The sequence below is a fragment of the Dendropsophus ebraccatus genome, chromosome 6, assembly GCF_027789765.1.
Source record: "Dendropsophus ebraccatus isolate aDenEbr1 chromosome 6, aDenEbr1.pat, whole genome shotgun sequence".
Classification (NCBI taxonomy): domain Eukaryota; kingdom Metazoa; phylum Chordata; class Amphibia; order Anura; family Hylidae; genus Dendropsophus; species Dendropsophus ebraccatus.
This window is the reverse complement of record NC_091459.1, coordinates 6,827,081-7,037,019: the sequence shown is the minus strand read 5'-3', so window position 1 is coordinate 7,037,019 and position 209,939 is coordinate 6,827,081. Positions and strand designations below refer to the sequence as shown.

The window sequence follows — 209,939 nt, the reverse complement described above, 5'->3', positions numbered from 1 at the left end:
CATAGTTGACTAGAAAAATAGGTATTAACCCCTTCACTACCCTAAACCACTATGGAAGCAGTCTTTAAACACTTAGCTACCCTAGACCACCAGAAAATTTAGCAATATCCTACCCTAGACCCTGGGGAGCAATAAGTAACAGAAAAGTAAAAGAAATAACATGCTCCTACCTCCTCTGCTCCTACCACTTCGGTCCCCAGCAGCTTCCTGATCTAAGCAGGGACCCGGGTCATGACTTGGGGGTCCAGTCAGCCAGTCAGTGGCCGTAGTGGGTCCCGCCTCAGCCACTGACTGGCTGAGCGGACCTCACACATCATGACCCGGGTCCATGCTTGGGACCCAGGGGCCGGAGTGGCAGGAGTGGAACCAGTGCTGGAGTCGGAGAAGTAAAAACATGATTTTTTTTTTTATCCTCCCCATCACTTGCTAAAAAAATGGGTCTGGCTGGACTTCTCTTTTAACATCTCCCCCACTAGGGAAGCCGGCATTACCCCTCCATGTCCCATATCACAAAGGAAAGATTTATTCTATTTTCTCTTTTTTTTTGTGTTAATATGCATTGGGGGTTGTAATATTTCAGATGTCTGCCTCGCTACCCATACAACCTAAAATGGACCTGGTGCTGTCCTTCCGCTATTCCTCCTAGAAATGTAATGCAGTTAGTTGCATCTGTACAAAGTGTAAAGCTTTCATGTGAGTGGAAAATGTTGGACTCTTTAGGGACACAAAGGGGGACATTTATTAAGGCGTATTTTGCACTGGGCCTAAAAATATCCCCACAGCGCAGATGGTTTGATTTATGTAGAGACGAGCGCACGGCCCCTGGATAAATCCTGTGCACACCAGTGTGCGCTTGCAGTGAAAACTACACCCACTTGCACACAAATAACAGGCGTCGGTGCATAGATTTATACACAAGTGGGCTCTCAGCACCCGAAAATGGCTGGCACGGTAGATAGTAAATGTATCCCCAAATATGGAGTAGGGGAATGGTACCACCCAGTTGTCAATTCCTATATTTCCAAAAAAATAACAATGAAAAAATAAAATTGGGCTCCAGCATTGTTATTTATTTTTTTAAGTGAAACATTCAGAAGAGGTGACAGGTCCTCCTTAAAGTGAATCTGTCAGAAGCTTTTTGCTAACTAAAAGTGAGGGCAGTACAATTATGCTTCTTAACCTAAGGCCTTATTCACACAATCCACCCCGCCGCCCGGTAGAAGAGATGACAGGAGCGCATGATGTGCGCTCCTGTCATCGCATTTAATACTCCCCTATTCCCCTGTGCTGACTGGCTACACACGTTCACTAGAAGTGAGAAGTAGAGTTGATCGAACCTTGGGAAATCCTAGGTTCGACCGAACTTGAACATTCACGAACCATCCGTATTTGATTGCTGATGCCTTCCTGGTCCGTGGGGAAGGAGGAGAGATCCGAGTACTACCTGGAATTCCAGGATTCAGCCTAGGTAATAGTCTAGGTAATAGGCATCAGCAATTTAAATGCGGCAGGTTCGTGAATGTTCAACTTTGGTCGAACCTAGGATTTCCCGAGATTTGATCAACTCTATTGAGAAGGCGGCTGCGTAGTCTAGGCCTCTTCTGGTGAACATGAAGCCGGTCAGCATGGGGAAGTAGGTGCAGGGGTGATCCATGCCGCGATCCACACTAGGACATGTCCTATTTTTTCGTGGTGTGGGTCGCGGCAGAGGTCATGCGAATGGCTGCATTCACTTTATTGGTACCAAAAATTGTCTGTGGTTGCGGATCCGACAATTTTACGGAACGTGGGAATGCAGCCTACATCTGGAGCTATAACTATGACTTTACAACCTGCCGCTCCATCGCTGAGATATAAGCTTTGATGAGGAGATAAAGCCCATGGGGAGTTTCCAGCCAAAGTTCAGCTAAGCTCACTGAGTGGGTGTTTACGTGCAGACATAGGGGTGTTTGTTGGGACAGATGAGGGTGAATGTGGCCGGGGGAAAATGGAAAGAATGCAACATTTATTAGGTTTTGGAATCTAACATGGAAAAAAAAAAGTCTGCTAGAAAGTCAGCACAGCCTGCCCCTTAGGAGGCACCTGAATCACCACAGCAGACATTCATGTCAACCAGATTCAATGTAGTGTGAACCCAGCCTAAGGCTCCTTTAACACACACAGATTACACCATGTAACAATTTTCCCAAATTTTTTTGTTCCCAGTTGTTAAGTGTGTTTTCCTCATTGTTTGTAACCTAAATGAATAGAAAAAAGTTATTATTCCCTGTAAACTTTGCTTTTGTGGTCAGCACAATGATATTTTGAAATTGATCTATTTTTAAGGATATTCTCCATATTTCAAGATACTTAAGAAGCTTCTGGAATTGTGAGAACTATCAGGGACTGTACAAAATTGTAGGTAGCTGTATAACTACAGTTATATAGGGCCACTATAGCCCTTCTTGAGAGCCGGAGAGCCGGTCTATTCGAGGCTATAGGTATCACCTGTAACCTGAATGAGTGGCGTCTCTTCATAGACAGCTCATGCAAGAGCCTCAAAGCCGTGCTGCTTCACAATGGGAACAAGTATCCATCTCTTCCTGTAGCTCACTTGGTGCACCTGAAAGAGGAATACACCAGTGTCAAGATGTTGCTAGGTGCCTTGAAGTATGAGGAGTAAGGCTGGGAAGTTATTGGAGATTTCAAAATGGTGTCATTCCTGATGGGTCTCCAAGGTGCTTTTACTAAGTATCCTTGCTTTATTTGCCTTTGGGACAGCCGGGATACTAGAGCGCACTACCACAGACGGGACTGGCCTCAGCGGACAGAGTTCACTGTGGGGAAGAACAATGTAAAGTGGGAGCCACTGGTGGACTCACGCAAGATACTGATGCCGCCACTACACATCAAGTTGGGGCTCATAAACAATTTGTCAGGGCTCTTGATAAGGAGTCGACAGCTTTCAATTAGCTCCAAGATCTTTTTCCTAAGCTGTCTGAAGCAAAGATCAAAGCTGGTGTCTTCATCAGACCACAAAACAAGAGGATCATAGAGTGCAGTAAATTTCCCAAGAAGCTGAATAGGAAGGAGAGAGCGGCTTGGAACAGTTTTATCACAGTGGTTCGCGACTCCCTAGGCGATCATAAAAATGAAAACTATGTACAACTGGTCCAGACTCTAATAAAGAACTATGCTGCAATGGGCTGCAGGATGTCACTCAAAATCCTTATCCTTGATGCGCATCTTGATAAGTTCAAAGAGAACATGGGAGCTTTTTCAGAGGAGCAAGGCGAGCGCTTCCAGCAGGACATTATGAACTTTGAACGCCGTTACCAAGGACAATATAACGAGAACATGATGGGCGACTATATTTGGGGAATGATTTGTGAATCTGATTTGCAGTATGGTCCTAAATCTCGGAAAAACACACAATTCTGAACAGTTTTTAGTAATCTGTGTAAGGCTATGTTCACACAACGTTTTTTCAGCTCCGTTTAAAATGACGTTCTTTATTTTGAGTCTAAAATAACGGACGTCATTTAGCAACCTGGCCTCCCCTTAGTGCAATGACGGGTGTTGGTACATTATTCTAGTTTGGGATTACTAATTGGCCGTTGGATTGGGCTTAATTGAAAAGTCCATTGAATTTAATATTAAAAACGGAGAAAGGACGATGGAAAAAGAAAAACTGTGTGTGAACTACTAATAAAAAACGTCCTCTGTTTGCAAAAGACGTCTGAAAATAATAATCATGTTTATTATTTTGACATCCGCGGCAAAAATGTCCGTTAGTCAATGCACTGTGTGCATTGGACGTCCGTCTTCCCATTGACTTCAAGGCATTGCCATTGCAGTCAAATAAATCGTGGCAAAAACTGAGGTTTTTTAAAATATGAAAATCGGCCGCCTTTTCAATATATTTTTGACGTTGTGTGAACATAGCCATAATTTGCAATGCCTATAGTGTTCTTAGTCTGACTGTATCAATGAGAAGATGCAAAATCGTCTGCTTCTATAATAAAAATTCATAATTTTTGTTGCGGTGGTCACAAAACGAAGTTTATAATGAATGTAAAAGCAGTTTTTTATTTGTTTTAGACATAAGCAATTGGAATATAACATTAAAAAACTGAGAACAAAACTTGTGTTACATCTGACAGACTTTTGCAGCCAAAGCCAGGAACAGACTAAAAACAGAGAACAGGTCATAAAGAAAAGACTGAGATTTCTCTTCTTTTAAAATCCATTCCTGGTTTTGGCTGCAGAAATCTGTCAGATAATCTGTGTGTGTAAAGGGGCCCTTAGTCTCTACCGGCCAATGACTCGCATGAACATGGCTTTGAGGTCTACGTCTGTGTATCTTGTATTCAATGCCTCCCAACTTCACATAGGCAAGAGCTTGTCCAAGAATTGTGGAACTTAGTCATCCCTGGTCCCTAATGCTGTCTCCTGCCCCTATTGCTGTGTCTGATGCTCCTAGTCACCTGTCATGGATGAATAGAACACTCTACAGATCAGTCCTTTTTTCGGTAATCGAGAGATGCTTCTTAGTATGAACAGTGACATGTATGGATACTCTGCATATGAGGGTTTGGGGGGATGGCGATGCTGCATGTATGTGCATGAGGCCCAGATCAAGCCATATCGCCCCGTGTACCAACGTGCAGGTCTCCTGGTTCACACGGGTCCCTACGCTAACTCCACACCCTGTCGGTTAGTGGCCGCCACCCCCGCAAAGTGTGCACATGCAGGGAAGGGAGGCCATGGAACGGCCTTGCAACCCCCATGTCACAGGACCAGACCCACTGACCGACACGGTGTGGAGTTAGCGTAGGGACCCGTGTGAACCAGGAGACCTGCACGTTGGTACACGGGGCGATATGGCTTGATCAATTCATATTCCAACATCCTGAAGTTGGTTTTTTAAAAATAGGCTTAGCAGCATTAGTATCAGCCATAGGTGTGATGTGCAGCCGCTCCTCTCTCTCCATGTCGGATTATTACCCCGGTGCTTCCTCTATAATATCGCATGCAATACTTAATTTTGTCTCATAAATTCCATATTCAATGAAAATACAGCTCCACGCGCCTCTGTGTAAACTTGGAAGGACACATAATATGTAAAGTTATAGATCAGGGAAATGGAACCTTCGGCCCTCCAGCTGTTGCTAAACTACAATTACAATTATGCCTAGACAGCAAAAGACAAAGATTCAGCTGTCCAGGCATGATAAGAATTGTAGTTGTGCAACAGCTGGAGGGCCACAGGTTCCCCATCCTTGCTATAGATGGTTGTGATTATGTTGATTCTATTGTTCTAGCGCTTGAAATATCCCTCTATTGTAATCCCTTTTCTTTATTCTTCTTCCAGTTTTTTTCCAATTTTCTGCAATTAAAACAGCCCAAACCACTTTGCGCACAGACTCCGTTTAAACTCGAATTTCGAAGCCCTCTGAGGTGACAGGTATGCTTGGTATTTTCGGTTTTATCTTTTTATAAGCAGTTTATGTTTACAGACCAAATATTCCCCAATAGAAATGTACGGCAGAATGTTCAGGAATTCTAATATCATACAGCACAGCCCTAACCAGCCAATCACAGCGCAAATGCAAAGAGCTGAAATGTAGCAGCCAATAAAAACTCGCAGGTCCTTCAATCAATGTCAGAAAACATCCACTCAGTCACATGTCTGCTGTTGGCCAATAGAAGATGGCAGGTCTTTATCATTTTGCCTCACTCATATAAAAACAGATTTCTACAATTCGAGCAATTTTCTTTACCATTATGGCCACTGTGGATATCACTATTAAGGGGTCGGTACTAAAGTTGCTGTTAAAAGAACGGTACAAAATTTACTCTTAACGGGACGTTAACGAATACGTTCCTAAAGGGGCAGCACCAGTCGCTTTAAAGGGGCGGTACCAAAGTTGCTCATGAATTACCAGTACCAAAGTCACTCTTAATAGACAGTATCAAAGCTGCTCTTAAAGGGACGGTACTGAACTTGCTTTTAAAGGGCAAGTACCACTTTCACTCTTAAAGTACCAGTAGTAAATTCACTCTCAAAGGTCTGGTACTTAATTTGCTCTTAAAGGGTTGGTACTGAATTCACTCTTAAAAGGGCTGGCACCAAAGAACCCACCTTATAAACCCTTAACGGATCCATGAAGGAAAAAAGTAATGTTTCACTAAAGGGTTAAAGTTTCTCTTAAAGGGGCGCTGTTGAAGTCACTGTTAAAGGGGCGCTCTTTTCAAGCACTATGTATTTTCTCCTGGAAATTCACATCTAGTTTTAAAATATTTTCTATCAAAAGAAGAACAGGTTGTAACGTATGAATATAATACATCTAACAGTATCTGGGTGAATATCAAGTTTTACGTGTCTCTAACTTTTTTTTTTCACAGCAGTTTCTCTCAAGCAATCCGGCGAAACCCGACCTGTTATCGTCTCCATACCTTGTGTCACCTCACTCAGATGCATCCCGAAGTTCTGTCAGCTCCCAATCTTTCCTCCTCCTCCTCCTCCTCCATCTGCCCCTCTCCCACCATCACCTCTTTCTTCTCCTGTGTCACTACCTATCGCTCAATCGCCTCTCCCATGCGCCTGCCTTCCATCCCTCCACCAGTTATATGCTGTATATTTTATTTTCTGTAAACTTCTTATATTTATTTCTTATGCTTATCTGTCTATTTTGTTTATTAAAGGGGAAGTTAAGAAAAAAATCCAAATCAGCTGGTGCCAGAAAGTGTCAGAAAATTTATTTCTATAAAAAAAAAAAAAATCTCCAGTCTTCCAGTACTTATCAGCTGCTGTATGTCCTGCAGTAAGTGATGTATTTCCTCCAGTCTGTCACAGTGCTCTCTGCTGCCACCTCTGTCCATGTCAGGGACTGCCCAGAGCAGCAGCAAATCCCCTATAGAAAACTTCTCCTGCTCTCCAGACTGGTAAGAATACACCACTTCCTGCAGGACATACAGCAGCTAAGTACTGGAAGACTTGATAATTTTTAAATAGAAGTAAATTATAAATCTCTGGTACTTTCTGGCACCAGGTTATTTGAAAGAATTTCAAGAATTAATATTTATTGCTTGCCTGATTTTTACCTATTGTTGTGGGACCTGACATGTAAATAGTTACTTGTGGTTTTTTTTTTGTTATACCGGAGTTTAATACACAATATTTATCTTCTTTACTGAAGTGAATTTTCCATTTTGTAATTTCTTGGATATTTGTGTTAAATTGAACATTTATTTACCATGTAATAAAAAGAGCTATGACAAAAAAATAACCATACCATCGGTATGGCAGGTGCCTCCTGTTGGCTTACTTGATTCCTTTGATTCTTCTGCAGGTGTGTATCACTGATAGCTTTGCTACTATTCCCCAGACTATCTACTTCTTGCAATTGTTAAAGACAACTCCAGCAAAAAAAAAAAAAACGTTTCTTTCAAATCTAAAGGTGTCAGAAAATGGGAGACATTTGTAATTTATGTCTATTTAAAAAATCTCCAGTCTTTAATGCAGGACATACAGCAGCTGGTAAGTACTGGAAGATTTGAGATTTTTTTATTTGACATAAATTACAAATCTCTGGCACTTTCTGACATCAGTTTAGTTAAAAGTAAAGACAATTTGCTGGAGTTGCCCTTTAAGAGACCAGAACCAAGTCTCACAAGGAAATTGCACCACAACTTGTTCTAAAAAAAAAAAAAAAAAAAAAAAAGTCATACGGCGCCCTTTGCAAAGTTTTTTAAAGATCTGTTCTATAGGGATCCATACACATAGCTGTGCGCTTGAAACCCATCGCTTTGGAAAAATAAAAAGCTGAATCCACGTCCAAAGTCTGCGCATTCACTCGTGGATTTTTCACTTGGATTTCCGTGTAGATTTTAAAAAACAGAAGCTTCCTCCACCCATACTTCAACGTCTGCTATGAAAATCTTCTGATGATGCCGATGAAGATCACTCAACAAGGTAGAACGCTGCAGGTACGTAAGGCTGAACTATACACTCCAGCCACCTAACGTGATCTCATCATTTCATCACTTTATCCCTCTTGTGTTTTCACAGGAATAAGAAGAAGGCGACGTGCTGACCCCATCAATGCAGAGAGATGAGAGAGGGATCATACCGGCCACCATTGGTAGGAGGGAGACCATTTATATGTAACTCTATTATAAGATCCTGCGGAGTATGAATAAATAAGTAATGATTTTCTGTCTTTGTCTTCAGCGATCTGGAGAGGTTTATAGACTTTTGTCCTTACGCCTATGGACGCCTTTAAAAGGCTGATTGATACCCCGGGCCGTCCCATCCAAAGACAGGTAGATCATGAAGATGCCGCTTACCGCATTGGATTGAGTTGTTCGGCCTCATCCACCTCCAAACCCAGATCTCCGGACCTGTAAGGGGCGCGTCATGTTGTTTGGCAGCACATACAGCCCAATGTCCAGTCCACCCAATAACACGTCCAGTCCACCCCATAAATTTTGTTTTTACGGCAGCAAAACATGGAATTAAATGTGATCAAGAAATCCTAAAATTATACCAATAAAAATGTGTAAAAGGACCTTTAGAAGATGAGGAAGAAAAATAGAAATTGTCATTTGGCCATTAAGAAGTTAATTAAATTGTACCTTGTTTTATCAAACGTCTGTGTCTGTCTTTCTTTGCATAACTGTCTGCATGGTAGAGATCTGGAAAATTAGGACCCTTTTTGTCACAAAACGTGCCCACATTACTGACAAATGTCCCGGTCAAACCACAGACTGGGTTACATGGCCACAATGGGTGCAGAAATGCACAACCTTTGTATAGGACTACCTTGGCCTACGTTATGTGGGAGTCATTGTCATTACATTAAAGGGCAACTCTAGCAGATTTTTTTTTCTTTTAAATCAACTCGTGCCAGAGATTTGTCATTTACTTCTATTAAAAAAATCTCAAGTATTTCAGTACTTATTAGCTGCTGTGTGTCCTGCATATCTATGTCTATGGCTTAGAGCAGCTGATAAGTACTGGAAGACTTGAGATTTTTTAATAGAAGTAAATTACACATCTCTGGCACTTTATGGCATCAGTTGATCTGAAAGAAAAAAAATTGTCAATAACAAGTCCAGGAAGTACTGTGCTGTGCAGCAGGTGGCAGCAGAAGACTGGGAAAGGTGAGTACATGTATTTTATGTTTACCCCCACACAGACTACACATACCTGGAATAGGAATTCCAAGCACAAAAAAAATAAAAATGATGAATGAAAAAATTACTGTTTCTCACCCTTTAACGTAAAGCAAAAAGATACCTAAAAATTAAGCCACTTTTTACAAAAATATATTTTTAAAAATTATATAAAAAAGTAAAAATGTACCCAGCTCATTATGAACAATAACTTATTTCAGCTAGCACAGCACCAAATGTTTTACCTACATTTTAATGATATTGCATTTTCTAAGAACTGTGCAGGAGTTTGACAGGAGCCCAAGCTGTGGTTTTGGCTGTGCAGGCATGATGGGAATTGTAGTTTTGCAGCTGGAGGGTCTGACCCCCGTGATGTATAATATACGTGAATGTGGATATAATACAGACAACTGCCTTTTCACTTCTAGATATTGGGTAAGTAACTTTTCAGCAATTTGTGCCTCGCTATGTCTTCTTTGGGACCGGATATAACACATAAGTGTGCATTGGGCCGTATGACCCATAACCAACTGTTTTTGTAGGTACAGTACTAACCTCTCCATACTGGGCATGCTACATGTGCTATTTTGTAGATCCCCTGATCAGGTTGTCTTGTCATTACAGTTTGGCCCTTGCCAAGGTCACTTGGTCTTTGAGTTTGCCAATTTTTCCTGCTCTCACACATCAACAGCAACATCTATGGGTGGCTTCCCACATTGGGGTAGTGTGCCAGCTATTTTACATAGACATTTCCTGCTAAGCATGTGGGATTTGAGAAATTGGCTGTTTTGCACACTAGCTTTGTGTGAACCCATCCTAACCGTTCCCATGCCGCTTTACCTGTAAGTGATTTAACATTATGGTTGATTGGTTACTTACAAAATACAACTTTATTAATGAATTTTCGTATCTACATCAAATCCAAAACAGGTCAGACGACTGAGACTCCCAGCACAGAAGCAACACTCCCTTCCCAATCATCTATAAGTAGTGAAGCTATAACCAGCACCGGTACCGCATGGAGCACCGGCACACAACCCACTATGACATCTGTAAACGGCACCGATGCAACTACAGCAACAAGTCACACTACAACCTCACAGTCTGTAGAAACCACAACTCTAAATTCAACTACAGGATTGAACGGTCAGTCTGTATGCTTAGCCAATCAGCCAAAAGCTTAGAGGTTGTCCAACATTTTTTTTTCTTTTTGGAAATGTGAATAATTTGTAATCTGTCCCTCTCCCTTAGTGGTTTTCACTAACCTTTTTGCCCCCAGGCCAACTCCTCCTCCTCCTCTGTGTCCCTGGGCCTCCTCCTCCTCCTCTGTGTCCCCCAGGTCTCCTCCTCTGTGTCCCCCAGGGGGGTGTTTTGGTGATGGGGATGGCCAAGGTACCACTCCCCCATCATCTGCTCATACTATGAGCAGATGATGGGAGGAGTAATACAGTGTAATGTGTCCCACAGCACTGAGCAGGGGGGGAGGGGGGAGGTAGATGCACAGGCATCTCTCTCCCTCCCTGCTTGGTGTCCTCCAAATGTATTAATTGAATACATTTATGGAATACTTTGGGGAGCAAGGACACTTGCTCCCCAAAGTGTTCCATAAATGTATTCAATCAATACAATCAATAAAGCAAAGTGTACATACATTACATACACTTCTATAGGCACAATACAGTGCCATGGACTTCTATATATAGTGCCCCCCCCTGCTGGACACTCCATTGGAATTACAACTAATTCGTGACATCAGTTTTTTTAGAGAATTTGAAGCCTTCCTGATCTACTAAATTAAGGTAAATAGCAGTATATATGTGCATTTCCCATAATTAATATACATTAGGAATTTTTCTTTCCATAAGTAATAACATATTAAAAAATACGTTTTGGCCAGAGTTGTCCTTTATCCCAAACCAAAAACGGACCAGAACTGGACCAAAGATGGACGTATAGGAAAAAGTAAAAACTTTTTTTTTATTGGATCACATCATATAAAACACATATAAGTCACAGGTAGACAAAAAAAAAAATCACATAAAAACTGGTCCTCAAGCAGTGAGCCATTAAATGGAAAAGTTATCTGCCAAACTTGGCACATACGATGTCCGGAAAACTTAGCAAGTGACAATCTGCTCAACTTACACCACTCAAACCTTACCCGATGTACTGTAAGTTTTGCACAAAATGGCTTTTTACAGCTTCTTACCCTGGAAAAAGCTCTGTTCGCCAGGTAGGGTTTGGTTAATTGTTTCGTAGAACGAGGTAGAATATACCTTTATTATAATAACTGTATTATACTCAATAATTTTTTTTACAAAAATCGTTTCATAATGTAAACCTAAACCACCACCAAAACAAAGGAATCTGGTATTAGATGCCCTAAGTGGAAGTGACAATAATGAGACGGGGGGCTGCGGGCCTATACTTCTCCCTAACATGCCCCCAGCTAAGTCCCTAAGCTGAGGCAGGGTGGTCGGCTATGGTTGGGGCTGTCTATGTTGAGCAGATTGTTACTTGCTTAGTGTTGTGGACCTTGTATGTGCCAGGTTTGGCAGATAACTTTTCCATTTTATTTGGTTTGAGGACTATAATGACTATTTGTGACATATGTGTTTTATATGATGTGATTCAATAAAAATGTTTTTACTTTTTCCTATATGTCCGTTTTTGGTTTGGTTTAACGTGTTTGGATGTGGGATGTGTTTTACTGTTACCTGTTTGGTGTTTTTTAGTTTCATTACAATCTCTGCTTGCTTACTGGTATAAGATGTAGTAAATGTTAGTGCTGGAGGAGGCCATGCTCCCTTCATGCCATGCCATGGCCCCTGCCCGTCCACTTGCCAATCGTGGCCTGATTCTATCATCGTTTTTATCGTGTTTCTTACCTCCCCTGTTCACAAGATACAGGGATTTTAAGATTTGCGTAACTTTTTGATGAATAGTCTGGTGGCCATGAACTAGCCTCAGGAGGGTGGAAGTGAATTGTGTAAATGATCAGTGTATTTTGTTAATTGCCTTTGTATCATAACCAAAACAGGTAACACGGCCGGGCCCTCTAGCACAATGTCAGCGCTTTCTTCGCATTCAAATATAACTACCGAAGCTATAACCTACACAGAGTTCATATGGAGTAGCAGCACACAGATGGCTGCGCAATCAAATAGGACTTCCATAAGCAGCACTGCTACCACTACCTCAGCAGCAACTGCCGCAGCCACCACCACAGCAGCTACCGCAGCCACCAGCACAGCAACTACCACAGAAACAACCACAGTAGCTACCGCAGCCACCAGCACAGCAACTACCACAGAAACAACCACAGCAGCTACCGCATCACCTGCCGCAGCCACCACCGCAGCAACTGCCGCAGCATCTACCGCAGCCACCACCACAGCAGCTACCGCAGCCACCAGCACAGCAACTACCACAGAAACCACCACAGCAGCTACCGCATCAACTGCCGCAGCCACCACCACAGCAACTGCAGCAGCATCTACCGCAGCCACCACCACAGCAGCTACCGCAGCCACCCGCACAGCAACTACCACAGAAACCACCACAGCAGCTACCTCAGCAACTGCCACAGCCACCACCACAGCAACTACCGCAGCAACTGCTGCAGCCACCACCACAGCAGCTACCGCAGCAGCTAACACAGCCACTACCACAGCAACTACCGCAGCCACCAGCACAGCAACTACCACAGAAACAACCACAGCAGCTACCGCATCAACTGCCGCAGCCACCACCACAGCAACTACCGCAGCAACTGCCGCAGCATCTACCGCAGCCACCACCACAGCAGCTACCGCAGCCACCAGCACAGCAACTACCACAGAAACCACAGCAGCTACCGCATCAACTGCCGCAGCCACCACCACAGCAACTGCCGCAGCATCTACCGCAGCCACCACCACAGCAGCTACCGCAGCCACCAGCACAGCAACTACCACAGAAACCACCACAGCAGCTACCTCAGCAACTGCCACAGCCACCACCACAGCAACTACCGCAGCAACTGCTGCAGCCACCACCACAGCAGCTACCGCAGCAGCTAACACAGCCACTACCACAGCAACTACCGCAGCCACCAGCACAGCAACTACTGCAGCAGCTAACACAGCCACTACCACAGCCACCAGCTTTGAAACTACCACAGCCGCTACCACAGCAACTACAGCAACTACCGCAGCCACCAGCACAGCCGCTACCACAGCCACTTCCGCAGCCACCAGCGCAGCAACTACCGCAGCCACCAGCACAGCAACTACCGCAGCCACCAGCACAGCCGCTACCACAGCCTCTACCACAGCAAGTCCCTCAACAACTTTTCAGTCTATAAAAACTTTAAATGCTACTACACGATTTATAGGTAAGTCTACAGGATCCATAAAAATTTCAGTAATACATCTTAACCTCTTGGCACTAAAAAAAGTGTTGACTTTGTAATTGCATTTACATTTTTCCAAGGCTAAGGCCACGCTGTGTTTATGCATCTGTTATACTGTATCCACTTTAGAACGTTGGGTTCGCATTACATTTTTGCAATCCGTTTTGTGTGCATTCGTTTTGATCCGTTTTTCCATTGACTTCCATTATAAAAAATTATTATTTTTTATTATTATTATTTAAAAAAAACAGATCAAAATGGATTTTTTAACGTACACGAAAACATGGGCGACCACATTTTTGTGCACCTTAAAAAAAAAAAAAAAAAAAAAAAAAAAACATGTTTTTTGATCCTTTTTTTTATAATGGAAGTCAATGGGAAAATGGATCAAAATGAATGCACACAAAAGCATCCATTTTTCAATCCTCTTTTTTTTTTTTGCAAAAACACACTATTATCTCTTAAAAAAAAAAAATCATTAAGCAGTTTTTCAGAAAAAATCTCGTGCCCCACAGACCAGATCCTAAGGATGACCACTGTAAGCAAGGACTTAGATATTAATACAGACACTCTTGAGCAATCCAAGCTTTTTTTGGGGCTAAAACTTTTTGTGAGTTTCTTGTAGGCAGATAATGTGTGGGGACAGCATTTTAACAAAGCCTAGGACAAGGACTTCCCTAAACGTTGAGCCCACGGACATTCCAACTGACTATCCTAAGAGACGCCATCGCAACAGCGAAGTAAGGGAAAAGTGGTCACCGGACTGCCGGGTGGAAGGAGAGAAGGCACCGCCATCCACACACCCAAGCACACCAGACAGAAGACAAGACAATAACATTCTAGCTCAAACTAACACCCCAACGCCCTGACACAAAAAAAAGCTAACGTGACCCTAAACAGTTAACCGAAGACAGGGAACAGTACCGTCCTTACACTATAATAAAACGAAACAGAGAGGCTCCCATCCAAAATCCCAACCCAAAATAGAAATAGCAGGAGTCCCATAGCAATAAAGTTAAACTACAGCTACCTATGCTTAAGCATCTGACTGGCATAAGATAACACAAGGGTACCCTATGGCACACAAACAGCTATGCACAGTCAGTCCAATACACACAGTAACATTGTACATTGTACAGTAACATCCAGCTCACAGCAACACTGTATATTTGTCTTTTAAACCCATTTGACCTATTGTGGTTTCAGGTGTTTTACCTCCAATTATTACCGGAAATTCAACTATTCAAGCTTTCCTAGGAAGTAGTGTCACACTACAGTATACTGCCAATAGCAGAGGAGTCGTTTTCTCTACCGATTCTGCTTCAAATTCCGATATTGAGCTACTTGGTGAGTGACTGTCTCTACTGTGTCCTCAATGATCGAACAATCCTATTTGGTTTATTTCCTCTGTTGCTCCTTACTTCTCTGATGTTCAAACATTTTTGTTTTATGTGTCACTTTCTGCTACATCAAGTCTTTTAAAAGCACTTTTGTACATTTGTCAACTTTGCTAATTGCTTTCAAGAAATAGTAACACGATTTTTATGGTTACAGAGTACAGACAAAGCCGTTTTAGGCTATATTCACACAATGTATAACAACGGCCACTAATAAGCAACGGTCGCTGTTGTACTCGACCAACACTGGGCGATGTTCGCATGTTCCTGTGGCCGTCAGAACTCTAACAGCCGCAGGAACATTATTTTCCATGCGGCCCATTCCAGCTGTGCATGAAAATAATTAATATTGATTTCCATGCACAGCACGAATCCACGGACTGCCCGAAAAAGGCAGTGGCCGTTAATAATTGACATGTCAAGTGATTTCACAGCTGCACCAAACAGGAGTAAGCCAGTGAAGATGTGCGCCAGGCTGAAAAGAACAACCGCCAATAATCGATTCGTTGATCATTGGCCGTTCATGTTTTTAGGTCGGTGCTCATGTACATTATCGATAGGGATGTTATTTAATAGGACCCTAAGGATGCACACAGTTGCATCCGTTTTTTCCACCCGTTTTCTTTTCAAAAACGTAGTGTGAACCCAGCCTTATCCTGTGTTTTTTTTTCCTTATCTTTATTTCATTCCTCTAACAGGCAATGGAAGTCTGACATGGTCACCAAAAAGTATGCAAGGATTTACCTTCAATCTTTATGCAACCGACTCCCAAAACTTGTCATCGACTTTCTCCCCATCCTTTGTTGTGTGCGGTTGTAGGCTGATATCTGAGTGTGATTATACTACAACATCTAAAGTCAGCGCAAGTTCTCTATCTGTAAGTAACAGAACGTTAGCGTTTCAGCCTGTTAAAAGACAACGAACAGCCGACATCGTCCATGTTGGTTGATCATTGTCTATTACACAAAACGATTATCGGGCATAACGGTTGATATTGGCTGATAATCTCTTTGTGTAATAGGGCCCTAAGGCTATGTTCACACGCTGGAAAACAATGGCCACTGTTTTACATGTTCCTGCCATATGGGCCACAGGAACATTATTTTATTTCTATTTAGATTGCGGTGGGCCTGCAATCCAACTAACCATAGCCCAATGTACGGCTGGGGGGAGAGACGCCCAAACTGCCATGAAGCCCCGCCTAAGTGACACTATCCACGGTACAGAACCACACATAGAGTAAGGAGGGGGGGGGGGGGGGAGTATCACTTTAACCCCTTCACTACCCATGAAGCAATCTTATGCCATTGGTTTACAGAAGGTTTATGCCAGCTATTAGCTGATCACCGCCTGGCTAAATAACCATTTGGGGTACGTTAACATGGACAGATCGGACAGCTTTTTGGAGCCAAAGCCAGGAACTGACTATAAATAAAGAACAGGTCATAAAGGAAAGACTGAGATTTCTACTCTTTTAAAATCCTTTCCTGGCTTTGGCTTCAAAAATCTGTCAGATAAATCTCTGTGTAAACGCATCATTAAATACTGCTATGAGAACTGACAACAGCATTTAAAGGGGCAATCCAGTGAAAATCTTTTTCTTTCAAATCAACTGGTGTCAGAAAGTTATATAGATTTGTAATTAACTTCTATTTAAAAATCTTAAGGTTTCCCATACTTATTAGCTGCTGTATGTCCTGCAGGAAATGTTGTTTTATTTTCAGTCTGACACAGTGCTCTCTGCTGACATCTCTGGCCAAGACAGGAACTGTCCAGAGCAGGAGGGGTTTTCTATGGGAATTCATAGAAAATTCGAGACAGAGTTCCTGTCTTGGACAGAGGTAGCAGCAGAGAACACTGTGTCTGACTGAAAATAAAACAACACTTCCTGCATGACATACAGCAGCTGATAAGTTTGGGAAGACTTGAGATTTTTTAGTAGAAAGTTATATAGATTTTTTTATTTACTTCTATCAGTTAATTTGAAAGAAAAATATTTTCACTGGATAACCCCTTTAAATAGTTTTAAAGTTACAGTAAAAAATAAAAAAAATCTCAACACATAATAAAAGTTTGAATCACTCTGCCTTTTCCTATTCTATAAATAAAAATCGAATAAGGGAAAATTGCAGATTTTTGGTCATATTAAATCTGGAACAATTGCAATAAAAAGTGAACAAAAAAGTCACATATACGCAATCAAGGTACCGATAGGAAAAACAGATCATGACGCAAAAAAATTCCCCTCAAATAGCCCCATAAACCAAAGGAGTTTTAATTAAAAGCCGTCAAATAAAATGGAAGTTATACAAGTTACACATTGTTGTAATCGTACGGACTTGTGGAACATAGATAACATGTTAGTTTTACCATAGGCGAATGGCGTGAACACAAAATCCCCCAAAATGAAAAAAATATATATTGTTTTTTTTTCTTTTCAATTTCACTGCACGTATAATTATTTTCTGGTTTCTTAGCAAATTTTATGGAAACATTAAGTCTTTCATTGCAAAGTACAATGGGTGTTGCAAAAATGAGGGCATATGTGGGTGTGTAGGTAATAAAATGCACGCGCTATTGACCACGTTTGTGTACAGTAAGAAAAAAAAAGGATGGGTTTTGATGTGAAAGTTTGCCTACAATCTGCTGTACGACAGATAAAGTGTAACATCACATAAACTCTATCTTCACTTCATTATAGATCACGAGCTGCAACTGCGCCAATAACTACACTGGAGACTATTGTCAGAATCCACCTAATCTGTGCGTACAAGGCTGTTACCCCGGCGTGTCGTGTAACAGCACTACTGGTTGTGGACCCTGTCCTACTGGCTTCATAGGGGATGGAGTGCATTGTTCAGGTAGAAAACATATAGTCTTATTTGCTGTAACATTACATTGTCCCAATGTCTTACTAGTTCACTGATCTCGTATTCTCATACACAGATATAAATGAATGTGTCCCATATTCCCCGTGCTCATCCTACGCTTCATGTACAAACACACCAGGGAGCTATAACTGCACCTGCAACAAAGGATTTACAGGTGAGCATGTACTATATGCCGGATTATAGGATCCACTGATCAGAAATATCTATGTGATCAGCGCCAGGTATCCTGCATGGCAAGAGAATTGTAATATAACAACATAATTCTTACTACAGGCTACAACATATAATAACCGAGCTGCCATCTCACTGCTTTTAAAACCCCTCTAAGATAAAATAGTTTGATAACCATCCCACATCTCCTGAGTGCAAACAATGGACAAACAAACACGCGTTGCCCACCATTTCTTAACCCCTTAAGGCACCATGATGTATCAGTATGTTAAGGGGCCATTAGGTAAACAGATCACTGATCTCAGGGAGAGCAGCCAAAGAAGACAATGTCGGCTAAGGGTTAAAGTGCTCAATACAGTGACATTCTGAAAGCATTGCCCCCTGGGAAATACAAATACAGTGGTACCTTGGTTTAAGAGTAACTTGGTTTAAGTTACTCACAGTTTTTCAAAATTGTGACTTGGTTTAAGAGCATTGGTTTGGTGTAAGAGCTCCCTGTACTGGGTGGGAGGGGGAGTGGGTGAGGGGCATGGTCTGCATAGCGGGGTCTACAGCCCTGTACTCTGACCCAGGAAGTCTCCCTCACCTTACAAATCATAGCAGATCCACTTCAGGCTGGGGCTTACATCAGGGGACAGGACTGTGGCGGTAATCTCTCCATAGCTGTAACCCCTCTCTCCCCGGTCAGAGAGTGCTGCATGTATGTGCCCACATCTGCCCTGCTCATTCCTTCATGCTCCCTGCAGTCTCTGGTCGCCCTTGTGTTTCCCATCCTCTCCATTACTGTACAGTAACTTATAATATCACAGATTCTGCTGCTTCTGAATGTTTGTTTCATCTGTTTTACATCTTATTCAGAATAATAAATCATTAATTTTGGGTGTTGGAACCAATTGTCTGCATTTTTATGATTTCTTATGTGAAATTTTGCTTTGGTTTAAGAGTAGATTTGGATTACAAGCGCCGTCCCGGAACGGATTATGCTCGTAATCCATGTCATGTCCTTGGTCTTGTCACTGCATTGAGCTCTTTTTAACCAGCAGCAGGCAGTGTTATATTTGGCTGGTTTCCCTGAGATCAGTGATCTGTTTCTCTTATGGCTTCACTAGGCATTGCTCCACCTAACCAGAATCCTGCTCCACACTGAGGGGCAACACCCCGAAACAGCTGTCTGTGGATGGATACCTGTCTTTGGTTTTTCCCTGTCGTGTTCTTGGACATTGACTGAAAGGGCCACTTATGGTGGTTTTAAACACGGCTCCACAGACTGTAAGGCGCCATTGGGGGTGTATGGAGATCTTGCTGGCTCCATACCTGGAAGCTCTATGCTGCATTCAGCCACTAATAACAGCCGTACCCCGTCTGTAGCAGAAAAATAGTCAAAATCATTTGCTATGCACAATTTGGCCAACTAATTAATTTAAAAAATTTCTTTCAGTATGTTCTAAATTATTGCCTGAATATGATCTCATTTTTATCTGATCAGGTATTAGGTCCTTTACTGCTGATATAAATTAATACTAAAAACAAAGGTTATATGTTCCGATTTGCAGTCTCAAAGACCTTCCAGTGAAAGCCGGCACCCAGCTTTGGGTTTCTTTATATCTATCAGGTGGATCAGTGTTCTAGATTCGGCACTCTGTTCAGTATCAAAGTGGTGTATGGAGATGCTGTTCCTGGTAAAGGCGGTCTCCGGGTCAAGCCATCTGTTATCTATCACACCACTGACCAGTCCCACATCCTCGACATTGTGTTCTCATGCAGCGGCGGTCTCCCGGTCAAGCCGCGCGCCCTCTGTTCTGTATCACAGCAAGGCTGAAGGCCTCGTTATCGCTGTAGCTCCTAAGGCTATGTTCACACACAGTATTTTTGCTCAAAAAAACAATGAAAGGCTATGTTCACACACGGTTGAAGTTTAGTGGATGTCTGCCAATGGCCATTGTCTTGAAATAATGTCTGTTATTTGCTATAAAAAGACGGCCATCGATTAAATTTTACCAGTGCGTGAACATAGTCTTTCTGTGTTTTCAATCCACTCCCGGTTTTGAATGCATATTACAGACCAAAATACTCAGAAAAAATACTGTGTGGGAACATACTGTAGCCTTAAAGGGGTACTCCAGCCCGGGGGTATTTTTAAGCTATGGCCAGCGCCGGGTCCCGGATCGCGCCGCCCCGCACACCCGTCCCGCGGCCACTTCCTGGTGTGAGCTGTGGCATGAGACGTGACATCTCAAGGCATAGCGGAGTCCCGCTTCGGCTGCTGAATGGCTGAGCTACCCCTTAAAGGTATGTGCACTGTCCGTTCTGCAGAGTATAGATCAGAGCCCCCAGGATCATAAATAATTATGATGTTGGGATCTCTGATACTATTTAAAAATTTACGCTGGTGTGCCGTCACTGTGTCAGTACACTAGCGCGAACATTTAAACCGTATCGGAGCTCCCGACATCATAAAATCATCAGTATAGTGGAACGGACACTCTTTGGCATACGCTGGTTGCTTGGTGGCTTATGAACAAATGTACCAGTAGCTTTCCTGGTGCAACCACTGAATGTGGAACAAGAACAGACCAATCCGCCATTCTCTGCATATCACCTTGATACTAGAGGGACTGTGCCATATTTTAGGCTGCTTTTAAATGTTATTACAGGGGTTGCCCTAGGCAGTTCCTGACATGGACATAGGTGGCAGCAGAGAGCACTGTGTCGGACAAGAAATAACGAAAACTTACTGCTGGACATACAGCAGCTGATAAGTAAGGGAAGACTTGAGATTTTTAAATAGAAGTAAATTAAAAACCTATATAACATAACTTTCTGACACCAGTTGATTTGAAAGAAAAAAAATTCACTGTACAACCTCTTTAATAATTGTCTCATTTGCCATCTTCTCTGGATTTTTCTTTTAAATGATTACTTTCCTTTCTGTAGGTAACGGAACCTATTGTACTGATTTTGATGAATGCCGGACACGCACAGATAACTGCTCACCTTACGCAAGCTGCAATAACACAATAGGGTCTTTCGTCTGCACGTGTAAAAATGGATTCACAGGTAAAGTAAAGAGTTAAATTTCTGCAATACATTAACCCTTTGAGGACCAGGCCCAAAATGACCCAGTGGACCGTGCAAATTTTGATCTTAGTGTTTCCGTTTTCCCCTCCTCCCCTTCTAAGAGCTCTAGCACTTTCAGTTTTCTATCTACAAGGCCATGTAAGTGATTATTTGTTACAGGAATAGTTGTACTGTGTAATGGCGTCTTTCATTTTACCATAACATGTATGATGGAATCCCAAATATATTATTTATGAAGATATAAATAGGTGAAATCGTTAAAAAGAATGCAATATGGTAACGTTTGGGCGGTTCCTGTGTCTACGTAATGCACTATATGGTAACAGCGACATGATACAATTATTCTATAGGTCAGTCCGAACACAACCATATGCAGGTTACACAGATTCTCTAATGTTATATATATTTTTAATGAAATCCTTTTTTTTGGCAATTAATTATAAATAAAATGGGCCTATTGTGACGCTTATAACGTTTTTATTTTTTCACCTACGGCGCTGTATGGGGTGTCATTTTTTCCGCCATGATCTCTAGTTTTTATTAATACCATATTTGTGAAGATCGGACGTTTTGATCACTTCTTATAAATTTTTTTTTATATATAATGTAACATAAAATCGGTAATCAGCTCACTTTTTCCCCTCTTTTCGTGTATGCCGTTTACCGTTCGCAATGACGCTTGTTATATTTTAATAGATCGGACAATTACGCACGCTACGGTATATTATATGTTTATCTATTTATTTATTTTTATATGTTTTATTTATATAATGGGAAAGGGGGGTGATTTCAACTTTTATTGGGGGAGGGGTTTTGGGGTAGTGTAATAGTATTTTTAACTTTTTTTTTTTTACACATTTGAAGTCCCTTTGGGGGACTTTTACATACATTACTTTGATTTCTACACTGATGAATGCTATGCCATAGGCATAGCATTGATCAGTGTTATCGGCGATCTGCTCATTGAGCCTGCCTGTGCAGGCTCAGTGTAGCAGATCGCCGATCGGACCGCACGGAGGCAGGTAAGAGACCTCCGGCAGTCCGTTTCAACGATCGGGACCCCCGCAGTCACACTGCGGGGGCCCCGATCGGTAAGTGACAGGGGACTCCCCCCGTCACTTACACTTAAACGCCGCGATCGCTGCAGCGTGTCATTACCGGTGAGGTCCCGGCTGCTCACTGCAGCCGGCCCCCACCTCCTATGAAGCGCGCTCCGCTCCGGAGCACGCTTTATAGCGGGAGAAACACCCAGGGCGTACAGTTACGCCCTAGGTCGTCTGGGGACAGACTTCCATGGCGTAACTATACGCCCTGGGTCGTCTAAGGGTTAATATTGTTATTTTCTCAATGTTGACACTATGTAAAAACAACGGCCGCTGTTGGACATGTTTCTGCGGCCGATATTACCATATTTTATTTATTTTATTTGGTTTACGAACACATTTGGGTGTAGCCTGCAATCCAATTAACCATTGAAGTCCATGCAACGTCCACTTCAGAACAGCCATACATTGTGTGGACAGAGCGGAAACCATGGCCGTTGTTTCTGCATTAGCAGCTGCAAATAATTGACAAGTCTATAATTTGTGCAGCTGTAGAGGAACAACGGCCATTAGAGATCTTAGCATGTTCATGTGTTATATATAAATCACTGCAGGAGCTGTATAGAGAACTACAGGTATAAGCATGTACATGTGTTATATATATCACCGTAGGACCTGTATACAGGAGAACTAGAAGTATTAGCATGTTCATGTGTTAAATATATATCACTGCAGGACCTGTATACAGGAGAACTAGAGGTCTAAGCATGTTCATGTGTTATATATATCACTGCAGGACCTGTATACAGGAGAACTAGAGGTGTCAGCACGTTCATGTGTTATATATATCACTGCAGGAGTTGTATACAGGAGAACTAGAGGTCTCAGCATGTTCATGTGTTATATATCACTGCAGGACCTGTATACAGAAAACAGCTAGAAGCCCCAGCACATATAGAGCACTATTTGTTTCCAAAGCTTACCGTTCTTCCCTCAATCAGGTGTCCGATCACATGACCAGTGACATCTTCATAGGTCCTTCATCTCCCATAGCTGCAACAGCTACTCAGGCTGTGAAGAGAAACATGTGCCTGGGACTCCAGTATTTACCGGCGCCCCCTAGCTGTCACATGCGGCCTCTAGGGGCCCAGTCCCATCTGTTACTACACTTTTTTTTTTTGTTTGTTTACTGACAAAAAGAAAATGTAGTAACAGACGGGACTGGGACCGGTGATCACAGGATCATAGTCAAATCACTGAACTGATGGGTCTAACTGTAGTGTGCCAGGAACCTAATAGAGAATCAATACTTACCAGTCCCCGTGCCCCCACAGTGCTGCATCACTGCTCACAATTATCCATCGACCCCCTGCAGCTCCCGCTACTGCAACATCAGGACCTATCCCAGGCGAGCGAGCTCAGCCAGTCAGTGACTGGGGCGGGACACCATTGCAGTCAGTGACTGGGGCGGGACACCATTGCAGTCAGTGACTGGGGCGGGAGACCATTGCAGTCAGTGACTGGGGCGGGACACCACTGCAGTCAGTGACTGGGGCGGGACACCACTGCAGTCAGTGACTGGGGCGGGACACCACTGCAGTCAGTGACTGGGGCGGGACACCACTGCAGTCAGTGACTGGGGCGGGACACCACTGCAGTCAGTGACTGGGGCGGGACACCATTGCAGTCAGTGACTGGGGCGGGAGACCATTGCAGTCAGTGACTGGGGCGGGACACCACTGCAGTCAGTGACTGGGGCGGGACACCATTGCAGTCAGTGACTGGGGCGGGACACCATTGCAGTCAGTGACTGGGGCGGGACACCATTGCAGTCAGTGACTGGGGCGGGACACCATTGCAGTCAGGGACTGGGGCGGGACACCATTGCAGTCAGTGACTGGGGCGGGACACCATTGCAGTCAGTGACTGGGGCGGGACACCATTGCAGTCAGTGACTGGGGCGGGACACCATTGCAGTCATTGGCCCCTTCACAACATCAATACTCAGGAGAAACTGGAGAATGCTGGCACTCAGTGAGCTTGTGACGCATTGCTGCGGGAGCACGGGGAATGTATATATTGATTCTTTATAAACGTCTTTGACAGCCATCATTTTAGGACCAAATAACGTCCGTTATTTTGAAATAACGTCTGTGATTTTAAAATAACGGACATTATTTGACCTAAAAAAAAGACAGACAAAAGAAGAAACTTAGCCATAAGATGATTTTTAAAGTAAATAATTCTCATGTTTTGCTTTCTGTAGGTAATGGAACCCTTTGTAATGATGTGGATGAATGTCTGAGCAGCAATACTTGCTCATTGAATGCGTATTGCACTAACACACTGGGAGGTTACATCTGCACATGTGACAATGGATTCACAGGTAACGTAAATAATTCAGTGTCTGGAATATAGTAATATTGTTTTCTCATTTTACAGTGTTCTTATCTTAGTTTCTTATCTTATCAACTGGTATCAGAAAGTTATATAGATTTGTAATTTACTCCTATTAAAAAAATTCTAATCTTCCAGTACTTATTAGGTGCTGTATGTCCTGCAGGAAATGTTGTTTTATTTTCAGTCTGACACAGTGCTCTCTGCTGACATCTCTGGCCAAGACAGGAACTCTGTCTCAGGTTTTCTATGAATCCCCATAGAAAACCTCTCCTGCTCTGGACAGTTCCTGTCTCGGCCAGAGATGTCAGCAGAGAGCACTGTGTCAGACTGAACATAAAACAACATTTCTCGCATGACATACAGCAGCTAATAAGTATAGGAAGACTTGAGATTTTTTTTAACTTTTAAATTTTATATAACTTTCTGAGAACAGTTGGTTTGAAAGAAAAAGATTTTTGCTGGACAACCCCTTTAATCCAAAATTCAGCCAATAAAGGAAATAACACAGCCTGCCAGATATTTTGAGGCGGTTTTTTTTTGCCGACACTATTAGATAGCTGTTAGGTCAAGAACACACGGTACCTTTCTTAGGCCCCGTTCACACTGCGGAATCGGCGCCGAGATACTGTGCGGAAACCCCCGTCCCGGACTCAAAGAATTGACATGTCAATTCTTTGAGCGGAGAGGCACGGAAAGCGGAGGTGTGCAAGCCCTCCCATTGAAAGAAATGGCAGGAAGGATACGGCGTGGAGGTTGATGAATGGATTGCAGAGATAACAAAGCACTTTGTTAAGAAAATTCATATTTTTTTTTCTCAGGAGTACCCCTTTAACCCCTTAAGGACAGAGCCTGAAATGGCCTTAATGACAGAGACAAATTTTATGAATATGACCAGTGTCACTTTATTCATTAATAACTTCGGGATGCTTTTACCTATCCGGCTGATTCTGAGATTGTTTTCTCGTGACATATTGTACTTTACATTTCTGGTAAATTGGAGTCGATAATCATAACAAATCTTTATGAAAAAAACCCAAATAATGTGAAAAAATGTGAAAAACTGCATTTTTCCAACTTTGAAACTTCTTTGCGTATACAGAAAGTGGTTATACCACATAAATTATATATTAAATAGCATTAGCAACATGTCTACTTTATGTTGGCGGCATTTATTAAACGATCTTTAATTTTTTTTAGACAATAGGAAGCTTAAAACATTAGCAGCAAATTTCCAAATTTTCAGTAAAATTTCAAAATCAGATATTTTTAGGGACCTGTTCAGGTTTAAAGTGTATTTGAGGGGCCTGTATGTTAGAAAGCCCCACAAAGCACCCCATTTCAGAAACTGCACCCCCCCACACTCTGCAAAAGCATATCCATAAAGTGTTTTAACCCTTTAGGGGAGTCACAGAAATAAAAGCTAAGTGTGTAAGAAATTTGAAAATTTTAATTTTCTGTGCAGAGATTTTATTGTAATCCAATATTTTTCATAATTATAAACCTATTACCAGAGAAATGCACCCCAATAATTATTGCCCCGTTTCTGCAGTTTATAGAAATACCCCATATGTGGCCCTATTGCGCTATTTGACGCAACCACAAGCCTCAGATACAAAGGAGCGCCTAGTGAATTTCAACGCCTCCGTTATATTTGGTCATTTCTGACTGTACCACTTCAGGTTGGCAGAGGCTCTGGGGTGCCAAAACCTAAAAAACACCCCTAAAGGGACACCATTTAGAAAACTACACCCCTCAAGGAATGTAACAAGGGGTGCGGTGAGCATTTGGACCCCACAGGTGCTTCACAGATTTTCCGAACAATATGGCGTGAAAAAAGAAAAATGTATTTTTTACACTAAAACGTTGTTCTAGCCTTCAATTTTTCATTTTCTTAAAGGGATAAGAGGAAAAAAAAGACACAAAATGTGTAGCGCAGTTTCTCCCGAGTACGGAAATACCCCACATGTGGCGATAAAGTGCCAAGGGGGCGCAGGACGAGCCTCCAAAGGGAAGGAGCGCCAATTGGCTTTTGGAAGCTGAATTTCACTGGAAAGGATTTCAAGGGCCATGTCGCATTTACAGAGCCCTCGTGCTGCCAAGACACTGGAAACCCCCCACAAGTGACCCCATTCTGGAAACTACACCCCTCAAGGAATCTAACAAGGGGCACAGTGAGCATATGGACCCCACTGGTGACGGGCACAAATGTGGAACAATGTGACGTAAAAGTAAAAAATTTCATTTTTTCACTTTCATGGCACAAATGTGCCCGTCATCAAGGGGTCCATATCCTCACTGCACCCCTTGTTAGATTCCTTGAGGGGTGCAGTTTCCAGAATGGGGTCACCTGTGGGGGGTTTCCAGTGTTTTGGCAGCACGAGGGCTCTGTAAATGCGACATGGCGTTCATCATCCATTCTAGCCAAATCCAACCTCCAAAATCCAAATGGCGCTCCTTCCCTTTGGAGGCTTGCCCTGCGCCCACATGGCGCTTTATGTCCACATGTGGGGTATTTACGGACTCGGGGGAAATTGCTCTACACATATTGTGTGTTTTTTTCTCTTTTAACCCCTTGTGAAAATGATAAATTCAAGGCTAAACCAACATTATAGTGTAAAAAATGTAATATTTCATTTTCACGCCACATTGTTCCACATTTGTGCCCGTCACCAGTGGGGTCCATATGCTCACTACACCCCTTGTTACATTCCTTGAGGGGTGTAGTTTCCATAATGGGGTCACTTGTGGGGGGGTTCAACTGTCTTGGCAACACAGAGGCCTTTTGAATGCAACATGGCCCCTCGAAATCCATTCCATCCAAATCCAGCCTTCAAAAACGAAATGGCGCTCCTTCCCTTCGGAGGCTTACCCTGCACCCGAATGGCGCTTTATGTACACAAGTGGGGTATTTCCGTACTCAGGGGAAATTGCTCTACACATTTAGTGGTTTTTTTTATCTTTTAGCCCCTTGTGAAAATGAAAAAATCATGACAAGATTAATGATTTAGAGTAAAAATTTTACAAAAATTACACTAAATGTTGGTCTAGCCTTGATTTTTTCCATTTCCACAAGGGGTTAAAAAAGAAAATTAACACAAAACGTGTAGGGTAGTTTCCCCTGATTACGAAAATACCCCATATGTGGGCATAATGTGCCATATGGGCACAGGGCAAGCCACCAAAGGGATAGAGCGCCATTTAGAGGCTGGAATGGAGGATGGAGGCCATGTCGCAATTACAAAGCTCCTGTGCTGCCAGGTCAGTAGAAACCCCCGACAAGTGACCCCATTCTGGAAACTACACCCCATAAGGAATCTAACAAGGGGTGCAGTGAGCATATGGACCCCACTGGTGACAGGCACTTACGTAGAACATGTGCCGAGAAAATAAAAAATACCATTTTTTTCATTTTCACGTCCCAAATGTGGCCGTCACCAGGGGGCCATATCCCCGCTGCCCCCCTTGTTAGATTCCTTATGGGGTGTAGTTTCCAGAATGGGGTCACTTGTGGGGGGTTTCTACTGTCCTGGCCGCACAGAGGCTTTGTAATTGCATCATGGCATCCTCTAATGGGAATGGCGGCCATACCTATTTAGTTGGGGAAAAGGGCCAATTCTAATTTATTTGGGGGTATTAGGCCAATTATTAGTTTATAAGGTTGAAAATGACAGGTGTCCATCAAATTCAACCTGTGTTGATCCAGAGGAAGGCAAAAAAACCCTCGTGAGGCAGACGACAGTAGCCTCATCACAGGGGAAAAATTCCTTCCCGACTCCATAATGGCGATCAGAATAATCCCCGGACCAACGTGACCCCTGAAATAGGAATAAGGGACAGAATTTAGATAATGTAGAACCCCAATGACGTGTGGTGCGCCTTGGAGCGATCCAGTATGCAGAGGCCGGGGGGATCAGGACAGGCGTCACACTGGTAAATGGTGTCCTTCCTGATCCCCCTGTTACGCCACACTCTGCACTTCTTCTGGGGTCTCCCGTTCTCCAGTGTGGGGGACGTCACCTGGAAAATGTTGTCCTGGTGCGATACGGGGTCCTTCATATCCAGAAGCGCTGGGTCCGCTCCATGGCTGCTAAATATTAGGGCGCTATTACTACTTCTGATATGTTCGGATCGTGCCGCAAGCTACAGGGCAGCGAGGGACTGGAAGAGGGGGTGCTGGTATAAAAGTTATCCCCGTACAGGTGGTGGTGACCTTTATCCAGCAGTGGGAAGATCAGTTCCCGGACGATCTTCCCACTTGTTCCGAGGATGGGAGGGGGAGGGGGCATCTGGGGGCTGCATTCGGGTGTCCCTTCCTACATACACTCTAAGGGTACATGCACACTGCGGAATCGCGACAGATAACCCTTCGTGCATTCCGCAGTCGGCACCCGCCGGCGGACTGATGCAGGCGCACGTCTCCGTCCGTGTCATAGACTCCATTCTATGCACAGGCGGATTCCGCTCTCCGTCCAACGTGTTCATTCTTTGGATGGACGACGGAATCCGCCCGTGCATAACATGGAGTCTATGACACGGGTGGAGACGCGTGCCTTCATCAGTCCGCCGGCGGGTGCCAGCTGCGGAATGCACAAAGGGTTATCCTTTGCCATTCCGCAGTGTGCATGTACTCTAAATCTGTAAGTGTACCCTGAGGTACGCTCACAGAGTTTGTAGAATTTCACACCATACCGTCATCTCTTATTGGGACGGTACTGGCGGAAAAGACGTGTCTGGGGGGCAGCGTACGCTACGCTACCCCCCAGACATGTCACTGGATGATGAGGATGAATGGAGGAAAGAAGGACCCCCCATTCATCCTCACTGGCTGTTTCGGTGTCGGAGGCAATAATAACGTATCCCTCTGACGCCGAAAACACCCTGGGGGCCATCTTTATACGGGGACTAGTATATGGGGTATGTAGTGGTGTAGTGTCAAACTTTATTCAATGTAGTGTGGTGTAATGTAGTGTTTTTTACGTGTTTTTTTTACAGTAAGTATAAAAAAAACCTACGCCAACAAAGGAGTTGCGGATAAATGCCGCACTTATGTGCGGCACTTATAAGCAGACCGTGGCAGTAGAATATAGAAAAAAAACACCCTACGCCAAAAAGGAGGAGTTGCTGATTAGCAGCGCACTTTCGTGCGATGCTGATCAACACTCAGCGGCGATAGGGTGCGGAAAATAGAAAAAAAAAAAATTTGGGGAAAAAAAAAAAAAAATTTTTATATTCTGAATATCCCTGTAGCTGCTGATAAGTGTATTACACTTATCAGCCGCTAGGGGGCAGCAGAGCGCAAAATCCGGAAAATGACGAGGCTGGAGCCGAAAATAGCCGAAAGAAGACGACGAGGACCGCCGGAAAGACCCGAAGACCGAACGGAATGACGGAGGACGCCGCGAACCCGGAAGCCGCCGATCAGGAGCCCGGGACAGGTGAGTAATGTACAAATACCTGCTCTGGACCCCTCCGCTACCTAGCTGAGGGGTCCAGGGCAGGTATTTACTATTTTGTGGGACTCTGATCGCCGTGCCACCGGCCCGATCGCCGTGAACGGCCGGCCGTTCACGGCGATCGGGCCGGTGGCACGGCGATCAACATTACTTTTTACAGTAATGGCGGTCGGTGCCGTCCTCGGACAGCACCGACCGCCATTTTTTTCCGGGTCATCGGGTCACCGATGACCCGGAAAGGTTCCGATCGCCGCTATTGGCTGATCTGAATTGATCAGCCTATAGCAGCGATCGTAAGCACGGGGGGTGTTAACCGACCCCCGTGCCGAGAAGCTATGATGGCCTGCTATGATTTATAGCAGGCCATCTTCCCCGACCGCTGTGTGTGAACACGCAGCGATCGGGGAAACATCGGGCGTAAATTTACGCCCTGATGCGCTAAGTACCAGGGCGCCAGGGCGTAAGTTTACGCCCGATGTCGTTAAGGGGTTAATTGGACTATCATTGCACTGGCAATGTCAATAACTGCATGTTCTTCATTTAGGTGATGGAAATATATGCACTGATATTGATGAATGCACAATAAGCAATCTCTGTCCGGCTAATGCAACCTGCACTAATACAAGAGGAAGTTACTTCTGTACTAATAAGAATCAGTCTAGCGGTGAGTAAACACAACAGTTCTTGTTTTCTTCCTAGAATAATTAGTATATATTAAAGGAGAAGTCCGTTGAAAATTTTTATTAAAGTATTGTGTTGCCCCCAAAAGTTACACAAATCCCCAATATACACTTATTACGGGAAAGGCTTATGAAGGGCTTTTTCCCTGCACTTACTACTGCATCAAGGCTTCACCTCCTGGATAACATGGTGATGTCACGACCCAACTCCCAGAGCTGTGTGGGCTGTGGCTGCTGGAGAGGATGATGGCAGGGGGACACTGAGGGACACAGGGCACTGGAGGGACACTGAGCATCCCTCTGCCATCATCCTCTCCAGCAGCCACATCCCGCACAGCTCTGGGAGTCGGGTCGTGACAACACCATGTTATCCAGGAAGTGACCTTACCATGTTATCCAGGAAGTGACCTTACCATGTTATCCAGGAAGTGACCTCACCATGTTATCCAGGAAGTGACCTCACCATGTTATCCAGGAAGTGACCTCACCATGTTATCCAGGAAGTGACATCACCATGTTATCCAGGAAGTGACATCACCATGTTATCCAGGAAGTGAAGCCTTGATGCAGTAGTAAGTGCAGGGAAAAAAACACTTCATAAGCATTTCCTGTAATAAGTGTATATTGGGGATTTGTATAACTTTTGGGGGCTATACAATACTTTAATAAAAATTTTCGCAGGACTTCTCCTTTAAGTTAAGCGACGATCGTATAGCATTTATAAACAATGAACAGTTTTTTTTTTTTCAGGGCTGTAATATATCTGATTGCCTTGTATGTAGCTAACGGATAATTTAGATTTAGGTTATTAGTAGAGAACATTTTGTTTGTACACAATTGTGCTAACTGGTTATGTGTGTTCAACCTCATGGATTCAAAGTGGCATTTTGGGGAGAAAATTTTGTCGGCAATTATGCTCAGACTGCTGTCAAATATAAGAGAAAAAAAAATATATACTTACCTTTCTGGCTTCACTGCCACCGCCATTCTTGCACAGCCCTGGTCACACTGTTCAGCAATTCTGGGATGTTGCTGCAGCCACTTAATGGCTGAATGAATGATTGCCTTACTGACCCCAACCCTTGAAGGGCTAAATTGGTGAATCGTTCATGCTTGATGCTGCTCCGTTCTTTCTCTATGGAAGCTGGCTGAGGTTTTCAAGTACTGCGTTCGGCTGTCTCGGTGGCTTCCATAGAGAATAATTTGAGTGGCAGATCGCATGCATGACTTGGAAGACTCTCTCGATTATGAAATTAGAGGCTCTAACCCTCGAATTGGGTATAATTTTGTATGTTAAGGAAACCCCTTTAAGGACTCCTCCAAGGGCCTTCATTAAACAGAAGCAGAGTGTAATAAAAGATACAATGGGGAAAATATTTGATACACCTCAAGTTTTCCCACCAACAAAGAATGGAGAGATGTGTCATTTTATCATAGGTACACTTCAACTGTGAGAGGCAGGATCTATAAAAAAAAAAAAATAATAATAATTTGCCTTTTATTACATGAAATAAGGATTTCATCACCTACCAACCAGCAAGCATTACTCCTACTCTGCACTTATTACCTGTACCTTATTGCATCTGTTTGACCTACCTGTATATATAAAAAAAAAAAAAACACCTGTCCACACACTTAATCAATGACACTCCAGCTTCTCTACTATAGCGAAGAGCAAAGAATTGTCTACGGAAACAAGGGACAAAATTGTAGAGACCTGCACAAGGCTGGGATGGGCTGCAGGACAGTAGGCAGGAAGCTTGGTGAGAAAATTGGCACAATTATTAGAAAATGGAAGAAACACAAGATGACTGTCAGTCTTCTTCGGTCTGGGGCTCCATGCAAGATCTCACCTTGTGGGTGAAGGATAATTTGTCAGAAATAAGCCCAGGACTACAGAGGTCCTGGTCAATGACCTATAGAGAGAAACCACGTCATCATGGATGGAGACAGTGAAGCATGAGATTGGAAACTTCATACTTTGGGGATGCTTTTCTGCAAAGAGAACAGGACAACTGCACTGCATGGAAGGGAGGATGGATGGAGCCATGTACTGTGAAATTATGGCCATCAACATCCTTCCCTCAGTAAGAGCGTTGTAGATGGGTCATGGCTAGAGATGAGCGAACATGGGCTAGTCACCTACTGTAGGCGACTCAAAATGTAAGAAAAAAAGTCACAAATAACACACTGTGAGAACATCCACCAAAAACAGAAAAAGGATGACTCCTGGCACAGCCTCCGTGTGGGGCGACACAAGCAGCTTTTTTTCCACCCACAGAGACCTACATGATTACTGTATACTACCCAAGTACAATTGTCTGTATTACTACATTACTGGTATTCCCTATATTTCAGAGTAGGGGTACATAGGGACACCCTTCTCTGTACTGCTAGCATTGGGTGGAAGTGCGATCCTATAGCACACAGCTTGTTTCTCTGTCTGTTAGTGTTACATGGCTTGTGTGTGCTGTTTGCATTCTATTAGGATTTATTAGTGGTGCCCGCTGGTCCTTGGTTTGTTTCATATATAAACAGAAAAATGTAAACAATTGGTATTGGAACATGAGTAGTGACGAGCGACTCATAGTTTGCGGAAAATTCCACACACTTCGTTTTAAAATTATACATTTACCTGTCCACGCTCCCCGGTGTCCTCTTCTTCGGCGTCTTCAATCTTTTGTGTCTCTGTCTCCAGCCCGCTTAGCCAATTACTGATTGAGACAAGACAGTGGCAGCCAGTGATTGGCTGAGCAGGCTGTCACTCTTGCCTGGAGAGTGACAGCCCACTTGGGAAATATCCAATTAAATAAAGCGACTCTGTACCGACAATCTGACCCCCCAAACCCCTCGTACCTTCAGATAGCTGCTTTTAATCCAAGATCTGTCCTGGGGTCCGTTTGGCAGATAATGCAGTTACTGTCCTAAAAAACAACTTTTAAACTTGCAGCCCCATGCCAAATGGGAGTATCTGTGCCCTAACTTTGCACCACCCCTCCGTCCCTCCTCCCTACCCCCTTTGTCATTGGGAATGCCCCTGGAACATTTTCTCCATGCTGAACATTGCACAGCTGCTTAATGATCCAGCCCATGTACCAGGCGGCCACAGTTGGGGAATAGGAGACAATCTGTCTGGAGCATTCCTAATGATGAGGAGGGTGGGGAGGAGGGATGGAGGGGTGATGCAAAGTTAGGGCACAGATACTCCTGTTGGGCAGGGGGCTGCACATTTAAAAGTTGTGTTTTAGGACAATAACTGCATCACCTGCCGAACAGACCCCAGGACAGATCTTGGATTTAAAGCAGCTATCCGAAGGTAAAGGCGGTTTGGGGGGGTCAGATTGTGAGTCGCTTTAAATATAATTTTTTATATTATGTGTAATAAATGTTGTAAATTGGGGAAGGGAGTCAGGAATTACAATTTTTGATCACCTAAAAGAAAAAAATGTATACCTATATAAACTACAGATGACTGTGCAGAATATGCTGATGTAAATCAGTTTTTTTTTTCTAAAATTCTTTTTTTTTTTTTTTTTTTAAATGGTATCAGAGGAAAATAAAGGGGTTATCCAGTGGATTTTTTTTTTCTTTCAAATCAACTGGTTTTAGAATGTTATATAGATTTATAATTTACTTTTTTTTTGTTGTTTTTAAATATTTCAAGTTTTCCCATAATTATCAGCTGCTGTATGTCCTGCAGGAAATGTTGTTTTCTTTCCAGTCTGACACAGTGCTCTCTGCTGCCACCTCTGTCCATGTCAGGAACTGTCCAGAGCAGGAGAGGTTTTCTATGGGGATTTGCTGCTGCTCTGGACAGTTCCTGACATGGACAGAGGTGGCAGCAGAGAGCACTTTGTCAGACTGGAAAGAATACACCACTTCCTGCAGGATATAAAGCAGCTGATAAGTATGGGAATACTTGATATTTTCAAATAGTTAATTACATATCTATATAACTTTTTGAAACTAGTTAATTTGAAAGAAAAATATTTTCGCTGGAGTACCCCTTTAGTTTCACACTGTGAATGGTAAAACAAAGAAAACCACCCTCCCTCAGGAACTAATGCTAAGAAAAATAGTATTATCAGAACAGAAGTAGCTTCATTTAGTGTATGCAACCTCAGCCTATATAATACTACAGTTTATTTTCTGCTTGGTATTCTTGGTCATTCTATTGTGACATAATTTTAATGTTTTTTTTTTCTCTACAGGCCAGACAAGCGTTATGATATCTGTCCGTTATTCATCACTGCTGGATAAAACAGAACGAGAACAGCTATTGATATTGGAGGTAATATTTAGAAATCCCACCTATACACATGCCAATCATTAGAATACCTGTATGCCATCAAACATATTAGTCTATAAAAATCAGAAAAAAGTCCTTCTAGTATGAACATACACTAAGCATCGTAATCACTAACAATTGTTGAGTGTTGACACCGCACCACTCCTCGTCAGTAAGTCAGGAGGCTCGCTTATCTCTCTCCAGATGATCAGGAAAATTTACAGGCTTTAAAGGGGTTTTCCAGCGCTACAAAAACATGGCCACTTTCTTTCAGAGACGGCCCCACTCTTGTCTCCAGCTTGGGCGGGTTTTGCTGTTCAGTTCCATTGAAGTGAATGGAGTTTAACTGCAAACTGCACCTGAACTGGAGACAAGAGTGGCGTTGTCTCTGAAAGAAAGTGGCCAAGGTTTTGTAGCACTGGATAACCCCTTTAATACGGAAATAGATGACAAGAACAAAAATGGGGGGCAAACTTTTCCTTTGACCATTTTTATCATAGATAGATATTATCATAGAAGCTTAGGCCGTGCTCACACCAGGGCAGGGATTTCGGATCCTACACCCCCCGAGATGCCAGTATCGCACGTAACAGAAGCTCCTAATGACTGCTCCACCAATCTCCATGTGCAGAGTTATCGGTGGAGCAGTCATTGGAAAGCTTTCCTTACGAGTGATCTAGGCATCTCTGGAAGGGAATAGGATCCGAACTCCCCGCCCTGGTGTGAGCACGGCCTAAGCTTTGTCACTATTATCTATGATCATGCTGGTCAGAAGAAAAGTTCACTCCCCATTTTTGCTCTTGTTGTGTTTTTTTTCACACCAAACATATAAAATAACAACTACAGGCATAATTACAGTATCTACAATTGCCGTCATGCCTGGACAGCCAATGCTTTGGCTATCCAGGCATGATGGAAATTGTAATTTTTCAACAGCTGGAGGGCCAAAGGTTCCCTATCCCTGGGTTAAGGATTCCGATTTCTCATTAAACCAGTGCAACAAAATTTAAGGACATGCTATCAAAGTCTTCATTACATAACAATCTTTGTTGGATATTCACTCATAGAAAAACAAAGGGTATTCACATAACGACAGAATGCCATAGAGGTGTAGTAAAAAGCGAGTAATAGCTTATGCTGCATTGTATAAAGTGAGTGTTTCTTTAATTGCTAAACACACGAATGCCTGATATATAGTACAGTATATGGTTATATTTTATTTTGCAGATCCACAAATTCCTGCAGAAAACATTCCCAACACAAAATATAACCGCTATATGGAAAGCGTAAAGAGCGTCATTTCATTCTTCAAGAGTTCAATAGGATAAGGAATATTATAAGCGGATAAATACTCAGTATTGTTCTAATAAGACTTATTGCCTGAGACAGCTGAAAGCTAATTTATAAACAGCAAAATAAAATTATGCCCACACATTCCATCAATATCATAACGTTGCATGACATCACATTTTTGACATCACAAGTTTCATATGCAAAAAAACACTGCAGAGACACAATCACATGTCTTAATGTCAGTGAACTAGCCAGACCTTCCCCTGGGAAGGAACAACCAAGACAAGGAATGTCTCCAATCAAGGAAACCACCCGAGCAAGGTATCCATCCACACACAGCTGTTTCAGGGTATTTGCCCCTCATCAATGTGGAGTAGGTTTCTGACTAGTGGGAGCAATGCCTAGTAAGTGCATGCAAAAGGACGCTGGTTGACCTCAGGGAGATCAACCAAAACACTGCAGAGAAACCATCATATGTCTCGACGTCAGTGTATTTTAGAACATTGCCCCCTGGGAAATCAAATATGCAAAGCAGTGTTTTGGTTCTCCGTTAGGTCAATCAGCGTCCTTTTGCATTCACAAAGTTTCATGACATCACAACATTTCATGACATCACAGTGCCACGTGACACATGATGGTGTCGCTTTACATCACAACGTTCCATGACATTACAACACCCTACGACGTTTAAACGCACCATGACAAGAATGACATTACATTCTATGTAATGAAATCACAAAATTCCATGACATCAACACATCACATTCCAACACATACGCCATGACATCACAGAACTATACTATCACAAACTTACATTTATGATATGACAATGCCCCATGAAACGACAATGAGTTATAACTAGGGATGGTCCGAACCTGGTCCGTTCGGGTTCGTACAAACCCGAACTCTCGGTAATGATTCCCGCTGTCTGCCTGCTCCGTGGAGAGGGTGGATACACCGGGAGGACCGCCTGGAAAACTGGGATACAGCACGGTGCGGGCAGATAGCGGGAATCTGATGCCGAGCGTTCGGGTTCATACGAACCCGAACCTTGGCAGGTTCGGACCATCCCTAGTTATAACATTACGCTACTTCATGACATTACAACGTCCATGACATCATAATGACCTACACCAGCACAATATGGCATGAAATTACAGTATTCCTCATATAATCACAAAATGACCTCATAATTTCCATAAAAATAACAGCGTACCGTGACATCACAGCATTCCATCAGTCCGGATCACAAAGTTCTACCTTGCACTGAACACCCCCTTATGTGTTTTGTAAAGCAGTGTATAAGAATGGTTACTTAATTTCTGTATAGATAAAACTATTTGCTTTGTACTTTATGATTATGTCTGGTTCACCTAATGTTACCCTTATTTTTTACCCTTTACCCTTATATGTTTATGTATTTCAAACCTTTGTCTTTGTATAGCTGAAAGGGAATGTGACACCTAAATTTTCATTTACCGATTAGAGTCAGATACTAAAAGATGTTCTTTTACTCTTATCTGTTTCTATTTTCTGACTAATTTTTTTCTTCTTTACTTTTTGTACTTTGTTATGGAGGCGGCCATATTGCCTGGGCTGGTTTTAATAGCATTTAGTGGGTATAGACTACAATAGACAGACTCTATCCCCTTGAGATGAATGTAAAACATTACTGATCACAGTTTGTGACCTGCGAGGAAGTCATTTTACAAGGAGCTGCTATTGTCTCCTCTATCTACTGGTGTGACATGTTGCTGCAATGCTGTACAGATCACTTTACAGCAGCCTCTTCTTATCACCACAGACACAACAGGAAGTCTCAGCTTAGTTTTAGCCCCAGTGGGGAGACTGAAAACTGCAAGATATCAGGATTATTATATAATTTAGATAGAAATTAGAAAAAGTATGTTTAACATAAAACATTAGTTATACAATAAGTCATTTTCTGCTGAAACTGTCCCTTTCTTTATCATGTAATGTACATATTTAGTCTAACCCAAACAAGGTCTTATACAGCCTGTAATATGGCTGTCAATTATTTGGCTCTGTGATATTATTGCACATGGATAGTAAACATTAAACTTATGACATTGTGTTTGAATACTGGAAACTAGAGATGAGTGAACCTTTCAAAAATTTGGTTCGGCAGGGTCGCCGTACTTTAATATAATGTTTAGGTTCGTGCCAAGCTGAACTTTAATGAACCGCATCTTCCTGAACCCCTCCAAACTTTGCAGAAAACTCGGTTCTATAGCTAATCAACTTTTTGCAAAGTTCGCAACAAATCTGAGTTTTGATGGTTCAGTTCGCGCATCTGTACAGGAAACCTCTCTGATCATTAGTTTAGCTTCACTTCCCTGATGGCTGTCTGATCCAACTCGATGCAGACTCTATTCTAAACCTGTGAAGCCCATTTCCTATAATCAGTCTGATCAATTGTGAGCTCAGCCCTATATATGTGTATATGATAGAAGAATAGGAGTAATAGAGGGTTAATTTCACACTGCCAAAGATATATGACTGATATTTTGTTAATCTTATAACTGTGCCCTGCCGCCTTTTGTGTTCAGTGTAGTCTGGTCTGTCTTCCTGTAGATTGGTGTTGTATTGTTTTTAGGTCTTTTTAATTAATAAAGTAAGAGTTTTAATGGAAACTAGTCTAATTTTTGTTGTTGTATAAATTCATGGTGGAGGCGGTGATGTTGGATAAGGGTCCCTGGATGTAATTGGTTACTTTAACCTCAACATGTTCTATGTGTCCAGGTGGAATTGTGGTATAATAGCAACTTTGCTGACAGTAGACACAAATGCGAGACGTGATGCTCTCTGTCTATCCATTCTGTGCCTAATCCTGTCTCTGCTAGAACGGGCTTAGTTCAGCTGCTCATTTATCAGGGATACAGGATACCAACCATTCACTAACATTCTACTCATGTTGTCTAGTCTCTGGAGCAATCTTGAACAATCCTCAACACACAGAAAAATTGCCTGTAGGGTAGTGAGCGTACCATGGGGCATAGTAGGAGGCCATCATACATTAACAGATTGTTCCTATCAGTGGGCTTGATAAATAAGTCAGTTATCAGCTTTTTGCCAACTTTGTAGGTCCAGATGTTTAAAAATTAAATACCCGAAGGAAACAGCTCCTGCCCTGTTCAGCAGTGTTGTACGCATAATGACCCCTATGTCGAGATCTACTCTGGGCTATGCGGTATAGCTGTTCCATTGGAATAACTTGATTCACTGTAACGTGCTGTCGTTTGCTGAGTAATGTTTGTTTGCTCTAACATTTTGGACAACTGTTTGTACCCACTGTCTTTCAATAAAGCGTTTAAATAAAAAAAAAAATAATAATACCCATGTCTGAACATACCATGGTAAGTTTAATGGCGTCATCCACAGAGTACGTAAAATAATTTCTCTAGTTGTGTTTGAGAACCCGTCCATATTACAAAAATATCATCCATGTATCTCCACCACCTCCAGCACCAGGCTGAAGTGTTGGGACAGACAGATAGCTGAACTCCCCAGGGCTGTCATGTACATATGTGCATACGTGAGTGCCATTTTACTACCCGTGGCAGTCCCACATTTCTGCACATAAAAAGTGTCTTGAAAGAGAAAATAGTTTTCAATCAGCATGATATGTAACAAGCCCATCACAAATTATGAGTCGTGGCATGGGATGTCAGAGTAATCCAGGTCTTCCTTAACTACCCTCATCCCCTTATGATGGTTAATAGATGTATAGATGGGCGTCACATCACAGAAAACAAGAAGACAGTTGTTGGGTATCATTACTTCAGTTTGTTGAGAAACTTCTGGATGCCTCTAATGTATGATTCGGCAGATGTAGGGAACCCTTTGAGAAACTTGTCCAAGTACATGGCTAAAAGGTCCAAAGATGGAGCCATAACTAGACACTATGGGACGGCCAGGAGGTTTGTTCACAATCTTGTGAATTTTCAGCAGACAGTATAGCAGAGGTGTGAAAGGGTGGTTAACAGTCAGGAAATCTTTTAGACTCAATTATGTTAATAAAAAAAGCATCATTGAGAACTTCTTCAATCCTCCTTTTAATCCTAAGCTTTGGGTCGGTGGCAACACTCTCGTAAACCTCTGTAACTGCTAGCTGCTGATGTATTTTAGGATATAGGCCTTGTCCATTATAAAAAGAGTTCCGCCTTTTATCAACGCATTTTATGGTGATTGATGTGTCATTTTTTAAACCCTCAAGGTCTAGTTTCTCCATATGAGACATATTTTCCACATGACTGCTTACATAGGAAGACTTAAGTGACTCAACCAGTTGTTTAACACACACAACGTGTAAACCCACTTTTCTGAAGGAGACCAGCATCAGCCATTGTGAGCTCAATATTCTCTTTTGGAGGGCTAAGTCTGTCACCAACATGATCCACAAACTAGTCAAACTAATTCATGCAAGTCAAGTTCAACCTGAAACCAGTGCACCTCCCTTTGTGGGCAAAATGACAAACCTTTATTTGAAACATTTCAGTTCATAGATGTTAAGAAATGAGAGGACATTCTTACCACTAAATGCTTGGATTCATCCTCCACTTTGTGTAGGGATAGTCCTGTGATGACTTTCTGCAGGGTTTTCTGTGCAGCTTCCTTGCGTTGATGTGTAGAGGGATAATCCCGCTTGGGAGGTCGGCCATCCCTGTTCCTTATGCCATTGGTATTTGCGCCCGCCCATCCTGGGGCGTCTCATGCATCCAAAAGAACAGCCTATTCAGAGTTATCATCCTCCACCTGTATATCAGAAATTTGTGTCCTCCTTTTACTGTTTTGTGGACCTTATGTACAATAATTATGGACCTTATGTACAATAATTCCTTCTTTCTGACAATAGTTTATATTTGCTTAGTTTGTAATCATCCCAACTCCACTTCTGCCATTTCTCCTTCTCAAGTTTAATACGAAAATGTGTAAATGACTGAAACAGTGTCTTTATATTCTTGATCATAGCCGCTGATAGCAACCCAGTCATACTAGAGTCTAAGTCATTCAACTGCGCACCAACTGAAGCAATCTCAATTTGTAGAAAGTCATGGTTGAGAACCATGAGAACCAGACAGCCCCCAAACACCAACACCGTTTTGATGTCTTCATCAAGGCATGTCTGGATCCTTCAGGGGTGGTATTATGAGTAAAAACAACTTTTATTCTGGCTGTGTGGCGGGGTATCACTGAGGCGAGGGCCTAGAGCATCCATGCCCTTGGCCTGCAATGCCTTTCTTCCCGTCTCTGTCCTTTTGCAGCACCCCCCCTGGGCTTCATCAGGGGGTGCCATGAAGGAAGAAAGGGGAGAAAGGGGTGTTTCAGGGCTAGGGTACAGATGCTCTAGGCCCCGACTCAACGTCACCCCTTTGTGCCTCAGCGCTGGAATAAAAGTTGTGTTTACCCTGTATATTGGCCCAAAGAGACCCCGGGACCAGACATGCTTTGATGAGGACATCAAGACAGTAATGTCAATTTGCTTTAGACCTTTAACATACTGATTCCATATTTTCACGAAGCAGTTACAATAATCAATGTTATGTGTAAACAAATTCGGAGTCAGTTGAGACCTCATCCCATGTGGAATATGCCCAGTCTTGAAGTACTCACTAATGGTAAAAAAATGCAATTCAAACAATATCAAACATTTAGAATCATTCTCCCTCTTCCTTTTGACTTGTAAGATATCTCGGGTGCTTAGAAATGCAACATTACCAGAGATTCCTCCCACAATCCTGTCCACCTCAGCATTGGAGTAACAAAAAACTTTGGATGTGGAAGCCATAGGAGATAAAGTATATAAGGTTGAAATGAAGAGAACAGCCGAAAGCATCCAATAAAAGTGCACACTTATAAGTCCCACAACATCATTGGTAAAGAAGTATACAGCACTATATAGCAGAAATAAAGTAGATAAGTGCACATTAGAGATGAGCGAACCTCGAGCAAGCTCGAGTCTATCCAAACATGATCGGTCGGCATTTGATTAGCGGTGGCTGCTGAAGTTGGATAAAGCCCTAAGGCTATGTGGAAAACATGGATATAGTCATTGGCTGTATCCATGTTTTCCAGACAACCTTAGAGCTTTATCCAACTTCAGCAGCCCCAGCTAATCAAATGCCGAACAATCGGGTTCGGATGGATTCGAGCATGCTCGAGGTTCCCTCATCTTCTTATTCGAGAAGGGCATGAAGTAGATATATTACCCTTTCCCGCCCCATCACGAACCCAATATGTCTTGGTGTAGGTAGGGGGGTACAGAGAGGGGTCACGTCATGAAATCTTAAAGGGACATATCTGAGTGTTCATCAAAAGAACAATCAAGAAAAAGTGTGTGCTAAGCATGCTCCAACCCAGCTCTGGGTCACGTACCAGAGATGGATTCCAAATGTTAGACCTTCTTCCCATGTCGGTGCACGGTTAGTAAATATGGACAGTGTGCTACGTAACAGAGATCGGAGCTCTCGGCATCATTGTTTATAAGACTGTTTAAATCTGTGCCAGTACAGTAGGGCAAAGGATTACATAGTTTTAAAGCCCCTGGCATCATCATGAATAACCTTGTTGGGAACTTCCAAGCCCATTCCATAGCACATTGTCCATATACTGTATACGGACCGTGAGAATAAGTCTTTTGACTAGCGATCAGTAGGATAAGACTCTGAATGTCAAAAGTCTAGCTGTCTCTACCTGTCAAAAATCTTTTCAAATTAACCGGTAGACTTTGTAGCATAATTTTTGCAAGAATATTTTTTTTCCAGGTGTCCTGTTGCATTTGCAGACACCCTGAGGTTACCAGTATAATTGAAAACTCTGAGAATTAACACATTTTGTAAACTACAGCCCTCAAGGTGTATGGTGATCTTTTTGACCCCACAGGTGTTTTTATGTGAGCAATGCATGGTGACTGATGCAGAGCAAAACCTTTAAGTTCAATGACATTTCAACTTTCTAAGTTTTGCCCAACTTGTCCCATCGGAGAAACACACCTCACAAATTACTATGCTGGTTTTACTGGCTGTGGCGATACCCCAAATGTGGCTTGTTAGCTGCTGCCTGGGCACACAATAGGGCTCAGAAAAGAAAGAACATTTGCAACATTTGCAGATATTTACTGCATTGTTATTGCAAATGTTCAGATGGGTTAAAATACAAAAAGACGGTCCTGGCACTTGCTGGTCTTTCTTAGACCCCCTGGAGCCTTTTTGGCAACAATGGAACCTCTCCCCTTGAAGTTCTTGATGATGTGATAGATTGTTGACTGAGGTGCAATCTTTCTAGCTGCGATACTCTTTCCTGTTAGGCCATTTTTGTGCAGTGCAATGATGACTGCACATGGTTCTTTAGAGATAACCATGGTTAACAGAAGAGAAACAATGATGCCAAGCACCAGCCTCCTTTTAAAAGTGTCCAGTGGTGTCATTCTTACTTAATCATGACAGATTGATCTCAAGCCCTGTCCTCATCAAAACCCACACCTGTGTTAAAGGGGTCATCCAGTGCTACAGAAACATGGCCACTTTCCCCCTACTGTTGTCTCCAGTTTGGGTGGGGTTTTGAAACTCAATTCCATTAAAGTAAATGGAGCTTAATTGCAAACTGCACCTGAACTGGAGACAACAGTAGGGGGAAAAGTGGCCATGTTTTTGTAGCGCTGGATAACCCCTTTAATGGAGCAATCACTGAAACCATGGTAGCTGCTCCTTTTAGGCAGGGCTGCAATAATGTTGAAATGTGTTTTGGGGGATAAAGTTCATTTTCAAGGCAAATATTGACTTTGCAAGTAATTGCTTTTAAGCTGATCACTCTTTATAACATTCTGGAGTATATGCAAATTGCCATTTTAAAAACTGAAGCAGTAGACTTTGTAAAAATTAATATTTGTAATATTCTCAAAACTTTTGGCCATGACTGTATATAATAACAGCCCTAACATGCTGCCTGTCTCCTGCTCCTCTTTCTGAAGAAAAAAAAATGAATTGATTGTATTTGTATTCTATTTTCTAAATAATCTTATCATTATTTTTTCATTCCTTAAAGGGGTAGTTCACTTTATTTCCAAAAGTGCCAGAAGTTTGTAGTTTACTTTTATTTTAAAAAATATCAAGTCTTCCAGTACTTATCTGCTGCTGTATGTCCTGCATGAAGTGGTATTTTTTTCCAGTCTGGAGAGCAGACTGCTTTGGACAGTTCCTGACATGGACATCGCCAGAAAAAATATGTAAAAAAAAAAAAAGGAAAGATAAAAAAATAAGCCCCCAACCATCCCCACAGGAGGAAAAATAAAAGTGTTAAAGCTAGAAGGAACACTGCTTCAAAGTGATCTGGACTTCTGTGCATCAATAAAGGGTCAAAATGTGGTTAAAGTACATAGGTATGTCTTAGATCATAATTATTTCTGGTTGGACAAGCATTTCTACCTAGAGGCAAATGGAAAAGTGATGTGGGAAAAATTTTGCTATGCTAATGCTTTGTACATGATGTGAGAAAAGCAATATACTTAAAGTATAGCCTATAGAAACTGACAAAAATAGCACTATACAGGCTCTGCACAAAGGGAGGCTTTACTATATGGGGGTTGCACAGAGAGGTGCTATACTATACAAGGGCTAAGAGAGACCTATGCTATAGAGCAGGGGTACTCAACAACTTTTAGTGAAGCTCCACTTACCGGGGTCTATTGTCAGGTGAAGGTCCGAGCTGAACATCAGTAGGAAACGTGTTTTGTTACTTTGTCACAAACGTTCAACTATTTATATACAGAATTGCTGCTTATTAGCGGGAAAATTGGCATTTTTTTCTCTCTCACCAGGCCTTTGATATTAGGTACAAAGGGGGTGACTGCCCTGGTAGTATATAGCCCCCCTGTTGCTCCCCCAGTAGTGTATAGCCCCCCCTGTGCGCTCTCCTTCAGTAGTATATAGCCCCCTGTTGCTCCCCCAGTAGTATATAGCCCCCCTGTGCGCTCTCCCCCTGTAGTATATAGCCCCCTGTGAGCTCCCCCCAGTAGTATATAGCCTCCCCGTGCGCTCTCCCCCTGTAGAATATAGCCCCCTGTGAGCTCCCCCCAGTAGTATATAGCCCCCCTGTGCGCTCTCCCCCCTGTAGTATATAGCCCCCTGTGCGCTGTCCCCCAGTAGTATATAGCCCCCTGTGAGCTCCCCCCAGTAGTATATAGCCCCCCTGTGCTCTCCCCCTGTAGTATATAGCCCCCTGTGAGCTCCCCCCAGTAGTATATAGCCCCCATGAGCTCCCCCCAAGTAGTATATAGCCCCCCTGTGAGCTCCCCCCTGTAGTATATAGCCCCCTGTGAGCTCCCCCTGTAGTATATAGCCCCCCCATGCGCTGTCCCCCTGTAGTATATAGCCCCCTGTGAGCTCCCCCCAGTAGTATATAGCGCCCCTGTGCTCTCCCCCCAGTAGTATATAGCCCCTCTTGTGCTTTCCCCCTGTAGTATATAGCCCCTGTGAGGTCCCCCCTGTAGTATATAACCCCCTGTGCGCTCCCCCCAGTAGTATATAGCCCCCTCAGTAGTATATAGCCCCCTGTGAGGTCCCCCCTGTAGTATATAGCCCCCTGTGCGCTCCCCCCAGTAGTATATAGCCCCTTCTGTAGTATATAGCCCCCTGTGCGCTCCCCCCAGTAGTATATAGCCCCTTCTGTAGTATATAGTCCACCTGTGCGCTCTCCCCTTGTAGATGCCCCCCAGACAGAAAAAAAAAATAACAAAAACAACTCACCTAGCACCTCGTTCCCCGCTGCGGCTGTCTTCGTCTCTTCCCGTCGGTCCGGCCCCCGGCTGATACGCGCTCTGTAGGGATGTCCCGGGGATTCCCCAGCAGAGCGCGCATCAGTGATCTCAGCGTACGCCGCCGGCCTGCACTTCCGGGAAGGACAGGCCGGCAGCGTACACTGAGGTCTGTGGTGCGCGCTCTGCTGGGGAATCCCCGGGACATCCCCAGAGAGCGCGTATCAGCCGGGGGCCGGACCGACACTGCCCCCAGCCCCACAGGCGTACTGACATCTAAGGACAGTACGCCTATGGGGCGGGAGGCAGTGCGGTGGGGAGCGGGACGGACCGGATCCGGGGCGGTTAGGAGGTCTGACCAGGGGTCCGGACAGCTGGCCTCCGCGGTCCGGGTTCGGACCGCGGTCCGCCAGTTGAGGACCCCTGCTATAGAGGAAGGGGGTTGCATAGAGAGAAAGAAGAGAGAAGACCTGGAAAGGTTAGAAGAAAGCTCTCCCCCCTCCCCTGCACTGCACCAATCCCAGCAAGGAAGGGGGGGGGTCACTTAACCCCTTCCTTGCTGGTATGGGTGCAGTCTGACATCAGTCTGACCCTCAAGGGGTTAAGTGGGGACCCTTACTTAAACCCCTGGGGGCCAGACTATTCAGTATGGCACCCAAAGGGTTAAGGGGGATGCAATGCATCCTCCTTTAACCCCTTGGGTACCACATTGTAAGCAGCAATCTTGTTGCTGCATACTGTAAAGTGCACAACACTGCTCACAATGATGGGTGTTGTGCTCCTCTTTGTGTGTTTTTTTTTTTTTTTGTGTGTGTTTTTCCCTTTTTGTTTTTCAGATATTGGTATCCTGTGGATTACGGCGGATTCGGTGGACTACGTCGATGACCAGCTGTTGTTGGGATTTTTTTTTTTTTAGAAAATGGTCAACAAGGGGTGTGGGGGTGTTTTCATTTGAATAAAAAATATTTTTCACTTGTGTCTTGTCTTTATTTCTTTACTATATAGACTTAGTAGTGGAAGCCGTCTAATAGACGGAATTCATTACTAAGTCGGGGTTTAGTGTTAGCCGGTATAAAATGGCTAACACTAACCCCGTAGAACGTAGGGTTACCCCTATTTTCATAACCAGCCGGGTTAAAAACCAAGCAACAGCAGCCTAGTAATACCAAGGTGGGAAGGGCCATTAATATTCAAGAGTTATTACTTCATTAGAATTTTTTCACTGATCTCCTTGAGTTCAGTGATTACTGTGACAACAGGCTAGAGATATCTGGCTATCCCTTGTTTCGAATGGGTCCACGGACTCTTGTTTTGCATATTTAAAATTTGGGGGCATCAGTTGAGACTCTTGATTGAGTACTTCATTGGAATTTTTTCACTGATCTCCTTGAGTTCAGTGATTACTGTGTTTTGTTGGTTGATTTGTCATTGCCCCAACTAGCCAGAATCCTGCTCCACCCTGACGGGGGGCAAATACCCCAAAACAGCTGTCTGTGGATGGATGCATGCCTTGGCAAGCCCTTGTTATGATCGCAATACTCGCACATTGAGTTAGACATTGACAAAAAGGGGCCACCCTGTTCTTTCCCTGTCTATGTATCAATACTCGCAACCGAGTGGGACTTAAGGGGTTATCTTTCACGGTGGTGTGGTGCTCTCCCCATCATGGAGGCACCCCGTAGCAACAGGCTAAGAATATCTGGCTATCCCGTGTTTTGAGACTCGCAACCGAGGCTCCATGGACTCTTATTTTGTATATTGAATGAAAGTAAAGTATTTGCTTTTTAAAATAAATATTAACTATTAACCCCTTAAGGACCGGGCCTGAAATGACCTTAAGGACCGGGCCAATTGTCACTTTTGCGTTTTCGTTTTTTCCTCCTCGCGATTCCGCAAATTTTGGGGGGGCTTCCATGTTTACATAATGCACTTTACGGTAAAACTGGCATTTTTCCTTTATTCTATAGGTCGGTCTGAACACAGCGATATGCAGGTTTACTAGGTTTTCTTACGTTTTACTATTTTTATTAGCAGTAAAACTTTTTTTTTGCAAATAGGCATATTTAAAATGTTCCTATTGTGACTCATATAGCGCACTTATTTTTTCACTTACGGGGTCGTATGGGATGTCATTTTTTGCGTCATGATCTCTAGTTTTTAATAGTAACATTTTTTTCTACATCAAACGTATTGATCGCTTTTTATACAAAATTTTATACATAAAATGTCATTTAAAAAAAAAGCAATCTCTGCAATTTTTTACCGCTTTTTGTTCACGCCGTTCACCGTGCGGGAATAATATTATTTTATTTTAATAGATGGGGCGATTACGCACGCTACGGTATATAATATGTTAATTAACTTTATTCGTTTTTATGTGTTTTATGTATGAAATGGGAAGGGGGGTGATTTTTACTTTTATTGGGGGAGGGGCTTTGGGGCATTGTGTAAAACATTTATTTATTTATTTTCTTAAACTTTTATAGTCCCCTTAGGGAACTATCTTATACATACAATAGATCAGTAACACTGATCCCTGCTATGCCATAGCATTGCAGGGATCAGTGTTATCTGCGATCTTCTGATTCAGCCTGCCTGTGGCAGGCTGAATCAGAGGACCGAGCAGAAGACTGCACGAAGGTAAGGAGAAGACCTCCGGCAGTCAGAAAATGCGATCGGGACCCCTGCAGATGCTCCGGTCCCTTATACTTAAACGCCACGGACGCGGCGCGATCACGGCGTTTAAGGGGTAATGGCGGGCAGCCACGAGATCGCGGTCGTCCGCCATTGAGGATGAGGGCCTGGCTGCATATAGCAGCCGGTCCTCACCCGCTATGGGGCGGGCTCAGCTTGTGAGCCCGCTTCGTAGCACGGGACCGCGCCAGGGCGTACATTTACACCCTCCTGCCTTAAAGCCCAGGCAGCGGGGGCGTAAATGTACGCCTGTTGTCCTTAAGGGGTTAAAGGGAGCAGCATTATTGCAGCATTATTGCTATTATTTCCGTTCCCTGTAATACTGCTTCCCTGCTTTCGCAGGGAGCATAAACTTGTTTATCTGTTTTAGTAAAGTTAATTTAGATTCAAATATTCGATCACATATTTGATCGAACTCAAATCTTTCGAATAGTGCAGTATTTGATCGAATAGCTATTCGATGGAATACTATTCGCTCATCTCTAGTTATCTTAACCAGATTTGTTACAAACTTTCTCAAAGTTCGTAATGAATCTGGTTCGTTACGGTTTGGTTCGCTCATCCCTATTTAAAATACCTCTGTGCCAGTTATAGAAAATAAAAATATGTAAAAATATAAATAAATATACAGTATTACATATCGTAGCATGCTGAATTGTCAGATCTATTAAAATATAATATTATTGTTCCCTCACGGTGAACGGCGTATTAATAAAAACTAGAGATCATGGTGCAAAAAATGACACCCCAACCAGCCCCGTTGATAGAAAAATAAAAGCGCTATGGCTCTTAGAAGACAGGGAGAAACCTCAATGGCCTTGATTATGAAGGGGTTAAAAAGTGGATTTTATCAGTGACAGTACAGTGGTTTTATACAGTCACTGTATGGTGAGAGTACTGGTCATGGTGGGATAGTTTTATTTGTCCTGTATATATTGGTATTATTGGTAATATTTCTCTTTATATAGTGGATTTTATTCAGTGACAGAGCTTAACTTACACTCCCCAGCTGTTTCAAATCTACACTTACCATCGTGTCTGGACAACCAAAGCTTTAGCTTTCCAGGCATGATGGGAATTGTAGTTTTTCAACAGCTGGATGTCCATAAGTTTGACACCCCTGGTACAGTGGTATTAGTCACTATGTAGAGTAGTGCCCCAGAGCAGGTGAGCCCTTACTGTTCCTAGCAAACCTTTCTTCAGGTACTATTTGTTTCTTTGCTCTGGACTGAAGGTCTGCACTTTACTGCTTGCCACTGGGAGTCTCACTCTTCCTGAACAGCTGAAGGGAGTATAATGGGTTAACATTGCACTTGTATTATGTTATGTTTTGCCACTGTTTGTCCAATCCTTGAGCTGGGTACCTCACACATTTCCACCTATCACTGGTCTGAGTTATGTCCTTTCCAGAAAGTTCCCCACCAAGGGTAAATTAGTGCTGTCCTCTCCTACAAAGCTCCCTGAAGGTTCTTGTATGGGGGTTCTAGTCTAGTCAGTATAGAAAGTGTATTCAAGAGTCTGTTCCAGCTGAAGGTTTTCTCCAGGGCCTGGCCTGGAGGCCAGGCCCCCTGTCTGGGGCTCTATGTTAGATGAAGTCTTTTTCTCAAGTATCACTATAGCAAATGTATGCAGTGCTAAAACTTGGGGTAACTACCACTAAGGGTTAACCTTCCCCTACGTCTGGGGTGACTATTTCTTCTATAAACTCCTTCAGCTACTGGTCTGTCTGCAGTGGAGCAAAGTGCAGCTACAGACAAAGTACTCCACTGGTATTCGCTTGTTAATCTTGCGTAATCTTGAGTGGCTAGCTACACCTGGTTGTGCAAGCCAAGGGGCCTGTGCTACCAGAACTGGCACTCCGTGATCTCTCTGGCAAGAGGCAGTATTCTCCAAACCGTGAGTACTGGTTATTCTTCTATCAAGTATTCTTAAACCAAGTCACCCTGACAGAGTTCTGCTGCTTCCTAGGCAATGTCCCCTCGGTAGCCCCCTAGCCTATCTTCACAAGTCAAGTCTAACCTAACTTAACCTACTAGTCGAGCTCAAGTATACAAAGCCTATATATATCTATATACCCAAGCACCCAGCTCAAGTAATCTGTGTCGTCCACCTCGTAAAAGGATTCACTGTACCTTTTGATACTGCACATCATTGCCAAGTGCTATTTTTTTTGTATTGCATATTCAGTAAAGTGTTGGTTACATACTGGATTCTGTGGTTATTTGGCTCTTGCACCTACACCTGTTCTACCTTAAAGTGGTGTGTCAGTGTATCCAGGGGTAGGCAATACCACTCCTGGCCACTGTTATAAGTGCCTATTCGGTACACCAACACCTAGCTCCCAGCTAGCACATAGCGCCCCTGGGTTACTGTAGTAGTAGTAGTCATGGTGTTGAGGTAATATTTGTTACTTGCATATTAGTATTAATGGTAATATCGGTCTTGGTATTCCGGGTTTGGTTAGTAGCAGTATAGCAGTAACATGTATGGTGATAATGTTTGCTTCTTGTATACTGGTGTTATTTGATAACTATGACTCTATTTATACATATACAGTATTAGAGATTAGAAATACATTATAAGATATTAATATTAGATATTAGAGATAAATATGTGATAGATAGATAGATAGATAGATAGATAGATACGGTTTAGGGAAGAAAAAGAGTGCTGCACCTCACACCTATGGCTGATACTAGTACCTCGCGGCTGCATAAAAAACATCAGAATTCTGTATGTGAATTGATCAAGCCATACTGCCCCATGTACCTCGTGCAGGTACTAGTATCAGCCATAGGTGTGAGGTGCAGCACTCTTTTTCTTCCCTGAACCGTATTTTGTTTCTCTCTTTTCTCCGTGTTTTGCACTCCTCCTGGTAAGACCCACATGACCACAATTAGCAGGAGACACCTGAGTGCTCATGGTTTTAATCCCTCCTGTCTGTCCCATTCTATCTTTGATAGCTATGGTGAGTGCAATATCTTATCCAGACTTGTGCTGTTTGGGGGCAGCTTCCTCCGCAGGTGGTGCTGGCTGGGTTTTGGTGTGGCATTTTTGGGTCTGGTCCTGTGGCATGGGGGTTGCAGGGCCGTTCCATGGCCTCCCTTCCCTGACTATGCACGCCTGCGGGGGTGGTGGTCACTGACCGGCACAGTGTGGACTTAGTGTAGGGACCCATGTGTATCAGATACCTGCACGAGGTACATGGGGCAGTGTGGCTTGATCAATTCACATACAGAATTCTGATGTTTTTTATGCAGCCGAGAGGTACTAGTATCAGCCATAAGTGTGAGGTGCAGCACTCTTTCTTCCCTGAACCGTAGATAGATAGATACCACCAACCAAAATGGCACAAAATGACACTTAGGCTGGGTTCACACTACGTATATTTCAGTCAGTATTGTGGTCCTCATATTGCAACCAAAACCAGGAGTGGATTAAAAACACAGAAAGGATCTGTTCACACAATGGTGAAATTGAGTGGATGGCCGCCAAATAACAGTAAATAACTGCCATTATTTCTATATAACGGCCGTTGTTTTAAAACAACAGCAAATATTTGCCATTAAATGGCGGCCATCCACTCAATTTCAACATTGTGTGAACAGAGCCTTTCTGTGTTTTCAATCCACTCCTGGTTTTGGTTGCAATATGAGGACCACAATACTGACTGAAATATACGTAGTGTGAACCCAGCCTAAAACAGTACATATTATACATATAGTTCATGGAGTTCACTCTTGGGGGTTTTAAATCAGCTTCTTATCACCTCAAGAGCTGCTTTTTAAAACCTCAAGATTGAAATATACCTGGCAGAGGTCTTTCAATAAATTATTTATTTTAAAAAAGTGAAATAAAAAATGATAACCCCCTTATATATACAATCCCATGTAACCTCATACATACAGTCCCATGTATTCCCATATATATACAGTCCCATCTAAACTCATACATACAGTCCCACGTATATGAGCACATAATTATCAGCACCATATACTGTGGTGATGTGCACTGTATAGTGCCACAGTATATGGTGCTGATAATTATGTGGCTCATATACTGCAATATAAAGGGTACAATGAGAAGTACTATGGCCATGAGGCCAGAGTACAAGTGCCCCCTGCTTTGCCCTCATACAGTAATAATGCCCCCTGCAGTATGCCCCCATATAATAATAATGCCCCCTGCAGTATGCCCCCATATATTAATAATGCCCCCTGCAGTATGCCCCCATATAATAATAATGCCCCCTGCAGTATGCCCCCATATAATAATAATGCCCCCTGCAGTATGCCCCCATATATTAATAATGCCCCCTGCAGTATGCCCCCATATATTAATAATGCCCCCTGCAGTATACCAATATGCACCAATAGTTAAAAAAAAAAACAATCATACTCGCCTAATCCGCGCTGTGTGGCTGCAGGCAGCAGCTCTCCCTCCTCTTCAGGCTCCATCCTGTGAGCCGCAGGGACTGAACCTCTGGCAGACACGATGACGTCACATCATCACGCCTGCCGGAGAGGTCACGTCCCGGCGTCCCATAGGCTGCTGGCATGAAGTGCCGCGGCCTATGGGAGTGAATGTCAGAGCAGGACGCTGACAGGTCCTGCTCCGACATTCTGCTCGATTGAAGCAGGCGGAACATCAAAACGATCGGCATATCCCTAGAAGCTGCGCGGCCGCACATGTTCCAAAAATCCAGTTAATCAGCATAAAGAAGAATTGCATGTTAAACACAAGTTTTCAGTAACAAGGACGATTATCAAGTTTAGAAATAGCGAAAAGGAACTACCTTAGGGATATTTTGGCACATGCATTGAAGGAGGTAGAACAGATAGACAGAGATAAACTTACTGTACAGACAAAGTAGGGGAAGGATATGGATGATGATAACAGTGAGCTGGAACCTTTTCTTAGAATCTTAAGACATTAGAAAAGACTCTTTCAACCTCTTATGGACACAGAGGATTTTGTCGTTAATAATCATGTTGTTGCTATCATGCTATAAAACAAAGCTATACTTATCTAAAATCAAGGTCCAGTCTCCGCTATATAACAACTGTAATTACTGTATCCAGGTCCAGTCTCCTGAAGGCAGCTATACAACAGCTATACTTACTGTATCCAGGTCCAGTCTCCTGAAGGCTGCTATATAACAGCTATACTTACTGTATCCAGGTCCAGTCTCCGGAAGGCAGCTATACAACAGCTATACTTACTGTATCCAGGTCCGGTCTCCTGAAGGCAGCTATATAACAGCTATACTTACTGTATCCAGGTCCAGTCTCCTGAAGGCAGCTATATAACAGCTATACTTACTGTATCCAGGTCCAGTCTCCTGAAGGCGGCTATATAACAGCTATACTTACTGTATCCAGGTCCAGTCTCCTGAAGGCTGCTATATAACAGCTATACTTACTGTATCCAGGTCCAGTCTCCTGAAGGCTGATTGTTAGACTTGTGCTGATTGAAAAAACAGACTAAACACACGAAGTTCCGGCCAGTACATAGAGTCACGGCTCTCTCTGTACATCAATCAAATAACTGCCTTCTCTGTGAGCGCTCAAATGACCTGGGAATCATGGGATCTCCTGTGTTTAGACTTTTTTTTTTGGGAGGGGAACAGTCAGAAAACAGGAATTGCTGTGTTTTCCATGATAACAATTTATATATTAGTTTTTTCTTCCTCGCCTTCTATGAACCACAGTTATATTCTTTTATTTTTCCACCTACAGGCCAGTTTTTTAGTTTTATTAGCATCATTTTGGTGTAGACGGGAATTTTTGATCTTTTTATAAATTTTTTTTTAAATAGATAATGTGACAGGAAAATCAGCAATACTAGTGCTTTTTTCCTCTTTTCATTTACGCTGTTCAGCGTGTGGCAACAATATTGTTATATTTTGCTAGATCTGACAATTGTGCATGCTTTATTTATTTTTACATTTTATTTGTAAGGTAGTGCACTTACTCACAGCAGTTTCTTGTTTATCCTGTAAAATTAGACTCCCATCCTCCAATCTGTGATGTCCTGCTCTGTGGTGATTCTGTCCATAAGATGGCCGACATGGAGGAGCATGTGATCATGCTCCTCCATATGCATACATAGGCTCAGCTGTGGACACAACAGTCAATTCCCCCCCCCCCCAGTGCCCCATATGGTAGCCAATCCCTGCCCAAAAGTTCCCCATGTAGTAGCCAGGGTACAGAGACACTGTCTGCGCCAAAGCAAGTGACGCTGTCGCAGCCCTAACACTATGAACCCAAAAGAAATTAGCGGGCACCACCTTCATACACCTCAGTGCTAAACCAATACATATAAACAACCAAAGTACTTCAAAGAACAAGAAAAAGCATATTTTAATAGAGACAAATACCGATACAAAAAAATACAAAAAGTACAGGAGCAGTAAAACTAGAGGGACAAGCCCTAAACACCACCCAACATTAAAAACATCAAAAAGCCATACATGGGTTGAGCCAGCATCCAAGTTGGGACCACCCAACCGACCTGATCCTAGACAACAACACGAGATATCGAAAACATACACATCCTATAAATAATATTCTGGAAATAATCCAGTGTGTAGGCAAAACGTGCACAAAAATATTTCAACAAAAAATAGAAAGTTGTATATCAGAGGTCACCATGTGCGGTCCAATATGAAGGAGGTCAGGTGGGGACAAAAGCATCCCAACGGCGGACCCATGTATGACTTTTTAAAGTGTCACTGTTGTTTAATTTATTTTTGCAGAAATCAATAGTACAGGCGATTCTAAGAAATGTTGTAATTGGGTTTATTAGCCAAAAAATGCATTTTTATCATGAAAAAGCAGTTTGAAGCTCTCCCCCCTCTCTTCATGGTTCTCTATGGAGAGGGGATGGGTGGAGGGAGATGAGGCACCAAAAAAGGACAACGAAGAGTTAATTTACAGCTACATCTCTGGGCTATCTCCTCTGAAGTCAGCACTGACCTCTCTATACCAGTTTTCACACAGCTCCCACTGTGTAACTCTTTGTTCTCTGCTGGTGACTAATCTCCCGCCTCCCTCCTTACTCCTCACCTCTCCAAAGATTAGACAGGGCTCGACTGATGTAAACTAGTCAAGATTTCCTGATAATGAGCAGTGAATGAGAGGAAGGAGGGAGGGGGGGAGCTGGGGAAAAGTATTTTTTTAATGCAGATTATGGCATATTTGCCTAATAAACCCAATTGCAAAGTTCCTTAAAATCGTCTGGACTATTGATTTCTGAAAAACAAAACAAAACAAAAAAGACAGTGACACTTTAATGTTATTAACCCGTTAAGGACCAGGCCAATTTCCATTTTTGTGCTTTCGTTTTTTCCTCCTTGTGCTTAAAAGGCCATAGCGCTTGCATTTTTTCACCTAGAGATCCACATGAGCCCTTGTACTTTGCAATGACAGGCTTAATTTTTGCATAACGTACGTACGAAACCAGAAAAAAATTAAATGTGTGGTGAAATTAAAAAAAAAAAACAACTTTTTTTTTTTTTTGTTTTTTTAATTTGGGGAGGTTGTGTGTTTATGCTATTTGCCCTGGGGTAAAACTGACTTGTTATGCATGTTCCTTAAGTTGTTACAATTACAACAATATGTAACTTGTGTAACTTGTATTTTATTTGATGTCTTTTAAAAAATTAAAACCCTTCTTAAAAATAAATGTCCCTTAAAATCACTCTATTCCCATGCTTATAATGCTTTTATCCTTTAGTCTTTGGGGTTGTGTCAGGTGTAATTTTTTGCGACATGATCTGTACTTTCTATCTGTACCTTGATTACGCATATGCGACTTTTTAAACGCTTTTTATGTGACCAAAAAAGCGCAACTTTGGAATTTTTTTGCGATTACGCCATTTACCGTAAGAGATCAGGAATGAAATAAATTAATAGTTTGGGTGATTATGCACGTGTCGATACCAAACATGTTTATTTATTTATGTTAATTTATAAAATGGGGAAAGGGGGGGGTGATTCAAACTTTTATTAGGGGAGGGGATTTTTTATTAATAAAATAACATTTTTATTTTTTACACACATACTAGAAGTCCCCCTGGTGTTAGGGTTATTCCCCCTTCTGGGGTTAGGGTCATTTCCCCCCCTTCACTCTACAAGCACTTCTACAACTATCTCTCTTACTTCTCTCAAGCACTAAGGGCAAGCATTCAAGTGTGTAAAGATTTATTGCTTGTGAAACCGTGTACTGTGAACTACAAAACATCCAAAAAAGTTGTTATATTTTTACACAAGACACAAGACTCTGCTATCCTCTGTCCGCAGCTGCACCTATACACACAGCACTGCACACCTTGGGTTATTTTTCCCCCTTCTGTTGGGGGCTGTACCGACAGTCCGGGTGGGTCAGTTGCCACTCAGGACTGCCATGACAAGAACCCAAGGGACCCATAACAACCCTGCAGGTCACCGACTATTTGGGGAACACAGACAGCCATACACAAACAAGCAGGTATCAACATCACACCTGTGTGCTGGACTAGCACTGGCGTCACGACACAGACATCACTAACTGAGCTAACACAAACAGACCACCACAGAAGTACAATTGTACAGTAATTCCCAGATAACAGAAGCATAACTTCTCTGTACAGTGGTTCTTGAAGCACAGCGAATGCTCTCCATTTTAAAATAAGCATGCAAGTTTTTGTTTGATGTGAGACTCCAAAGAAACGGCTGTTATATTGGTAGTAGACACATTGGCTAGTTTTCCTTGGTCCTATCTATATATCCCCTGCCCGTTTAGTCTATTTGTATACTTTTCCGTATTTCAGCATATAACCCATCTTTACTATTTGAACAATTAACTTTTTTTTCTATACATTTTGAACATGTCTATGTGGCTTCAGTGTTCTGATATTTAACAATGAAGAATCTGAACTGTGAAAAAAAAATATCTGATTTCAATTTTGGGTTCAAGTGCACAATTTAAAATCAAAACCAGAACGAAGTAGCGCTATGTAAAACAATGACTAGATTCCTTATCCTTTGATAATCCTGTCCTGAACAGTTCATAGGAGGAAATACGTGTTTCCTGAAGCTCAATATTGTTGATGACTCAAGACCTATTGAGAAATGAATAATTACACTCAATGAAAGTGAAAGATATCTGTAATCATGTAGGTAACCGTAGAACACAATGTGCTATTGGATGTCCTACCATAACAACGTAATGCGGAAGCACTATTTTAGTAATCTGTGATTATCAGTGTAGTTACCCATTGTAGTCAATACCTGTTACATCAAGGTTTAAATTTAAAGGGAAACTGACACCTCCTAAGCATACACATAAGCACCGACACCTTCACAGTGCTCACTACACGTACAGATGTAAGATGCCTTTGATCATGCAGTTTGTTATTTTTTTCCTGATAAAAGTGAATTTTTCTGCCTGGTCAGTGTCACATGGGCGTGGCCGTGACACCCATGAGGCCTGTGCTGCAGCTGTAGGAGCCCTGAGAAGCAGCTGGAATCCTTTCTTTTTTCAGCGGTGGCTTTAGAGAACAACCGCGCATGCATTAACCCTTACAACCCAAATGCTAGAGTAAGGTTAGGAAGGGAGTCAAGTCATGTCATACTGTAATCAGGTGCATGTGGAAATGCTAGATAGGCAGCGGCCGCTCAGCCAATCACTGGCCTGTCAGTGCAAAGACCGAAACAGAAGGCAGACTGGCAGACGTGGTAAGGTGAGTTAATACTTTATTATTCTACACTAAAGGCAAGGGCTGCACAGACATCGCTAAAGATGTTCAAGCAGCTCTTGCTTCCGATAGTCGGCCCGTGTAATAGCTCAATCTAGCCGATCGGCACTCAATTACAAGTTATGATTGGGTTGTCTAATAGGACCCTAACAGTCGGAATGGCCCTGGTGGTGGATCGGTAGCAGGTGAGTACATGTGTTTTTTTCTCCTGCAACTATGAACACTTTTAAATATACACTAACAAGCAAAGAGGGTGAAAATGTTTTGAACTTTTTACTTTTAGGCGCCACATGTCAACATCCACTACAGCTTTGAATGTGAAACTCCCATCATTTTATAGACTGAATCTTGGCTATCTCATACATAAATTTCACTTGAAACTATTTAGCATATTCTTAGTTAGGCCAACATGATTGTCTATGAAATGATAGTAATCTCACGGTCAATGTTGTAGTGGATGGGGAGCTATGGAGCCTATGGCTGTATCCATGTTTTTCAGGACTCCCTAGGACTACATCTAGCTTCTTCTGCCACCTCCTCAAATATCAAACAGTCGGACTGGAGCGTGCTCAAGTTGCACTCATCTCTAATTTTTTTGCTTGTCAGTGTAAAAAAAAAAGAAAAAATAATCTGTCTGGACAATCCCTGTGATTGTTATTTTTTGCCACACAGTGAATGGTGCAAAATGTATAATGGAAAAAAATCAATGGTGGAATTATTGTTACTTTTAAGTTCATCCCCGAAATATTCAATAAATAATGTTGGGTTACTGTGAAAACTACAACCCACCCAGCCAAAAACAAGGCATTGCACATCTACATGGTAAAAAAATTAAAGAGTTATAGCCCTCTAAAAGTGACAATGCAAAAACAATTCTGCAGTCTGTAAGGCTAAAATAAGCTTAGTCCTGGAAGAGGTCATTCGCTTCTTCCCTGAGGGGCCTGCTTGTTGCTAATACAATCTCTAATAACGGTAATCTACGAGACACCAAACAAGAAATTCTTACTCTAGGAATTTGCAGTGCATCATGGAGCCCTTCGCCTCTATTGTTACTGCATGGTCATGCTGAGCTTAATTTGACAAGTGGAATCCAGCCTACGCCCAGTTTGTAGACATTTATTACTTTTTAGTATTGGTTATTTATGTCTATTACTATAAATCTATTTTGACACCATAAAACAGTTGCATAAAAGGATCAGTCAGCATTATCTTAGATGCTAGAAAGCCTAAAAGACTAGGTTCACACTGTGTTTTTGCATGAAAAAAAGGGATGTATTTCTGTGCATTCATTTCGATCTTTTTTTTCCATTGACTTCCATTATTAGGCCATGTTCACATAATGCATGTTCTGTACTAATCACGGCCGCAGACAACCCTGTCAGTGCACACTATGGAGCGTGCGGCTCCAGCCGCACACTCCATAGTGTGCAGTGGGGGGTTCTGATGCGGGGCGCATGGATGCGGCCGCATCAGAACTCTGCTGTGCTAAAGATCATCTGCACTGATGTGTTTTGATATTTTATTAGGCTATGTTCACACTTAGTATGAGACCGGCTGGGTCAAGGACCAGCCGGCCTCAGAAAAGATCATCCCGGCCGTTCCATGACCCGGCCTGGTCATGGAACGGCTGGTCTCATACTAAGTGTGAACACAGCCTAATAAAATATCAAAACGCATCAGTTTTTTTTTTTAGTTTACACAAAAGTGGTTGACCATGTTTTTGTGTACACTAGAAAAATAGATGCATTTTGATCTTTTTCAGATCCTGTGGAAAAACGGATTAAAACAGTCAATAGAAAAATGGATCAAAACAGACGCACACAAATACATCTGTTTTTTCATCCATTTCTAGTAGAGAAGTGAAGCTGGCTTGCTGTCAGTGATGCTCTGCTCCCTGCTGCTCCTCCCAGGACGCCAGGAAAAGCTGGATCCAATCCTTGGAAACTTCTCCCAGATTGGTTCCAGCTTTTCCCCAGCTCATCTTTAATTTTTAGCATAAAATGGATGAAGAAAACTGGACTGCAAAAACTCATTGGTGGCATCCAGAGAAGATGAAAACAGGGTATGCTGTCCAGTTGGTGCCTGCCAGCATACTGTGCTTCCTAGTCACAAGAAGTGATTGGTTACCTCTGTATTGGCATTAGTAGTGCTCCTTCCTCAAGTTAAAAAAACAAGAGGCCTTTTCAGGCCTCTGAACTGACTCCCCCACACCACCACCTTTACCCCCATCCCTGTATGATTGACAGTCAGCTTAAAGCCAGTGTTCAAACCAGGGTCAGGTATGGAAGTGGGGGTAAGAAGTATTAGAGCCCTCAGTTTTTCAGGGGCTTGGAAAAGTCTCTTTGCCTGGAGAATAAAAGCATTGTTTTAACATTTTTGATGCAAAGAAAGTTTTATGAGGGTAGGTTCACACACACAACTGAACAGCAGCAGATTTCTTGATCCAAGTTTGCAGATCCCAAACTTTTATTTTCCATCAGATTACATAATCGCAGAAGGATTGTCATCCCGCTGCGAGTATGTAAATGCCGGCTGCATCTGAGGCTCATGTAGGTCCTGCCCAGCCAATCAGAGACTTTGGTGGGGCCGTGCACTGATTGGCTGAGTGACACCTACAAGGACCGAGACCCTCAAATGCAGTTGGAGAGCAGACCAGGTACAGTATGCTCCAGGCAGCGCGGGGGGGGGAAGGGGGGGGGGGTTAAGGGGGCCGGCATTTACATACTTGCAGCGGGACGACAATCCTGCTGCGATTATGTGAATTCATTGAAAATGACAGTTTGGGATCCTCAGTGGAAAAAAAAAAAAAAAAGTGTCTCCCTAACCTATGAGCTATCTTAGACTATGTTCACACTACGTAAGCTACGTACATTCAACTGTCAAAATAAGAGTTATGGCTTTTACAAAGCAGTAAGGAAAAAAATTAATATGCAAGAATGAAAATTGGCAATGATAGGAGTGATAGGGTTAAACAATTTAAACAATTTAAAAAGAGAGAAAAGAAAGAAAGAAAGAGATAGAGAAAGAAAGAAAGAAAGAGAGAAAGAAAGAGAAAAGAAAGAGAGAAAGAAAAGAGAGAAAGAAAAGAGAGAAAGAAAGAGAGAAAGAAAGAGAAAGAAAGAAAGAAAGAAAGAAAAGAGAGAAAGAAAAGAGAGAAAGAAAAGAGAGAAAGAAAAGAGAGAAAGAAAAGAGAGAAAGAAAGAAAAGAGAGAAAGATAAGAGAGAAAGAAAAGAAAGAAAGAAAAGAGAGAAAGATAAGAGAGAAAGAAAAGAAAGAAAGAAAAGAGAGAAAGATAAGAGAGAAAGAAAAGAAAGAAAGAAAAGAGAGAAAGATAAGAGAGAAAGATAAGAGAGAAAGAAAAGAAAGAAAAAAAAGAGAGAAAGATAAGAGAGAAAGAAAAGAAAGAAAGAAAGAAAGAAAATAAGAAAGAAGACATACATTTTACTTTCACCTTTTTGACATACTTTTGAATACTTTTTTTTTGCCAACCAAATGAATGGAGAGGAGAAATCTCAGTCTTTCCTTTATGACCTATTCTCTGTTTATAGCCTGTTCCTGGCTTTGGCTTCAAGAATCTGTTAGATAAATCTCTCTGTATAAAGGCAGTGACATTCTACCTTGGGAATTCTCCTCCTCCTCTCACACCTTGGCTGGAGTGTGTAGCACATGCATTTCACCAGTGCTATTGTGTCACAGACATCCACCTGCAGACACCTGACTAGCTTTTTTTTTCAGAGTGGCTTTTTTTTCCCTTCTATTTTTCTGAAAAACTTGAAGCTCCTTAGGAGCACGATTTTTTTCAATGAAGAAAAAACATAAAAAAACTACATTCTGGCTGCTGGGAATAACTATTTTGGCTACAGCATTTCTTCAATCTACAGGTCAAGGTAAGACTGAATGAATATCAAGAATTAGAGGAGCTCAGAAAAAGGTTTTCTCTGTCATATGTAATATGTCAGGTTTTTCTTCCATACTGTCTAGTGCATTGTATTTAGACATCAGGTATCTATCAATACTTATTCACATAGATAATGAATAAATATTTTACATGACGCTTACAGTATATAGTATACATAGGGCTTTTGTATATCATATAAATATATTGCTTAATGATGAACCATAATTGATGATGTGCTTGTATTTTCTATAATTTATGATATCACATAATGGTTTGCAAAAATGTTAGAAATTAATGTTAAAGGGGGGGGGGTAACAACATGCACAAAGGATAAGAAGGAAAGTTATATATATATATATATATGTGTATATATATATTGTACATAAAAAGAAAGAAGGAAACACAGTGGCGCTGCATGTGCAGGCGGATTAACCCTGTGAGAGGTGTATGTGTAAATTCACACAAATGCACACTCACCTTGTTAGGTCGTACGTATTAGGCACGACTCTAATGTAGGCTTGTAGGTATATAAGGAGGGCTGCTGCCTTCCACCTTCCGATATCCCTGGATGTGGGATCAGGACTGAAATCCAAATGACCTTGCAACAATGGTGGATTCCTTGGCGCTCAAACCTCCAGGCACAGTCACTCCACTTCAATCAAGATGCAGAGATTTCCAGTATTTTTGCCAACCAGATGTGTTCTTTATTGCTACGCGTTTCAAGGGTTAACCACCCGCTTCTTCAGGCATAATTAAGTACATTACACACTAGTATTTATACATAAACTAAAACTAGTATAAATACTAGTGTGTAATGTACTTAATTATGCCTGATGAAGAGGGTGGTTAACCCTTGAAACGCGTAGCAATAAAGAACACATCTGGTTGGCAAAAATACTGGAAATCTCTGCATCTTGATTGAAGTGGAGTGACTGTGCCTGGAGGTTTGAGCGCCAAGGAATCCACCATTGTTGCAAGGTCATATGTATATATATATATATATATATATATATATATATATATATATATATATAGCAACCTGATTGCTATGAGTGATCTCTTAACTTTTATGTCACTTTTCATAATTTCCCCTGAAGTTTTTCTACTTTGATTAGTTGCATAGTATGAACTAAACTCTCAGGGTATGTGCACACTGAGTAATTCTGACGGAAACTTTGTCGCAGAATTCTCAGCTTGCGGCCGCTCGCGGACTGCGGACGGCATGCGCGTCTCCACCCGTGTCATAGACTCCATTTTATGCACGGGCGGATTCTTTCATCCGTCCAAAGAAGGATTAAGATCATTCTTTGGACGGAGGGCAGATCCGCCCGTGCATTGAATGAAGTCTATGACACGGGTGGAGACGCACGCACCCGCTGCAATCCGCGAGCGGCCACAAGCTAGGAATTCCGCAACTGAGTTTCCGTCAGAATTACTCAGTGTGCACATACCCCCTGAGAGACATTTAGGGCACATTCAAACTGCGGAAAACAGGCGGAAATTCTGAGCGAAATCCCCACACCAAACCAAGACCAATATGCGCTTTATTGCCTTTGTCGTTTTCTTTACTTTTTCCACTGTCGCATGCTAAGGGTATGTGCACACTGAGTAATAGGTGAGGAATTAAAGAGGAATCTGCTCATAAATTCCGCTTGATTTTCCTCCTGTAAAATATGAACAGAGCAATGTCCCATTGTGTTTAATGGGAATTCCGCTCTGTTGTTCACACTGCAGAATTTCAGAGCAGAATTTCTGTCGCACATACGATTTCTGCCCAAAGGGTATGTTCAGACTGAGGAATCCGTGTGGAGAAGTTCCAGCGGATTCCGTCATTTCTTTTGGCGGATGGAGAAATTTGCCCGACCATAGAATGGAGTGTATGGGATGGGCGGAAATGCGCGCGGCTGCAAGTGGGGACAAACTTCTCTGCATGGATTCCTCAGTCTAAACATGGACATGTCAATTCTTTTGGCTGATTCTGTCAATGGGGGCTTGAATTCTGCTTACATTCCGCTTGAATTCCGCTTGCATTCCGCTCGAATTTTGCTCCTATTCTGCCAGGGGGCATGTGCACACTATGGAATCTCCCGCAGCCGGCGTCCGCAAGCGTCTCCGCTGCTCCTATAGACTTCATTCTATGGTTTGGCAGAAAACTGGGAAGCCAAACCGGCCACTCAATGACCACTGATGGGCATTTATAACATTTAAATGTCATTGTCAGTTAAAATAGTCAGCAACAGAGATCGCTCCTTGTCGGCTATTACTGTGGCCCTCAGATGCTGATAACAGTCAGGAGTCAATGAGTGGGGGCCACAATGTAACTGTACGTTATGGTGGGGATAGGGATTAAGTTGTCCTAAAAGGGATGCAGTGTTATATCTATGGTGCAGTGTATTATGGCTGTACGCATTATGTTGACAGGCAATATATTGTACATGTATACCAGAACATACCTATATAGGATACCTGGAAGCCACCAGCAGGACCCTGGCTGCCATGGAAACACACCAGCACCTTATAATCGTGTGTAACGAGTTAAACTGCCAGGATAGGAGGTTTCTCAGGTCCTGGCAGTTAGTGCTGAAGACCCTTAGCCAAGCTCCTGGAAGAAAAACGCTGGGATACTAGACTGCTGCCGTGGCAGTGACCTAGCCCAAAGATCCTTAGTGACCGCCATAAAATATGTACGGATGGTAACTAAGGGGGACATTTATGAAGACTAGCATACAAGTCTCAACGACCCCATCAGATTCACTAAGAGGCACACGCCATATGGTGGGTGCAATAATCTATACCTGCTCCTGAGCAAGCAAATCTGACATGGGAGGAGGCAATGTCCCCTCCTTGCCGCGCACCTCTGCCCGCCCATTAGGCGAATGGGGGATACGGCAGGTGTACGCCATGGAGAAGGTAAGAATCTGCGCCTTCTCCGTGGCATACACCATGGTCATGGTCTCCCTAAGTGTTTACAATTGTATGTATGGTGTGGAGGCAACATAAAGATATACTTGTGTTATTATTTATCAGGACAATACTAATGTTATTATCAGAATTTCAACATAAGACAACATTACATTTGTACTGACTAAATGCAATATATTTTTTAAATTTTTCAACTCCTTGTATATGTTTTCTACAAATGGAAAATTCCCACATGAATACCAAGCTTTGTTATTAGGTTATTAGGTTTCAGGTAATTGGTAGGTGTTTGTTTTCTGTATTTCTATAGAATTCTAGTGATTGACGAAATTATTTTTTTCTTTTAACCTTCTAAGCTATATAATATAGGTAATAGTACTTAGCTCTGTCGCTTTTGGCTCTTAGGGATGACTCTATGATGGGATTGGTAGTTGGCTACATTTAGGGCATTGTCACACCCAAAATTGTTTTGCATTGTCTTCTACAACTGGTAGGACAGTGTACAGTACATTAATTGTTGGTAGCTGAGATACCTGTAAACATACGCAAAGCTACTGTGCTCAATAACCTGAGGGACCATATCAGTCATACCTTATTTATGTAATGAATATTGATTCTATCATCAAGTGTTATTATAGTTAGGTTATTAATGAACTTATTAGCTTAAAGTTAGGAAGAAAAAAAATGCAATGTAATGTTAGGCTATGTTTACACAAAATGCATAGAACGGCCGTTGTTTTCCTAATGCAATGATTTGCATTGAGGTCAATGCCAACAATGGCCACTGTTTGCAACGGCCGTTGTCTGTACGTTATGAAAACAAACTGTATGGACATTGTATTTTATTGTATTTTAGCATGTAATGTAATAATTTCAAAAGAGACTGTTCCCTATTTTTATGGAAATTGTAGATGGGTCACCACTGAGCTCTGGCCAGGTTCATCATGTAAATAAAACCTCGGAAATAATCATGTATCCTAATCGACATGAAGTTTTATCTTTCTTACTTATTTTATCCCCACGCGGACTCAAATCAATAGGTGTGCTATCCACTGGGTTCTTTCCACTGTCCATTTACTAAATGTTGTTCGAGATTGTGAAGCATTTTCTATCACTTTCTGTATATATAATTTACTAATTAATGTGACAAAAAGAATCCCAAAACCTCGACCTTGTGACTGTCCGACTCCACTGTTGCTTGGAGCAGAAATACCACTTTAGCCTTTAAAAAAAACTACCAAGATAATAATTCAGGTAAAAGGTTTGTTCGTTCTTCCAACACCAAGAGGTGCAACTAAGTTATTCATAAGAGGAAAGTTGGCTCCATGAGAACTTGTGTTGATTATAGAAATTTATACAAAGTTCACAATAAAAAAAAATCTATGCCATTGGTTCCTGAGCTTAGTTCCTTAAAGCAGACCTGCCAGCAGCCATTTCTTCAATCTGTCCCCCCAACTAGAGATGGTCCAAACCTGCCGAGGTTCAGGTTTGTACGAACCCGAACTCTCGGTAATGATTCCCGCTGTCTGCCCGCTCCGTGGAGAGCCTGGATACAGCGGGAGGACCGCATAGCCATAGGCTATATCCCAGTTTTCCAGGCGATCCTCCCGCTGTATCCACCCGCTGCACGGAGCGGCCAGACAGCGGGACTCTGATGCCGAGCGTTCGGGTTCATACGAACCCGAACCTCAGCAGGTTCGGACCATCCTTACCCCCAACGTAAGATTTAGAAGTTTAGTTTAGAAGCTCGAGAAGTTTTATGCAGATTAAGGGATAAACCCAAGAGATGTTCGGGCAGTCATGACGTTTGACCATTGCTGTTTTTTTGCAGCCCAGGGGAAAGGCCTTTGGGCTTTATCACCTATTTTGCATAAATCACCATATGAGGCCTTGTGTATCTGCAGAACCAATAATACTTCTTAAGGGTGCCTTCACACCTACCGGATTCACAGCGGATCTCACTTCAGCAGATTCGACGCGAGAACCGCTGCGGATCCGGTATCAATTCATCCCTATGATAGCACATATTCGCAGCGGGATTAACGCTTTAACTCCCTGGTGCCCGCATCCCCGGCGCATCCCCCCCATCCAGGCCACATCCCCCCATCAGCCCACCGCCGCCTGCATCCTGCCGCCGAGAGCATACAGTACCTGCTCGGCGGCGTGGCTGCAGTGAGGCTCCCGGCTCCGCTCCCGCTCAGATCAGCTGAGCGGGACCGGAGCCGGGAGTCTCACTGCAGCCGTGCCGCCGAGCCGCCGAGCAGGTAATGTATGCTCGCGGCGGCGGGCCGGAGATGGGCTGATGGGGGGATGTGGCCGGGATGGGGGGGATGTGCCGCCGCCGGGGATGGGGGATGCGACGGCGGGGCTGTGGGCACCAGGGAGTTAAAGCACATATTCACAGCGGGATGTCAATCCCGCTGCGAATATGTGCTATCATAGGGGTGAATTGATACCAGATCCACAGCGGTTCTCGCTTCGAATCCGCAGAAGTGAGATCCGCTGTGAATCCGGTAGGTGGGAAGGCACCCTAAAGACAACCTTATAATTTGGGGTGAAAATAGACTAAAAGTGATTTTGAGGGGTTCCATTTTTACTCCCGATGTGTTATGACTGTGCTTGATGCCACCCTCTAGGGTGAAGTTTTGATTACACTTTTGTCCTTAAAGGAGAAGTCCGGCCAAAATAAATTTTTTATGTTATTACTGATGGAAAGTTATACAATTTTCTAATGTACATTAATTATGGTAAATGCTCATATACTGCTATTTCCCTTAATTTAGTGTATCAGGAAGTGTTAGAATTATTTCTGAAGCAGTGACGTCACGACTAATGGTGTAAGTCCTATGGAGTGTCCAGCAGGGGGCGCTCTATATATAGAAGTCAATGAGTACCATTGACTTCTATATATAGTGGCCCCTGCTGGACACTCCATTGGAATTACAATGGATGTGTATGTAAATGTAAAATACAGTGTTTTTGATTGAATACATTTATGAAATACTTTGGGGAGCAAGTGTCCTTCCTCCCCAACGTATTCCATAAATGTAAGCAATCGGTACATAACAGTAAGCCCGCCGAACCGCCGCCGCCCACCCGCCGCTGCCGCCACTACCGAACGCCCGCCGCTCTGGACTACACTCAACTACTACTCTCCCCACCTGCTCATAGCATGCGCAGGTGATGAGAGGTGTAGTAGCCGGGTTATATCTCCGAGATCGCCGCCGCCGCTGATGCCGCGCAGGGGAGCCGCTCATCACTGCAGCCATCATCCCCCTCCTGCTGCTTCCTTACTCTATCTGATGCCGCCCGGCCGTCGGCAAGTGTGATCAGAGAGCGGCAGTCGGGCGGGGAGTCAGCCATCAGATAGTGTAAGAAAGCAGCAGGAGGGGGGAGGAGGGGGATGATGGCTGCAGTGATGAGCGGCTCCCCTGCACGGCAGCATCAGCGGCGGCGGCGATCTCGGAGATATAACCCGGCTACTACTCTCCCCTCACCTGCGCATGCTATGAGCAGGTGGGGAGAGTAGTAGTTGATGCCGCACAGGGGAGCCGCTCATTACTGCAGCCATCATCCCCCTCCGCTCCCCTCTCCTCCTGCTTCCTTACACTATCTGATGGCTGACTCCCCACACGGCTGCCGCTCTCCGATCACATGTGCCGGCGGCCGGGCGGGGAGTCAGCCATCAGATAGAGTAAGGAAGCAGCAGGAGGGGGATGATGGCTGCAGTGATGAGCGGCTCCCCTGCGCTGCATCAGCAGCGGCGGCGGTGATCTCGGAGATATAACCGGCTACTACACCTCCCATCACCTGCACATGCTATGAGCAGGTGGGGAGAGTAGTAGTTGAGTGTAGTCCAGAGCAGCTGGCGTTCGGTAGTGGCGGCAGCGGCGGGTGGGCGGAGGCGGTTCGCCGGGCTTACTGTAATGTACTGATTGCTTACATTTATGGAATACTTTGGGGAGCAAGGACACTTGCTCCCCAAAGTATTTCATAAATGTATTCAATCAAAAACACTGTATTTTACATTTACATACACATCCATTGTAATTCCAATGAGTGTCCAGCAGGGGCGCACTATATATAGAAGTCAATGGTACTCATTGACTTCTATATATAGAGCGCCCCCTGCTGGACACTCCATTGGAATTACACCATTCGTCGTGACATCACTGCTTCAGAGATAATTCTAACACTTCCTGATACACTAAATTAAGGGAAATAGCAGTATATGAGCATTTACCATAATTAATGTACATTAGAAAATTGTATAACTTTCCATCAGTAATAACATATAAAAAATACATTTTGGCCGGACTTCTCCTTTAAATCTTGCTCCTGTTTTTTCTATGTTCTTTGCTTCAGTTGTCCATTCCATATTTTCCAGTTCTCCTGGCACTTACCTTTGCTGTTGCCTTGTCACTAATTGTCTCTGCTGTGCTGTAATGGACAGGTCTCTCCTCCTCTGTCCTTCTGCATTTTCTTGGCCTGGACCTATGAGCCTTGAGCCTTGAGTTTAGGACTTTGTTTCCCTTACAGGGTTCTCTGATTCCTCCAGTCATTGTTTTTTATAGCTTTGTTCAGCTTGATCATATGGTTTGTCTTGTCTTCAGTGGTATCCTGACCTCCGCTTGTTTCTGACCACCCGTTCTCTTACTGACTTTGTTCCTCACTGACTTCTTGGTTCTTATCCTCTGCCTGTTTTTGTGACTTTGCCTTTGTCTGTTGCCATTGTACCTCTGTTTCTGACCCGGCCTATCTTACCTTTCCATTCTGTGTCTTGTCTTTTGCCTGTCTTTTTGTCCGTGATTTGTCTGCCTGTCCATCTTCTTGCACCTATTTTAGAGCAGGGACTGTCACCCAGTTGTGGATGGTCATTTATGACCTGCTCTGCAAGTAGTCAGGGACAGCGTGGGGGTTGCTATCCTTAGGGCCCTCTTGTCCTTTATCTTTTTCCACCTGGGCCCAGACATGATGGCTGGAGAGGATGTATGTAACCCTAGGGCTGTCTGGAAAACATTGATGGCTTTATCCCTGTTTTCCAGGAAGCCTTAGGGCTACAGTACATCCATCTCTCCAGCCATTATTGTAAGGTCGCTATTTTTTTGTTATATTTATTCTGCAGGTCAGAAACATTACAATCATATTAAAGTTATATAATTTTTACTAATTAAATTTTACTGAATTAGAAAAAAAACCTAAGTTTATTACTGCCATATTCTGACTTTTACTTTTACATTTTTTACAGTACAATATATTTTTGGTGCTGTGATCTACAGTTATTATCGGTGCCAGCTTGGTATAGATGGGACATTTTACTTTATGGTATCTGATATATGATATAACCAAAAATTATGGGATTTGGTTTTATGTTTTGTTTATGCCATTCACCATGTCGATTTTTTAATTTGAAAAAATGAAAAAAGGGGATCATTTGAACTTATGTTAGGGGAAATTTTGTTATACTTTTAGGCTATGTTCACACAATGTGTCAAACAATGGCCATTGTTGCACTGGAAATTGCATTGCTTTCAATGCACAACGTCCTGAGGTAATTGACACTTCAATTATTTCCACGTCCATACCAAACAATGGACGTTGTTCAATACACTGTGTGAACAATGGCCGTTGTTGAAATTAATTTAAATGCAACACATTTTTCTATGACAAGTATGCTGTTTGTAATTAAAACATTCTTTTCATAAAAAATATGTTGTGTGAACATAGCCTTAAAATGATTATATATTGCACAGGAGTCGCCAGGGAGGAAGGCATGTCTCTTGCCTTCCTCATCAGTGCCGTTCTGGTGCAGTTAGTAGTCAGGTGAGATGGTTATGAGCGCTGGGGCACCAGTTAGGAGCACTGCCTACACCCATTGCGCCCATCCAGCCCTCCCCTTTATAATGAATGGAGTGCGGCAGCTGTGGGTAGGCCGGATGAGCACTATGAGGGTGGGCAATGCTCCTAATGGTCTTACCAGATTGTGGAGCAAACTACTAAATGCACCGGCACAGCGCCAAGGAGAAAAGTAACAGACATAGGGGGAAATTTAAGGGTTTTGCGCCTATTTTAAAGGTGAATAATTGGATTTTTCGCCCATTTCTGGTCTTAGTTCTATTTATGAACCAGTATTCGACGGGTGAATACTGTATATTTTAGACTTTTTTTTAATCTGCCTGTATTCACCCAAAAGTTCCCATAATCCGGGATTAGCGCCCAATTTATCATTTGCGACTTTCTAAAAAGTGGCACAAACAGGTGCAGGCTTACGTCTGGTCAGTACCAGGTGAATATAATTGCGCAATTTTTGCAACTTTTTTTGCGACTTTTTACTTAAGATACATTCACTATGGCAGTGCTACATTTTAATAAATCAGTCACAAGATATTGGAAAAAAATACACACCAATCCCCATTAGAATAGTTACACACATTAGACTCCTTAATAAATGTCCCCCATAGTGTCCATCCTCGGTGCCCCCTGTACAATAGGGACATATCAGCAGGTTAGATTTGCCTAAACCTGCTGACAGTTCCACTTTAATGTATATGGTATATTATAAAAGTAATGAAGCCAATGGGGGTAATTCATCAAACTGGTGTAAAGTAGAATTGTCTTAGTTGCCCCTAGCAACCAGTCAGATTCCGCCTTCATTTTTCAAAGAATCTGTGCGGAATGAACGGTGTAATTTGATTGGTTGCTAGGGGCAACTAAGACAATTACACTTTACACCAGTTTGATAAATCTCCCCCAAGGTATTTTCTTCATAAATTTTGTCATTTAAAATTTGAAGCATATGGTCAGGGTTTTTACTGGGTTTATTACGTTCCATTGGTGAGGTTGTTCATTGCACCTGCTTTTATTGTGCTCTTCTACTAAATGTGTACCTTTACCATTGCACTTGCTGCACTTAGTCACTTTATGCATTTATGTACCATTTGTATTTATTATTCGTTATTTATAATGCCGGCACATAGCGTGGTGCACACTTCCTCTATGAATTTATTATATTATGTGATTGAGTGTTCAGACCCGTACTGATAAGAAGAACGAGCCAGAAGCACATCCTCCCGCTCTGAGTTAGAAAAAAAACCAGTCGAGCTCCATAGAGCTCTATTATAAGCCGGACTGTTTTTTCTAACTTGGAGTGGAGAGTGGACCGGCTGCAGCATAGCCTTATCCCGGCTTGTTCTCCCGATCGGTAAGGGTCTGAATACTCAGACCAGGACTGATCAAAACTTTTAACGCCTCTCTATGACATGTCAATTTTTTTTTTTATTTTTTAAACAGGGACACTTTAAAGTGTGCCTCCTGTGCTTTAAACTAAAAACTAATAAAATGGAGCACTGTGCACATCATTTATGTATTGAATCTAGCAACAATCTTCGAGCGCCTCACCAAATACAGTGAAACCACTTGAATCACAGTGAAAGCACTGGAGGTACACTTTAAACTCAAGGCCCTATTACACGAAGCGTTTATCGGCCATATTCGGCTAATACCGACCGTTACGGCTGATAATCGCTTTGTGTAATACAATACAACGATCAGCCGACATTGGCAATCGGCTGATCATTGTCTTTCAACAGGCTGAAACACCAACGATCAGCCTGTTGACGATCTGCTGCTCACAGGTCGGCGCTCGCTTGGTCTCCACATCGTTCCATAGACGGTTAACACTGTAATACAATTAATGTAGCATTAAAGAGCTTTAAAGGTGGGTCATGGTTGGGTCTTCCAGCATGACTATGACCCAAAACACACTAAGGAGTCACTTCGTAAGAAGCATTTCAAGGTCATGGAGTAGCCTAGCCAGTCTCCGCACCTAAACCTAATGAAAAAATCTTTGGTCGTAGCTGAAAGTCAATGTTGCTCAGTAACAGCCTTGAAACCTGAAAGCTCTGCAGATGATCTGTACAGAGCAGTGGGAAAAAAAATCCCTGCTGCAGTGTCTGCAAATCTAGTCAAGGGCTACAGGAAATGTCTAAGCTCTGTAATGGCAAACAAAGGTTTCTCGACCAAATATTTTTCTATTGTATCAAATATTTATGTCATGGAGAAAAAAGGCAAAATAATTAAAAATCAAACAATGCTAAAAGCCTATCCTCCCCGTCTGTGAAGCCAGTGCTTTACAGGTCATTGAGGGGTTAAGCAGTGTAGTGTTTAGTAATAAAGATGATAGAAATAACTTTAACCCCTTAAGGTCTGAGCCAATTTTCATTTTTGCACCTTCGTCTTTTCCTCCTCGTGTACAAAAGGCCATAGTGCTTGTATTTTTTTACCTACAGACCCACATTGGCCCTTATTTTTCGCATCACTAATTGTACTTAGCAATGAGAAACTTAATTTTTGTATAAAAGCAAGCTGCGAAACTGGAAAAAAAATTATATGTATGGTGAAATTGAAAATTAAATGCTTTTTTTTTTTTTAACCTCTTAAGGACATAGGACGTATGCGTACGTCATATGTCCTCACTTGCACTTCAAAGCGGGGCCGCGCGGCGGCCCCGCTTTGAAGTGCAGCGATCCCGGGTGCCGCGTGTAGCCCGGGACCGCCGCTATTAGCGGGCACGGTCTGATCGCCGTGCCCGCTAATTAGCTAATCGGAGGCAGCTGTCAAAGTTAACAGCTGCCTCCGATTACCGGAGGCAACGTTTCCCTGGGGTCTAGTGGGGGAGATCGCTCCCGGAACTGATGCCGGCCGGGGACGCGTCCAAGATGGCGCCGTCCTCGGCTCGGCACTCGTTCAAATCAACTGGTATTAAAAAGTTAAATAGATTAGTAATTTACTTCTATTCAAAAATCTAGTCTTCCAGTGCTTATCAGCTTCAGTATGTCCTGCAGGAAGTGGTGTATTCTTTCCAGTCTGACACAGTGCTCTCTGCTGCCACCTCTGTCCATGTCAGGAACTGTCCAGAGCAGAAGAAAAACCCCATAGAAAACCTCTCATGTTCTGGACAGTTCCTGGCATGGACAGAAATGTCAGCTGTGCCTGCAGGGCTGTGAGGACAGGAAATGCCACCATCTTGTCAATGCTTTGGTAAGAAAGTAGTCAGTTTGGTTTGGGCAGTTTCCCTTCTCTATGTTCTGCTACTTTTCCTGCGGCAGCAGTGAGTAAGGAAACGGTGAGGCAAATAGGATTCTAATGGCAATTGTTTTAAGCTGTGACACTTGTTTGAATTACAGGTTACAGAGCTAGCAAGAGGTACATGTTACAAGTGCCAGTCACTTGGCCATGGTCCCAAAAAACTACATAGCTGTTTTTTTTGCTTGAATACTAAATTCAAATAATGAACCCCATTACAGTCAATGGGAGACTTGAGCATTTTGTCAGGGACCTCCAAGTCGGCAGAGGGGAGGGTGTCAGGTGCGCCTAAAAACCTCAGAAAGTGATGGAAACACCATAAAAATGGAATTGGAATGGCAAGGGGAGCATGAATGGATGCAACGAAGACTCTCAGGTCCCTGTATTATGTCACTTTTACAGACAATAATGCACACCCAACCCAAGAGAAAGTCCAATTTTAAGTGAAAAAAAGTTAGGAAACACTCTTTCGTGTACTTTTTCTTGTAGAGAAACCAAAAATGAAAAGGAAAAAAAAAAATCCTCCTACACCCTTTAAAAGCTTTCCAATCTCGCACCTGTCTCTCACAGATGCCTTAGGCAAGGGGGAAATCAAAGTAGACCCACCAGTAATTTTTACTGTGCGGGTGTGTGACATGGTCAGACCCATCCTGTTTAAATTTAGGAGGATGTAGTGATAAGACTCATCAAGCCTATACCCCAAGTACAAGGGCTGCAAAAAATCTAAAGGAAAGAGGCACTCCCATACACCCTTCATTACACATACAGAAGGGCCGATTATCGCTCGGTGGAATAGAAAAAACGATCAGCCGATGATCGTGTCATCGGCTGATCGTTTAATTAGGGCCAGGCCTAAAATCATCGGTCACCCACCACGCATCGCTACGGTGGAATAGTGGTGCGCGGTGGGCAACCGATGATTTGAGAAGCGCAGCATACATTACCTGTTCGGGCTTCTCCTGTGTTCCGTCTTCCTCCCCGAGTCCCGCGGCACAGCATCAGCAGCTCCCGAGCGGCCTGACTGAGCCGCGGCCAGTGATTGGCTGAGCGGTCTGACAGCTCAGTCAGGCAGCACTAAAGCTGATATTTTGCCGCGGGACCCGGGGAGGAAGACGGAGCGCAGAAAAAGCCCGGACAGGTAATGTATTGCTGCAGCCCTGGCTTAACAATCATCGGGGCCGTTGAATAGGCCCAATAAACGAGCGCCGATCTAGCAGACCGGCGCTCATTTACATCGTTGCTCGGCGGTTATGCACATACTGTAAAAAATTTTGAGCAACAGCCTGGTGGTGATCCTCAAAATAAATTTGAAATTGAAATAGAAAAAAAAAAACAACATTTCTATTGCAAACTGCTCCAGCATAGGGCAGCTCTGGCAAACCAGGGTATATTTCAGAAATCAGAACTGTAATAGTAAAAAAAAAAATAAAAAAAATTGGAATTGAACTTGAAATTTAAATTGACATTGGAACTGATTTTGAGGTTTAGTAGGACAATTAGGACCTGCCTATTCACATGCCTGCTAGGTGAACGTGGAGCTCAGAGACAATATCCATGTCATCACATGATGATGTGTTTTGGTGGAGGAGATGGAGGACTTGCGGGTCAATACAACATTTGTAATTCTTCTATTTTCCATTTCTTGTCAGTGGCGGAGCAGTGAAAAGCCGTTGAAGCCTACGCAGTCCTATTGGTGATATATTAGAAAGATATATATTTTGGGGTGATCGTTTATTTACAAATCAATATTCTAATACCAAAGTACCCCTTTAAGAGGCCCTGGAATTTGAATTAGGACACTTTCAATGCTTTAACAAATATCTGAGAGAGCAAATGAATGTGAAGGATCAAAAGTGTCTCGACTTTGTGGCTAGAGCCTGGTGTGACCCTCCTTATAAATGTGGGTGAGAGCCTGGTGAGGATTTTTTTAGCATGTTTTTGGACTATTACATATGAAAAAAATGTAAAAAATTTGCTAAGGGTAGGGTTTGCCTCTCTGTGCAGTTTGCAATTAAGCTCCATTTACTTTAATGGAACTCAGTTTCAAAACCCCACCCAAACTGCAGACAACAGTAGGGGAAAAGTGGCCATGTTTTTGTAGCGCTGGATAACCCCTTTAATCCCCCTTACTTGCTGACCTAAGAGCAACCTCACTGACCAGCACTACTTGCCGGTTCCCACCCTCATCACTATCCTGAGACAGCGGGCGGTGAGCGCTTAGTGCATTAGTGCACACAATTTGCTCCAATTCCTCCTGAAACATTATTTCAGATTCAGAGAAGGGACCTGAGAGTTCCTGGTGCAGAATTGTGGAAGACTGGGTGGTGAAAAAACAATACAAGTGTTATCCGCCCTCCAAGTCAACTCCTGCTTGTGCTGCTGGGGATTCAATAGTGATGTAGTGTCCATCCCTGCTAACTGGGAGCAGTGGCTGGGGATCCTGCATAAGTGGTGTTCTCATTTTCCCTCAGCAGGCTCTGTGTCACCACCTACAGGCCAATGGCCGATGCCCATACCCTTATCACTAAGTCCTCATCTCGTTTCTCTAGTCTTGCCCATGATACGTGAGAAGATTACAAAGGCATATACTCACTGAGCAGCAATACACTGTACCACTATGAGAATGTTTACACAGTATAATGCCTGTACTATACTCAGGGCCGCATCTGCCATGAGGTGAAATGAGGATTCTGCCTCAGGCGGCAGATTATGTGGGCCTGCAGAGGGCGGCAGAATCTTTCCTGTTTCTGTCATTCAGTTAAGCTTAACTAAAAGGGCAGCAGCCCCGGCCTCCTAACAGTGTGTTCAGCGCCCTCCCCAAGCAGTGTGCCAGCCTCTGTGTAATCTGCGGCACTCAAGGGCAACACGATAGGGAAGCAGATAGCACGTTGCCTCCGGCAGGGCTCCTCCCCGCCTGCAGGGGGCGGTATTCTGAAAGCAGTCAGCTCTGCATACTTAGATCTGTTCCTGGCACCCAGCACTGGTGCACAAAGTTAAAAGCTAAGGTGGGTGTAATGTCTGACACTGCTCTATGCTACAAGTCAGCCGGGAGATAATTCATGCAGAGAGCAGGAGGGACGCAGTTCTTACCAGTGACACAGCTGCCCAACAGTCCTGTTCTTCATCATAGCAGGGCCATCCAAGGATTAACCCCCCTTTTTTCTAGCTGTATAGAAGGTCTCCACTTCTTTGATGCAGTTGGTGTGTAACAGCTCCTATAACATGTTCTCTATGCAGTAGTGATGGTTAATTCATGAATGATCAGTTCCAAATGAGCTAATCTTTAAAGTGACTAATTAACAGTGATTAACTGTCCTGGCAAAGATAAGTTCAAAAAGAACTACAGCCAGGGGGCGACACAGAGTCCATTCCAGCCCAGCAGCCAGGGGGCGACACAGAGTCCATTCCAGCCCAGCAGCCAGGGGGCGACACAGAGTCCATTCCAGCCCAGCAGCCAGGGGGCGACAGAGAGCCCAGCCCAGCAGCCAGGGGGCGACAGAGAGTCCAGCCCAGCAGCCAGGGGGCGACAGAGAGTCCAGCCCAGCAGCCAGGGGGCGACAGAGAGTCCAGCCCAGCAGCCAGGGGGCGACAGAGAGTCCAGCCCAGCAGCCAGGGGGCGACAGAGAGTCCAGCCCAGCAGCCAGGGGGCGACAGAGAGTCCCGTCCAGCATCTCCAGCTTTATCACTGTCACACTGCCATCTGCTTTTTAGTCACCCATGCTGGAAAATGAAAGTCAATAAAACACCGCACATCCTAGAATATACACATTAAGGGTACGTTCACATGTACCGGATCCGCAGCAGATTTCTCGCCTGCCTAGCAAACTCTATGGGCAGACAAACTCGCAGCGGGATGCACATCCTGCTGCAAGTTTGTCCGCAGCCCGCCCTGTTAACCCCCCGGCCGCCGGAGCCTATATATCACCTGGTCCCCGCTCTGGCTTGCTTCAGGGCTCCTGGTGTCTTCACGTCCTGCTCAGTCAATCAGTGCACTGCTGCGGGGCAGCGGACTGATTGGCCGAGCGGGACGTGCCGTGAACCCCCGAAGCAAGCCGGAGCGGGGACCAGATGATGTATAGGCTCCGGCGGCCGGGGGGTTAACAGGACGGGCTGCGGACAAAGTCGCAGCGGGATGTGCATCCTGACCTGTGAGTTTGGCTAGCCCATAGAGTCTACTGGGCAGGGATCCCTAGGGTGTCTTGCTGCGAATTTGCAGCGAGAAATCTGCTGCGGATCCGGTACATGTGAACGTACCCTAAGAAAAAATAACTATGAAATAACACTGCCTATAAACTGCCCGTGTGTGAAAGAGAGTGAGACAGTACGTTCATCCAGCTCACCTGTAGTGTAGCCATCTTGTTAGCCCAGAGCTCCAGTCTTGTTGCCATCCCTGGCTCCTGTATCCTCACTGTATATACAGCCTGCACCCTTACTGCTTTTCTGCTCCCTCACACATTCACAGGTGTCACTGCCGAGCTCAGTCATACACAGCTGATTGATCAGATTCTCCTGGCTGATAGTTCAGAGCTGACTGAGTGACCTAGATTGGATTCATTCTCTTGTATCTCAGTAGGTCACATGATGCTCCTTCACCTATCAGGACACAGAGCTGTAAGCTGCAGCCATGTTGGACCCTGTACTGTACTTCTCTATACTTTACAAGGTATCTTCACCTTATTACAGCCTTTTAGCAATGATTTTTTCTTACACTTTGCCGCCTATAGAGGAGCTTGGAAAAATGTCTTAGCCAGAGCAGGAAATTATTCTGGAAAACTAAGATGGCAAAAATAAAAAATGTCATGTGGGTATGAGGGGTATGAATGTGGTTATAGCGGGTATGAGGGGTATGAATGTGGTTATAGTGGGTATGAGGGGTATGAATGTGGTTATAGTGGGTATGAGGGGTATGAATGTGGTTATAGCGGGTATGAGAGGAATGAATGTGGTTATAGCGGGTATGAGGGGAATGAATGTAGTTATAGTGGGTATGAGGGGAATGAATGTGGGTATGAGGGGAATGAATGTGGTTATAGTGGGTATGAGGGGTATGAATGTGGTTATAGTGGGTATGAGGGGTATGAATGTGGGTATGAGGGGAATGAATGTGGTTATAGTGGGTATGAGGGGAATGAATGTGAGTATAGTGGGTATGAGGGGTATGAATGTAGTTATAGTGGGTATGAGGGGTATGAATGTGGTTATAGTGGGTATGAGGGGTATGAATGTGGTTATAGTGGGTATGAGGGGTATGAATGTGGTTATAGCGGGTATGAGGGGTATGAATGTGGTTATAGTGGGTATGAGGGGTATGAATGTGGTTATAGTGGGTATGAGGGGTATGAATGTGGTTATAGCGGGTATGAGAGGAATGAATGTGGTTATAGCGGGTATGAGGGGAATGAATGTAGTTATAGTGGGTATGAGGGGAATGAATGTGGGTATGAGGGGAATGAATGTGGTTATAGTGGGTATGAGGGGTATGAATGTGGTTATAGTGGGTATGAGGGGTATGAATGTGGGTATGAGGGGAATGAATGTGGTTATAGTGGGTATGAGGGGAATGAATGTGAGTATAGTGGGTATGAGGGGTATGAATGTAGTTATAGTGGGTATGAGGGGTATGAATGTGGTTATAGTGGGTATGAGGGGTATGAATGTGGTTATAGTGGGTATGAGGGGTATGAATGTGGTTATAGTGGGTATGAGGGGTATGAATGTGGGTATAGTGGGCATGAGGGGTATGAATGTGAGTATAGTGGGTATGAGGGGTATGAATGTAGTTATAGTGGGTATGAGGGGTATGAATGTGGGTATAGTGGGCATGAGGGGTATGAATGTGGGTATGAATGTAGTTATAGTGGGTATGAGGGGTATTAATGTGGGTATGAATGTAAATATATTGTGGGTATGAGGGGTATGAATGTGAGTATAGTGGGTATGAATGTGAGTATAGTGGGTATGAGGGGTATGAATGCGAGTATAGTGGGTATGAGGGGTATGAATGTGGTTATAGTGGGTATGAGGGGTATGAATGTGAGTATAGTGGGCATGATTGTAGATATGAGGGGTGTGAATGTGGGTGTGACATCTGATTACTCTATTGACTCCCAGCTTATATTTAGCTGCTGGAGAACCTCATCATACACCTCAGGTGCTGCAGACCCTCATCATACACCTCAGCTGCTGCAGAACCTCATCATACACCTCAGCTGCTGCAGAACTTCATAATACACCTCAGCTGCTGCAGAACTTCATAATACACCTCAGCTGCTGCAGAGCACCATCATACACCTCAGCTGCTGCAGACCCTCATCATACACCTCAGCTGCTGCAGAACCTCATCATACACCTCAGCTGCTGCAGACCCTCATCATACACCTCAGCTGCTGCAGAACCTCATCATACACCTCAGCTGCTGCAGAACCTCATCATACACCTCAGCTGCTGCAGACCCTCATCATACACCTCAGCTGCTGCAGAACCTCATCATACACCTCAGCTGCTGCAGAACCTTATAATACACCTCAGCTACTGCAAAACATCATAACACACCTCAGCTGCTGCAGAACTTCATAATACACCTCAGCTGCTACAGACCCTAATCATACACCTCAGCTGCTGCTGAACCTAATCATACACCTCAGCTGCTGCAGAGCTTCATAATACACCTCAGCTGCTGCAGAGCACCATAATACACCTCAGCTGCTGCAGAGCATCATAATACACTTCAGCTGCTGCAGAACCTAATAATACACAATGACAAAAAAATAAGTTTACTGATAGCTGAGGTAATGTGGAAATAGTTGCTACACAATTGACTCTAGCATCAAGAGTTTGGAAATTTTAATTTTCGCCTCAGGGGGAAGAAAAGCTAGAATTGGGCCTGGCTATACTGTATGGCAGATTATTTATGTATTTATTTTTCCACAAATAGATAACACTAGTTGTAAAAAGCACTAAAGCACTTCGGTATTTGGGGATTTTTGCCTAGCTGTGTATGAGTTTCAGTATTCCTCATAATACTTTTATGTTTTTTAGAGACTCTACTAATAAAGGACTGTTGTGTTTTTGTATGTTACAGTTAAGCTAAAAAAATAAAAATAAAAAATTGTTGTGTCCATGAGGCTCTTAGGGTGCGTTCACACATACAGGATCCACAGCAGATTTGATGTTGTGTTCAGTTATTTAATTACATTGATATCTGCACCATCATATCTGCTTCTAATCCTGTACGTGTGAACACACCCTTAACCCCTTAAGGTCAAAGCCTATTTTCGTTTTTGCGCTTTTGCTTATTCCATTTTAAGTTTAAAAGTCCATAGCGCTTGCATTTTTTCACCTAGAGACGTATTTGAGCGCTTATTTTTTGCGAAACCAATTGTACTTTGCAATGACAGGCATTGTTTTTCCATAACATATGCTGCGAAACCGGAAAAAAATCATTTGCGCTGTCAAATTGAAAAAAAAAAAGAATTTGTTTTGATTTCGGGGAGTTTTGCATTTACGCCGTTCGTCCTATGGTAAAACTGACTTGTTATGCATGTTCCTCAAGTCGTTACGATTACTATGATTTATAACATGTATAACTTATATTGTATCTGATGGCTTGTAAAAAATTCAAACCATTGTTAACAAATATACGTTCCTTAAAATCGCTCCATTCCCAGGCTTATAGCGCTTTTATCCTTTGGTCTATGGGGCTGTGTCAGGTGTCATTTTTTGCGCCATGATGCGTTCTTTCTATCGGTACCTTGATTGCGCATATACGACTTTTTGATAGTTTTTTATTACATTTTTTCTGGATTTGATGCGACCAAAAATGCGCAATTTTGCACTTTGGAATTTTTTTACGCAGACGCCGTTTACCGTGCGAGATCAGGAATGTGATTAATAGTTCGAGCGATTACGCGCGCGGCGATACTAAATATGTTTATTTATTTATTTATATTTATAAAATGGGAAAAGGGGGGTGATTTGGACTTTTATTAGGGGAGGGGATTTTTTTATTAATAAAAACACTTTTTTACTTTTTTTTTTACTGTAACTAGAAGCCCCCCTGGGGGACTTGTATATAGACAGCACTGATCTTTCATAGAGATCAATGCTGTGTATATACACAGCAAAGATCGATTAGATCGGTCATAGATTACTATGGCCTGCTGCAGCCCATAGCAATCTATTGCCGAGCCGGGATCAGCGTCATTCCGACGCTGAGGCCCGGCACGGGCAGAAGAACGGATCTCCCCCCCGCGATCGCATCGCGGGGGGGAGATCCGAGCCACTAGACACCAGGGATAGTGTGTACAAAGCCTCTAAGTGCAGCTGTCAGGTTTGACAGCTGCACTTAGGCTTAATTAGCCGGCGCGGCAACGGGACCCGCGCCGGCTAATAGAGGCACTGCCCGGCTGCACGTGTCAGCCGGGATCAGCGCTGTTCAGAGCGGGGTCCCAGCGGGACCCCGCTCTGAGCACCCGGAGCGGGACCATGACGTATCAGATACGTCATGGGTCGCTAAGGGGTTAAAGGTTTACGGCCATATTTCGACCGTGTGATCGTGGCGGCCCGTTATTAATGTCGAGGACCCGGCTGCTGATAGTAGCCAGTCCTCACCCCCTATGAAGCACGTTCAGCTCCTGAGCTTACATCATAGAGCCCTTGAAGGCAAAGACGTAAATGTTTTCCATCCGTTGTTAAGTGACAAGCAAGGACGGCATACATTTACAGTAGGTCATCCGTCAGTAAGAGGTAAAAGAATATATGGGAGGAACGAAATGTAATAAGATGGTAGAACTTCTCAGAGCAAGCCGTTCTTTCACATATGTATATGAAGGCAGGCTGTATTGGTAGGTGATTCTATACACCTGTGGCAATGGGACTGGATCCGCAGCGTATTTCATGCTGCAATTTGCAATGGGTCCCATACACGCAGCGTATACGCTGCGTGTATGGGACCCCACCCCTTTAAACCCCCCCTCCCCTGCAGCCCCGGCCCAAAGCATATGTTACCTGCTCGGCGCCGCGGCTGTGTGAGGCTCCCGACTCCCCTAGCTCATCCTCAGCCAATCGGTGCAAGGCAGCACTGATTGGCTGAAGGGGAGCAAGGGGAGCCGGGAGCTTCACAGTACTGGATCCGCAGCCAGGGGCGGATTAACTTTACCCTGTTTACCAAGCCTGGGCCCCAAACCCCACTGTAATTATGGCGGCACTAGCGTAATGTTCATAGTACAGGATAGATAATGTCATGATGCCCTAATTTGTGTAAAATTGCGGTTAAAAAAAGCAGCGATTTTCTGCAAATCATGGCAGAACTGTAGCCAGGAGACAGTACACCACTGAAAGTATAAGTCTTTTTGGGTGGCCATGGGCCCCCCAGGAGCTCAGGGCCGCGGGCCCGAAAAGGACCTATTATAATCTGCTAATGTCCGCAGCGGATTTAGCTGCAAATTGCAGCGTGGAATCCCCTGCGGATCCAGTACTTGTGAAGCTACCCTAAAGGGAATCTGTCAGGTCTCCACCAGGTACAGAGCTGCAGGTACAGGCAGATAGCTGCAGCACGTTAGCTTCCAAGGAAACATACAATTTTATAACTTTTCAAATGTCCATCAGGAAAGACAATGGCATTGTTTGTTTTATTTCCCTCTCACCTATCTGCCTGTGTCTGCAGCTCTGTACCTGGTACAGACCTGACAGATTTCATTTAAAATCCCAATACTTAAATCAATATTGTATCTGTATTATATGAACAGCTCTTTGAACACACTATGGCGCTTATGCGAGCACTGTGCCTCGCCAATGTTTACAGGATCTTGTACTTGCAATTGGCATACTATCAGCTTAAAAAAGACTATGTAGGTCGAAACGCCCCTGTTTGTACGCCATGATGGAATAAAGCACTTTTTTTTTGTACTTTACTATGCCTGGATGCTGTTACCATTTATATTTTTATAGTTAAAAGGGTTATCCTGCTTTCTTCCAGAGACAGCACCGGTCTTGTCTCCAGGTCAGGTGGGGTGTGCCATTAAAGGGGTTATCCAGCGCTACAGAAACATGGCCACTTTGCCCCACTCTTGTCTCCAATTCAGGTGCGGTTTGCAGTTAAGCTCCATTTACTTCAATGGAACAGAGTTTCAAACTCCACTCAATCTGGAGACAAGAGTGGTGCAAAAGTGGCCATGTTTTTGTAGCACTGGATAACCCTTTTAGGGTAAATTCACACGGGCGTCTCGCATAAAAAAAACGCAGCTAATCCGCAATACACGTATTAATAATAATAAGAATAATAATTGTATTGCGGATTAGCTGCGGATTAGCTGCGGTTTTTTGATGCAAGACGCCCGTGTGAATTTACCCGTAGGGTACAAACCCACACACCGTATACACAGCAGATACGCAACAAATACGCAGCAAATACGCAGCAGATTTGTTGGTACAGATTTGATGCTGTGTTCAGTTATTTAGATATAATCTGCTGCGTTTTTGCTGCGTGTTTGCTGCGTGTTTGCTGCGTATCACAGCAGTAAATACGCTGCTTATACGGTGTGTGGGTTTATACCCTTAAGCTCCGCTTTTGACACTTCAGTGGAACTGCAAATCCTGCAGCTAAACTGGAGACAAGAGTCATGCTGTCTCTGGAAGAAAGTGGCCATGTTTTTCTAATTCTGAAAAGCCCCTTTAAAATAGGCTGTATTACCTCAGGCCCCAGGGCCGATTCCAGGTTGTCTGCCAGTAACCAAAGCGCAGGAGGAGGCAGGTGAGGAGAGCAGTAGTGGAGGTGTCATTGAGCGCGGGCGGCAGGACATGGGGATAGATTAGCGGCTGCCCAAGGACTGAGAGGGGCCTGACTGTTGTCATTTTTGTTAAGGTAAATTTAACTAAAATGACAGTGATGGGAAGGATTATGCCGCCCCTCGGGATCCACAGAATCTGCCACTTGAGGCAGAATTTTAAATTTATATTTGCCTGTTGACTTTCAACTAAAATGTGACTCTTAAGTTTTTTAAAGAAAAAAAAATGCAGGTAAAAACACCAGGAAAAATGGCAGAAACATGTTACTTTCTGGATAACGTTATAATTCCCACCAGTCTCAGGGCAGCTTTTCATACCACCGGCTTCCAGAAAAACATCTCGATATCCCCACCGATTTCAGTAAGGACAGCTATTTTGTTGATCTATAGTTTCTCATGTTCGCAATGGTTGGGTAATCCTCAGATTCTTTCTACACCCTGCAGTACTAGTGAAAACTAGTAATTAGCTAAAGATTTTTGGAACAATGTGGACGGCTTTTGCCTCACTCACTACTCACTATTGTATAGAGTATGTGTACCGAAACATAAGGGGAGGTTACCAATCTCTGTGCGCCCATTTTATGCCATTTCTAAAATAAGAAAAAGAGGCAGAGTTGAGTGGGATAGGTAATGTCTTTCCTCAGCACACTATAATTTTCAGTGCAAATAGGCATAAATTACAGCTGGAATCTATACTTGCTCATAGTGAAACTCCACAGGCTCTTTCTGTTAAACATAGAAGATTAACGGATTGGCAGAAAAAGACCACTGGGTTCATCTAGTCGCCCTATTAGTATTTCTATTCTTATTACCTTAGGATATATATATATATATATATCAGGCAGGTTACGTTCTGTTATTGTAAATTTACCAACCACATCTGCTGGAATTTTGTTCCAAGCATCTACTACTCTTTAAGTAAAGTAATATTTTCTCACGCTGCTTCTGATCTTTCCCCCAGTAACCTCTCACTGTCTCCTCTTGTTTTTGCATTCAGTTTTTTTCTAAAAACACTTCCCACCAGACCCTTATTTAGTCCTTAAAGGGAACCTGTCACCCCCCGTGCCCCCTATACTCGCCTGATCCCGCCGGGTCCCGCTTCTGGATCCGGTCGGGTCACAGAGATCTCAGCCGCTGCAGCCCGGCGCGTGCGCTGAGAAATGAGTCCAACGCTCATAGAGAATGACGGAGCGCTGGACTCTCCGTCATTCTCTATGAGCGTTGGACTCATCTCTCAGAGTGCGCGCCGGGCTGCAGCAGCTGAGATCCCTTTACGGGTAGCTTCACATGTACCTGATCTGCAGCAAAATCCGCTGCAGATCCTGTACTGTGAAGCTGAATGGGTCCCATACACGCAGCGTATCTGCTGCCTGTATGGGCCTGCAGCCCCAGCCCCGAGCATACATTACCTGCTGAGCGCAACGGCTGTGTGAAGCTCCCGGCTCCCCTCACTCCTCTTGCAGCGTGAAATCTGTTGCGGATCCGATATGTGTGAAGCTACCCTTAGGCTAGATTCACACATACCGTATCCACAGCAGATTTCATGCTGCGAGTTCGCAGCGAAATCCGCTGCGGATATCAAACTTTTCAATGAGATTACATACTAGCAGCGGGATTATGTAAATGCCTCCCCCCTTAACCTGCCGCCCGGAACATACTTTACCTGATCCACTGCATCTGAGGCTCCCGGAGGTCCCGCCCAGCCAATCAGTGACTGCAGCAGGCCCGTGCACTGATTGGCTGAGCATGACCTAAGGGGACCGGGAGCCTCAGATGCAGCCGGAGCGTGGATTACATAAAGTATGTTCCGTCTTGTGACATATTTTGGGCCTCTATAATTTCACCTGTCATTTTCAGTTAAGTCATCTAATGTAAAAACACTGGAGACTTGACCGCTCCACATTGCCTCTCTATGTTCACTCTTTTCCTAGATTAATTCTTTGTTGGGTGCAGTTTCCAAAATACTTATTTAATTTCTTTGGGGGGCGGAACTGTACTGTTTCAACAAGGGACACTGCAAATACATATAGGGCCACATTTATCATCCGGCGGACGGATGATTTTTGGCGGAAAGTGCCGATTTGCGTATTATTTTATACGCAAATGGCCGATTTGCGAATAAAATAATCGCAAATCGGCACTTTCCGCCGAGTACGCCAGGGGGCGGAAAGGGGGCGGAAAGTAGGCGGGAAGTGGGCCCAAATGTACGCCGAAAACCTACTCCAGTCCTCAGCTGGCGTAGGTTTTCGGCGGTGCGCACCGGCGCGCACAGGATTTATGTACAGGCAGTCCGCCTCTACATAAATCCCCGTACCGCCGGAGCTGCGGGGGCATTTTTAAGTCCGGCGTAAAAAACGCCGGACTTAATAAATGCCTCCCATAGTGTCCAAAAATGATTCAAGCCTAAAGGGAAACTTTAGGAAAACAGTGTCAGCTGTAGTTCATGTTCCAAACTGCTGACACTGTTAGGTAGCTGTTAGGGCCAGGAGACACAGGGACCGTTCATAAATCTGTCTGTGCTTCCAGAACATAGAAAAATGCTTGTATTCTTTGGTACATGGAGTTAAATAGGCTTTCCCAAGCTCCTGAAAAGCAAGAATTCCTCCTCTCTTCCCCCTCTCTCCTTGATTGACACCTGGGAGCTGAGTCATAAGCAGGGTCAGCAGGTATGGGAGGAGGGGTAAGGTTGTGTAACTGCGTTGTGTAACTGTGTCTCCTTGACCTAACAGCTATCTAACAGTGAAATGCTTTTTTTCTTTGTAAATACAATATGTATTGAGAGAAATATGTTATCATGGAAATTATGTATTATTTTTATTATAGAAACATTTCTTGTGTAAAATATTTCTGGAAAATGATAAAGTTTTTAAAAATTGACTCTCTAGCAGTGTCAGTAGTTTGGAACATGAATTACAGCTGACAGAAATTTTGCTGGAATAAGTTTTAGACACCATGGGGGATATTTACCATGGAGTCTAATGTGTGCAACTATTCTAATGAGGATTGGTGTGTATTTTGTTCCAATATGTTGTGACTGATTTATTAAAATGTAACACTGCCATAGTGAATGTATCCAAAAATGCAAAAATTGCGCAATCATATTCACCTGGTAGTGACCAGACGTAAGCCTGCACCAGTTTGTGCGACTTTTTTAAAAAATGTAAAAAGTCACAAATGATAAATTGGGCGCTAATCCCGAATTATGTGAACATTTGGGTGAATACTCCAAACAGGCAGATTGAAAAAAAGTCACATCTAAAAATATTCACCAGTCGAATACTGGTTTAAAAATAGAACTTGGGTGAAAAAAGCAATTATACACCAAAAAATAGGTGCAAAGCCCTTGATAAATTTCCCCCCATATGTACTTCCAGTGGCCCTTGTGGAACCAGTACAGTGAGACCAGTACAGTGGTCTCCCCCCCCCCCCCATCTTTTTGAGACTGCCTCCTTAAAGAATTTATCTAGGAAAAGAGTTATGCTGCGTTTACATGGAGTGATAATTTGCCCAATCGATCGTTTAACGATTTTGAAACGATTTGGTTTTTATAATGATCAGCGTTTAGACGAATAAATTGTTAGAAAAATCGTTAGAAAATTCGTAAGAAAAATCGTTATTGCGATCGTTTTTAAGATCGCTTAAGCCCATCTTTTACATAGGGTGAATCGTTGAAAGACTGTTTACACAAAGCGATCTGCGAATTTTTAGCGAATGACGATTTGAGAACATGTTGCAAGATCAAAATGAACGATTTTTCGCTCGTCGCTTGATCGTTTGCTGTGTTTACACGGAACAATTATCGTTCAAATGTGATCGTTATTGCGAAAATTCTAATGATAATCGTTCCGTGTAAACGCAGCATTAGCAGTTAGCACAGAGAGGCATTGTGGATCAGTCAATTCTCTATTATTATTATTATTTTTTTTTTTTTTATGTCGGATGATCAAATTGACTGGCGAAATTATAGAGCAGTTGGAATAAATTGTGTGTTAAAAGGATGGTCAGGGCATACTTTCTTGTGCCCACACTGATGGTGACTTAGACCCACCCCTTCACATCTCAGCAGGATGGCTCTGTTGTTTACCATTTCCCCCCAGCAACAGTAAGAGATTTGAAATTCACTTCTATAAAAAAAATCTCAAGCCTTCCAGTACTTATCAGCCGCTGTATGTCCTGCAGGAAGTGGTGTATTCTTTCCAGTCTGGAGAGCAGGAGAGGTTTTCGATGGGAATTTGCTGCTCTGGACAGTCCCTGACATGGACAGAGGTGGCAGCAGAGCCAGCAAAAATTTGTATTCCTCCCCCCAACATACTCACCTGGCCCAGCGCATCACTTGAGCGCCACGGAGCTGTGACAACAAAGGAATGCTGCGCCGGGCAAGATAAGTATGTGTATGGGGGTTCATGTAGCCGTATGTGCGCAGCTGCCTCCAGCAACGTGTTGTGAGCACTACATGTACACATGTACCCACATAGCCGCTAGTGTACTGTGCCACCGTCTCCCATTTGTGTACCGTGCCACTGTCTTACCCCCGTGTACCGTCTTATCTGTTGCAGAATTACAACTCCTATTATGTGATGTAGTCCTGCATATTACCCCACACAACATGCTGGGAAATGTAGTTCTAAAGCTTACCCTATACACTTTTCTTTGGCTCTCCAGGCATGATGGTAATTGTAGTTTTGCAACTGGAGCATGGATGAAGTTTGACAGCCTACGTTATACACCATGCTGGGGGATGTAGTCCTGCATATTAGCACCCAGGATGCTGGGAGATGTAGTTTTACAGCCTACCCTATACACTATGCTGGGAAATGTAGTCCTGCATATTACTACACAGCATGCTGGGAGATGTAGTCCTGCGTATTACCATGCAGCATTCTGGTAGATGTAGTCCTGTATATTACAACACACCATGCTGGGAGATGTAGTCCTGCATATTACCCCACACAACATACTGGGAGAAGTAGTCCTGCATATTACCATGGGGTTGGGTGGGCTGGGGGGTTGCGCCCTGGGACACTGAGGGGGGGAGGATGCCCCGGGGACACTGCAGGGGGGCGGGTTAGGTTGCCCTGGGACACTGTGAGGACAATAGGCGGGGGGGATCAGGCACCTAGCCCCCTGATGCCACTTGCCCCGTAGCAGCCGCTACGGTGGTAGTTCTGCCACTGTCAGAGTGCACTGTGTCAGACTGGAGATAATTCAACACTTCCACCAGAACATACAGCAGCTCATAAGTACTGGAAGACTTGAGATTTTTTTTTACATTAAAAACTTTTCAAAGGTACAGTGCAGGTAGCTTGTTATATGGCTGTACCGTACAATGTTTGCAACAACAACAAAAAACTTCCACTGTCTGTTAACAAAAAGTTTCCAGTTGCCTATTACACGAGCATCGCATAGTACCTTTAGTGCTGCTTTGCAATCTGGTGTCTTTGTAAAACATGAATTTTGCAGATGCCCTGTTTTGCAGCCACCATTTTCAGGCTGCCCCTGTCAATCAGTCTCTAGAGAGCCCGTCTCTGGGACACTATTTCTACAACAATGCCAGATCTAAGAGCAGTGCTATTTATGTAGTGCTAGGCAACTTGACACTAGCAGCACAGATATATACTTATCTGTACTGTCAGATTCCCTTCAAAGAGGTTGTCCAGGATTTTTAACTAAACTAGCATTGCACTGACCTCTGGGGGTGCTGTATGTTCTACACGCACTTCCTGTGATGTCACGTTCCCTTTCTGTTTCCTGTTCCTGCCAGTGAGGGAACAGTGAGTCATCGGGTGGGCGGGGTTATGCATCCACATATCATTAGCCACACCCCTGTAGGAGGAGCTAATACCTGAGCCCAGTAGAAACTGCAGCAGTAAGGGCAGCATGACATGGAGGAGACCAGGAGCTGATAGCCATGTTGTGGGGGGCACAGAGGTTAGCCATGCTGTGGGGGACATAGAGGTTAGCCATGTTGTGGGGGGCACAGAGGGTAGTCATGTTGTGGGGGGCACAGAGGTTAGCCATGTTGTGGGGGGCACAGAGGTTAGCCATGTTGTGGGGGGCACAGAGGTTAGCCATGTTGTGGGGGGCACAGAGGTTAGCCATGCTGTGGGGGGCACAGAGGTTAGCCATGCTGTGGGGGGGCACAGAGGTTAGCCATGTTGTTTTGGGCACAGAGGTTAGCCATGCTGTGGGGGGCAAAGAGGTTAGCCATGTTGTGGGGGATACAGAGGTTAACCATGCTGTGGGGGGCACAGAGGTTAGCCATGTTGTTGGGGGGCAAAGAGGTTAGCCATGTTGTGGGGGATACAGAGGTTAGCCATGCTGTGGGGGATACAGAGGTTAGCCATGCTGTGGGGGGCAAGAGGTTAGCCATGTTGTGGGGGATACAGAGGTTAGCCATGCTGTGGGGGATACAGAGGTTAGCCATGCTGTGCGGGGCAAAGAGGTTAGCCATGCTGTGGGGGGCAAAGAGGTTAGCGCTTTTGTGGGGGACACAGAGGTTAGCCATGTTGCTTTGTAGTGTTGGAGTCCTGGGATAACAGATGCATTTATGTCCCCCAATGTTTGTATGGATTTTACCACACATTCCAAAATATTGTGAGCTTCATTGCAAGCAGCGACTGATGTGAGTGACTACAATCTATGTAGAGCGCTGCAGAATAAGTTGGAGCTATATAAATAAAGGAACAATATTGTTATTATTGTACTGTAAAGATCTGCAGTGTTAGGGCAGTGCTGCTGCTGTGTGTAATATGGAGAGGACTTTACTTAGACCAAAAGGACAAGGCACTACCTTTTTAATTGAGATAACAGAGGGTGCTCTACCCCATATGGCATAGAAACATATACAACACAAGCAAGAAAAAGAATGCCATAAACTAAAGAGGGTGGCACATCCAAAATAAACGAACTATATCCAAAAAATTATGTATAAGAAATGTACAAGTCTTTATTAGTAAATAGAACAATAGGTGCCAAACAAACACATTAAAATCATTTAAAACACACACAACACATAAGGAACTGTGCAAGGTAAGCACAGACCCCAAAATACCCCGACATGCACAATTATAACGGCCCCCCCAAAAATGGTATAATGGAACAGGTTGCTAGGTCAGTAAATCAAATATGAATAATATGGAGAGGAGAGATGCTGCTTCACCTCCTGTCAGTCACTGTTCTATCTCTTTCTTGCTGAGGTAACAGAATCCCGACTCATTGAACCCCTCCCACCACCACCTGTAGGATGGCTACTGCAGTGTATATGTAATCCAGGACTACAACTCCTTACATGTACATGTGTTCTGGGGTTTGTAGTCCTACAGATAAAAAACTCTGAAAAATAGACACTGAGCCACCATGCTGCTCAAAAGACACTTGTAGGAAGACCGACATTTCCTGCCTATGGGTAGAGTGGGTGGAGCTAGATTTAGACAGAAGGAGGTGGAGCTACAGGCTCCAACTAAGGGCCCTATTCCACGGGCCGAGCAGGGCCCGATCAACGATGTAAATGAGCGCTCGTTTAGTGGGCCTATTCCACGGCCCGATGATCGATGAGCGAGGGCTGCAGGGACATTGTTACCGATATCCTTGTAGCCCTTGCACCATACATTACTTCTCTGGGCTGCAGGTCTTCTCCTCCGCACCGTCTTCCTTCCCGGGTCTTGCGTGCTCTAGCTTCAGAATGGCCTGTCATTGGCTGAGCGCTCTGACAGCTGACAGGCCATTCTGAAGCTAGAGTGCGCGGGACCTGGGGAGGAAGACGGAGCGGAGGAGAAGCCCTGCAAGGTAATGTACGGTGCTTCTCAAATCGTCGGTCGCCCGCCGCGCACCGCTATTCCACCGTAGCGATGCGCAGTGGGGGACTGATGATTTTAGGTCTGGCCCTAAATAAACGATCAGCTAATGACACGATCATCGGCTGATCCTTTTCTCTATTCCACCGAGCGATAATCGGCCGACTAGGGCCAATTCAGCCAATTATCGCTCCCATGCAATAGGACCGTAAGGGAAAGGGACAGATTCAAAATTATTCCCTTTTCCAATAAGAAAAAAATGTTGGACAATCACTTTAATGTCAAAGGTTTCACATAAGTAAGATACTTTTTTTATTATTATTATTTCTCAAATCAGAACAATTGGAAAAATGTATCTAGAAAAAATGCCTACCAAATATGCAATTTGTTTTAAAAAGTATAGGAAACTTGTATAAGAAAACACTAGCTTTCAAAGTAACACTGTCATTTAATTTTTTTTTTTTTTTGCAGAAATCAATAGTACAGGTGTTTTTAAAGGGGGACTCCACATATGGAAAATTAGTTTTCTATTAAAAGTACATTAAAAGTTTTATAAATGTGTCTATATAATGTATTACCGTATCTGTGCGGTTCTGCCACACTGGTAGCTGATAGAAATCCAGGAAGAGAAGAAAAATGGCCCCTGTGCCAATCCACATTGTCTCCTGCTCCCACTGCTCTCCAACCTTAGAAGAAAAATATTCCATGCCTCTGTCTCACATTGTGTGTGTTTGCTGAGGACAGGCTGATGATGCAGACAAGGGGAAGGGAGTGATGTCACAGTAGGTGCGGTTGGAAACCAATCCCCTGAGTGATTCACCATCTCTGACCGGCCAGAAGCAGCTGCTGCAAGGACTGTAGACTGTGATGAACAGCTGAGGGAAAGCATTGCATTCTGGAACCAGTACTGCATTCTGGGAACTGCTCAACCAGGAAGTACAGAAACACAATACAGAACAACCCCCCCCCACCCACCCCCATCCCAAAAAAAAAAACAAATAGATTTTTGGTTTCCAAAACTGAGATAGATAAATAATGCATTATGCTTCTACAGAATTTTAATTTTTTTAACCTCTACCTGGAGTTCCCCTTTAAGAAACTATTTAATTGGATTTATTAGACAAAAAATAGATTATTATCATGAAAAAGCAGGGGTGGAGGGAGATGAGGCACCAAAACAGGACAACAATGAGTTAATTTACAGCTACATCACCGGGCTATCTCCTCTGACAGTCAGCACTGACCTCTCTGACCTCTGAATACCGGCTTTCATGCAACTCCTGCTGTGTAATCCTTTGTTCTCTGCTCTCTGTTGGCAACTAATCTCCCTCCTCCCCCCTCCCCTCTTCATAGATTAGACAGGGCCCGACTGATGTAAAAGACTTTAACCCTTTGAGGACCAAGCCCAAAATGACCCAGTGGACAGCGCAAATTTTCATTTTTGTGTTCTTGTTTTTTCCTTCTCCCATTCTAGGAGCTCTAGCACTTTCAGTTTTCTATCTACAGGGCCATGTAAGGGCTTGTTTTTTTACAGGAGTAGTTGTACTTTGTAATGGCGTCTTTCATTCTACCATAACATGTATGATGGAACCCCCAAAATATTATTTGTGATGATATAAATTGGTGAAATTGTAAAAAAAAATGCAATAGGGTAACTTTTAGGGGGTGATTGTGTCTACATAATGCACTATATGGTAAAAGCGGCATGATAGCATTATTATATAGGTCAGTCCTCTTAGTGAATCCGGCCGGCCGGGCTCCTGAGTCTGCGCCCGACCTACGAAATCTACACCTGCTTCCAGCAGGTGTACATTTTGATCATGATTTATGCCTGCAAGCCTGCCACGCCTCCTCGCCACCTTATCACGCCCCCCCAAAGCTCCGCCAGCTCACCCATCGGGCAAGCGGGGCATATGGAAGGCGAATTTGCACCTTCTCCCTGACGTACACCTTGGGGGTACCTTTCAAAAAAGTTCCCCTAATATCTCTTTTGTTATAGGTTTCTTTATTGTTTTTGTATTCATGCTTTTGAGGGGAAAGTAACTAAATATATTCATCATTAAACTTTTATTAATATGTTCAATATATAAATAAAAAATAGAATGAGATGATATTTACCTGTAAATTATTTTGTTTTTGAAGAAAACACAACTTATTATGGAGAAACAACAAATGAGTCAACAACAACAGACTCTTCAACTGAAAATAATACTACAATTAGAATCGACAGTACAGATATGAGCAGCACTGCATTTGCATACATAGAAAACTCAACAAATTTCATGAAGGAACGAGATACAACTGAAACTACACCCTCAGAAGTATACAATACTGACCATGTAATGCTCCACGGTAGCTCCGATACTACAAATGCTTCTACAGCATCTACAGAGTCAAGTCCAACCAAAGGGTTTTCTTCTACAAACTTTTTACAGTCACACAGCACATTTGAGAAAATCACAGATACATCTTTCAATGCTGGATCAACATACGTGTCTACCGAAGCACAATCTTCATCACCAGGAAAGCTAACAGGGAGAACACCTGAATCTTCCTTTGTGACAACAGAAACCACAGTGAAATCTGGATCGTCAACAATTACTGAATCCTCAACATTAGGTGAAGTACTCGGTTCCAAAATGTCATCAGCTACAGTTTCCACTATCATTCAAACCAATAACACAGTCTTTAACAGCACCCCGTTAGAAACCATGGCTGAAACGACTAATTTCTCTGCCTTGAAAACTACAAAGCAGCAATCTACCACCGACAGTTTAAAATCTACCCCTACAGAAGTATTCACTTCTGACCATGTCATGCTCCACACGTCTTCTCCCGCTAGTACTCCAGCCACGACATCCTCTGAGTCGAGGCAAACCAATGGGTTTTCGTCTGCAGAAATTTCAAGTACATATAGCACACCTGAGAAATTTACCGACACAACTTCCAATATAATGTCAACTGCTACTTTCTTCGAATCACAACACTCATCTTCCGAAGGAACAAGGCAGCAATCATCTCAATCTTCCTTCGTAGCATCAGGAACACCATACAAATCTGAAGGATCCACAGCCACGGAACCCTCAACAACAGAAGCCTTACTCACTTCTAAAAATGCAACAACGGAACATTCCACTACAATTGAAATCAGTTCTACGGCACTGAAGAGCACACCGTTTCCCTCCACTGAAGAAACAACTAATTTCAGTGCATCGGTAACACCAAAGGTACAAGCTTCAACTGAGAAGCCAACATCTACACCACAAGTACAGAACACAACTGAAAGTGTCACGCTCGACACTTCCTCCCGTACTAGAATTACTTCCACTGCATCCCCAGAGTCAAGTCCAATCAAAGAGTTTTCTTCTACAAACTTATTACAGTCACAGAGCACATTTGAGAAAATCACAGATACATCTTTCAATGCTGGATCAACATACGTGTCTACCGAAGCACAATCTTCATCACCAGGAAAGCTAACAGGGAGAACACCTGAATCTTCCTTTGTGACAACAGAAACCACAGTGAAATCTGGATCGTCAACAATTACTGAATCCTCAACATTAGGTGAAGTACTCGCTTCCAAAATGTCATCAGCTACAGTTTCCACTATCATTCAAACCAATAACACAGTCTTTAACAGCACCCCGTTAGAAACCATGGCTGAAACAACTAATTTCTCTGCCTTGAAAACTACAAAGCAGCAATCTACCACCGACAGTTTAAAAACTACCCCTGCAGAAGTAGTCACTTCTGACCATGTCATGCTCCATACGTCTTCTCCCGCTAGTAATCCAGGCATTACATCCTCTGAGTCGAGGCAAACCAATGTGTTTTCGTCTGCAGAAATTTCAAATACATACAGCACACCTGAGAAATTTACCGACACAACTTCCAATACAATGTCAACTGCTACTTCCGTTGAATCACAACACTCATCTTCAGAAGGAACAAGGCAGCAATCATCTCAATCTTCCTTCGTAGCATCAGGAACACCATACAAATCTGAAGGACTCACAGCCACGGAACCCTCAACAACAGAAGCCTTACTCACTTCTAAAATTGCAACGGAACATTCCACTACAATTGAAATCAGTTCTACGGCACTGAAGAGCACACCGTTTCCCACCACTGAAGAAACAACTAATTTCAGTGCATCGGTAACACCAAAGGTACAAGCTTCAACTGAGAAGCCAACATCTACACCACAAGTACAGAACACAACTGAAAGTGTCATGCTCGAGACTTCCTCCCGTACTAGAATTACTTCCACTGCATCGCCAGAGTCAAGTCCAACCAAAGAGTTTTCTTCTACAAACTTAGTACAGTCACAGAGCACATTTGAGAAAATCACAGATACATCTTTCAATGCTGGATCAACATACGTGTCTACCGAAGCACAATCTTCATCACCAGGAAAGCTAACAGGGAGAACACCTGAATCTTCCTTTGTGACAACAGAAACCACAGTGAAATCTGGATCGTCAACAATTACTGAATCCTCAACATTAGGTGAAGAACTCGGTTCCAAAATGTCATCAGATACAGTTTCCACTATCATTCAAACCAATAACACAGTCTTTAACAGCACCCCGTTAGAAACCATGGCTGAAACAACTAATTTCTCTGCCTTGAAAACTACAAAGCAGCAATCTACCACCGACAGTTTAAAAACTACCCCTGCAGAAGTAGTCACTTCTGACCATGTCATGCTCCATACGTCTTCTCCCGCTAGTAATCCAGGCATTACATCCTCTGAGTCGAGGCAAACCAATGTGTTTTCGTCTGCAGAAATTTCAAATACATACAGCACACCTGAGAAATTTACCAACACAACTTCCAATACAATGTCAACTGCTACTTCCGTTGAATCACAACACTCATCTTCAGAAGGAACAAGGCAGCAATCATCTCAATCTTCCTTCGTAGCATCAGGAACACCATACAAATCTGAAGGACTCACAGCCACGGAACCCTCAACAACAGAAGCCTTACTCACTTCTAAAATTGCAACGGAACATTCCACTACAATTGAAATCAGTTCTACGGCACTGAAGAGCACACCATTTCCCACCACTGAAGAAACAACTAATTTCAGTGCATCGGTAACACCAAAGGTACAAGCTTCAGCTGAGAAGCCAACATCTACACCACAAGTACAGAACACAACTGAAAGTGTCATGCTCGACACTTCCTCCCGTACTAGAATTACTTCCACTGCATCGCCAGAGTCAAGTCCAACCAAAGAGTTTTCTTCTACAAACTTAGTACAGTCACAGAGCACATTTGAGAAAATCACAGATACATCTTTCAATGCTGGATCAACATACGTGTCTACCGAAGCACAATCTTCATCACCAGGAAAGCTAACAGGGAGAACACCTGAATCTTCCTTTGTGACAACAGAAACCACAGTGAAATCTGGATCGTCAACAATTACTGAATCCTCAACATTAGGTGAAGTACTCGGTTCCAAAATGTCATCAGCTACAGTTTCCACTATCATTCAAACCAATAACACAGTCTTTAACAGCACCCCTTTAGAAACCATGGCTGAAACAACTAATTTCTCTGCCTTGAAAACTAAAAAGCAGCAATCTACCACCGACAGTTTAAAAACTACCCCTGCAGAAGTAGTCACTTCTGACCATGTCATGCTCCATACGTCATCTCCCGCTAGTAATCCAGGCATTACATCCTCTGAGTCGAGGCAAACCAATGTGTTTTCGTCTGCAGAAATTTCAAGTACATACAGCACACCTGAGAAATTTACCGACACAACTTCCAATACAATGTCAACTGCTACTTCCGTCGAATCACAACACTCATCTTCAGAAGGAACAAGGCAGCAATCATCTCAATCTTCCTTCGTAGCATCAGGAACACCATACAAATCTGAAGGACTCACAGCCACGGAACCCTCAATAACAGAAGCCTTACTCACTTCTAAAATTGCAACGGAACATTCCACTACAATTGAAATCAGTTCTACAGCACTGAAGAGCACACCGTTTCCCACCACTGACGAAACAACTAATTTCAGTGCATCGGTAACACCAAAGGTACAAGCTTCCACTGAGAAGCCAACATCTACACCACAAGTACAGAACACAACTGAAAGTGTCATGCTCGACACTTCCTCCCGTACTAGAATTACTTCCACTGCATCCCCAGAGTCAAGTCCAACCAAAGAGTTTTCTTCTACAAACTTATTACAGTCACAGAGCACATTTGAGAAAATCACAGATACATCTTTCAATGCTGGATCAACATACGTGTCTACCGAAGCACAATCTTCATCACCAGGAAAGCTAACAGGGAGAACACCTGAATCTTCCTTTGTGACAACAGAAACCACAGTGAAATCTGGATCGTCAACAATTACTGAATCCTCAACATTAGGTGAAGTACTCGCTTCCAAAATGTCATCAGCTACAGTTTCCACTATCATTCAAACCAATAACACAGTCTTTAACAGCACCCCGTTAGAAACCATGGCTGAAACGACAAATTTCTCTGCCTTGAAAACTACAAAGCAGCAATCTACCACCGACAGTTTAAAATTTACCCCTACAGAAGTAGTCACTTCTGACCATGTCATGCTCCAAACGTCTTCTCCCGCTAGTACTCCAGCCACGACATCCTCTGAGTCGAGGCAAACCAACGGGTTTTCGTCTGCAGAAATTTCAAGTACATATAGCACACCTGAGAAATTTACCGACACAACTTCCAATATAATGTCAACTGCTACTTCTGTCGAATCACAACACTCATCTTCAGAAGGAACAAGGCAGCAATCATCTCAATCTTCCTTCGTAGAATCAGGAACACCATACAAATCTGAAGGATCCACAGCCACGGAACCCTCAACAACAGAAGCCTTACTCACTTCTAAATATGCAACAACGGAACATTCCACTAAAATTGAAATCAGTTCTACGGCACTGAAGAGCACACCGTTTCCCTCCACTGAAGAAACAACTCATTTCAGTGCATCGGTAACACCAAAGGTACAAGCTTCAACTGAGAAGCCAACATCTACACCACAAGTACAGAACACAACTGAAAGTGTCATGCTCGACACTTCCTCCCGTACTAGAATTACTTCCACTGCATCCCCAGAGTCAAGTCCAACCAAAGAGTTTTCTTCTACAAACTTATTACAGTCACAGAGCACATTTGAGAAAATCACAGATACATCTTTCAATGCTGGATCAACATACGTGTCTACCGAAGCACAATCTTCATCACCAGGAAAGCTAACAGGGAGAACACCTGAATCTTCCTTTGTGACAACAGAAACCACAGTGAAATCTGGATCGTCAACAATTACTGAATCCTCAACATTAGGTGAAGTACTCGGTTCCAAAATGTCATCAGCTACAGTTTCCACTATCATTCAAACCAATAACACAGTCTTTAACAGCACCCCGTTAGAAACCATGGCTGAAACGACAAATTTCTCTGCCTTGAAAACTACAAAGCAGCAATCTACCACCGACAGTTTAAAATTTACCCCTACAGAAGTAGTCACTTCTGACCATGTCATGCTCCAAACGTCTTCTCCCGCTAGTACTCCAGCCACGACATCCTCTGAGTCAAGGCAAACCAACGGGTTTTCGTCTGCAGAAATTTCAAGTACATATAGCACACCTGAGAAATTTACCGACACAACTTCCAATATAATGTCAACTGCTACTTCTATCGAATCACAACACTCATCTTCAGAAGGAACAAGGCAGCAATCATCTCAATCTTCCTTCGTAGAATCAGGAACACCATACAAATCTGAAGGATCCACAGCCACGGAACCCTCAACAACAGAAGCCTTACTCACTTCTAAATATGCAACAACGGAACATTCCACTAAAATTGAAATCAGTTCTACGGCACTGAAGAGCACACCGTTTCCCTCCACTGAAGAAACAACTCATTTCAGTGCATCGGTAACACCAAAGGTACAAGCTTCAACTGAGAAGCCAACATCTACACCACAAGTACAGAACACAACTGAAAGTGTCATGCTCGACACTTCCTCCCGTGCTAGAATTACTTCCACTGCATCCCCAGAGTCAAGTCCAACCAAAGAGTTTTCTTCAACAAACTTATTACAGTCACACAGCACATTTGAGAAAATCACAGATACATCTTTCAATGCTGGATCAACATACGTGTCTACCGAAGCACAATCTTCATCACCAGGAAAGCTAACAGGGAGAACACCTGAATCTTCCTTTGTGACAACAGAAACCACAGTGAAATCTGGATCGTCAACAATTACTGAATCCTCAACATTAGGTGAAGTACTCGGTTCCAAAATGTCATCAGCTACAGTTTCCACTATCATTCAAACCAATAACACAGTCTTTAACAGCGCTCCGTTAGAAACCATGGCTGAAACAACTAATTTCTCTGCCTTGAAAACTACAAAGCAACAATCTACCACCGACAGTTTAAAAACTACCCCTTCAGAAGTAGTCACTTCTGACCATGTCATGCTCCATACGTCTTCTCCCGCTAGTAATCCAGGCATTATATCCTCTGAGTCGAGGCAAACCAATGTGTTTTCGTCTGCAGAAATTTCAAGTACATACAGCACACCTGAGAAATTTACCGACACAACTTCCAATACAATGTCAACTGCTACTTCCGTCGAATCACAACACTCATCTTCAGAAGGAACAAGGCAGCAATCATCTCAATCTTCCTTCGTAGCATCAGGAACATCATACAAATCTGAAGGACTTACAGCCACGGAACCCTCAATAACAGAAGCCTTACTCACTTCTAAAATTGCAACGGAACATTCCACTACAATTGAAATCAGTTCTACGGCACTGAAGAGCACACCGTTTCCCACCACTGAAGAAACAACTAATTTCAGTGCATCGGTAACACCAAAGGTACAAGCTTCCACTGAGAAGCCAACATCTACACCACAAGTACAGAACACAACTGAAAGTGTCATGCTCGACACTTCCTCCCGTACTAGAATTACTTCCACTGCATCCCCAGAGTCAAGTCCAACCAAAGAGTTTTCTTCTACAAACTTATTACAGTCACAGAGCACATTTGAGAAAATCACAGATACATCTTTCAATGCTGGATCAACATACGTGTCTACCAAAGCACAATCTTCATCACCAGGAAAGCTAACAGGGAGAACACCTGAATCTTCCTTTGTGACAACAGAAACCACAGTGAAATCTGGATCGTCAACAATTACTGAATCCTCAACATTAGGTGAAGTACTCGGTTCCAAAATGTCATCAGCTACAGTTTCCACTATCATTCAAACCAATAACACAGTCTTTAACAGCACCCCGTTAGAAACCATGGCTGAAACGACAAATTTCTCTGCCTTGAAAACTACAAAGCAGCAATCTACCACCGACAGTTTAAAATTTACCCCTACAGAAGTAGTCACTTCTGACCATGTCATGCTCCAAACATCTTCTCCCGCTAGTACTCCAGCCACGACATCCTCTGAGTCGAGGCAAACCAACGGGTTTTCGTCTGCAGAAATTTCAAGTACATATAGCACACCTGAGAAATTTACCGACACAACTTCCAATACAATGTCAACTGCTACTTCCGTCGAATCACAACACTCATCTTCAGAAGGAACAAGGCAGCAATCATCTCAATCTTCCTTCGTAGCTTCAGGAACACCATACAAATCTGAAGGTCCCACAGCCACGGAACCCTCAACAACAGAAGCCTTACTCACTTCTAAAATTGCAACGGAACATTCCACTACAATTGAAATCAGTTCTACGGCACTGAAGAGCACACCGTTTCCCTCCAATGAAGAAACAACTAATTTCAGTGCATCGGTAACACCAAAGGTACAAGCTTCAACTGAGAAGCCAACATCTACACCACAAGTACAGAACACAACTGAAAGTGTCATGCTCGACACTTCCTCCCGTACTAGAATTACTTCCACTGCATCGCCAGAGTCAAGTCCAACCAAAGAGTTTTCTTCTACAAACTTAGTACAGTCACAGAGCACATTTGAGAAAATCACAGATACATCTTTCAATGCTGGATCAACATACGTGTCTACCGAAGCACAATCTTCATCACCAGGAAAGCTAACAGGGAGAACACCTGAATCTTCCTTTGTGACAACAGAAACCACAGTGAAATCTGGATCGTCAACAATTACTGAATCCTCAACATTAGGTGAAGTACTCGGTTCCAAAATGTCATCAGCTACAGTTTCCACTATCATTCAAACCAATAACACAGTCTTTAACAGCACCCCGTTAGAAACCATGGCTGAAACGACAAATTTCTCTGCCTTGAAAACTACAAAGCAGCAATCTACCACCGACAGTTTAAAATTTACCCCTACAGAAGTAGTCACTTCTGACCATGTCATGCTCCAAACGTCTTCTCCCGCTAGTACTCCAGCCATGACATCCTCTGAGTCGAGGCAAACCAACGGGTTTTCGTCTGCAGAAATTTCAAGTACATATAGCACACCTGAGAAATTTACCGACACAACTTCCAATATAATGTCAACTGCTACTTCTGTCGAATCACAACACTCATCTTCAGAAGGAACAAGGCAGCAATCATCTCAATCTTCCTTCGTAGAATCAGGACCACCATACAAATCTGAAGGATCCACAGCCACGGAACCCTCAACAACAGAAGCCTTACTCACTTCTAAATATGCAACAACGGAACATTCCACTAAAATTGAAATCAGTTCTACGGCACTGAAGAGCACACCGTTTCCCTCCACTGAAGAAACAACTAATTTCAGTGCATCGGTAACACCAAAGGTACAAGCTTCAACTGAGAAGCCAACATCTACACCACAAGTACAGAACACAACTGAAAGTGTCATGCTCGACACTTCCTCCCGTGCTAGAATTACTTCCACTGCATCCCCAGAGTCAAGTCCAACCAAAGAGTTTTCTTCTACAAACTTAGTACAGTCACAGAGCACATTTGAGAAAATCACAGATACATCTTTCAATGCTGGATCAACATACGTGTCTACCGAAGCACAATCTTCATCACCAGGAAAGCTAACAGGGAGAACACCTGAATCTTCCTTTGTGACAACAGAAACCACAGTGAAATCTGGATCGTCAACAATTACTGAATCCTCAACATTAGGTGAAGTACTCGGTTCCAAAATGTCATCAGCTACAGTTTCCACTATCATTCAAACCAATAACACAGTCTTTAACAGCACCCCGTTAGAAACCATGGCTGAAACGACTAATTTCTCTGCCTTGAAAACTACAAAGCAGCAATCTACCACCGACAGTTTAAAACTTACCCCTACAGAAGTAGTCACTTCTGACCATGTCATGCTCCATACGTCTTCTCCCGCTAGTACTCCAGGCCACTACATCCTCTGAGTCGAGGCAAACCAATGTGTTTTCGTCTGCAGAAATTTCAAGTACATATAGCACACCTGAGAAATTTACCGACACAACTTCCAATATAATGTCAACTGCTACTTCCTATCGAATCACAACACTCATCTTCAGAAGGAACAAGGCAGCAATCATCTCAATCTTCCTTCGTAGCATCAGGAACACCATACAAATCTGAAGGACTCCACAGCCACGGAACCCTCAACAACAGAAGCCTTACTCACTTCTAAATATGCAACAACGGAACATTCCACTACAATTGAAATCAGTTCTACGGCACTGAAGAGCACACCGTTTCCCTCCACTGAAGAAACAACTCATTTCAGTGCATCGGTAACACCAAAGGTACAAGCTTCAACTGAGAAGCCAACATCTACACCACAAGTACAGAACACAACTGAAAGTGTCATGCTCGACACTTCCTCCCGTACTAGAATTACTTCCACTGCATCCCCAGAGTCAAGTCCAACCAAAGAGTTTTCTTCTACAAACTTATTACAGTCACACAGCACATTTGAGAAAATCACAGATACATCTTTCAATGCTGGATCAACATACGTGTCTACCGAAGCACAATCTTCATCACCAGGAAAGCTAACAGGGAGAACACCTGAATCTTCCTTTGTGACAACAGAAACCACAGTGAAATCTGGATCGTCAACAATTACTGAATCCTCAACATTAGGTGAAGTACTCGGTTCCAAAATGTCATCAGCTACAGTTTCCACTATCATTCAAACCAATAACACAGTCTTTAACAGCACTCCGTTAGAAACCATGGCTGAAACAACTAATTTCTCTGCCTTGAAAACTACAAAGCAAGCAATCTACCACCGACAGTTTAAAAACTACCCCTTCAGAAGTAGTCACTTCTGACCATGTCATGCTCCATACGTCTTCTCCCGCTAGTACTCCAGGCATTATATCCTCTGAGTCGAGGCAAACCAATGTGTTTTCGTCTGCAGAAATTTCAAGTACATACAGCACACCTGAGAAATTTACCGACACAACTTCCAATACAATGTCAACTGCTACTTCCGTCGAATCACAACACTCATCTTCAGAAGGAACAAGGCAGCAATCATCTCAATCTTCCTTCGTAGCATCAGGAACATCATACAAATCTGAAGGATCCTACAGCCACGGAACCCTCAACAACAGAAGCCTTACTCACTTCTAAAATTGCAACGGAACATTCCACTACAATTGAAATCAGTTCTACGGCACTGAAGAGCACACCGTTTCCCTACCACTGAAGAAACAACTAATTTCAGTGCATCGGTAACACCAAAGGTACAAGCTTCAACTGAGAAGCCAACATCTACACCACAAGTACAGAACACAACTGAAAGTGTCATGCTCGACACTTCCTCCCGTGCTAGAATTACTTCCACTGCATCCCCAGAGTCAAGTCCAACCAAAGAGTTTTCTTCTACAAACTTAGTACAGTCACAGAGCACATTTGAGAAAATCACAGATACATCTTTCAATGCTGGATCAACATACGTGTCTACCGAAGCACAATCTTCATCACCAGGAAAGCTAACAGGGAGAACACCTGAATCTTCCTTTGTGACAACAGAAACCACAGTGAAATCTGGATCGTCAACAATTACTGAATCCTCAACATTAGGTGAAGTACTCGGTTCCAAAATGTCATCAGCTACAGTTTCCACTATCATTCAAACCAATAACACAGTCTTTAACAGCACCCCGTTAGAAACCATGGCTGAAACGACTAATTTCTCTGCCTTGAAAACTACAAAGCAGCAATCTACCACCGACAGTTTAAAACTTACCCCTTACAGAAGTAGTCACTTCTGACCATGTCATGCTCCATAACAGTCTTCTCCCGCTAGTACTCCAGCACTACATCCTCTGAGTCGAGGCAAACCAACTGGGTTTTCGTCTGCAGAAATTTCAAGTACATATAGCACACCTGAGAAATTTACCGACACAACTTCCAATACAATGTCAACTGCTACTTCCGTCGAATCACAACACTCATCTTCAGAAGGAACAAGGCAGCAATCATCTCAATCTTCCTTCGTAGCATCAGGAACACCATACAAATCTGAAGGTCCCACAGCCACGGAACCCTCAACAACAGAAGCCTTACTCACTTCTAAAATTGCAACGGAACATTCCACTACAATTGAAATCAGTTCTACGGTACTGAAGAGCACACCGTTTCCCTCCAATGAAGAAACAACTCATTTCAGTGCATCGGTAACACCAAAGGTACAAGCTTCAACTGAGAAGCCAACATCTACACCACAAGTACAGAACACAACTGAAAGTGTCATGCTCGACACTTCCTCCCGTACTAGAATTACTTCCACTGCATCCTCAGAGTCAAGTCCAACCAAAGAGTTTTTTTCTACAAACTTATTACAGTCACAGAGCACATTAGAGAAAATCACAGATACATCTTTCAATGCTGGATCAACATACGTGTCTACCGAAGCACAATCTTCATCACCAGGAAAGCTAACAGGGAGAACACCTGAATCTTCCTTTGTGACAACAGAAACCACAGTGAAATCTGAATTGTCAACAATTACTGAATCCTCAACATTAGGTGAAGTACTCGGTTCCAAAATGTCATCAGCTACAGTTTCCACTATCATTCAAACCAATAACACAGTCTTTAACAGCACCCCGTTAGAAACCATGGCTGAAACAACTAATTTCTCTGCCTTGAAAACTACAAAGCAGCAATCTACCACCGACAGTTTAAAAACTACCCCTTCAGAAGTAGTCACTTCTGACCATGTCATGCTCCATACGTCTTCTCCTGCTAGTAATCCAGGCATTACATCCTCTGAGTCGAGGCAAACCAATGTGTTTTCGTCTGCAGAAATTTCAAGTACATACAGCACACCTGAGAAATTTACCGACACAACTTCCAATACAATGTCAACTGCTACTTCAGTCGAATCACAACACTCATCTTCAGAAGGAACAAGGCAGCAATCATCTCAATCTTCCTTCGTAGCATCAGGAACACCATACAAATCTGAAGGATCCACAGCCACGGAACCCTCAACAACAGAAGCCTTACTCACTTCTAAAATTGCAAACGGAACATTCCACTACAATTGAAATCAGTTCTACGGCACTGAAGAGCACACCGTTTCCCTCCACTGAAGAAACAACTCATTTCAGTGCATCGGTAACACCAAAGGTACAAGCTTCAACTGAGAAGCCAACATCTACACCACAAGTACAGAACACAACTGAAAGTGTCATGCTCGACACTTCCTCCCGTACTAGAATTACTTCCACTGCATCCCCAGAGTCAAGTCCAACCAAAGAGTTTTTTTCTACAAACTTATTACAGTCACAGAGCACATTTGAGAAAATCACAGATACATCTTTCAATGCTGGATCAACATACGTGTCTACCGAAGCACAATCTTCATCACCAGGAAAGCTAACAGGGAGAACACCTGAATCTTCCTTTGTGACAACAGAAACCACAGTGAAATCTGGATCGTCAACAATTACTGAATCCTCAACATTAGGTGAAGTACTCGGTTCCAAAATGTCATCAGCTACAGTTTCCACTATCATTCAAACCAATAACACAGTCTTTAACAGCACCCCGTTAGAAACCATGGCTGAAACAACTAATTTCTCTGCCTTGAAAACTACAAAGCAGCAATCTACCACCGACAGTTTAAAAACTACCCCTGCAGAAGTAGTCACTTCTGACCATGTCATGCTCCATACGTCTTCTCCCGCTAGTAATCCAGGCATTACATCCTCTGAGTCGAGGCAAACCAATGTGTTTTCGTCTGCAGAAATTTCAAGTACATACAGCACACCTGAGAAATTTACCGACACAACTTCCAATACAATGTCAACTGCTACTTCCGTCGAATCACAACACTCATCTTCAGAAGGAACAAGGCAGCAATCATCTCAATCTTCCTTCGTAGCATCAGGAACACCATACAAATCTGAAGGACTCACAGCCACGGAACCCTCAACAACAGAAGCCTTACTCACTTCTAAAATTGCAACGGAACATTCCACTACAATTGAAATCAGTTCTACGGCACTGAAGAGCACACCGTTTCCCTCCACTGAAGAAACAACTCATTTCAGTGCATCGGTAACACCAAAGGTACAAGCTTCAACTGAGAAGCCAACATCTACACCACAAGTACAGAACACAACTGAAAGTGTCATGCTCGACACTTCCTCCCGTACTAGAATTACTTCCACTGCATCCCCAGAGTCAAGTCCAACCAAAGAGTTTTCTCCTACAAACTTATTACAGTCACACAGCACATTTGAGAAAATCACAGATACATCTTTCAATGCTGGATCAACATACGTGTCTACCGAAGCACAATCTTCATCACCAGGAAAGCTAACAGGGAGAACACCTGAATCTTCCTTTGTGACAACAGAAACCACAGTGAAATCTGGATCGTCAACAATTACTGAATCCTCAACATTAGGTGAAGTACTCGGTTCCAAAATGTCATCAGCTACAGTTTCCACTATCATTCAAACCAATAACACAGTCTTTAACAGCACCCCGTTAGAAACCATGGCTGAAATGACTAATTTCTCTGCCTTGAAAACTACAAAGCAGCAATCTACCACCGACAGTTTAAAAATCTACCCCTACAGAAGTAGTCACTTCTGACCATAGTCATGCTCCACACGTCTTCTCCCGCTAGTACTCCAGCCACTACATCCTCTGAGTCGAGGCAAACCAATGGGTTTTCGTCTGCAGAAATTTCAAGTACATATAGCACACCTGAGAAATTTACCGACACAACTTCCAATATAATGTCAACTGCTACTTCCTTCGAATCACAACACTCATCTTCAGAAGGAACAAGGCAGCAATCATCTCAATCTTCCTTCGTAGCATCAGGAACACCATACAAATCTGAAGGATCCACAGCCACGGAACCCTCAACAACAGAAGCCTTACTCACTTCTAAAATGCAACAACGGAACATTCCACTACAATTGAAATCAGTTCTACGGCACTGAAGAGCACACCGTTTCCCTCCACTGAAGAAACAACTCATTTCAGTGCATCGGTAACACCAAAGGTACAAGCTTCAACTGAGAAGCCAACATCTACACCACAAGTACAGAACACAACTGAAAGTGTCATGCTCGACACTTCCTCCCGTACTACAATTACTTCCACTGCATCCCAGAGTCAAGTCCAACCAAAGAGTTTTCTTCTACAAACTTATTACAGTCACACAGCACATTTGAGAAAATCACAGATACATCTTTCAATGCTGGATCAACATACGTGTCTACCGAAGCACAATCTTCATCACCAGGAAAGCTAACAGGGAGAACACCTGAATCTTCCTTTGTGACAACAGAAACCACAGTGAAATCTGGATCGTCAACAATTACTGAATCCTCAACATTAGGTGAAGTACTCGGTTCCAAAATGTCATCAGCTACAGTTTCCACTATCATTCAAACCAATAACACAGTCTTTAACAGCACCCCGTTAGAAACCATGGCTGAAACAACTAATTTCTCTGCCTTGAAAACTACAAAGCAGCAATCTACCACCGACAGTTTAAAAACTACCCCTTCAGAAGTAGTCACTTCTGACCATATCATGCTCCATACGTCTTCTCCCGCTAGTACTCCAGGCATTACATCCTCTGAGTCGAGGCAAACCAATGGGTTTTCGTCTGCAGAAATTTCAAGTACATACAGCACACCTGAGAAATTTACCGACACAACTTCCAATACAATGTCAACTGCTACTTCCGTCGAATCACAACACTCATCTTCAGAAGGAACAAGGCAGCAATCATCTCAATCTTCCTTCGTAGCATCAGGAACACCATACAAATCTGAAGGACTCACAGCCACGGAACCCTCAACAACAGAAGCCTTACTCACTTCTAAAATTGCAACGGAACATTCCACTACAATTGAAATCAGTTCTACGGCACTGAAGAGCACACCGTTTCCCTCCACTGAAGAAACAACTCATTTCAGTGCATCGGTAACACCAAAGGTACAAGCTTCAACTGAGAAGCCAACATCTACACCACAAGTACAGAACACAACTGAAAGTGTCATGCTCGACACTTCCTCCCGTACTAGAATTACTTCCACTGCATCTCCAGAGTCAAGTCCAACCAAAGAGTTTTCTTCTACAAACTTATTACAGTCGCAGAGCACATTTGAGAAAATCACAGATACATCTTTCAATGCTGGATCAACATACGTGTCTACCGAAGCACAATCTTCATCACCAGGAAAGCTAACAGGGAGAACACCTGAATCTTCCTTTGTGACAACAGAAACCACAGTGAAATCTGGATCGTCAACAATTACTGAATCCTCAACATTAGGTGAAGTACTCGGTTCCAAAATGTCATCAGCTACAGTTTCCACTATCATTCAAACCAATAACACAGTCTTTAACAGCACTCCGTTAGAAACCATGGCTGAAACAACTAATTTCTCTGCCTTGAAAACTACAAAGCAGCAATCTACCACCGACAGTTTAAAAACTACCCCTTCAGAAGTAGTCACTTCTGACCATATCATGCTCCATACGTCTTCTCCCGCTAGTACTCCAGGCATTACATCCTCTGAGTCGAGGCAAACCAATGGGTTTTCGTCTGCAGAAATTTCAAGTACATACAGCACACCTGAGAAATTTACCGACACAACTTCCAATACAATGTCAACTGCTACTTCCGTCGAATCACAACACTCATCTTCAGAAGGAACAAGGCAGCAATCATCTCAATCTTCCTTCGTAGCATCAGGAACACCATACAAATCTGAAGGTCCCACAGCCATGGAACCCTCAACAACAGAAGCCTTACTCACTTCTAAAATTGCAACGGAACATTCCACTACAATTGAAATCAGTTCTACGGCACTGAAGAGCACACCGTTTCCCTCCACTGAAGAAACAACTCATTTCAGTGCATCGGTAACACCAAAGGTACAAGCTTCAACTGAGAAACCAACATCTACACCACAAGTACAGAACACAACTGAAAGTGTCATGCTCGACACTTCCTCCCGTACTAGAATTACTTCCACTGCATCCCCAGAGTCAAGTCCAACCAAAGAGTTTTCTTCTACAAACTTATTACAGTCGCAGAGCACATTTGAGAAAATCACAGATACATCTTTCAATGCTGGATCAACATACGTGTCTACCGAAGCACAATCTTCATCACCAGGAAAGCTAACAGGGAGAACACCTGAATCTTCCTTTGTGACAACAGAAACCACAGTGAAATCTGGATCGTCAACAATTACTGAATCCTCAACATTAGGTGAAGTACTCGGTTCCAAAATGTCATCAGCTACAGTTTCCACTATCATTCAAACCAATAACACAGTCTTTAACAGCACTCCGTTAGAAACCATGGCTGAAACAACTAATTTCTCTGCCTTGAAAACTACAAAGCAGCAATCTACCACCGACAGTTTAAAAACTACCCCTTCAGAAGTAGTCACTTCTGACCATATCATGCTCCATACGTCTTCTCCCGCTAGTACTCCAGGCATTACATCCTCTGAGTCGAGGCAAACCAATGGGTTTTCGTCTGCAGAAATTTCAAGTACATACAGCACACCTGAGAAATTTACCGACACAACTTCCAATACAATGTCAACTGCTACCTTCCGTCGAATCACAACACTCATCTTCAGAAGGAACAAGGCAGCAATCATCTCAATCTTCCTTCGTAGCATCAGGAACACCATACAAATCTGAAGGATCCACAGCCACGGAACCCTCAACAACAGAAGCCTTACTCACTTCTAAAAATGCAACAACGGAACATTCCACCACAATTGAAATCAGTTCTACGGCACTGAAGAGCACACCGTTTCCCTCCACTGAAGAAACAACTCATTTCAGTGCATCAGTAACACCAAAGGTACAAGCTTCAACTGAGAAGCCAACATCTACACCACAAGTACAGAACACAACTGAAAGTGTCATGCTCGACACTTCCTCCCGTACTACAATTACTTCCACTGCATCCCCAGAGTCAAGTCCAACCAAAGAGTTTTCTTCTACAAACTTATTACAGTCACAGAGCACATTTGAGAAAATCACAGATACATCTTTCAATGCTGGATCAACATACGTGTCTACCGAAGCACAATCTTCATCACCAGGAAAGCTAACAGGGAGAACACCTGAATCTTCCTTTGTGACAACAGAAACCACAGTGAAATCTGGATCGTCAACAATTACTGAATCCTCAACATTAGGTGAAGTACTCGGTTCCAAAATGTCATCAGCTACAGTTTCCACTATCATTCAAACCAATAACACAGTCTTTAACAGCACCCCGTTAGAAACCATGGCTGAAACGACTAATTTCTCTGCCTTGAAAACTACAAAGCAGCAATCTACCACTGACAGTTTAAAAACTACCCCTTCAGAAGTGGTCACTTCTGACCATATCATGCTCCATACGTCTTCTCCCGCTAGTACTCCAGGCATTACATCCTCTGAGTCGAGGCAAACCAATGTGTTTTCGTCTGCAGAAATTTCAAGTACATACAGCACACCTGAGAAATTTACCGACACAACTTCCAATACAATGTCAACTGCTACTTCAGTCGAATCACAACACTCATCTTCAGAAGGAACAAGGCAGCAATCATCTCAATCTTCCTTCGTAGCATCAGGAACACCATACAAATCTGAAGGACTCACAGCCACGGAACCCTCAACAACAGAAGCCTTACTCACTTCTAAAATTGCAACGGAACATTCCACTACAATTGAAATCAGTTCTACGGCACTGAAGAGCACACCGTTTCCCTCCACTGAAGAAACAACTCATTTCAGTGCATCGGTAACACCAAAGGTACAAGCTTCAACTGAGAAGCCAACATCTACACCACAAGTACAGAACACAACTGAAAGTGTCATGCTCGACACTTCCTCCCGTACTAGAATTACTTCCACTGCATCTCCAGAGTCAAGTCCAACCAAAGAGTTTTCTTCTACAAACTTATTACAGTCGCAGAGCACATTTGAGAAAATCACAGATACATCTTTCAATGCTGGATCAACATACGTGTCTACCGAAGCACAATCTTCATCACCAGGAAAGCTAACAGGGAGAACACCTGAATCTTCCTTTGTGACAACAGAAACCACAGTGAAATCTGGATCGTCAACAATTACTGAATCCTCAACATTAGGTGAAGTACTCGGTTCCAAAATGTCATCAGCTACAGTTTCCACTATCATTCAAACCAATAACACAGTCTTTAACAGCACTCCGTTAGAAACCATGGCTGAAACAACTAATTTCTCTGCCTTGAAAACTACAAAGCAGCAATCTACCACCGACAGTTTAAAAACTACCCCTTCAGAAGTAGTCACTTCTGACCATATCATGCTCCATACGTCTTCTCCCGCTAGTACTCCAGGCATTACATCCTCTGAGTCGAGGCAAACCAATGGGTTTTCGTCTGCAGAAATTTCAAGTACATACAGCACACCTGAGAAATTTACCGACACAACTTCCAATACAATGTCAACTGCTACTTCCGTCGAATCACAACACTCATCTTCAGAAGGAACAAGGCAGCAATCATCTCAATCTTCCTTCGTAGCATCAGGAACACCATACAAATCTGAAGGTCCCACAGCCACGGAACCCTCAACAACAGAAGCCTTACTCACTTCTAAAATTGCAACGGAACATTCCACTACAATTGAAATCAGTTCTACGGCACTGAAGAGCACACCGTTTCCCTCCACTGAAGAAACAACTCATTTCAGTGCATCGGTAACACCAAAGGTACAAGCTTCAACTGAGAAGCCAACATCTACACCACAAGTACAGAACACAACTGAAAGTGTCATGCTCGACACTTCCTCCCGTACTAGAATTACTTCCACTGCATCCCCAGAGTCAAGTCCAACCAAAGAGTTTTCTCCTACAAACTTATTACAGTCACACAGCACATTTGAGAAAATCACAGATACATCTTTCAATGCTGGATCAACATACGTGTCTACCGAAGCACAATCTTCATCACCTGGAAAGCTAATAGGGAGAACACCTGAATCTTCCTTTGTGACAACAGAAACCACAGTGAAATCTGGATCGTCAACAATTACTGAATCCTCAACATTAGGTGAAGTACTCGGTTCCAAAATGTCATCAGCTACAGTTTCCACTATCATTCAAACCAATAACACAGTCTTTAACAGCACCCCGTTAGAAACCATGGCTGAAATGACTAATTTCTCTGCCTTGAAAACTACAAAGCAGCAATCTACCACCGACAGTTTAAAATCTACCCCTACAGAAGTAGTCACTTCTGACCATGTCATGCTCCACACGTCTTCTCCCGCTAGTACTCCAGCCACGACATCCTCTGAGTCGAGGCAAACCAATGGGTTTTCGTCTGCAGAAATTTCAAGTACATATAGCACACCTGAGAAATTTACCGACACAACTTCCAATATAATGTCAACTGCTACTTTCTTCGAATCACAACACTCATCTTCAGAAGGAACAAGGCAGCAATCATCTCAATCTTCCTTCGTAGCATCAGGAACACCATACAAATCTGAAGGATCCACAGCCACGGAACCCTCAACAACAGAAGCCTTACTCACTTCTAAAATGCAACAACGGAACATTCCACTACAATTGAAATCAGTTCTACGGCACTGAAGAGCACACCGTTTCCCTCCACTGAAGAAACAACTCATTTCAGTGCATCGGTAACACCAAAGGTACAAGCTTCAACTGAGAAGCCAACATCTACACCACAAGTACAGAACACAACTGAAAGTGTCATGCTCGACACTTCCTCCCGTACTACAATTACTTCCACTGCATCCCCAGAGTCAAGTCCAACCAAAGAGTTTTCTTCTACAAACTTATTACAGTCACACAGCACATTTGAGAAAATCACAGATACATCTTTCAATGCTGGATCAACATACGTGTCTACCGAAGCACAATCTTCATCACCAGGAAAGCTAACAGGGAGAACACCTGAATCTTCCTTTGTGACAACAGAAACCACAGTGAAATCTGAATTGTCAACAATTACTGAATCCTCAACATTAGGTGAAGTACTCGGTTCCAAAATGTCATCAGCTACAGTTTCCACTATCATTCAAACCAATAACACAGTCTTTAACAGCACCCCGTTAGAAACCATGGCTGAAACAACTAATTTCTCTGCCTTGAAAACTACAAAGCAGCAATCTACCACCGACAGTTTAAAAACTACCCCTTCAGAAGTAGTCACTTCTGACCATATCATGCTCCATACGTCTTCTCCCGCTAGTACTCCAGGCATTACATCCTCTGAGTCGAGGCAAACCAATGGGTTTTCGTCTGCAGAAATTTCAAGTACATACAGCACACCTGAGAAATTTACCGACACAACTTCCAATACAATGTCAACTGCTACTTCCGTCGAATCACAACACTCATCTTCAGAAGGAACAAGGCAGCAATCATCTCAATCTTCCTTCGTAGCATCAGGAACACCATACAAATCTGAAGGACTCACAGCCACGGAACCCTCAACAACAGAAGCCTTACTCACTTCTAAAATTGCAACGGAACATTCCACTACAATTGAAATCAGTTCTACGGCACTGAAGAGCACACCGTTTCCCTCCACTGAAGAAACAACTCATTTCAGTGCATCGGTAACACCAAAGGTACAAGCTTCAACAGAGAAGCCAACATCTACACCACAAGTACAGAACACAACTGAAAGTGTCATGCTCGACACTTCCTCCCGTACTAGAATTACTTCCACTGCATCTCCAGAGTCAAGTCCAACCAAAGAGTTTTCTTCTACAAACTTATTACAGTCGCAGAGCACATTTGAGAAAATCACAGATACATCTTTCAATGCTGGATCAACATACGTGTCTACCGAAGCACAATCTTCATCACCAGGAAAGCTAACAGGGAGAACACCTGAATCTTCCTTTGTGACAACAGAAACCACAGTGAAATCTGGATCGTCAACAATTACTGAATCCTCAACATTAGGTGAAGTACTCGGTTCCAAAATGTCATCAGCTACAGTTTCCACTATCATTCAAACCAATAACACAGTCTTTAACAGCACTCCGTTAGAAACCATGGCTGAAACAACTAATTTCTCTGCCTTGAAAACTACAAAGCAGCAATCTACCACAGACAGTTTAAAAACTACCCCTTCAGAAGTAGTCACTTCTGACCATATCATGCTCCATACGTCTTCTCCCGCTAGTACTCCAGGCATTACATCCTCTGAGTCGAGGCAAACCAATGGGTTTTCGTCTGCAGAAATTTCAAGTACATACAGCACACCTGAGAAATTTACCGACACAACTTCCAATACAATGTCAACTGCTACTTCCGTCGAATCACAACACTCATCTTCAGAAGGAACAAGGCAGCAATCATCTCAATCTTCCTTCGTAGCATCAGGAACACCATACAAATCTGAAGGTCCCACAGCCATGGAACCCTCAACAACAGAAGCCTTACTCACTTCTAAAATTGCAACGGAACATTCCACTACAATTGAAATCAGTTCTACGGCACTGAAGAGCACACCGTTTCCCTCCACTGAAGAAACAACTCATTTCAGTGCATCGGTAACACCAAAGGTACAAGCTTCAACTGAAAAACCAACATCTACACCACAAGTACAGAACACAACTGAAAGTGTCATGCTCGACACTTCCTCCCGTACTAGAATTACTTCCACTGCATCCCCAGAGTCAAGTCCAACCAAAGAGTTTTCTCCTACAAACTTATTACAGTCACACAGCACATTTGAGAAAATCACAGATACATCTTTCAATGCTGGATCAACATACGTGTCTACCGAAGCACAATCTTCATCACCAGGAAAGCTAACAGGGAGAACACCTGAATCTTCCTTTGTGACAACAGAAACCACAGTGAAATCTGGATCGTCAACAATTACTGAATCCTCAACATTAGGTGAAGTACTCGGTTCCAAAATGTCATCAGCTACAGTTTCCACTATCATTCAAACCAATAACACAGTCTTTAACAGCACCCCGTTAGAAACCATGGCTGAAATGACTAATTTCTCTGCCTTGAAAACTACAAAGCAGCAATCTACCACCGACAGTTTAAAATCTACCCCTACAGAAGTAGTCACTTCTGACCATGTCATGCTCCACACGTCTTCTCCCGCTAGTACTCCAGCCACGACATCCTCTGAGTCGAGGCAAACCAATGGGTTTTCGTCTGCAGAAATTTCAAGTATATATAGCACACCTGAGAAATTTACCGACACAACTTCCAATATAATGTCAACTGCTACTTTCTTCGAATCACAACACTCATCTTCAGAAGGAACAAGGCAGCAATCATCTCAATCTTCCTTCGTAGCATCAGGAACACCATACAAATCTGAAGGATCCACAGCCACGGAACCCTCAACAACAGAAGCCTTACTCACTTCTAAAAATGCAACAACGGAACATTCCACTACAATTGAAATCAGTTCTACGGCACTGAAGAGCACACCGTTTCCCTCCACTGAAGAAACAACTCATTTCAGTGCATCGGTAACACCAAAGGTACAAGCTTCAACTGAGAAGCCAACATCTACACCACAAGTACAGAACACAACTGAAAGTGTCATGCTCGACACTTCCTCCCGTACTACAATTACTTCCACTGCATCCCCAGAGTCAAGTCCAACCAAAGAGTTTTCTTCTACAAACTTATTACAGTCACACAGCACATTTGAGAAAATCACAGATACATCTTTCAATGCTGGATCAACATACGTGTCTTCCGAAGCACAATCTTCATCACCAGGAAAGCTAACAGGGAGAACACCTGAATCTTCCTTTGTGACAACAGAAACCACAGTGAAATCTGGATCGTCAACAATTACTGAATCCTCAACATTAGGTGAAGTACTCGGTTCCAAAATGTCATCAGCTACAGTTTCCACTATCATTCAAACCAATAACACAGTCTTTAACAGCACCCCGTTAGAAACCATGGCTGAAACAACTAATTTCTCTGCCTTGAAAACTACAAAGCAGCAATCTACCACCGACAGTTTAAAAACTACCCATTCAGAAGTAGTCACTTCTGACCATATCATGCTCCATACGTCTTCTCCCGCTAGTACTCCAGGCATTACATCCTCTGAGTCGAGGCAAACCAATGGGTTTTCGTCTGCAGAAATTTCAAGTACATACAGCACACCTGAGAAATTTACCGACACAACTTCCAATACAATGTCAACTGCTACTTCCGTCGAATCACAACACTCATCTTCAGAAGGAACAAGGCAGCAATCATCTCAATCTTCCTTCGTAGCATCAGGAACACCATACAAATCTGAAGGACTCACAGCCACGGAACCCTCAACAACAGAAGCCTTACTCACTTCTAAAATTGCAACGGAACATTCCACTACAATTGAAATCAGTTCTACGGCACTGAAGAGCACACCGTTTCCCTCCACTGAAGAAACAACTCATTTCAGTGCATCGGTAACACCAAAGGTACAAGCTTCAACTGAGAAGCCAACATCTACACCACAAGTACAGAACACAACTGAAAGTGTCATGCTCGACACTTCCTCCCGTACTAGAATTACTTCCACTGCATCTCCAGAGTCAAGTCCAACCAAAGAGTTTTCTTCTACAAACTTATTACAGTCGCAGAGCACATTTGAGAAAATCACAGATACATCTTTCAATGCTGGATCAACATACGTGTCTACCGAAGCACAATCTTCATCACCAGGAAAGCTAACAGGGAGAACACCTGAATCTTCCTTTGTGACAACAGAAACCACAGTGAAATCTGGATCGTCAACAATTACTGAATCCTCAACATTAGGTGAAGTACTCGGTTCCAAAATGTCATCAGCTACAGTTTCCACTATCATTCAAACCAATAACACAGTCTTTAACAGCACTCCGTTAGAAACCATGGCTGAAACAACTAATTTCTCTGCCTTGAAAACTACAAAGCAGCAATCTACCACCGACAGTTTAAAAACTACCCCTTCAGAAGTAGTCACTTCTGACCATATCATGCTCCATACGTCTTCTCCCGCTAGTACTCCAGGCATTACATCCTCTGAGTCGAGGCAAACCAATGGGTTTTCGTCTGCAGAAATTTCAAGTACATACAGCACACCTGAGAAATTTACCGACACAACTTCCAATACAATGTCAACTGCTACCTCCGTCGAATCACAACACTCATCTTCAGAAGGAACAAGGCAGCAATCATCTCAATCTTCCTTCGTAGCATCAGGAACACCATACAAATCTGAAGGATCCACAGCCACGGAACCCTCAACAACAGAAGCCTTACTCACTTCTAAAAATGCAACAACGGAACATTCCACTACAATTGAAATCAGTTCTACGGCACAGAAGAGCACACCGTTTCCCTCCACTGAAGAAACAACTCATTTCAGTGCATCAGTAACACCAAAGGTACAAGCTTCAACTGAGAAGCCAACATCTACACCACAATTACAGAACACAACTGAAAGTGTCATGCTCGACACTTCCTCCCGTACTACAATTACTTCCACTGCATCCCCAGAGTCAAGTCCAACCAAAGAGTTTTCTTCTACAAACTTATTACAGTCACACAGCACATTTGAGAAAATCACAGATACATCTTTCAATGCTGGATCAACATACGTGTCTACCGAAGCACAATCTTCATCACCAGGAAAGCTAACAGGGAGAACACCTGAATCTTCCTTTGTGACAACAGAAACCACAGTGAAATCTGGATCGTCAACAATTACTGAATCCTCAACATTAGGTGAAGTACTCGGTTCCAAAATGTCATCAGCTACAGTTTCCACTATCATTCAAACCAATAACACAGTCTTTAACAGCACCCCGTTAGAAACCATGGCTGAAACGACTAATTTCTCTGCCTTGAAAACTACAAAGCAGCAATCTACCACTGACAGTTTAAAAACTACCCCTTCAGAAGTGGTCACTTCTGACCATATCATGCTCCATACGTCTTCTCCCGCTAGTACTCCAGGCATTACATCCTCTGAGTCGAGGCAAACCAATGGGTTTTCGTCTGCAGAAATTTCAAGTACATACAGCACACCGGAGAAATTTACCGACACAACTTCCAATACAATGTCAACTGCTACTTCAGTCGAATCACAACACTCATCTTCAGAAGGAACAAGGCAGCAATCATCTCAATCTTCCTTCGTAGCATCAGGAACACCATACAAATCTGAAGGACTCACAGCCACAGAACCCTCAACAACAGAAGCTTTACTCACTTCTAAAATTGCAACAACGGAACATTCCACTACAATTGAAATCAGTTCTACGGCACTGAAGAGCACACCGTTTCCCTCCACTGAAGAAACAACTCATTTCAGTGCATCGGTAACACCAAAGGTACAAGATTCAACTGAGAAGCCAACATCTACACCACAAGTACCGAACACAACTGAAAGTGTAATGCTTGACACTTCATCCCATACAAGAATTACTTCCACTGCATCTCCAGAGTCAAGTCCAACCAAAGAGTTGTCTTCTACAAACTTATTACAGTCACACAGTACATTTGAGAAAATCACAGATACATCTTTCAATGCTGGATCAACGTACATGTCTACCGAAGCACAATCTTCATCGTCAGGAAAGCTAACAGGGAGAACACCTGAATCTTCCTTTGTGACAACAGAAACCACAGTGAAAACTGGATCGTCAACAATTACTGAATCCTCAACATTAGGTGAAGTACTCGGTTCCAAAATGTCATCAGCTACAGTTTCCACTATCATTCAAAACAATAACACAGTCTTTAACAACACTCCGTTAGAAACCATGGCTGAAGCGACTAATTTCTCTGCCTTGAAAACTACAAAGCAGCAATCTACCACCGACAGTTTAAAATCTACCCCTACAGAAGTAGTCACTTCTGACCATGTCATCCTCCACACGTCTTCTCCCGCTAGTACTCCAGCCACGACATCCTCTGAGTCGAGGCAAACCAATGGGTTTTCGTCTGCAGAAATTTCAAGTACATATAGCACACCTGAGAAATTTACAGACACAACTTCCAATATAATGTCAACTGCTACTTTCTTCGAATCACAACACTCATCTTCAGAAGGAACAAGGCAGCAATCATCTCAATCTTCCTTCGTAGCATCAGGAACACCATACAAATCTGAAGGACTCACAGCCACGGAACCCTCAACAACAGAAGCCTTACTCACTTCTAAAATTGCAACGGAACATTCCACTACAATTGAAATCAGTTCTACGGCACTGAAGAGCACACCGTTTCCCTCCACTGAAGAAACAACTCATTTCAGTGCATCGGTAACACCAAAGGTACAAGCTTCAACTGAGAAGCCAACATCTACACCACAAGTACAGAACACAACTGAAAGTGTCATGCTCGACACTTCCTCCCGTACTACAATTACTTCCACTGCATCCCCAGAGTCAAGTCCAACCAAAAAGTTTTCTTCTACAAACTTATTACAGTCACACAGCACATTTGAGAAAATCACAGATACATCTTTCAATGCTGGATCAACATACGTGTCTACCGAAGCACAATCTTCATCACCAGGAAAGCTAACAGGGAGAACACCTGAATCTTCCTTTGTGACAACAGAAACCACAGTGAAATCTGGATCATCAACAATTACTGAATCCTCAACATTAGGTGAAGTACTCGGTTCCAAAATGTCATCAGCTACAGTTTCCACTATCATTCAAACCAATAACATAGTCTTTAACAGCACCCCGTTAGAAACCATGGCTGAAACGACTAATTTCTCTGCCTTGAAAACTACAAAGCAGCAATCTACCACCGACAGTTTAAAAACTACCCCTTCAGAAGTAGTCACTTCTGACCATGTCATGCTCCATACGTCTTCTCCCGCTAGTACTCCAGGCATTACATCCTCTGAGTCGAGGCAAACCAATGGGTTTTCGTCTGCAGAAATTTCAAGTACATACAGCACACCTGAGAAATTTACTGACACAACTTCCAATACAATGTCAACTGCTACTTCCGTCGAATCACAACACTCATCTTCAGAAGGAACAAGGCAGCAATCATCTCAATCTTCCTTCGTAGCATCAGGAACACCATACAAATCTGAAGGACTCACAGCCACGAAACCCTCAACAACAGAAGCCTTACTCACTTCTAAAATTGCAACGGAACATTCCACTACAATTGAAATCAGTTCTACGGCACTGAAGAGCACACCGTTTCCCTCCACTGAAGAAACAACTCATTTCAGTGCATCGGTAACACCAAAGGTACAAGCTTCAACTGAGAAGCCAACATCTACACCACAAGTACAGAACACAACTGAAAGTGTCATGCTCGACACTTCCTCCCGTACTACAATTACTTCCACTGCATCCCCAGAGTCAAGTCCAACCAAAGAGTTTTCTTCTACAAACTTATTACAGTCACACAGCACATTTGAGAAAATCACAGATACATCTTTCAATGCTGGATCAACATACGTGTCTACCGAAGCACAATCTTCATCACCAGGGAAGCTAACAGGGAGAACACCTGAATCTTCCGTTGTGACAACAGAAACCACAGTGAAATCTGGATCGTCAACAATTACTGAATCCTCAACATTAGGTGAAGTACTCGGTTCCAAAATGTCATCAGCTACAGTTTCCACTATCATTCAAACCAATAACACAGTCTTTAACAGCACCCCGTTAGAAACCATGGCTGAAACGACTAATTTCTCTGCCTTGAAAACTACAAAGCAGCAATCTACCACTGACAGTTTAAAAACTACCCCTTCAGAAGTGGTCACTTCTGACCATATCATGCTCCATACGTCTTCTCCCGCTAGTACTCCAGGCATTACATCCTCTGAGTCGAGGCAAACCAATGGGTTTTCGTCTGCAGAAATTTCAAGTACATACAGCACACCTGAGAAATTTACCGACACAACTTCCAATACAATGTCAACTGCTACTTCAGTCGAATCACAACACTCATCTTCAGAAGGAACAAGGCAGCAATCATCTCAATCTTCCTTCGTAGCATCAGGAACACCATACAAATCTGAAGGACTCACAGCCACAGAACCCTCAACAACAGAAGCTTTACTCACTTCTAAAATTGCAACAACGGAACATTCCACTACAATTGAAATCAGTTCTACGGCACTGAAGAGCACACCGTTTCCCTCCACTGAAGAAACAACTCATTTCAGTGCATCGGTAACACCAAAGGTACAAGATTCAACTGAGAAGCCAACATCTACACCACAAGTACCGAACACAACTGAAAGTGTAATGCTTGACACTTCATCCCGTACAAGAATTACTTCCACTGCATCTCCAGAGTCAAGTCCAACCAAAGAGTTTTCTTCTACAAACTTATTACAGTCACACAGTACATTTGAGAAAATCACAGATACATCTTTCAATGCTGGATCAACGTACATGTCTACCGAAGCACAATCTTCATCGTCAGGAAAGCTAACAGGGAGAACACCTGAATCTTCCATTGTGACAACAGAAACCACAGTGAAATCTGGATCGTCAACCATTACTGAACCCTCAACTTTAGGTGAAGTACTCGGATCCAAAATGTCATCAGCTACAGTTTCCACTACCATTCAAACCAATAACACAGTCTTTAACAGCACCCCGTTAGAAACCATGGCTGAAACGACTAATTTCTCTGCCTTGAAAACTACAAAGCAGCAATCTACCACCGACAGTTTAAAATCTACCCCTACAGAAGTAGTCACTTCTGACCATGTCATGCTCCACACGTCTTCTCCCGCTAGTACTCCAGCCACGACATCCTTTGAGTCGAGGCAAACCAATGGGTTTTCATCTGCAGAAATTTCAAGTACATACAGCACACCTGAGAAATTTACCAACACAACTTCCAATACAATGTCAACTGCTACTTCCTTCGAATCACAACACTCATCTTCAGAAGGAACAAGGCAGCAATCATCTCAATCTTCCTTCGTAGCATCAGGAACACCATACAAATCTGAAGGTCCCACAGCCACGGAACCCTCAACAACAGAAGCCTTACTCACTTCTAAAAATGCAACAACGGAACATTCCACTACAAATGAAATCAGTTCTACGGCACTGAAGAGCACACCGTTTCCCTCCACTGAAGAAACAATTCATTTCAGTGCATCGGTAACACCAAAGGTACAAGCTTCAACTGAGAAGCCAACATCTACACCACAAGTACAGAACACAACTGAAAGTGTCATGCTCGACACTTCCTCCCAGACTAGAATTACTTCCACTTCATCCCCAGAGTCAAGTCCAACCAAAGAGTTTTCTTCTACAAACTTATTACAGTCACACAGCACATTTGAGAAAATCACAGATACATCTTTCAATGCTGGATCAACATACGTGTCTACCGAAGCACAATCTTCATCGTCAGGAAAGCTTACAGGGAGAACACCTGAATCTTCCTTTGTGACAACAGAAACCACAGTGAAATCTGGATCGTCAACAATTACTGAATCCTCAACATTAGGTGAAGTACTCAGTTCCAAAATGTCATCAGCTACAGTTTCCACTATCATTCAAACCAATAACACAGTCTCTAACAGCACCCCGTTAGAAACCATGGCTGAAACGACTAATTTCTCTGCCGTGAAAACTACAAAGCAGCAATCTACCACCGACAGTTCAAAAACTACCCCTTCAGAAGTAGTCTATTCTGACCATGTCATACTCCATACGTCTTCTCCCGCTAGTACTCCAGGCATTACATCCTCTGAGTCGAGGCAAACCAATGGGTTTTCATCTGCAGAAATTTCAAGTACATACAGCACACCTGAGAAATTTACCAACACAACTTCCAATACAATGTCAACTGCTACTTCCGTCGAATCACAACACTCATCTTCAGAAGGAACAAGGCAGCAGTCATCTCAATCTTCCTTCGTAGCATCAGGAACACCATACAAATCTGAAGGACCCACAGCCACGGAACCCTCAACAACAGAAGCCTTACTCACTTCTAAAATTGCAACAACGGAACATTCCACTACAATTGAAATCAGTTCTACAACACTAAAGAGCACACCGTTTCCCTCCACTGAAGAAACAACTCATTTCGCTTCATCGCAAACACCAAAGGTACAAGCTGCAACTGAGAAGACAACAGCTTTAGCAAAAGTAAAGTACAAAACTGAAAGTGCCATGCTCCACACGTCCTCTGATGCTAGAGTCCAGTCCAACCAATGTTTTTTCTTCTTTTCTTTTTTTGCAGTCATTCAGCACAATTGGTGAACTTACAGATACATTTGCATCGATTCAGAAATCTCCATCTATATATCCATTGAAGACATCTGAGGTACAATTATCATCTGGGAGCTCAACAGGTAATTTGTACAATATTCTACTGTTAAGTGCTCACTGTCATTAAAAACAAATTTCGACATATTGATTGCCTTGTCTAAGGGTATTGATCTGAGCAGGTCTGCTTCCAAACATGCAGACTTCTGAATGTAAAAAAAATAATTGATTAGTACGGAAAAAGTTTGAGTTTTTGAATAGAAGTCAATAACAAATCTAATATTCTGTACAATTTTCTGAAACCAGTTGATTTAAAAAAAAAAAAAAATTCTTTGCAGTATCCTTTTAATTAGTAGTCAAGAATATAAAGGACTACTTAGCCACTTATACAAGTAAGGACTACTTCCATGCGTTCTGTGCCCTGGTTATCAATAACGTTTTTAAAGTTTTAACTACATTAAATGACATGTCATACATCATGGTAATCATTGGGGATGTCACTATTTTAAGGTGCCCTGGTGTTTTTAAGAAATACTTAGATAACTGGAGCCGTAGGGGAAAAAAATCGGTGTACTTACCTACCATTGTCCTCCGGCAGATCACACTGCAGCTCCTATTTCCTCTGCTCTCTGTCCCTGGCTGCTCCTCGCCCCCCCCCCCCCCCTGCCTTTAAGATCCGAGTCCTGAGTGAGACCTACCTGCTCAGCCAAACACTGGTCAAGATGGAAAAATGCCATGGCCAGTGATTCACTGGGCAGGCAGGTTACGCCCCAAGCTCTTATTTTTGAGCGGCGAAGGAATGTAGGGAGCCAAACAGGAGCTGTAGTGGGACTTGAGGAGGACCATTTCAGATAGTTGTTTTTTTTTGTTTGTTTTTTACCATATCTCCAACTATCTTGGTATTTTTGAATAATGCTGAAATGCCCCACTGATTTAAAATGTCAATATTATTAAAATTTTTATATGAACTTATTAGCTTTCTGAAGTTTGTGTAAAATTGTGGTAAACATGAAAGACAATGGGGGATATTTTGTATAGTATTTGTTTTTTATTTAGGGCTAGTAAGTTGAAACTAACAGAGACTAGAGAATTCATTATTACAAGACTAGGGTACAAGAATAGTTCATATTAGTTTTGTATAGATGTGTTGATGTATAGATGTGTTGTATAGATATGTTTTTATTAAGACTATGTTCCCACACAGTATTTTTGCTCAGTATTTTGGTCAGCATTTTGCACCAGGAGTGGATTTAAAACACAGAAAGGCTATGTTCTCATATTGTTGAAATTTTGTGGATGGCCGTTATTTAACCCTTTGAGGACCAGGCCCAAAATGACCCAGTCATTACATACTTAGTAAACTTTTTCAAGTGTTTATTTCTGTTAAAGTTGATGATTATGGATTACAGCCAAGAAAAACCCAAAAGTCAGTATTTCAGAAAATTAGAATAATTAGCCCAAAATACCTGCAGTGGCTTCCTAAGTGTTATAAAAGGTCCCTTAGTCTGGTTCAGTATGCGACACAATCATGGGGAAGACTGCTGACTTGACAGATGTCCAGAAGGTCATTCACACACTCCACAAGGAGGGTAGGCCACAAAAGTTCATTGCTAAAGAAACTGTCTGTTCTCAGAGTGCTGTATCAAAGCATATTAATGGAAAGTTGAGTGGAAGGAAAAAGTGTGGTAGAAAAAGGTGCACAAGAAACCAGGAGAACCGCAGTCTTATCAGGATTGTAACGAAAATGCCATTCAAAAATTTGGGAGAGAGAGTGGCCAGCTGCTTGAGTCAGTGCTTCAAAAGCCACCACATCCAGACGTCTGCAGGACATGGGCTACAAGTGTTGCATTCCATGTGTCAAGCCACTCCTGACCAATAAACAACGCGAGAAGCGTCTTATCTGGGCAAAGGAAAAGAAGAACTGGACTAGTGATCCGTGGTCCAAGGTGCTATTTTCAGATGAAAGTAAATTTTGCATTTCATTTGGAAATCCAGGTCCCAGAGTCTGGAGGAAGAGTGGAGAGGCTGCACACAATCCAAGCTGCTGGAGGTCTAGTGTTAAGTCTCCACAATCAGTAATGGTTTGGGGAGCCATGTCATCTTCTGGTGGAGGTTCACTGGGTTTAATCAACACCAAAGTAAACGCTGCTGTCTACCAGGACATCTTAGAGCTCCTGTGCCAGGGGCTCGAGGGGGCTGAGAGCCGAGGTGCCAGAAGTGCCCTGGGAGTGGTGACCCCAGGGTGCCGTAACTCACTGGGGATGGGATCCCACTGAGTGAAAGCACTTAGCACGGTACTTCACTATCACCCCTTGAGCACACTCACCTTTAGCTTTCCGGTCTCCGGCTGTTGAGAGCTATGGGTAATTTTTATAGATCCGGCCGGATGTCCGGGCTGTATCACACAGCACACATCTTTATTTATTTTATTTAATTTTTGTCACTGTGTGTTCACTTTTCACGTGTGTTTTGTCACAAGGATTTTCTAGGTTGCGGTCGCCCTTTTGGGTGTCCCCCTAGAGGTCTAGGGGAGGCATGTGTGGCCATCAGGTTCCTTGCCTCCCTGCACCCCTGGGTCTCCTTCGGGAGATAGCCAAACCGTTGGTACGGCTGCTCAACGGCGAACGCCTTAGCTAACGCTTGGGTGGTTGCTGTGAGCGGCATTGGTCCTCTCTCTGCTTCGGCAGTGAGAGGATATTTGTCCTGAACCTTTGCAGGTGCCTTCTGGCCCGGAAGGGGAGGGAATGTGGTTGGTTGGGGGCCCATCTCTTTTTAGAGTGGGCTTGCGATAGACCGCATCCTTGTTGCACTTTTTTGTGTGGCACGTCTGCACCTTTTTGTGCACTTGGGTGAGAACACGCTCCTCGGACTCTCGGAAAAAATAAAAAAAAATCTTAGAGCTCTTCATACTTCCCTGTGCTGAAAAGATTCTAGGAGATGGAATTTTCATCTTCCAGCAGGATTTGGCACCTGGTTTACTAACCACAGCATCACTGGGCTTGATCTGCCAGCAAACTCGCCAGACCTTAACCCCATAGAGAATTTATAGGTTTTTGTCAAGAGGAAGATGAAAGACATCAGACCCAACAATACAGACGAGCTGAAGGCCACTATCAAAGCAACCTGGGCTTCAATAACCCCTCTGCAGTGCCATCAGCTGATCGCCTCCATGCCACATTGCCGCATTGATGCCGTCATTCATGCAAAAGGTGCCCCGAACAAGAATTGACTTTTCATTTGGTCGACATTTCTGTGTTAAAAACTTCTTTTTTTTTCAGTTGGTTTTATATAATTTTCTGAAATACTGACTTTTGGGGTTTTCTTGGCTGTAATCCATATTCATTAACTTTAACAGAAATAAAGGCTTGAAAAAGTTCACTCTATATGCAATGACTCTATAGAATATATGAGGTCACTTTTTCAATTGAACCACTGAAAAAATATTTTTTGTTGATATTCTAATTTATTGCAAACCACTGTATATGACTATATGGCTATGTTCACACATAGTATTTTGTCAGTCTTTTGGTCAGTTTTGTTTTTTTCAACCAAAACCAGGAGTGGGTTGAAAACACAATAAACTGTGCAAATCTTTCCATTATATTTTTGCCTTGTCAATTCCACTCCTGATTTTGGTTGAAAAAAGATACTGGAAATACTATGTGTGAACATAGCCTAAGGGCTAATGCACACATCCCAAAGAATTCTGTCCGTACAAGGACTGTGTTCTGCGGACTGGACCAGGGAGCTCCCAGCATCATGATTAATTATTATGTCAAGAGCTTTGATATTGTTAGAAAGTTTATGCTAGTGTACTGACACAGCTGCGTGGCTGTGTCAGTACACTAGCGTGAACTTTGAAACACTATTGGAGCTCCCGACAGAATAGATAAATTTCACACAAAAATAAAAACACTTAAAGAAGAGATTAGTATTTTTTTTAGTATATTTATCCAAAACCAGGAATGCAAACGACAAAGAAACTGACTAAAATACTACAGGGGGAATTTATCATTTAGTCTAGAAATTAAATTTTTTGTGTGTGCGCGCTCTTTCTCTTGCAGCAAATTTATCTATTATGCTGTTAATTTTGTGCAATTTTTCGGAGTTGGTTTTCACTAAACACTAAAACATGATTACATATTACATCAGGTTAGGAGGAGGCCAACAAAAATGTCACACAATTTTTCATCTTTGTGCATATAAGGAATTAGTCCAATAGAGCGGCACAGGTTAAAAAAAACTGCTTATAATTCAGTTAGGTGCAAAATTCAAAAATTGCAGGCACACTACTTTCGGAATGCAAATTTTACTTCATAAATACTGTAGAAGAGAAAACAGAAGCACAAATGAAAATAATAAGAAATATGAAAAGAAATTCACAAAATTCTGCCTAGGATCAAGCTCATATTCTGGCATGTTTTGTACATACTATACATTATCCCTAAAGTTTGTAACATTAATTCTCTAATTGATCAATGCTGGAAAAACTAACAATGGCTGACCTTCAATGCTGTTTCCTCTTTGCAAGACCTGGAAGTGATCACCTCTGCAGAGACAGGCTGTGTTCCCACTACGTTTTTTCCTCTCCATTTATGAAAAGAAAAAATGACATTGTTATTTCGATGTTTAACCGCCTGTCAGCTGTGTTCACACATCGTCTTTTTTAACGCCCACTCTTTAGAATGGGTGTCAAAATAATGTACATGCTTATTATTTCCAGAAGCTGTTCACACAATATAAAGTTGGCTGGCTGTTAAACGCTGTGTGAACATAGCCTAATAGTAAAAACGGTAAAAGGATGCTGAAAAAAGAACAGTGTGTGAACAACTTAGAAATAACATCTGGTGTTTGCAAAAGACGTCCGAAAATAATTGTCATGATCATTTTTTTGACGTCCACACAGATAACATCAGTCATTTTATACACTGTGAGTATTGGGCACCCGTCATCCCACTGGCTTCACTACATTGTATTGAAAATAAAATCGCTGCAAAAACGGACGTCTTTTCAAATAGAAAAAGCAGAGGCCTTTTCTGTTTTTTTTTAACGTCGTGTGAACAAAGCCACAGATGGGACTGAATAAGTTTACTAACACATATACAGCAGTAAGATCAGGGCTAAGTTAATAGTCATTGTGAGCCGGCAACCAGAAAATTAAATATTCAATTACCATATCTAATAATATACAATAATTTTAAATGATCAAACTTACATTTCGAAAATGTAAAAATCTTTATACATTAGTAAACGTTTATAATTTAATAATACATAATTCTGAACTACAACAAAGTAAAAAAAAAAAAAACTGAATTTCAATACAAATCCTTTCTACAATATCAAACAATGGTTTTTGTTCCCTCCAGATGCTGATGACTGTGCTTCCAGTCCATGTAAAAACCAAGGCACTTGTATTGATGGAGTTCACAGTTTCACTTGTATTTGTCCAACTAACTATCAGGGCACCACATGTAGTGATGGTAAGAAATAAACAAAGCAATTCTATTGTCCTGAAATAACATTACAGATATGTATTTTCTTAAAAGACAACTCCAGCATTTTACTTTTTTTTTTTCTCAATTAATAAATTTTACAAAGTTATGTAACTTTGTAATGTATGTTAATTGGCTAACTGGCCCCCTTCCTCAAACGACAACCCTCTGCCCTTCCCTGGAAGTAAAAGAAAGCATACATACCTAATAACTGTCGACCATGTCCTCTTCTCCTGGCACCATCTTGTGTCGATGTTCTCAGAGCGGGGGGGGGGGGGGGCTCATCTTCCTCCTCTTCCTGTAGAACTAAAAAAGGTAGAGAAAAAGGCTACTTGCACCAGTAGCCTTTTCTCTCCTATTCTTTTTACTGGAACCCAGAGTTGACGGGAACGTGGCCGGCAGGAAATTCAAGCGGCAATCATCACCGGAGGGATGGTAAGTATGAAATATATGTGTGCCAGTGTTTTCCTTTTTTTTTTTTTTTTTTTGGAACGCCAGAGTTGTCCTTTACCTTCTCTGTAAACTCAACACATTCGGTTATGCATTGTGTGAGATTACCAGCCCTTCACAGCATCATGGTCTTCAGGTACACTGTCACTAAATGTAAATACTGTGTAAGTCTTTGGTTAGGGTACAAACACCTAAATAAGGGTAGAATCATGCTTTGTAAAGATTTAGAATATAAGATTTGTATTATTTAGTTGTTGCCATAAATAATAGGAATATAAATAAAAAAAAAGTGGTACCTAATGATTGGCCCATTCAGATATGACCAACCTTGTTTTACTTTCAGATGTGGATGAATGTTCCCAAACATCTACAAAATGTGACTCTAATGCGGTGTGCACCAACACAATAGGTTCTTATAAATGTACTTGTAAAGATGGCTATAAAGGCAACGGACTCACTTGTGAATGTAAGTGTACATTGTCATTTTGGAGCTATCACCCGCCATATTCTCTGACCTACAACCCTCTATGCCACCTAGAGGACTTTAAGACCAGAAGCTTTTCAGACTTTAGCCATGGGTCAATTTAATATCAAATTTAATATCAAATGTAATATTATTTCATCCACCTGCATGTATTAGAGCTTGTTTTTTTCTGAACATGTAACGCTTTAAGGCTTTAATACCATTAAGATAAGATCTGTTATATATTTGGTTTAAAATATAGAAGAAAAAATGGCAAATTAATTTTTTTTTTGTCCATTTACTCACATAATGGCCCAAAGAAAAAGAAAAAATGCTCGATATCTAGTCCAAACCACAAATTTTATTCCAGCAATTACACATATAATATAAAATGACATACACATGATAGGGGATACACAGCAATATGCAATATAATAACTTCTAAGTGACCAATCATTCTCTTAAATATATGTCAACTGTTTGCTTTCTATACAGATATAAACCTATGCCAAAGTAGTCCGTGTCGGAACGGGGCATCCTGCATAAGTTCTTTAAACTCATTTTCCTGTTTATGTAAAGTTGGATACAGCGGCAGAGTATGTGAAATTGGTGAGTTACTCCTCAGATATGTTCTCTCTGTAACAAAAAGATAATGCACCGAAAAGATTGATGGAATTAAATGAAACTTTATATGTATAAATGTAATAATGATATATGTAAGTGGTTACAGAATTAAAGGTTACGCTTATTGGGGAAAACGGTACAATTAAAAGGAAGCTCTAGTATTCGGTTGGGACACCTTTAGGCTATGTTCACACTACATAAAATAACGGTCGTTGTTTTGAGGTTCCCCTATTATGACTGCAATGCAATGTAACTACGGCCATTGAATGCACACTATGTATCAGATAACGGCCGTTGTTTATATGTCCCCGTGAAAAATGAACATGTCAATTATTTCCGGCCGGTAATACTGCAACAACGGCCGTGAATTTCAATGCGGCCTCGAATGTAAAACTTATATCTGCCGAATTAAACTTAATTTTTATGTAAAAAATTTTCTGAGTGGTTTCTCGGGCTGGGCGCAGTATTTAAAGTAAATGACCTGTTTCATCCCGCTTATAAACATGCTAGGAATCAAAATTAAACAACAGCCGTAGTTTCACGACTAGCCCCGTTTGTTCGTAATTCTACGACCGTAGTTTTGGTCGCAAAAGTCCGGCCAGTGAAAACAACGGCCGTTATTTTACGTAGTGTAAACATAGCCTTAAACTAGATACAAGATAAGATATGGTTGGACATGGAGACATACAGTATACAGTAGGTTATGGCCTCCTGCATCACATCTGGCCACAGATTTTGCAGATGAGCCTGTGCCGAATTGGCATAAAACAGTAGTCACCTGTTTGTATTGAATTGTTCATAGAATAAAGATGGTGAGTGCCTTTTTTTTTTAAACTGATTCAGCCAAGCAAGTGTTACAGCCTGGTGGAGACATCCTAGGTAACCCTGCTAAAAAAAGGGGGGGAAACGGAATGCAAAATGGTATTAATTAGATCAGTACGATATCAATAGTTTCTTCCAAGGGTCACTTCACTCAGTCCTCTTGTTTTCTCAGATATTGACGATTGTAAAAGTAGTCCTTGTAAGAATGGAGCAGTATGTGTAGACAAAGTAAATGCTTACACCTGCATATGTAAAAATGGCTGGCAAGGAACCAACTGCAGCACAGGTAAGCAAGCTATTCTCTCCATTATTGTTCTTCACTTTTCTAGAAAAATAAAAACATACAAATATAACAACCCCATCAAGACCCACTCAGGCAATCAAAGGCTGTGGTGCTGTTCCGTCCTAACCAGCCTGTGATTGGCTGAGCAGGTCTTCATTGTAGAAGATGCCGGGGCGGGAACGGAGGAGAAGGACCACAAGGGAGCGTGGACATGTAAATTTAAGTAGCGGCCTTTAGAAACTGCATTAAAACAGCTAAAAACCTGCAGACATTTAGATGTTTTAATGCAGTTCGTTAAAGTTCAGTTCAGCGCAAACCCCAACTTTACATTAAAGTTCTTCGAATCTGCCAAACCAAACTTATGAAAGTTTTGCTCATCTCACCCTGCTTCCGACCACATGTAAAACTCTTCAAACATTTAGAGTGAAAGACCTTTTTGATTATTTATTAATTCAACATTATTAGATTCAACATCCGTTTACTCAATTTGTCCAAACCCCCCACAACATATCACATATTGCCAGGAAGCGAAAAATACAGTAAAAAGAAAACAAGAGAGTTTTTTTGTTGGTCTTACTGACTTTTTCACCCTTTTCCCTATTTCAACCTTAAAACCCCTACCCCCCCTACCACCACCATCATCATCAAACCCTTGTTTACCGAGTATATATATATATATATATATATATATATATATATATATATATATGGATATACACCTTTTCAGGGGCTTTAACAGGGTGTGGAAAGCCCATATTCTGAACAGGCATAGGGGGTCCAGTTTTTGTGACTTTCTAAAAAGTCGCAGATGATAAATTGGGCGCAAGTCCCGGATTAAGGTAACTTTTGGGTAAATACTCAAAACAGGCAGATTAAAAAAGAGTCGCCTCTAAACAATGTTTTCACTTTGAATCCTGGTTCATAAATAGAACTTAGACCAAACTTGGGTGAAAAATCCAATTATTCACCTAAAAATAGGCGCAGAACCCTTGATAAATTGGTACACAAAATACACTGTAAAATACATTGAGACCCCGCTAAAGAATAATTGTATCTGCTTATTTTAGATGTGGATGAATGCTCCCAAGGGCTGAGCCCATGTGATAAAAATGCACTATGCCTTAATACACTGGGCTCATACACATGCACCTGTGCCACTGGTTACAAGGGAGATGGCTTCACTTGTAAGGGTAAGTTTTCCCATTGGCTTCAAATATAATTTGACAAAAAATCTCCTCTTGCCTCCAAATGAAACTGAGAGCATACAGAAGAATAGCATGTGTCGGTAGAAGTCTACAGACAGCATGGCTAATCTCTATAAAACGTGTGTGCATGAAGCCTAATAGAGGCTTCATAGATAAAGCTAGTTTCTGTCAGCAGTAATTCTGAATACTACATTGAATACTACATCTCTGCTGCCACCTCTGTCCATGTCAGGAACTGTCCAGAGCAGCAGCAAATCCCCATAGAAAACCTCTGCTGCTCTGGACAGTTCCTGACATGGACAGAGGTGACAGCAGAGTGCACTGTGTCAGACTAGAGAGAATACACCACTTCCTGAAGGACATACAGCAGCTGATAAGTACTGGAAAACTGGAGATTTTTAAATTAAGGTAAATTACAAATATTTATAACTTTCTGTCACTAGTTGATTTGAAAGAAAATATTTTCGCCAGAGTTCCCTTTTAGTATTGTATTGTTTATAAATGATCTTCAAGAGGATAAAAAATATTGTAAATTCTGAATTTGCGTTATGACATTCTTAAATCTAGAAATACGTCTGTTCACCTACGGCCCTTCAGTTGGAGACAAAAAAGCTACAAAGCGAGCTGCGGACTTTGTGTCTCCAATAATCAACATTCCTATAGGCTTTCCATTTGACTCTGCGTTCTATAACAACCTCTATGTAAGTATGCTGAGGAAGCTGTCCTCAACTTACATTATCTTTTACAAGAAGATAGACAATTGTCTCTTAATGCTATCATCATACTAAGGGTCCTATTACACGGAGCGATTTTTAACGATTAACGAATAACGATAAACGATCTCAAACAAGATTGTTTATCGCAAACCTGAAATCATTCACCATATTACACAGAACGATGGTCGTTAGATACGATCGTTACTACAATCGTTATTGCGATCATTACTATGATCGTTTATTCCTTCTGATCCCAGCAAAACAATGGGCTATGTGATATTACACTGAACGATTAGTGAACAAATGCGGAACTTGAGCGAACGAATGTGGAATTACAGCAAATTTAAGGTTAATTGTAGGTTCAGATCTAAATCAACGATTAACGACATATGAACGATTTTTCGATCGTTTCCTGCAAATAAACAGAACGATTATTGTTTAAATTCAAACAATATAACAATATAATTGTCCCGTGTAATAGGGCCCTAAGGCCTGGTTCACACTGCGTGTTTGCTGTCTGTTTAATGTATAGGTAAAGAGGAGAAAATGGATGGTAAAGACTGATGCTGCTGTGTGCCATACTGAAGAATCAATTTCCTATTGACTTACATTTAAAAAAAATTGATCTAAACTGACCTTTTTTTCACTTAGGCTGGGTTTACACAACTCTTCTAATCAGGTTTTTTCATCCGTTTTCGACGGATGTAAAAAACATAGTGTGAACCCAGCCCTACACAAAAATTTAGTTGACCACGTTTTTCTGTGCGCTTAAACATACTGAAACGGAAACAATGAAATGGAAGAAAAATCAAGTGTGAACCCAGACTTACATTGTTATATTAGTACAAGTAGTCAATTTTATGTTCTTCAGTTCACAGATAATGGAGTGATCGCGTTCCAGCGTAACATATATGATCCGGTCTATGTACTCAGCTATCCATACACTACCTTCCAGAGCAATGATGTTAACACCCCTCCACTCATCGCTGCCTTCTGGGCTGATGCAGATTTATCAGGAGGCATTGGGGACATATATTACCAGGTACGGCCAAGTATACTTTTCATGATATGAAATGATATATACTACTTGCGCACACTTAAGCAATAGAGATGCTGGTTGAAGCAATTATAAGGGGTTATCCAGAGCTGGTGTACTGACAAGGCCACACGGCTGTGTCAGTACACTAGCGCAAACTTTCAAATAATCGGAGCTCCTGACATCGTAATTAATCATGATGCGGGGACCTCGGAGCTCCAGCCCGCAGGACACCAAACCCGCTACGGACAGAACGTGTGAATGCCCCCCAAGATCTTTACAGTTTCTTATGTTTGATTGTATTCTACAATTACATTCAAGGCCAGTTTCACAGACATTAATATAAGTACTATTATTACTATTTCTTATGTAATAATGTTCTACAATAAGACCTATTTTATCTGTAAAACACTTTTTTAAGGGTAAAAAAAACATTTTTCTTACAACCATTTTGGGGTAGATGTGAATTTTTTTTCCTTTTTATATCATTATATATATATATATATATATATATATATATATATATATATATATATAATTTATATAATCTTTTGGGTGTTGAGCTGACCAAGAACTCCCTGTGGCTGGGAAAGTTAAATGAAGACATACATAGACTGTATCCATGTTTTCCTGGCAGCCCTAGGACTGCATCCAGCTTCTCCAGCCACCTGGAGTCACATGATGGTGGGTGTTTGACCGAACCAGAATCTTTGTCAGGTTTGCTGATCCCTAGCTTGCAGCATTAGCAATACTTTGTTAACTTGGGGAAACCGTCTGTGGCAGGAGCACTGAAGCCGTGGCACAGTGTAGCAGAGTATGTGGACATACAGCTACAGCACTTACTTCACAGGCTGCGTCCCTAAGTGTAATTTATATTCTAATGCTGACAAGCAGCACTTGCAAATGTAAATGTGCTGGGACAGGGCTTTTGCCATCCTGCAGTTCCCGACAAAGCCATGGATTGCAGTAGAGGGGCTGTACTGTCCTTTACTCCTCCCTGCAATTAACCCCCTCCCACCGCTGCACAGTAAATTAACATTGCTGCAGCCAATGCCTGAGGTTGCAGCAATGTTAATTAATGTTTCCTGGATGACACAGGCACAGAAGCTGTGCCTGTGTCATCCGTGGTGGGTCCTGGCTGTCAGTGATAGCTGGGAACCCGCCGCAACTGTCAGCACTCGAGCTTGCTCCAATGCTGATAGTTAATCCTATAGATACTGCGGTCAGCACGGCCACATCATCTACAGGGCTTCAGACAGAGAATTCTCCCTCTGCAAAGAAAGAATTCTCTGTCTGGTAACCATTGGGGCTCTGCAATGTGATCACGATGGGAGGAAGGTAAGGCCGGATTGTGAACGGCAGCAAGCTCTGCCCCCTCCCCTCTCTCCCCTGACTCTGTTAAAAGTTTCTAACAGCAGCAAGGGACAAAGCTACGGACTTCAGCTTATGGTATCATTATGATCCCATAAGCTGAGGTCAAAAAACGACCTGGGCATTGATAAATCAATGACCCATGGTTGTAAAAGGGTTGTTATATTTCAAAGTTAAACTTCTTTATTAAAGGGAAAAATACATAATACATATATATATATATATATATATATATATATATATATATATATATATATACACATACACTTTCCAGAATACCCCTTTAATTAAAGGTGATCTGGATCAGAAAAGAAAGAAATTAATTATATCTATTTTATTCCTCAAACAATACTGTATATACAAACAAGTCTGTCCTTACCTTTCCTTTAGTTTAGTTAAAGGAGAAGTCCCACTAAAGGACAAGAACTGCAGGCAGGCTGCCGGGGGGCAGAAAAATAGTAAACAACTGACCTCACCCATCCCCGATGTGCTTCTGATGTGTCGCTCCCGGGTCCCGTTCACATCAGCTGGTGACTTGCAGCTCTGCTAGCTGCAATATCACGACCCTAATGAGTGATTGCCCACCCAGCCAATCAGTGACTGGGGTGGGACACCGGGCGATCGTTCAGCCGGGCCATGACATTTCAGCCGGACAAGCCAGGTACGTGACCTACCCATTTCCTATCTGAAGGTGACAGTCAGCTGATGTGACCCGGGACCAGCACATTGGAGACACAGGGACGGGTGAGCGCAGGTCTTTATTATTTTCCTGCCCCCACCAGCCCGCCTGCAGTTTTGTACGTCTGTGCGACTTCTCCTTTAACAATTCCAATTTCTTATGAAACCAATTCAGCACAATATCAGGAAATGCTACCAGAATACTCCAGGCATCATTTACATAAGAATCACACTACGTTTACACCTGGTGATAAGAGTGTCGCTAGAATCAGAATATACAATTCTGGTCTACAATTAAATGAAGGACAGATACCTGTATTATCATGTATTGTGTATTAGCTGCCATGTTTTGAATGTTATTTGTGCTTGGTCTAGGTGTATGACTTCCAGTCGTCCAATGGAAACAACAATTTCAAATCAATATTAGAGGAGTCATTTAAAGGACGCGTCAGCTCCTCCTTTAACATACTGTGGGCTATTAAAATAACATGGGACCAGGTCCCACCATTCACTTCTGAGAAGTATAATGCGAATAGTTTATACTGGAAAACACAAGTCAACAATGTAAGTATTTTACTTCATGCACCTTACATGTTATTATGCAAATAGACACTAAAACTGTGCACAAAATGGGACAGATATCCCAAAATCCCCCAAATCCTGGGTCAGATTACAAGATATTATACAAGTGATTTTTAATTTACTTCTTAAGTCTTCCAGTACTTATCAGCTGCTGTATGTCCTGCTGGAAGTGATGTATTCTTTCCAGTTTAGAGAGCAGGAAAGGTTTTCTATGGGGATTTGCTGTTGCTCTGGACAGGTACTGACATGGACAGAGGTGGCAGCAGAGAGCTCTGTGTCAGACTGGAGAGAATACATCACTTCCTGCAGGGCATACAGCAGGTGATAAGTACCGGAAGACTGGAGATTTTTAAATAAAAGTAAACTCTACAAAACTACAAATCTCTGCCACTTTCTAATACCAGTTGACTTGAAAGAATTTTTTTTGCTGAACTACCCCTTTAACTTAACTAATAAAACATGTTATTTTGCTGTATATGCATGAGTATAAGGGCTTATTCTCATGTCCTGTAAATTATGGGCCCTATAGACAGGGGAAGCCCTGTAATGGACGGTTTCCCAACCCGGCATGATGTATCAATATCATGCGGGGCACAGGGAAACTCTTTGAATCTCTGCGGCTGTGTAGTGACTGAGCCACATGGCTGCCTCATTACAGTACCATGGAGACTCCCGCTCACGGCATCATATTGATACATCATGCCTGGGGGGGAAGCAGTCCATTACAGGGTTTCCCCTGTCCGTATGGGTTGTAATTTCCAAGACATGGGAATAACCCTACGACCTAGAGGAGAGGAATAGGTACTAGTGTGAAGATAACCAGGGATAAAGAGCCAGCAACAATAATACATAAGAGACAACTGGTTTCCGTTCATTTTGAGGGTATGTTTCCACACTTTATAAAACACGAGGCCATTCCCCAGGAACGGCCATTGTTTAACACTATCTACGGCCAGAATTGATGAACATGATCATTAATTCCTGCCGCAGACAGCCATTTACGGGTAATGGACGTTGCATTGATTATAAAGCATGGGAACTTAGCCTCAACATGCACAAGTAATATCTAAATTACAGCTCCTACCCATATATTTTCATCCCAGCTCATGCATATTGAGCTCTTTCAGTCATGTGACCACCGCTCAGACCCCCAGTAACATACATACATTGCTGTGTATTAGATTCTTCCTGCAGCTCTCGTTAAAAATATTCTGAAGTCAAATTGATTTAGAAAAAAACTATTATTGTGCATAGTGCAACACAATAGCCAGGGTCCACAACACTAGAGGTACACTTTAAACTCACTAGAGGTGCTGAGTGAATGTAGCTGTGTTCACTTAGACATTATAAAGATATAGAAGAGAGTGAGACACCTAGTGGGGAAATACACTAATAGCACCCTCATCCCCTTTGTGTGATACCTGACCTGAGGTACTTTACCCAGATTGTATAAAACTTAGTGGACACTACAAATGGCACATAGCAATATTAACCCCCTGTACTTACAGACCATATATGCTGATGTAATACATGGTTCCTTTTCTTCTGCACCCTAGACAAATACTTACCAGGTTGTTCTGGCTACGGATGGCATCTACTCCTTTGCTCTAATCTTGTTTGATGACGGTGGTATGAAATGGAAATACAGTTCACTCAATGACTACCATCTACCCAAAATGGGATACTACAGGTAAGAGATTATTTCCTGAAACTTGGACAATACTCCCAATGTATACTGTGTATTTGAATAGCCCCAAGTCTGGAATATCCCACTCAAGATAATGGGTTAGTTCTAAAAGTGCTCCAGTGGGCTTGTGGTGTAGATCGGTGCATTGAGGACAGTAGTCCCGCCCCCAGTGCACCAAACTGCTTGATTAGCATATGGATTAAACGATATAGTACATGAAAAGTGCCCTGAGGATCATGCTAAAATAAAATGTTTGTGCAACCCCCCAAAAGGCACCAAAGGCCAGCTCTGAGCTGGGTTAGATTTTCAAGGCTAGAGCAAGACAGCCTCAGAGGCGTTGTATTTACTGGGAAGTTTACACCTTAAAGTAAATCCAGTGCATCAAACATGGACTAAGATTTACATAAGACCGGTGGATAAAAATGTTGGTCGTAGTAAATGCAAACGGTCATTCATTTAGTTTTCAAATGAGGTGGGCTGAAATAGCCAGAATTGTCCATTCCTACCAACCTTTATGTGTACGGACTGCTCACATACATGTATCTCTGTGTTTGGGTCATTAGAACATACAGTACTGTCAATTTTATTTTCTTTTTGTGCCGCATCCTGTCTCTAGTGGTATTCCGAGCTCAAGCAATGTCAACAATTTCCCAGCTTTCAATGATCCTCAAACAGAACCTTCTGTCAGCATCCAGCAAAGATATACTCCAGATCAATACATAGGCTACAATACAGGTAAGAGATCAAATTGTCATAGTTCCCTTTTAAACCTATCTGGTCCAGAGCACCGCTGGGACCATTGCCCCGCCCCCAGAGCACCGATATGGTCCACCCACTCTGTTGATAACATTAGAAGGTGCTGATCGGTTTGGCTCTATACAGTGCTCCTAACGGTGCTCCGTACTAAGGATTACTCTGCTAACAGCACAGGAAGAGGACCAAGAAGAAGGTAAGAGACATACCATCCTCCTCGGCGACCTGTGTGCAATAGGGGGCTATCATTAGGTTATACGAATCTAGTTTCCCTTAAACATAACATGATTTAGGTGCTGATTATATTATTAAATCTGCTTTTATATTTTACTAGGAAAAAAAGGACGTTGGGTCTATCGTCTAGACAGCAACAGTGACAGCACTATAAACTTCAGACGCCAGTGTCTTAGCTGGTATTACACCGAGGCAACACCAAGCTGGTCATTTGGCACATCGCCTTGTCCCTGTACTTATAGACAGGCAACCTTGGACCCTTCCTTTGCAGACGGCCTCAGCCCTTTGAATTTTGGTTTTGACATAAAGAAAACATCAGGTAACATTCACAGATTTTCTACGATGTTTAAATGATATAAGAGACGTGACAGTAATTTTTGTTGTTATATTTTTGTATTTTTCTGTTAAACAGATCAGTACTGGAGTGTACAAAGCATGTTCTCGTCCCGAGATGGTGCTGGGACTAGATGTTACTACAGTCAGTCTGGAGCGCTTGCGTATGGGGAGAATGAGCGTTATCTCCCAACACCATGGACATCATTTAACATCATCAAATTTCTTTTATATCCAAATGAGTATTTCAATTATTTTTGGAATATAGTCCTCCCCCCTCAGAGGAAACAGTACAAAGGTAAAGTATGACGGACAAAGAAGAAATGTCCTCTTTTCTGGTATATGGCCTATTTATTTAACATCATACCTTATGTTTTTCAGTTGGAGAGATAGACCCCTTCAATGTTTGCTGCAAGCTCTCAGGATCCAATAATATGTGCAATCTGTACAGGGAGAAAAGACCTCTTGACTCCTGTGCACACTATGTCCAACCACGTATAGGTAAGAGGATAAAGAGTAGAAAAGGTCACTTACACTGGTAATAATAAAAACACACAGACAAATGGCCCTTAAGTGATTGATTTGGGATAATCAATAATAATTCCTTTGTTTTATATAGTGCTAGCTTTTCACTTACCATAGCTTCTCATCACTAAAATCGGTCACCATCACCATTGCAAGATGCCGTCCTCCTCTCCCAAATTCAGCAGGATTAACAGGCACAGCTACTTCCAACAGCTAAGACATAAAAAACGACTTTAATAAAAAAAACTTATAGAAAAAGGCTCAGCCAAACACATTTCTAGACCAGTCTCTTTATCAGATGCTTGGTTAGCGTAGTGAGAAGTAGCCATATTTAAATCCAATAAGAGTCCTACTTCTCACTATATTAACCAAGCATCTGTTAAAGAGACCGGACCGGCCTTAAAACAGGTAACACTGAGTCTTTCATATACATTTTTTTTATTTTATTAAAATAGTTTTTTATACCTTACCTGTTGGGAGTAGCTGCGTTTGTTAATCCTGCTGAATTTGGGAGAGGAGGATGGCATCTTGTTACGGCCCCGGTGTGGGTCTGCAGGAAGGCTGCACAGCGGTTTCCTTCTTGAGTATACACATGGAGAGTTGTGCCTCCATCTTGCACACCTCAACCAGGTGAGGGGGCACTCCATTGAGGGCACTCCAGGTGAGGGTTTTTTTCCGTTAGTGGATTTGATCCATCGTTAAGTTTGTTAAGGTTAAAGTTCACAAATTTTACTCCACAAACCTGTTGAATTTAGTAAAGCTTTTCTCATCTCTAGTAAGTCTGTCTTGCCCTGGACAAGTTCAGCCATGTCAATGACCAGTGCGACTGTACACACACTAATGAATGTGGAATCAACCGGATATGGTAATACTATAGGTTATTGTATCATCCTTTTCATCCTTTTTTCTTTTTTTATATATTTTTAAAGGATTTCTCTATGGTGACCCTCACATTAACACTCTGGACGGTGTCCCTTATACATTTAATGGTCTGGGCGAATTCATTTTGGCCGTTATCAGGGATGAAAATGATACCGTTGTCTTAGAACTTCAAGGACGCACGGCTCTTTCTGGGAATAGAAGTAATGCCACTAACTTTGTTGGACTGGCAGCAATTACATCTACTGGGGACCAGGTAATACAACTGTAACCTAAATCAGACATATTCTCTCCATACAGGACAATGGTTAGTGACTAACGTCTCTTTCTGCACTGTAGGTTCAATGGAGCGTGAAGAATGACAATGAAACTGTAGTAAGCTACAATGGAACACAAATTCCCATATCTGGTATATACATATATATATTCTTTGTAGCAATGTATTTCAGCAGTGTTAGCCACTTATATTATTTGACTTGTGGTGTTATTTTTATTGGGCTATTTCTCTACTGCTGCACGTGTGTAATAAAGACAAATATTTACTATTTTCTAAATATAATGATTAAAAAATGCATCAAATAAACCTCTATTTCATTCTGAAAATTGCTCTAATAATTTGTGGACATTACATTTAAAGAGAATGGACCATCAGGTACATCGCTTTGGGTTTTATACCTTAATGGATCAGCAACGATATGAGGATCCTTTTTTATTTTTTTAACTGCTTCTCAGTTTCTATGCATGGCGATGGTCTTTTCCCGAGAACCGACCCGCCCCAGAGCTCTGGGGAAGGACCCACCATGTGACAACCTCTACCCTCAGTGACGTGGCCCCATCCATTCTAATGGAGCCGCGTCACAGAGAGAAGGGGGGTTTCGTCACACTGGGGGCCAGCGGGCCCGATCCCAGTGGTCTGGGGCGCATTAGCAACTGCATGAAGATGCAATGTACCTGATGGTCAATTCACTTTAAGGCCATGTTCACACAACGTATGTTTATCATAAATCACAGATGTTGTTGATTCTTGGTGCGCCAGCATCCACATTCAACAGAAATAAAGATCATCCGGACAGTACTGCAGTAGCGGCCAGGATGATCTTCAGTGACACCAGCCGTTCTGTTACCCGGCCGAGTCACAGAATAGACGGTATTATACGCAGTGGGTACATGGCCTAACTCATACTGTTTATACTCTGAGGGGGAGATTTATCAAACATGGTGTAAAGTGAGACTGGCTCAGTTGCCCCCGGCAACCAATCAGATTCCACCTTTCATTCCTCACAGACTCTTTGGAAAATGAAAGTTAGAATTTGATTGGTTGCCGGGGGCAACTGAGCCAGTCTCACTTTACACCATGTTTGATAAATCTCCCCCTAAATCTGATTAAAATTGAGCCCTTCCCCAATAAAAAAAGCCATACAAACCATTATTATTATTATTATTATTATTATTATTATTATTATTATTATTATTATTATTAGGTCTTCACTGTGCAGTGTCTGTAGGCAAAGCAAGATAAATGGTCATGTGCAGTGTTTTTATACCGGGTATAAGTAGTGTATGTATTGTCTGTGTATAGGGCAGATACTGAAAATGACACCAAGCATATTATACATAAAACAACATACACACACACATAAGCACACATACACTTCACTTACCCTCCTACTCCTTCTCTTCCTGCCCGGGGGTTTTGCTGTGATTTGATTTGATTTGATTCTAAATTGGGGAAACGTGGACCCTTAGTTGGGTTGAATGTTCATGCGTATGGGGTGAACTGAAGAGATGGCTGCCTATTGAAAGTTTATGGAAACATTTTGGGGCTCTTCTCATTCACATGTTCAGTCACTTTTCTGGGCCGTAAAACCTCCTGCTATTATTCGTATTTGTATCCGTAATTGTAACCATTTCCGTAAAATGTGAACAGTACTAGTAAAAAAGTTGAACATGTTTTCATCTGTGATTTTACGGAATGGATTACAGATGAAAATTTAAATGGACTCTGTGAATTGCCCAATATAAAACAATGTGCCTTAAGTTGAACATGATTGCGGATCCGCAATTACGGACAACTTTACAGGACTTGTTAATGAGGCCTTAGGCAGCGATCTCCTTTCAGGCTTGTGGAGTCAGGCCACTTCTCTCTCTGTGATGCGGCTTCCTGGCAGCTATCTCTATGCCTCAGAGTTGGACTACTACAGCACATTAGTCTTAGAACATAGTCTCCCGTCCTCACACAGCTTCTGCTAACATATGTACAGTACTTTACATATCTATCATCTCTCTACTTAAATGATGTTATTAATAATGTTACTTTATACCATATCATCTAATTTCTCTTTAGATAACCTAACCTACGTGGAACATGTAGCATTTGGGAAGACGGCCACTGGAGAATTAAATGTCTTATTCGATATGGGAATTTCCATCTCATGTTCCGCTACACTGGGCATTCTGAACTTTGTATTGACATTACAATCGAAATATCAGAACCGGACCGCGGGACTTCTTGGTCTGTAACATTTCTTATTTACATGCTAAAAAGAAATTATTTATAGATGGATAGAAGATAGATAGATAGATAGATAGATAGATAGATAGATAGATAGATAGATAGAGATAAGCGAACCTCGAGCATGCTGGAGTTGATCTGAACCCGAACGTTCGGCATTTGATTAGCGGTGGCTGCTGAACTTGGATAAAGCCCTAAGGTTGTCTGGAAAACACGGATACAGCCAATGACTATATCCATGTTTTCCACATAGCCTTAGGGCTTTATCCAACTTCAGCAGCCACCGCTAATCAAATGCCGAAAGTTCGGGTTCGGATGAACTCGGATCGAGGTGCTCGAAGTTCGCTCATCTCTATTAGATATAAATTTTTTCATTATTATGATCATTATTATTATTTTTATTTTAAACTAATATAACGCAACATTTTAAATATTCTATTCCATTCAAAATGCTGCTCATGCAGTAGTTTTATAGTCAGTAAAGCAGTAGCTACAGCGATTGTAACTTATACATTTTATTTCTGGAATTTTTTTCATCACAGGAGTCTTCAATGGAAATCCTTATGACGACTTCATGTCTGCAGATGGATATATTTTATCATACAATGCAAGTACAAAGCTAAAAGACTCCGAGCTCTTCAGCTTCGGCATGACATGTAAGAGATTGTTCTTGAATGTTCTTGTGGATAATACATAGAAACATCAAAGAAACTATACGCTGGTATTTCATAGATAAATTGGGAGAGTAATTTAACTTTTTTTTGTATTTTCATGTGAACATAGAGTGACCATAGAGTGGCACTGGTATAATAATAATACCTTAACAGATTGGTGCCGGTGAGGGGATGCCGGTGGTGCAGTGCTTTTTTTTAACTGCCATCTGGTTCCCGAGCATGGAGCCAGTCTATTCCCGAGCACCGTCCCGCCCCAGAGCACTGGGGGAAGGCCCGCTGGCCCCCAGTGTGACACTCTCCCCTCTATGTCACATTGGGGGCTAGTGGGCTTTTCTCCAGTGCTCTGTGGTCGGGAATAGACTGGTGCTGTGCGTAAGAATCGGGCGTCGTTTAAAAAAAGAAGGACTGCACCACCAGCATCCCTGCAGCTATCCATTAAGGTAAAAAAAAAAACCAAAGCGATGGACCTTATGGTACATTCACCTTAAGTTCTATTCTATCTTTTTCAAAAGTACATTTTTTTTTTTACAGGGAAAACAACTGCAGGAGATAGTATTTTCCTGTACAACTTCACCAGTGGAGAGTCTTGGTATACCTATAACAATAATAGCTTCGTTCCTGTGTTCTTTGATGACTTGATTTCTTCAGCTGACTCGGACATAGTCCAAAAAGCCAATATCACCTGCAACGGAAATGCAGACTGTCTATATGATGTTCTAAGCACTGGAAACTTTGAAGTGGGATCTGCAACATTAACCAGTAATACAGTATATTCTGATTGGAGATCCATGTTGGGTAAGATTGAACATTGCACAAAAATGGTTAGACTTAAAGGGAAAGATTTGACAATCTTCTCTCGTTCCAAGAGGAGAGAAATTTCTGCATTGGGAGCTTTCCTTGCTCTTCCTCCCCTTCCTGATTGACAGCACTAGCATCCAATCAGAAGACTAGTAGAGCTGTCAATCATTCATTCATCAGGAAAGTTCTCAATGCAGAGATTTAGTGGCCAGTACTAACCATGACCACCCCCCCACCCCATCCCCAATGTCCATATAAGTCTGTTTTGCAGTTTTGATATAGCACAAATTCTTACAGATTTACATTAAAGGGAATTAAGCTGCTGACTGGAAAATGGGGTTGACAAGGATAAGTTCCATGCTGGATGTGTTTTATTAATTAGCATAGGAGTCGTGCATGGAACCTGCCATGAGCAACATATTCATGGCAACCTCATCTTCTGGCGTCAGCTGTGACTGCACTTGATTAGAGGATAGCAACATATCAACTCTTTGGGAGGACGGTGGGTTGAGTCAATGGGAAAGGCAGAACTTCTTGCACAGTCCGCCACTTTAAAATTCTGTGTTGGGAACATACCCTAAGAGTAGCCTTACGGAACAAATATCAGAGTTCAATGTTGTAACAAGTCAAAGGAGAAGTCCGGCAGGAGGGCAAAAAATCATCATGGGCAGGGGGTGGGGGGGAATTAAAAAAGACAATGCGCTCACCTGTCCTCGGTCTAGCGCTGTGCCGCATCATTGGGCTCCTGTACCCTGGCAGGTGTCCTCTTCTCCCAGATTCCGGGTACGTCACGACCCATGTTGAATGTCACATGTGGGTGGGAGGGATTAAGCCCACTCAGTCAGTTAGTGTCCCGTCCCAGTAACTGACTAGCTGAGCGGGGTATCCTTCAACCAGGTCGGGACGTAGCTGGAGGGGAGCTAAGAAGACAGCTGGCTGGGATCCAGGAGTGAGACACAGTGCTGTGCAGGGGCATTGGGACAGGTGACTATGACTTCTTCTTGCCCTCCACCAGACTTCTCCTTTAAGTACCCATGTGTCTATCACATAACCAAAACTTATTTTTCAGCTGGAAGTCAACAATAAAGTTTCCTATAGAAAGATAATTAGACATGCATTTACATTAATAACAAATTTTCTCCATTTAGACAATTTTCCTCCAAACATCACCGGTCCTCAGACAATTACGGGCTCCCTGTATGTTCAAGTCCTCATCAATTACACCGCTGCAGATTCTGTCTTCAGTTTAGAAACCCTCTCCGGTGATGTGAACATAACAGGTATGAAAATGTTCTGTCAATAAATAGGGAGTAAGTATTTCATTTCATTAGTATAAACTCTAGACCCGTATGCAAAAGTTATACACAGGCCTACAATTAAAGGGGAACTCTAAGCATGTTAGGCACATGTAACCCACTGATATGTCCCTATTGCACAGGAGACGCTGAGGAGGAAGATATGTCTCTTATAGTATGTCTCTCATAGTGTGCACCGTTCCTGTGCTGTTAGCGGTGTAATTCTCAGTCTGAAGCACCGTTAGAAGCACTGCCACGCCCACAGAGCACTGATCTGCAGAGCAATGGAGGCAGGCAGTGCTCCTAATATTGCTCCAGACTGAGCATTACACTACTAGCAGCACAGGAGCGGCGCCGAGGAGGAGGGTAAGAGACATAGATTTGCCTGACCTGCTCATAGTTTCACTTAAGATAACAATATTTATGATAACAATGTCATTATTTTGTGTTTTCCAATACAGAAAATGGAATTCTGAGCTGGCTGCCTTCATCTTCAGTTCCAGTTTATGCAACCGTGAGAGCTAACAACACGCGAGCTGTAGCAGAGCTTGGACTAACGTTTGTACTCTGCAACTGCAGCAATAATGCAACTTGTGACTATGAAAATGCAGTTCTAAGGGGCGAGCAGAACAATTCCAAATTTATGGTAAGTTTCATATATGTTTTTTTTTTTTTTTAAAGGATCAAGTTAATTAGATATATATATTATTTTTTAAGAATATATAGCTAAGTGTAATATACAAAAAGTTTAGTTAGGCACTGAACAAACTTTGTGTAAATGGTTACAACCAAGTGTATGAAACCTAATAATATACAGCATCTAGAGAATAACAATATATAGTATCGAGAGAAAACTACCTGTTTTTTTTTTATCATGCTACTTTCCTACTTTCCCCTCTCTCCTAAAATCATAATTAGCATTACAAAAAATTATTTACAGCTGCCTATAGGGAGAGGAGAGGGAAGTGGAGGGAGGGGGGTAGTAGCTGTACAGAGACATAGAGATTGAGCTGCAGCTTGTAGTAAGTGTTATGGCTCACACCAGTGCTGAATTCAAAGCTTATGCTGCGTTTACATGAAGCGATAATTCGCCCAATCGATCGTTTAATGATTTTGAAGCAATGATTTGGTTTTTATAACGATCACCGTTTAGACGAATAAATTGTTAAAAAAAATTGTTAGAAAATTCGCAAGAAAAAACATTATTGCAATCGTTTTTAGGATCGCTTAAGCCCATCCCACACATAGGGTGAATCTTTGAAAGACTGTGTACACGAAGTGATCTGTGAATCTTTAGCGAACAACAACATGTTGTAAGATCAAAATTAACAATTTCTCGCTCATCGCTTGATCGTTTGCTGCGTTTACACGAGACAACTATGCAATCATTATTGCGAAAATTCGAACAATAATCGTTCCGTGTAAACGCAGCATTACACTGCCCTGTACTGCTCCGCAATGCCCTCCATGGAGCTGCTGCTTCTAAGAACTGTCCAGAGCAGCAGCAAATCCTCATAGAAAACCTCTCCTGCTCTCCAGACTGGAGAGAATATACCACTTCCTGCAGGACATACAGCAGCTCATAAATACTGAAAAACTGGAGATTTTTTATTAGAAGTAAATTACAAATCTCGGTGCACCAATTTCTGGCACCAGTTGATTTGAAAGTTGTTGTTTTTTGTGAACAACCCCTGTAAAGTACTGCTAAATGGCTGCAGTGTTTCAGAGGAAACATATGGGTGAGGAAATATAAGTCATCAGGGTAGTTCCTGGCAGCTTTATTGATAGATTTATTGGTAGTTTAGGCAGCATGAAAGTAGAAACAGGTTCCCAATAACATGGGGTACACAAACTTTTTTTTTGCTTAGAATAGTATTTTGATCTCTTATTTTATTTCCTTTCTGTACATCAGACAGCGACCTGTAAATGTTCCTCGGCGTGGACGGGCGAGTTCTGTACTCAGGATTTCAATGCCTGTCTGGAGAACTCCTGTTTCAATACATCATCATGTGTGGATAACAAAGCTCCTTTAGATGGCTACCAGTGTTCCAACTGTCCTGCAGGATTATACGGAGATGGAATCAAATGTTTTGGTGAGTGCAATGGAAGATGTCAATTCACAAAGCAGATTCATTGTAAAAATCACCTTTTTACTTAAATCTAAAATTTTGGCAGAGGAGACAATCTCATCAAACACTGTCAACAGTGTCTTGACGTTAGATTTGAAGCATTACTGTCATTTATCAAAACTGGTGACATTACAAAGGATTTGATCAGACTACTTGCGAGCATCATTGGGTGTGCTGGATAGGATGATGGCAGGGGGACACTGAGGGACACAGGGCACTGGAGGAACACTGAGCATTCCCCTGCCATCATCCTCTCCAGCAGCCACAGCACGCACAGCTCTGGGAGTTGGGTTGTGACATCACCGTGTTATCCAGGAAGTGACGTCACCATGTTATCCAGGAAGTGACATCACCATGTTATCCAGGAAGTGACATGACCATGTTATCCAGGAAGTGACATGACCATGTTACCCAGGAAGTGACATCACCGTGTTATCCAGGAAGTGACATCACCGTGTTATCCAGGAAGTGACATTACCATGTTATCCAGGAAGTAAAGCCTTGATGCAGTAGTACGTGCAGGGAAAAAAGCACTTTATAAGCATTTCCCGTAATAAGTGTATATTGGTGATTTGTATAACTTTTGAGGGGCAATACAATACTTTAATAAAAATTTTTGCGGGACTTCTCCTTTAACATAACAGACATGTTGTACATATTTTGCACATTACTGAATTCTGAAGACGTACGTCTTCTCAGTTATGAATGAAAGGCTATGTTCTTACTACAGGAACAGTCTATTCATAATGACGGCCATAATGATCATTTTTATGCTTTTATTTAAAAGCGTGTTGTACTGTACATGTGTATGCGTAAAAACTTATATACGTGTGGAAAATTATTCGAAAGTCGTCAGTATTTAACTATGTTTGGGCCTTAGAAGTAAGTGGGTTCATGCCTGTCCATGCACAGATATAGCGGCACCTGACCTTCAATGTGTATTGGTTTCTATGATCTTAAATCTAAAATTATATTTTCTTTTCACTTTTTCAAGACATTGATGAATGTTATGAAGGAACTTCCCTCTGTGAACAGATCTGTATAAATACATTCACTGGATATACCTGCGCCTGTAAAACAGGTTATACAATTCCTGCAAATAATTCCTATGGCTGTAAAGGTCAGTGATTTATATGTTATTTGTGGAAATAAAGTGTCACACTTTCCTTTCATATTCACTATGCTGTTAATGCGTTTTTTCATGTTTTTTTTTTTCATGATGTAGTTGGATGACAATAAGGGTGCCCTCACACACACTTTTTGTTTGGCTTTTTGGGTTTTTTTTTCCCCATGCATTTGCATTTGAATGATCTTTTTGCGGTTTAGGTGTTTTGTGTGATGAGTTTTTTCCCAATGCCATCACATGACCTAGCTGCTGGACCACAAAAGGTGACAAAAACACCAGGGGAAAAATTACGTTTTTGAGACAACCAGAACAATCCCATTGAGAAAAAAAAAAGACCACTGTTTGCAAAAAAATAAATAAATAAATGCCACTTCCTTCAGCATGCCATGTATTGAAAAAAATGCCACACAGCCTAAAAAACACCAGAAAGTAGAGATAAAGGTCATGGTGTTTTTATTGGTGGTTTTCCGAAATTTTAAGGCAGTGTGAAGCCAGCCTCGTGGGGGAGAGTTGTACAACCACGTGCAAAGGAAAACTGGATTAGTTGCCCATAGATTGCTTATTTCATTTTTAAAAATGGCTCTGAAAAAATAAAGCCGGCATTTGATTGGTTATGTGTAAATGCTACACATTTCCTTTGCACAAGGTTTCAAAAAAATCTTTCTCTAAGGGAACATTTACCAATCTGCGCTGTTTTTCCCCACACGTCTAATTTTACATTTCACTGGTTTCCCGCTGCTCACGCTTCTTGATAAATCCAGTGAAAAAAATTCTAGTTTGTTTTTGCCCTATTCCAGGTAAAAAAAAAAATTTAATTGTGTCTTGATCCAAATACATCCATTAATATGTGACTATAAACAAATAAACTATTCACATAAAATACCCTGACTAAGCTGAATTTGGCTTTTGTTGTACTGGGAAATTGGCATTTACATTTTTTACAGTTTTCCATTGGAAACTACTGAAATCCTATCACAATTACAAATTTTTGTGATTTTTAAGTAATGAAAACTTAGTATGTACCATAGTGTGCAACAATTGAATAGATAGAGTACAGAGATGTACAACATGTTAGCACTTTTCTGCTTCTGTTCCAGATATTGATGAATGTCTAAACTCTTCGAGCTGTGCCGAGAATAGTACCTGTACCAACCTGCCAGGAAACTATTCTTGTCAATGTGCTGCTGGTTATAAAGGGGATCCATACATTTTCTGTACAGGTCAGTTTGTATTGTTTCTTAAATGTCTTTTAATATTGATTAATGTCAGAATTGTCAGTCTCTGACAACCCTTAATATAGGCGCAATCATTTACAGAGCCTACACAAGGCTGGATCAGTCCTGTGACCAGCTCTTTCTTTCAATCAACTGTTGGTTGCACGTCCCCTTTTGCATGGGGGGATGTGTGGCCGATAAGCAATTATTTTTCAGCAGGTTTGAATGATCCTGTTTTCTGGCAACTATGTCAGGTTAGGAGAAAAAAATAGCAAAAGATTGGAGGCCACTGGAAGGGGTTAATAGTGAAAAGCAAGATATAGCCTCTCACCTTAGCGCCCCTTGAGCTTTATGTGTATGACCCCGAATGTTGGGGTACTGTAGGTCTGTGTGCCAGGCTAAAACTCCAGAATACTTTCAAAAAATGTTGGGGCTCGTACAAACAATTGAAATGGATACACAGAAAATACTGATCATTTGAGAAGCACTGCCTTGGCAAATACTCTCCAGATACCATGTATTATAACAAGTAGTTTATTTAGCAAAACGTACATACAGGATAACACGTTCCGGGGCTGGCCCCTTCATCAAATCCAAAATGTTGCATCTTGCTTAACTAATTTCCACAGACTGTCACCGCTGTCAGAGCTCTGATGGCCGCAGGAACATACAAACACCTACCGGTGCTCAGCAAGTAAAACAAAGGCCGTTGTTATACTGTGTGTGAACATAGTCTTAAGTTTCAAAAAAATTATTAGCACATAAAACAAAACAAGTCAGATTTGAAAAAAAGGCCTTGGTCCTTAAAGTGGCTATCAAGGATTAGAAAAGACACAGCTACTTTCTTGCACAAACAGCACCACCCCTCTAAGGACACAAGTGGCGTAGAATTTACAGGTGAAAGGGGGCACATACAAACCATACAACAGCGTAATATTCCCAAGGTGTAAGGGAAGGTTCTTTTTTTATTTTTCCTGCCAATGATCCAGGCCCTGAGCATCATTTTTACAGGCTAATGGTAAGTACTTATATATATATATATATATATATATATATATATATATATATATATATATATATATACAGTGAGTCCAAGAAGTATTTGATCCCTTGCTGATTTTCTTTGTTTGCCCACTAATAAAGACATGATCATTCTATACTTTTAATGGTAGATGTATTCTTACATGGAGAGACAGAATATTAAAAAGAAAATCCAGAAAATAAATCTAGGGAATATATATTAATTGATTTGTATTTCATGGAGTGAAATAAGTATTTGATCCCTTAGTATTCATTAGCAGTTCTGGCTTTTACAGACCAGTTAGACACTCCCAATCAACTTGTTACCTGACCTGAAGCCACATTTTCTCACTAATCACTTGTGTGAAAAACAACTGTCCACAGAATCAGACAGATCACACAGATTTCAAGTCTCCAACATGGGTAAAACCAAAGAGCTGTCACAGGACCTCAGAGTCAGAATTGTTGACCTTCACAAAGCTGGAATGGGCTACAAAAAGATTAGTAAGGTGTTGAATGTGAAAGTAACAACTATTGGTGCAATTATCAGAAAGTTTAAAGAGTATAACATGACAATCAACAGACCTCGGCCCGGTGCTCCAAAGAAGATTTCGCCTCGTGGGGTGGCAATGATGCTGAGAACAGTCAGAAATCGTCCTGCAACCACTCAGCAGGAGTTAGCAAATGACCTGAAGGCAGCTGGGACCACAGTTTGCAAGGAAACAATTGGCAACACTTTGCGCAACAATGGATTCACATCCTGCAGTGCCCGAAAGGTACCCCTGCTGAAGAGAGCACATGTGGAGGCGCGCCTCAAGTATGCCAATGATCATTTGAAAGATGAACCAAGTTATTGGGAGAAGGTTTTGTGGTCAGATGAGACCAAAATTGAACTTTTTGGCCTCAACTCCACCCGCCATGTGTGGAGGAAGAAAAATGCTGCCTATGACCCCAAGAACACTGTGCCCATCGTCAAGCATGGAGGTGGAAGCATAATGTTTTGGGGGTGTTTCTCTGCCAAGGGTACAGGGCTACTTCACAGCATCACTGGGAAGATGGATGGAGCCATGTACCGCACAATCCTGAGGGACAACCTCCTCCCCTCTGCCAGGGTTCTGAAAATGGGCCGTGGTTGGGTCTTCCAACATGATAACGACCCTAAACATACAGCAAAGGCAACAAAGGATTGGCTCAAGAAAAATCACATTAAGGTCATGGAGTAGCCCAGCCAGTCGCCAGACCTCAATCCGATCGAAAATCTATGGAGGGAGCTGAAGGTCAGAGTTGCCAAGCGACAGCCCACCAACCTTCATGATTTAGAGAGAATCTGCAAAGAAGAGTGGGCCAAAATTCCCCCTGGTGTGTGTGCTAAACTTGTGGTTAACTACAACAAACGTCTCACCGCTGTGCTTGCAAACAAAGGCTTTGCCACGAAGTATTGAGTGTGTTTGGTAAGAGGGATCAAATACTTATTTTCCTCATTGAAATACAAATTAATTAAAATATATTCTTTAAAATTATATTCTGGATTTTTTTCTTGATATTCTGTCTCTCCATGTTAGAATATATCTACCATTAAAAGTGCTGAAGGATAGTGTCTTTATTAGTGGGCAAAGAAAATCAGCAATGGATCAAATACTTCTTGGACTCACTGTATATATTACAAAGATCCTGACACCCCCCCCCCCCCTTGCTTATTTTATAAAAAATAAATAAATAAATGACAGTCTGACATAATCTGGGTCCTTAAAGCCTGAAAAAAAGGGGGGGGGGAATTAAATCACAGTCTTTGCTTAATACATGCCTTCCATTTATGATCCGTTCCTGGCTCTGTATTTAAAAACCGCAGTTAAAAACCTAAATAAGTGAACACACCCTAGTAGGTGAAGGTTTATCTGACACATACTGTACTTAGTTAGGGACTTGGTACGGGAAGTATGGTATTAGCAGTTATAGTATGCTGACTCCTTAGCTCCATTAGAATACAATGAAACAGGTCGCTTAACCAGAACTATGACCATTTAGTTATCTGTGGAGAGGAATGTTTTTCCTTTTGATCTATACTGTGCCAGCGTACACACAAATGCGAGGCCAAGAAACTTTGCTCATAGCAACCAGTGAAACCTTTGTTATAAGTTCTGTACATACAGAGTTGTGTCTCTGCAAGAAATCTGATTCCATGAAAGGGGACGGTAGAATGCCCGATGTATGTAACTACTAGCGGTTTGTTTGGTTTATAAATCATTTACTGTTATATTTTTTTAACTGTTCTAATGTTTTGGCAGATATCAATGAATGTGCTACACCCACGGCCAACAACTGCTCCAATACTTCTATATGTATAAACACTAATGGCTCGTATGCATGTGAATGCCTGCCTGGATATTCAGGACTCAACTGCCAAGGTAACCAGAACCTTCCTGATGGACTCTACTGAATACTGATGTTATAGCCACAAACAATGAAAGTAGAAATTTCAAATGTTGGACGTACACGTTGTAGGTTATAATGCAATAATATATATATATATATATATATATATATATATATATATATATATATATATATGCAAAAAAAGGGTCTGTGGAGCCTCAGTTGCAAGTCTCAAAACAGGGGAATGGCCAGATATCCCTCTCTCCAGAGAAATAAGCCTGATATATATAGATGCAAATACATAGTTAGGCTATGTTCACAGAAAGTAAGTTCCGTGGGAATCACGGGCGTTCTTACAACGGCCGTGATTCCCACAGAACTTACTCATTGCTGTCTTCTGAGGGAATCCCGGTCGTAGAGTATACATATAGTATACACTCCGGCAGGGATCCCTAGCGGCACCATAGAAAACTGACATGCCAGTTTTCTGCGGCGGCTATTCAGTGAATAGCGGCTGCAGAAAACCCTGTCAGTGCACAATATGGAGCAAGCGGCTCTGGCCGCACACTCCATTGTGTGCAGTAGGAAGTTCTGATGCGGAGCGCGCACAGATGCGCCCACATTAGAACTAAGCAGCACTAAAGATCATCCAGGATGATCTTTTCAGAGACCGGCCGTTCCGTGACCCGGCCTGGTCACGGAACGGCCGGTCTCTTACAGTGTGTAAATATAGCCTATCTATCTAGTCCAGGTAAATCACTGCGGCACTCCAGTTGCAAACAAAAGGGTGATTTATTAATCCCACAGTTGCGACGTTTCGCTTTTTTAATCAGAGATTTCTACTATCTATCTCTCTCCTATATATCTATCTTCTATCTATCTATCTATCTCCTATATATCTATCTTCAATCTATCTATCTATCTATCTATCTATCTATCTATCTATCTATCTAACTATCCTATTGCATTTTAACTTACAACATGTACATCCAACATTTGATAGACTTCTACGGAGCCTACCATGTCTGCACACACTCCTATGACCTTAGTTCCTATTTGTGCAGGAACAAGGTATTGCACTTGAAGTCCTTTTAGCATACTAAGTCTTTATTAAAGCATATATCTGAATTTGGGTTGAGCTTACACAACTCTTACTTAAAGTTTTACAAATCCCCAGTTGGGGCTTTTGCCTTGTATCAGCAAGTCCACAAAACAGCTCACGTCTTCTGCTCCCAAGTGTTAACTTCGGCTCTTTTCAAGTATGCCTTTCTGAGACAAGTGGAGGAGGGTGTAAGTCCTGATCATCACATCTAACTAGTGCAGCACTGTATATACTCTTTTACTCCAAAAATAAGCCCTAGCTTGGTTTTGCAGGGTTTGTGAAGAAGGCTTGAAACATAAACTCTACTCCAAAAATAAGGCCTAGTTAAAGTCAGTGCCTCCAACTGTCCTGGACAAGTGTCCCGTTATTGCAGGGAAAAATCTGCTTACCAGCTGCCTAGTCCCGCTCCAGGGTCCCACCTCCTGCCTCCTGAGTCTCCAGATTCAGGCTGAATCTACAAATATACAAATAGATTCACTCATCTGTAATTGGTATACTGTATAGGTAATGGTACAACCCCCCTGTAGCGATAATTAATATATATTGTGTATACAGTCATATATACATCAAACATTTCGACCTCTGCATATGTCAAAGTACAATTATTAAGAGAGTGCTTCATTGTTTTTTCATTATCGATTATTTTCATTTTATAGACATTGTACAAAGTACTACAGCTGCTATAGAACCAACAACAATCAAAAACAGTACTATGGGATCAACAACGCCAAGTGTTTCCTCGTCTACTGCAGAAGAATCAAGTAAAATGTTGACAACTATGATTGGGACCTTCACAGCTGAAACAACAAGACATGGCTCACTGGCCACGACACCCATTAAGACACAGACTGGAGAAGATCTAATGGCATCAACTTTAAATACAGAGGGCACATATACATCAAGTTCAACATCAGGAAATGTACAAGTAAGCCTTGTAAAAACAACATCAAATGAAGACACCTTATCCAGTACAACAAACGAAGCATCACAAACCGAGCTTTTGCCTTTAAGCACCTCGACTGATAGTACTAAAATTACCATAACTGGTACATCAGAAATTACAATGACCAGTAGTGAAAATACCATTACATTGTTACCTCATGTTACTGGTAATGTCTATTCAGCTCCGTCATCAGTTTCTAACACTGTACTGATTGGAAGCAGCACAAGTGCAACATCTTCTGGTAATGAAAAAACAGATACATCACATCTAAGCAACTCTCAAACAACAAACCAACAACTCAATGTTACTAGTATTGACTATTCAACCTCAGTTTATAATACTACAGCAGCTAAAATCAACATCTCAATCTCAACATATCTCAGTACCAAAGAACCAGACACAACCCACCAACAACTAAATGTTACCAGTAATGTCTATTCGATGTTGACTTCAGTCATTAATTCTATAGCAGCTGGACTCGACATCTCAAGCTTAACATCTCCCATTACAAAAGGACCAGACAAATCAACCATTACTGAAACCTCAACATTAGGTGAAGTACTCAGTTCCAAAATGTCATCAGCTACAGTTTCCACTATCATTCAAACCAATAACACATTCTTGAATAGCACCTCATTAGAAAACATGGCCAAAACAACTCATTTCTCTGCCTTGGAAACTACAAAGCAGCAATCTACCACCGACAGTTTAACAACTACCCCTTCAGAAGTAGTCACTTCTGACCATGTCATGCTCCCCACGTCTTCTCCCGCTAGGACTCCAGCCATGACATCTTTTGAGTCGACGCAGACAAATGGGTTTTCGTCTGCAGAAATTTCAAGTACCTACAGCACACCTGTAAAATTTACAGACACAACTTCCAATACAATGTCAACTGCTACTTCCGTCGAATCACAACAATCATCTTCAGAAGGAACAAGGCAGCAATCATCTCAATCTTCCTTGGTAGCATCAGGAACACCAAACAAATCTGAAGGTCCCACAGCCACTGAACCCTCAACAACAGAAGCCTTACTCACTTCTAAAATTGCAACAACGGAACATTCCACTAAAATTGAAATCAGTTCTACGACACTGAAGAGCACCCCGTTTCCCTCCACTGAAGAAACAACTCATTTCAGTGCATCGGTAACACCAAAGGTACAAGCTTCAACTGAGAAGCCAACAACTACACCACAAGTACAGTACACAACTGAAAGTGTCACGCTCGACACTTCCTCCCATACTAGTTCCACTTCCACTGCATCTTCAGAGTCAAGTCCAACCAAAGAGTCTGCTTCTACAAACTTATTACAGTCACACAGCACATTTGAGAAAATCACAGATACATCTTTCAATGCTGGATCAACGTACATGTCTAGCGAAGCACAATCTTCATCGTCAGAAAAGCTAACAGGGAGAACACCTGAATCTTCCTTTGTTACAACAGAAACCACAGTGATATCTGGATCGTCAACAATTACTGAATCCTCAACATTAGGTGAAGTACTCAGTTCCAAAATGTCATCAGCTACAGTTTCCACTACCATTCAAACCAATAACACAGCCTTTAACAGCACCCCGTTAGAAACCATGGCTGAAACAACTAATTTCTCTGCCTTGGAAACTACAAAGCAGCAATCTAACACCGACAGTTTAACAACTACCCCTTCAGTAGTAGTCACTTCTGACCATGTCATGCTCCACACCTCTTCTCCCGCTAGGACAGAAGCCATGACATCCTCCGAGTCGAGGCGAACCAATGGGTTTTCATCTGCAGAAATTTCAAGTTCATACAGCACACCTGTGAAATATACCGACACAACTTCCAATACAATGTCAACTGCTACTTCCGTCGAATCACAACACTCATCTTCAGAAGGAACAAGGCAGCAATCATCTCAATCTTCCTTCGTAGCATCAGGAACACCATACAAATCTGAAGGATCCACAGCCACGGAACCCTCAACAACAGAAGCCTTACTCACTTCTAAAATTGCAACAACGGAACATTCCACTACAATTGAAATCACTTCTACGGCACTGAAGAGCACCCCGTTTCCCTCCACTGAAGAAACAACTCATTTCAGTGCATCGGTAACACCAAACGTACAAGCTTCAACTGAGAAGCCAACAACTACACCACAAGTACAGTACACAACTGAAAGTGTCACGCTCGACACTTCCTCCCATACTAGTTCCACTTCCACTGCATCTCCAGAGTCAAGTCCAACCAAAGAGTCTGCTTCTACAAACTTATTACAGTCACACAGCACATTTGAGAAAATCACAGATACATCTTTCAATGCTGGATCAACGTACATGTCTAGCGAAGCACAATCTTCATCGTCAGAAAAGCTAACAGGGAGAACACCTGAATCTTCCTTTGTTACAACAGAAACCACAGTGATATCTGGATCGTCAACAATTACTGAATCCTCAACATTAGGTGAAGTACTCAGTTCCAAAATGTCATCAGCTACAGTTTCCACTACCATTCAAACCAATAACACAGTCTTTAACAGCACCCCGTTAGAAACCATGGCCGAAACGACTCATTTCTCTGCCTTGGAAACTACAAAGCAGCAATCTACCACCGACAGTTTAACAACTACCCCTTCAGAAGTAGTCACTTCTGACCATGTCATGCTCCACACTTCTTCTCCCGCTAGGACAGAAGCCATGACATCCTCCGAGTCGAGGCAAACCAATGGGTTTTCGTCTGCAGAAATTTCAACTTCATACAGCACACCTGAGAAATATACCGACACAACTTCCAATACAATGTCAACTGCTACTTCCGTCGAATCACAACACTCATCTTCAGAAGGAACAAGGCAGCAATCATCTCAATCTTCCTTGGTAGCATCAGGAACACCAAACAAATCTGAAGGTCCCACAGCCACTGAACCCTCAACAACAGAAGCCTTACTCACTTCTAAAATTGCAACAACGGAACATTCCACTACAATTGAAATCAGTTCTACGGCACTGAAGAGCACCCCGTTTCCCTCCACTGAAGAAACAACTAATTTCAGTGCATCGGTAACACCAAAGGTACAAGCTTCAACTGAGAAGCCAACAACTACACCACAAGTACAGTACACAACTGAAAGTGTCACGCTCGACACTTCCTCCCATACTAGTTCCACTTCCACTGCATCTCCAGAGTCAAGTCCAACCAAAGAGTCTGCTTCTACAAACTTATTACAGTCACACAGCACATTTGAGAAAATCACAGATACATCTTTCAATGCTGGATCAACGTACATGTCTAGCGAAGCACAATCTTCATCGTCAGAAAAGCTAACAGGGAGAACACCTGAATCTTCCTTTGTTACAACAGAAACCACAGTGATATCTGGATCGTCAACAATTACTGAATCCTCAACATTAGGTGAAGTACTCAGTTCCAAAATGTCATCAGCTACAGTTTCCACTACCATTCAAACCAATAACACAGTCTTTAACAGCACCCCGTTAGAAACCATGGCTGAAACAACTAATTTCTCTGCCTTGGAAACTACAAAGCAGCAATCTAACACCGACAGTTTAACAACTACCCCTTCAGTAGTAGTCACTTCTGACCATGTCATGCTCCACACCTCTTCTCCCGCTAGGACAGAAGCCATGACATCCTCCGAGTCGAGGCGAACCAATGGGTTTTCATCTGCAGAAATTTCAAGTTCATACAGCACACCTGTGAAATATACCGACACAACTTCCAATACAATGTCAACTGCTACTTCCGTCGAATCACAACACTCATCTTCAGAAGGAACAAGGCAGCAATCATCTCAATCTTCCTTCGTAGCATCAGGAACACCATACAAATCTGAAGGATCCACAGCCACGGAACCCTCAACAACAGAAGCCTTACTCACTTCTAAAATTGCAACAACGGAACATTCCACTACAATTGAAATCACTTCTACGGCACTGAAGAGCACCCCGTTTCCCTCCACTGAAGAAACAACTCATTTCAGTGCATCGGTAACACCAAACGTACAAGCTTCAACTGAGAAGCCAACAACTACACCACAAGTACAGTACACAACTGAAAGTGTCACGCTCGACACTTCCTCCCATACTAGTTCCACTTCCACTGCATCTCCAGAGTCAAGTCCAACCAAAGAGTCTGCTTCTACAAACTTATTACAGTCACACAGCACATTTGAGAAAATCACAGATACATCTTTCAATGCTGGATCAACGTACATGTCTAGCGAAGCACAATCTTCATCGTCAGAAAAGCTAACAGGGAGAACACCTGAATCTTCCTTTGTTACAACAGAAACCACAGTGATATCTGGATCGTCAACAATTACTGAATCCTCAACATTAGGTGAAGTACTCAGTTCCAAAATGTCATCAGCTACAGTTTCCACTACCATTCAAACCAATAACACAGCCTTTAACAACACCCCGTTAGAAACCATGGCCGAAACGACTCATTTCTCTGCCTTGGAAACTACAAAGCAGCAATCTACCACCGACAGTTTAACAACTACCCCTTCAGAAGTAGTCACTTCTGACCATGTCATGCTCCACACTTCTTCTCCTGCTAGGACAGAAGCCATGACATCCTCCGAGTCGAGGCAAACCAATGGGTTTTCGTCTGCAGAAATTTCAAGTTCATACAGCACACCTGTGAAATATACCGACACAACTTCCAATACAATGTCAACTGCTACTTCTGTCGAATCACAACACTCATCTTCAGAAGGAACAAGGCAGCAATCATCTCAATCTTCCTTCGTAGCATCAGGAACACCATACAAATCTGAAGGATTCACAGCCACGGAACCCTCAACAACAGAAGCCTTACTCACTTCTAAAATTGCAACAACGGAACATTCCACTACAATTGAAATCACTTCTACGGCACTGAAGAGCACCCCGTTTCCCTCCACTGAAGAAACAACTCATTTCAGTGCATCGGTAACACCAAACGTACAAGCTTCAACTGAGAAGCCAACAACTGCACCACAAGTACAGTACACAACTGAAAGTGTCACGCTCGACACTTCCTCCCATACTAGTTCTACTTCCACTGCATCTCCAGAGTCAAGTCCAACCAAAGAGTCTGCTTCTACAAACTTATTACAGTCACACAGCACATTTGAGAAAATCACAGATACATCTTTCAATGCTGGATCAACGTACATGTCTAGTGAAGCACAATCTTCATCGTCAGGAAAGATAACAGGGAGAACACCTGAATCTTCCTTTGTTACAACAGAAACCACAGTGATATCTGGATCGTCAACAATTACTGAATCCTCAACATTAGGTGAAGTACTCAGTTCCAAAATGTCATCAGCTACAGTTTCCACTACCATTCAAACCAATAACACAGTCTTTAACAACACCCCGTTAGAAACCATGGCCGAAACGACTCATTTCTCTGCCTTGGAAACTACAAAGCAGCAATCTACCACCGACAGTTTAACAACTACCCCTTCAGTAGTAGTCACTTCTGACCATGTCATGCTCCACACTTCTTCTCCCGCTAGGACAGAAGCCATGACATCCTCCGAGTCGAGGCAAACCAATGGGTTTTCGTCTGCAGAAATTTCAACTTCATACAGCACACCTGAGAAATATACCGACACAACTTCCAATACAATGTCAACTGCTACTTCCGTCGAATCACAACACTCATCTTCAGAAGGAACAAGGCAGCAATCATCTCAATCTTCCTTGGTAGCATCAGGAACACCAAACAAATCTGAAGGTCCCACAGCCACTGAACCCTCAACAACAGAAGCCTTACTCACTTCTAAAATTGCAACAACGGAACATTCCACTACAATTGAAATCAGTTCTACGGCACTGAAGAGCACCCCGTTTCCCTCCACTGAAGAAACAACTCATTTCAGTGCATCGGTAACACAAAAGGTACAAGCTTCAACTGAGAAGCCAACAACTACACCACAAGTACAGTACACAACTGAAAGTGTAACGCTCGACACTTCCTCCCATACTAGTTCCACTTCCACTGTATCTCCAGAGTCAAGTCCAACCAAAGAGTCTGCTTCTACAAACTTATTACAGTCACACAGCACATTTGAGAAAATCTCAGATACATCTTTCAATGCTGGATCAACGTACATGTCTAGCGAAGCACAATCTTCATCGTCAGGAAAGATAACAGGGAGAACACCTGAATCTTCCTTTGTTACAACAGAAACCACAGTGATATCTGGATCGTCAACAATTACTGAATCCTCAACATTAGGTGAAGTACTCAGTTCCAAAATGTCATCAGCTACAGTTTCCACTACCATTCAAACCAATAACACAGCCTTTAACAACACCCCGTTAGAAACCATGGCCGAAACGACTCATTTCTCTGCCTTGGAAACTACAAAGCAGCAATCTACCACCGACAGTTTAACAACTACCCCTTCAGAAGTAGTCACTTCTGACCATGTCATGCTCCACACTTCTTCTCCTGCTAGGACAGAAGCCATGACATCCTCCGAGTCGAGGCAAACCAATGGGTTTTCGTCTGCAGAAATTTCAAGTTCATACAGCACACCTGTGAAATATACCGACACAACTTCCAATACAATGTCAACTGCTACTTCCGTCGAATCACAACACTCATCTTCAGAAGGAACAAGGCAGCAATCATCTCAATCTTCCTTCGTAGCATCAGGAACACCATACAAATCTGAAGGATTCACAGCCACGGAACCCTCAACAACAGAAGCCTTACTCACTTCTAAAATTGCAACAACGGAACATTCCACTACAATTGAAATCACTTCTACGGCACTGAAGAGCACCCCGTTTCCCTCCACTGAAGAAACAACTCATTTCAGTGCATCGGTAACACCAAACGTACAAGCTTCAACTGAGAAGCCAACAACTGCACCACAAGTACAGTACACAACTGAAAGTGTCACGCTCGACACTTCCTCCCATACTAGTTCTACTTCCACTGCATCTCCAGAGTCAAGTCCAACCAAAGAGTCTGCTTCTACAAACTTATTACAGTCACACAGCACATTTGAGAAAATCACAGATACATCTTTCAATGCTGGATCAACGTACATGTCTAGTGAAGCACAATCTTCATCGTCAGGAAAGATAACAGGGAGAACACCTGAATCTTCCTTTGTTACAACAGAAACCACAGTGATATCTGGATCGTCAACAATTACTGAATCCTCAACATTAGGTGAAGTACTCAGTTCCAAAATGTCATCAGCTACAGTTTCCACTACCATTCAAACCAATAACACAGTCTTTAACAACACCCCGTTAGAAACCATGGCCGAAACGACTCATTTCTCTGCCTTGGAAACTACAAAGCAGCAATCTACCACCGACAGTTTAACAACTACCCCTTCAGTAGTAGTCACTTCTGACCATGTCATGCTCCACACTTCTTCTCCCGCTAGGACAGAAGCCATGACATCCTCCGAGTCGAGGCAAACCAATGGGTTTTCGTCTGCAGAAATTTCAACTTCATACAGCACACCTGAGAAATATACCGACACAACTTCCAATACAATGTCAACTGCTACTTCCGTCGAATCACAACACTCATCTTCAGAAGGAACAAGGCAGCAATCATCTCAATCTTCCTTGGTAGCATCAGGAACACCAAACAAATCTGAAGGTCCCACAGCCACTGAACCCTCAACAACAGAAGCCTTACTCACTTCTAAAATTGCAACAACGGAACATTCCACTACAATTGAAATCAGTTCTACGGCACTGAAGAGCACCCCGTTTCCCTCCACTGAAGAAACAACTCATTTCAGTGCATCGGTAACACCAAAGGTACAAGCTTCAACTGAGAAGCCAACAACTACACCACAAGTACAGTACACAACTGAAAGTGTCACGCTCGACACTTCCTCCCATACTAGTTCCACTTCCACTGTATCTCCAGAGTCAAGTCCAACCAAAGAGTCTGCTTCTACAAACTTATTACAGTCACACAGCACATTTGAGAAAATCACAGATACATCTTTCAATGCTGGATCAACGTACATGTCTAGCGAAGCACAATCTTCATCGTCAGGAAAGATAACAGGGAGAACACCTGAATCTTCCTTTGTTACAACAGAAACCACAGTGATATCTGGATCGTCAACAATTACTGAATCCTCAACATTAGGTGAAGTACTCAGTTCCAAAATGTCATCAGCTACAGTTTCCACTACCATTCAAACCAATAACACAGTCTTTAACAGCACCCCGTTAGAAACCATGGCCGAAACGACTCATTTCTCTGCCTTGGAAACTACAAAGCAGCAATCTACCACCGACAGTTTAACAACTACCCCTTCAGAAGTAGTAATTTCTGACCATGTCATGCTCCACACTTCTTCTCCCGCTAGGACAGAAGCCATGACATCCTCCGAGTCGAGGCAAACCAATGGGTTTTCGTCTGCAGAAATTTCAAGTTCATACAGCACACCTGTGAAATATACCGACACAACTTCCAATACAATGTCAACTGCTACTTCCGTCGAATCACAACACTCATCTTCAGAAGGAACAAGGCAGCAATCATCTCAATCTTCCTTCGTAGCATCAGGAACACCATACAAATCTGAAGGATCCACAGCCACGGAACCCTCAACAACAGAAGCCTTACTCACTTCTAAAATTGCAACAACGGAACATTCCACTACAATTGAAATCACTTCTACGGCACTGAAGAGCACCCCGTTTCCCTCCACTGAAGAAACAACTCATTTCAGTGCATCGGTAACACCAAACGTACAAGCTTCAACTGAGAAGCCAACAACTGCACCACAAGTACAGTACACAACTGAAAGTGTCACGCTCGACACTTCCTCCCATACTAGTTCTACTTCCACTGCATCTCCAGAGTCAAGTCCAACCAAAGAGTCTGCTTCTACAAACTTATTACAGTCACACAGCACATTTGAGAAAATCACAGATACATCTTTCAATGCTGGATCAACGTACATGTCTAGTGAAGCACAATCTTCATCGTCAGGAAAGATAACAGGGAGAACACCTGAATCTTCCTTTGTTACAACAGAAACCACAGTGATATCTGGATCGTCAACAATTACTGAATCCTCAACATTAGGTGAAGTACTCAGTTCCAAAATGTCATCAGCTACAGTTTCCACTACCATTCAAACCAATAACACAGTCTTTAACAACACCCCGTTAGAAACCATGGCCGAAACGACTCATTTCTCTGCCTTGGAAACTACAAAGCAGCAATCTACCACCGACAGTTTAACAACTACCCCTTCAGAAGTAGTCACTTCCGACCATGTCATGCTCCACACTTCTTCTCCTGCTAGGACAGAAGCCATGACATCCTCCGAGTCGAGGCAAACCAATGGGTTTTCGTCTGCAGAAATTTCAAGTTCATACAGCACACCTGTGAAATATACCGACACAACTTCCAATACAATGTCAACTGCTACTTCCGTCGAATCACAACACTCATCTTCAGAAGGAACAAGGCAGCAATCATCTCAATCTTCCTTCGTAGCATCAGGAACACCATACAAATCTGATGGATCCACAGCCACGGAACCCTCAACAACAGAAGCCTTACTCACTTCTAAAATTGCAACAACGGAACATTCCACTACAATTGAAATCACTTCTACGGCACTGAAGAGCACCCCGTTTCCCTCCACTGAAGAAACAACTAATTTCAGTGCATCGGTAACACCAAACGTACAATTTTCAACTGAGAAGCCAACAACTGCACCACAAGTACAGTACACAACTGAAAGTGTCACGCTCGACACTTCCTCCCATACTAGTTCTACTTCCACTGCATCTCCAGAGTCAAGTCCAACCAAAGAGTCTGCTTCTTCTACAAACTTATTACAGTCACACAGCACATTTGAGAAAATCACAGATACATCTTTCAATGCTGGATCAACATACATGTCTAGTGAAGCACAATCTTCATCGTCAGGAAAGATAACAGGGAGAACACCTGAATCTTCCTTTGTTACAACAGAAACCACAGTGATATCTGGATCGTCAACAATTACTGAATCCTCAACATTAGGTGAAGTACTCAGTTCCAAAATGTCATCAGCTACAGTTTCCACTACCATTCAAACCAATAACACAGCCTTTAACAACACCCCGTTAGAAACCATGGCCGAAACGACTCATTTCTCTGCCTTGGAAACTACAAAGCAGCAATCTACCACCGACAGTTTAACAACTACCCCTTCAGAAGTAGTCACTTCTGACCATGTCATGCTCCACACTTCTTCTCCTGCTAGGACAGAAGCCATGACATCCTCCGAGTCGAGGCAAACCAATGGGTTTTCGTCTGCAGAAATTTCAAGTTCATACAGCACACCTGTGAAATATACCGACACAACTTCCAATACAATGTCAACTGCTACTTCCGTCGAATCACAACACTCATCTTCAGAAGGAACCAGGCAGCAATCATCTCAATCTTCCTTCGTAGCATCAGGAACACCATACAAATCTGAAGGATTCACAGCCACGGAACCCTCAACAACAGAAGCCTTACTCACTTCTAAAATTGCAACAACGGAACATTCCACTACAATTGAAATCACTTCTACGGCACTGAAGAGCACCCCGTTTCCCTCCACTGAAGAAACAACTCATTTCAGTGCATCGGTAACACCAAACGTACAAGCTTCAACTGAGAAGCCAACAACTGCACCACAAGTACAGTACACAACTGAAAGTGTCACGCTCGACACTTCCTCCCATACTAGTTCTACTTCCACTGCATCTCCAGAGTCAAGTCCAACCAAAGAGTCTGCTTCTACAAACTTATTACAGTCACACAGCACATTTGAGAAAATCACAGATACATCTTTCAATGCTGGATCAACGTACATGTCTAGTGAAGCACAATCTTCATCGTCAGGAAAGATAACAGGGAGAACACCTGAATCTTCCTTTGTTACAACAGAAACCACAGTGATATCTGGATCGTCAACAATTACTGAATCCTCAACATTAGGTGAAGTACTCAGTTCCAAAATGTCATCAGCTACAGTTTCCACTACCATTCAAACCAATAACACAGTCTTTAACAACACCCCGTTAGAAACCATGGCCGAAACGACTCATTTCTCTGCCTTGGAAACTACAAAGCAGCAATCTACCACCGACAGTTTAACAACTACCCCTTCAGTAGTAGTCACTTCTGACCATGTCATGCTCCACACTTCTTCTCCCGCTAGGACAGAAGCCATGACATCCTCCGAGTCGAGGCAAACCAATGGGTTTTCGTCTGCAGAAATTTCAACTTCATACAGCACACCTGAGAAATATACCGACACAACTTCCAATACAATGTCAACTGCTACTTCCGTCGAATCACAACACTCATCTTCAGAAGGAACAAGGCAGCAATCATCTCAATCTTCCTTGGTAGCATCAGGAACACCAAACAAATCTGAAGGTCCCACAGCCACTGAACCCTCAACAACAGAAGCCTTACTCACTTCTAAAATTGCAACAACGGAACATTCCACTACAATTGAAATCAGTTCTACGGCACTGAAGAGCACCCCGTTTCCCTCCACTGAAGAAACAACTCATTTCAGTGCATCGGTAACACCAAAGGTACAAGCTTCAACTGAGAAGCCAACAACTACACCACAAGTACAGTACACAACTGAAAGTGTCACGCTCGACACTTCCTCCCATACTAGTTCCACTTCCACTGTATCTCCAGAGTCAAGTCCAACCAAAGAGTCTGCTTCTACAAACTTATTACAGTCACACAGCACATTTGAGAAAATCACAGATACATCTTTCAATGCTGGATCAACGTACATGTCTAGCGAAGCACAATCTTCATCGTCAGGAAAGATAACAGGGAGAACACCTGAATCTTCCTTTGTTACAACAGAAACCACAGTGATATCTGGATCGTCAACAATTACTGAATCCTCAACATTAGGTGAAGTACTCAGTTCCAAAATGTCATCAGCTACAGTTTCCACTACCATTCAAACCAATAACACAGTCTTTAACAGCACCCCGTTAGAAACCATGGCCGAAACGACTCATTTCTCTGCCTTGGAAACTACAAAGCAGCAATCTACCACCGACAGTTTAACAACTACCCCTTCAGAAGTAGTAATTTCTGACCATGTCATGCTCCACACTTCTTCTCCCGCTAGGACAGAAGCCATGACATCCTCCGAGTCGAGGCAAACCAATGGGTTTTCGTCTGCAGAAATTTCAAGTTCATACAGCACACCTGTGAAATATACCGACACAACTTCCAATACAATGTCAACTGCTACTTCCGTCGAATCACAACACTCATCTTCAGAAGGAACAAGGCAGCAATCATCTCAATCTTCCTTCGTAGCATCAGGAACACCATACAAATCTGAAGGATCCACAGCCACGGAACCCTCAACAACAGAAGCCTTACTCACTTCTAAAATTGCAACAACGGAACATTCCACTACAATTGAAATCACTTCTACGGCACTGAAGAGCACCCCGTTTCCCTCCACTGAAGAAACAACTCATTTCAGTGCATCGGTAACACCAAACGTACAAGCTTCAACTGAGAAGCCAACAACTGCACCACAAGTACAGTACACAACTGAAAGTGTCACGCTCGACACTTCCTCCCATACTAGTTCTACTTCCACTGCATCTCCAGAGTCAAGTCCAACCAAAGAGTCTGCTTCTACAAACTTATTACAGTCACACAGCACATTTGAGAAAATCACAGATACATCTTTCAATGCTGGATCAACGTACATGTCTAGTGAAGCACAATCTTCATCGTCAGGAAAGATAACAGGGAGAACACCTGAATCTTCCTTTGTTACAACAGAAACCACAGTGATATCTGGATCGTCAACAATTACTGAATCCTCAACATTAGGTGAAGTACTCAGTTCCAAAATGTCATCAGCTACAGTTTCCACTACCATTCAAACCAATAACACAGTCTTTAACAACACCCCGTTAGAAACCATGGCCGAAACGACTCATTTCTCTGCCTTGGAAACTACAAAGCAGCAATCTACCACCGACAGTTTAACAACTACCCCTTCAGAAGTAGTCACTTCCGACCATGTCATGCTCCACACTTCTTCTCCTGCTAGGACAGAAGCCATGACATCCTCCGAGTCGAGGCAAACCAATGGGTTTTCGTCTGCAGAAATTTCAAGTTCATACAGCACACCTGTGAAATATACCGACACAACTTCCAATACAATGTCAACTGCTACTTCCGTCGAATCACAACACTCATCTTCAGAAGGAACAAGGCAGCAATCATCTCAATCTTCCTTCGTAGCATCAGGAACACCATACAAATCTGATGGATCCACAGCCACGGAACCCTCAACAACAGAAGCCTTACTCACTTCTAAAATTGCAACAACGGAACATTCCACTACAATTGAAATCACTTCTACGGCACTGAAGAGCACCCCGTTTCCCTCCACTGAAGAAACAACTAATTTCAGTGCATCGGTAACACCAAACGTACAATTTTCAACTGAGAAGCCAACAACTGCACCACAAGTACAGTACACAACTGAAAGTGTCACGCTCGACACTTCCTCCCATACTAGTTCTACTTCCACTGCATCTCCAGAGTCAAGTCCAACCAAAGAGTCTGCTTCTTCTACAAACTTATTACAGTCACACAGCACATTTGAGAAAATCACAGATACATCTTTCAATGCTGGATCAACATACATGTCTAGTGAAGCACAATCTTCATCGTCAGGAAAGATAACAGGGAGAACACCTGAATCTTCCTTTGTTACAACAGAAACCACAGTGATATCTGGATCGTCAACAATTACTGAATCCTCAACATTAGGTGAAGTACTCAGTTCCAAAATGTCATCAGCTACAGTTTCCACTACCATTCAAACCAATAACACAGTCTTTAACAACACCCCGTTAGAAACCATGGCCGAAACGACTCATTTCTCTGCCTTGGAAACTACAAAGCAGCAATCTACCACCGACAGTTTAACAACTACCCCTTCAGAAGTAGTCACTTCTGACCATGTCATGCTCCACACTTCTTCTCCCGCTAGGACAGAAGCCATGACATCCTCCGAGTCGAGGCAAACCAATGGGTTTTCGTCTGCAGAAATTTCAACTTCATACAGCACACCTGAGAAATATACCGACACAACTTCCAATACAATGTCAACTGCTACTTCCGTCGAATCACAACACTCATCTTCAGAAGGAACAAGGCAGCAATCATCTCAATCTTCCTTGGTAGCATCAGGAACACCATTCAAATCTGAAGGTCCCACAGCCACTGAACCCTCAACGACAGAAGCCTTACTCACTTCTAAAATTGCAACAACGGAACATTCCACTACAATTGAAATCAGTTCTACGGCACTGGAGAGCACCCCGTTTCCCTCCACTGAAGAAATAACTAATTTCAGTGCATCGGTAACACCAAAGGTACAAGCTTCAACTGAGAAGCCAACAACTACACCACAAGTACAGTACACAACTGAAAGTGTCACGCTCGACACTTCCTCCCATACTAGTTCCACTTCCACTGCATCTCCAGAGTCAAGTCCAACCAAAGAGTCTGCTTCTACAAACTTATTACAGTCACACAGCACATTTGAGAAAATCACAGATACATCTTTCAATGCTGGATCAACGTACATGTCTAGCGAAGCACAATCTTCATCGTCAGAAAAGCTAACAGGGAGAACACCTGAATCTTCCTTTGTTACAACAGAAACCACAGTGATATCTGGATCGTCAACAATTACTGAATCCTCAACATTAGGTGAAGTACTCATGTCAGGACTGGCAGGCGTAGACAAGACAAAAGACAGTGGGCCCTAGATCTGAACCCACCCACTGTCACCTGCCTACTTGCCTCAGTCGACCCTAAACGGTCGCGGACAACCACGGAGTCGGTCCCTACACTGCGTAGGTGGATACACAAAACGTAGACAGACAAACAAAACACAATGGAGGATAGTCAACTAGCAGGGTCAAAACCAAACAGACAACGCAGTACAAAATCAGAAGGAGAGCGGATAGTCAAATGTCAAGCAAGAGGTCAGAACACGGGCAGAGCAATAGCAAGGGGATTAGGACAGGGAACGCTGGGAAAGGAGCAGGGGAGCTGGGACTAGTAACAACTAATAACCAGCAGGGAACTGAGGATCTGACTGCTTTTTATCCAGGGAAAAAGACCAGGTCCAGCAGCTGATTGGAGCAGCCCAGATCCCAGCATCAAGCTCAGCTGAACAGACCTAGCAGTGCAGTAACCCCTACACTGCCAGAAGTCTGACAGGCCAGGCAGGTGTGGCTGAGAAGTGAAACACAATTCAGACACAAAACCAGTGCAACAGCAGACATAAACTCAGCGCTTCCTTGGCCGCCCGACATGGACTGAGGAGCGCAAAGTCACATTCCTAACAGTACCCCCCCTCTTATGAGGGGCCTCAGGACCCTCACCCAAAGGACCCGGCCTGGAAGGGTTACGCATGTGGTATTGTCTAACCAGACGAGGTGCATGCATGTCTTTGCTCGCCACCCAAGTCCGTTCTTCCGGACCAAATCCCTTCCAGTGAACAAGATATTGTAGAGAACTCTGGACCCAACGAGAATCCAGAATTCTCTCCACCTCGTATTCCAGTTCACCTTGGACGACCAAGGGAGCAGGGGAAGTAGACGGCAACACAGGGTTAACATATTTCTTTAACAGTGATTTATGAAAGACATCATGTATTTTCCAACTCTTAGGTAATTGTAACTGATAAGACACAGGGTTAATGATTTTCATAATTACATAAGGACCAATGTATTTTGGAGAAAGTTTACCAGACGGGGCTTTTAACCTTAAGTTTCTAGTAGAGAGCCATACCTTATCCCCCACCATATATTCTGGGCCAGATATACGTTTTTTATCAGATTGTTTTTTAAAACTTTCTTGGGCTTTAACCAGGTTCTGAAGAGCCTGGGCCCAAACTGTGCACAGTTTATTGTAGATTTTTTCAGCAGAAGGGTTAACAGATTCGGCAGCATGTACTGAAGAACATCTAGGATTAAACCCAAAATTACAAATCGTCCTAGGTATTCACGAAATACATCATTTACCAAGTGTTGAAAGACCGCGGGCGCATTGCATAATCCGAAGGGCATAACAAGGTACTCGAAGTGCCCCTCGGGAGTATTAAAAGCGGTCTTCCACTCATCACCCTCTCTTATCCTGATCAGATTGTAGGCCCCTCGCAGGTCAATTTTGGAGAACCACTTAGCCCCAACAATCTGATTAAACAAATCAGGAATAAGAGGAAGAGGGTGCTGGTTTTTCACTGTAATTTTATTTAGCTCACGATAGTCAATACAGGGGCGCAGGCCCCCATCTTTTTTCCCCACAAAGAAAAATCCCGCACCCATAGGAGAAGAAGAAGGGCGAATGTGGCCTTTACGTAAACTATCTTTGATGTATTCACGCATTGCCTCTCTCTCAGGCCTAGACAAATTAAAAATTCTTCCCCTCGGATACCTGGACCCTGGAACCAAATCAACAGCACAATCATATGGGCGATGTGGCGGTAAGACATCTACTGCTTTTTCATCAAACACATCTGCAAAATCTGACAAAAACTCAGGGATCTCTCCTTCAACCGGAGAACAATCTGCAACATTCAGCGCAACACAATGCGAAGCACAGTTAGATCCCCATTTGACCAATTCCCTGGTGGACCAATCAAATGTTGGGTTGTGTTGTGCCAACCAAGGTAACCCCAGAATAATGTCTGAAGACAAATTATCCATAACTAAAAATTCCAATGACTCGAAGTGAATAGAACCCACCCTTACATCAAGAGAGGGAGTTATATATTTCACCTTACCCTGAGCCAATGGGGTAAAATCCGCTCCAGTAATACTCAGCGGGCACTTAAGCTGAAGCGGACGTACCCCCAGAGAGGACCAGAACCCAGAATTAATAAAATTAGCAGATGCCCCAGAATCCACATGGGCAAACCCAGAAATACATTTTTCACCTAAAAATAGTGAAATGGGCACCATTAATTTATTTTTCATATCGAGCGGTACCTGTGCGCCTGAATGACCCCCTCGACAATCATTCAGGCGCTGGAGTTTTCCGGCGGTGATCCAGGTCTGGATGTACATTCCTGTACACGATGTCCGGCCTTGCCACAGTATAGGCACAGATTGTGCTGTAGTCGATAGGCCCGTCGGGTCTTAGCATCTGTCGCTCCAATTTGCATCGGTTCTTCTTGAGATAGTGACAGGGGAGAAGAAGATTTAGAGAAGGAAGCAACAGATGATGGGGCTTTGAACGAGTCAGAGGTTCCCTTTTCCCTGCGTCTGTCCCGCATACGTCTATCAACCCTTATAGCTAAGGTCATGGTTTCCTCCAAGGTCTCTGGAGGGGGGTAGGCCACTAGCAAGTCCTTCAACTGGTCCGCAAGACCCAGCCGAAACTGATACCGCAAGGCAGAATCATTCCAGGTGGACGGGATACACCACTGCCGGAACTCTGCGCAGTAGTCTTCTACTGGTCTCTTACCCTGACGTAAGGAGGTCAGTTGGCGTTCGGCCACCGCAGTCCGGTCAGGGTCATCATACAACAGCCCTAGGGCTGAAAAAAAATAATCAACTGAAGTCAACTCAATTGCATTGGGAGGTAAGGAGAATGCCCATTCCTGCGGTGGGCCTTGCAGAAGGGACATGATAATTCCCACTTTTTGGCTCTCATCCCCAGAAGAGCGAGGACGGAGCCGAAAAAATAGTCTACACCCCTCTCTGAAGGATCGGAAATCCTTCCTATCTCCCTTGAATTTTTCAGGGAGCTGAACAGGTGGTTCTGGAGGTGTGGGGGTTGTCATGGTCACCTGACGGGGTGTAGCCTCTTGTTCTTGGACCCGCTCAGCAAGTCCCTGAACCAAAGTGTTCAGGTTTTGCATCTGTTCCATCAGCGCTTTCATTGGATCCATGGGGAAAAAAAATCCCAAATGGTATGGCTGGTTATTCTGTCAGGACTGGCAGGCGTAGACAAGACAAAAGACAGTGGGCCCTAGATCTGAACCCACCCACTGTCACCTGCCTACTTGCCTCAGTCGACCCTAAACGGTCGCGGACAACCACGGAGTCGGTCCCTACACTGCGTAGGTGGATACACAAAACGTAGACAGACAAACAAAACACAATGGAGGATAGTCAACTAGCAGGGTCAAAACCAAACAGACAACGCAGTACAAAATCAGAAGGAGAGCGGATAGTCAAATGTCAAGCAAGAGGTCAGAACACGGGCAGAGCAATAGCAAGGGGATTAGGACAGGGAACGCTGGGAAAGGAGCAGGGGAGCTGGGACTAGTAACAACTAATAACCAGCAGGGAACTGAGGATCTGACTGCTTTTTATCCAGGGAAAAAGACCAGGTCCAGCAGCTGATTGGAGCAGCCCAGATCCCAGCATCAAGCTCAGCTGAACAGACCTAGCAGTGCAGTAACCCCTACACTGCCAGAAGTCTGACAGGCCAGGCAGGTGTGGCTGAGAAGTGAAACACAATTCAGACACAAAACCAGTGCAACAGCAGACATAAACTCAGCGCTTCCTTGGCCGCCCGACATGGACTGAGGAGCGCAAAGTCACATTCCTAACAACTCAGTTCCAAAATGTCATCAGCTACAGTTTCCACTACCATTCAAACCAATAACACAGCCTTTAACAACACCCCGTTAGAAACCATGGCCGAAACGACTCATTTCTCTGCCTTGGAAACTACAAAGCAGCAATCTACCACCGACAGTTTAACAACTACCCCTTCAGAAGTAGTCACTTCTGACCATGTCATGCTCCACACTTCTTCTCCTGCTAGGACAGAAGCCATGACATCCTCCGAGTCGAGGCAAACCAATGGGTTTTCGTCTGCAGAAATTTCAAGTTCATACAGCACACCTGTGAAATATACCGACACAACTTCCAATACAATGTCAACTGCTACTTCCGTCGAATCACAACACTCATCTTCAGAAGGAACAAGGCAGCAATCATCTCAATCTTCCTTCGTAGCATCAGGAACACCATACAAATCTGAAGGATCCACAGCCACGGAACCCTCAACAACAGAAGCCTTACTCACTTCTAAAATTGCAACAACGGAACATTCCACTACAATTGAAATCACTTCTACGGCACTGAAGAGCACCCCGTTTCCCTCCACTGAAGAAACAACTCATTTCAGTGCATCGGTAACACCAAACGTACAAGCTTCAACTGAGAAGCCAACAACTGCACCACAAGTACAGTACACAACTGAAAGTGTCACGCTCGACACTTCCTCCCATACTAGTTCTACTTCCACTGCATCTCCAGAGTCAAGTCCAACCAAAGAGTCTGCTTCTACAAACTTATTACAGTCACACAGCACATTTAAGAAAATCACAGATACATCTTTCAATGCTGGATCAACGTACATGTCTAGTGAAGCACAATCTTCATCGTCAGGAAAGATAACAGGGAGAACACCTGAATCTTCCTTTGTTACAACAGAAACCACAGTGATATCTGGATCGTCAACAATTACTGAATCCTCAACATTAGGTGAAGTACTCAGTTCCAAAATGTCATCAGCTACAGTTTCCACTACCATACAAACCAATAACACAGTCTTTAACAACACCCCGTTAGAAACCATGGCCGAAACGACTAATTTCTCTGCCTTGGAAACTACAAAGCAGCAATCTACCACCGACAGTTTAACAACTACCCCTTCAGAAGTAGTCACTTCTGACCATGTCATACTCCACACTTCTTCTCCTGCTAGGACAGAAGCCATGACATCCTCCGAGTCGAGGCAAACCAATGGGTTTTCGTCTGCAGAAATTTCAAGTTCATACAGCACACCTGTGAAATATACCGACACAACTTCCAATACAATGTCAACTGCTACTTCCGTCGAATCACAACACTCATCTTCAGAAGGAACAAGGCAGCAATCATCTCAATCTTCCTTCGTAGCATCAGGAACACCATACAAATCTGATGGATCCACAGCCACGGAACCCTCAACAACAGAAGCCTTACTCACTTCTAAAATTGCAACAACGGAACATTCCACTACAATTGAAATCACTTCTACGGCACTGAAGAGCACCCCGTTTCCCTCCACTGAAGAAACAACTCATTTCAGTGCATCGGTAACACCAAACGTACAAGCTTCAACTGAGAAGCCAACAACTGCACCACAAGTACAGTACACAACTGAAAGTGTCACGCTCGACACTTCCTCCCATACTAGTTCTACTTCCACTGCATCTCCAGAGTCAAGTCCAACCAAAGAGTCTGCTTCTACAAACTTATTACAGTCACACAGCACATTTGAGAAAATCACAGATACATCTTTCAATGCTGGATCAACGTACATGTCTAGTGAAGCACAATCTTCATCGTCAGGAAAGATAACAGGGAGAACACCTGAATCTTCCTTTGTTACAACAGAAACCACAGTGATATCTGGATCGTCAACAATTACTGAATCCTCAACATTAGGTGAAGTACTCAGTTCCAAAATGTCATCAGCTACAGTTTCCACTACCATTCAAACCAATAACACAGTCTTTAACAACACCCCGTTAGAAACCATGGCCGAAACGACTCATTTCTCTGCCTTGGAAACTACAAAGCAGCAATCTACCACCGACAGTTTAACAACTACCCCTTCAGAAGTAGTCACTTCTGACCATGTCATGCTCCACACTTCTTCTCCCGCTAGGACAGAAGCCATGACATCCTCCGAGTCGAGGCAAACCAATGGGTTTTCGTCTGCAGAAATTTCAACTTCATACAGCACACCTGAGAAATATACCGACACAACTTCCAATACAATGTCAACTGCTACTTCCGTCGAATCACAACACTCATCTTCAGAAGGAACAAGGCAGCAATCATCTCAATCTTCCTTCGTAGCATCAGGAACACCATACAAATCTGAAGGATCCACAGCCACGGAACCCTCAACAACAGAAGCCTTACTCACTTCTAAAATTGCAACAACGGAACATTCCACTGCAATTGAAATCACTTCTACGGCACTGAAGAGCACCCCGTTTCCCTCCACTGAAGAAACAACTCATTTCAGTGCATCGGTAACACCAAACGTACAAGCTTCAACTGAGAAGCCAACAACTGCACCACAAGTACAGTACACAACTGAAAGTGTCACGCTCGACACTTCCTCCCATACTAGTTCTACTTCCACTGCATCTCCAGAGTCAAGTCCAACCAAAGAGTCTGCTTCTACAAACTTATTACAGTCACACAGCACATTTGAGAAAATCACAGATACATCTTTCAATGCTGGATCAACGTACATGTCTAGTGAAGCACAATCTTCATCGTCAGGAAAGATAACAGGGAGAACACCTGAATCTTCCTTTGTTACAACAGAAACCACAGTGATATCTGGATCGTCAACAATTACTGAATCCTCAACATTAGGTGAAGTACTCAGTTCCAAAATGTCATCAGCTACAGTTTCCACTACCATTCAAACCAATAACACAGTCTTTAACAACACCCCGTTAGAAACCATGGCTGAAACGACTCATTTCTCTGCCTTGGAAACTACAAAGCAGCAATCTACCACCGACAGTTTAACAACTACCCCTTCAGAAGTAGTCACTTCTGACCATGTCATGCTCCACACTTCTTCTCCTGCTAGGACAGAAGCCATGACATCCTCCGAGTCGAGGCAAACCAATGGGTTTTCGTCTGCAGAAATTTCAAGTTCATACAGCACACCTGTGAAATATACCGACACAACTTCCAATACAATGTCAACTGCTACTTCCGTCGAATCACAACACTCATCTTCAGAAGGAACAAGGCAGCAATCATCTCAATCTTCCTTCCTAGCATCAGGAACACCATACAAATCTGATGGATCCACAGCCACGGAACCCTTAACAACAGAAGCCTTACTCACTTCTAAAATTGCAACAACGGAACATTCCACTACAATTGAAATCACTTCTACGGCACTGAAGAGCACCCCGTTTCCCTCCACTGAAGAAACAATTCATTTCAGTGCATCGGTAACACCAAACGTACAAGCTTCAACTGAGAAGCCAACAACTGCACCACAAGTACAGTACACAACTGAAAGTGTCACGCTCGACACTTCCTCCCATACTAGTTCTACTTCCACTGCATCTCCAGAGTCAAGTCCCACCAAAGAGTCTGCTTCTACAAACTTATTACAGTCACACAGCACATTTGAGAAAATCACAGATACATCTTTCAATGCTGGATCAACGTACATGTCTAGTGAAGCACAATCTTCATCGTCAGGAAAGCTAACAGGGAGAACACCTGAATCTTCCTTTGTTACAACAGAAACCACAGTGAAATCTGGATCGTCAACAATTACTGAATCCTCAACATTAGGTGAAGTACTCAGTTCCAAAATGTCATCAGCTATAGTTTCCACTACCATTCAAACCAATAACACAGTCTTTAACAGCACCCCGTTAGAAACCATGGCCGAAACGACTCATTTCTCTGGCTTGGAAACTACAAAGCAGCAATCTACCACCAACAGTTTATCAACTACCCCTTCAGAAGTAGTCATTTCTGACCATGTCATGCTCCACACTTCTTCTCCCGCTAGGACAGAAGCCATGACATCCTCCGAATCGAGGCAAACCAATGGGTTTTCGTCTGCAGAAATTTCAAGTTCATACAGCACACCTGTGAAATATACCGACACAACTTCCAATACAATGTCAACTGCTACTTCCGTCGAATCACAACACTCATCTTCAGAAGGAACAAGGCAGCAATCATCTCAATCTTACTTGGTAGCATCAGGAACACCAAACAAATCTGAAGGTCCCACAGCCACTGAACCCTCAACAACAGAAGCCTTACTCACTTCTAAAATTGCAACAACGGAACATTCCACTACAATTGAAATCAGTTCTACGGCACTGAAGAGCACCCCGTTTCCCTCCACTGAAGAAACAACTCATTTCAGTGCATCGGTAACACCAAAGGTACAAGCTTCAACTGAGAAGCCAACAACTACACCACAAGTACAGTACACAACTGAAAGTGTCACGCTCGACACTTCCTCCCATACTAGTTCTACTTCCACTGCATCTCCAGAGTCAAGTCCAACCAAAGAGTCTGCTTCTACAAACTTATTACAGTCACACAGCACATTTGAGAAAATCACAGATACATCTTTCAATGCTGGATCAACGTACATGTCTAGTGAAGCACAATCTTCATCGTCAGGAAAGCTAACAGGAAGAACACCTGAATCTTCCTTTGTTACAACAGAAACCACTGTGAAATCTGGATCGTCAACAATTACTGAATCCTCAACATTAGGTGAAGTACTCAGTTCCAAAATGTCATCAGCTACAGTTTCCACTACCATTCAAACCAATAACACAGTCTTTAACAGCACCCCGTTAGAAACCATGGCCGAAACGACTCATTTCTCTGCCTTGGAAACTACAAAGCAGAAATCTACCACGGACAGTTTAACAACTACCCCTTCAGAAGTAGTCACTTCTGACCATGTCATGCTCCACACTTCTTCTCCCGCTAGGACAGAAGCCATGACATCCTCCGAGTCGAGGCAAACCAATGGGTTTTCGTCTGCAGAAATTTCAAGTTCATACAGCACACCTGTGAAATATACCGACACAACTTCCAATACAATGTCAACTGCTACTTCCGTCGAATCACAACACTCATCTTCAGAAGGAACAAGGCAGCATTCATCTCAATCTTCCTTCGTAGCATCAGGAACACCATACAAATCTGAAGGATTCACAGCCACGGAACCCTCAACAACAGAAGCCTTACTCACTTCTAAAATTGCAACGGAACATTCCACTACAATTGAAATCACTTCTACGGCACTGAAGAGCACACCGTTTCCCTCCACTGAAGAAACAACTCATTTCAGTGCATCGGTAACACCAAAGGTACAAGCTTCAACTGAGAAGCCAACAACTACATCACAAGTACAGTACACAACTGAAAGTGTCACGCTCGACACTTCCTCCCATACTAGTTCTACTTCCACTGCATCTTCAGAGTCAAGTCCCACCAAAGAGTCTGCTTCTACAAACTTATCACAGTCACACAGCACATTTGAGAAAATTACAGATACATCTTTCAATGCTGGATCAACGTACATATCTAGCGAAGCACAATCTTCACCGTCAGGAAAGGTAACAGGGAGAACACCTGAGTCTTCCTTTGTTACAACAGAAACCACAGTGAAATCTGGATCGTCAACAATTACTGAATCCTCAACATTAGGTGAATTACTCAGTTCCAAAATGTCATCAGCTACAGTTTCCACTACCATTCAAACCAATAACACAGTCTTTAACAGCACCCCGTTAGAGACCATGGCCGAAACGACTCATTTCTCTGCCTTGGAAACTACAAAGCAGCAATCTACCACCGACAGTTTAACAACTACCCCTTCAGAAGTAGTCACTTCTGACCATGTCATGCTCCACACTTCTTCTCTCGCTAGGACAGAAGCCATGACATCCTCCGAGTCGAGGCAGACAAATGGGTTTTCTTCTGCAGAAATTTCAAGTTCATACAGCACACCTGTAAAATTTACCGACACAACTTCCAATACAATGTCAACTGCTACTTCTGTCAAATCACAACACTCATCTTCAGAAGGAACAAGGCAGCAATCATCTCAATCTTCCTTCGTAGCATCAGGAACACCAAACAAATCTGAAGGACTCACAGCCACAGAACCCTCAACAACAGAAGCCTTACTCACTTCTAAAATTGCAACAACGGAACATTCCACTATAATTGAAATCAGTTCTACGGCACTGAAGAGCACCCCGTTTCCCTCCACTGAAGAAACAACTCATTTCAGTGCATCGGTAACACCAAAGGTACAAGCTTCAACTGAGAAGCCAACAACTACATCACAAGTACAGTACACAACTGAAAGTGTCACGCTCGACACTTCCTCCCATACTAGTTCTACTTCCACTGCATCTTCAGAGTCAAGTCCCACCAAAGAGTCTGCTTCTACAAACTTATTACAGTCACACAGCACATTTGAGAAAATCACAGATACATCTTTCAATGCTGGATACACGTACATGTCTAGTGAAGCACAATCTTCATCGTCAGGAAAGCTAACAGGGAGAACACCTGAATCTTCCTTTGTTACAACAGAAACCACAGTGAAATCTGGATCGTCAACAATTACTGAATCCTCAACATTAGGTGAAGTACTCAGTTCCAAAATGTCATCAGCTACAGTTTCCACTACCATTCAAGCCAATAACACAGTCTTTAACAGCACCCCGTTAGAAACCATGGCCGAAACGACTCATTTCTCTGCTTTGGAAACTACAAAGCAGCAATTTACCACCGACAGTTTAACAACTACCCCTTCAGAAGTAGTCACTTCTGACCATGTCATGCTCCACACTTCTTCTCCCGCTAGGACTCCAGCCATGACATCCTCTGAGTCGAGGCAGACAAATGGGTTTTCTTCTTCAGTAATTTTAAGTACATATAGCACACCTGTAAAATATACCGACACAACTTCCAATACAATGTCAACTGCTACTTCTGTCGAATCACAACACTCATCTTCAGAAGGAACAAGGCAGCAATCATCTCAATCTTCCTTTGTAGCATCAGGAACACCAAACAAATCTGAAGGACCCACAGCCACGGAACCCTCAACAACAGAAGCCTTACTCACTTCTAAAATTGCAACAACGGAACATTCCACTACAATTGAAATCAGTTCTACGGCACTGAAGAGCACCCTGTTTCCCTCCACTGAAGAAACAACTAATTTCAGTGCATCGGTAACACCAAAGGTACAAGCTTCAACTGAGAAGCCAACAACTACATCACAAGTACAGTACACAACTGTAAGTGTCACGCTCGACAGTTCCTCCCATACTAGTTCTACTTCCACTGCATCTCCAGAGTCAAGTCCAACCAAAGAGTCTGCTTCTACAAACTTATTACAGTCACACAGCACATTTGAGAAAATCACAGATACATCTTTCAATGCTGGATCAACGTACATATCTAGCGAAGCACAATCTTCACCGTCAGGAAAGGTAACAGGGAGAACACCTGAATCTTACTTTGTTACAACAGAAACCACAGTGAAATCTGGATCGTCAACAATTACTGAATCCTCAACATTAGGTGAATTACTCAGTTCCAAAATGTCATCAGCTACAGTTTCCACTACCATTCAAACCAATAACACAGTCTTTAACAGCACCCCGTTAGAAACCATGGCCGAAACCCCTCATTTCTCTGCCTTGGAAACTACAAAGCAGCAATCTACCACCGACAGTTTAACAGCGACCCCTTCAGAAGTAGTCACTTCTGACCATGTCATGCTCCACACTTCTTCTCCCGCTAGGACAGAAGCCATGACATCCTCCGAGTCGAGGCAAACCAATGGGTTTTCGACTGCAGAAATTTCAACTTCATACAGCACACCTGTGAAATATACCAACACAACTTCCAATACAATGTCAACTGCTACTTCCTTCGAATCACAGCATTCATCTTCAGAAGGAACAAGGCAGCAATCATCTCAATCTTCCTTGGTAGCATCAGGAACACCATACAAATCTGAAGGATCCACAGCCACGGAACCCTCAACAACAGAAGCCTTACTCACTTCTAAAATTGTAACAACGGAACATTCCACTACAATTGAAATCAGTTCTACGGCACTGAAGAGCACACCGTTTCCCTCCACTGAAGAAACAACTCATTTCAGTGCATCGGTAACACCAAACGTACAAGCTTCAACTGAGAAGCCAACAACTGCACCACAAGTACAGTACACAACTGAAAGTGTCACGCTCGACACCTCCTCCCATACTAGTTCTACTTCCACTGCATCCCCAGAGTCAAGTCCAACCAAAGAGTCTGCTTCTACAAACTTATTACAGTCACACAGCACATTTGAGAAAATTACAGATACATCTTTCAATGCTGGATCAACGTACATGTCTAGTGAAGCACAATCTTCATCTTCAGGAAAGCTAACAGGGAGAACACCTGAATCTTCCTTTGTTACAACAGAAACCATAGTGAAATCTGGATCGGCAACAATTACTGAATCCTCAACATTAGGTGAAGTACTCAGTTCCAAAATGTCATCAGCTACAGTTTCCACTATCATTCAAACCAATAACACAGTCTTTAACAGCACCCCGTTAGAAACCATGGCTGAAACGACTCATTTCTCTGCCTTGGAAACTACAAAGCAGCAATCTAACACCGACAGTTTAACAACTACCCCTTCAGAAGTTGTCACTTCTGACCATGTCATGCTCCACACTTCTTCTCCCGCTAGTACTCCAGGCATTACATCCTCTGATTTGAGGCAAACCAATGGGTTTTCGTCTGCAGAAATTTCAAGTACATACAGCACACCTGTGAAATTTACCGACAAAACTTCCAATACAATGTCAACTGCTACTTCCGTCGAATCACAACACTCATCTTCAGAAGGAACAAGACAGCAATTATCTCAATCTTCCTTCGTAGCATCAGGAACACCATACAAATCTGAAGGACCCACAGCCACGGAACCCTCAACAACAGAAGCCTTACTCACGGAACATTCCACTACAATTGAAATCAGTGGTACGGTACTGAAGAGCACCCCGTTTTCCTCCCCTGCAGAAACAACTCATTTCAGTGCATCGGAAACACCAAAGGTACAAGCTTTAACTGAGAAGCAGACAACCATACTAAAAGTAAAGTACACAATTCAAAGTGTCATGCTCGATACGTCCTCTGATGCTAGTACTATATAACTAGAGTCTTTTAGTCCAACCAATGGGTTTTCTTCTTTTATTCTTTTGCAGTCATATGGCACAATTGGTGAACTCACATTTGCATCGGTTCAGAAATCACCACCTACATATCCATTGCAGACATCTGAGGTACAATTATCGTCTGGGAGCTCAACAGGTAAATTGCACAATGTTAAATAGTCACTGTCATTTAAAACAACTTTCTTCATATCGACTGCCTTGTCTATGGGTATTGACCTCACCTTCTAAACATGCAGACTTTCCCATTCTGTCGCTGTGCTTTCTGACACCTCGGTCCATTTCAATAGGTTTCCAGAACAGTAGCAAATCCCCATATAAAACCTCTAATGCTTGGGGCAGTCCCTGACACGTACAAAAGTAGCAGTAAGGAGACGAATAGACCTGCAGGGCATACAGCAGCTGATCAGTTCTGAAATGGTTTGAGTTTTTGAATAAAAGTCATTTACAAATGTAATATACTTTATAATTTTCGGAAATTAGTTGACTTAAAAAAAAATTCTTTGCAGTATCCTTTTAATCGGTAGTCAAGAATATAAAGGACTACCCAGCCACTCATACAAGGAAGGACTACCTCCATGCGCTCTGTGCCCTATCTATCAATACATTTTTAACATTTTGACTACATTAACTGGCATGCCATACAACATGGTAATCATTGGGGATGTTACTACTTTGAGTTGCCCTGGTGTTTTTTTGTTTTTTTAGAAATGCTTAGATTACTGGAGCCATAGGAAAAAAATAAATTGCTTTACTTACCTACCATTGTCCTACGGCAGATCACACTGCAACTCCCATTTCCTCTGTTTTTTGTCCCTGTCTGCCTCTCTTTTTTTCAAGAGGAGAGTTTTGAGCCAGACCTACCTGCTCAGCCAAACACTGGTCAAGATAGAGAAATGCTATGGCCAGAGGTTGACTGGGCAGGCAGGTTATGCCCCAAGCTCTCATTTGTGAGCAGAGAAGGATTGTAAGGAGCCACATAGGAGCTGTAGTGGGACCTGAGGAGGACCTTTTTGTTTTTTTTTATTTATTTTTTTTACCATATGGCCCGCAATCTATGTATTTTTGAATAACGCTGAAATGCCACTTTGATTCAAAATATCAATATTATTATAATTTTTATATGAATTTATTAGCTTAGTACAATTCTTGTAAATGGGTGGTAAACATGAAAGACAATAGGGAATATTTTGTATTTAGTTAGGAGTTTTTGGTTTAGGGCTAGTAAGTTGAAACTTACAGAGACTAGAGAATTAATTAATACAAAAGTAGTGTATCTTTTATATGGATAGTGTATATTAGTTTTGTATAGATGCTATGTTTTATTAAGGCTATTTTGGCCAGTATTTTGCACGAGGAGTGGATAGAAAACACAGAAAGGCTATGTTCACACATTGTTGGAATTAAGTGCATGGCCGCAATTTAATGGCAAATAATTGCCATTAATTGTTATTGTAATTGTTATTTTAAAACAACAGCCCTTGTTTTGAAATAATGGATATTTGCCATTAAATGAGGCCATCCATTACATTTTAACAGTGTGAGAACATAACCTTTCTGTGTTTTCAATCCCCTTTTGGTTTTGGTTGCAAAATACTAAGCAAAAATACTGTGTGTGAACAAAATTGAGACCTAACGCGATCAATAACTTTTTTCACAGGTGATATGTGACATGTCAAAAGCTACTACAAATGACAAAAAGGCTTTAAAATTAATATTGTAAACAATATAATGGGCTTCTCTCTACATTAAGGAAATCTGTACATTATTTGTTTTTTTTATAGGGAGAAAAGAAACAACTGATCATTCTGAGACACAGACTCGAACTGACAACAGTAGAACAGAAGTTCAAAACTCTACTGAGAAAATTGCAACCACAGAGACAACATTATTCATAAGAACAACAACAACAACATCATCAACAACAACAACAACATCATCAACAACAACATCAACAACAACAGGTATTATTCAAAGCTACAAAAAATCTACACAGCAAAGCACACAAATAAATATGTATAGGATACTTAGGTTCGTACATCAAGCAAGAACAAATTTTAATCTCTTTATCAGTGCTATAAGGCCGAGTCTTTAAGTTCGAAGCCAACAATGAGTTTCTCTATGGACACTATATGGCTATGTTCACACATAGTATTTCTGTATTTCTTTGTTTTTTCAACCAAAACCAGGAGTGGGTTGAAAACACAATAAACTGTGCAAATCTTTCCATTATATTTTTGCCTTGTCAATTCAACTCCTGATTTTGGTTGAAAAAAGATACTGGAAATACTATGTGTGAACATAGCCTAAGGGCTAATGCACACATCCGAAAGAATTCCGAATTCCGAATGGACTGTGTTGTGTGGACTCGACCTGCCAGCTCCCAGCATCATGATTAATTATAATGTCGGAAGGTCTGATACTGTTTGAAAGTCTGTGCTAGTGTACTGACACAGCCGTGAGGCTGTGTCAGCACACTAGCATGAGCTTTCAAACTCTATTAATCATATTGCTGGGAGCTCCCAGGTCCAGTCCGCAGAACACCGTCCATGTACGGACGGAATATATCATAATAGATAAATTCCACACAAAAATAAAAACACTTAAAAAAGAGAGAAAAAAGACTGAATGATAAATTCCTCCCATAGTATTTCTTTAGTATATTTATCCAAAACCAGAAATGGAAATGACGAAGAGACTGACTAAAATGCTATGGGGGAAATTTATAATTTAGTCTAGAAAGTAAAATTTTTGCGTGCAGCAAATTTATCTATTATGCGCCAAAAAAAGGTGGTAATTTTGTGCAATTTTTCTTACATGGTTTTCACTAAACACTTACACATGATTACATATTACATCAGGTTAGGAGGTGAACAACAAAAATGTCACAAAATTTTTCATCTTTGTGCAAATAATGAATTAGTTGAGTAGAGCTGCACAGGTTTTAAATAACTTAAAATTCAGCTAGGTGCAAAACTAAAAAATTGCAGGCAAACCACTGCTAGAATGGAAAATTTACTTCATAAATACCATAGAAGAGAAAAAAGAAGCACAAATAAAAATAATAAGAAACATGCAAAAATAATTATAAATCCTCCCACCCGTGTATAAATTCTGCCTAGGACCAAGCTCATATTGAGTCTGGTATGTTTTGTAGATACAACCGTCATTTCGTATGTTGGCCGCCCGTTATTCTAGTTCAGGTGGACTGATCGCTCTTTGGGTGTATGTTTAATTATAAAGTCCATTGAATTTAATAGTAAAAACGGTGAAAGGATGCTGAAAAAAAGAAAAACTGTGTGTGACCAACTAAAAAATAACGTCCACTGTTTGCAAAAAATGTCCAAAAATAATTAGACATCATTATTTTGACGTCCGCGCACTGTGTGCATTGGATGTCTGTCATTCCATTGACTTCAATGCATTGAATTTTTACGTAGAAAAAGCGTGTAACAGATGAGACTGAATATAATCACCAATACATGTACAGCAGTAAGACTAGGCCACCAGGGTTACATTTATAGCCATTGTGATCCAGCAACCAAAAAATGTAATATTCAATTACCATATCTAATAATATACAATGATTATAAAACATCGAACTTACATTTAAAAAATGTTAAAAATTTTTTATACATTAGTAAATGTTTATAATTTTAAAATACATAACTCTAAACTAGAAGCTAAATAATTTCAATGCTTAGTATAAATGTCAAATACAAATCCTTTCTACGATATCAAACACCGTTTTTTGTTCCCTCCAGATGCTGATGACTGTGCTTCCAGTCCATGTAAAAACCAAGGCACTTGTATTGATGGATTTCACAGTTTCACTTGTATTTGTCCAACTAACTATCAGGGCACCACATGTAGTGATGGTAAGAAATGTTGTGGGCTTACAGCAATTCTGTTGTCCTAAAATAACATTAGAGATGTATTTTCTTAAAGGACAACTTCGGCATTTTCCTTTTTTTTCTTAAATAACACACATTACAAAGTTATATAACTTTTTTAATGTATGTTTTTAATTAGTCGTCCTGATCTCCGTCCTCTTCGACACTTTCTGTAGAACTGAAAGAAAAAAAAGAAAAGGGTACTAGTGCACTTGCAGACCAGCAGCCTTTTTAATTTGCTGGGGTGCATCACATGGCTTCCAGCTTGCTCAACCCTGATTGGCTGAGAAAGCTGGAAGCCATGTGATACAATTCAGCCAATGAAAAAGCTGCTGGCGCGCAAGTGCAATTGTAGCCTTTTCTCTATTATTCATTTTACTGGAACCTGGAAGTGAGAGAGAGATCCGCTGGTTAGGGTACAAACACCTGAATATGGGTAGAATCATGCTTTATAAACAGTTAGGATATAAGATTTGTATTATTTAATTGTTACCATAAATAATAAGAATATATATATATATTTTTTTAAAGTTAAATGCATTATTTTTTAAGTGGTACCTGATCATTGGCCCTTTCAGATATGACCGACCTTGTTTTACTTTCAGATGTGGATGAATGTTCCCAAACATCTACAAAATGTGACTCTAATGCAGTATGCACCAACACAATAGGTTCTTATAAATGTACTTGTAAAGATGGCTATAAAGGAAACGGACTCACTTGTGAATGTAAGTGTACATTGTCATTTTGGAGCTATCACCCCCCATATTCTCTGACCTACAACCCTCTATGCTACCTAGAGGACTCATTTAAAGACCAGAAGCCCAATTTCTGACCATTCGCTTTTCAGACTTAGCAGTGGGCCAATTTAAGTCTGGTGAAAAATTTTTATTGAAGTATTGTATTGCCCCCCCAAAAGTTATACAAATGACTAATTTACACTTATTATGGGAAATGCTTATAAAGAGCTTTTTTCCCTGCACTCACTACTGCATCAAGGCTTCACTTCCTGAATAACATGGTGATGTCACTTCCTGGATAACATGGTGATGTCACTTCCTGGATAAAATGTTGATGTCACTTCCTGGATAACATGGGGATGTCACTTTCTGGATAAAATGGTGATGTCACTTCCTGGATAACATGGGGATGTCACTTTCTGGATAAAATGGTGATGTCACTTCCTGGATACCATGGTGATGTCATGACCTGATTCCTAGAGCTGTGCGGGCTGTGGCTGCTGGAGAGGATGATGGCAGAGGGACACTGAGGGACACAGGGCACTGGAGGGACACTGCCATAGCCCGCACAGCTCTGGGAGTCGGGTCGTGATGTCACCATTTTATCCAGGAAGTGACATTACCATGTTATCCAGGAAGTGACATCACCGTGTTATCCAGGAAGTGACATCACCATGTTATCCAGTAAGTGACATCACCATGTTATCCAGGAGGGGGGGGGAGAAATACTTTAATAAAAAATTTTGCCGCATTTCTATTTTAATATGAAACCATTGCTCTATTATTTTATCCATCTGCATGTATTTGAGCTTGTTTTTTACTGAACATAAAACGCTTTAAGGCTTTAATACCATTAATATAAGATCTGTGATATATTTGGAAAAAATATCATAATTATTATAATTTTTTTTATTTTGCAATCCATTTACTCACATAATGGCCCAAAGGAAAAGTAGAAATGCTTGATATAGTCCAAACCACATTTTTTTCCCCAGTAATTACACATATAATATTAAAAGACATACATATAAGGTGATACAGAGCAATATGCAATATGGTAACTTGTAAATGACCAATCATTCTCCTAAATATATGTGAACTGTTTGCTTTCTATACAGATATAAACCTATGCCAAAGTAGTCCGTGTCGGAACGGGGCATCCTGCATAAGTTCTTTAAACTCATTTTCCTGTTTATGTAAAGTTGGATACAGCGGCAGAGTATGTGAAATTGGTGAGTTACTCCTCAGATATGTTCTCTCTGTAACAAAAAGATAATGCACCGAAAAGATTGATGGAATTAAATGAAACTTTATATGTATAAATGTAATAATGATATATGTAAGTGGTTACAGAATTAAAGGTTACGCTTATTGGGGAAAACGGTACAATTAAAAGGAAGCTCTAGTATTCGGTTGGGACACCTTTAGGCTATGTTCACACTACGTAAAATAACGGTCGTTGTCCGCGCCGCAAAACTACGGCCGTTGTTTTGAGGTTCCCCTATTATGACTGCAATGCAATGTAACTACAGCCATTGAATGCACACTATGTATCAGATAACGGCCGTTGTTTATATGTCCCCGTGAAAAATGAACATGTCAATTATTTCCGGCGGGTAATACTGCAACAACGGCCGTGGATTTCAATGCCGAATTAAACTTAATTTTTATGTGTGGTTTCTCGGGCTGGGCGCAGTATTTAAAGTAAATGACCTGTTTCATCCCGCTTATAAACATGCTAGGAATCAAAATTAAACAACAGCCGTAGTTTCACGACTAGCCCCGTTTGTTCGTAATTCTACGACCGTAGTTTTGGTCGCAAAAGTCCGGCTGGTGAAAACAACGGCCGTTATTTTACTCCTTACTTACTGAGTTACTCCTTAGATATGTTCTCTCTGTAACAAAAAGATAATGCACCGAAAAGATTCATGGCAATAATGATAGTAACAGTAGTCACCTGTTTGTATCGAATTGTCCATGGAATAAAGAGGGTGAGTGCCTCATTTTTTCCTTTGGTAGTCTGGGAAACTGAATGCAACATAGATCAGTACGATATCAATAGCTTCTTCCAAGGGTCACTTCACTCAGTCCTCTTGTTTTCTCAGATATTGACGATTGTAAAAGTAGTCCTTGTAAGAATGGAGCAGTATGTGTAGACAAAGTAAATGCTTACGCCTGCGTATGTCAAAATGGCTGGCAAGGAACCAACTGCAGCACAGGTAAGCAAGCAAATCCTTCTTCATTGTTCTTAACTTTTCCAGCAAAGTAAAGACATACAAATAAAAAAAAAAAAATATATATATATATATATATATATATATTTATACACACACACACACACACACACACACACAGCACTCCCTCTTATACATTACATTTAATCTCAGCTTAGGGCTAAACACCCTTCCTTATTTATGCCCACTGAAAAAAACATCGTTTAGGTGAAAAAATAAGACCTTACCATAAAGAGAACATATAAAGAGGGTGAAACATAGTTGTAGATACTAGGGCAATTTGCTTGTGGCCTCCATGTCTTTGTATAAGTCCTGTCGCGCAGTCTTTTGTGATAAAGGCCTGCTCAGCCAATCATAAGCTGAATTGGATCGGGCTGCATTGCGGCCTTACTCTTGTCTTTTGAGTGACACCCCACTCAGCTAATCACAGGTTGTGGTGCTTTCCCATTCCAGTCAGCCTTTGATTGGCTAAACGGACTGTCACTCCTGAGACAAGAGGAACAGTCTACTCAGCCAATCACAGACCATGGTGCTATCCTGTCCTAATCAGGCTGTGATTGGCTGAGCGGGCATAAGCTGACACCGGGAGGGGACCGGAGAATAAGGACTTTGAGGGACAGCGGACATATAAGTATAAGGAGCGGCCTTTAGAAGTCGCAATAAAACAGCTAAAGTTCTAGGAACCTGCCGATCTGAACTTTTAAAAGTTTTGCTCTTCTCCACTTCTTACTCTGCTTCCGAGTACATATGATACTCTTTAAACATTTGTAGTATGTATATATATATTTGTTGATTATAAATATATATATATATATATATATATATATATATATATACATATACATATATATAGTTACAGACCTTTTCAGGGGTTTTAACAGGGTGCATAAAGCCCATATTCTTTATATAACAACAAAATGAACAGACATAGTGCCACCACCCCCATTCTTCTAGTTCCTCCTGATGATGAGAACAGAAAACGCCAGCCATTCTAAACATAAAATGTAATAGTTCACAAAAACACTGTAAAGTACATTGAGACCCTGCTAAACAATACTTGTATCTGCTTATTTTAGATGTGGATGAATGCTCCCAAGGGCTGAGCCCATGTGATAAGAATGCACTTTGCCTTAATACACTGGGCTCATACACATGCACCTGTGCCACTGGTTACAAGGGAGATGGCTTCACTTGTAAGGGTAAGTCTATCGCAAGGGTAAGACTCAATAAAGTATGTTCAGTCTTTTTTAATTTCCTATACATGTAATGCAGGGAAGGGTCATATGCACAGAATCTGTACAAAGGCATATGGAGTTCTACGGCTCCTGTGTAATAATGTCTGGCGCTCCCTATACCATCGCACTATGAAGAAATTCTACCCTTGGTCAAGCCCCTTGGAGATTCAGTAATACAGCGCTCAGTTGAGAATGCCAGAATGTTTTTGGGATTTTTTCAAACATAATCTGAAAAAAAAAAAATCTCTTGCCTCCATATGAAACTGAAAGAATATAGAAGAATAGCAGGTGTTGGTAGAAGTTTATAAACTATTAAGGTATCATAACATTTGGGATACACCTGTGTGCATGAAGACTAATATTAGGATAAAAGATGACGTTAGTTGCCCTCAGCAGTAATTCTGAATACATTGGTATTAAAAAAAAAGCAGGAAATAGGCCCCTGATAGATCATAAGATCTTCATACAATCAATAAAATACTATATTTATATTATATACAATTACTACAGGGTTAGCAAATGCTAATTGATATTGTATTGTTTATAAATGACCGTTAAGACTATAAGGCTATGTTCACACACTTTATCCTAATAGCTGTTGTAAGGGTATGTTCACACTGCAGAATCTGCACGGAGACTTCAAGATAATTCCACTGGGCAGCCTCTGCTTAAAGAGTCACTGTCGTATTTTTTTTTTTTTGCAGAAATCAATAGTCCAGGCGATTTTAAGAAACTTTGTAATTGGGTTTATTAGCCAAATCTGCCATTATCTGCATGTAAAAAGCCTTTTCCCAGGTCCCCCCCTCCTTCCTCTTTTTCATCCACTCTGAAAAATCTGAAAATTGTGACTTGTTGCAGGAGACGTCCCCTGTCTGTTCTAGGGAGAGGGGAGGGGGGAGGAGGAAGGAGGGAGTTAGCCGGCAGCAGAAAGCAGATAACAGAGGATTACAGGCACGGAGCTGGGTGACAGCTGTAATCCGAGCCCAGACAGGTCACTGGTGACTGTCCAAGAAGATAACGGGTGAGATATTTGTAGATTAACTCTTTGTTGTCCTGTTTTGGTCTTTTGTTTAGCTCTCTCCATAGGAGAACAATGAAGACAGGGGTGAGAGCTTCAAACAGCTTTTTCATGATAAAAATGCATTTTTCTGATAATAAACCCAATTACAAAGTTTCTTAAAATCGCCTGGACTATTGATTTCTGCAAAAAAAATTTTCACGACAGTGACACTTTAAACTCCTGCCTGTTCCATAGACTCAATGATATTTTGCCGGTGGATTCCGCCATCCTCCCTAAGAATTGACATGTCAATGACATATAGGAAACACTGTCTAATGGTTAAACACTGTCCACTGGCTGTTCAAGCGCTCAATACAGTGAAATCCTAGGTTCATTGCTCCCTGGGTAATTCAAATATGCAAGAAAGAGTCAGTGGAGCCTCATTTAAGAGTCTTCAAACCCAAGACTAACCAGATATCCCTCCTCGAAGGACCCAGCCAAGGGGTGACTCCTGTAAGGAAAGCACCATATTAAGTGGCCCTATAAGTCAATGTAATGACAAGAGAAAAACCAAGGCCAGGTATCCATCCACAGACAGCTGTTTCGGGGTGTTGCCCCTCATCAGTGTGGAGTAGGATTCTGGCTAGGTGGGAGCAATGCCTAGTAGAAACAGAACACTGATCTCAGGGAGACCAGCCAAAAAGATACTGTCGGCTGCTGGCTAAAGCGCTCAATACAGTGAAATCCTAGGTGCATTTCTTGATGGGAAATATGAATATGCAAAAAAAGAGTCTGCGGAGTCTCATTTAAGAGTCTCAAAATGTGGGACTAGCCAGATATCCCTCTGGGAAGGGCCAATGACATGTCAGAGCTCTGACAGCCGCAGGAACATTATTTTCCATGCGGCCCATTGCGGCTGTGCATGGAAATCAATTAACATTCATTTCCATGCACGGCATGGAGGCACGGACTGACGAAAAGGCATAGTGTGAACATAGCCTAAAAGATATTATAAATTCTTAATTTGTCTTATCTCATTCTTGATTCTAGAAATACGTCTGTTCACCTACGGCCCTTCAGTTGGAGACCAAAAAGCTACAAAACGAGCTGTGGACTTTGTGTCTCCAATAATCAACATTCCTATAGGCTTTCCATTTGACTCTGCATTCTATAACAACCTCTATGTAAGTATGCCGAGGAAGCTGTCCTCAACTTACATTATCTTTTACACATTTTTTTTTAAATGTAAGTCAATGAAAACACAAATCAAAATGGATGCACACAAATGCATCAGTTTTTCCATTACTTTTTTTGTAAAAACGGATGAAAAAAACGTAGTGCGATTCCAGCCTTACACAAAATTTAGTAGACCACATTTTGCTGTAAGATAAAATTAAACATACTGAAATGGAGTAGTAATGTAGTAAATAAGATATATTATGTTCTTCAGTTCACAGATAATGGAGTGATCGCATTCCAGCGTAACATATATGATCCGGTCTATGTACTCAGCTATCCATACACTACCTTCCAGAGCAATGATCCTTACACCCCTCCACTCATCGCTGCCTTCTGGGCTGATGCAGATTTATCAGGAGGCATTGGGGACATATATTACCAGGTACGGCCAAGTATACTTTTCATGATATGAAATGATATATACTACTTGCGCACACTAAAGCAATAGAGGTGCTGGTTGAAGCAATTTTAATAATAATAATTTTTATTTATATAGCGCCAACAGATTCTGCAACACTTAACAATTATAAGGGGTTATCCAGAGCTGGTGTACTGACAGGGCCGCGTGGCTGTGTCAGTACACTAGCGTAAACTTTCAAATAGTATCGGAGCTCCCGCAGGACACCACCATCACTACGGACATATTGAGGAAAACATGTGAATGACCCCCAAGATATTTTACAGTTTCTTATATTTGCTTGTACTATTAATTTCTGAAAAAAAAATTTTTAAATGGCAATTACATTTAAGGCCAGTTTCCAGGGTAAAAAAATATATTTTTCTCACCACCATTTTGGGGTAGATGTGAATTTTTCATTCCTTGCTATATACATTTTTTGGGTGTTGAGCTGACCAAGAACTCCCTGTGGCTGGAGAAGTTGAATGAAGTCCTAGGGAATCCTGAAAACATACATACATAGGTACAGGCCTATAGTACAGGATAGATAATGTCATGATGCCCTGATTTGTGCAAAATTGCGGTAAAAAAGCAGCAATTTTTGGGAAAATCATGGCAGAACTGAAGCCAGGAGGCGATACACCTCTGAAAGTATAAGTCTTTTTGGGTGGCCATGGGCGGCTCAGTATCATTGATGCTGAATGTAGCAGCACTAGCAATATGTAACTGTGCTGGCACAGGGCTTGTGCAGTCCTGCAGTTCCTGACACAGCCATGGATTGCAGTAGAGGGGCTGTGTTGTCCCTTACTCGTTCCTTGATCCTATAAGCTGAAGTCAAAAAATGACCTGGGCCTGATGAATCAATGACCTATAGTTGCGAAAGGGTTAAGTTATATTACAAAGTTAAATTTCTTCATTTGCCGAATACCCCTTTTATTATAGGTGATCTGCATCTGAAAAGAAAGGAATTAATTATACCTATTTTATTCTTTAAACAATACTGTATATACAAACGTGTCTGTCCTTACCTTTTCTTTGTTTAGTTTAGTGAAGGAGAAGTCCCAGGGAAGGACAAAAACTGCAGGCAGGCACGTGGGGGCAGTAAAATAATAAAGAACTGAACTCTCCCGTCCCCGTGCCTCCGATGCGCTGCTCCTGGGTGCGGTTCACATCAGCCTGGGACTTACAAATCTGCCAGCCGCAACATCAAGTCCCTGGTGAGTGATTGCCCGTCCAGCCAATCAGTGACTGGGACGGGACACCAGGCGATCGCTCAGCCGGGCTGTGACATTTCAGCCGGAGAAGCCGGGTACGTGACGCATCCAGTTTCTATCTGAAGGTGACAGCCGGCTGATGTGAAGTGGACCCGGGACCAGCACATCGGAGGCACAGGGACGGGTGAGCGCAGGTCTGTATTATTTCCCTGCTCCCACCAGCCCGCCTGCAGTTTTTGTTCTACCGTGCGACTTCTCCTTTAACAATTCCAATTTCTCATAAAACCTATTCAGCACAATATTAGGACATGCTACCAGAATTAGTGATGTCACGATACCAGAATTTTGAGTTCGATACCGATACTAACTTTTTTATTTCGATACTCAATACCAGTTCGATACTTAGTAAAGTATAAAAGAAAAAAAAAAAATGGTAGAAATATAATACCCCTGCACTATTACAGTGATACCAATTTTTGGACTATTTTTATTTTATTGTGTTAAAAATAAAGTTAGTGATATCTGTCTAAGACAGCTCTGCTGCATCAGCTATCACTAAGACAGCTCTGCTGCATCACCTATCACTAAGACAGCTCTGCTGCATCAGCTATCACTAAGACAGCTCTGCTGCATCAGCTATCACTAAGACAGCTCTGCTACATCCGATATCACTAAGACAGCTCTGCTGCATCAGCTATCACGAAGACAGCTCTGCTGCATCAGCTATCACTAAGACAGCTCTGCTGCATCAGCTATCACTAAGACAGCTCTGCTGCATCAGCTATCACTAAGACAGCTCTGCTGCATCAGCTATCACTAAGACAGCTCTGCTGCATCAGCTATCACTAAGACAGCTCTGCTGCATCAGCTATCACTAAGACAGCTCTGCTGCATCAGCTATCACTAAGACAGCTCTGCTGCATCAGCTATCACTAAGACAGCTCTGCTGCATCAGCTATCACTAAGACAGCTCTGCTACATCCGATATCACTAAGACAGCTCTGCTACATCCGATATCACTAAGACAGCTCTGCTGCATCAGCTATCACTAAGACAGCTCTGCTACATCAGCTATCACTAAGACAGCTCTGCTACATCCGATATCACTAAGAAAGCTCTGCTGCATCAGCTATCACTAAGACAGCTCTGCTACATCAGCTATCACTAAGACAGCTCTGCTACATCCGATATCACTAAGACAGCTCTGCTACATCAGCTATCACTAAGACAGCTCTGCTACATCAGCTATCACTAAGACAGCTCTGCTACATCAGCTATCACTAAGACAGCTCTGCGGCATCAGCTATCACTAAGACAGCTCTGCAGCATCAGCTATCACTAAGACAGCTCTGCTACATCCGATATCACTAAGACAGCTCTGCTACATCAGCTATCACTAAGACAGCTCTGCTGCATCAGCTATCACTAAGACAGCTCTGCTGCATCAGCTATCACTAAGACAGCTCTGCTGCATCAGCTATCACTAAGACAGCTCTGCTGCATCAGCTATCACTAAGACAGCTCTGCTGCATCAGCTATCACTAAGACAGCTCTGCTGCATCAGCTATCACTAAGACAGCTCTGCTACATCCGATATCACTAAGACAGCTCTGCTACATCCGATATCACTAAGACAGCTCTGCTGCATCAGCTATCACTAAGACAGCTCTGCTACATCAGCTATCACTAAGACAGCTCTGCTACATCCGATATCACTAAGAAAGCTCTGCTGCATCAGCTATCACTAAGACAGCTCTGCTACATCAGCTATCACTAAGACAGCTCTGCTACATCCGATATCACTAAGACAGCTCTGCTACATCAGCTATCACTAAGACAGCTCTGCTACATCAGCTATCACTAAGACAGCTCTGCTACATCAGCTATCACTAAGACAGCTCTGCGGCATCAGCTATCACTAAGACAGCTCTGCAGCATCAGCTATCACTAAGACAGCTCTGCTACATCAGATAACACTAAGACAGCTCTGCTGCATCAGATATCACTAAGACAGCTCTGCTACATCCGATATCACTAAGACAGCTCTGCTACATCCGATATCACTAAGACAGCTCTGCTACATCCGATATCACTAAGACAGCTCTGCTACATCCGATATCACTAAGACAGCTCTGCTGCATCAGCTATCACTAAGACAGCTCTGCTACATCAGCTATCACTAAGACAGCTCTGCTGCATCAGCTATCACTAAGACAGCTCTGCTGCATCAGCTATCACTAAGACAGCTCTGCTGCATCAGCTATCACTAAGACAGCTCTGCTGCATCAGCTATCACTAAGACAGCTCTGCTACATCAGCTATCACTAAGACAGCTCTGCTACATCAGCTATCACTAAGACAGCTCTGCTGCATCAGCTATCACTAAGACAGCTCTGCTGCATCAGCTATCACTAAGACAGCTCTGCTACATCAGCTATCACTAAGACAGCTCTGCTACATCCGATATCACTAAGACAGCTCTGCTACATCAGCTATCACTAAGACAGCTCTGCTACATCAGCTATCACTAAGACAGCTCTGCTACATCAGCTATCACTAAGACAACTCTGCTACATCAGCTATCACTAAGACAGCTCTGCTGCATCAGCTATCACAGACAGCTCTGCAGCATCAGCTATCACTAAGACAGCTCTGCTGCATCAGCTATCACTAAGACAGCTCTGCTACATCAGCTATCACTAAGACAGCTCTGCTACATCAGCTATCACTAAGACAGCTCTGCTACATCAGCTATCACAGACAGCTCTGCAGCATCAGTTATCACTAAGACAGCTCTGCTGCATCAGATAACACTAAGACAGCTCTGCTACATCAGATATCACTAAGACAGCTCTGCTACATCAGATATCACTAAGACAGCTCTGCTGCATCAGATATCACTAAGACAGCTCTGCTGCATCAGATATCACTAAGACAGCTCTGCTACATCAGATATCACTAAGACAGCTCTGCTGCATCAGATAACACTAAGACAGCTCTGCTGCATCAGCTATCACTAAGACAGCTCTGCTGCATCAGCTATCACTAAGACAGCTCTGCTGCATCAGCTATCACTAAGACAGCTCTGCTGCATCAGCTATCACTAAGACAGCTCTGCTGCATCAGCTATCACTAAGACAGCTCTGCTGCATCAGCTATCACTAAGACACCTCTGCTACATCAGCTATCACTAAGACAGCTCTGCTGCATCAGATAACACTAAGACAGCTCTGCTGCATCAGATATCACTAAGACAGCTCTGCTGCATCAGATAACACTAAGACAGCTCTGCTACATCAGATAACACTAAGACAGCTCTGCTACATCAGCTATCACTAAGACAGCTCTCCTGCACCACCTACCACTAAGACAGCTCTGCTGCACCAGTTACCAAGATTGCGGAGGAAGAGAAGAGGAGGTTACACAGGATCCCACACACTACAGCCGATCTTATCTGCTCCTCTCAGTCCCGGCCACCTCCCCCACCTGCCAGCCGGCTGGATCCTCACATGTGCTGCACTTCCCCCGGCCTCCTCTCCCGCGTCTCACAGACCCACGCTCTCCCTCTTCATCCTCCCCACCTCCAGCCTTCTCCGTCCTCCTCTCTCCGTGACCTCCCGCTCTCCCTCTCCAGCCGCTCTCCTCTGTGCAGCTCCGGCTCCTCTCCCGGACATCCCGCTCTCCCTCTCCTCCGTCCTCTCTCCCGGACCTCCCGCTGTCCCTCCAGCCTTCTCCTCCGTCCTCCTCTCCCGCTCTCCCTCTCCAGCCGCTCTCCTCCGTGCAGCTCCGGCTCCTCGGCATAAATCATCTCTCTGATAACAGAGTCTGGCGGAGCCGGACTCTGTTATCAGAGAGACACCAGCAGCGGGGGTCTGTTACACACAGTAGCCGACCCCCGCTGTATATGGAGCGGGCTCAGGAGGGGTCAGATGCCGCTGTCAGTGTGACAGCGGCATCTATATACTTAAATAGCCGGCACTAGCAATAGCTAAGTGCCGGCTATTTGAAATTGGCGCCAATGGGAGCGGAGGGAGGGAGAGCAGAGGAGGAGACTGCAGGGGGCAGGGGGAGGCACATAGAGAACACGGCCGGCGCTCAGCTAGCCGCCCACCGTGTTCTCTGCTTAACTTAAAGTTTCGATACCAGGAAATCCTGGTATCGAACCGTTTTTTTTGCCCGAAATATCGATAGTAGTATCGATATTTCGGTGCATCGTGCATCCCTAACCAGAATACTCCAGGCATCATTTACATAGAGTGACGCTAAATCAGAATATACCTGGTCTACAATTAAATGAAGGACAGATACCTGTATTATCATGTATTGTGTATTAGCTGCCATGTTTTGAATGTTATTTGTGCTTGGTCTAGGTGTATGACTTCCAGTCGTCCAATGGAAACACCAGTTTTAAATCAATATTAGAGGAGTCATTTAAAGGAAGCGTCAGCTCCTCCTTTAACATACTGTGGGCTATTAAAATAACATGGGACCAGGTCCCACCATTCACTACTGGGCGGTATACTGCGTCCAGTATATACTGGAAAACACAAGTCAACAATGTAAGTATTTTACTTTCTGCACCCTACATGTTATTATGCAAATAGACACTAAAAATGTGCACAAAATGGGACAGATATTGCCCAAAATTTTGGGGGCAGATTACAAGATATTATATCAGTGTAAGAAACCCATGGCACTCTGATGTGGAGGCTTAGTATATTCCCCATATATAAAAACATGTGAACGGAAAGCAACATATAGTGAAATAAAATCTGAAATTAATCTGAGCCACAGATAGTAATAAAGAAAAGAGAATGATTGCATGGAATGTTTCCCCAGCCGGCATGTGTAGTGACTGAGCCGCGCGGCTGCTCCATTACAGTGCCATGGAGATTCAATCAGATTCCCCGCTCCCGGCATCATATGGATACAGCATTCCGGGCAGAGAAACACTCCATTACAGGGCTTCTCCGTCCGTAGGGTTCATAATTTACAGGACATGGGAATAAGCCCTAAGACCTAGAGGAGAGGAATAGGTACTAGTGTAAAGATAACCGGGGATAAAGAGGCAGCGTAAGAGACAACCGTTTTTCTCTATATTTTCCCATTTTGAGGCCATGTTTCCACACTGTATAAAAAATGGCAACGTTTCCCATGAACGGCCATTGTTTCGAACTATCTATGGCATGAATTGATGATCATGATCATTAATTCCTGCTGTAGATAGCCATTTACGTGGAATGGACGTTGTTTATACAGCGTGGGAACTTAGCCTCAACATGCACAATATCTAAATTACATAGTATCGCTCCCATATATTTTCATCCCAGCTCATGCATATTGAGCTCTTTCAGTCATGTGACCACCGCTTAGACCCCCGGTAACGTACATACATTGCTGTGTAAAGAAACAGGTCATTCTGTCTTGTGTGGCGGACTTCCTATCACCTATTAGATTCTTCCTGGCAGCTCTCGTTGAAAATATTCTGGAGTCAAATTTATTTAGAAAAAAATGATTATTGTGCATAGTGCAACACTATAGCCAGTGTCCACAACACTAGAGGTACACTTTACTAGAGGTGCTGAGTGAATGCAGCTGTGCTCCTATAGACAATATAAAGCTATAGAACAGAGTGAGACACCTAGTGGGGAAATACACTAATAGCACCCTCATCCCCTTTGTGTGATTCCTGACCTGAGGTACTTTACCCAGATTGTATAAAACTTAGTGGACACTACAAATGGCACATAGCAATATTAACCCCCTGTACTTACAGACCATATATGCTGATGTAATACATGGTTCCTTTTCTTCTGCACCCTAGACAAATACTTACCAGGTTGTTCTGGCTACGGATGGCATCTACTCCTTTGCTCTAATCTTGTTTGATGACGGTGGTATGAAATGGAAATACAGTTCACTCAATGCCTACCATCTACCCAAAATGGGATACTACAGGTAAGGGATTACTTTGTGGAGCTTGGACAATACTGGATGAGAATGTTGGTCTTAGTAAATCTCCCCCAATGTTAATGGTCATTTACTTTAGTTTTCAAATGAGATGGTCTGAAATAGCCAGAATTGTCCATTCCTACCAAGTTTTATGTGTATGGACAGCTTATATAAGTGTATCTTTCTGTTTGGGTCACTACAACATACTGTAAACTTTTTTGTGTCTGCCGCATTCTGTCTCTAGTGGTATTCGAAGCTCAAGCAATGTCAACAATTTCCCAGCTTTCAATGATCCTCAAACAGAACCTTTTGTCAGCATCCAGCAAAGATATACTCCAGATCAATACATAGGCTACAATACAGGTAGGAGATCAGTTAAAGGGGTACTCCGGGGAAAATATTCTTCTTTCAAATCAGCTGGTTTCAGAAAGTTATATAGATTTGTAACTTACTTCTATTTAACAATCTCAAGTCTTCCAGTACTTATCAGTTGCTGTATGTCCTGCAGGAAGTGGTGTTTTCTTTCCAGTTTGACCCAGTGCTCTCTGCTGCCACCTCTGTCCATGTCAGGAACTGTCCAGAGCAGAAGCAAACCCCCATAGAAAACCTCTCCAGCTCTGGACAGTTCCTGACATGGACAGAGGTGGCAGCAGAGAGCACTATGTCATACTGGAGAGAATACACCACTTCCTGCAGGACATACAACAGCTGATAAGTAGTGGAAGACTGGAGATTTTGAAATAGAACTAAATTACAAATCTTTATAACTTTCTGAAACCAGTTGATATGAAAGAGCAAGATGTTTACCAGAGGACCCCTTTAAATTGTCATAGTTTTAACATAACATGGTTTAGGTGCTAATTATATTATTAAATCTGCTTTTGTATTTTATTAGGGAAAAAAGGACGTTGGGTCTATCGTCTAGACAGCAACAGTGACAGCACTATAAACCCCAGACGCCAGTGTCTTAGCTGGTATTACACCGAGGCAACACCAAGCTGGTCATTTGGCACATCGTCTTGTCCCTGTACTTATAGACAGGCAACCTTGGACCCTTCCTTTGCAGACGGCCTCAGCCCTTTGTATTTTGGTTTTGACATAAAGAAAACATCAGGTAACATTCACAGATTTTCTACGATGTTTAAATGATATAAGAGACGTGACTGTAATTTTTGTTGTTATATTTTTGTATTTTTCTGTTAAACAGATCAGTACTGGAGTGTACAAAGCATGTTCTCGTCCCGAGATGGTGCTGGGACTAGATGTTACTACAGTCAGTCTGGAGCGCTTGCGTATGGGGAGAATGAGCGTTATCTCCCAACACCATGGACATCATTTAACGTTGTCAAATTCTTAGCAAGTCCAAATGAGTATTTCAATTATTTTTGGAATATAGTCCTCCCCCCTCAGAGGAAACAGTACAAAGGTAAAGTATGACGGACAAAGAAGAAATGTCGTCTTTTCTGATATATGGCCAATTTATTTAACATCATACCTTATGTTTTTCAGTTGGAGAGATAGACCCCTTCAATGTTTGCTGCAAGCTCTCAGGATCCAATAATATGTGCAATCTGTACAGGGAGAAAAGACCTCTTGACTCCTGTGCACACTATGTCCCACCACGTATAGGTAAGAGGATAAAGAGTAGAAAAGGTCACTTACACTGGTAATAATAAAAAAAACACACACAGACAAATGGGACTTAGGTGATTGATTTAGGATAATTATTAACAATTCCTTTATTTTATATAGTGCTAGCTTTTTATACAGCACTTACCATAGCTTCTCATCACTTAAATCGGTCACCATCACCATTGGGCCTCACAATCTAAATTCCACATCCATCTTTCTGTAGGTTTTGTAGAAATGGCTTGTTTTTGAATTAGCGGAGGGGAAGCATCAGAGATTAGTAGCTTGGGCCACTGTTATACAGTAAATCGGATACATTCTCAAGGCCCTATTACACAAAGCGATTATCGTCCGTATACGGCTGATTACTGGCTGCTTCGGCTGGTTAACGTTTGGTGTAATAGGTCATGTTAAAAGGCAACATTCAGCCAACAGGCCCAATGTCGGCTGATCGTTGTCTTTCAACTTGTTAAATGAAAATGGTCATGTCAGTGACAGACTGCTGCCTGTCGTCCTGTGTAATAGGAGACCGCGGATCTCCTTAATGGGCCAACCAAGCAGCCCCTCCTGCGGCTTCCCGCTGGTTAAGGTTCGGTTCGCAAGTTCACAAATTTTACGCCACAAGTTCAGCCATGTCAATGACCAGTGCGAATGCACACACACTAATGAATGGGGAATCAACCAGATATAGTAATAATATAGATTATTGTATCATCCTTTTTAACCTTCTTTTCTTCTTTGTGTATATTTTGTTAAGGATTTCTCTATGGTGACCCTCACATTAACACTCTGGACGGTGTCCCTTACACATTTAATGGTCTGGGCGAATTCATTTTGGCCGTTATCAGGGATGAAAATGATACCGTTGTCTTAGAACTTCAAGGACGCACGGCTCTTTCTGGGAGTAGAAGTAATGCCACTAACTTTGTTGGACTGGCAGCAATTACATCTACTGGGGACCAGGTAATACAACTGTAACCTAAATCAGACATATTCTCTCCATACAGGACAATGGTTAGTGACTAACGTCTCTTTCTGCACTGTAGGTTCAATGGAGCGTGAAGAATGACAATGAAACTGTAGTAAGCTACAATGGAACACAAATTCCCATATCTGGTATATACATATATATATATATTCTTTGTAGCAATGTATTTCAGCATTTTATACATCATACTGTACAACATACATACATACATATACACACTCACATAAGCACTCACACTCACATAATGACACACACATACATACACACTCACACTCACATAAGCACACACATAAGCACACATACACACACATAAGCACACACACATAAGCACACACACACATAAGCACACACACACATAAGCACACACACACACATAAGCACACACACACACACACATATGCACACACACACACACACATAAGCACACATACACACACACACACACACACATAAGCACACACGCACACACACACATAAGCACACACACACACACACACATACACTTCACTTACCCTCCTACTCCTTCTCTTCCTGTCCAGGGTCTTGCTGTTGCTGTGATTTGAGGACCTTTTGATCATGTAATGCTCATCAAAGGTCCTCCAGTCGTACTAATAAACTGAGGACCTTATGGTGTGTTCACACGTACAGATTTTGGTGAACACACCATAAGGTCTTCTGTTTATTAGTACGACTGGAGGACCTTTGATGAGCATGCAATTGGTGAACACAAAGCCAGGAATGGATTTGAAAATAGGAGAAATCTTAGTCTTTCCTTTATGACCCGTTCTCTGTTTATAGACTGTTCCTGGCTTTGGCTTCAATAATTAAAATGGAAAATCTGTCTGTTTAGGCTCCTTCTTACATTGCTGTACAGTATGTGAGGGTGACCGTGCTCTGCAGCCATGTCCCCTCATACACAGACGTTCACTTCCACTACTCAGGGACTTAAAGTGTATCTGTCATTATAAAAAAAAGTTATAAACATGATAAAAAACGCATAGAGACATGTCAAAAGTTTTGGTTGGTCCCAATTTGAGTGTTCAGACCCGCACCGATCGGGAGAACGAGCCTTTTCAAGACTTGACCCAACTGGGTCAAAATGTTGCCGCTGTGTATGATTCCTGAATAAACCTCGTCACATCTTCTCTACTGAATGACGTCGGATTACTTCTTACTTCTGAAATGTCAGAAGTTATTTATAATGACAGGTACACCTATACACATTAGTAAAGAGTCGATCAAATCAGCCAATTTCGGCAGGACCGGCTGCCAACAGGAAGATGTCTGGCAGCAGCGTACCAGCCCTTTCTAAATAAAGGAAATGTGGACGCTTAGTTGGGTCGGATGTTCATGCGTATGGGGTGAACTGGAGAGATGGCTGCCTATTGAAGGCATAGGCAGCGATCTCCTTTCAGGCTTCTGGAGTCAGGGCACTTCTCTCTCTGTGTGATGCGGCTTCCTGGCAGCTAGCTCTATGTCACCGAGTTTGGACTACTACACCACATTAGTCTTCATACATGTGCCTGAACAGGAGCCGCTCTCCCGTCTTCCCACAGCTTCTGCTAACACCTGTAGTTTACATATCTTCTCTGTGCTTAAATGATGTTATTAATAATGTTATGTTATTCTATATCATCTAATTTCTCTTTAGATAACCTAACCTACGTGGAACATGTAGCATTTGGGAAGACGGCCACTGGAGAATTAAATGTCCTATTTGATATGGGAATTTCCATCTCATGTTCCGCTACACTGGGCATTCTGAACTTTGTATTGACATTACAATCGAAATATCAGAACCGGACCGCAGGACTTCTTGGTCTGTAACACTTTTTATTTACGTGCTAAAAATTAAAAAAAAAAATAATTATATATATATATATATATATATATATATTTGTATATTTATTTTTTTAAAATATTATACCATAACATTCAAAATATTCTTTGCCGTTCAAAATGCTTGTCATAGTTTTATATGTAGGGTAAATCAGTGTTGCACACCTCTCGTTTTTGGTTGGTGCTCAGTGGGTTATGGTTCTTCAACCATGCACATCCATAAGAAGTAAGAATCCACGGCACTCAAAATAATGCAGAAGTAATAGTTTATTATACAGTGATTGAGTAAGTTTGTATACTCCGACCAGTATGAAATATATAAGTAGTAGAGATCGTGACTATAAAGCGAGCTTTCGGCCCATCCCGGGCCTTCCTCAGGCTAGTAGATCTCACTAGGAGTGCATGCGTCCAAGATCTCGGTGGAGTGTGAGACACTCCACCGAGATCTTGGACGCATGCACTCCTAGTGAGATCTACTAGCCTGAGGAAGGCCCGGGATGGGCCGAAAGCTCGCTTTATAGTCACGATCTCTACTACTTATATATTTCATACTGGTCGGAGTATACAAACTTACTCAATCACTGTATAATAAACTATCACTTCTGCATTATTTTGAGTGCCGTGGATTCTTACTTCTTATGTCATAGTTTTATAGTCAGTAAAGCAGTAGCTACAGCGATTGTAACATGTTACTTCTTTTTTTTCATCACAGGAGTCTTCAATGGAAATCC

General features: G+C 42.5%; 5 protein-coding genes across 5 annotated transcripts; all 5 read left to right on the top strand.

Annotated features, from left to right (window-relative positions):
* The first annotated feature begins 65,226 nt into the window (after positions 1-65,226).
* Positions 65,227-106,156, top strand: LOC138794697 (platelet binding protein GspB-like). Its single transcript, XM_069973510.1, has 4 exons — positions 65,227-65,260; positions 95,073-104,242; positions 104,486-105,194; positions 105,591-106,156. The coding sequence occupies exons 1-4, from the start codon at positions 65,227-65,229 to the stop codon at positions 106,154-106,156; spliced, it is 10,479 nt and encodes a 3,492-aa protein (XP_069829611.1).
* A 1,426-nt stretch (positions 106,157-107,582) lies between these two features.
* LOC138794695 (uncharacterized) lies at positions 107,583-108,995 on the top strand. Its single transcript, XM_069973508.1, has one exon. The coding sequence runs from the start codon at positions 107,583-107,585 to the stop codon at positions 108,993-108,995; it is 1,413 nt and encodes a 470-aa protein (XP_069829609.1).
* Positions 108,996-109,844: 849 nt separating this feature from the next.
* LOC138794692 (streptococcal hemagglutinin-like) lies at positions 109,845-115,026 on the top strand. Its single transcript, XM_069973501.1, has 2 exons — positions 109,845-111,930; positions 112,061-115,026. The coding sequence occupies exons 1-2, from the start codon at positions 109,845-109,847 to the stop codon at positions 115,024-115,026; spliced, it is 5,052 nt and encodes a 1,683-aa protein (XP_069829602.1).
* Positions 115,027-115,151: 125 nt separating this feature from the next.
* LOC138794688 (mucin-3B-like) lies at positions 115,152-173,817 on the top strand. Its single transcript, XM_069973497.1, has 27 exons — positions 115,152-125,540; positions 125,635-125,746; positions 131,027-131,140; positions 131,946-132,068; positions 132,561-132,674; positions 133,684-133,797; positions 134,862-134,984; positions 135,567-135,700; positions 136,587-136,757; positions 139,176-139,364; positions 140,939-141,072; positions 141,686-141,804; positions 142,157-142,375; positions 142,469-142,687; positions 142,771-142,890; positions 143,844-144,049; positions 144,133-144,202; positions 146,138-146,305; positions 146,848-146,961; positions 147,511-147,738; positions 148,926-149,057; positions 149,534-149,718; positions 150,985-151,165; positions 152,196-152,321; positions 153,425-153,547; positions 156,847-156,966; positions 158,693-173,817. Exons 1-27 carry the CDS (start codon positions 115,152-115,154, stop codon positions 173,815-173,817), a joined length of 29,172 nt encoding a protein of 9,723 aa, XP_069829598.1.
* Positions 173,818-177,704: 3,887 nt separating this feature from the next.
* LOC138794686 (platelet binding protein GspB-like) lies at positions 177,705-198,707 on the top strand. The gene is made up of 11 exons (XM_069973495.1): positions 177,705-186,770; positions 186,882-186,987; positions 188,633-188,812; positions 190,613-190,726; positions 191,347-191,469; positions 192,684-192,713; positions 193,587-193,700; positions 194,792-194,914; positions 197,001-197,134; positions 197,401-197,571; positions 198,630-198,707. The coding sequence occupies exons 1-11, from the start codon at positions 177,705-177,707 to the stop codon at positions 198,705-198,707; spliced, it is 10,239 nt and encodes a 3,412-aa protein (XP_069829596.1).
* The last annotated feature ends 11,232 nt before the right edge of the window (positions 198,708-209,939 follow it).

What these genes read in the sequence shown, in the direction of transcription:
- LOC138794695 (XM_069973508.1), top strand. Translation starts at nt 107,583, where the DNA reads ATGCTCGACACTTCCTCCCGTACTAGAATTACTTCCACTGCATCCCCA.
- LOC138794686 (XM_069973495.1), top strand. Translation starts at nt 177,705, where the DNA reads ATGGCCGAAACGACTCATTTCTCTGCCTTGGAAACTACAAAGCAGCAA. An exon ending in AAACGGACTCACTTGTGAAT is followed by an intron (nt 191,470 to 192,683) that starts GTAAGTGTACAT and finishes GTTTATGTAAAG; the next exon opens with TTGGATACAGCGGCAGAGTA. An exon ending in AGATGGCTTCACTTGTAAGG is followed by an intron (nt 194,915 to 197,000) that starts GTAAGTCTATCG and finishes TCTTGATTCTAG; the next exon opens with AAATACGTCTGTTCACCTAC.
- LOC138794697 (XM_069973510.1), top strand. Translation starts at nt 65,227, where the DNA reads ATGGGGGATACGGCAGGTGTACGCCATGGAGAAG. An exon ending in AGGTGTACGCCATGGAGAAG is followed by an intron (nt 65,261 to 95,072) that starts GTAAGAATCTGC and finishes TTGTTTTTGAAG; the next exon opens with AAAACACAACTTATTATGGA. An exon ending in TAAAACTTACCCCTACAGAA is followed by an intron (nt 104,243 to 104,485) that starts GTAGTCACTTCT and finishes CTTCCTTCGTAG; the next exon opens with CATCAGGAACACCATACAAA.
- LOC138794688 (XM_069973497.1), top strand. Translation starts at nt 115,152, where the DNA reads ATGCTCGACACTTCCTCCCGTACTACAATTACTTCCACTGCATCCCCA. An exon ending in ATCATCTGGGAGCTCAACAG is followed by an intron (nt 125,747 to 131,026) that starts GTAATTTGTACA and finishes TGTTCCCTCCAG; the next exon opens with ATGCTGATGACTGTGCTTCC. An exon ending in CGTTCTATAACAACCTCTAT is followed by an intron (nt 135,701 to 136,586) that starts GTAAGTATGCTG and finishes TATGTTCTTCAG; the next exon opens with TTCACAGATAATGGAGTGAT.
- LOC138794692 (XM_069973501.1), top strand. Translation starts at nt 109,845, where the DNA reads ATGGCTGAAACAACTAATTTCTCTGCCTTGAAAACTACAAAGCAGCAA. An exon ending in TTCGTCTGCAGAAATTTCAA is followed by an intron (nt 111,931 to 112,060) that starts GTACATACAGCA and finishes CTTCCTTCGTAG; the next exon opens with CATCAGGAACACCATACAAA.